We start from the raw sequence: 264,581 nt of genomic DNA on the forward strand, positions 1-264,581 counted from the left end.
TCCCATTTCAAAGGGGAGAAATAGGAATGAAGGAAGAGGTGATGGGTCTGAAGTAAGCCCAAAACTTAGTAAGGCAAATTCCATGAGATTTTTTTTTATTTTTTATTTATTTTTATTTATTTATTTTTGAGACGGAGTCTTGCTCTGTCGCCCAGGCTGGAGTGCCGTGGCCGGATCTCAGCTCACTGCAAGCTCTGCCTCCCAGGTTCACGCCATTCTCCGGCCTCAGCCTCCCGAGTAACTGGGACTACAGGCGCCCGCCACCTCGCCCGGCTAGTTTTTTGTATTTTTTAGTAGAGATGGGGTTTCACCATGTTAGCCAGGATGGTCTCGATCTCCTGACCTCGTGATCCACCCGTCTTGGCCTCCCAAAGTGCTGGGATTACAGGCTTGAGCCACTGCGCCCGGCCTTTTTTTTTTTTTTTTTTTTTGAGACAGAGTCTTGCTCTGTTTCCCAGGCTGGAGTATAGTGGTGCAAGTTCAGCTCACTGCAACCTCCAACTCCCGGGTTCAAGTGATTCTCCTGTCTCAGCCTCCTGAGTAACTGGGATTACAGGCACACAGCACCATGCCCAGCTAGTTTTTTTGTATTTGTAGTAGAGACAGGGTTTCACCACGTTGATCAGGCTGCTCTCAAACTCCTGACCTCAGGTGATCCACCCGCCTCAGCCTCCAAAGTGCTGGGATTACGGGCATGAGCTGCTGCGCCTGGCCTCCACAAGATCTTAAGGCTCAAGAATATCTCTCTGGCCCTATGGCTTCCTTCTAGACCAACTGGGGCAGCACTTCTGCCCATGAGGCTATGCCCACCCCCCCTTGGCTCTGCATGGCGGTCTCACCCCTAAATCTTCAGGCAGGGGCCATCCTGCCTGTTGGAATCAAGGCAATAGCCTCACTCTTTGAACTGAGGAGGCAGTCCTTATGATCTCTGAATTGTCTTTGGGGTAATGTTTCTCTATTCTTGAAGAATAATGCATATTCACAGTCAAATAGCTCTATGGTCTAAGAAGTCCAACAGCTACCTTCATTTCATCTCATTTTTTCTGTCCCCTTTAACCCTGGCTAGTAGTGTTTCTGCTGGTATAATCTCATCTCTATTCCTGGCTTCTGCTGATGTGGCTGAGTAAGGCCATGAGTGGCACCCATGATCTCTTTATCAAATGGTTGTTGAGCCACACCCTTGCTATCCATTCCCACAGATGTTGCCCACATGTCTGTCTGTATAAGTTGGAAAACTCAAGTAGTTCTTTCAGAGGGTAGCATGATCCTGCAGAGGGTAATGTGATTCTTCAATCACACTTTTTATCTTATCTTTAGGGGCTTGCTGGGACTCGAGTCTAGTTATAGGTCTAGAAGTAAAGAGAGGTAGTGGGGATGGGAGACTTAGGTATTGTTTTGCACAACTGCCTCAGGGGAGGCCACTGCAGTTTCCTTGGGCAATGCAGGGTTAATTCCCTATAATAGGGGTAGAGAGGCAGCTTCTACTGGGGAAGGAGAAGTCGCATCTATAACTGGGGATGAGGAGGTCTCCTCCAATGGCAAAGAAGACTCATCAGAATTTAGGGGTTTCATGACCCTTTCATTAGGGTCTTCCTGCATGTCCTTGTTCAACTTGCAGGATCCCATTCCTTCCCAATCACTGTCCTCACTTTAACAGTAGAAATGGGCTGGGCATGGTGGCTCACACCTGTAATCCCAGCACTTTGGGAGGTCAAGGCAGATAGATCACATGAGGTCAGGAGTTCGAGACCAGCCTGGCCAACGTGGCAAAACCCTGTCTCTACGAAAAATACAAAAATTAGCTGGGTGTGGTGGCACGCACCTGTAGTCCCAGCTACTCTGGAGGATGAGGCAGGAGAATCACTTGAACCCGGGAGGTGGAGGTTGCAGTGAGCTGAGATCACTCTATTGCACTCCAGCCTGGGTGGCAGAGCAAGACTCCGTCTCAAAAAACAAAACAACAACAAACAGTAGAAATGCTGCAGGGCTGGAAGTTCAACTCAGCCAGTATCAAGATGAAGTTCTTCATTAGATTTTAAGCACTCTTAGCCCTGGGTCATAGGAGATAAGTATCTTTTTCAGAACACACAAAGAAATTTTCAGGCCACTTATATGGTGCTTGAGCTGGGAATGTGAATCCCTGAACTTATTCTTTTTTTTTTTTTTTTTTTTTTTTTTTTTGAGATGGAGTCTCACGCTGTTGCCCAGGCTGGAGTGCAGTGGTGAGATCTCGGCTCACTGCAAGCTCCGCCTCCCAGGTTCCCGCCATTCTCCTGCCTCAGCCTCCTGAGTAGCTGGGACTACAGGCGCCCGCCACCGCGCCCGGCTAATTTTTTTTTGTATTTTTAGTAGAGACGGGGTTTCACTGTGGTCTCGATCTCCTGACCTTGTGATCCGCCCGCCTCGGCCTCCCAAAGTGCTGGGATTACAGGCTTGAGCCACCGCGCCCGGCCTGAACTTATTCTTTTATTTTCCTACTTTGTGTTTTTGTTTTTGTTTTTTTGAGATGGAGTTTCACTCTTGCTGCCTAGGCTGGAGTGCAATGGCGCAATCTTGGCTCACCACAACCTCTGCCTCCTGGGTTCAAGTGATTCTTCTGCCTCAGCCTCCTGAGTAGCTGGGATTACAGGCACTTGCCACCACGCCTGGCTAATTTTGTATTTTTAGTAGAGACAGGGTTTCTCCATATTGGTCAGGCTGGTCTCGAACTCTTGACCTCAGGTGATCCACCCGCCTCGGCCTCCCAAAGTTCTGGGATTACAGGCGTGAGCCTCCGCACCCGGCGAGGATATCTCTTTGCTCATTGCTGGACATTATGAGCTGTAAAGTGTGTTCCTTGGTCTAAGGAAATGACTCAATGGTCCAAATTGGCACACTATTCTGTTCTGATCCCTTCATAGTATTTTGGGGCTTTGCACCTATCACCAAGTATGCAAAACCTGGACCAGAGTGTCTGTCCCATCAGGATCCATACATAACCTGCAGGGAAAACTGGCATCTTCCCAACTTGCCAGCTATGTGCAATGCCTCTCCACTGGGGAATCTGCCCCCAGAGCAATCTGCAGGCTCTGCCTTTTGTTGGCATTTTGAACTTCAGAGGGTGAAAGAAAAATATTTCTAGATTCAGCCCATCTCTGCGTTGCTGCAGTACCCACATACCCACTCGTTTCATGGATCAAGGTGGGCATTTCAAGTGAACACACCAGGATATCCAATTGCCATCTCCGAGCAACTTCGAATTCTGAAAGTGGGTTCTTCTGATGGACATTGGCATATCCTACTTTAATGCACCCCTTCAATTTTTATAGTAACTTCCACAGGGCTGTGCCTGTATAGCATCTTTTTTTTTTTTTTTTTTTTTTGAGATGGAGTTTCACTCTTGTTGCCCAGGCTGGAGTGCAGAGTGGCACAATCTCGGCTCACCGCAGCTTCCACCTCCTGGGTTCAAGTGATTCTCCCGCCTCAGCCTCCCGAGTAGCTGGGATTACAGGCACCCGCCACCACGCCCCGCTAATTTTTTATTGTTAGTAGAGACGGTGTTTCTCCATGTTGGTCAGGCTGGTCTTGAACTTCTGACCTCAGGTGATCTGCCCGCCTCAGCCTCCCAAAGTGCTGGGATTACAGGCCTGAGCCACCGCGACCGGCCGAGCATCCCTTTAACACACCCGTTTTCCATTGCCTTCTTGAAGCAGGATCGTTATCCAGGGTAACTACCCGAGGGTCGTCATCTGGTGCCGAGAGGATTAACGACGAGGATACACACGCACTGGAGTGCGTTAAGGAGGGAAAAGCTTAATAGGCGGAAGAAAGGAGAGAGGAGAGCAGCTCTCTTGTGAGAGAGAGACGCCTAAAAACAGGGAAAGCAAGCCCCCCGCAGCTGATTTCCCAGGCAGGCTTGAGGAGGCAGTGCCTGATTTAGGTAGGGCTCACAGATTGGTTCGATCAGGTGTGACGTTTACATTTACTAGTGCCTGGGGAAGGCTGGTTGCCCCACACTGATCTTATTAAGCAACCATTTGCATAATAAGATTATGCACTTTCCACTTGGGCGGCGCCATCTTGGCTACTCCTTGCTGTACTGGCGGCTGCGAAGAGAAGACGGAGCCACCATTTTGATCATGCCTAGTCCCAGGTTAGCGATTTTTTCCTATGGGCGAAATTGCTGGCGTTCACCTGTGCAAGATTCTAGCTTGTTTGTTTTATGTCTGCAGCTCGATTTTACTGGCTGCTCTTTGTTAGAAAAGAAAATGATTTGGGGGCTGCTTTTCATAAAAGGAAAACCTTACCGAGGACTTCTGTACCCTCACTATCTGCCTAAGTAATTTCTTTTTAACTCCTATATCACTCTGACTGACCGTATGACCAGGGTATTGGCACCTCTCCTGAGTCAGGAAAACCCTGAACATGGGGCAGACAGCATACAATTCGGCCAACTGAGCTGAGTTCTTTCCACTTTTTTCGGCGTGGCAACCTTCCAAACAAGGATGCGGTCCATTTGCGTTAGAACTGCCATCCATACAAGAGCTACATCCAGATAGTTCTTTTTTGGTCAATCAACAGCTGTTATTAGGGTACCACCCAAGTGACAAGAGGACCTAAAGGGTCTTCAGGTGGTCTTAAGGTCAGCCCTAGGGAAAAAGAGGCTTCCTGCTTGTGAATACCTTTTTGCACATCCCTGGTAACAGGTTCCTGTAGAAACCATTTCCATTTTATTATGGCACACTTCTGGGCACCGTCTTCCCCATTAAAGCATTTTGCCAGTGTCACCCAATACATCATGGATATTTTAGGTTTCAGTACTGCTTGATGTCCTTCAGTCGGAGGAGTAGTCTGAAGTGGTAGTAGTCTGACTACTCCTGTGATGGAAGGACATAAAATATTAGGGCCCAATAACTAGCTAGTCTTTATGGAAATGTTTTTGTCCAAAACCCAGCAGTCATTACTGGCTGATGCTCATGGGCTTTTGCCGTAAACTTCGGTCTATATTCCACCCACGGCTGTTGTACAGATAATTTGTCCGTACCATCACGTCTGCTTCTACTCTATACTGCTTGAAAATAACAACATGTGTGGGCTCTGTGGGCTCATGCAATCTTATTGGTTCTCATTTGGATATCCAAGCAGTATGGGCACAGTGGTAGGTTTCCATGCCTTGTTTTACAATACTAGGTGGGGGAAGTGTTCTCCAGTCAGATATAATATCCATTCCCATTAAAAGTTCAGGTAAATGAGAGACAACTATTTCCCATAAAGCCAGTTCAAACACTACTTTTCATTCAGACTTTCATCTTGATCAACCCTATATTCCTACGTCCTCCCAATTTAACTCTAGCCCTGATTAGGACTTTACCAGTAGGTTTCAGAATCACAGTGCATGAGGGCTTACATGTCAAGGAGCCCCAGAAATGCCACCCCCTGACCATTTTACCCATCACGTGCATATGGCCTTGGGGCTGTAGCAGGGGTCAGGCCAAGGGACCCAGATACTTTCTGTTTTTGTTTTTGTTTTTTGTTTTTTGTTTTTTTTTTAGACGGAGCCTCGCTCTGTCGCCCAGGCTGGAATGTAATGGCACAATCTCAGCTCACTACAACCTCTGCCTCTGGGTTCAAGTGATTCTCCTGCCTCAGCCTCCCGAGTAGCTGGAACTACAGGTGCCTGCCACCATGCCCAACTAATTTTTTTTTTTTTTTTTTTTTTTTTTGAGATGGAGTTTTGCTTTTGTTGCCCAGGCTGGAGTGTAATGGCACAATCTTGGCTCACTGCAACCTCCACCTGCTGGGTTCAAGCAATTGTCCTGCCGCAGCCTCCCTGGGATTACAGCCGCATGTGCCACCACGCCCGGCTAATTTTGTATTTTTAGTAGAGACGGGATTTCTCCATGTTGGTCTGGATGGTCTCAAACTCCTGACTTCAGGTGATCTGCCCGCCTCGGACTCCCGAAGTGCTGGGATTACAGGCATGAGCCACCGTGCCCGGCCCTAATTTTTGTGTTTTTTTAGTAGAGATATTGTTTTACCATGTTGGCCAGACTGCTCTCGAACTCCTGACCTTAAGTGATCCACCTGCCTTGGCCTCCCAAAGTGCTGGGATTACGAGAGTGAGCCACCACGCCTGGCCATGGACCCATATACTTTTGTTAGTTCTTATCTTGGTTAGACCTGGGACCATCACTCCAGGTTATTAAAGTTCAGGTTTATAATTGTTATCTTTGCCTTGAGGCTTTCCAAATTCTTCCAGACTATGGTGGATAAAGCAGATTTGTTTTGGGCCCTTGTTGGGAGAACCAGTAGGGGTCCTAGCCATTCATCCAGCTTCTGAGAGTGCTGCATTAAGACCTGTTTTGTTTTGTTTTGTTTTTTTGAGACAGTTTTGCTGTGTTGCCCAGGCTGAAGTGCCATGGCTTGATCTCCGCTCACTGCAACCCCTGCCTCCCAGGTTCAAGCAAGTCTTCTGCCTCAGCCTCCCGAGTAGCTGGGATTAAAGGCACCTGCCACTATGCCTGGCTAATTTTGTATCTTTAGTAGAGATGGGGTTTCACTATGTTGGTCGGGCTGGTCTTGAACTCCTGACCTCAGGTGATCCACCCCCCCTTGGCCTCCCAAAGTGCTGGGATTACAGAAGTGAACCACTGCACCCAGCTTCCCTTATTTTATTTGAGCTATTATATGTAACTAGAAATTGTATATTTTGCTATGTGTTTCTTTGCATTTCCTTGTGTATTTAGTAAATTTGAGTCATCATTTCTAAATTCCATTGATAACTTTTACCTCTCTGTGCATGGCAGCACAGGCCTATAGTCCCAGTTACTTGGGAGGATGAGGTAAGAGGACTGCTTGAGCCTTGGAGTTCGAGACCAGCCTGGGCAACACAGTGAGAGCCCATCTCAAAAAAAAAAAAAAAAGATAAACAATTTTACCTCTAGTAACTGATTACAACAAAGCTGCCATTTCATGCTATGAGAGACTCCATGGTTATCCAGAATGAAAGCTCTTTTTTTTTTGAGATGGAGTCTTGCTCATCGCCCAGGCTGGAGTGCAGTGGCACAATCTCAGCTCACTGCAAGCTCTGCCTCCCGGGTTCACGCCATTCTCCTGCCTCAGCCTCCCAAGTAGCTGGGACTACAGGCGCCTGCCACCACGCCCGGCTAATTTTTTGTATTTTTAGCAGAGACGGGGTTTCACCGTGTTAGCCAGGATGGTCTCGATCTCCTGACCTCATGATCCGCCCGCCTCGGCCTCCCAAAGTGCTGGGATTACAGGCGTGAGCCACCGCACCCAGCCAAAGGTCTTTCATTCCCTGTCCTCTCATCCTTTCTCTTGCCAAGCCACATTTCGGGAGTCAGCATTGTTCTAATGGATGCCATTTGTCTTGACACTATCTGAAGTTAGCCAGACTTCAAGGTTTGAGAGCACAGTCTCCCAGTCTGCAAAGTTTGCCCAAGCCTCTGATACCACCTGCAAGGAGGTAGGGTCCCACAAGTATAGTGGGCATGGTTTTAGGACTTCCCTCACCTCTGACCCAAATGCAAGTTCAGGAAGTTTCCAAAACAACCTTCGGGTTCAAAAATTCACTAAAAAGAATCACAGAACTCTTTGAAAGGTGTTATACTCACAGTTACAGTTTATTTCAGGGAAAGCATAGAGATCAAAATTAGCCACAGAAAAAGATACACAGAGCAGAGTCTGAGAGGGTTCCAAATGTGAAGCCTCTGGGGTCCTCAGAATGCATTACCCTGCTGATTTGGATGTGTGAGACAACACATATAGAATACTGCCAATCAGGGACACTAACCTGAGCTTCAGCGTCCAGAGTTTTTATTGGGGCTTCATTACATAGGGTATGAATGATAGACTTATTGTCCATGTGGTTGAACTCAGTGTCCAGCCCCTACCCCACTCTCTGGAGGTCAGGCTGATATCACCTGGCCTAAGGGACCTACCATGAGTCACCCTATTAGCATAAACTATCAAATGGTTGTTCAGCCACATACTTAATATATTTATATATATCCAACAGAAAGCCATATATATGTCCCCCAAAAACCTGAACAAGAATGTTTATGGCAGCACTATAACATCTGAAAACTGAGAACTACCCAACTGCCCAGTCATAGTAAAATGAATAAACAAATTAACAAATTGTGTTACAGTCACACAATGAGCATTTAGAATAATAAACAGTATGGGTGGATCTCACAAAAATATTGAGCAAAGGGCCGGGCACGGTGGTTCACACCTGTAATTCCAGCACTTTGGGAGGCTGAGGTGGGCAGATCATGAGGTCAGGAGTTTGAGATCAGCCTGGCCAACATGGCGAAACCCTGTCTCTACTAAAAATACAAAAATCAGCCAGGCATGGTGGTGGGCCTCTACAATCCCAGCTACTCAGGAGGCTAAGGCAGGAGAATTGCTTGAACCTGGGAGGTGGAGGTTGCAGTGAGCCAAGATCGTGCCATTGCACTCCAGCCTGGGCAACAAGAACAAGACTCTGTCTAAAAAAAAAAAAAAAAAAAAAAATTAAAGGAAGCAGACACAAAGGATTCAATACTGTATGAATCCATGTATGTAAAGTTCAAAAACAAGCAAAATGAATCTATGCTGTCAAAATACAGAAGAGGGGTTATCACTGCAGAGAAAGTGACTAGAAAAGGGATGTGGGATCTTGGGGTGCTGTAATATCTGTCTTGACCTGTATACTAGATAAATAGATGAGTTCAATTTGTGAACAGTCACCAAGCTGTGGGCTGATGATTTGTGCACTTTTATGTATATAAAGCATCTTTAAAAATCATGTAGGGGCATCTGGGTTCTCCCCCTGAGGTGCCAGTGATGGGTCCAGTACCTGGAAGTCCCTATCCCATGCTGAAGGAGAGGTACACCAAGCACAGTGGATTATTCACTTCAAAAAGAGTAGAAAAGGTGCTTTCTCAACCATAGCTGCAAACTCTACATTGAAAGATACTGAGACTGACATAGCAGCTCATGGAAGAGGGGAATCTATGCAAATGAAACTGGGCAAAACTCTAAATGAAAAAAAGATGATGAGCCAGGTGCGGTGGCTCAAGCCTGTAATCCCAGCACTTTGGGAGGCCGAGGCAGGCGGATCATGAGGTCAGGAGATCGAGACCATCCTGGCTAACACGGTGAAACCCCATCTCTACTAAAAAATACAAAAAAAACTAGCCAGGCGAGGTGGCGGGCGCCTGTAGTCCCAGCTACTTGGGAGGCTGAGGCAGGAGAATGGCGTGAACCCGGGAGGCAGAGCTTGCAGTGAGCTGAGATCCGGTCACTGCACTCCAGCCTGGGTGACAGAGCAAGACTCCATCTCAAAAAAAAAAAAAGAAAAAAAGATGATGAAAGCTATCTTCCCCTCAGTGTCATAGATGGTAATAATGAACCTTATTGTGTCTTACACAACAGAACATACTTGTACACTATCATAATGCCAGCTAAGTTGTGGCATCATTTTGAGACCAATCACTTAAGAGTTTAAAGAAAAAATGAAATATTTTAAGTATAGATATTGTGGGCTCTTTAAAAGCCAAATATTTTTATAGCTTTTCTCGAACTCTCGACCTCAGGTGATCTGCCCACCTCGGCCTCCCAAAGTGCTGGAATTACAGGTGTGAGCCACCACACCTAGCCTGTTATCTTTTCAAACTAAAAAAGGCCATTGAAGCATCCTAGAGGTTTTAATTTCTAATAAGGTAAATATTGATAACTGTAACCCATATCAATAAAAAATCCTCTTTGTGGTCCTCAATATATTTTCTTTAAGAATAAAGAGTTCTTGAGACCAAAGCATGAGAAAGCCACATAGATTATCCTCAGCCTTGTTACTAGGCTTAGTTCTTCCTATGACCTCATAAGGAACCGCTGCTTTGGAATTCCAAGTACATATATAAGTCCCTGGCTTGGCTGAGGTTACTGGTTCTTCTTATTCTTTTTTCTTTTATTTTTCTAAATTTTTAAGTTCTTTTTTACTCAGCATTTCCTTTTCAGTTTGTTGCTTTTGCTTACTTTGATTTTTGTCCAGCGTTGTGCTTTAATTCCATTATAGAGCTCCGTTGTTCAGGTGAACTATGCATGTGATTTTCTTTTCAGGTGATTTGGACCAAGCTTCTCACCAGCTTTTCCCAAATTTAAGCCGACCTGGGACACCTTGACTCCAAGCCCACCAGTAAGTCCCACATGCCGCAGGGCCTCTCAGCCATCTCTGCTGAGAAGGGACCCTTACTGGCAGCTAGGATCCTTGAGACCATCGTCAAGGACAACCTGGCTAAGGTGGGGTTGGTCCAGGACATCCTGACTGGGAAAGCAGCAGCTGTGAAGTTCATTGATGAGACTCAGCAGATCTCCTCCAGCCTCTAGACACCATCCACAAAGTAGGAATCATTAAGGCTCGGATCACCCCAATATAGTGAAGGATTTGCTGTGATTGATAGTGAGGAATCTCTGTCTCATCACCAAGCATGCTAGCAAGAAGTTTGTGAATACCTACTCAGAGCAGGAAAGAGGCCTGAAGCAAATTCCACCAAAAGTGTCTGCTGTGCAAGCTGTCACCAGAAGTGTATTGTCCATGTTAACATGAACATCAGAGGTTGGGTTCAGGAATAAATTCACCTTTCACAGCAAGCTGGGTACCTTTTGTGGTAGTCCCCTTAGGCTGCCCTGGAATTCTTCTAGAGCCACAGATATGAGCTGGTGGATGCATGGAGTCTGGGAGTTATCCTGTATATACTGGGAAGCGGATCCTTATTTTTTGATGGACAGAACCTCAAGGAGCTATGAGAGCAGGTACTGAGCAGGATGTATTCCATTCCCTCCTCCATGTCCCTGGAGAGTGAAAACTTGCTGAGGAAATTTCTCATTGTCAATTGCAGCAAGAGAGGCCCTTCAGAGCACAGTGTGAGGGATCCATGGATGAATGTGGGTCATGAAGGTGAGGAACTTAAGCGCTGTATGCAGCCACTCTCCCACTGGGAGGACCCCCTGCAAACTAAGTTCATGGTATCCACGGGTTACAGACAGGAAGAGATCCAGGACTTGCTGAGGACTATGAGGACGCGTGGTCACCTGCCTGCTCCTGGGTTCTCTTTCATCCCAGGAGGTACAGCTCAGGGTCTCTGCCAGCCCAGAGCAGCGGTGGTTTCAGCAACCTGCCTTTCCCATCTTTCACGGCCTAAGAAGACTCAGAGGAGCCACCCAGAGCCTGAACAGGATCAGGAGACAGCGCGGAAGGGCAGCAACACAGAAACGGGCCAGCCAGCTCCCTACTAGCCTGGAGGGGACGAACCCCGCCCCTGCTGTGAACAGCGACCTCTCCACCAACACCAAAAAGAGCAGGAATTCCTCACTCGGGGCGAAAGCCAGTTTGGCCGGACCTCCACCCAGAACGACAACGGCAGCCCCACAGCGCTGGGGCCTGAGGCCTCCTGGGCTCTTGCTTCTCACCTCTACCTCGTCTCCCCGGCCACCAGCCCGGGAATCCCAGTTGGTCTCCTTGCAGCCCAACCAGGCTTCGGTGCTACACCCCATGGTGAGCAGCTGGGAGGTGCCTACCCGGCACAGCTCCCTCAGAGTGTCCCTGCGGCCTCCTTTCTACCCGCTTCATCAGCGGAGTGGGCAGAGCCCCGGGTGGGACCAGGTATGCGCGGCCGGGCAGCCCAACAGGTGCCGGCCCCAGAAATGGGGCCCAACAGGGTGACTCCAGCCTCTCCCTTTGGCAAAGGCGGCGGCCAGCAGGGGGCCGCCGGGAGCTTCTTCAGCAAGTTCAAGTTCACAGGCTGGACTCAGCTGCCGGTTTGCCCGAAGGAACCTGAAGGCAAAGACGGGGGAGGACACGATTCACAATGAGAAAGTAGTCACTTTTTGGTACAGAAAAAAGAAAAAAAAATTTTAAAAACCTAACCCCCAAAACAACAAAAATTACCCTGGCCCTCTCCCAAATATTAAATAGAGCTCAGTAGGTGCTCACAATAAGAACCCATCCTTCGCCTGCAGTATTTAAACGATTGTCGGTGGAAGTTCAGTCGTGCTCCTTTTTCGACAGCCGCTGGGTAACGGATCAAAACCCTTAACGTCCGCGGCTGGGGCGCGAGCTCGGGGCGCCGAGGGGCTCCGGGCCCGAGCGTCCACCGCTCATCTCCTGGGCTCCGGAGGTTTTCGCGGCGGGGGCTCAGCCCCAGATCCCGGGACTCAGGCGGAGCTGGGCCGAGCTGCGGGAGCCGTGGAAGCCCCAGGAGAGACTTTTGCACGACGAAAAAACCATATGCGAATTGCCCGGGAAGAGCTTAGACTCTGTGGCCAAACTGCAAGCGGCCGTTGCTAAAATGGGAAGCATTTGCAGGAAAAAGCAAACGGTTTCATCCAGGTGGATTCGACGACAAACTAAGGGAAGGCAAAAATGATCTCGGGAGTCGACATGGAGACAGATAAGGCCCAGAGCTCTGACCAGACACTTAGTACTTCATCACTAGTCCCTGGCTGCTGCTGTGTGGATAACAGCAGCTCATGTAAGCCAACCTCACAAAACCAGGGGCCGTCCACCTCCTTCATGCCGGCATGAGGAGGCTTCAGACGCCGAGTCCGAAGTGGCCAAGCGCAACTTCCAGGAGTAAGAGGGGCATTTCATAATGACTAGGGGTCAATTCTCCAGAAAGACATAGCAGTCTTTAACATGTGGGGACCTAGCAACAGAGCCTCAAAATATGGAATCCATCAAAGGAGAGAATTGCAAGAAAAAACAGATCCACTGTTATAGTTGGATACCTCAACACCTATCTAATAGTAATTGATGGACTCAGGACATAGCTGAGCTGAAGGGCATCATCAATCAGCTGAACCTGTTGACATGTATAGACTGCTTCATCCAACAAGTGCAAGTATACACTCTTCTCAAACTCAGATGAAATATTCTCCAAGACAGACTATGTTCTGGGGCATAAAACACACTTCTAACACATTTGAAAGAGTAAAAATCTTACAAAGTATATTCACATCACAATGGAATTAAACTAGAAATCAGTAACAGAAAGACAGCTGGAAAGCCACCAATTATTTGGTCATTAGACAACATACTCTGAAATAACACATGGGCCAAAGAAGTCTCAAGAGAAATGTTAAAAAAAATTTGAACTAAATGAAAATGAAAATATGACTCATCAAAATTTGTGGGTGGCAGCAAACCCACATTTGGTCATTAGACAACATACTTCCAAATAACACATGAGTCAAGTCTTAAGATAAATTTAAAAAAATTTTTTGAACTAAATGAAAATGAAAATGTGGCTTATCAAAATTTATGGGATGCAGCAAAAGCAGTGCTAGAGGAAAATTTATAGTACTGAATGAATATATTAGAAAAGAAGAAAGATGTAAAATAAAAAATCTAAGCTTACACCTTAGGAAACTAGAGAAAGAAGAATTACATAAACCTAAAACAAACAGAAGAAAAAAACAGATAAAAAATGGATGACATTAAAAAGAGGAAAATTATGGAGAAAATCAAAACATAAAAGCTGAAACCAAAAGCTAAATCTTTGAAGCAATAAATAAAATTGGTAAACTTCTGAACTGGCTAGCCAAGAAAAAGAGAAAACACAAATTACTAAGAAATAAAAAAGAGTTTATCTCTACTAACCCACAGACATTAAAAGTCTAATAAAGGTTCTATGATAGCCATGTAAGAAGAAAAAAGTCGGCCAGGCGTGGTGGCTCACGCCTGTAATCCCAGCACTTTGGGAGGCCAAGGTGGGCAGATCACCTGAGGTCAGGAGTTCAAGACCAGCCTGGCCAATATGGTGAAAGCCTGTCTCTACTAAAAATAAAAAATTAGCTGGGTGTGGTGACTGTTGCCTGTAATCTCAGCTACTGGGGAGGCTGAGGCACAAGAATGGCTTGAACCCAGGAGGCGGAGGTTACAGTGAGCCAAGATAGCGCCACTGCATGCCAGCCTGGGCAATAGAGCTAGACTCCATCTCAAAAAAAAAAAAAAAAAAAAAAGAGGCTGGGCGTGATGGCTCATGCCTGTAATCCCAGCACTTTGGGAGGCCAAGACGGGTGGATCACGAGGTCGGGAGATGGAGACCATCCTGACCAACATGGTGAAACTCCGTCTCTACTAAAAATACAAAAATCAGCTGGCCATGGTGGCATGCACCTGTAGTCCTAGCTACTCTGGAGGCTGAGGCAGGAGAATCGCTTGAACCTGGGAGGTGGAGGTTGCAGTGAGCCAAGATTGAGCCACTGCATTCCAGTCTGGTGACAGAGGGAGACTCCGTCTCAAAAAAAAAAAAAGATTTATGCCCACAAATTTGGTAACTTAGATGAAATGGACCAATTCCTTGAGAGAGATAATCTACCAAAACTCACCAATAGATAAAGGTAATTTTAATAGACCTATATCTACTTTTAAAATTGAATCAATAATCTTCCAAAAAAGAAAGCATCAAGCCCAAGTCTTTTCACTGGCGAATTCTAAGAACTAATACCACTTCTCTACAATCTCTTCCAGAAAATAGAAGCGGAGGGAATATTTCCTTATTTCTATGAAACCAGCATTATTCTAATACAGAAACAGAAGATATTACAGGAGGAGAAAACTACAGACCAATATATCTACCATGTACAAAATGTATCTTTTTTGTATCTTTTGTATTGGAGATACAAAAATTCTCGACAACATATTACCACATGAAATCTGCTATGGTTTGAATGTTACTGTCCAAAATTCATGTGGAAATGTCCAATGCAAGAGTATTAAGAGGTGGGGGTTTTGCAGCCTTCAGTGTTGTTCCGTTCTGCCCCTTTGGCCATGTAAGGACACCGTGTTCTTCCCCTCTGAAGGATGAGGAGATGCCATCCTAGAAGCTGAGAGTAGCGCTCACCAGAAAACTGAACCTACCAGTGCCTTAATCTTGTACTACCTAGCTCCAGAGCTGTGAACACATTTCTGTTCTTTTAAATTACCCAGTCTCAAGTATTTTGTTATAGCAGCACATATGAACTTAAACAGAATTCAACAATGTAAAAAAAGAATTACATGTTATGACCAAGTGAGATTTATCCCAGGTATGCAAGGCTGGTTTGACAGGAAAACCAGTCACTTTAATCCATTACATCAATAGACTAAAAAAGAAAAATCATATCAATGCAGAAAAAGCATTTCGCTCAATAGATGCAGGAAAAGTATTTCACAAAATCAATCATCCATTCACCATAAAAACTCGCAGCAAACTGATTAAGAGGGGAACATCCTCAACTTGATCAAGAATATTTGCAAAAAACCTACAACCAACATCATAATTAATGGTGAGAAACTATATGCTTTCTCCCTTGGATCAGGAACAAGAATGTTTCCTCTCACTACTCCTATTCAACATTGCACAGGAGGTTCTAGTTAATACAATATGATGAGAAAAGAAAAGGCATCCAGATTGGGAAGGAGGAAATAAAACTGTCTTTGTTCACAGATGACATAATTATTTATATAAAGAAATCCCAAAGAACCAACAAAAAGTGATTATAAGAAGGTTGCAGGTAGGTTAATATACAAAAGTCAATTGCTCTCCTATAAATTTGGAATAAATAATTGGAAGTTAAAAAAATTCTGGTGAGGTATACATAACATAAAATTTATAATTTTAATCATTTTTAAGTGTATTAATATAATTCAGTGGTATTTCATTAAGTACATTCACAATGTTTGGTAACTATCACCACTATTTCCAGAAATTCATCATTCCAGACAGAAACTCTGTACTTACTGAACACTAACTTCTCATTCTCCTTCCTCCAAGTCCCTGCTGACTTCTATTCTACTTTCTGTCTCCATGAATATGCCTATTCTAGGTATCTTATATGAGTGGAATCATATAGTATTTGTCCTTTTGTGTCTTATTTCATTTCGCACAATGTTTTCAGGATTCATCCATGTTTTGGCATGTATCAGAACTTCGTTTCTTTTTATAGCTGAATAATATTCCATTGTTTCCATTCTGGTTATTTCCACATTTTGTTGATTGGTTTATCCATTGAAGGTCATTTGGGTTGTATTCACCTCTTGGCCATTATCAATAATGCCACTATGAACATTGTCGTACAAGGATCTGTTTGAGTCCCTGCTTTCAGTTCTTTTAGGAATAGACCTAAGAGTGGATTGGCTGGATAATATGGTGATGCTATGTTTAATTTTATGAGAAATGGCCAAATTGTTTTCCAGAGTAGCTGCAACATTTTATATTCCCAATAACAATGCATAGGGTTCCAATTTTTCCACATTATAGTGAATATTTGTTATTTTTGTTTGTTTATTTTTGAGACAAGGTCTTTCTCTGTTGCCCAGGCTGGAGTGCAGTGGCACGATCTTGGCTCACCGCAACCTCCGCCTCCTGGGTTCAAGTGATTCTCCTGCCTCCGCCTCCTGAGTAGCTGGGATTACAGGCGCCCACCACCACACCCAGCTAATTTTTGTATTTTTAGTAGAGATGGGGTTTTGCCATGTTGGCCAGGCTGGTCTCGAACTCCTGATCTCAAGTGATCTACCCACCTCAGCCTCCCAAAGTGCTGGGATTACAGGTGTGAGCCACTGTGCCCGGCATGGTGTTCTTTATATATTCTGGATTTTAATCCTTTATCAGATATATGGCTTGCAAGTATTTTCTCCCATTCTGTGAGTTGTCTGTTCACTGTCTTGATAGTGTCCTATGATGAACTAAAGGTTTTTATTTATTTTTATTAATTTATTTTTTAGACAGAGTTTTCACTGTTATTGCCCAGGCTGGAGTGCAATGGCGTGATCTCAGCTCACTGCAACCTCTGTCTCCTGGGTTCAAGCGATTCTCCTGCGTCAGCCTCCCGAGGAGCTGGGATTACAGGCATGCACCCCCATGCCCAGCTAATTTTGTATGTTTAGTAGAGATGGTGTTTCTCCATGTTGGTCAGGCTGGTCTTGAACTCCCGACCTCAGGTGATCCACCCGCCTCAGCCTCCCAAAGTGTTGGGATTACAGGCCTGAGCCACCACGCCTGGCCTGGAATTAAAGGTTTTTATTTGAAGTCCAATTTATTTTTTCTTTTGTTGCCTGAACTCTTAATGTTATATCCAAGCTCTCATTGCCAAATTAATGTCATAAAGATTTTCCCTTTTGTTTTCTTTTAAGGGTTTTATACTTTTAGCTATTAAGTTTAGGTCTTTGGTCCATTCTGAGTTAATTTTTGTATATGGTATAAGGTAAAGGTCCAGCTTCGTTCTTGGTATTTGGATACCCATCAACATTTGTTGAAAAGATTGTATGTCCCAAACTGAATGGTCTTCGCACCCTTGTCAAAAAGTAATTGATCATATATAGAAAGGTTTCTTTCTGGGATCTCAATTCTGTTCCATTCTCCATTTATTTATATATCTGTCCTTATTTCCTTTGTGACTTCTTCTTTGACCTGTTGGTTGTTTCAGCGTGTGTTATTGTACATATTTGTTAGCTTTTCAGTTTTCCTTCTTTGATTTTTTTTTTGTTTTCGAGACGGAGTCTCGCTGTGTCGCCCAGGCTGGAGTGCAGTGGCATGATCTCAGCTCACTACAACCTCTGCCTCCTGGGTTCAAGTGATTCTCCTGCCTCAGCCTCCCAAATAGCTGGGATTATAGGCGCCCACCACCACGCCCAGCTAATTTTTGTATTTTTAGTAGAGATAGGGTTTCACCATGTTGGCCAGGCTGGTCTCGGACTCTTGACCTCAGGTGATCCATCCGCCTTGGCCTCCCAAAGTCCTGGGATTACAGGCGTGAACCAACGTGCCCGACCTCTTTCTGTTATTGATTTCTAGTTTCATTTCATTGTGATTGGAAAACATGATATGATATAATACAATATGATAAAATATTTTTATTTTATTTTATAAAAAGAAATGGGGTCTCATTATGTTGCCCTGGTTAGCCTCAAACTCCTGAGCTCAACCTCCCTTGGCCTCCCAAAGTGCTGGGATTACAGATGTGAGCCACCCCACCTGGCCCAATCTTTTAAAATTTATTAAAATTTGTTTTGTGGCCTAATATATGGTCTCTCTTGGAGAATGTCCATTTGCATTGAGAAGAGTGTGTATTCTGCTCTTGTTAAGTACATGTGCTGTATACATCTGTTGGGTCTCACTAGCATATAGGGTTTTTCAAGTCTTCTCTTTCCTAATTACTCTTCTGTCTGATTGTTCTATTCATTATTGAATGTGGGTTATTGAAGTCTCTAACCATTATTGTAGAACTCTCTTTATTGTATTGGAGAACTCCTTTTTTTTTTTTGGGATGGAGTCTTGCTCTGTTGCCCAGGCTGGAGTGCAGTGGCCGGATCTCAGCTCACTGCAAGCTCCACCTCCCGGGTTCACGCCATTCTCCTGCCTCAGCCTCCTGAGTAGCTGGGACTACAGGCGCCCGCCACCTCGCCTGGCTAGTTTTTTTGTATTTTTTTAGTAGAGACGGGGTTTCACCATGTTAGCCAGGATGGTCTCGATCTCCTGACCTCGTGATCCGCCCGTCTCGGCCTCCCAAAGTGCTGGGATTACAGGCTTGAGCCACTGCGCCCAGCCAGAGAAGTCCCTTTAATGTATTCCTCCAGGCCAGGCGTGGTGGCTCACGCCTGTAATCCCAGCACTTTGGGAGGCCGAGACGGGTGGATCGCCTGAGGTGGGGAGTTGCAGACCAGCCTGACCAACAGGGAGAAACCCCGTCTCTACTAAAAATACATAAGTAGCCAGGCGTGGTTGAGCATGCCTGTAATCCCAGCTATCGGGAGGCTGAGGCAGGAGAATCACTTGAACCCAGGAGGCAGAGGTTGCAGTGAGCTGAGATCACTCCATTGCACTCCAGCCTGGGCAACAAGAGAGAAACTCCATCTCAAAAAAAAAAAAATATATATATATATATATATATATATATATATATTTATATATATATATTTATATATATATATTCCTCCATTATTGTATTTCTGTCTTTGATTCTGTCAGCTTTTGCTTCATATATTTTGGAGTTATTAGATGTGTGTATGTTTACAATTGTCACATGTTCTTAAAAAATTAGTTTTATCAAAATGTAATATCCTTTGTTATCTCTCATAACCTTTTTTTGACTTATAATGTTTGTTTGTTTGTTTGTTTTAGAGACAGCATCTCACAGTGTTGCCCAGACTGGAGAGCAGTGCACTGCAACCTCGAACTCCTGGGCTTAAGTGATCTTCTGCCTCAGCCTCCGGCGTAGCTGGGACTACAGGTACGTGCCACCATGCTTGGCAATAATCTATTTTATCTGATAATAATATAGCCACCTCATCTCTATTTTGGTTACTATTTGCATGAAGTATCTTTTCCATTATTTTGCTCTCAACTTCCTTGTGTCTTTGTATCCAAAGTGAGTCTATTATAGACAACATATGGTTGGATTATACAGATTATACCAAATGTATAAAAGATACACATGAGGAAAGCTACAAAACTGTGATGACGAAGTCAAGAAGATCTAAATATTAATAAACGAAGAGATATTTCATATTGATGGACAGGATGACTCATACTGTTAAGATGTCATTTCTTCCCAACTTGATCTATAGGCTCAATGCAATCCCAATCAAAATCCAAACAAGTGAGCTCAGGAGTTCGAGACCAGCCTGGGCAACATGGTGGGACCCTGTCTTAAAAAAAAAAAATTGTTTTTTTTAATTAGCCAGGCTGGTGGTGCACACCTGTAGTCCCAGCTACTCAGGAGGCTGAGGTGGAAGGACGGCTTAAGCCCAGGAGTTTGATTGCACCACTGCACTCCAGCCTGGGCAACATAGTGAGATGCCATCTCTAAAACAAGCAGAAGAAAAAACATTACTGCAAAATTGGTGACATTGAAAAGAGGAAAATTAACCAGGTGTGGTGGTTCACGCCTGTAATCCCAGCACTTTGAGAGGCTGAGATGGGCAGGAGTTTGAGACCAGTCTGGCCAACATGGTGAACCCTCGTCTCTACTAAAAATACAAAAATTAGCTGGGCATGGTGGTGGGCACCTGTAATCCCAGCTACTTGCAAAGGTGAGGCAGGAGAATTGCTTGAACTCTGGAGGCAGAGGTTGCAGTGAGCCGAGATTGCGCCATTGCACTCCAGCCTGGATGACAAGAGTAAAACTCTGTCTCAAAAAAAAAAAAAAAGTAAAATTATAGAAAAAAAAAAAAAACGGCACAAAGAGTGAGCTGTAAAGTAAACTATGAAGTCTATTTAACAATAATATATCAATACTGATTTATCAATTGTAACAAATGTGCCACACTAATGCGAGATATTAATAATAGGGGATATTGCCAGGTGCCTCACGCCTGTAATCCCAGCACTTTGGGAGGCCGAGGCAGGCTGATCACTTGAGGGCAGGAGTTCGAGACCAGCCTGGCCAATACAGTGAAACCCCATCTCTACTAAAAATACAAAAATTAGCCAGGCATGGTGGCGGGCACCTGTAATCCTAGCACTTTGGGAGACTGAGACAGGAGAATCACTTGAACCTGGGAGGTGGAGGTCGCAGTGAGCCAAGATAGCTCCACTGCACTCCAGCCTGGCTCACCTGGCAAGACCCAGTCTCAAAAAAAAAAAAAAGCTGGGGGTGGGTATTCTGAAACTCTCTGTACACATTCTGTTCAATTTTTCTGTAAACCTAAAACTATACTCCTCCCCCATAAAATGTATTAATTTATTTAAAAGTGAGGTTGACTTTTTAACACAAAATGGGAAAGGCTTTAGGCAGGAAAGCCACATGGTCAGATATAGGTCTTGAATAAAGTTGTCTGGAGGCAGTATGAAAAGCCATGGTGGGGTGGTAGAGTGAAGCAGAAGGCGAAAGCGTACAAAGCCTGGCATCAAAAAGTAATGCATGGTCCAAGTAGAAGAGGGTGACAGTCTCAGCTAGAATAATGAAGAAGGGAAATAGGAAGTGGGCTTGAGAAATACTTAGGGGGTCAAATAGGCAAGATGAGGTGATTGGTTTTATGTGTACCGTAAGAGAGGGAAAGGAAAGAATGACATCCAGTTTTCTACCATAGGTGCTGAGGTGGGTAAAATTCTACTTAGTTAAATCTCAAGTTCCCCTTTTGCGCTCTCGGATGGCACTCACTTCCATTCCTTTATCATCATAGATGGAAATATGTAATTGTGGGTTTTTTTGTTCATTTGTTTTGAGACAGGGTGTTGCTCTGTCACCCAGGCTGGAGTGCAGTGGCACCTTCGCAGCTTACTGTAGCCTCAACTTCCTGGCTTCTAGCAATCCTCCCATGTCAGCCTCCCAAATAGCTGGGGCTACAGGCACGAGCACCACACCCAGGTAATTTTTTATTTTTTGTAGGAACAGGATCTCACTATGTCGCCCAGGCTGGTCTCAAACTCCCAGGCTCAAGCAATCCTCTCACCTTGGCCTCCCAAAGTGCAGGCCTGAACCACCATGCTGGGCCGGGCTTATTTGTTTGGTGGCAGTCTGCTTCTCTAGAGTGAAAAGGCAGTGGGGTGGAACCATGTGTGGTCTTGCTCATCCTTCTATCCCAGCCCTAGCACAGTGAGTGGCACAGAGTAGGCACTTGATAAATAGTTGTCAACAAATATAGACTGTGTCAATTATACCTCAATACATTGGGGAAAAAGAAATTAAAAATGGACTGAGAAAAGGAACATACAGAAAGAAAAGACACTTTAAGAAGTTCCTTTTTGGAGCCAGGCGCAGTGGCTCACGCCTGTAATCCCAGCACTTTGAGAGGCTGAGGCTGGCAGATCATGAGGTCAGGAGTTCAAGACCAGCCTGACTAACATGGTGAAACCCCGTCTCTACTAAAAATACAAAAATTAGCTGGGCATGGTGGCGTGCTCCTGTAATCCCAGCTACTCGGGAGGCTGAGGCATGAGAATCGCTTGAACCCAGGAGGCAGAGTTTGCAGTGAGCTGAGATTGAGCCACTGTACTCCAGCCTGGGTGACAGCGCGAAGACTCTGTCTCAGGAAAAAAAAAAAAAAGGAAGTTCCTATTTGGACATGGTGAGTTTGAAATGACTATGCAAAAGTCCAGGTGGAGATGGCCAGGAGGCAGCTGGAAATCAGTTTGAGATTCAGGGAGAGATTAGGTTTGGAGATAGAAAGTTGAGAGTTAAGGTCGGGCGCGGTGGCTCACGCCTGTAATTCCAGCACTTCAGGAGGCTGAGGTGGGTGATCACCTGAGGTCAGGAGTTTGAGACCAGGCTGACCAACATGGAGAAACCACATCTCTACTAAAAATACAAAATTAGCAGGCGTGGTGGTGCATGCCTATAATCCCACCTACTCGGGAGGCTGAGGCAGGAGAATAGCTTGAACCCTGGAGGCGGAGGTTGCGGGGTGAGCCAAGATTGTGTCATTGCACTCCAGCCTCGGCAACAAGAGCAAAACTCCATCTCAAAAAAAAAAAAAGAAAGTTGAGAGTTAACAGCATGTCATAAAATAAAAGCAGGAAAGAAGTGTGTAGGAGCAGACCCCAATGAAGTTCAACATTTAATGTCATTTACTTCCTCCCACTTCTTAGTCAATCACCTCTGCCTTATCCAAGTGCACTGTCACCTTCCCCTGCGCTGCTCACGGGGATGGCATATGACACAGCCCCAGGGGACACATTCCTATGTTGTGCTCCAGGGAGGGACTGCCTTTGCCTTCATGACCTTTTCCAAGGTGACATCATGTGCCTATAATATCTTTTCCCCATTTGCCAACTCAGTTTTCTCCAGTTCCTTAAACAGCCAGTGAATTCACGGAAATCCTCTTCCATTAAATCCTTTTGCAGCAGACCACAGAATAGCAACTATCCTGAATATTCTGACCTCTGAATAGCAAATTACCATTCTGCTGAATCAAAATGTGGAACTCTTACTCATTCCCAGTTCTTCTTCCAATTAGATGCCTTGTTGTTTACTCTTAAAATCAACTTAGGTCTCTTTCCTTTCTTTCCTATTTTTCCTTTCTTCCCACTTTTTCCTTTCTTCCTCCACTTCCCCTTCCCCTTCCCCTTCCCCCCCCCTTCCTTCCTTCCTTCCTTCCTTCCTTCCTTCCTTCCTCCCTCCCTCCCTCCCTCCCTCCCTCCCTCCCTTCCTTCCTTCCTTCCTTCCTTCCTTCCTTCCTTCCTTCCTTCCTTCCTTCCTTTTTTCTTTCCCTTCTCTTTTTCTTTCATCTTTCTTTCTCTTTTGAGATGAAGTTTCTCTCTGTCACCCAGGCTGGAGTGCAGTGGCACAATCTCAGCTCACTGCAACCTCCACCTCCCAGGTTCAAGCGATTCTCCTGCCTCAGCCTCCTGAGTAGCTGGGATTACAGACATGCACCACCACACCTGGCTAATTTTTGTATTTTTAGTAGAGATAGGGTTTTACCTTGTTGGCCAGGCTGGTCTGGAATGCCTGACCTCATAATCTGCCCTCCTCGGCCTCCCAAAGTGCTGGGATTATAGACGTGAGCCACCACGCCCGGCCCATTTATTTATTTTTGAAACCGGGTCTCACTCTGTCTCCCAGTGCTGTGGCAAGATCATGGCTCACTGCAGCCTTGACTTCCCAGACTCAGTCCTCCCATTTCAGCCTCTCAAGTAGCTGGGACAACAGACATGCACCACCATGCCTGGCTAATTTTTATATTTTTTGTACAGACAGGGCCTTGCTATGTTGCCCAGGCTGGTCTTGACCTTCTGGGCTCAAACCATCTGACTACCTCAGCCTTCCAAAGTGCTGGGATTACAGGTGTGAACCACCATGCCTTGCCCAAATTAGGCTTGTCTTGATGCGAACACCTTGTTGTCTGTTGCTATTTGGTTTATTGTTTCTGCGTCATTGTCTGTGTGTTCGGCCATAGCAGTGATCTACGTGTCCTGAGCTGGTGCTTACCCTGAAGAAATCATAGGCTGTGTCAGGCAAAGCCATGACGGTCTGGATTATCTAGCACAGTTCTGTTGAAAATATTCATTTGATATGTCAAGCTAGGCATTTTGTTTTCTTTTTCTTTGTTTTATATAGAGTCAGGGTCTCACTATGTTGCCCAGGCTGGTTTTGAACTCCTGGCTTCCCACCTTGGCCTCTCAAAGTGCTGGAATTATAAGTGTGAGCCACTGTGCCCAACCCAAACTGTGCATTTTGGCTCAGAAAATGTTGTTAGGGCAGGAACACTTGGCAGATTTCTTGGTATTTACAATTAGGCACTTAATACATGCTTTTCAGAAATAATAACAACAACAAAAAAGGAACTTGAGCTTCTCAAGTCTTAGCTTTGTCTAAAGCCCACAGGGTCTCTTTAGAAAGGATAATGTCTAAAATCAACATTATAAATATATTTATAGGAGACTAATTTGAGTATTAATAAAACTCCGATGTCCTGCAAAAATAAAAATAAATAAATATTTATGGTCTATATGTCAATATAGTAACTTCTCAGTGATGGTCAGTAAGGGATAAATTACTCCATTTATTAAGTGCCTAACTGTAAATACCAGGAAATCTGCCAAGTGTTCCTGCCCTAACAACATCGGAGAACAACAGGAAGCCTGATCAACAGTGGCTTTTCCCTTGATAGCAAGTGCAGGGATAGGCAGTCCCCTGTAGTCCCAGCTACTCGGGAGGCTCATCCGCATAGGAGCTGCCCATAGTCGCCGTCAAGGAGGGACCCGGGCTGCTCTCACCTGTCCATTCTGCCCTTGTTAGTTACACTGGCTTTTGTCCTCACACTTGTCATCTCATGGACAGTGGTGGCTGCTCCACTTCTAAGTTTCATGTCCCCAGGAAGATGGTAGTAAGAGGTCGGGGGTGGAGGGACAAGGGAAAAAGACATTTCTTGTACTGAGGTGTTGTCATTTTATTCAGGAAGGGAAACCCTCCTTAGTGATTCCACTTACATCTCATTGACCATCTCTCCCTACAAGGGAACAGAGAGATGGAGTTTGTAGCTTTTACAGCTTCTATGACAGAGCTAGACAAGTGAGATGGGAGAAATAATTGGGAGGTGCCAATCAAGTACTTCAGACTTAAGAAAAAAATCGAAACCACATTATTGCATCTGCATATTTCCTAAGATCCTGTGAGCAACACATCTTACACTAATTTACTTGTGCAGATGTTGATTTCTATCTACATAATTTACAGAATGATCTCATTTCAAAAATTTCCACTCCATAAAATATGAACAATATTACACTCCTTTCTCATTTTCAGTTTTGGTGTCAGTTTATATGGTCTATTTTATCAAAGTGAACTAGGAAAATGATTGAAAATATTTCTAGATGCTAATTCAGGTAACTGGGTGAATAAGAGATTTTTTTTTTTTTTTTTTTTTTTTTTGAGATGGAGTCTCGCTCGGTCACCCAGGCTGGAGTGTGGTGGCACAATCTTGGCTCACTGCAACCTCTGCCTCCCAGATTCAAGCGATTCTCCTGCCTCAGCCTCCTGAGTAGCTGGGATTACAGGCATGCACCACCACGCCTAGTTAATTTTTGTATTTTTAATAGAGACAGGGTTTCACAATGATGGCCAAGCTGGTTTCGAACTCCTGACCTCAAGTGATCTACCCACCTCGGCCTCCCAAAGTGCTAGGATTACAGGCGTGAGCCACCACGCCTGGCCAAATAAGAAATATTTTTAACCATGTGTCATTTTTTCTTTCTTTTTCTTTTTTTTTTTTTTTTAATGAGATGGGGTATTGCTCTGTTGTCCAGTCTGGAGTACAGAGGCACGATCATAGCTCACGGCAACCTCCAATTCCTGGGCTCAAGCAGTCTTCCTGCCTCAGCCTCTTGAGTTGCTGGTATTACAGGCATGAGCCACCACACCTAGCTGTCATTTTTATTTTACTTTATTATTTAATTTATTTAATTAATTAATTTATTTAGAAACAGGATCTCAGTCTGTCTGTTGCCCAGGCTGGAGTGCAGTGACATGATCATGGCTCACTTCAGGCTTCACCTCCTGGGCTCAAATGATCCTCCCACCTCAGCCTCCAGAGTAGCTGGGACTACAGGTAAGAGCCACTTTGCCTGGCTAATGTTTTTACTTTTACTTTTAGTAGAAATGAGGTCTGCCTATGTTGTCCAGGCTGGTCTTCAACTCCTGGGCTCAAGCGATCCTTCTGTTTCAGTCTCCCAAAGTGCTGGGATTTCAGGCATGAGCCACCATATCCATCCCTGGCTGTCATTTTTAAAGTTAGTTCCTGGTCTTTTCCTCTGTGGTGGCAAAAATTTCTTTGACTGGCAAGCAGCGGTACCAAAGGTAATGTTACCTACCTTCCCACGTTTGTCCCCACTTGGCACATTACATCAATTGGAGTCAGCCAGGTTCCATGGCTCATGCCTGTAATCCCAGCAATTTGGGAGGCCAGGATGGGAGGATGGCTTGAGGACAGGAGTTCAAAACCAGCCTGGGCAACATAGTGAGACCTTGCCTCTACAAAAAATAAAAAATTAGGCAAGGCGGTGAGTGCCTGTAGTCCCAGCTACTCGAGAAGCTGAGCCTGGAGGATCACTTGAGCCCAGGAGTTCCAGGCTGCAGTGAGCTATGATGGAACCACTGCACTCCATCCCGGGTGACAGAACAAGATCTTGTCTCTAAAAAAAAAAAATAATAATAAGGGCTGGGCACGGTGGCTCACGCCTGTAATCCCAGCACTTTGGGACACCGAGGCGGGTGGACTATGAGATCAGGAGTTCGAGACCAGCCTGGCCAACATAGTGAAAACCCATCTTTACTAAAAATACAAAAATTATCTGGGTGTGGTGGCACATCCCTGTAGTCCCAGCTCCTTGGGAGTCTGAGGCAGGAAAATTGCTTGAACCCGGGAGGAGGAGGTTGTAGTGAGCCGAGACCAAGCCATTGCACTCCAGCCTGGGTGACAGAATAAGACTCTGCCTCAAAAAAAAAAAAAAAAAAAAAAAAAAAAAATTTAAAAGAAGAAACCATAAATTGGAGTTGGTGTAGACATAAAGTCAGAGAATGGGTTTTGAGTGTGTGGAGCATTTTTCACTGAGAAGGGCTTTATCTCCATCTCGTGGACAACCTTATCTTTGCAATGTCAGCAGTGGTTCTCTGGCCTTAACCACATATGAGGATCACGAGGAGGACTTGCAAACAGTCCAATATCCAGTCCTCTCCACCCCACCCCCACCAACTCAGTTAGTATACATATATATAATCTGTAGCTGGGAGATAGGAGGCAGGAAAAAAAGATCTGTAGCCAACTTTCATATGCAATTAGGGCTAAAAACCAGTAAGTTAGAAGAAACTCTGAATCAGTTATGAATACTGGAACAATCATTCCTTCTATAAGACTGCCATAAAGTAAAAAGAGCAATATCTGTAGGTAAATTATATAATCTTCCCAAGGCCCTTTACAACTTGCAGAGAGGAAATCGAGGAGTTGCTAGCAATATGAGAAATCTAAATCCAAATCCAAATTGCTTCCTGTGCAACTCTCCCTATGATGAGGCAGAAATGTGCTGAGCAAAGAGACATGCAAATACACACACCATCAGACTTGTCCCTGGGCCAAACTGTCAAGTGGTTTCCTCCTGATTTTGGTATCGTATGTGTTTACTGGCTGCTTTCTTGCATATATCCTTGTTTAATTCTGGTTCTTCTCATGAATGCCAATAGTTGCCTGAGAGTACAGGGCCCTGGAGGGCCTCAGGTACCCACCCAGATCTTGCTTTTCCCTCTGTCTTTTCATTTATTAAAACTTACCTTGCCGGGATCTGATTCTTTCTCAGCTCATTATCTTTTTAAAAAGCTTCTCAAACTAATTCCTGCTGATGATGGGTGGGTCTTCATCATGATGCACGCATTACTGGAATACACTTTTTTGTTTTTAGGACGATGTCTCCCTCTGTCGCCCAGGCTGGAATGCAGTGGTGCAATCTCAGCTCACTGTAACCTTTTGCCTCCCGGTTCAAGTGATTCTCCTGCCTCAGCCTCCTGAGCAGCTGGGATCACAGGAGCTGGCCATCATGCCTGGCTAAATTTTTTTATTTTTAAAAGTAGAAATGGAGTTTCACCATGGTGGTCAGGCTGGTCTCGAACTCCTGACCTCAGGTGATCCGCTGCCTCGGCCTCCCAAAGTGCTGTGAGTACAGGCGTGAGCCACCAAGCCCGGCCTGGAGTAAAATTTAGTCATTAAAATAGGAGACCAAGTTCTGCTTTGGCAGTGGTTGACTGCATGGTGCCGAAACCACTCACTGAAAACAAACTAGAAAAGATGTACAATATATACCGCTAAGAGTGAAAAGACAAGCCAAAGAGTGATAATAATAAAAGTAACAGAAGAGCTCAGACCCAAAATATATAGGACTCCTACAAAAAGCACTAAGGATTGATGACACAATTAAAAAATGGCTGACAGGCCAGGCATGGTGCCTCACGCCTGTAATCCCAGTGTTTTGGGAGGCCAAGCAAGATCACTTGGGGCCAGGAGTTCAAAATTAGACTGGGCAACATAGCAAGAACCCTGTCTCTAAAAAAAATTTAAAAATCAGCTGGGCATGGTTGGATGCAGTGGCTCACGCCTGTAGTCCCAGTACTTTGGGGGGCTGAGGCAGGCGGATCATCTGAGGTCAGGAGTTCAAGGCCAGCCTGACCAACATGGTGAAATCCCATCTCTATTGAAAATACAAAAAGTTGACAAGGTGTTAACTTTTCTCATATTGCTAGCAACTCCTTGATTTCCTCTCTGCAAGTTGTAAAAGGGCCTTTGGAAGATTATATAATTTACCTACAGAGATTGCCTCAGGAGGCTGAGGCAGGAGAATGGCTTGAACCTGGGAGGCGGAGGTTGCAGTGAGCTGAGATTTTGCCACTGCACTCCAGCCTGCGCGGCAGAGCGAGACTTTGTCTCAAAGAAAAGAAAAGAGAACAGAAAAGAGGCCGGGCGCAGTGGCTTATGCCTGTGATCCCAGCACTTTGGGAGGCCAAGGTGAACGGATCACCTGAGGTCAGGAGTTCGAGACCAGCCTGACCAACATGGAGAAACCCCATCTCTACTAAAAATACAAAGCTCGCTGGGTGTGGTGGCACATGCCTGTAATCCCAGGTACTTGAGAGGCTGAGGCAGGAGAATCGCTTGAACCCGGGAGGCAGAGGTTGCAGTGAGCTGAGATCGCGCCATTGCACTCCAGCCTGGGCAATAAAAGCGAAACTCCATCTCAAAAAATAAAATAAAATAAAATCAGCTGGGCATGATGGCACACACCTGTCGTCCTAGCGACTTGGAAGGCTGAGGTGGGAGGATTGTTTTAGTCCAGGATTTTGAGGCTGCAGTAAGCTATGACTGCACCACTGCACTCTAGCCTGGGTGACAGAATGAGACCCTGTCTCAAAAAAAAAAAAAAAAAAAATAGGTGAAAGACTTTACAAAAGGCAACATTGAAAAGTCAATAAACATGAAAAGTTTCTTAAGCTCATTAGTATGCAAAGAAATGCTATTTAAGACCACAGTGTATATACCTACTACATCCATGAGAATGGCCAAAATTTAAAAGACTAACAGTTGGTCCAAGAGTTGTGGGTTGTTAAGCTGATTAATATTGTCTCCCTCTACAACCATGCTTGCCTCGAAAAAATAAAGAAAATAAAAAATAAAAATGCTGGCCGGGCGCGGTGGCTCATGCCTGTAATCCCAGCACTTTGGGAGGCCGAGATGGGTGGAACATGAGGTCAGGAGATCGAGACCATCCTGGCTAACACAGTGAAACCCCGTCTCTGCTGAAAATATAAAAAAGTAGCTGGGCGTGGTGGCGATTGCCTGTAGTCCCAGCTACTTGGGAGGCTGAGGCAGGAGAGTGGCGTGAACGCGGGAGGCGGAGCTTGCAGTAAGCTGAGATCGTGCCACTGCACTCCAGCCTGGGGGACAGAATGAGACTGTGTCTCAAAAAAAAAAATAAATAAATAAATAAATAACAATAAAAATACCAACAATACCAAACGATGGTAAACAGCTGAAACTCTCGTACCCTGCTGTGAGAGTGTAAATTGGCATAGTCACTTAGGAAAATTGTTTAGTGGTGTCTAATAAAGTTGAACATACACATATATCCTATGACCTTGCAATTTCACCTTTTGTTATGCCCATAGAAATAGATGCAGATGTGTACCAAAGACATGTTGTTGTCGTTGTTGTTGTTGTTGAGACAGAGTTTAGATTTCGTTGCCCAGTCTGGAGTGCAATGTTGTGATCTGGGCTCACCACAACCTCCGCTACCCGGGTTTAAGTGATTCTCCTGCCTCAGCATCCTGAGTAGCTGGGATTACAGGCATGTACCACCATGTCCGGCTAATTTTGCATTTTTAGTAGAGATGGGATTTCTCCATGTTGGTCAGGCTGGTTTCAAACTGCCGACCTCAGGTGATCTGCCGGCCTCAGCCTCCCAAAGTGCCTGGCATCAAAGACATGTTTTAAAATGTTTAAAAATAGGCCGGGCGCAGTGGCTCACACCTGTAATGCCAGCACTTTGGGAGGCTGAGGTGGCTGGATCACCTGAAGTTGGGAGTTCGAGACCAGCCTGGCAAACATGGTGAAACCCCCGTCTCTATTAAAAATACAAAAATTAGCTGGGCGTGGTGGCATGCACCAGTATTCCCTGCTACTCGGGAGGCTGAGGCAGGAGAATCATTTGAACCTCGGAGGCAGAGGTTGCAGTGAGCCGAGATGGCGCCACTGCACTCCAGCCTGGGTGACAAAGTGAGACTCCGTCTAAAATAAATAAATAAACATAAAATAAAATAAAATAAAATAAAATCCTTGAGATGTACCTGGAAGTGCTCCTCAAACTTTACTGTATGTATGACTCACCTGGAGATCTTGTTAAAAGGTAGATTTTATCCAGTAGTCTGGGGCAAGCTCCAGTTGATGCCCATACTGGTCCACCAAGCATGTTTTGACTATCAAGGGCCTACGGCACTTCCCAAACTATGTTCCACCAACAGTAATGTTTTGCAAATTGTTAACATTATTAAATTACTAAAATATAATAAAAATTTACTTTAAAAACATAATACTGGCTGGGCCCAGTGGCTCATGCCTATAATCCCCACACTTTGGGAGGTCGAGGCAGGAGGATCACTTGAACTCAGGAGTTTGAGACCAGCCTGGGCAACAAAGTGAGACCCCATCTCTACAAAAAATACAAAAATTAGCCGGATGTGGTGGTGCACGCCTGTAGTCCCAGCTACTGGAGAGACTGAGGTGGGAGGATGGCTTGAGCCTGGGAGGCAGAGATTGCAGGGGGCCAAGATCGCGTCACTGCACTCCAGCCTGGGCAACAGAGCCAGACTCTGTCTCAAACACACACACACACACACACACACACACACACACACACACACACACGCACACACACAAGATATATATATATAAAGTATTTTCAGGTTACTCTTATTTTGTAATAATTTGTTTTTAAAAGTCAGTGTGCCATATCTGACAATAATAACCTCGTAAACATAAAGCTCAGTAAACAGCTATGTGCCAGGTACTGTGACACTACCTAATTTAATCCCGAAGAATATGCCTGGAAGTGGCAGGAAAGGTCAGCCCATGATGAACATGAGCTGTCTGACGCTTCGCTGGAAAAGCAGCACTTAGCAATTGGCATCTCTGTGGTGGATTGTCTATTGATGGGGCCGGAAAACTTCTGTAAAACACTAGGTGGCAAATATTTAGGCTTTCTGGATGTCGAGACTCAGGAAATGCTACCCCAAAGCGAAAGCCTCAGAAGCAGCTCTCTCTGACCTCCTGCCCTTCTGTCTCTTCCCCGCTTTGTCCCCCAGAGCAACCCATAGAAACTAGAATCCTTCTTCTCCACGGTGGGTTATAAGGCCTAAAAATATTATTCTAACCTCTCCCCACCTTTCTGTCTAGAGATGGTCATAAAGAAATTCCCTGACCTATCTGGCTTGACTGTAGGTCATAAGACCCCCATTCCAGGATCCTGTTCTATACCTGAGAGGAAGAAATGCTACAACAGAGATGCCAAGAAGAACCTGAGCAAACGGGTCTTGCTCATCTTCCTCTTCTCGGTCTAGTGCATTAGATCACACCCTTTGCCACAGTTGTACATGACTGACCACTCTTCGTTGCATCTAAGCATAAAAATGGACAGTTTTTTCTATATCTCTGGGTCTTCATTTTGAAGGTTCCCATGTCATGTAAAACCATGATTAAATAAACTTGTTACACTTTTCTCTTGTTAACCTGTCTTTTGTTATAGAAGTGTCTGCCCTGACTCTTATGATGGGAACAAAAGGTATCACACCCTTTTCACCCCTACGCAAATCATAGTATCTGTATCATAACTACTCAGCTCTGCCATTATAGCATGAAAGCATACATATGTAAAAGAATGGGCATAACTGTGGTCCAAAAAACTTCATTGACAAAAAAGGTGGCAGGCCATAGTTTGACAAAAAAGGTGGCAGGCCAAAATAGCCTTTGGCCTATTGAATCTTTAGTCAGTGATATGTGTCTTGTTTTAAAATTTGCATGTATTTTAGCTGACAAAATGTTTTAAAATCTATAGTTTGATTTCCTTCCTTCCTTCCCTCCCTCTTTCCTTCCCTCCTTCCTTCCTTCCTTCCTTCCTTCCTTCCTTCCTTCCTTCCTTCCTTCCTTCCTTCCTTCCTTCCTTCCTTCCTTCCTTCCCTCCTTCCCTCCTTCCCTCCTTCCTTCCTTCCCTCTCTCTCTTTCTTTCTTTCTTTCTTTCTTTCGTCTCGCTCTGTTTGTTGCCCAGGCTGGAGTGCAGTGGTGTGATCTCGGCTCACTGTAGACTCCATCTCTGGGTTCAAGTGATTCTCCTCTCTCAGCCTCTGGAATAGCTGAGATTACAGGCATGTGCCACCATGCCTGGCTGATTTTTGTATTTTTAGTAGAGACAGGGTTTCACCATGTTGGCCAGGCTGGTCTCGAACTCCTGACCTCAGGTGATCTGCCCACTTCGGCCTCCCAAAGTGCTGGGATTACAGACATGAGCCACTGCACCCAGCCTATAGTTTGTTTTCTTTCTTTTTCTTTTTTTTTTTTTAAGATGAAGTCTTGCTGTGTCTCCCAGGCTGGAGTGCAGTGGCACAATCTCAACTCACTGCAACCTCCACCTCCTCAGTTCAAGCGATTCTCCCATCTCAGCCTCCCGAGTAGCTGGGATCACAGGCATTCGCCACCATGCCTGGCTAATTTTTTGTATTTTTAGTATTTTTAGTAGAGAAGAGGTTTCACTACGTTTGTCAGGCTGGTCTTGAACTCCCAACCTCAAGTGATCTGCCCACCTCAGCTTCCCAAAGTGCTGGGATTACAGGCGTGACCCACTGCGCCCGGCCTACAGCTTTCTATTAAAATTTCAAATATGAGTTCTAATTTTTTTAAAAATGAAGAATCCATTTACGTATTCTATCTCAAGAATGAATTTTTGTTGTTGTGAATGGTCATTCATGGTCATTTATGGTCACATAAGTTTAAAAATGGTCATCTAAGGACAAAGAGAGTCCCCACATTAAATGATATAGGCCAGGTGCAATGGCTCACACCTGTAATCTCAGCACTTTGGGAGGCTGAGGCAGAAGGATGGCTTGAGCCCAGAAGTTTGAGATCAGCCTGGGCAACATAGCGAGACCTTGCCTCTACCAAAAAAAAAAAAAAATAGAAAAAGAAAAAATTAGCCCGGTGTGGTGGTGTGAGCCTATAGTCCTTCCTACTTGGGAGGTTGAGGTGGTAGGATCACTTGAGCCTGGGAGGTCAATGCTACAGAAAGCCATGATCACATTCATTACCACTCCAGCCTAGGTGACAGAGTGAGACCCTGTCTTTACAAATTTTTTTTTTTAATTTACAAAATGATTTATGGAGTGACAATACAGAAGGGCTAAGTCTTAAGATAGAATTTGCATTCTTGAACCACATACTGCTAGGACACCAGGCAAACTGTACTACAGTTTCATAGAACTAGCAACCATCAATCATACTGCTAAGTTGGTGTACAGACTGCACAGAAATTAAGTATCTGAATTTAGATTCCATATAGAACCCATTCATACTGAGTCCATACTATGAGGCTATGAGAAAGCATTATTTCAACAAATTTAGTTTAAAGATCTAATTAGCTTTTGTTAGTGGCTCACGAATTGGGCAGCATCTCTTCTAAAGAACAGACGAAGTGCTCCAGTGGGTATGGTAGAGTAGTTGGTTTTCTAAAGTAGCTAAAGCAGGAGTAAGAAAACAGAATAACACAAAAAGATTGGTTAACATCAGGTTACTTATACGGGTTAAAGCAAAGGGGACTTCCTTAATGATACCTGTTCAGGTTGACTGGGTCTCTTTTTTTTTTTTTTCTTGAGATGGACTCTCGCTCTATTGCCCAGGCTGGAGTGCAATGATACGATCTTGGCTCATTGCACTGAATCTTCTGGGTTCAAGTGATTCTCCTGCCTCAGCCTCCTGAGTAGTTGGGATTACAGGCACCCACAACCATGCCCGGCTAACTTTTGTATTTTTAGTAGAGACAGCGTTTCACCATGTTGGTCAGGCTGGTCTCGAACTCCTGACCTCAAGTGATCTGCTCGCCTTGGCCTCCCAAAGCGTTGGGATTACAGGTGTGATCAACTGTGCCTGGCCTGACTGGGCTCCTTCTGATTGGTTGCTGCAATCACCTGTTTTTAGGAAAAATGGTCTACTTGGGGTTTTCCTGCTTCCTTAAAGTTTCAGTTGGACGCTGGGCGTGGTGGCTCACGCCTGTAATCCTAGCACTTTGAGAGGCTAAGGTGGGCAGATTGTCAGACCTCAGGAGTTCGTGACCAGCCTGGGCAACAAGGTAAAACTCCATCTCTACTAAAAATATGAAAAATTAGCCGGGTGTGGTGGTGCGCACCTGTAGTCCCAGCTACTCGGGAGGCTGAGGCAGGAGAATTGCTTGAATCCAGGAGACAGAGGCCGCAGTAAGTTGAGATTGTGCCACTGCACTCCAGCCAGGGTGACAGAGTGAGATTCTGTCGCAAAATAAAAAAAAATTTAGGCTGGGTGGAGTGGCTGACGCCTCTAATCCTAGCACTTTGGGAGGCCGAGGCGGGCGGATCACCTGAGGTTGGGAGTTTGAGACCAGCCTGGCTAACATGGAGAAACCCCATCTCTACTAAAAATACAAAATTGGCCAGGTGTGATGGTTTATGCCTGTAATCCCAGCTACTTGGGAGGCTGAGGCAGAATCACTTGAACCCGGGAGGCAGAGGTTGCCGTGAGCCAAGATTGCGGCATTGCACTCCAGCCTGGGCAACAAGAGCGAAACTCCGTCTCAAAAAAAAAAAAAAAAAGTTTCAGTTTGATTGTCTGGCACTTTAGCATCAGTGATTCCATTTTGGTTTGGTCTGTTGGGGCTTAGTGTAGGAGCTCAGTCCAAAATAATGGCCGCCTATAAATTTAATCCAGGCCGTCAAAGATAAACAAAGCTGGACTTTAATTGAAGTGGTGACAACTGATGTTATTCAGTAACTATTGACAGTAGTGGAAACAGCTGAACTTCATTCTAATTTACACAAGGTGCCTGTGTTTTAAAGGGAGCATGAGGGCGTAGGAAGGAGGAGCAATAGGGAACGCAAGTGAAACATTACAAAGGGTTGGTCGGTGTAAATGTGAATAGACTGTGTCTGCAAGCTGGGAATTACATTTTTTTTTTTGTTTGTTTTGAGACAGGGTGTCACTCTGTCACTCAGGCTGGAGTATAGTGACATGATCTCAGCTCACTGCAACCTAGGCTCAAGTGATCTTCCCACCTCAGCCTTTTGAGTAGCTGGAGGCTGAGGTGGGAGGATTATCTGGCTAATTTTGTGTATTTTTAGTAGAGACAGGGTCTTGCCATGTTGCCCAGGCTGGTCTTGAACTCCTGAGCTCAAGCAATCCCCCTACCTTAGCCTCCCAAAGTGCTGGGATTACAGGCGTGAGCCACCACGCCCGGCCATACTAAGCCGGCAATTATGGAAGTTAGGATTTTATCCTCCCACAGAGACTGGGGGACAGAAGCACTGTCCTCATAATCATATCTTAATTTATTTTTTCTTGAGACGGAGTCTCACTTTGTTGCTCAGGCTGGAGTGCAGTGGTGCAATCTTGGCTCACTGCAATAGCCGCCTCCCAGGTTCAAACAATTTTCCTGCCTCAGCCTCCCGAGTAGTTGGGACTACAGGCATGCACCACCATATCTGGCTAACTTGTATTTTTAGTAGAGACGGGGTTTTGCCATGTTGGCCAGGCTGGTCTCAAACTCCTGACCTCAGGTGATCTGCCTGCCTTGGCCTCCCAAAGTGCTAGAATTACAGGCGGGAGCCAATGCACCCAGCCTAATTTTATATTTCTAACTCACACTACCTTATAGTTGTGGAAAGATTCCTCTGAAATACTTCCGAAAATATGATCTTTTGCTACAATAAAGAACAAGTGTGACTGGGCACTGTGGCTCATGCATGTAATCCCAGCACTTTGGGAGGCCAGGGTGAGACGATCACTTGAGCCCAGGAGAGCTGGAGACCAGCCTGGGCAAAATGGCGAGATTCCTGTCTCTACAAAAAATTAACAAATTAGCCAGGTGTGGTGGCATGCACCTGTAGTCCCAGCTACTCGGGAGGCTGAGGCAGGAGGATTGCCTGAGCCTGGGAGTCCGAGGCTGCAATGAGCTATGATGGTGCTACCACTCTCCAGCCTGGGTGACAGAGTGAGACCCCAGTTCTAAAAAATACAAAAAAAAGAAAAGAAAGAAAAGGAAAAAGAACAAGTGTATCTACTCTATAGCAGAAACAGAAACTTTGAAAACTGTTTTTGTAAATATGTGCTAGAAGCTTTCACTTGGCATTATCAGTACATCTAATTTTAGCTATGCTAGTCTGCATGGAATGGTATCTTTTTTTTTTTTTTTTTTTTTTTTTTGAGACGGAGTTTCCCTCTTGTTGCCCAGGCTGGAGTGCAGTGGTGTGATCTCGGCTCACTGCAACCTGTGCCTCCCAGGTTCAAGTGATTCTCCTGCCTCAGCCTCCTGAGTAGCTGGGATTAGAGGCATGCGCCACAACGCCCAGCTAATTTTTTGTTATTTTTAGTAGAGATGGGGTTTCACCATGTTGGTCAGGCTGGTCTCGAACTCCTGACCTCAAGTGATCCGCCCGTCTCGGCCTCCCAAAGTGCTGGGATTACAGGCGTGAGCCACCACGCCCGGTCTCATTTTGTTTTTCTAAAAAATACTTTTTTCACCAGCAAAGGAGACAAAAAAAAATCATTTAAAAAACTCAACCCAAAAGAAAACATTTAAAAATAATAAAAACAGATTTTAAAAATAGAAAATAGCAAAATAATAGATTTATACCAAATAACTTTTCCCCCAGCTTTTTAGTTGCTAAAGAACATTTCCGTCTGGGCACTGTGGCTCATGCCTGTAATCCCAGCACTTTGGGAGGCCAAGGCGGGTGGATCACCTGAAGTCAGGAGTTCGAGACCAGTCTGACAAACATGGTGAAACCCCGTCTCTACTAAAAATACAAAATTAGCCGGGCGTGGTGGTGCATGCCTGTAATCCCAGCAACTCGGGAAGCTGAGGCAGGAGAATCACTTGAACCCGGGAGGCGGAGGTTGCGGTGAGCCGAGATCGCACCGTTGCACTCCAGCCTGGGCAACAAGAGTGAAACTCTGTCTCAAAAAGCAAAAAACAAAACAAGCAAACAAAAAACGAACATTTCCATTGTAAAGTTTCCTCAAGTCCTTTCACCCTATGTCCTAGTTCCAGATTCCAGGCAGTCACTGATCTCTCATTATAGTTTCGCCTTTCACTGTGGCTTTACTTTGCGTTTCCCTGATAGTCAATGACCTGGAGGATTTTTTCAAAGGTATATTGACGGCTGCCTGTATCTTTTTTAGTGAAGCATCTATTCTTTTACCAGATTTCTATTGGGTTGTCTTATAATCCAAGAGTTTCTCATATGTTCTTATATAAGTCCTTTGTTTGCTTTATGTATTGCAAAAACATCTTCCCAGTTAGCAGCCTGCCTTATTTTCTTAAATGGTATCTTCTGAAGAGAAGATATTTTTTTTTTTTTTTTTTTTTTTTGAGACGGAGTCTCGCTCTGTCGCCCAGGCTGGAGTGCAGTGGCGCGATCTCGGCTCACTGCAAGCTCCGCCTCCCGGGTTCACGCCATTCTCCTGCCTCAGCCTCCCGAGTAGCTGGGACTACAGGCGCCCACAACCGCGCCCGGCTAATTTTTTGTATTTTTAGTAGAGACGGGGTTTCACCGTGGTCTCGATCTCCTGACCTTGTGATCCGCCCGCCTCGGCCTTCCAAAGTGCTGGGATTACAGGCGTGAGCCACCGCGCCCGGCCAAGAGAAGATATTTTATCCAGGTGCAGTGGCTTACCCTGGTTGTCCCAGTTACTCTGAAGGCTCGGGTGGGAGGATCGCTTGAGGCCAGGAGTTTGAGACCAGCTTGGGCAACATAGTGAGACCCTGTATCTAATACACACACACACACACACACACACACACACACACACACACATATATATTTTTTGAGATGGAGTTTTGCTCTTGTTGTGCAATGGCGTGATCTCGGCTCACTGCAACTTCCAACTCCTGAGTTCAAGTGATTCTCCTGCCTCAGCCTCTCGAGTAGCTGGATTACAGGCGCCCGCCACCACGCCCAGCTAATTTTTGTTGTTTTTAGTAGAGACGGGGTTTCTCTGTGTTGGCCATGGTGGTCTCAATCGCCGTGTTGGCCAGGGTGGTCTCGAACTCCTGACCTCAGGTGATTTACCTGCCTCGGTCTCCCAAAGTGCTGGGATTACAGGCGTGAGCCACTGTTCCCGGCCTAAAAAATATATATTTTTAAAAATTAGCCAGCTATGGTGGTGTGCACCTGTAGTTCCAGCTACTCAGGGATGCTGAGCTGCGCCTAGCTCTTGAGTCTAGGAGTTTGAGGCTGCAGTGAGCTATGATTGCACCACTGCATTCCAGCCTGGGTGACAGAGCAAGACCGTTTCTATTTACAAAAAAAACAACAAAACAAAAAAACCAATCAAACAAAGAAAAAACATATAAAAGAGAGAAGACATTTTTGGCCTGGCACGGTGGTTCACGCCTGTAATCCCAGCACTTTGGGAGGCTGAGGCGGGCAGATCACGAGGTCAGGAGATCAAGACCATCTTGACTAACACGGTGAAACCCGGTTTCTACTAAAAATACAAAAAATTATCCAGGTATGGCGGCAGGCACCTGTAGTCCCAGCTACTCGGGAGGCTGAGGCAGGAGAATGGTGTGAATCCGGGAGGCAGAGCTTGCAGTGAGCCAAGATTGCGCCACTGCACTCCAGCCTGGGCCACAGAGTGAGACTCCATCTCAAAAAAAAAAAAAAAAAAAAAGACAATTTTAAAATTAAAAAAACTTCAATTTGTCAATTTTTTCCCAAAAAGATTTCCCATTTCCTTGTAGTTTTATAGTTTTAGTTTTTATTTAAATCTGTAGTAATATTTACTTATTTTTTGAGACGGTCTTGCTGTCACCCAGGCTGGAGTACAACCTGGGCTCAAGAGATCCACCTCAGCCTCTCCAGTAACTGGGACCTCAGACACGCGCCACCACACCTGGCTAATTTTTTATAGAGATGGGGTCACATTATGTTGCCCAGGCTGGCTCAAGCAATCCTCCCACCTCAGCCTCCCAAAGTACTGGGATTACAGGTGTGAGTCGCTGCGCCTGGCTGTAGTCCTTTTTGTGTTAATTTAATTTTTTTATTATTATTTATTTTCCAAATATTTTATTATTTTGGAGATGGAGTCTCACTCTGTTGCCCAGGCTGGAGTGCAATGGAGCGATCTTGGCTCACTGCAACCTCTGCCTCCTGGATTTAAGCAATTTTCCTGCCTCAGACTTCCCACATAACTGAGATTATAGGCGTGTGCCACTACGTGTGGCAAATTTTTTTTTTTTTTTCTTGAGACGGAGTCTCGCTCTGTTGCCCAGGCTGGAGTCAGTGGCACGATCTCGGCTCACTGCAACCTCCACCTCCCGGGTTCAAGTGATTCTCCTGCTTCAGCCTCCCGAGTAGCTGGGATTACAGGCACGTGCCAACACGCCCGGCTAATTTTTTTTTGTATTTTTAGTAGAGATGGGGTTTCACCATATTGGCCAGGCTGGTCTCAAACTCCTGACCTCATGATCCGCCCACCGTGGCCTCCCAAAGTGCTGGGATTACAGGCATGAGCCACTATGCCTGGCCCATGCCCAATTAATTTTTGTATTTTTAGTAGCGGCGAGGTTTCACCATGTTGGCCAGGCTGGTCTCAAACTCCTGACCTCAGGTGATTCACCTGCTTCAGCCTCCCAAAGTGCTGGGATTATAGGCGTGAGCCACTGAGCCTGACCCTTTTTGTGTTAATTTTATACACACTGTGAAGTAAGGGTTAAGGTTAAATTGTTTACCTAAAGGACATCCAGTTATTTATTTTTTGTGACAGAGTCTCACTCTATTGCCCAGGATGGAGTGCAGTCTCACAATCTCAGCTCACTGCAACCTCCACCTCCTTGGTTCAAGTGATTCTCCTGCCTCAGCCTCCCGAGTTGCTGGGATTACAGGTGCCCCCACCACACCTGGCTAATTTTTGTATTTTTTAGTAGAGGTGGGGTTTTGCCATGTTGGTCAAGCTGGTCTCAAACTCCTGACTTCAGGTGATGTGCCTGCATCGGCCTCCCAGTGCTGGGATTACAGGCGTGAGCCACTGTGCCCAGCCCATCTCGTTATTCTTGAATGATTTGTTGAAAGACCATTTTTCATTCATTGAATTACCATGACACTTTTGTCAAAAACAACTGAAATCGATGTGTGGACTCTCAATTCTATTTCCTTTATCTGTATGACTGTTTTTAGGCCAATACCACACTGTCTTGATTACTGCAGTTTTCTATAAGCTTTGCTATCATGATGGGTAACTTTGTTCTTTATTTTCAAAATTAACTTAGCTATTCAGGATGCTTTTCATGTCCACGTACATTTTACTTATTTTTGAGATAGGGTCTTGCTCTGTCACCCAGGCTGGAGTGCAGTGGTACAATCATGGCTCCCTGTAGCCTTGACCTTGTGGGCTCAAGCGATTCTCCCACCTCAGCCTCCCAAGTAGATGGGACTACAAGCACGCACGACCACACCCAACTAATTTTTGTATTTTTTGTAGACATGGGGTTTCACCATGTTGCCCAGGCTGGTCTCAAACTCCTGGACTCAAGCAGTTCAACCACCTTAGCCTCCCAGTGTTGAGATTACAGGCATGAGCCAACGTGCCCTGTTGATTTTATTTTTGAGACAGGGTCTTGCTCTGTCATCCAGGCTAGAGTGCAGTGGTGTGATCACAGCTCACTTTAACCTTGAATTCCTGGGTTCAAGGGATCCTCCTGCTTCAGCCTCCCAATTAGCTAGGACTACAGGTTTGCACCACCAGGCCTGGCTAAATTTTATTTTATTTTTTGTAGTGATGGGGTTGGGGGTCTTGCTATGTTGCCCAGGCCGGTCTCAAATTCTTGGCTTCAACTGATCCTCCCACCTCGGCCTCTCAAAGTGCTAGGATTAAAGGCATGAGCCCCGGTGCCTGGTATATCTTATTACAGTATCACAGGACCTCAGTTATGATCCCAAGACAAGTGAGAAATATTTTTCCTCCCGTCCATCACCTTCCAATCCGTAAATATGAGCAAACATCCTTTTGGATCTTTAAATTTTTCTCTTAGCAATGCTTTGAAGTTTTCAGTGTACAGGTTTTACACACTTGTAGAACTTTACCCCTAAATTCCTTATATTTTGATGTGATTGAAAATTCTATTTTAATTTTGTTCCTAGTGTATAGATAATTGACTTGTTAATGTTGAGTTGTATCCTGCAATCTTGTTATTAGTGGTAGCATTTTTAGTATTCTCTACGTATGTGATCATGTAGTCCGTGAACAGTTTTACTTCATCCTTTCCAATATTTATGCCTTACTGCACTGACTAGGACCTCAAATACAAGTTTGAAGGGAAGTGGTGTCTTGGTGCAGATCTAAGGGGGAAAGTGTTCAACATTTTATCATTAAATATTACCTGTAGGCCAGGCGTGGTGGCTCATGCCTGTAATCCCAGCACTTTGGGAGGCTGAGGCAGGTGAATCACCTGAGGTCAGGAGTTCGAGACCATCCTGGCCAACATGGTGAAACCCGTCTCTACTAAAAATACAGAAATTAGCCGGGCATGCTGACAGGCACCTATAATCCCAGAGACTTGGGAGGCTGAGGCAGGAGAATCGCTTGAACCTGGGAGGTGGAGGTTGCAGTGAGCCAAGATTGTACCAGTGCACTCCAGCCTGGGCGATGAGACTCTGTCTCAAAAAAAGGAAAGAAAAAGTTACCTGGAGATATTTTGTAAATTCCCTTTATTACATTGAGAAAGTTACCTTTTACTCTTTAAGCTTTTATCATGAACTTTGTAAAATGCTTATGGTATCTATTGAAATAGTCCATAATGTGTTTTCTTATTTCTGTTACCATGGTAAATAACACTAATTGACTTTTTCTTTTCTTTTCTTTTTTTCTGAGACTAAGTCTTGCTCTGTTGCCCAGGCTGGAGTGCGGTGGTGCGATCTCAGCTCACTGCAACCTCCACCTCCTGGGTTCAGGCGATTCTCCTGCCTCAGCCTCCCGAGTACCTGGGATTTCTGGTGTGTGCCACCGTGCCCAGCTAATTTTTGAATTTTTAGTATAGACAGGGTTTTACCACGTTGGCCAGGCTGGTCTCAAACTCCTGACCTCAGGTGATCCGCTGGCCTTGGCTTCCCAAAGTGCTGGACAGGTGTGAGCCATCAGACCCTGCCTGATTTTCTTTTTTTTTTCTTTTCTTTTTTTGAGATGGAGTCTTGCTCTGTCAGCCAGGCTGGAGTGCAGTGGCGCCATCTTGGCTCACTGCAACCTCCGCCTCCCAGGTTCAAGCAATTCTCCCGTCTCAGCCTCCCAACTAGCTGGGATTACAGGCACACAACACCATGCCCGGCTAATTTTTGTATTTTTTTAGTAGAGATGGGGTTTCACCATGTTGGCCAGGCTAGTCTTGAACTCCTGACCTTGTGATTCGCCCACCTTGGCCTCCCAAAGTGCTGAGATTACAGGCGTGAGCCACTGCACCCAACCCTAATTTTCTTTTTTTTTTTTTTCTCACGCTGTTGCCCAGGCTGGAGTGCAGTGGCGCGATCTCGGCTCACTGCAAGCTCCGCCTCCTGGGTTCACGCCATTCTCCTGCCTCAGCCTCCTGAGTAGCTGGGACTACAGGCGCCCGCCACCGCACCCGGCTAATTTTTTGTATTTTTAGTAGAGACGGGGTTTCACTGTGGTCTCGATCTCCTGACCTTGTGATCCGCCCGCCTCGGCCTCCCAAAGTGCTGGGATTACAGGCTTGAGCCACCGCGCCCGGCCTCCAACCCTAATTTTCAAATAATATATCAATCTTGAATTCCTGGGAAAATTCCACTTGGTCATCATGTAAGGTTGGTGTAATATTTGAAAATCAATTGTATAAAAAATTCATTTTTATATACTGCTGGATTCAAATTGCTAATATTTTGTTAAGGACTTTTGGGATTGTTTTTAAGGGCTTGGAGCTTTCTTTTCTTGAAATATCTTTGAGTTGGAATAGGGGTAATCTAGCCTTGTCAAGTGAGTTGGGAAGGCCTTCCCTGTTTTCTAAAATGTTATGTAAGATTGGTATAATTCCTTCCTTAAATGTTGAATAGAATTCATTAGTGAAGCCATGTGGGTCTGGAAGTTTCATTATGGGAAGGGTGTCAATTATGATTCAATTTCTTTAACAGGTAAGGGAATATTCAAATCACCTATTTCTTTTCATGTCTGTTTTGGCAATTTGTGTCTTTCAAGTAATGTGTCCATCTCATCTAAGTTGTCAGATTTACTGGTATATAGTTGTCTATAACAAAGAGAAAGAAGACAAAGGCCAGACTTCCCTCTGAGTGAGGGAAAATTCCTTATCACATACTGACCTTGTTATTAGAAGACACTTGATGCAGTATTTAGGGGTGAGGAGTCATAACATCTGCAACTTACTCTCAAATGATTTGGCAAAACACATACGCGCGCAAGCACACATACACACATAAGAGAGAGAACAGACAGGATATGAAACAAACAAAATTGGTCAATACAGGGTGAAGGGTATCTGGGAATTCACTGGACTATTTCAACAACTTTTCTGTAAACATTTTTCAATATATAAAGTTAAATAACATATTCACATTCCATAACCCGGCAATTTAAGGCAATAATCAGAAAACCACACACATACTCAGCACAAGAAAGTTTATCACAGATCAAAACTTGAAAACACCCTAAAACCCCCCCGGAAGACTCAATAAACAAACAATACAGTATGATACCAAAGAGCCACCACCAACAACATACAACATACAACAACAACAAGAAAAGACATACTTTTTTCAAGGGTATCATGTGGAAAATGCTCAGTACAAATAGGCTACTGAGGGGAAGAGTTCCAACACTGAGTATGTGACCCCTTCCTATATGCACAGGAAGAAGACTGCAGAGAAACACCATGCAAGCAGTGGCTGTCTCTGGTGGTGTCACAGGTGAACATGACTCTTCCTCATACTCCTCTTCCAAACTTTTTTTTTTTTTTTTTTTTTTTAGACAGAGTCTCACTCTGTCGCCCAGGCTGGAGTGCAGTGCCACGATCTCGGCTCACTGCAACCTCCACCTTCCAGATCCAAGCAATTCTCTTGCCGCAGCCTCCCGAGTAGCTGGGAGTATAGGCATGTGCCACCACGCCCGGCTAACTTTGTATTTTTAGCAGAGATGGGGTTTCACCATGTTGGCCAGGCTGGTCTTGAACTCCTGACCTCAAGTGATCCACCCTCCTCAGCCTCCCAAAGTGCTGGGATTACAAGTGTGAGCCACCACGCCTGGCCTCTTCCAAACTTCTTGAAAGATCCCAGAAACTCTCTATCACTCCAGGGCAATAGGAAAAAGAGCTTACACTGGTTTAAGGCCTGGATTACCCCCAAAAGGAAGGGAAGGAGATTCTGCAGGCAGGGGTGATAACTGGTTTCAAAGTAGCCTGGCACAGTGGACTGGGTATGACTGTGAGATCTGGTTTCATGCCCTCCAAAGTAGGCAAGGTTAAGAGATCAAGTAAGATGGTACATGGGAAAAAGGTCAAGTTATATACACATGTAAAAGCAACTGTCTTTCTGTTTCACAAGGACATTCATTGGCTTGGAAGCTATTATTACAGGAAATCCACATGGAATAATGAGATCTACACTCTAAAGAGCTGAGCGGAGGTTTGAATCTGCTTCCTGGATGATCCCGTGCAAACTATTCAGCCTTTCTCAGCCTATTTCCACCTCTGAAAATCTGGGATGATGAAAATTTTTATCACTAGCCTCCCCGTTGAAAGACTGTGGGCTGGGTACAGTGGCTCATGCCTGTAATCTCCGTTTTTTGGGAGGCTGAGGCAGGAGGATTGCTTGAGGCCAGGAGTGCAAGACCAGCCTGGCCAACAGAGAGAAACCCTGTCTCTACAAAAAAGAAAAGTAAAATAATGTTGGTGTGGGGGTGCACATCTGTAGTCCTAGCTACTTGGGAGGTTGCATGAGCTCAGGAGTTTGAGGCTGCAGTGAGCTATGATCACACCACTACACTTCAGCCTGGGTGACAGAGAGCCTGTCTTTAAAAAAGTGTCTGGGTGCATGCCTGTGGCTCATGCCTGTAATCCCAGCACTTTAGGAGGCCAAGGCAGGTGGATCATCTGAGGTCAGGAATTTGAGACCAGCCTGGCCAACATGGCAAACCCCATCTCTACTAAAAATACAAACAAGTAGCCGAGCAAAGCGGTGTGCACGGTAATCCTACCTACCGCAGAGGCTGAGGCAGGAGAATCACTGGGACCTGGGAGGCGGGGGTTGCAGTGAGCCGAGATCGCACCACTGCACTCTAGCCTGGCTGACAGAGCGAGACTCTGTCTCAAAAAAACAAAACGAAACAAAAAAACAAAAAAGCAACAGGGGAACCAGCTGAGTCCCCCGAGAATGAGAGCACAACTGTCCCAACTCATAAATCCTGGGGTTGCTCTTGACCTCTGTGTGGGGCTGCCGCATCATCCCTGAGCACAATGCTGACTGCACGGGCTGGACCACTGTCCTAGGCTGGAAAGTGAGGAACAAGCAGATTTCCTCTTGAAATGCCTGCCTGAGCCAGCTGGCCACTACATGAATAGAAAAATTATTTTTACAGGGATCAAGACGACAGAGATTGAACAAGATATCTGCCTCACCTGCAGCTGGAGATGTGGCAAGAAGATGTAAGGACTCATTGTAGAGGAGAGAAATCTTTTGTTTTTCTATCCGTTTTATTTTTGTCCCTGTAAGGGTAGGAACAAATCTTTCTGGGTTTGGAGTCAGTGACAACACTCACAGCAAGGAATCCAACATCAAATACTGAGATTCTTGTTTTACAAAAGTGATCTATTCTTAAGGTTGTGAAATTGAGTCTTCTATTTGACAAAAATCATTGTTACTCAGAAACACTTTAAAAATGTTAATATAATTCACTGCTTTCTGCATTATGAACAATGAAAGCAAGAAATCTGGTCAAACTGAGATGTTGAGAGGTAGGCTGAAAACTGGCCACTGTACTATTTCACTAAAACTGGAAAAATAATACAAATGCAGACTCCAGAGGTGAAATTCAGGCAATTTATTGTAAACAGGATAACCCTAGCACTCCACCATACTGGCTGTGTCACATGCTCCCTCTTTCACATCAACTGGTCAAAAAAGAAGACTTTCTTAAGAAGCCTCAGGTAACCAATAACTTAGTTCCACAAATCTCATTTACTAAGCACTGAGTAAACTGCAGTATATGGGGTAGTCTGTTATTGCTCATGGACTGCAGCTTGGACCCATCTAAATGAATCCATTAGTATGCCTGAGTGATCAACAGCAGCTCTAGATCCAACCTGGAAACTGGAAAATGCTGACGCGTACTAAACAACAATTGCAGGTTCATGGAAGACTACATGAGATTGCTCTCAGATCTCTTCATGTGTCATTCTCATAAAAAAAGACACTTAAATTTCACCCACTTTTTAAAAAGAGCTAAAAGTTACTCAATAGCACATAATTTTCCACATAAAAGGTAGGTGGATTTTTATTTACTAGTACAGTGGTGGATTGGAACACTCAGGCCTAATTTTAGATCTGTCTTGTATATACTTGCAGTTTAATGAAAAGCTGCATAGTCTACAAATTCATAAAACCAGAAGGAAGTGATTTCACACACCTTCTGATGGACAAAGACAGGCTTCATACAAGGAGATTCTTGGAAGTAGGGATAAAAACATGGTCACAGCACCACACTGATCTGACAGTAGAAATGGAGCCCCGCTTTTGAAAGCAGGCCCATAGTTGTGACTATGTCGTTCTTGCCCCAAATTGAGATTTGGAAAATGGCAAATGTAAAAACTTAAGATGTGAAAAGATACGACTCTACAGAAGAAAGTCCTAGCCAATCAAATCATATGGGGAGGTAAAATGTCCTTTGAAAATGCCATTCTTTACTGTGCCTGAGTTAGTGGATGACAGGGCCACTTACTGTTACTAGTGCTTGTATATGGAAATATATTCACAATTTCTCTTGAAGCAAGTTTTAATAACAGTAAATATTTCAAAACAGCTGTTAAATCTACAGTAACAATTTCACCTAAAATAGTATCTCATGAAAAAAATATTTTTTTAAAAGTCCACTCCAGTCATCATCTGTGTATGTGTTTATATTTATATATTCAAAAAAATAACATTTAAGGCAAGATTAGACTGGTAGCAACAAGGAATTTTAGAGTCTTATGAAGACCTGCTATATAAGAATGCAAGGCTTTATTTTTTATATTTCCAAAAAGGTGACTTTGTATTTGCTGCCTTTTAAATTCATAAAGGGGCAAGATATTTTGGTTCACATACTGACTGCAATTTCACTGTAATAAAAAGTTATACAGGTGGTTACAAAAAGCTGATGTTGGAAAAGCATGTCACACACTCAGTAGGATCTGAAATTGACCCTATTTGTATGTGTTAAATAAATATGTTGTGTTAAAGCAGTATGTTGATGAGGAAAAGTAAAACTCATGGAACACTGCAAACCAACTATGAAGAAGAAGGTCAATATAATTCAACCAGAATGAAAGAAACCACAGTAATCCTGAGAAATTCGGTTTAGGACAAAATTGATGTAAGGTAAGTCTGTATTTCTAGCATTGTAAATAAGTAGGGTTTTCTAGCATTTTACTAGTTGGAATAAAAAACATGTTCAAATTTTATAAAAAGATTAAAACCATGCCTTATATAACCAGCAATTTCACTAGTAAAAGAAGATTACATTGCTTTATCATCTGCCAAATGTAATGTTTTCCACTGATTTACATGAAACCATCAAGTAGAAAGCAAATTTGAGGATCAATTTTTAAAAAGGTATTACTTTCTAAATGTTGTGAAGCCTTCTATGTCAACCTAGGAGGCTTTTAGAAAAGAACTAACTTTTACTTTCTTCGGACAAGTGACTATTTTACAGAATAGGGAAGGAAGATTCTACAGGAATATCATTCATTTTAAGCATTGTTATATAGGGGAAATTTCTCTCAGTAATGAAAAGAAAAATTTTAAAATATTTAAGAGGCATGTATTTAAAAAATATTCTACATCTATAAGATTTTGTAATTTAATTACTTTGGATTTATAATATTTCTACATAATGACATTTGACAACTTTTCAGTTTGTTTCTCTAATAATGAATCAGAAACTATTAAAGTGGCCAAGATGATCTTCCTAGGCTCTGGAAGACTCAGGAATGCATCCACTTGCACTTTCCCACGCATGGGGAATCTTCAGAGTTTTGCAGCCATGAAGTTAATATGTGGTTTCACAAGGGGAAACAGTGGCAAACCACGCTTGAATTCGGTCATGTTCTGAATCACTTCAGGCTGCAAAGAAAAAAGTTTCCTTTTAGTGTATTTAACCTAAACATCAGAATAAGGACATCGACTTTTCTGGGGGACACTGGGAGCACACCTCAGTTCTAATAACTTAATAACCCATGTATCACGATCTGCTGACCTTTTCTTCTGGATCAGTAGGTCCGGAGGGTCATGAGTTGGTCTGTACAAACCTATGGTAAGTGTCCTTAGTCCTTTTGGTTTTCCTCTGGGCAAACAAGGGCTGGTTCACCAGGGACTTAGAGGCCTAGCATCAAGGCTTCAGCAGAGTAGCAGAGGCTGATGTGCCCACCCACAAAGAGCCTAGTTACACTGCCAGTTTCCTCCTCTTGCAAGTGAATGTCAATCTTTCTAGATGATTAACATATGCAGGTAACATGGGAGAGACTAAGAAGTCCTCTCCAATATTCAGTGCTGGGAACAGATGTAGCCAGAGATGATACATTGTAAAATAACACAACTGTTCCAACAGGAGGCAAAGGCAGACAAGGGTAGAGGCTGAGTGACTAGATGTTCAGGGAAGAACTAAAGTAGAAGCTCCAACACCTGGTGACCTGAAACTTTTAGTTCATCAGTGTCCCGATGAACAAGCCTCTTCCGGCCGGGCACGGTGTCTCGTGCCTGTAATCCCAGCACTCTGGGAGGCCGAGGCGGGTGGATCATCACTTGAGGTCAGCAGTGCAAGACCAGCCTGGCCAACATGGTGAAACCCCGCCTCTACTAAAAACACAAAAACTAGCTGGGCATGGTGGCACATGCCTGTAATCCCAGCTACTCAAGAGGCTGAGGCAGGAGAATCGCTTGAACCCGAGAGGTGGAGGTTGCAGTGAGCTGAGATCGCACCACTGCATTCCAGCCTGGGTGACTGAGTGAGACTTCATCTCAAAACAATAACAACAACAACAACAAAACAACAAGCTGTTTCTTTTAAATAGAAAGTCCTCTGTCAGTACAATCTAACATAACATTTATATTTCTTACTTGTGGCAAGGCTGGTGCTTGTGACAAATTTATATCATTTTGACATGGGAACTCTCCAACAACAGGACCTATAAGAAATAAAAGGTTTAATACTTTGTACTTACTGATACTATCACACAAGAACAACTAAAAAAATCTAAACCAGACTCAGTTAATTAAAAACACTGCACCAGGCCCCGTTCATGTGCTTCTCAGATCCTCTCAAGGTTGCCTGCTTAAGTACCTGTCCTGCCTTCTATCCAGAGCCACCCAATGATGGCTCATGATATTCCTGAGGTCATAAAACTTTGGCCACAGCAGTTTTAGTGCCCAGGTCTAATGTGACTTTCTGGCCACCCAGAAGGACCTAGTAAAACTGCCCAGAAAGCCAGGGGAGTTAATGGCCACAGGACAAACTTTGGCCAGTAAAAGCCAGGAGGCAAGAAGGACTGGGAAGTTAGCTTGCTTACCCATACTACCCACATGCAGTGGTTCATGCAGCCTCTTTGGAGACATCCCAACAGCAAGCCTCTGTGTTTTCCTGTGATACTGTGGCTAGCTCAGCATTCTGTCACCTGGTACTGGCTCTCTCCTTCACTGCCTCATTTCTCTTTTCCCCTTATTATCTGCAGGCATTATCTCCAGTTTCCGTTCTCTACCTCTTTTACTTTCTGGTGTTCTATAAGGCATGTAGCTATGACAAAGGCCAACCATCAGATGGCTCAACATGAGCCTAAAAAGGCAATATTTAATACTTACAAGAATCCATTTCCCTGGCAAGAACATGGACGGATACCTTATGTCTCCTTGGGGCATCTACTGCCAACATTTCCTAGGCAGAAAGAAGAGCAGGGTCACCCTTTTGCTCCACTAAAGAACTTACATTGAGGTGTTCTCTGATGACTATGAAGACTCAGCTATCACGCAGTCAAATATAGAAAAGATGCTTCCCTTCCTGGCCGGGTGCGGTGGCTCATGCCTGTAATCCCAGCACTTTGGGAGGCCGAGGCAGGTGGATCACTTGAGGTCAGGAGTTCGAGACCAGCTTGGCCAACATAGTGAAACCCTGTCTTTACCAAAAATACAACAATTAGCCAGATGTGGTGGTACATGCTTGTAATCCCAGATACTTGGGAGGCTGAGGTGGGAGGATTGCCTGACACCAGGAGGCAAAGTATGCCATGTGCGGTGAGCCAAGATCACGCCACTGCACTCTAGCCTGGGTGACAGAGCAAGACTCTGTCTCAAAAAAAAAAAAAAAAAAAGAAAAGAAAAGAAAAGAGAAAGAAAAGATACTTCCCTTTCTTTCTCCTCACTTATGTTATTTTATTTAAGCTCTACAAATACTTAGCAAGGCAGGCAAGAATTATTCTTTTTTTTTTCCCTTTCCTTTTCTTACTCTAAGGAAATAATTATTCTTAACCCAATTTTATAGATGAGAAAACTGAATCCAAGGAGATTAAAAAATTGCTCAAACTCCTACAGCTGATAAGTGCCTGAGCTAGGATTCACACCCTAGCTTAGTACTCACTGGGCTGGGCTGTGCAGGGCTGTACCTGGTGATCTTTAGTGTCTACAGAGACAATGGTCTGAGCTTAAGACAGGGACAAGCACAACGCCTGCTCCTCTAAGAACCTTCTCAGATTCTGCTTGTAAACTGTGGTTCATCTACCAAAAGAGAAAGGAAACTAACAATTACTGAGTCCTGCATTATATCAGGCACTCTCCTATGTCAGCTCACTTAATTCTCTGTGAACTAAGCATCATGATGATTCTTACTTTAGAGGCTCTAAGACACAGCACCTTACATGAATTACATGGGTCACACAGTTCATAGATGATGGTGTCAGAAGCTAGAGTCTGCTTGCTCTCTCCATTCCACCATGCTGCTTGGAGGGATTCCCCTTAGTTACTACCATGAACGCCAGCAGTGCTAGGTTGGCAGGTGGATCCTGTGGGGAAGTATGTCCCAACCTTTCCCTTAACAGCAGACTTTTACTGTCTTTTCTAATGGGGTACAAATTGTGACAAAGTTCCTCTGATGTCTTAGCCATAAGCAACGTTTCATATCCTTAGAGTGGAGAAATCATCAGCCAAACCAAATCCACTCAATACTTCCTAATAACTGTTATTAGTTATTAGTAACTGAGCAGTTGCTAATTTAGTTACTAGTAACTGAGCAGTTGCTAATCAGTTACTAGTAACTGAGCAGTTACTAGTAACTGAGCAGTTGCTAATCAGTTACTAGTAACTGAGCAGTTACTAATAAGCCTGGTCCTGTGTGCAAGGAAGCCCTGTTGATGTTGCACAGCAAACCTGCCCATGGCTCCCGGCTCTACTCCCCGCCAGCAGGCAAAACAGCCCAGATTCTCACAGGCCTGCTCTGACCTCTCCAGCCTCTTTTCCAGGAGCTCAGCCCAGGTCTGCCTCTATTAACATGTAGTACCTCATCTAAGAACTTCATCTTACTGGAGTAAAAAGTTTGCTTTCAAAGATCTCTCCTCCATCTCCTGTCACCCAAACCTTCATTACCCGCTTGTCTACCCACATCAGCAGACAGCAGAATACCCTCTCCAGTTTCAGATTGTTCCCAATTTTCTGACCAACTCTGGAAAATCCTCATTTTTCTAAAAACAAACAACTGCACCTTCTTGCAAACTATTAATATGTTCTAAGGAACGCTACAGTCCCAGGAGATATTTATAGGTGTTTTGTGTAAAAAAGGATGCATGGTGAAATCAGTTTAGAAAATGTTAGTCAAAATTAAATAAATGCAGGCTAAAGTCTTTACTGTGGGACTTCTTACAATTTCTACAATACCAACACACTCTGTGATTCTCTAAGAATGGGAATCGTCTTTCCCAAACTTGTATGATCATGAAATCCTTTTCCTAGGTACCCCTATTAATGTCTTGCATACCATGGAACACAGCTAGGGAAATGCTATCCTAAACTTAGCTGAAGCCTGGTTATAAATACTCTGTTTTTTGTTTGTTTGTTTGTTTTTGAGACGAAATCTCACTCTGTCGCCTAGGCTGGAGTGCAGTGGTGCAATCTTGGCTCACTGCAACCTCTGCCTTCTGGGTTCAAGCGATTCTCCTGCCTCAGGCTCCTGAGTAGCTGGGATTAAAGGCGTGCATCACCATGCCCGGCTAATTTTGTATTTTTAGTAGAGATGGGGTTTCACCATGTTGGTCAGGTTGGTCTTGAACTCCTGACCTCGTGATCCACCCACCTCCGCCTCCCAAAGTGCTGGGATTACAGGCATGAGCTACCGCACCCAGCCCTTCTCTCTTTTTTTTGAAGCAGGGTCTAGCTATGTTTCCAAGGTTGGTCTTGAACTCCTGGGCTCTAGTGATCTTTCTGTCTCAGCCTCCCCAGCAGCTGGGACTACAGGCTATTATCGCAGAATAACAAGAGTAATTTAGATGAGACTCTTCTCTTCCTCTATACAATGCAAAGGGAGCCATGACGTAAAGGAAATACCTTGTCTAGCCATTCATTTTCGTAGCCACAATGGGTGAAATCTCATTGCTGCAAAAGATGCATTCAAAATACCGGCTTTTGCTGCTCAATTCTGAAACTATAATCTCCTTTTCTTATTGTTAAAGTGATACCAGCTATGTTAATACTTGTTTGCAAACAGCCTAAATATTTTTGCAGAAGAGTTGCGGGGAGAGGTGTAACCAACTCATGGATGATACAAAATCACCATTTTCCTCAAAGAAACTAATCAGCACCTTTTGGTCAAAGATGGTTACTTTTTCCTTATCCTCTCACTCAGCACTAGGAGTGGTGAATTACATAAACATTAGAAACCCTAGTATAGGAAAAAATGTGATCAAGCCTCATTGTACCACTAACTTCACAAAGTCATTTTAATGAGAACTGTAAGCACTGACTCCTGTGCTGGTAGCTATAATACATCCCTAGAAAAAAATACCGTAAAGTAGAGTATCTCTCTAAAAGGATGTGGGCACAGGGCGGGACAAGTCCCTGACCAAACAACCTAATGACAAACCAGAAATGGCTAGAACATTAAGGGACAATTCTAAGGTACCATAGTAATCACAGAGTATAATTTTGCTCCTTATTGTGAAAAACAGGCATAACAGTATTTTATACAAACTAGAGGCCCCAATATATTACAAAAAATATATGTAACACTTTAGGTACAATTCCATTGCAGCATACATTTTGAATTTTTGCATTTAGCATACTTATTACACATTAATATACCTACTTAATGGAAATCTTGCTGTCCTTCTTAAGAATTTTTATAGAGGGGAAGATTTAGATGGTGTGAACCTCTTTGTTTTGTTTTTTTTTTGAGACAGAGTCTCGCACTGTCGCCCAGGCTGGTGTGCAGTGGTGCGATCTCAGCTCGCTGCAACCTCTGCCTGCCAGATTCAAGCAATTCTCCTGCCTCAGTCTCCTGAGTAGCTAGGATTACAGGCACCCACCACCACGCCCGGCTAATTTTTTATTTTTATTTTTAGTAGATACAGGGTTTCACTATGTTGGCCACACTGGTCTTGAACTCCTGACCTCATGATTCACCCAACTCAGCCTCCCAAAGTGCTGGGATTACAGGCCTGAGCCACCGCGCCCAGCCGGTGTGAATCTCTTAAAGCTTGCTGGAAAGACTTTAATGGTGGTGCCTCCCTTTCCTTTTGATAAACTTCCTCAGTGAGCACAAGCATGTAAAACTTATTATATCTCTGACCATGATTCAAAGGTGAGTAATCATTTATTTTAAAAAGCAGCCATAGTGGCACCTAAATGGGTGAAGACAATTTATAGTTGTCAGAGCTTGGAAAATAATCTGATTCTCAAGTTCTTTTGTTTTCTTTGTTCTTCCTTCCCACCAAACAAGCTCAGCAATATTCTTTGCAGAGTAGGGTGGAGAACAGAGAGAAGAAACTGAAAGTGTGCCTAAAAAGGTAGATTTGGAAGTCAGGAAGGGCTGTCACAGTCCTTGGTTTAGAGCATGGGTCAATCTTTTGACTTCCTTGGGCCACACTGGGAGAATTGTCATGGGCCACACGTAAAATACACTAACAATAGCTGATAAGCTAAAACAAAAAAAAAATTTTGCAAAACATCTCATAATGTGGGCTGCACGTGGCCCACAGGCTGCAGGTTCGGCAAACTTGGTTTAGAGGGAGAGGAAAACAGTACTTGGTTCAATAAAAACTGTCTTTATTCTAAAAGTCATTAAGTGTTTATGTCAAAAAACTTAAATCCACAAAAACACCTTCATAAATCGAGCCTGAATGGCTTCAAAGCAGCAACACACAATATAGCACATACAATAGGTGTTTTGGTTTTTTTGAGGCACAGTTTCGCTCTGTCACCCAGGCTGGAGTGCAGTAGAGCGATCTCCACTCACTGCAACCTCTGCCTCCCAGGTTCAAGCGATTCTCATGCTTCAGCCTCCTGAGTAGCTGGGATTACAGGCGTATGCCACCACGCCCAGCTAATTTTTGTATTTTTAGTATAAATGGGGTTTCACCATGTTGGCCAGGCTCGTCTTTAACTCCTGACCTTAAGTGATCCTTCCGCCTTGGCCTCCCAAAGTGCTGGGATTACAGGTGTAGGCCACCATACCCAGCCCTACAATACTTTCTTATGAGTCAAAATCTAAATATATGAATTTGACTTACCTTGTAGAATTTGATGATATCTTCCTTGGTAAGTGTCTTTAAATATGCAACTTCAGTGTTATCTGAAAAAGTAATCAAACAATATTTTACTAACATTTCCATATGAAGTAGCCCAGAACAGCACACTAAATGACAATATACTTCACTCCAAGACTCTTAAGTATCCATATATATTTTTTGAGATAGAGTTTCACTCTGTCGTCCACACTGGAGTGCAGTGGCTCGATCTCGGTTCACTGCAACCTCTGCCTCCTGGGTTCAAGTGATTCTCCTGCCTTAGCCTCCTGAGTAGCTGGGATTACAGGTACAAGCCAACACGCTGGGTAATTTTTGTATTTTTAGTAGAGACGGCGTTTTGCCATGTTGGCTAGGCTCGTCTTGAACTCCTGACCTCAAGTGATCTGTCCAACAGCCTCCCAAAGTGCTGGGATTACAGGCGTGAGCCATTGCATCTGGCCAAGTATCCACTTTTTTTTTTTTTGAGATAGAGTCTTGCTCCGTTGCCCAGGCTGTAGTACAGAGGTGCAATCTCGGCTCCCTATAAGCTCCACCTCCTGGGTTCATGCCATTCTCCTGCCTCAGCCTCCCAAGTAGCTGGGACTATAGGCGCCTGCCACCATGCCCAGCTATTTTTTTTTTTTATTTTTAGCAGAGATGGGGTTTCACCGTGTTAGCCAGGATGGTCTTGATCTCCTACCTCATGATCTGCTCACCTCAGCCTCCCAAAGTGTTGGGATTACAGGCGTGAGCTACCGTGCCCAGTCAAGCATCCACATTTTTAAGTGACCATTTGCTTTGATTTCAAATAAAAGTAAGTGGGTGCTGGCTGGGCACAGTGGCTCATGCCTGTAATCCCAGCACTTTGGGAGGCCAAGGTGGGTGGATCACTTGAGGCCAGAAGTTTGAGACCAGTCTGGCCAACACGGTGAAACCCCATCTCCATTAAAAATATAAAAATTAGCCAGGTGTAGTGGAGTGCACCTGTAGTCCTAGCTATTCGGGGGAGGCTGAGACATGAGAATCACCTGAACCCGGGAAGCAGAGGTTGCAGTGAGCCAAGATCACATCACTGTACTCCAGCCTGGGTGACAAAGCAAAATTGTCTCAAAAAAAAAAAAAAAAAAAAAAAGGGCCAGGTGCAGTGGCTCACACCTGTAATCCCAGCACTTTGGGAAGCCAAGGCGGGGGGGATCACCTAAGGTTGGGAGTTCGAGACCACCCTGACCAACATGGAGAAACCCCATCTCTACAAAAAAAACAAAGTGGTGGCACATGCCTGTAATCCCAGCTACTTGGGAGGCTGAGGCAGGAGAATTGCTTGAACCCGGGAGGCAGAGGTTGCGGTGAGCCGGAGATCGTGCCATTGCATTCCAGCCTGGGCAACAAGAGCGAAACTCCGTCTCAAAAAAAAAAAAAAAAAAAAGTAAGTGGATATAGTACAATGGGTAAGAGCCTTGGCTCAGGAGCCAGGCCAGCCTGGATTCACATCCTGGCTGTCTGGTTATGAGCTTTTGGATCCTGGCCAGTCATCTCAACTTTTCTGAGCCTCAGTTTCCTCATCTGGAAATGGGGGATAATTAATAGGGCTGCAGTGAGAATTAGGAAAAAAATATATGACAATAACACAATGCTAGTACATGGTAAATGCTCAATAAATGAGAGATACTATTATCATTAATAGTGAATCCAACTGCCAGATAAATTATAGGTAGGCTGGACATGGTGGCTCATGCCTGTAATCCCAGCACTTTGGGGGTCTGAGGCAGGAGAATTGCTTGAGCCTAGGAATTCAAGGCTACGGTGAGCTATGATGACACACTGCACTCAAGCCTGGCTGACAGAGTGAGATACTGTCTGAAAGAACAAAACAAAAATAAAAATTATGGGTAAGGAAACTGAGGTCCAAAAACGGTGTCTTGACCAAGAATTTTAGCTTGTTGGTGTCAGAGTAAGAACACAACCCACATCCCCTGACTTCTAGTACAGCTTAGCACAATCCATTGTTAATCTATGCTCTAGAAGCAAGGTGAAAGGAAGCTGATTCAAGACAGGAGACTTCAAGAATCACAGCTCTCCCAAATCTGAAAGGAGTGAAAAATCTTTGGAGATTCCTATAGGCAAATCTCCTATGGCTCAAGGGTAGCATTTGCCTCAAAGGGGTTCAATCTGGTATTATCTCATTTTTTTAGTATTATGGGAAATAGATACTTAGGTATCTGTGATCAGAATCTCAGGATACACTGATGAAACGAAAACATGAAATTGAATTATTATTAATACTTTATTGTGAGATATGGGTAGATCCACGTCTAGGTTTGGAGGAAAAAAAGAGATAAGGTTTCTAATAGAAAACTGGAGTTAAATTAAGTAACACTTCTTTAGAAGTGCCAGCCATCCCCCGACCCCAACTCCCCAAATAGGTAATGGAATATCACCTACAAAATGAATACCATTTTGTAGAATGGCCTTAATCAAATGTTACTTGAATGCCATAAATGTTGGGGCCCTAATTTTACCTTACCTCTGTCAAAATGATATTGCTGGGAGATGATTTCTCCCCAATATTTAGCACACTCTGCAGATAGCTTCTTTGGTTTGTCTAGTCGACGAATTGCTAATGCTTGAATGTGTTTTTGGAAGGCTTCTTCTGTCATGTCCTCTATGGACTTTTCCATGGTAATTAAGAAAGCTTCCACTCTGCTTTCTAGGTAGTGAGGTGGCTTTTCTGACTGGATGATGAATCGCAGGCCCTGTATGCCATTGGCTCGACGTGGCCCGCTGAAGACGATATAGCCTGAAACACAGACATCAGCCAGTCAGGACCTTGGCATTTGAGACCTGGGTCATTTTTAATCCTTTAAAAACTAACCTGTCTGAGCAAATAAAATCTAGTTTAAGGTTTTAGATTACTCACCTCTTAAAGAAATATGAGCACTTAAGATAGTTTAAGTTCCTAAGGACAGAGCAGAAGAGCTCTCTGAAGGATTACAAAGTTGGAGATGACTTTTTCTTCTTCTTAGGAAAAAAAATCCTATTCGTTATTCAAACTCCCATCTTGTCATTCCTCATTCTCTGCTAGCTAATCCTCTTCAATTTATGCTAAAGTTACTCCTAGACTATAAAATGCTGGACTCATTTTCATCCCTTAGTCACAGTCTTAGCTGTGTTTCCTTTAACATCCAAGTTCAGCATATGAACCTGGCTATCCTACTGTATTTCTTGTTAAGTAATCCATTCCTAAACCAATTCATTCAGAATGCAACTCTCTAGAGATCAAGCTAACTAAAAGTCATACTTCCATGTTATCTCATGAGGCCATGCACTACCTCCCTTCAACACCTTTTCAAAACCAAGCTCTTGGCTTATCTCCTTCAGCTGCCCTGCCCTGACCCGCCACCTCCAACAGCTGTGGTGCCTCTGGGTCTCACTTCTGAGGAAGTTTCTTTCTTCAACATAGCCATTCATAGTTTGATTTTTTTGAGGTGGAATCTCGCTCTGTCACCCAAGCTGGAGTGCAGTGGCACGATCTCCGCTCACTGCAAACCCTGCCTCCTGGGTTCAAGTGATTCTCTGCCTCAGCCTCCTGAGTAGTTGGGATTACAGGCATGCACCACCATGCCCAGTTAATTTTTGTATTTTTAGTAGAGATGGGGTCTCACCATGTTGGCCAGTCTGGTCTTGAACTCCTGACCTCAGGTGATCCACCTGCCTCAGCCTCCTAAAGTGCTGAGATTACAGGCGTGAGCCACTGTGCCCGGCCAATAGTTTGAGCTCCTATAATAATATTTACCATGCTGTACTAAAATTATTCCTTTACAGGCCTGCCATCCTGATTTGACTGTGAGCTCCTCGAAGGGAAGGACCATCCAGAGCATCCATTTTCCGTGTCCAGCACCTAGCACAATGGGTATTTAAACAATGACGGGTACTTGGAGAGACTCATCCTTTTTTCACTGGTTTCTTTCTGTCATTACTGGGGCTTCTTTGAACTTTTTTCCTCATTGATCAAATCTGCCAGGACCTCCAGACTTTTAACAATGTTTAAAACTGCAAACACTTGCTGAGTACCTTCTGTATGTTCCAGGCTTGGGATATAAAGATGAATGAGAGATAATACCTGCCCTCAAGGAACTCAAACTTTAGTGAATCTAAGCTCCTCTGGATGGCTTGTTTCTCATCTTGCTACCCATAAGCTTGTCCTTAGTATCCTTTCCCCCCACCTAAAATGCCTTTTATTGACATGTATGTAATATACAGTATCATCTCATAAAGAATTGCTTTACTGTCCATAAGATAGTGATTGCTTATCTTTTAGAAGTGGATTCTCTGTAACAAGGTTTTCTCAAGTCTCTCTAAGTAGAGCACGCCTGATACACTGTCAGGTGAAAATGTTTTACAGGGAAAATAATTCATCAAAGTCTACAGCACCCTGCTATTTCCCCACTTTCATCTCACCCAACTGCTCCTTGGTGCGCAGGGTGTTGAAACAAGGTTCCGAGATAATCTGACAGAAGAGCTCCAGAAACATATTCTCTGAGGTGCTTTGCATGTCTGTTTGGTAGTATATCTCGATGCCACAGTTATTGTGAACTTCATTTCTCTGCTGATAAACAAACCATCCTCCTAGGAAGTTTCAAAAAGACAGCAGCAAGTTCAAAAACTTATTTGGGGTTTAATAAAGTCAATGCTATGTCTGCCCACACTTACGGATGATAATTTAGACATTAATAGAAAAGGGAGGTAGAGAAGCCTGGAGTTATAGTTCACTGATTTCACTTTTCTGATCATGTCCAACTTTGACCAACAGTCAAACTTTCTGATTATAAATTGGCAGCACTAAGTTCCCTCTCATCAGAAGGAGGGGAGCCAGCGCCATGGCTCACATTTATAGTCCCAGCTACTTGGGAGGCTGAGGCGGGAGGATCACTTGACCCCAGGAGTTTGAGGCTGCAGTGAGCTGTGACTCTACCACTGCGCTCCAGTGGTACAGAGTGAGACCCTGTCTCAAAAAACAAAACAAAACAAAAAAAGCAGAGAGAAGGGAACGTGGCCTGTAAGCCTCTCTCCCTCACCCACCTCACATTCTTCTAGCTTTTTCATACCTTATTATTTTTTTTTTTTTGAGACAAAGTCTTGCTCTGTCACCCAGGCTGGAATGCAGTGGTGCCATCTCAGCTCACTGCAACCTCCGCCTACCGGGTTCAATCAATTCTCCTGCCTCAGCCTCCTGAGTAGCTGGGACTACAGGCATATGCCACCACACCTGGCTAATTTTTCTATTTTTGGTAGATACAAGGTTTTGCCATGTTGGCCAGGCTGGTCTTGAACTCCTGATCTCAGGTGATCCACCTGCCTTGGCCTCCCAAAAAGGTGGGTTTACAGACGTGGGCCACCACACCTGGCCCTTTTCTTTTTCTTTTTTTTTTTTTTGAGACGGAGTCTTGCTCTGTCGCCCAGGCTGGAGTGCAGTGGTGCAATCTCAGCTCACTGCAACCTCCATCTCCTAGGTTCAAGCAACTCTCCTACCTCAGCCTCCCGAGTAGCTGGGATTACAGGTGCCTGCCACTATGCCCAGCTAATTTTTGTATTTTTAGTAGAGACAGGGTTTTACCACGTTGGCCAGGATGGTCGCAAACTCCTGACCTCAGGTGATCTGCCCACCTCGGCCTCCCAAAGTGCTGGGATTACAGGTGTGAGCCACCACACCTGGTTGCCTGGCCTTTTTCATACATATTCTAAAACATCTCCTTGGTTGCAGTGAGCTGACATTGCGCCACTATACTCCGGCCTGGGTGACAGAGTAAGACTCCATCTCAAAAAATAATAATAAAAATAAAGATAAATAAAACATCCCCTTTATAATGCCTGAACATTTTCCTTTTCACTTGAGACAGTCTCTCACTCTGGCACCCAGATTGGAGTGCAGTGGCACAATCATGGCTCACTGCAGTCTCAACCTCCTGGGTTCAAGCGATCATCCCACCTCAGCCTCCTAAGTAGCTACAGGTGTGTGCCACTATGCCCAGCTAATTTTTTTTTATTTTAAATTTTTTGTAGAAACAAGTTCTCACTATGTTACCCAGCCTAGTCTCAAATTCCTGGCTTCAAGCAATCTTTTTACGCTGGCCTCCCAAAGTGCTGGGATTATAGGCATGAGCCACCACCCTGGCCTGAATATTTTATTTTTAAACAGTAAGAGCCTTTCCATGGAGAGTTAAGTGAAGAACTATTTAAAGCATTCACATCTGATCAGTTGGCTAATTCAGAATGATTTCCTACCACCTAGCATTTTGAGAATGAGCTGTGAACTGGGCTATTTTTGAACATGGAGAAATTTGGGAGGGTACTTAGGAGGCAAAAGAGATAAGATCCTAGGAAAGAGACAGAAAGAGGGAAGTGGAATCAAAAGAAGTAGGAAAGATGAATTTCACTTTGAAATATTGTTTCTAGACTGGCCTCACTTTGAAGTCAACTGCTATGGCTCTTGCACAGCATATCCTGAGTCTTTCTCTAATTGTAGTGGAATCAGCATATCCTGATTCTTGCCCTGGTTGTAGTGACTGAGGAATAAACTAGCAAAAGTTGGAAATAAACCACTACCAGATCTGTTATGACTGGTCATGCACAATAGAAGAGCTGGGCTCAACGTATCTCGAAGCGTTCAACAAAGGTATCCTGAAGTAATAATATGTTCCAGTTGCTTTAGAAGCTACTTAAATGAAACAGACACAGACTTTGGCTTTAAGGAATGTATAGTCTAATAAGAAGATGGAGATGCACTTCAATCCCAACACAAGAGAAGTGCTAAGTAGCTTGAACAGGGAGGTTCAGAAAAATTGTCCTGCAAGTCCAGAGGTAGATGTGATTATTTCTAGCTGGGAGTTTTAGAAAAAGTTTAGTGGAATAAGTAGCTTATAAAATAGGCCTGGAAGGAGAAGTAGGATGTAGGCACTAGCCCATGAGGAAGAAGGGGGAAAGGAGAACACCATTTTGGGAGGATAAAATAGCTGGGGAGAAAAGGCAGCACAGATGGTTAATGCATAGGGAACAGCCAAACAATCAAGCTTGGCCAAAAAAAAGCTTCTCTTCCTTCATTTAATATACCTTCTATTACACAGTTTTGAGCAATATCGACAATAATGCTTAAGGAGTTTTTATCAGAAGAAACCACTGTTAATGTAAAAGTAATCCAACATTGTAAACCGCAATATGTAAATTCAGTAAGTCTTTGTTAATCCCTTATAAAAGTATACTTGTAATGATTACATGTTATCTGCACCTGTGGGTTTCCTAAAACTATTTCTGCCAAAGAATCCTATGGGTTTCCAATTAAATATTATAATTCCAGTTTCCATTTTTATAAATGTATTTTATTTCATGACTTATAGTCAATAGCTCTGTGATACTTTTACTTCCTAATTCCCATTCATTCAAGTACCCATCAATTCCAGTATCATTTTCTTCAAAATTATTGCCTACCTCCAATTTTACTTATTTGGCCCTCCTACCAAAAATTTTTTTGGGTGAATTATCTATCTCTAATCATACTTCTATAAGTAGTAGAGGTTCCCAAGTAAATCTTTGGCATAAAACTATACCAAATTCAGCCCACCTGTAATCACCCACACTGTTATGTCAAAGTAGTCCATTCCCAAAGTTACAACATCTCTACTTACTGTCAGGGAGCTGAACTTCTCTATACCGAACCAGCTGACTTGGAAGGAGAGGTTTGGTATGAGCATGTTCAATAAGGGTGTCTTCGACCATCTGCATAATTCCTAATGCAGCCTGTGGAAAAAGATATGTCCCAGTATATTACAAAAACATAAACATATCTTGTTTGTGAAATAAACTAGCTTTGTTTATCATAAAAGTGGATTTTTAAATCTTAAATACATTTGATCCTATTCAAATGGATAAAAACTGAGTTTGTCAGTATGGTCATTTTACAATAGAGTCAATGTGGTAGTGGTGAAAGAAACAGACACCCAAACAATCATCAACACTGATGCTGATGCTGGAAAAAAGGCACTGCCAAAGACGGTCCCAAGTGAAATGATCCTGACTACAGACACCTGGGGTCACAGAAAAGCAAGGGAGGCAAACATAGGCTTTATTGTAGGTAAAATGACCTTGGTAAGAATCTTGCTTCTGCCACTTATTAGCATCTGACCTTGGGCATATTGCTCTGGAGCGGAGATAGAACCAAGGGATCTTTTTTTTTTTTTTTTGAGACAGGGTTTCGTTCTGTCACCCAGGCTGGAGTGCAGTGGCACAATCATGACTCACTGCAGTCTCAACCTCTAGGCTCAAGAGATCCTCCTGCCTCAGCCTCTTGAGTGGCTAGGACTACAGGCATGCGCTACCACACCTGGCTGGTTTTCAATTTTTTGTAGAGTTATGTTGCCCAGGCTGCTCTCGAACTCTTGGGTTCAAGCAATCCTCCTGCCTCAGCCTCCAAAGTACTGAGATGACAGGCGTGAGCCACTGCACCAGGCCGAGACTGAGGGATCTTGAGACAAGACTGCCATGAAAATTTTGTAGTGCTTTCCATGTGCTAAGTACTTATCATGTACTATTTAATCCTTACCACACATGATGTAGGTGCTTCTATAACTCTAATTTTACAGAGAAGAAAACAGATAAGCACAGAGTTAAGACATTTTCAAAAGATTACAGATCTGGTATATAGCAGAGCCAGGATTTGAATCCAGGCTGTCTGATTCTACAGCATGTGCTCTTATCTACTATACAATTATGCCACCCTATACAGAGTAGGGATAATTACTCCCATTTCCTCCTATGATTGCACAAGGTAGGAAACAGCAGAAGAGGCAGCCATGGAAGTAGGTCCTCAGTTAATCACCATCATTCTACTTTCCCTGTGCTCTCCACCTTCCTCCACAGAGCAAGAGGGTTGAGTAAACTCTAATGTGTTTCTTATCACACCATGCTGGTTAACAATCTTGAGAAAGACTAGAGGGAAAAAATATCTTGCAACGATCCACAAAAGACTGCTAAAACCTCAACCACCCACCTGCTTTGTTATGTTTCCATGGAGAAGGGCTTCAATGTGCAGCCGTGAGAGGAGCTGAGGTATGAAGGCCTTAAGGCGAGGAAGGGTTACATCTGCAAAGGTGTAAGAAGACATAGTGAGTGCTACCTATGAGGGTTTTTTTTTTTTTTTTAATTTGAGATAATTTGAGACTTACCAAAGATATGCAAAAATAGTACAGAGAGTTACTGTAAACACTTCACTTAGTTTTCCCTAATGTTAACATCTTTCAGAACCATCAAAACTAAGAAATTAACATTGGTATATACTATTAACTAAAGTACAGACTTCATTTAGATTTTTCCCATTTTTGTCTTTTTTTTTTTTATTCCAGGATTTGATCCACAACCCTCCGTTACATTTAGCTGTCATATGTCTTTAGTTCTCTCTAATCTCTGACAGTTTCTCAGTCTTTCCATATATTTCATGACCTTAAGACTTTTGAAGAGTACTGTTCAGTTATTTTATAGAAGTCCCTCATTTGGGTTTATCTAGTGTTTTCTTACGATTAGATTTCATGTCTGTATTACTATAAAGAATACCACAAAGGTAATGCACCTTTCTCACTGCATCCTATCAGAGGACTCATGAAGTTGATATGTTGTAGTACTTAGTGATGTTAACACTAATCACTTGGTTAAGGTGGTGTCTGCCACATGTCCTCACTATAAATGTATTATTTTATTCTTTTGTTTATAATTTAATAACTCATATATGCTCTATATGCAATTTGGAAAAGCCCACTTGCCCATCTACACCTATTTTTCCTATTGTAATTACTAAATATTTATTTTGGGAAAAATAAATGAGATTATACAAATATTTTTTCTTTAAACTTGACCCACTAATTTTAGCATCCATTAGTGGTTACTGCCTGTAACAATTATTACTATGGAGTTCTAATGGCAATTTTTCTACTTCCCTCATTCTTTTTATATATATTGATTTAATCCTTCTGTAAAGAAGAGCTGTCCCTTCTCCATTAGGACACCATAGTAATAATTGCTACATGCAAGATCTACCAATGGATGCTAAAATCAGTGACAGACATTTAAGGAGAAACACGGGAATGGAAATAACAAGTGCTTACCACAGATCAGGAATTTTACAGATGTTATCTTTCACACTATAAAGTAGGTACTATTATCCCCACTTTAAAGATAGGAAAATTAAGTTAAGAAAATTTAAGTTTGTTGTTCAAAGTCATTAAGTTAGCAAACTGCAGAGCTGGGATTTGATCCTTGGTCAGTTCCAAAGTGGATGTTCATTCTACTCCACTGTACTGCCTTAGAAGTCCTCTTCACTAGGCTCCCTCAGCACTCTGCAGCTTTCCATCACAATACTTAGCCCCTTGTCTCTCTCTATTAAAATGATCTACTCATATTTACGCTTCACCACCAGACTGGAGGTCCTTCATCAAAGAAACCCCATCTAATTGATCATTTAAAATTATTATTTATTTATTTTTGAGACAGAATCTTGCTCTGTCACCCAGGCTGAAGTGCAGTGGTGCAACCTCTGCCTCCTGGGTTCAAGTGATTATCCTGCCTTAGCCTCTTGAGTAGCTGGGACTACAGGCATGCACTACCATGCCTGGCTAATTTTTGTATTTTTTTGTAGAGATGGGGTTTTGCCATGTTTAATTGATTATTTGTTAATCTCAACACCTGGAGTCTTGGGCTGGGTACAGGGTAGGCAGTCAGTAAATGCTGCTGGACCACACTGAACCCCGAAGTTCTTGCTACCCTGGCACCTGGATAGCTGAATGATTTAGAGTCACTGGAGAGGCAGCCTCTCACACTGAGTTGTTTCCAAATTAGCCATTCTGCCATTTTGGATTATTGTAGGATTATATATATCAAAATGGAATAATTATTTACTTGAGCAGAAAAATTTAAACCAAAAAAGTACTTTATAAAATCTTCATAAAATCCATTTAGAAAGCCTTCATATCCCTCTGAGATACTATAGAGCTTATTCTGCTTAAAATTAACATGCCATCTGACCTAGATTCTAACGAAGGGTGAAAAAAACCCTCAAACCTTTGCTTTTTGATCATTATAAAAGTAGTCTTCGTTTTGGAAAACATTTAAAATTAATTGTGTGGTATTTTTTTAAAGGTATAATTCTTGCTATTAATTGCATATGACCATAATCATTTTGCAAAGAAAAGCATATTAATTGTCCCGATAAAAAATGCACCTGTTCTAGTTAATGATTTTCATAATCTAGCCTCCCATCCAATGCCTGAGGCAACCAACAAAATAATGACTTTCAGTACTTTGCTCGATTTATGTCACTGAAGACATCAAAAGCATAGTGTTACATAAGTATAAGAACTTGTCATAAAAGGTTATTAAAACATTCAACAGAATTCTTTTTTTTTTTTTTTGAGATGGAGTCTCTCTCTGTTGCCAGGCTAGAGTGCAGTGGATGATCTTGGCTCACTGCGACCTCTGCCTCCTGGGTTCAAGCAATTCTCCCATCTCAGCCTCCCAAGTAGCTGGGACTATAGGCGCGTGCCACCACACCCAGCTAATTTTTGTATTTTTAGTAGAGACAGGGTTTCACCATGTTGGCCAGAATGGTCTCGATCTCTTGACCTTGTGATCCACCCGCCTCGGCCTCCCAAAGCTGCTGAGATTAGAGGCATGAGCCACTACGCCCAGCCCAGAATTCTTTTTATTGTATTTTAACGCTTATGGCTGAGCACACAGGAAGAGAGATTAATTGGTGAGGTAATGTTGAGAAGTAAAAAATCTAAAACAATAATAAAGGGTGATACCAATCTACATTTTTTCCCAATAAAGAAATCCTGAAAGTAATTTCTTTGCATTCAATAGGCATTCATTAGATACACACTGAGGGCATAATATTATACTAGATACTAAGTGAAGGAGTATGGAAGGAAGGTATAATCACTGCTCTCAAGGAATTTCAGATTTTCAAGCCAAACTCCTGAAAATTAGACTTAAGATTCTAGAAAAAAAACAACAAAAGATGACTCTTTAGGCTTTATACATTTTCCAATTTTTAACTGAACTGATCTAAGGATGCTAAAGCAGGAAAAAAAAAAAGCCTGAACATTGTGTGTTAAGACTTTGAAGTTCAGCTTTTTCTTTTCTTAAAACTTCAATATTGGCCGGTTGCGGTGGCTCACGCCTCTAATCTCAGCACTTTGGGAGGCCAAGGTGAGTGGATCACCTGAGGTCAGGAGTTCAAGACCAGCCTGGCCAACATGGTGAAACCCTGTCCCTACTAAAAATACAAAAAATTTGCAGGGCATGGTGGTGTATGCCTATAATCCCAGCTACTTGGGAGGCTGAGGCAGGAGAATAGCTTGAACCCAGAAGGTGGAGGTTGTGATGAACTGAGATTGCACCACTGCACTCCAGCCTGGGCAACAGAGCAGACTCTGTCTTCAAAAAAAACCAACCAAACAAAAAACCTTCATTATTAACAAGGTTAGTACTTGGGTCAGAGCATTTACTCTGCAGAAAAAAAAAATTTTTTTTTTTTTGGAGGCAGAGACAGAGTCTTGCTCTGTCATCCAAGCTGGAGTGCAGTGGCATAATCATGGCTCACTGTAGTCTCAACTTCCCAGGCATAAGCAATCCTCTCGCCACAGCCTCTTGAGTAAGTGGGACCACAGGTGTATGCCACCACATCCAGCTAATATTTTTATTATTTTTTGTAGAGACAGAGTCTCACTATATTGCCCAAGCTGGTCTCAAACTCCACCTTCCAAAAGTACTAGTATTACAGGTATGTGCCACCATACCCAGCCTGTCTGCAGAAATCTAAAAATAGTCGTAATTAACTGGTATAGGTCCAGATTAAAAACAGTAAATGTGGCTAACCTGCCTGAATGCAAAAACCACTTCAAAGCCACCATTTTTTTTCTATTTTATTTTAAATTGAGAAATAATAACTGTAGATATTCATAGAGTATATAATAATGTTATTATATATACATATAACATATAGTGATCACATCAGGGTATTAAGCATATCCATCATCTCAAGTTTATTTATCATTTGTTTGGGTTGGGAATGTTCAATATCTTTCTTCTACCTATTTAAAAGTATATGTTACTGTTAATTATAGCCATCCTGCCCACCACTGTTTTTATAAAACATAGGCACAGCCAGTTTTAATAGAACTAGAAGTTATTTAAAAGTATAAACAGTCAATATCAGAATAAACCAAAATTTAGGAAAAAAATGAAGAAAGCATTAAGCTTTAAGTAGAAAGTCTCACCATCCAGAGCTTCTTTTAACTCATCTTTAGTCCAGGCCACTTCAGTCATCAGCAAGCGCAGGTAGTACATGGCATGCTGGTGAGGCTGTTCAGCCCGGAAATTGTTAAGAGATCGCATATACTAGTGAAGGAGACATGCTTTCATTAATTTTATAAATCTTTTAAAAATCTTTCCAAAAGTCCAGTTATAATCAAATTTCAATTCTCTATAAACTATGTGTTACTAGGATATTTTCTTCTTTCCCCTTTCTGAAGTTATACAATTAAGAATGGGGTTTATTCCTCTCCGATCCTTACATAAAAGTGCATGCTTTTTCATTTGTTCAGCATCTGACACGGACTATAAGTGCTTCACTATGGGATATCTTTCGTCCCTCAGAAAGTTATCCCTAGTTTTCAGGGATGTCTTTTGGAATCTTTAGGTTCTATGCTATAAAGCCATCCCCAAAGTCTCCATAAGCAAGCAACACAAATAAGTAGCCATATAAAATATGGGATCTTTATTTGAAAACTGATGGTAGTTTCTTCTGGTATACAAGAAAAGGTCACAGTTTAGCTTCAGAAGGAGCTGTTCATCCCGTACTTCCATTACTGGGCCAAATATGAATTGAATTGAAGTGGAAGATATGTCAAACCCAAATAGTGTGCTCTATTGTGACAAGTTCTTGTGGGAAAGCAGACCTCAGTCTGATGAATTGTGTGTTCTTCTGAACTGGAGGTTGGGATCCAACATTCAAGGAGGCCCTGACAGCCACTAAGTACTTCTCTTTGAAATTTTGAGCTGCGACTCTGAATTGCAGTGAGCTCTTGGCACCCACAGAGAAGAGGCCGGGTGTCCACAAGAGTCAACTAGGCTTTCTTTCTGGATGGAGTATCAGATTTTGCAAAGACAAGGTGAGATGACTGCAACAGGGTTATGAATGCTTCTTTTCCTCCTTGCTTCTTTTATAAAAACTATTATGAAAACTTTTTATAACATAGCAATATTATCTTATGAATAAAAAAACAGGGTTCAGAAAACTTACTGCTTCTTTGATAATTTCAAATCTTTTTTCATCAATCTCAAAGGTAGCCATTTTCTCAATAATCTTCTTTAGTAAAATTGGCTGCTTGTCATTGTAACCTTTCACGGAAAGCTACAGAAAGAATTCAGGGTATTAAAAGTCTAAAAATATCACAAAACAACTTCCAAATAAACAACTTGACTTGATTTTTAAACATGTAGAAAATTCAAAAACAGACATATAAAAAATGAAACATTCACTTTAATGTCTCATAAATATATAAATATAGTGTAACAGGAAGATAACATTAACCATCTTTTTTTTTTGAGATAGAGTTTCACTCTTGTTGCCCAGGCTGGAATGCAACGGCACGATTTCGGTTCACTGCAACCTCAGCCTCCCAGGTTCAAGCAATTCTCCTGTATCAGCCTCCAGAATAGCTGGGATTACAGATGTGCGCCACCAGGCCCGGCTAATATTTTGTATTTTTAGTAGAGATGGGGTTTCACCATGTTAGTCAGGCTGGTTTTGAACTCCTGACCTCAGGTGATCTACCCGCCTCGGCCTTCCAAAGTGCTGGGATTACAGGTGTGAGCCACCATGCCCAGGCTTAACCATCTTTTTAAAAAATTTTATTTATTTATTTATTCATTCATTCGAGACAGGGTCTTGCTAGGGTACCCAGGCTAGACTCAAATTCCTGAGCTCAAGTGATCCTCCTGCCTCAGTCTCCCAAGTAGCTGGAACTGTATGTGTGAGCCAAAGTACCTGGCCATTAGCAATCTCTATACCCAAAAGCATAATTTTACTTTTCTGAAACAAAATCAACAGTAAGTAAACTCACCTAACATCGAACTCTGGTGGCATATACTACATCATCAAAATTCAAGTTATCATTATAAAACTAATTGTAGAATGTGGCTTTTTCTTCAAAAAGAATATCTAACGAATGGCAGGCTTAAGGTTTTTACAGGTGAGGTAAGAAGATAAAAATCACAGGGCATAGTGGCATGTACATGTCGTCCCAGCTACTTGGAAAGCTGAGATGGAACGATTGCTTGAGCCCAAGAGTTTAAGACCAACCTGGGCAACAGAGTGAGACTCCTGACCTCAGGCGATCCACCTGCCTCAGCCTCCCAAAGTGCTAGGATTACAGGCACGAGCCACGGTGCCACGGAGGATCCACAATTCTAACCACTTGCTTATTTGATAAGTTCTGTTGCTGTTCCAAAAGCTAATGGCAAAACAAATGTGTAAGAAGGATACACTGTATGTATCATCAGGATCTTGGCTTAGCACATTTTTTGTTTTTTGAGACAGGGTCTGACTCTGCCACCCAGGCTGGAGTGCAGTGGTACAATCTCGGCTGACTGCAACTTCTGCTCCGTGGACTCAAGCGATCCTCCCACCTCAGCCTCCAGAGTAGCTGGACTACAGGCATGCACCACCACTTCTGGCTAATTTTTTTGTGTTTTTTGTAGAGACAGGGTCTTACCATGTTGCCTAGGAGGTTGGTCTTGAACTCCTAGCTCAAAGCAATCTGCCTGCCTTGGCCTCCCAAAGTGCTGGGATTATAGGTGTGAGCCACCGTGCCCAGCCAACTCAGCACAATTCACTTTGTCTCTAAATGCCTAACATTTTGAAAAGTGGGGAATGGAGAATTTCTATCATGATATTTTCACATGGTGGCACCCAAAGCAGTAGAGGATACACTGCAGCTAGAATATCATGAAAGTCTCCATGCTGTGCAGGATGATAGGCAAGAACCTCAGCAGGAGGGAAGGCCACTGGCCATGGCGAGCACATCATGTTTCCTACTGGAGGAACTAGACTGACAATTAGCAGAAAACCCATTTTGTCATAAATAAATATTATGTGTTTTGATGGTAACATGCTACTAAAAATCAACAGAAAAAAGAGAAAACAGTTGATTACTTTTCTATTTGGAGCTAATTTTGATCTCTGAGCTTCAAACTTCTGTGGACTCTGAGAATGGTTAGATTAATATACATTCTTATACATTAAACAAAAGTTACCAGAGAATTTATTTATGTGAAGAAAAAAAAGTCACTGGAAAATAAATAAAATTTAAAACTCCTAAAATCTTTTGTGTAAGAATTTAAATAAGGAGTACCCCAAAATGCTCTCGTTTTCATTTTTACTAAAATATGCAATACATTTTCAAGAAAAGTGAAGATGAATGTGTGCCATAAAAGGGATGTTAACTTGGAATTGAGATATAAGCAAGCTTGAAAACACATTCCAAAGAAAGGATCTAGTTACTTCTTAGATGGATTTAATAATGCTTATTTTAAAACACACATAAAGTAGGTAATGGTGCATGCTACAAAACAAATTAAAATGTCAGGTGTATCTGAACATAGAAACTTTATACTACTATCTGCAGAAATAAAGGGAGCCTATTTATAAGTAAAATTCAATCACCACAACAACTACTGATATCTTCTACTTACAGATGTTAATATACTCAATTATATGGAAAGAACAACATGCTTTCAGGATTAATATGTTAAACATCTCAGGCAGAAGAACATGCAAATAAATGTAGCACACATACATGTTCACAAGATGCACTAAACTTTATTAAATCATTCATTAGTGGAACTAACACTAATTTGAGTTCTTTGATCATCAAAAAGGTGCAAGGAAAAAAACCATCAACTTTCTTGTTTAAAAATGCAGAAGTTAATAGTTTTCCCAAGCTCAACATAATGCTTAAACGGGGTGGTGCCTTTTCTTTGGTTTTCATTTTACTTACAAGTATTGCATTCATTCCTGATGCAATGCCATAGCTCAAACCTGAGAGGCGTGCTGCATATGTATACTCTTTTAAATCATCCTTCAATAACCTGATAAACAGGTATGTCATGTTGCAATGAAGAGGATCAGCATAAATGTAGCGACTAACAAAAGAAAAACAAAAGAAATGCTTTGATACCTCAAGCAGTGGCATGGTAATGAAGAAACATGACCGAAGAGTATGGATATGCAGCCTCATGATCTGGATTTCTAGGGAAATAGTATATGACAACCTTAGGTTTTACAAAAGAAGGAAGATTTCATTTTCCTTTGCCAAAGACCAAGATTTCAAATACAGAATGGGTAAGATCTAAACCTAAATCAGGGTCCAATTTTGTTTGAGTAGAAAAATATGACATTCTGATGAAAGACGTTTAAAAAAAAAAGAAATCAAGGAAAATTTGCATAATATGAATGGTATGTAGTTGAACACTTAGAATAAGAGCTAACTTAAAAATTAAATGAGAAAATATGATTAGCCATAAAGATTAAAAAAAAGAAATTAAACTCATACCCTCAATCAAAAAATGCTTCCATCAAATCAATATAAAAAATGTTGATGAGTGGAAGGCTCTAAGGCGTGGGTACTTACATACATCCCATAGATGGTATTTTGGAGATCATAGCTCAAGCCTGCTAGCTCTGCTGCATATGCATACTCGTTGAGTGAATCTTTGAGGAGCTCAAGGTACAAATAGGCCATGTTACAGTGCAAGGGGTCCACATAAGCAAATGGGCTGGAAGAAAATGTTGACAGTAAAATAGCTGATTTTATTACTTCTCAATGTGATATGGCCTTTTGAGAAGGATCAAGATATTGAACACCGGTTAATATGATTTCCTGAGGATATGGTTGAATTCTTGAGGTTATTTCTTCTTATGAGGAAAAAAACAAGATGTCTGAAAAAGAAGCCTGAAATGTATGTGTATGTGTCTCTCTGTGTGTGTGTGTGTGTGTGTGTGTGTGTGTGTGTGTGTGTGCGTGCGCGCATGCGCACGCACTGCTGTTAGCAAAGGAGGAGAAGGAACTGCCTACTCCAGATGGTGTGGCAGAACTGACAAGTTAGAAATGCAGGGTATGTGAGGAGTGGGAACGGGCCAAAATGCATGGCTATGCTTAGGCTAACGGGAAGAGCACAGCCGACAGAACACATACAGTATTTGCATGTCTTCCTTCTCTCTCCAATCAAGTCACACCCTTGGTGGACAGGAGTAAAAGACTGGGAAATGTGTCTGTGGTAATTACATGAACTTAGAAAAACTGAGACCTGTGAAAATGTTAACTTATCCCTGAGTTTTCCCCAAAGCAGTAAAGCTAGAGAACTGTCAGTAAAATAATTGATAATTTCTATCATATAACAGCAGCCAAAACTAGGGAAAAAAACTAAAATAGAAAAATAGTTAAATGAGAAAGAACAAAGAAGAAACAATTATAGAGTACAAGAACTAAACAACCACAGTGATCAACTAAACTTCATTTCCCAGATAAGAAACATAATTTTCTTCAGGTCCCCTGAGTTCGTGTGGCAGCAGAGCTGGGATTCAAACGCAAGTTAAACGACCTGCTCCTCTGACTATACAACCTTGCTTACCTTTTATCAGAAGAAAGTGAAAGTTTCACTCATTCAACAAATATGTATTATATGCTTACTACAGTGCCAGGCTCTTTTCTAGGCACTGAAGATAAAGAGTGGACAAATCAGGCAAAGTCCCTGACCTCAGAATTGATAATCTAGCTAGAGGGGACAAATAATAATATATTTGAATTTGACATTTTAGTTGGTGACAGTGTTATGAGGTAAAATTAAGCAGGGTAAGGGGAATAAGGAATGATGGGGTGATGGCAGCAGGGAAGAAAGACTGCTGCTTTACATAAGAATAGCCAGTCAAGACCACTCTTATCATGTGACATCTGGACCCAGACCTGAAGGAGGCGAGTGAGCGAGCCCTGGGGATATCTAAGGGGTGGAGTGGAGAACTTCCCAGGCTGAAGAAATAGCTAGTGCTAAAGGCCTAAGGCAGGTGCCTGCTTGGTTTGTTTGGCAGCAAATTAAAAGTTTCACTCTATTTGTATCACAGTAAATATAACTAATGTACTGAAAACAAAGCCAACATTTTGTTTTTTAATGTTGAGTCAAGGTCTCACTGTGTTGTCCAGGCTGGTCTTGAACTCCTAGGTTCAAGTGATCTTCCTGCCTTGGCTTCCCAAAATGTTAGGATTACAGGTGTGAGCTATTGCACCCAGCCAAAAGCCAACAATTTTATCAAAGCTGATAAAAAAGCAAAAACAGGGATAAAATGTGTAGTCACTTAGAGAATTAAAATCAAAGACAAAGTTCTACAGCTATCCAAATATTCTCCAACTGGAAAATTTGAATAAATGATCTGCCATTAAATTTTTTAAAGTATGATACACAATGACAGATTTCCTTCTTTGGGCAAATCGCAGCTCAAAAACTTAAGGCACAATTCACAAAAACAAAATCATCAAAACAAAAGAGAGGCTATGACAGAGGTCGGCCCCACAGGTAACTATGCACCTTTCTCAGATGGAAGTGAAAAGCCAGAAAGTTTGGGGTTTCAAAGCACTATGGCTCAGGCTCAGAAAATAATTCCAAGGAGTGTCCTAAAATGATGTATCCAGCCTGGCGAGGTGGCATGTGCCTGTAGTCCCAGCTACTCAGGAGCCTGAGATGGGAGGATCACTTGAGCCCAAGAGTTTGAGGCTGCAGTAACTGCACTCCAGCCCTGGGTGACAGAGTAAGACTCTGTCTCCTTAAAAAAAAAGAACGAAAACAGCTGTATCCACAGCAGCTGTGCTGGTGAAGTGGAGAAGACACTAAACTAACTTTTAAAAGATAATAGGATTCAACTGGGATACCTAAATTCTGGTTCATGTGTTAATTTAAAAAATACATTATTTTGTAACCAGATACTATATGCTTAAATATGGATCATAGGGTTTTAAAAACCATAGCTAACTACACATAATATAATCTTATTTCTGAAAAGATGAAAAGGATATAGACACACACATGAAAATTTCAATTAAAATGTACAAGAAACAGAACAGTGGTTACCTCTAGGAAGACAGACCATAGGATGGGATTTGTGTGGGAGGCAGACATTTTCAATTGTAGGAAATGTGCTAGGCAGTTCAGAGAACACAAAAATGTAAAATGGTCTCTCAAAGGGTATTCTAAAGAAATTCATCATCACAGAGGCCAAATGGGAAAGTGGTGACAAGCTGCTTACAGTGTTAAAAATATCACTCTCAAATATCAAAAAATAAAAAGCAGCTTTGTAATGCCCTTTACCAATAATAAGCCACAACCTGACAGCCCATGTTTGGTGTAAACAATAAAAAAACTCTAAGCAGTTTCAGATAATCTGTAACTCTCATGCTATAAAACCATAATATTTATAATCACTATAATCTCAACATATTTGTTGATGGAAAATCAGATTCTTTTCCCTTTTTCCAAAGCATTTAAACCATATCTACCTTTAATTTCATGTCAAGCCAACTGAATAAAAATTAATGAAAAAGCTGATTATCATATTGAACATTACTGAACAAATAAACCATGATAGGCTTATCTTATAAACCACTGAATTTTAGAAATATGAAATTATAAAAAGTATAAACTCACAAAGTAAAATCTGAATCGGGTGATTAACACACAAATAAGTAAAGGAAGACAGAGATGAATTGAAAATGCACTGAGAAATTACTGCAATAGCATTATTCATAAATTTTACTAAACATCTTCTCCCTTTTTATTAGTAATTTTTAAGTAATCAAGCCAGAAATAGAGGGAGCTCCAGACAAAAGACGAAACAAGACTCAGGATAATTTAGTAACTAGTACCTCTTCTTCTAGACAAGTTCCAGGAATACAAAACCAAAGCAATAAAAACACCCCAAATTATTTATTCTTTCTTCAGTGAGTCTTCTGGGTAAATCTACGGCCTCCTCAGAATCCAAAACCCTGAAGGCTAAGAAGGTCGTCCTAACAATAGCTAACATAAATCATTTCAGCTAAAGGGTATACTCATTAATGGAAAAAAAAAAAAAAAAAAGAGTTAACAACGTTTTTTTAAAAAATACCTCTTAACAGCAACAGCCTCTCCTTTTTTTTTTTTTTTTTTTTTTTCCTGAGACACAGTCTTGCTCTGTCGCTCAGGCTGGAGTGCAGTGATGCGATCTCGGCTGACTGCAACCTCCACCTCCTGGGTTCACACCATTCTCCTGCCTCGGCCTCCCGAGTAGCTGGGACTACAGGCGCCCGCCACCATGCCTGGCTAATTTTTTGTATTTTTAGTAGAGACGGGGTTTCACCGTGTTAGCCAGGATGGTCTCGATCTCCTGACCTCATGATCCGCCTGCCTCGGCCTCCCAAAGTGCTGGGATTACAGGCGTGAGCCACTGTGCCTGGCCAGCCTCTCCTTTTCTTTATTTTTATTTATTTATTTATTTATTTATTTATTTATTTATTTATTTATTTATTTCAGCCTCTCCTTTTCTAGGTGAAATAACTCTAATTCCTTTTATTTCTAGACATGGATGTTTAAGAAAAATAGATAACTTTTGGAAATGTAATTGTTGATTTTTATAAGAAGCTTTATAAGCTAGACTCATCTTACATACCTGAAAAATTCAAAGTTGAGACAAGCCTTCGGCAAAAAAAACTTATCATCTTGTTTGAACCAGAGTTTGCTCATAGCTGTATCCTGTGATGGAGAAACAGTTTGGTTAGGGAAATAGAGGTGCATTCAGCAAAAATGTTCAATCAAATCACTCTTCAAGAGGAGGAGAACACAGGCAATAGTTAGAGTTTTGTTCTGGAGCTGCTGTCCCATGGCCCTGAAACATACTCAGAGTCACTAGGTAGAAAGCTGGAGACAAAGACTGCAGACTCCTGTAGCACAGTGAAATCTGCCTTCTATTTCCCCTGTATTAGGGAGATGGGGGTACAGTGAAGAAAAAGACAGATCAGAGAAGCCAATACCAACTGTCCTGTCTTCATCTTTCCGGACACTGGGAGGCAGGCAGAGGCAGAAGTCCCTTGCAAGCGAATGGCAGCCAGCTTCCAGGGTGGCCCACAACAATCCTTGCCTGCTGAGATTCACAGTCTTGGGTGGTCCCCTCCCACACTAGACCAGGGTTGGTCTGCCTTACTAACAAAATATGACAGAATTAATGGTATACCTCTGAGACTGCATTTATAAAAGACACCACGGCTTGCATCCTGATCACTCACTTTCCCTCTTGGATCATTCACTTTGGGGGAAGCCTGCTGCCATGTCAAGCAACTCTACAGAGAGGTCCATGTGGTGAAAAAGGCTGGCCAACAACCACATAACTGAACTTGGAAGAGAATCCTCCAGCCCTGGTTGAACCTTCAGATGACTGAAGCCTCAGCCAACAGCTTGACTATAACCACACAACGGGCCCTGAGCCAGAACTACCCAACTAAGTCACTGCTGGATTCCTGGCCCTCCTCAGAAACTGTATATGAGGGCTGGGCGTGGTGGCTTCACTCCTGTAATCCCAACACTTTGGGATGCCGAGGTGGGCAGATCATGAGGTCAGGAGTTCGAGACCATCCTGGCCAACATGGTGAAACCCCGTCTCTACTAATAACACACAAAAAAAGCAGGGTGTGGTGGCTCATGCCTGTAGTCTCAGCTATTTGGGAGGCTGAGGCAGGAGAATTGCTTGAACTGGAACTTGGGAGGCGGAGGTTGCAGTGAGCCGAGATGGTGCCACTGCACTCCAGCCTGGGTGATAGAGCGAGACTCCATCTCAAAAAACAAAACAAAACAAAACAAAACAAAAAAAAGAAACTGTGTGTGAGATAGGGTACGGCGGCTCACACCTGTAAGCCCAGCACTTTGGGAGGCCAAGGCAGGCAGATCACTTGAGGCCAGGAGTTTGAGACCAGCCTGGCCAACTAGCAAAACCCTGTCTCTATTAAACACACAAAAATTAGTTGGGCATGGTGGCACATGCCTATAATCCCAGTTACTTCGGAGGCTAAGGCATGAGAATTGCTTGAACCTGGGAAGCGGAGGTTGCAGTGAGCTGAGATTGTACCACTGCACTCAAGCCTGGGCAACGGAGAGAAACTCTGTCTCAAAACAAAAACAAAAATAAAAACAAAAACAAAAACTGTGTGAGAGACCAGGAATGATGGTTCATGCCTGTGATCCCAGAAATTTGGAAGGCTGAGGCAGGAGGATTGCTTGAGCCTAGGAGTTTGAGATCGGCCTGGGCAACATAGTGAGATCCCACCTCTACAGATATATTGAACAATTAATTAGCTGGGCATGGTGGTGTGTGCCTGTAGTCCTAGGTACACAAGAGGCTGAGGTTGGTGGATCACTTTAGCCCAGGAGGCTGAGGCTACAGTGAGCCATGACTGCACCACTTCACCACAGCCTGGGCAATGGAATGCGAGTCTTAAAAAAAAAAAGAAAAAAACTGTGTGAGATAATAAATGGCATGCGTGTTTTTTTTTTTTTTTGAGACGGAGTTTCGCTCTTACCCAGGTTAGAGTGCAATGGCGCAATCTCAGCTCACCATAATCTCTGCCTCCTGAGTTCAAGTGATTCTCCTGCCTCAGCCTCCTGAGTAGGTGGGATAACAGGCGTGCACCACCACACCCGGCTAATTTTTTTTTTAGTAGAGATGGGGTTTCACCATTTTGGTCAGGCTGGTCTTGAACTCCTGACCTCGTGATCCGCCTGCCTCGGCCTCCCAAAGTGCTGGGATTACAGGCACGAGCCACCGCACCTGGCCTAACTTAAATGATGTGGTTTTAAGCTGCTGAGTTTTGGAATAATTTAATATGCAACCATGGATAACCAACACGGCCAAGGATGAACAAATAAGCTACTTATCTTGCCTCTCCACTTCACTCATGCTATACTAAGAATGGCTTTAGTCACTTGAAACTACCTTGAAACTCTGGGAAGAGATATAAATGGTTTAATGTTCTTGTTAGTTTGCTCTGGGAAGGCCTATTTAAAACAAACAGTAAAAGTCAGATATGGTAGCTCACACCTATAATTCCAGCTACTTGAGAGGCTGAAGGAGGAGGATCACTTGAGGCCAGGAGTTCCAGACCAGCCCAGGCAACATAGCAAGATCTCATCTCTACAAAAAATTAAAAACAAATTAGCTGGGTGTGGTGTGCGTCTATAGTCCAGCTACTTAGGAGGCTGAGGCCAGAAGATGGTTTGAACCCAGGAGCTTGAGGCTGCAGTGAGCTATGATCCCACCACTGCACTCCAGCCTGGGCAACAGAGAGACCCTGCCTCCAAAAATAAATAAATAAATAAATAAATAAATAGACAAATAAATAAATAAAAACAATACGTAAAAAACAGGAGGGGTAAATGAACTTTCTCTTTGCATAAACTAATAGAAAACTCTTTAAAATGTCATTTTTAAAGAAAAATGGGCTAGGCGCGGTGGCTCATGCCTGTAATCCCAGTACTTTGGGAGGCCGAGGCAGGTGGATCACCTGAGGTCAGGAGTTCGAGGCCAGCCTGGCTAACATGGTGAAACCCTGTCTCTACTAAAAATACAAAAGCTTAGCTGGACGTGGTGGTGGGTGCCTGTAATCCCAGCTACTCGGGAGGCTGAGGCAGGAGAATCACTTGAACTTGGGAGGCGGAAGTTACAGAGAGCAAGATTATGCCATTATACTCCAGCCTGGGCAACAAGAACAAGACTCTGTCTCAAAAAAAAAAAGAAAAAACAAGAAAAGAAAAGAAAAAAAAAGAAAAAAGGTTGCCTCATTAATAATCTAGTTGCTTAAGACAAATTTTCATGTTCCTAAACACTGATTGTTATCTCACTGAGCTCATCTAAATTCTTCCAAATGTCAGGTCATTTGAAGAAGATAAAAAGAAAGATGCGTGTGTGTGCCTATAGTCATCAGTTTACAAACAGTTTAGAAGGGAGAATAAATATGTTTAGAAGGGAGAATGTACTGTAATAATTTGATACAATTTTTTACATACTTTACTCAAGTTCTGAAACAATGGCATGAAAAGGATAGTCTGAAAAAGAGGGGGAGGGAACCCTACTTCTCAACGGCACTTCGCACTAGTTTATTATTCCATTAATTTAATATAGTCACTATGTCATAATGAATGTTTTTAAGGGCAGGAAATCCAACAGCTCCCCCTGGACTTGCTCTCTTTCAGGCTGTAGAGATCCTTTCTTATCTTTAATGTCCACAATGCAGCACAAACCTACTTCCTTATTGGGTCTTCAGCAGACATGGAAAAGAGGCACAGACCTTTCCACAGACTTATAGTTACAGCTCAGACTTACTTTTTTCTCCTATAAAGAAAGCGATTTCCTAGATTCTGCATTGTTTAGTTTGCTTGCTTTAATATTTTCAACCTTCTAATATTTCTTGTAGTTATTCTTTCTGCAGCTTTTTTGTCATCTATCAGTATGTGAGCCCCCCCAAATCAACATAGTACCAAATGTAAGAAATCATTTCTCTAGTCCCCCATGTGTTAGGTCTGTCCCCCAATTTAAAATCACTGATTCAAACACATTACCTTAATAAGAGCAGGGTATGGTGTTGCCTCTTTTTCTAACGGTAAAATCTCAAAATTCGTAGGAATAAATTCATTCTTTGTAGGAAGTTTAAATTTCCCATTCAGGTCAGCATTTTGCCATTTCTGGATGAGTAATGAAACACACAAATGCAGTAAGAGCCTGATTTAAGAGTTTAAAATAGTATCTCTGCTCAATATATGGGCAAGTATTAAGTGCACAGATGTCACACAGCATTGTTTTCCATCATATATAAAGGAGGTACTACCAAATCCATTGATCGGTTTTCATGAAATTTGAGTCGGTCTTTCTAGTACTAGTAAAGATTTTGTGCTCATTTATCTATTCTTCCTCTCCACATCTCCAAAATGACCAGCTGAGGAACAATCTGAGACTATGGAACACAGAAAAGCTGACTGGTCCATATGCAGATCATGTTTATTCTAGCTCTTTAAATAATGGAGAATAATCTGCCCAGGAATATATTCCCACAACTGCTAGACAATAGGTCATTTATATAAGAGCCATACTTTCAGCTATACTATCCATGTATGGCCTGAAAGCCAGGCTAAAGGGGGTGTCCTTCACTTCAGTACTTCTCTCTTTTTTTTTCTTCCGGAGACAGAGTCTTGTTCTGTTGCCCAGGTTGGAGTGTAGTGGCATGATCTCAACTCACTGCAACCTCCGCCTCCTGTGTTCAAGCGATTCTCGTGCCTCAGCCTCCCAAGTAGCTGGGACTATAGGTGTGTGCCACCACACCCGATTAATTTTTGTATTTTTAGTAGAGATGGGGTTTCACCATGTTGGCCAGGCTGGTCTTGAACTCCTGGCCTCAACTGATCCACTCACTTCAGCCTCCCAAAGTGCTGGGATTACAGGTGTAAGCCACCATGCCCAGCCTCACTTCAGTACTTCTTTTTTTCTTTTACAGACAGAATCTCACTCTGTTGCCCAGGCTGGAATGCAGTGGCGTGATCTTCACTCACTGCATCCTCCAACTCCCTGGGATTACAGGTGTGCACCACCACACCCAGCTAATTTCTGTATTTTATTAGAGACAGGGTTTCACTGTATTGCCCAGGCTGGTCTCAAACTCCTCATCTCAATCTGCCCACCTCAGCCTCCTAAAGTGCTAGGATTACAGACATGAGCCACCGCACTCGGCCTTCAGCACTTCTTAAGAACTGGCCCATACCTCTCCCAGATGATCATGTGAACTTTGAAGTGAACCAGTAGTTCAAGCATAAGGTTAAGAACAAAGTTGAGGCCAGATGCAGTGGTTCACGCCTGTAATCCCAGCACTTGGGGAAGCCAAGATGTGTGGATCACAAAGTCAGGAGTTTGAGACCAGTCTGGCCAACATAGTGAAACCTCATCTCTATTAAAAATACAAAAAATCAGCCGAGTGTGGTGGTGTGCATCTGTAATCCCAGCTACTCAGGAGGCTGAGACAGGAGAATCACATGAACCTGGGAGGCAGAAGTTGCAGTGAGCCAAGATCGTGCCATTGCACTCCAGCCCGGGCAACAGTGCGAGACTCCGTCTAAAAAACAAAAAAAACACACACAGTTGACATTTAGGTTGGGATTCACACAACCTGTAGGCTGGATCTGTTCCCTGTCCTAGTTCTAAAACCTAAGTGGGAGAGATCACAGGCCACTGATGGTTGAACCTAATTTATAAGGCTTTTCATCATTAAAAAAAAAAAAAAAAGCAACTGGCCAGGAGAAAAAAGCAACCAGCCTGGACAACAGAGCAATGCCCTGTCTATTAAAAAACAACAACAACAACAACAACTGATTGTCAATAATTATGATTTCTGGATTCAGTAATTTGATCTCTAGCTGGTGTGGCACAGCCTTACAGATTTTACGGTTCTATCTTAGCTCCTGTGTTTGTGTCTTTCCGCACTGGGCAAGTTGGCCATATTTCCTAAGTGGTATCTTAGGTTTCCAGAACAGCTGAATAGTAGGGACTAGGAAACACTTAATAAGTAATTTCACTACTGAGTTCCCAGAGAGATGTGTTCTTAAAAAATTCCCAGCCAGCCATGGTGGCTCACGCCTGTAATCCCAGCACTTTGGGAGGCTGAGGTGGGAGGATCACAAGGTCAAGAGATTGAGACCATCCTAGCCAACACGGTAAAACCCTGTCTCTACTAAAAATACAAAAATTAGCTGGGCGTGGTGGCATGCGCCTATAGTCCCAGCTACTTGGGAGGCTGAGGTAGGAGAATCGCTTGAACCCGGGAGGCAGAGATTACAGTGAGCTGAGATTGTGCCACTGTACTTCAGCCTGGTGACAGAGCAAGACTCCATCTCAAAAAAAAAAAAAAAAAAAGCCCATTCAGGGCAGGTTTATTCTGGTCAGAATCTGGTGAACATGGGGATTCTTTCTTGTTTTAGGACTATTTCAGACCCAGCACTAATTCATGGAAGATCAGCTTTCCTCACAGTTTAGAGAGATGGACATTTTCACACACTGGGGGGCTTCAATGATCTCCTTCTGTATTATGAATATGTCAGAGAGCTGTGAAGTATCAGTGATGATTTTCTTTCTTAAACTAATTCCTTTTTTGTATGTCATTACACAGGTACATTTTTAAAATGTCCATTACTCGAGTTTAGCTAGAATCTAGTCAGTAAAGTTTTCTGGTCTTTTCCCAGGAATAATGGAGCCAATCTCAAAGGCACATAGCCAATGAGAATCAAAAGAGAAAGAAAGAAAAAGTACTAGATAAGTAGGTAACATTCACAAGCAAAATCCTGACTACTGATGAATGGGACAAAATATTGTCTTAACATACCTGTTCTGAAAATCATAATTCCCCTATGTTGACAAAAAGAACGGTGCTATAACATGAGGCATAAAACATAGCATCTCCTGAAGTGAACATGGTATGAATCCTAGAGCCTCCTTCTCAGCCTGTGTTCACAGCAAGACTGTGAGCTCCTTGGAGCCCTTGCATTGGTCTCTCATGCTTCCTACTTCCATCTCTTCTTGCCTTTCTGCTGCCTGTGCCTGTGTACCCTGCACTTCAGTTACCTTTTATGGCATGAGGCACAACCCTGGTGGTTTGATAGACACATGAGAAAGTGGCTAGGGTATCATGTCTTCATGAAAAGGCTAAACTCCAGCTCCTTATCTACTTATTGATTTCTCTTAGGATGGTACAGACAACACTAGGTCATCAGTCTTCCACACTCTGCGGTCTTAGTTGGTGGATCTAGGAAGCAATGTCCTTCTGATTCCTCACAGGCTTATTCACAGATGAGCTAACCCTACCTTGATGACTTCATCTGGTATAGCTTCTTGTTTGTACTGGGTTCCATACCACTCTTCTGTGCGATCAGTTTTTCCTTCAAAAGATTTAGAAACTATTGCAACCCTAGAGATAGAAAAAACAAACAAAAAAACCCTGTAAACTCACACTGTATATATAAATTTAAAGAACCTGATTAAGGACAATATAAATAATATCCAAGAACGTGCTGGGCCTCTTAAGACCCAGCAAATCCTGTAAGGCTTAGTCCAAACAAGCAATATAAGAATAGAGGTTTCTGATCATAGTCCCTGTTATCCTTTAGTTATAGTCCATTATTTTCAGTGTGAAAAACTGCTCACAGGAGAGATTCCTCTAGGTTGCTACTGACTAAAATTTAAAAAGAAGAGTAGCTGGGGGAAAAAATATAACAAGGTCAGTTAAAAAACAGTCCTTAAAAAAAGCAAAGAAATTGTGGATGTGGTGGCTCATACCTGATATCCCAGCACTTTAGGAGGTTGAGGCAGGAAGATCGCTTGAGCCCAGGAGTTCAAGAGCAACCTGGGCAAAATAGTGGGACCTGTCTCTACAAAACATTTTAATAATTAACCAGGTGGGGTGGCACGCACCTGTAGTCCCAACTTCTTGGGAATCTGAGGTGGGAGGATTGCTTGAGCCCAGGAGTTTGAGGCTGCAGTAGGCTAGAATCACACCACTGCACTCCTGCCTGGGTGACAAATCAAAACCTTTTCTCTTGGGGAAAAAAAAAAAAAGGCAAAAAAGTACTCCTTCCTAGGAATATCTCAGGTGCAGAATTAACAGGAATGATAACAGGAATGACTAACAAAACCTGTTGGCTCATCCAGATATTTTAAAAATGTGACACACATACCCAAGAAACTTTTATTATTGCTTGCTACATTTCTGCTCTATGTTTTTTTCCTGCCAGAGACTGGCATCAAATATATCTACTACAAATACACAGGCCTTCCTGCTACTAGGGGAGAAAGGGACAAGACCAAAAAATGTCTACTACGGTAACCTCTGCCTCCTGGGTTCAAGAATTCTCCTGTCTCAGCCTCCCAAGTAGCTGGGATTACAGGCGTCTGCCACCATGCCTGGTTAATTTTTTTTTTTTTTTTTTTGAGTCGGAGTTTTGCTCTTGCCACCCAGGCTGGAGTGCAATGGTGTGATCTTAGCTCACTGCAACCTCCGCCTCCCGGGTTCAAGCAATTTTCCGGCCTCAGCCTCCCAAGTAGCTGGGATTACAGGTGCCCGCCACCATGCCCAGCTAATTTTTGTATTGTTAGTAGAGATGGGGTTTCACCATATTGGCCAGGCTGGTCTTGAACTCCTGACCTCAGGTGATCTGCCTGCCTCAGCCTCCCAAAGTAATGGGATTACAGGTGTGAGCCAGCCTAAAAGCTTTTTTTGATGCGACAGTAGAAACAGCCCAGAAGAGAAGTCAGACGGAAAAAAGTGTTCAAGGACAGGCATGGTGGCTCACGCCTGTAATCCCAGCATTTTCAGAGGCCAAGGCAGGCGGATCACGAGGTCAGGAGATGAGACCATCCTGGCTAACATGGTGAAATCCCATCTCTGCTAAAAATACAAAAAATTAGCCAGGCACGGTGGTGGGCGCCTGTAGTCCCAGCTACTTGGGAGGCTGAGGCAGGAGAATGGCGGGAACCCGGGAGGCGGAGCTTGCAGTGAGCCGAGACTGCCCACTACACTCCAGCCTGGGCGACAGTGAGACTGTCTCAAGCAAAAAAAGAAAAGAAAAAAAAAAGTGTTCAAGGAGGGAAGGCAGAGATAAAATGATGTCAAAAGATAAGTGAACAAAAAATGACAAGACTAGAGGAGCAAAAGAAGTTCAGAACCAGTAGAACTCTAAGCCATCCCTGTAAAGCACTATCAGGGACACTCTGCCTCTACCGCCTTTTAATCATTGAAGTTGGAATCATTACACCCCCACCAGTGGACTCAACCACAGGCTGGGACCAGTCCTATTTTGAATCTTATGGGTCAAGGAATTCTAGCCAATTAGCTTGGGCAACTTGGTGTAAAGTCAGTCCTGCTATTGGTTCCACTTCTCCCTTAAGTCCCAATTCCCAATTCAAATAACTAGGTCCATATCTGTTCCTGCTTGTTCTCACCTATCCCCCTAGAGGTTTGATTCTAGCCTCTGAATGTTGGCCTCACAGCTGAAAGCCTAGTACTTGCAATCGAAACTCCCCTCTGATGATACTCATCCATTTTGAGAATCCCAGTCTCTGTTCCAAATACCTGCCCCTTGTAGAACCTCCCCAACTTCAACGCTAGTAGTGTGAACTACCATCTATTTTTTTTGTTTGTTTGTTTGAGACGGAGTCTCGCTCTGTCGCCCGGGCTGGAGTGCAGTGGCCGGATCTCAGCTCACTGCAAGCTCCACCTCCCAGGTTTACGCCATTCTCCTGCCTCAGCCTCCCGAGTAGCTGGGACTACAGGCACCTGCCACCTTGCCCGGCTAGTTTTTGTGTTTTTTTTTTTGTATTTTTTAGTAGAGACAGGGTTTCACCGTGTTAGCCAGGATGGTCTCGATCTCCTGACCTCGTGATCCGCCCGTCTCGGCCTCCCAAAGTGCTGGGATTACAGGTTTGAGCCACCGCGCCAGGCCCCATCTATTTTTTATACATTCTAGATAAAATACTCTACCTGGCTGACTGGACTTGGTCTTGTTATCTGCTTTTTGGTAGATATCCTAAAGCAAGCTGACTCACCTGTCAGTATGACTGACTAATCCTCCAGCTGTAGGTGTTTCTGATCTGGCCTATCTGCCACTAACCACTACCAGTTCTAGAAAACATGCTAAATAAGAAATATGTTCCACAGAAAGATACAGAGGAATCATACGGTTTGACAGATCAAAGAGTTCTATTATTGCATCCAGAAGGAAGTGATGCACGTTGGTAGTTCAAGAATCCCTTTTGAGTTGTATGTGTAGAGTTCACAGAAATCATATAGCTGTATGAAGAGTGTATGGTATCTCTTAAGGGCATTCAATACATGATAGAGCCTATGCAGACTCAGGCCTAGGAGCTCGGGCTTGTTGATTCTCAGAGAATGAATGGATTGATTCTCAAGGAGACTTTTAAAAAACACATTAAGTAGAAGAATCTGGTAGATGGTCTTCTCATCTACTCTTCCATGAAACACTTGATTTCTTTTTTTTTTAGAGACAGGGTCTCACTTTGACACCCAGGCTGGAGTGGACTTGCCCTCTGAAACAAGAAAACCTTAAACTCAGTTCTGAGAAAGTAAACAAGCTGCCAAGCCAGATGCTCTGGAGGATGACTATCTGACACAGAAAGCAGACACTGAAGGCTGTGCAGTAATGCTCAGGTTAAAAAAAGGAGGGGAAAAAGGCAGACCCATCAAGTACAGTCTTTAGGGATTTGGATAGCTATATACCAAAGTGAGGTGTACGGGTAACATGTGAAATGTTATTATAAGGAAATAGACAAGCACAGTTCCTCAGACTAGGCACAGATCAAATACCAGACTAACAAAAAGAGATACTTTCAGACCAACAGTTAGTATATCATTAAGGAATTCAAGATTGAAATATACAATGAAAGGGAATGTATGATGTAATAAATAGAGACAGGGAAGAAAATAATGGTAGAGACAGAGTATACACACATCAAACCCATATAGACACCTATGAACCAGAGTGTGAAAGTACAGGGAAGAGCACTTGAATTAGGAGAAAAACAATAATTGAAGTACAGATACCTATGGTATACACAACCGCAGACAGTTGAGAAAAACTAGTACAAATATTGGAGCACTTTAGACCATCTGCTGAAAATCTAATTATACGAAAAATAGGGTTTCTTTTGAGACGGGATCTCGTACAGTGGTGTGATCATACCTCACTGCAGCCTTGAACTCCTGGGCTCAGGTGATCCTCCTGCCTCAGTCTCTCAAGTAGCTGGGACTATAGGCATATACCACCATATCCAGCTAATTTTTTTTTTTTTTTTTTGGTAGAAATGAGGTCTCACCATGTTGCCCAGACTGGTCTCAAACTCCTGAGCTCAAACAATCCTCCCGCCTTGGCCTCCCAGAGTGCTAGGGTTACAGGTGTGAGCCACCATGCCCAGCCCAGTTTTTTTTTTAATGTGGCTAGAGTGTGGGGGAAGAAAAGGCTGCCAATATGGTAATGATGTGATCCTTAGAAATGAGAAAAAAGGCCAGGCATGGTGGCTCAAGTCTGTAATCCCAACACTTTGGGAGGCCAAGGCTGGTGGGTCACTTGAGCCCAGGAGTTCAAGGCAAGCCTGGGCAATACAGTGAGACTCTGTCTCTAATTAAAGAAAAAGAAAGAAATTTAAAAATGAAACATGAGAAAACACAACCTTTTCATACTAAAACTTACAACAGCAAGAAAAGGAAGCAGTGGGCTAGAATGAATGCTGTTGACTTCAAGTACATTTAAAAATGTTTGGAGGGAATGCAGCTGTCGAAGCTGGATGGAACTCACCTGGAAACAAAAGGTCTCCTGACTACAGACATTAAAAGGCAATATGGTTCCCAAATAATAAATTCTCTTGAGATTTTTACAAATGATCCCTGACAAAGAAAAGGGAAAAGATATCCAAAGAATGAGAAGAGGCTTCATAGGTAATTGTGATTAATTCAAACAGAATTAGTGGAAAGGGCACAGACCTGGCAATAAGAAACTGGGATTCTGGCAGATACTCTGAATCACTTTCTTTGAAATCTTGCCAAAATTACAGATCTAAGTTAGGCACAAGCCATTTAGCCTCTCTAAACCTCAGTATCATTAATTTTTAATATTTTTTTTTTTTGAGACGGAGTCTCATTCTGTTGCCCAGGCTGGAGTACAGTGGCGTGATCTTGGCTCACCACAACCTCCGCCTCCTGGGTTTGTCAAGCATTCTCCTGCTTCAGCCTCCTGAGTAGCTGAGACTACAGGCACATACCACCATGCCTGGCTAATTTTTGTATTTTTAGCAGAGACAGGGTTTCACTATGTTAGCCAGGCTAGTCTCAAACTCCTGACCTCATGATCTGCCCACCTCGGCCTCCCAAAGTGCTGGGATTAGAGGCATGAGCCACTGCGCCCGGCCTTTTGTATTTTTAATAGAGACGGGGTTTCGCCATGTTGGCCAGGCTGGTCTTGAACTGGTGATCCACCCACCTTGGCCTCCTAAAGTGCTGGGACTACAGGCGTGAGCCACCACACCCGGCCTCATTAATTTTTAAATAAGGATTCAAATTAGATGAACTCTCTCCTTCCACTAGTAAAATTCTATACTATCATGATATCAAATTAGATTTTTAAAGGATACACAGAGAAGACAGAAGGTTGGAAAAAAAATATCTATTGATGAGACTCAAAAATCATACTTAAATAGTGATGAGGCTCGTGAAAAATGCTAAAAACCATTTTTTTAAAAGTGTGTGTGTGTTGTTTTTTTTTTTTTGGGGAGAAAGAGTCTCGCTCTATCCCCCAGACTGGAGTGCAGTGGCATGATCTTGGCTCACTGCAACCTCCACCCCCTGGGTTCAAGCGATTTCCATGCCTCAGCCTTCTGAGTAGCTGGGATTACAGGTGCCTGCCACCATGCCCGACTAATTTTTGTATTTTTTTTTTTTCTTTTTTTTTTTGAGACGGAGTCTCGCTCTGTCGCCCAGGCTGGAGTGCAGTGGCCGGATCTCAGCTCACTGCAAGCTCCGCCTCCCGGGTCTACGCCATTCTCCTGCCTCAGCCTCCCCAGTAGCTGGGACTACAGGCGCCTGCCACCTCGCCCGGCTAGCTTTTTGTATTTTTTTAGTAGAGACGGGGTTTCACCGTGTTAGCCAGGCTAGTCTCGATCTCCTGACCTCGTGATCCGCCCGTCTCGGCCTCCCAAAGTGCTGGGATTACAGGCTTGAGCCACCGCGCCTGGCCTAATTTTTGTATTTTTAGTAGAGATGGGGTTTCACCATGTTGGTCAGGCTGGTCTCAAACACCCAAACTCAGGTAATCCACCTGCCTCAGCCTCCCAAAGTGCTGGGATTACAGGCGTGAGCCACCACGCCTGGACTAAAGTGTTTCTTAAAGTAAGAAAAAAGTCAAGAAAGATAAGGCTTAAAGTTGAGAAAATTCAGTCAACTTTTGAGTTCTTACCAGGTCAAATTCTGGGAAAGACAAAATACAGTTCCTATTTAGAAGAAACTCATAATTTAATAGGACACATGACCTATAGCAAAATGTAATCAGTTAATCTCATGTTAACAGATGGCAGGACTACTCCCCTCTCTTATTTACCTTGTCTTTGAAAGAAACATGGGTCTTTTAACTGTAAAGGTGGACCAAACACAGAAAAAAGGAGTTGAAGATAGGTGAATGAGCCAAGTATGAAATCACTTCTCTGGCCAGGTGTGGTGGCTCACGCCTGTAATCTCAACAATTTGGGAGGCCGAGGCCGGTGGATCACTTGAGTTCAGGAGTTCAAGACCAGTCTGGCCAATATGGTAAAACCCCATCTCCACTAAAAATACAAAAATTAGCTGGGTGTGGTAGTGGGTGCCTGTAATGCCAGCTACTCGGGAGGCTGAGGCAGGAGAATCCTTTGAACCCAGGAGGAAGAGGTTGCAGTGAGCCAAGATTGTGCCACTGCACTCCAGCCCGGGCAACACAGCAAGACTCTGTCTCAAAAAAAATGAAAATTAAAAAAGAGAAATCACATCTCCAAATACAGATGAGTCACAATTTCTAATGCTTATGCCACTACCAAATCCTAACAGAATCATTGTCCATCATCTTTTAGAAATGCTGGAGAACACGAGATGAGGCAGAAAACTAGAGATGGAGATGGGCAAATGCTGTAACTTTCAAAAAGAAAAAAGGAGTGAAGTCTGAACACCAGAAGCCAGTAAATTAGGCATTGATCCCTGACAATATTCTACAGGTAACTGTCAGACTGCCAAACATTTAGACAAGAAGTCCGTTGTTACCACTAGGACTTTCATGGATTAATCAAGAATAACTTCTCCCAAATAAATGGAATTATTTATGACTAAAGGAAGGCACATGACAAAGACTCTATAGCTGTTTTTGTAGATTTAATATGGAAAAACAGGCACCAAATGATAGGATCAGGGGAGCTGGGTGACAATGATCATAGAGTAATAATAGGTAAACACCTTTGAACAAGTCATCAAGTCTCAAAATTCAAAATAATTTTCTAACAATTAGGACTGGCAAAAATGAAACTGGCTACCTTAATATTATGAGTTTCCCATCCTTGGAAGAAGTTAAACTGAAGCTGGTAACTACTTAGCTGGGATACTACAGAACAGATACACAGTACCATACTGTACCATTTTACATAAGGGACTTGAGCACCTTGGATTTTGATATCCATGGGAGTCTTGGAACCAATCTCCTGCAGATATGGAGGGCCAAGTGTATACCTAACAGGAGTTGGATTAAATGGCCTCTAAGGTTCCTTTTATTCTTAAGAGTGTCCTGTTTATTTCCCTACCTGGTTGCAATGTTAAACTTGTCTCAGTGGGTATTAAAGAAGGTAATCTTACCCTTGAGCCACCCTAGTCTGGCCTGGCAGTTGGCAGTATTATCCCAGGTTGTTTTGCACCATGTATCACTGACCTACTGCAGTTACAATTGTAACAGTCACAGAGACCAATCCTGTAGAGGAAAAGTGCTTTCTCTTTAAATGTGAGAGTAAAAAGAGGTATTTAACTCTAATTGCATAAGGTATCACATTTAGAAATATGCAATTTCAAAAGTAAAACATATGCTCCAGCAAATGCACTCCTACAAAGTGTTGCTGGGTCAATTACTGGCTCTAGAGCAGCAAGGATTAGAATTTAAATCATGGTTTTTTCTTACCAAAAAAAAAAAAAAAGCACAACCTTATTATATGGTATACCTTTAATATAGCATTAGCTTGTGTTTGTACAACACTTTTTGACTTTGCTAAAACATTTTACATCATATAAAGCACTATCCCCATTTTGCAGATGAACAGGGTTCAAGGAAATTAAATGAGAGCCAGTATTCATGACATTATATAAAGTTAACTTTTCACAAGTCCCCCTTTCAGGACTGTCAACTCTGAGGTTTCACATAAGTGATTCAATAAACGTTGAAGGAAAAAAATTATGTATCCAAGATCTCATGACTAGTAGTAGGTGACAAAACCACACAAAACTAGTAACTGGAAGGAATCTTAAAGATTGTTTAGTGAGGCTGGGTATGGTGGCTCATGCCTATAATCCCAGCACTTTGGGAGGACGGGGCGGGTGGATCACTTGAGGTCAGGAGTTTGAGACCAGCCTGGCCAACGTGGTGAAATCTTGTCTCTACTAAAAAAAAAAAAAAAAAAAAAAAAAAAAAAAATACAGGTTGGGCATGGTGGCTCACACCTGCAATCCCAGCACTTTGGGAGGCTGAGGCAGGTGGATCGCCTGAGGTCAGGAGTTCAAGACCAGCCTGGCCAACACAGCAAAACCCCATCTCTGCTAAAAATACAAAAAGTTAGCTGGGCGTGGTGGCAGGAGCCTGTAATCCCAGCTACTTGGGAGGCTGAGGCAGGAGAATTGTCTGAACCCGGGAGGCGGAGGTGCAGTGAGCCGAGATCGCGCCATTGTACTCCAGCCTAGGCAACGAGAGCGAAACTCCATCTCAAAAAACAAAAAACAAAAATTAGTCAGGCATGGTGACGGGTGCGTGTTATCCTAGCTACTGGGAGGCTGAGGCAAGATAATTGCTTGAACCTGGAAAACAGATTGTCTAATAAGTTCTATTAGTAAATCTACAGCTCTTCCTCCTCATGTTGGTAAAAGGTTTTATTTGTAGAATTGGTTGTAAAATTCAACCAGATTTAGGTTGATTTTTTTCCCCCCGGAATATATAAGTACACTGAGGAAAATACAAATATTTAAACTGTTTTATTTGCCTAAATGAGGCAAGTAAATTAAAATTAGTGTGGCAAGTAAAGTAAAAATTAGTGTGTGTTCTGGGTATTTTTCTTCCATGTATTTCAATCATGTAAGTAAATGCATATATCACTTAATGAGCAGTTTTTAATATTGATGATGTCCATTTTATCAGTGTGTATGTGTTTTTTTTTTTGGAGATGGAGTTTCACTCTTTTGCCCAGGGTGGAGTAAAGTGGCGTGATCTTGGCTCACTGCAACCTCTGGCCCCCAGGTTCAAGTGATTCTCCTGCCTCAGCCTCCCAAGTAGCTGGGATTACGGTAGAGACGGGGTTTCGCCATGTTGGCCAGGCTGGTCTTGAACTCCTGACCTCAGGTGATCCACCCACTTCAGTCTCCCAAAGTGCTAGGATTACAGGCATGAGCCACCGCGCCCAGCCTTCTTTAAGGCAGGGTCTCACTCTGTTGCCCAGGCTGGAGTGCAGTGGCATGATCACGGCTCACTGCAACCTCCACCTCCTGGGCTCAAGCAATCCTCCCACCTCAGCCTCCTGAGTAGCTGGGACTACAGGCATGTACCACCACACCCTGCTAATTTGCATATTTTTTTTAGAGATGGGGTTTCATCATGTTGCCTAGGCTGGTCTCAAATTCCTGCGCTCAAGCAATCCTCCCTCTATGCTTGCAAAATGCTGGCATTACAGGCGTGAACCACTGTGCACGGCCAATGTGTTTTTGTCAGTGGTTACTGCTTTTCATGTTCTATCCAAGAAATCTTTGCCTATCTCAAGGTTTTGAAGATTTTTTCCTATTTTTTCTGGAAGTTTTATAGATTTAGTGCTGATATTTAGGTCTATGATCTATCTCAAATTTTATAAATAGTATGAGGTAAAGGTCAAGTTTCATCATTTTTCATATAGATATGCAGCTGGTAGAACAGCACCATTTGTTGAAAAGATTTTCCATTCTCAATTATGTTGATGCTCTTGTCAAAAATAAAATCAACTGACTAGCCAAGTACAGTGGCTCATGCCCTCATGCCTGTAATCCCAGCAGTTTGGGAGGCCGAGGTGGGCGGATCACCTGAGGTCATGAGTTTGAGACCAGCCTGACCAACATGGAGAAACCCCATTTCTACTGAAAATACAAAAATTAGCCGGGCGTGGTGGCATACACCTGTAATCTCAGCTACTCGGGAGGCTGAGGCAAGAGAATCGCTTGAACCTGGGAGGCAGAGGTTGCAGTGAGCTGAGATCGCACCACTGTACTCTAGCCTGGGCGAGAGTGAGACCCTATCTCAGAAAAAAATAAAAAAAATTAAAAAAATAAAAAAGGCCAGGTGCAGTGGCACATGCCTGTAATCCTAGCACTTTGGGAAGCTGAGGTGGGAGGATCATTTGAGCTCAGGAGTTCGAGACTAATCTGGGCAACATAGTGAGACTCTTGCTCTACAAAAAAATTTAAAAATTAGCTGGGCATTGGTGGCATATGCCTGTAATCCCAGCTACTTGGGAGGCTCAGGCATGAGAATTGCTTGAACCCAGGAGGAGGAGGTTGCAGTGAGCCAAGATCACGCCAGTGCACTCCAGCCTGGGCAACAGAGCAAGACTGTATTAAACAAACAAACAAAAAAGCCGGGTGTGTTGGCTCATGTCTATAATCCCAGCACTTTGGGAGGCCAAGGCAGGCAGATCACCAGGTCAAGAGATCAAGACCATCCTGGCCAACATGGTGAAACCCGTCTCTACTAAAAATACAAAAATTGGCTGGGCATGGTGGCACGCGCCTGTAGTTACAGCTACTAGGGAGTGCAGGAGAATCGCTTGATCCCAGGATGCAGAGGTTGCAGTGAGCCGAGACTGTGCCATTGCATTCCAGCCTGGCGACACAGCGAGACTCCGTCTAAAAAAAAAAAATAAAAAAGAAAAAAGGCCCGGAACGGTGGCTCATGCCTGTAATCCCAGCACTTTAGGAGGCTGAGGTGGGCGGATCACCTGAGGTCAGGAGTTCGAGACCAGCCTGGTCAATATGGTGAAATCCCGTCTCTACTAAAATAAATTAGCCAGGTGTGGTGGCGGGTGTCTGTAATCCCAGCTACTTAGGAGGTTGAGGCAGGAGAATTGCTTGAACCTGGGAGGCGGGGTTGCAGTAAGCCGAGATCGCACCATTGTACTCCAGCCTGGGTGATAAGAGTGAAACTCTATCTCAAAAAAAAAAAAAAAAAAAAATTAAACAGGTATAGTGGCTTGCACCCATAGTCCCAGCTACTCAGGAAGCTGATGCAGGAAGATCACTTAAGCCCAAGAGGTCAAGGCTGCAATGAGCTATGATCCCGCCACTAGAGTCCAGCCTTGGTGACAATGCAAGACCCTGTCTCTAAATAAATAAATCAAAAGAAGAAAAACAGCCTACCAGGATTTGGGTTATGATTACACTGAGTCTATGAATCAGATTGGAGAGAACTAACATATTAATAAGTCTCCTAATGTATGAATATAGTATGCTTCTTCATTTATTTAAGTCTTTTTTCATTTTTCTTGGCTACTGTTTGCTCTCTTCTACTGTTTTTAGTTTTTTATGTAGAAGTCTTGCTTATCTTTGGTTAAACTCATTCCTAGTAATATTATGCTTTTGTTGCTATTGTAAATAGTTCTTTTAATTTTCTATTTTTTTGTTGCTATATATAGATATGCAATTGATTTTTGTATATTGACCTTGCAACCTGTGACTGTGCTGAATTCACTTATTATTTCTAGATTTTTGCAGGCGAAAGTAGATTCCTTAGGATTTCCTACATACGCAACCCTGTGTATCAGTGTATATATCACTTTAAACCATTTAAATTATGTGAACTATATCTCGCCATCCCCCACTAGACTATGTCAGGCATGAATAACTTAACATATTAGCTTATACAAATATTTAATCTACAACTTTATCTGTTGTTCATTGAATGGAAAACGAAAGATTTCTTCATTTTTCAATTCCTCAGTAAATTATCTAGAGTTGAAAAAGAGCATTTGCTGTTAAAGGCAGAATGATCAACTAACCAATCTCTAGTGAATTCATAGCTGTCGGTAACTTCTTCTAGTTTTTTAGTATGATTTTCTGTATCATAATCAATTTTTGAGTAATTAATTTTGAGTAATGAATGGGAACTTAACATATTGGCAAGAAACTGCATAGGAAACATTGTAAGCTACTGGGTACCTCAAACCGGAAATTTAATTTCTAAATAATTTCACACTATTTTCATTGAAAAAGATTTCTAAATTTTGACACTTAATATATTTTTTAAACCTCAAAACCATGGTATCTTATTCCAATTTAAAAATTCTAGGCTCAGTAAGAAAAAGAAAAGAAAATTATAGGCTGCGCATGTGGCTCACGGCTGTAATCCCAGCACTTTGGGGGGCTAAACTGGATTGCTTGAGGCCAGGAGTTTGAGATCCACCTGGGCAATACAGTGAGACCCTATCTCTATAAAAAATTGTTCTTGAAGCTAATTATTTGTACTCACCCAAACACTGTATCATAATATAAAAAATCACTAAAACTTTTTAAAATAGAGATGGGGTCTTACTATGCTACTCAGGCTGGTCTTAAACTCCTAGGCTTAAGTGATCCTCCTGCCTTGGCTTCCCAAAAAAATAGAATATTTAGCTGAATCCTAGCATGAGGTCAGGTAAAATCTGGCTAATAGTATTTCCTAGAAGAAAATCACCCGACTCCACCAACCACCTAGGAGTCACAATAGATAGGCCAAGCCCACCTGAACATTAGAGGACATTAATTATTGTTCTCAACCTAAACAGTATGGTGCAAGTCATATATATACAATTATAGCTAATGAATCTTTGATAATATGTCTGGAAAAGTTAAAACAATGGTAACTAGGAAAAGACTCTGACAGTACAGTTCTGTCAAAAGGATTTTTTTTTTTTTTGAGATGGAGTTTCCCTCTTGTCTCCTAGGCTGGAGTGCAATGGCATGATATTGGCTCACAGCAACCTCCACTTCCCGGGTTCAAGCGGTTCTCCTGCCACAGCCTCCTGAGTAGCTGGGATTACAGACGCATGCCACCACACCTGGGGAATTTTGTATTTTTAGTAGAGACGGAATTTCTCCATGTTGGTCAGGCTGGTCTCGAACTCCCGACCTCAGGTGATCCGCCCACCCTGGCCACCCAAAGTGCTGGGATTACAGGTGGGAGCCACCATGCCAAGCCCCAAAAGATTTTTTCTTCAAAAAGTTCTATCACATTGTTGATCTTATTCATAAAACAACTGTTCCAAAAAACTTATTTACTTTTTTTTTTTTTTGGATACGGAGTCTCGCCCTGTCTCCCAGGCTGGAGTGAGTGGCGCGATCTCGGCTCACTGCGAGCTCCGCCTCCCGGGTTCCCGCCATTCTCCTGCCTCAGCCTCAGTAGCTGGGACCACAGGCGCCGCCACCACTCCTGGCTTATTTTGTTTTTGTGTTTTTAGTAGAGTCGGGGTTTCACCATGTCAGACAGGATGGTCTGGATCTCCTGACCTCGTGATCCGCCCGCCTCGGCCTCCCAAAGTGCTGGCGTGAGCCACCGCGCCCGGCCAAAACTTATTTACTTAATCACCAAATTGCCAGTAGAATTTCAAAAATACTTCTCTAACAGAGGAGAAAAATTAAAAATGTAAAACGTATCATTCAATTATATTCCATCATTTGACTTTAGAAAACATATATGAAATTCAGTTTTAAGGGAGGAATATCATGTGGTGGCTCACAGGCACTTTAGGGACTACTTTCCTCTAGCAAGAATATCTCTGCTGCTATAAGAGTTTGGACTTTTGATTTCGTGGTTAACCACTGGTCAATCAGGAGGATTCTGAGATTGTAATCTTTACTGTGCCTTAAGTAAAAGAGGGTGTCTTCACTTGCTTATATGAGCCAGATAGGTGGGCTGATACTTTGGCAGTTTGAGTTAGAATAAAGTCAGGTTAAGACAGGTTATTATTCTATTTTATTTATGATAATAAAATTATATTTGTTTTTTAAAATGTCCTCATCTTTTGGAAATATTGCCTCAAAATAATCTAGGGTGGAAGGAGGATGACTGAAGAGGGATGGATAAAAAAGACTGGCCATGTATCAGTGGTTGAAGCTTGGTGTTGCTTCATTATACTATTCTCTACTTTTTTTTTTTTTTTTTTTTTGAGATGGAGTCTTGCTCTGTCACCCAGGCTGGAGTGCAGTGGCCGGATCTCAGCTCACTGCAAGCTCCGCCTCCCGGGTTTACGCCGTTCTCCTGCCTCAGCCTCCCGAGTAGCTGGGACTACAGGCGACCGCCACCTCGCCCGGCTAGTTTTTTTGTATTTTTTAGTAGAGACGGGGTTTCACCGTGTTAGCCGGGATCGTCTCTCGATCTCCTGGCCTCGTGATCCGCCCGTCTCGGCCTCCCAAAGTGCTGGGATTACAGGCTTGAGCCACCGCGCCCGGCCTATTCTCTACTTTTATAATCATGCTTGATAAAATGTTTAAAAGCATTTTATTCAAAATTTCAAATTTTTTCAGATTCTAATCACTATTGAAACTTTAGTGTATAATAGTAAAATCTGTATGGTGACTCACCGGACATTTTCTGGTCTGAGTTTATCGAGAACCATCTCTATTAAGTCAGGTCTAAATTCTTCCAGTAAATATTCCGCTGTGAGTACTTCTTCTAGGGGATAATACTTTTAAAAAGGAAAATATAAATAAATACACATAGCTACTACATAGTTTATTAAAGCAGATATGTAACACATTAAATTCATTACTGTACACCCTTTCTCCCTTCAATTAAATTTTACTCCATTGGAAAAATTTTCTGTGGCCCTAAATCGTTTTCTCTTTCCTACCACATTGTTAAGCAGTTTCATATTGTTTGATGATTCTGCCAAATATACTGTTAATCTCCAAACATACTTCCATTATAGAGAGCAAAATCACATTTCTTTCACGGAAAACCATGAATATTTCTGGTCAAAAATTGAGTACTTGTTAATGAAGAAAATTCGGTAATAAAATGCTGACACCTACAGCATTTTTAAATATAAAGTACACACATTTTTATGAACAGAATTTCCTAAATTTCTATGAAACATACTAGACAAACATTTGGGAAACTGTTGTGGGAAAAAAATGGCTTATATTTTTGACCAGTGTAGAAAAACAATGCAGAAGATGCTTTTTGGTAAGAGCAACTTCCAATATTGGTAAGAGCAGCTTCCACACTGACTGATTCATTCATCCAATAAATATTTAATGAACATCTACTCTGTGCCAGGCACTGTTCCACACACTATGGATAAAACAGTAGGTAAGACACATGAAATCCTTTGTCCTCCAAGAAGTGCACAGACATTGTAATTGGGAGGGAGGCAGACAATAAACAAATATTGTAATTTTAGTGAGAGGTGCTATGAAAACAATACAAAAGGGGGAGGGGCATTATTTTAGATTGGGAAGTCAGAGAAGGTCTGAGGAGAAGAAATCTGAGGGGAGACTCAAATGATAAGAATCTAGCCAGGCAAAGATCAGATAGAAAAGTGTTTCATGTAGAGAAAATAGCAATGGGGGAGGAATAAACTTAATGTCTGAAAATTAGAGAGCCAGTACAGTTGGAGTGGAATGCAAATGGGAGAGATGGGCTGGACAGTGGTATAGAAGATGGCCAGATAGGCTGGGACCACATCACTTTGTAGGCCAAGGAAAATTTTGCATTTTATGCCAACTCTGTTGGGAAACCACTGAAGGAATTTAAACAGAGGAGTGAAACATTCAGATTTTAGTTTTCAAAAGATCACGAGGCTGGAAAAATAAACTACAATGGGGACCAAGAGGAAAATAGGGATCCCAGGTAAAAGACTATCATGGTAGCCCAAGCAAGAAATCATGATAGCTCAGACTAGGATGGTAGCAATGGAAATTAAAAAAAAGTAAACAATCAATAGCTTTCACATAAGTAGCACTTGACATGCTGCAGAACTGAAATATATTTAAAGTCAATAAGCAAAATGCGTATTTAACAAAAATATTACAGAAAATAAATTTCAGGATGAAAATTAAGATTTTAAACATATCCTGACATCAACATTTGCCCTGTTGCTACAAAGTTTAAAGTTTTATACCTCAGCTTCAATAATTCACTTATTACTGAAAATAATATATACAAGATTGCTGAAATACTCTACACAGCAATGTATACAGTAAAATAACAAACTTACATGCAATATTCCTGCAATCTTAGATGTATAGCCCCGTGGCCTCTCTTTGTCTTTAAACCTAAAAGCAACAGCATTCAAGTCCTAAAATAGAAAATTAATCCAATTAGATATGTCCACCCTTATTCAGAAACATTTTTTTTTTTAAGTGTTTGGCTTGCACTATAAGCTTGCTACTCCATAAATACTCCATAAATACTTTATCACACTTTCTGAAAAAATGGCTATGCTTGATTTAGAAATGTATAGGGTATTTAAAAAATTTCTTAATGTGTATAAAATTTAATCCATCAACCTAGGCTTAAAACCAAAAACAAAATAGGTAAACAATTTTCAATGAAAATAACAAATACAGGATATGGCTCTATAGCCCAAGTTGTTGAAACTAGTAGCCAAAGAATTTAGAAAAACTGTGTGAAAGAACCTTGTGAGATCCAACAATTCAACCATAGATGATTTTGGTGACTCATTCAGAGAACAGCACTCAGATTAGGAGTTATTGTCATAATTTTTGGAAGCAGAAATTATATCTTTAAACTTTTATCTAGTTAAAAAGGATGTTTCTCATATTAAAATACATTTGAGAATCTCGATAGGCTTTAAAGCACATATTTTTAAAAACCCATTTTAAAAAGGCTTTTAAAAATTTGAAAGACAAACACCATTTGTTTTATGCAAAAAAAAAAAAAAAAAAAAAAAAAAGCCGGGCTCTTCCCATACATACAATAATAAAATCACTTTTAATAACACAATCATACATAAACAATTCATTACTTCTTTGAGAGTTTGCTACAGATTTAAAGATCTGAAAATGACAGAGCTCATGCAGCTTTAGGCAGGGAGTAACATAATCCCTGACAGATTCTAGCTCAAGAAACTGCTGATTTTCTTCTGAGCGATGGAAAAGCATTTGATTTCTTCTCTTTTCCATCCTAAAAAGGGCTACATGATGCCTTTCCCCTTAGTTGTGCCCCAAGTAGCAAATCAGACTAGTACAACTAAGCCTTAACTAATACTATTATACATTGCAAAATTTTAGAGTTCAATTAGGAAAAAAACTTTAAAAGTTTAACTGGGCCTTAAATTTAAATTAATTCACATGTATTTGTTCTTGAAAAATAGATTCCTTAAGAAAAGTTTTGGTGAAACAAAAGTACCTTGCACTCTTGGAAAACCCATTCTTGAGGTCCTTCTGCACGTAACTTCTGAATGTATTGAAACATGTGCAAAATTATATCTTCAACATGTACTGGAAAAAAGGGGCACACTTAAAAACCATTCAGTCCTTGAATCCTTCAAAGCAGTGAGCTCAGTCCTAAGGTAAAGTCAGGTAAGTGGAAGATGGTCCCTCTTAGAAAATGCAGTCCTCACCTCCCTGAGACTGGTTTTAGGTGTCCCACACACATGGCCCTCTGGGCTCAGGGATATGTGACAGAAAGGGTGTTGGGGCAGTAAACGAGCAAATAAAAAGCCAAGTCCACATTTAACAAGTGCAACATAATGATCAGTTGTTAAGGGGGGAAGAATCATCCATGAAACAAAGGCCAAGTTACATATGAAAAATACAATGGATAAGTTGTATGAATTAAAGTGTTATAGCTTTCAACATAAAACAGATCCACAGCAAGAAGTTAAAAAACATCATAGAAAGTAAATTTTCATTCAAAAGTAAAAAGGTGAATCAATACTTACATAATCCTTCCTCGGTCAAGTCCACATTAATGATAAAAAACATAAAACCTCGGGCTCCTTCCTTCTGCCCACCAACAAGAGTATTAACCCAGCCTGCAACATTCAAAGGAAATCAACATGATTGATTGCATATGTGGCTTCTTTGAAGCTAAGAAAAATTTTTAAAATTCATATTGTATATTCCTAAGACATGAGAATGAACCTCTTGCAAAAAAGATGGAGGAAAAAAAATCAGTTCAGAAAAGCAGTTTCAGATGGTGCAGAAGTGGGGGCTTTCCTGAAGATTCCTCACATCAATTCCCAGTCAAGAGTAGACTACTGGCTGGGCGCGGTGGCTCATGTCTGTAATCCCAGCACTTTGGGAGGCCAAGCTTGAGACCAGGAGTTTGAGACTAGCCTGGGCAAAATGGTGAAACCCCATCTCTATCTAAAAAAGAAAAAAAAAAAAAAAAAAAAGACAACAGCATGCCAACAACCACCATCTCACTCACTAACCCAAAATGGTCACATCTAAGAATGTTCATTCACAGGACAATATTCAGGAGAAAATGAGAGCCAGAGTGAAAAGATGTGGTGGACACTCAGAAGCTGCTGCCCAGGAGACTTACCCTTTGATTTAAGTTCTGATAACAGACTTCCAGGACCTTCATGCCCAATGAGATGACCAAGATAATGACCAGGATTTGATTTGTAGTATTTCTGAAGGTCAGGTATGGGAAATGTCACATAGAGATTCCTAATATCTTTAATGGGAACTATTTTGTAAAGTTGCTGGAGAAAACAAATCACAGAGATTAGCTATATACAACTCCTACTGAAGAAAATATTTCTAAACTATGAAGAACGATTTTCATGGAAGAATACCAAATTTAAGAGCAAATCAATTGCCACAGAAAATGATACACTGACCACAAATAAATGACTCAGCACTCTCCTAGTGGAATTTCATTACAGTCGGTACATAGTCCATGTTTGACCCCCTGAACCATGCAGCTAAATATTAATGGTTTTGAATGCTTATCTTCAGGTACAGGGTAACAGCTTCAACAGTTATTAAGACTACAGCTACCAAAACTACTTTTAGCATGTAAAGACCAGAATATATTGATATGTTTTTGGTGATTCATGATCCTAATAAATGTGAGATTGATTTTATTATCCTGACAAATATTTAAAACCACATGGGGGCTGGGTGCGGTGGCTCACACCTATAATCCCTGCACTTTGGGAGGCCAAGGGAGACAGATCACCTGAGGTCAGGAGTTCGACCTCAGCCTGGCCAACATGGTGAAACCCCATCTCTATTAAAAATACAAAAATTAGCCGGGCACGGTGGCATGCACCTATAGTTTCAGCTACTCAGGGGGCTGAGGCAGAAGAATTGCTTGAACCTGGGAAGCAGAGGTTGCAGGGAGCCAAGATCGTACCGCTGCACTCCAGCCTGGGCAACAGAGCGTAACTCCTTGTCAAAAAAAACAAAAACAGAAACAAACAAACAAAAAAACTACATAGGGGCTGGGTGCAGTGGCTCATGCCTGTAATTCCAGCATTTTGGGAGGCTGAGACAGGTGGGTCACTTGAGATCAGGAGTTCAAGATCAGTCAAGGCAACACGGTGAAACCCTGTCTCCATTAAAAATACAAAAATTAGCCAGGTGTGGCAGTGTGTGCTTGTAGTCCCAACTACTCAGAAGGCTGAGGTGGGAGGATCAACTGAGCCAGGGAGGTTAAGGCTTCAGTGAGCCATGATCGCACCACTGCACTCCAGCCTGGGTGACAATGCAAAACTCTGTTTCAAAAAAAAAAAAAAACATAAATAATGAAATCTCCAAAAATTTTCACCTGGTCTACGGTAAACTAGGTATATATTATGTCCACAAATTAAGAACACAAAATACCAAAATTTATGCACTTACTTTAAGATGTTCTTCTTGGAAAGGGTGTTCAGGAAATTCTGGCAGTGGGACACTTTTGTTCTCTACTTCAGAAAATAACTTTACCACCAGATTAGTCAAGTCATCTAAAGATTCTACAAGAAAACAGACAAGGAAAACAGAACTTAAGTGAATCGTAACATACAACAGGGAGAGCTTAAAATCTTAGGATCTCCTGAAAAGTCTCAGTACCACTGAAAGGAAAATGTGAAAATGATTACACCTCACACCTATCTCCATTTTAAAAAATTATTCACATTTAAAATATTATCCACAATATTATTTCACAAGTATAATAAAATTAAAACAAATATTAGAAACAATAATTGCATTTGGAAAAATGACTATGATTATCAACAGGCATATATACTGAACTACTAGCAGAGTATAACATTCACCTTATACATAGATAGAGAATTGCCTTCTATGGTATAAAATTATCTTTTGTGCCTTTAAATGTGAGCATTTGCATATTATTTATAAAATACGCCTATTTTTACTTCAATTTTTTGACATGTATGAAGGACTCCAAAATGCACATGTTATATATGTGTGTGTATATATATGTGATATTAGCAAAATTCTACTTTTGGAAGTATAACAAGAAATAAGTTAGGTCTTTGAGAAGAGGGCACAGCAGTCATAGGATGGAATAAAGAACAGCTTGCTTTTTATTTTATACCTTTCTGTGTGGAATTAAATTTTTTCCATTTGTACAAATTACTATTATCCTAAAAAGAAAGGAGTATTTAAAAAACCTATCTTTTTTTTTTTTGAGGCAAGGTCTTGCTCTGTTGCACAGGCTGGAGTGCAGTGGCACGATGCCAGCTAACTGCAACCTCCGCCTCCCAGGTTCAAGTGATTCTCATGCCTCAGCCTCCCCAGTAGCTGGGATTACAGGTGTGCGCCACCATGCCCTGTTAGTTTTTTGTATTTTTAATAGAGACAGGGTTTCATCATGTTGCCCAGGCTGGTCTCAAACTCCTGAGCTCAAGTGATCTGGCAACCTCAGCCTCCTGAGGTGCTGGAATTACAGATGTGAGCCACCGTGTCCGGCCAAAACCTATCTTTTTATAAACAAGATAACCTCTCATCTTGATTATGTCTCCTCAAAAACAGGTTATTTATAAATGGTATAAACATTCATAACCTGTTACTATCAGTAAGCATTTGAATCAAATAAGAATCTTGCCTTGATATTCTATGACCCATTTGGAACTTTTCCATGAATTCTCGGGAGTACTAAATGACTATTTGAGAGCTGCCTTTATATGGTGTAAAATTCTCTATTGTGCCTTTAAGTGTAGGCATTTGCATTTGATTTATAAAATACACCTACTTTTGCCTCAATTTTTTGACATGTATGATGGACTCCAAAATGTCCAGAGCCAAATACAAGGCAGACCAGGGGCTGCTTGTCACATGACAAGTGAATTTAGGAATGCAGAGGGAACGCCGTAGCGAGAGATGTCAGAGACATCTTTTGGCAGATGGGACATATGACTTGAAACAAGGTGAGCAGTCAATAAAGGTTTGTGCGCCTGCAGTGCTGGTGACAGCAACATCCTGAGCAAGGTTCTACCAGGTGAATCTTTCTTCTTGCATATTTCTACCCTAAAAGCATAAATTCACAGTGTCACTTTTTAAAGGTAAGGGAGCTAAACACTACAGCACAGTCTATCTATCCCACTAAACTGTGGGCTCCATAGAGACCACTGACCTTCATATCATCAAGGTTTGGAAACCTCAGTGTCTGCACTTGATGATTACCTATGTGGCAAGTGTTCAGACAGTTAGTGCTGCCACAGCTAGAGAAACAGCTCCAGGCAAGAACAGAAAAACTTCTTTGTACCCTTGTGACAGAGATCCTTCCACATGGTTACTCCTCCTCTCTCCTCCAGCCAAAAGAAGGAGTGGATTATTTTTGAATCCTCTAAGAGATCCAGTTTCCTCCTCATACCTCTGTACTGTAAAGACCTCTCCCTCGGGTTCAGCACAGGAAGTCAGTCACAATGGGAGAGTGATGTGTATGGATCAGGGAACTGAGACACTTTATTTTTTAGATACTTATTCTGTCATTTCCACTAAACCAAGAACATTCTGAGGACAGGGCTCAGGTTTGATTCATCTATTGCCATTGTCACTTGCCCATTAAATGCTTACTAAAATCATGTGTTTAATCTCAAATACAACATATATTTAAACAAACAAACAAACAAGCAAAAAAAACAGTTTAGGCACCTACCTATTCCCAGGACTGGGTTGTAAACAGCAAGTGATATTTTAACATTCTAAACCCACCTACCTGAAGCAAGCACACAGCATTACAGAGTATGCTTTTTTTAATTGTCCTCTCTCCCTGAACCCATTTTACACCCTGGTTCTTGCTACCAACTTAAAAAAATAGTTTACTTTCTAACTATAAAAGTCACATTTGCCAACAGTAGAAAACTTGGAAACAAAAGCTAAATTATGGTAACAAAAGTTACCATAATTTCATGATTATAAAGATGCTACTAGAGTGGCTACTACCATTTATGAAGCATTTGCTATGTGCCATACACCATGCTAAACAGTTTTTATTATCTCATTTAAACCTCACAACAGGTACAAGGTACCACCCACCACTTCACAAATGTGAAAACTGAAGTTTGAAAAACTGAAGTAAGTTTGTTAGCTCACAGCCACACAGCTAAGCAAGCGGTATATTTGGAATGAAAAGCCAGGTTGTTGGACTGTGAAATGTGAGTTCTTAACTACTATACAACATTATCAAATTTCTAGTACATGCTTTTCCATTTTGTCTTTTACCTACACCATACATGGTATATTAGAGTTTTTAGTGTTTTGTTGTTGTTTGTTTTTTTGAGACAGAGTCTCACTCTGTTGCCCAAGCTGGAGTGCAGTGGCACAATCTTGGCTCACTGCAGCAGCCTCCACCTCCCAGGTTCAAGCGATTCTCCTGCTTTAGCCTCCCAAGTAACTGGGATTACGAGTGCCTGCCACCATGCCTGGTTAAGTTTTATATTTTTAGTAGAGATGGGGTTTCGCCATGTTGGCCAGACTGGTCTCAAACTCCTGACCACAAGTGATCCACCTGCCTCGGCCTTCCAAAGTGCTGGAAATACAGGTGTGGGCCACTGTGCCTGGCCCCTATTAGAGTTTTAAAAAATTTGGGGGGAGGGATATGTCTTAGAATTTTTAATAAATCCCCAAATGGGACCATATAGCACATGTTTTTGTAAACAGCTTTTGTTTTCTCTTTAATATATTAAGAACATTAAAAAATATACAATATATTCTTACATATAATATACATGTATTAATTAAAATGTTTTATATTTATATATGCATATATAAGAATATATATTCATATATATGAGAATATATTAAGAATATCTTCCCATGATATTAAAATGCTGTCATAAAACTGTTTATTCGTTCAATATACATTTACCTATGATGTGCCAAGCATGAAGCACAAGCCCAGGTACTAAGGATAAAGCAGTGAACAAAACAGTTTCTACTCTCAAGTAATTTACATTTTGGTAGGGTGGACAACAAAAACACACAAACATTTAATACCTGAAGTATTAATAAATACTATAAAGAAAAAGCAAGATGGAAAGCAGAATAAGAAATGCTATTTTTCTATAAGATATTCTATTTTACAATTATAAAATCAGTATTTAGCAAATTTCCTATTAACATTTAGATTGCTAAATTTTTACTAATATATACTATACTGACAGAAACATCTTTTTATATCTCCTATTTGAACTCTGATTATTTCCTGAGATTGCATTTTTAAAAGTAAAAATGCATATTTACTTTTAAGACTGATATTGTTAAACTGCCCTCCAGAAAGACTAAAGCAACTGATACCACCATTACCAATACAAAAAAGCAACACCATCTGCAGTGGGTATTACTTAAAAACAGCAGGAAACAATGTTAGTAGTTAATTTGCATTTTAAAAATCAAACCGTTGTTTACATTCCAAACAGTCTCCCAAGTTTACCATCATCTGTTTTTGTTTTTTTTTTCCCCAGTTTTCTGAATTGTTATAAGGTCAAATCTGCCAATCTTTGTCCTTTTTGTGTGTGTGAGTTTTTTTTTTAACATGGGATCTCTCTCTGCCACCCAGGCTGGAGTGCAGTGGTGTGGTGATCACAGCCCACTGCAGCCTTTAACTCCTGGGCTCAAGGGATCTTCCTCCTTCAGCCTCCCTAGCAGCTAGGACTATAGGTGCAGACTACCACATCCCGCTAATTTAGAAAAAATTTTTTTTGGTAGAGACAGGATCTTACTATGGTGCTCAGGCTGGGCTTGCCTTGCTTTTATATGCTTAGAGCACCTATTACTGTAGTAATTTGTATTTTTTTCAGATCTCCACTTAAACTTCTTTGGGGAACACAATGATTTAAACATAAAAATCCCCACCTACCTATTCTCTAACAAGTAGATCATTTTCAAAGGACTCTGAGCAAATAAGCACCTCTATCTTATATCCATCTTCTAATACTGTGAAAAAGCCAACATGAAAAACTTACATTATCCAACTCTATAAAAAATTGTAAGGGTTCTTACCTCGACCTAAAACACAAACAGCCATTAAGTTGGATGAATAGTAAGTAGAATGGAATTTCAGTAGCTCTTGTCTTACATCAATGCCTTCTTGGTTTGGTCTAGTCTCCAGAGTATATTTGTTACCTGGAAGGGAAGAACAAGGCATTTTTTAGAAAAAGCAAAATATATGGACTTTTAAAGTTTTGTAATTATCACTGCTATTCCTTAAGATGAACTTTAAAAATAGAGTTCTAATACACATAATAACTCAAATTTATTTGAATGTTATGTGAATAAACAGGTAACAGTACAAACCAGCAACGTTTTAAACTATAGTCTACGGAATTAAAAGTGTCTTTTTTTTTTGAGAGGAAGTCTTGCTTTGTGGCTCAGGCTGGAGTGCAGTGGCGCGATCTCGGCTCACTGCAAGCTCCGCCTCTTGGATTCTCGCCATTCTCCTGCCTCAGCCTCCTGAGTAGCTGGGACTACAGGCACCCGCCACCACGCCCGGCTAAAGCAGAGACAGGTTTCACTGTGTTAGCCAGGATGATCTCGATCTCCTGACCTCGTGATCCGCCCGTCTTGGCCTCCCAAAGTGTTGGGATTACAGTTGTGAGCCACTGTGCCCAGCCTTTTTTTTTTTGAGACAGAATTTCGCCTTTGTTGCCCAGGCTGGAGTGCAATGGCGCGATCTCGGCTCACCCCAACCTCCACCTCCCAGGTTCAAGTGATTCTCCTGCCTCAGCCTCTCTAGTAGCAAGGATTACAGGCATGGGCCACAACACCTGTCTAATTTTGTATTTTTAGTAGAGACGGGGTTTCTCCATGTTGGTCAGGCTGGTCTTGAACTCCCGACCTCAGGTGATCCGCCTGCCTCGGCCTCCCAAAGTGCTGAGATTGCAGGCCTGAGCCACCAAGCCCGGCCTAAAAGTGTCTTATAAAAATTATACTTTTGGCCAGACTTGGTGGCTCAAGCCTGTAATCCCAGCACTTTGGGAGGCCGAGATGGGTGGATCACGAGGTCAGGAGATCAAGACCATCCTGGCTAACACGGTGAAACCCCGTCTCTACTAAAAAATACAAAAAACTAGCCGGGCGAGGTGGCAGGTGCCAGTAGTCCCAGCGACTCGGGAGGCTGAGGCAGGAGAATGGCGTAAACCCGGGAGGCGGAGCTTGCAGTGAGCTGAGATTCGGCCACTGCACTCCAGCCTGGGCGACAGAGCCAGACTCCATCTCAAAAAAAAAAAAATTACACATTTGGCCAGGTGTGGTGGCTCATGCCTATAATCCAAGCACTTTGGGAGGCTGAGGCGGGTGGATCGCCTGAGGTCGGGAGTTCAAGACCAGCCTGACCAACATGGAGAAACCCCGTCTCTAATAAAAATACAAAATTAGCCAGGTGTAGTGGTGCATGCCTGTAATCCCAGCTACTTGGGAGGTTGAGGCGGGATAATCACTTGAACCCGGGAGGCAGAAGTTGCAGTGAGCTGAGATCGCACGGAGCTGGGATCGCACCATTGCACTCCAGCCTGGGCAACAAGAGGGAAACTCCGTCTCAAAAAAAAAAAAAAAAAATTATACTTCTTTGCTGGGCACAGTGGCTCACACCTGTAATCCCAGCACTTTGGGAGGCCAAGATGGGTGCATCACCTGAGGTCAGGAGTTCAAGACCAGCCTGGCCAACATGGTGAAACCCCCTATTAAAAATTAAAAAATCAGCCAGGCATGGTGGTGGGCACCTGTAGTCTCAGCTACTCGGGAGGCTGAGGGATGAGAATCACTTGAACCTGGGAGGCGGAGGTTGCAGTGAGCCAAGATCGCACCACTGCACTCCTGGGCAACAGAGTGAGACTGTCTCAATAAAATAGGTCTGTATCTGTATCTATATTTCCACTTCTTAAAATCCCTATGAGATAGCAGGTATTATGAGTGCTTAAAAGACAAAGTAAGATCCACATGGCCTCCATTCATGCTTATTTTAATTTTCAATTCTCTATGTACTCCATAATTAATTGAACAGAGTCACTAAGGGATTTTTTTGGAACTTGCCAAGTTACTTGTGGAAAGAAATTCACTATTTTGGGCCAAAGCATTAAATTTGTGATGTGAATTCTCATAGATGTGATCTAGACTGGTTAAAAAAAGGATACAATGCTATTTTTATAACTCTCCAGCGATGTATGTAGTGAACCACTAACAGCTCTCATGAAATCTTAATAACTAATTCAAGTAGGGTAAAATATGTAAGTCAAAAACAAATAGTCAAATTCTCTAAATAATACCTTGCAAATTAGGGACTGGAAGATGAAATTCCAATGATCAGTATCTCTCCAAAATGGCATCTTGACCGGAAATATCCTAAGATCCTGGCACAATAACTTTTATTATTGGTTCTACTTACACTAAGTGAGATCCTGTCTTTCTTCTGCAGAGATAAAACTATGGGAGAGTATGTTCTTGATGTGGTTTAATTTTTTTTTTCTTGTGTTGTTATAATATCTGATACAGGGGCACTGGGAAAGTCCCTTTCATGAAATTGGATGTCTACAGAAAGCCACCAGATGGCGCTCTCAAACTCAGTCTTCAGCTCAGTAGCGCTGCACAGCACTGAGTAAAGAAAGATTCATGTCCCAGAATGCTTAACAGATCCAGTGAAGAGAAAATGTGCAAGACACAGCCTAGCAAGTAACCTTAATCTTAACTCATTAACCTTTTCCTAGTCACAAAGTAATCACATACTTTCATACTCCCTAGACGTAGCTTATCACCCAAGTTTCCAGGTTGTTCTTGTTTTTAAGACAGCACTTTGGGAGGCCGAGACGGGCGGATCACGAGGTCAGGAGATCAAGACCATCCTGGCTAACACGGTGAAACCCCGTCTCTACTAAAAATACAAGAAAATTAGCCGGGCGAGGTGGCGGGCGCCTGTACTCCCAGCTACTCGGGAGGCTGAGGCAGGAGAATGGCGTGAACCCAGGGGGGCGGAGCTTGCAGTGAGCCGAGATCGCGCCACTGCACTCCAGCCTGGGGCACAGAGCAAGACTACGTCTCAAAAAAAAAAAAAAAAAAAAAAAAAAGATAGGGTCTTACTCTGTTGCCCAGGCTAGACTGCAGTGGTATAATCACAGCTCACTACAGCCTCGACCTCCTAGGCTCAAGATCCTTCTACCTCAGCCTCCAAAGTAGCTGGGACCACAAGCATGTGCCATCACGTCCAGTTTTTTTTTTTATTTTTTTTGGTAGAACCAGGGTCTATGTTGCCCAAGTTGGTTCCAGGTTCTTAATTAGTCCTCTCAATTTCTCACTGAAGACGAGCTGAAGCTGGGCACAATGAATCATGCCTGTAATCCTAGCGCTTTGGGAGGCCAAGGCAGGCCCATCACTTGAGGCCAGGAGTTCAAGACCAGCCTGGCAAATATGGTGGCATGCCTATCATCCCAGCTACTCAGGAGGCTGAGGCATGAGAATCACCTGAAACCAGGAGGCAGAGACTGCAGTGAGCCAAGATCGCACCACTGCACTCCAGCCTGGGTGACAGAGTCAGACTCCGTCTGATTGACTGATAGATAAATAATATAAATAAACAAACAAATAAATAAGACCTAGTTCTGCTTTACTGCCCAAAGAGGTCCTGAGACATTCTCTCACTCTACCTGAGGGGTCCAGATGCTCTTAGATGCATACCCATAGTCCTAACTCCTTAGGGAAAAAAAAAAAGGCCTTTCGCTGGAGAATGTTTGAAGTTCTCTCATATCAAGGTGAAATTTGAGTATTGATGATGCCTTTCTTTTCTACTAAATGAAGATTCTAAAAGCCACAGTTCCAGAGGGAGTTTTGCTTAAGCTCCTTAGTGCTTTACACTGCCATCTAGGCTCACTGCAACCTCCACCTCCAAGGTTCAATTGATTCTCCTGGGGCCAGATATCTTCTCACTGCATAGCCTTGAACAAGTTACTTTACTTCTCTGTGGCTCAATCTCCTAAACTGACATTAGTGGGCTTAAAGTACATAGTAAGAAAAATACATGTAAAAAAAGCGTAAGACTATTACTTAACAAAAATGTTAAAGTCTTATGACATCAACTGTTGTTTAGTATGCAGAGAATGAGAACTCAGACACTGCCTGAGGGAGTGCATCTTGGATCAACCGCTACAGGAAACATTCTAGTCAATTTGAAGATGTCCATATCCTACTACATAGTAATTCCACTCCTGGATATATGTATCCAGAGGAGTCTGTGTACAAGGAGACATGTACAAGAATTCCATAGTAACACTGTTTCATTAACAGGAAAATGGATAAATAGTGGTACATTCATTCAGTGAATTTTTCAAAGAGCAATAAAATACAAAAATTATCAGAGGAATACTCATCAATATGGACAACTCTTACAAAACAAAATGTTGAATAAAAAATACAAGCAGCAGAGATTACATACAATAAAGTACTATTTCTATGAAACATAAAAACATATAAAACTATAAATGCGGAAATGATAATCATTAAAGAATATAGTGGTTATCTCTCAGGAGCAGGGAGGAAAATGCAATTGACGTGTACACCGGATGCTCAAAGTGCATTTGTAACATTCTTTCTTTAAGCAGTGTGACAGGGAATGATTTGGCAAATGTCTGTGTACCTACCTCTTTGTATGACAACTACATCATACATCATACATCTGTAAAAATACTGAAGTATTTAACATAATACTTAATGAATAAACAACAGAAAATAAACAACAAACAGTAGCTACTGCTGTTACAATTTGAATTGTAGGAAGGACACTTGGCTTCTGAGTGGATCATTAAATAAAAAGATGTACTCACCAAGGAAAAAAATAGATTGTGGCTAGAAGCTGAGTAAATGGTCCAGATGACTGCCCCCCAACAACTAAGAATCCATGTATGGAGAACAACGTGAATAAGACTGGGATAATAAATACCAGTTTAGTCTCTAGACACATACTGTCCTAATTATGGAGGATCAGGGTTGCTCACCTACTGGGACCCTTCCACTCTAGGCCTGCTAGGAGAGAACACTGCCTTGGCATTTAGGAATTCAGGGATTCTTGTCCTGACTCCATCATGTGCTAATTAGAAACCCTGGAAAAGTCTCCAAATATCTCCAAGGGGTCATTTATTTCATCTGTAAAATAGGGATAATATGGATATTTGTCCAGTTGGCAAGAGCAAGGAAGGGCTCAATCCCTGACTCTCCTTCATTTCCTAGCTGTGAGACACAGGCAGGTTTCTTAACCTCTCTTACACCTCAGTTTTACTTATTCATAAATGGGAATAATAAGAGAACCAACCTCACAGGATTGCTGTGAGAATTAAAATATAAATAATCTGCCGGGCTCGGTGGCTGACGCCTGTAATCCCAACACTTCAGGAGGCTGAGGCAGGCGGATTATTGGAGGTCAGGAGTTTGAGACCATCTTGGCCAATATGGCGAAACCCCGTCTCTACTAAAAATACAAAACTTAGCCAGGCATGGTGGCAGTCACCTGTAGTCCCAGCTACTCGGGGAGGCCAAGTCAGGAGAATCGCTTCAACCTGAGAGGTGGAGGCTGCAGTGAGCCGAAATCAAGCCATTGCACTCCAGTCTGGGCAACAGAGCAAGACTTCATCTCATAAATAAATAAATAAATAATCCATGTTAAGGCTCAGCATAGCATCTATCAGACAATAATTACACAGTATTAACATGGGGTTTTGTGAAGCCTAAGAAATGTAATAATGGATGTGAAGAGGGGTTGGTAAATTGTAAAATCCAGTAAGTGCTACTTTATATTTTCATTTTAACAACTATTTAAAATTCTGTTTAGAATAAATAAAGCTTACAAACTCAGTACTAATGTATATGAATGCTGATTTTCGAGGGAATAAAATTTATTTTCCTGGAAAATTCTGAAGTCAGCAATATATTTCTTATTCTGAGAAGGAATGAGTTTTAAGTTTTAGAAATGTCTTGGAAACCAGAGGTTGCTCCAATAGTATGTTCTCAGGGAGAGGTCAACTTTATAGTTATAAGCCATTTTAATTGTATACATTCTCTGAAAACCCAAGATCCTGAAAGTTAGGCTAACATACGTATAGCTAGTTACTTGGAATTATTATAAACTTTTTTTAAAGTCCTTTCTTCTTGCTATAGCAGTCTTCTAAAAATCCTGGAAGTGAGAGACTAAAGCCTTTTAATATATGTGAATTTTCTCACAAAATTTAAAATGACAATTCCTCTGCAGCTAGGTATATGCAAGCACAAGATAAGAGTTATAAGAGGGGATTTTAAGCAAAAACCTCTTAAATGCCATCAGAAAACACTCCTACACTTGATTGGTCCAGGTCTTGTTTTCAGTAAATTTCTAGTTTTCTGTAGACACATATCCCAGTGAGGGTAAAAAAGATAGTAACAAAATCCATGGAAAAGCTTAGGGAACAATAAATGATTACATGGACTAAAATATATGAAGTGTTTTTATATCCATGAGTTTATGTGATACACTCAAAAAAACAAATTAGTCACCTTGAAGGATGCTGACGAACCAATTCATTATTTTGAAAACTGGTCAATAAACGGAATGGAATAAAAGCATTTATCCTGCCTTTCCTATAGTAACTGTACCACTGACTAGCCAAATAGTAGAAAAAGAGATTTTACAGTAGTACTCAAGTTAACCAAAACAGATGGAATAATAGAATTAGCATTAGAAAAACCAAAATTAGGGAGGTGATGCACTGAGAATCAATGTTTGCAACATCACAAATAAATGACCAGACATCGTATGCCCAATGGAAAAATACATCACCACCTATGAAGGTGCCTTGTCAAAAAGTCAAAGACAAATTTGATCAAGTCTCTATATCCAACTGCCAATTTGTAGAAATACAGAAGACAGAGGAACTTGTTAAACTACATTGTTAGGGGTGCAGTAAAAAAAAAAAAAATCTAGGCTATGAGAAGTTCGATAAAACAAACAATCTGATTATTCAATAAATAAATTCCAAGAGGGGAGTGAGGGGAAGGAGCAGAGGAAGAGATGAAGGATGAACTCATAAGCTAAAAAGAGACTTAAAAGACATATCAGACTGGTGTGGTGGCTCACTTTGGGTGGCTCACTTTGGGGTCCTAGCACTTTGGGTGGTCAAGGTGGGAGAATTGCTTGGAGCTAGGATTTCAAGACCAGTCTGGACAACATAGTGAGATCCTCTCTCTACAAAAATTAAAATAATAATAATAATAATAAAGGACATATCAAACAATCACTAATACTTGAGCCTTATTTGGACTCTGATTCAAATAAACTTTAAAAATTATGATTTTTATAAGAACACTAGAAATTTGAACACTAACTGGATATTTGATATTAATGGTAACAATAATGGTATTTTTATGTTTTTAAAAATGAACTGTTATGTCTTAGAATATATACTGAAATATTTATGAGCAAAATGATATCTAGTATCTCTTCAAAATAATACAAAAGGGTGAATGGAAATGTAATGCACACATAGGGCATTATAGTATTTTGTGTACTTTTGTGTATGTTTTAAATTCTTCATGAAAAAAATGGTGAAGGGAAAGAGGAAATAAGGGTGGGAGGGAAGAGAGAAAAAAGTAATTGAACTTGTATTAGAGTCTGATTTGGTGTGTTATTATCTTTACCACAGGATCAGGAGTCACTGAACTACTCTCTGGCTCATATTCCACAATTTTATTTGGTTCTATTTTTTTATTCTATTCCTTCCTATTTTTCTATGCAAAGGCATCCTTTGTTATACTCAAACTATCCTAACTCATGTTCTCCAAAAGAAACCAAGCTCACTCCTTGGTCTTTTCTTCATGTCATGGTTTTGGGGGTCAACCTAATTATTATCATGAAGAACACAGGCTTTGAGTTCAGACTGACTTAATATTTGAAATCCATAACCTATACAGAGAGTTTCACTACCGCCCTATCTCTCTCCTCTCTGTACTCCCTGCAAGACTAAAACATTAGCCAAATACAATAAATAATAATTCCTTTTCTTTTTCCCCTTGAATGGCTCTTCCTTCTGCTTAAGGAAATCTTTTTTTTTTTTTTTTTTTTTTTTGAGGCGGAGTCTTTACTTTGTCGCCCAGGCTGGAGTGCAGTGGCACCATCTCGGCTCACTGCAAGCTCCGCCTCCCGGGTTCGTGCCATTCTCCTGCCTCAGCCTCCCGAGTAGCTGGGACTACAGGCGCCCGCCACCGCGCCCGGCTAATTTTTTGTATTTTAGTAGAGACGGGGTTTCACCGTGTTAGCCAGGATGGTCTCGATCTGACCTCGTGATCCGCCCGCCTCAGCCTCCCAAAGTGCAGGGATTACAGGCGTGAGCCACCGCGCCCGGCCAGGAAATCTTACCTATACTTCAGCAGAAGTGAAACTGCATCTCCACTAAGATCCTGGAGAATTAAATTCTGGGCAACACTAAAACAGGCAAAATAGAATAGTGTTTAAAAGCTCCAAATCTGGACTCAGATCCTGACTCTAGCACTTAAAAGCTGAGGGACCCTAGGCAATTTAATTATCTTAAGTCTTAATCTACACGTATATAAGATGGAAATAAGAGCATCTACCTACTGGGGTTACTGTGAGAATTATTAGAAATTAAATAATCCATGTAAAGTACTTAGCACAGCACTCAATAAAAATTAGTAAGAAAAAGGAGGAAGAAAAAGGAGAGATGATGATCCTGGAAAATCAAAGCTAAAATTACACTCAATGAAATCCTGGGTTTGCCTTGCTTCCCCAACGAAACTTTCAGCACCTTGAGTGCAATGACACTGGTTACACTTCTTTGCATTTTCAAATGCACTTTACATGTAGGGGAACTAAAAAAATTACTTTTCAACTGAGACAGACAAAATTCGGGCTCATTTATACTTACAATCCTATGAACTTGCAATAAGCATACCAGAGTAAATAGCAGCGGAGTCAGAGATCACTTGAGCTCAGGAGTTTGAGACTAGCCTGGGCAACATGGTGAAACCCTGACTCTAATAAAAATACAAAAACTAGCCAGGTGTGACGGCACATGCCTGCAATCCCAGCTACTCCAGAGGCTGAGGCAGGAGAATCGTTTGAACGCAGGAAATGAAGGCTGCAGTGAGCCGAGATTATGCGACTGCACTCCAGCCTGAATGACAGAAGGAAACCCTGTCTGAAAGAAAGAAAAGAAAAGAAAAAAGAAAAGAAATTTTCTTTCTTTTCACTAGCTGGGCGCAGTGGTTCACACCATAATCCTAGCACTTTGGGAGCCCAACGTGGGCAGATCACCTGAGGTCAGGAGTTCGAGACCAGCCTGGCCAACATGGTGAAACCCCTGTCTCTACTTAAAAAAAAAAAAAAAATTAGCTGGGCATTGTGGTATGCGCCTATCATCCCAGCAACTTGGGTGGCTGAGATACGATAACCACTTAAACCTAGGAGGTGGAGGTTGCAGTGAGCCAAGATCATGCCATGTCACTCCAGTGTGGGCAACAAGAGTAAGACTCGGTCTCAAAAAAAAAAAAAAAAAAGTCACCCACACCTAAAACACAGCCCCACCCTCTGTATTCTTGTCTTTTACTTTGCCTTTCATTCTACCTATACATGAAGGAGTACCTGTTTCAATGCTCCCACCCACTCTTTGACCTCCTTCTTTTATTTCCCTCCCAGCTGACTAAACCCAGTTGCTCCCACAGTGTCGGCAGAGTTATGTTTGGAGAAACAGATCAGTAAGGCATAACCAGAACTAAGTTTTTCCTTTTCCTATTCTAAACCTACTTGTAAATATTCAACTGTTCCTACTTTAATTCCATGAAGAGGCAAACAAAAAAACAAAATAGGGCAGAAAAATGGCTTCCAATTTATCAGGAACTATGAAACTAAATGCATATTTGAATAATGAAGAGAAAAAGCCAAAGTGGACACTAACTGAATTCAATAACATAGTAAAAATATCATTCATAAATTAGCCAGGCATGGTGGCAGGCATGTAATCCTAGCTACTTGGCAGGCTGAGGCAGAACTGCTTGAACCTGGGAGGTGGAGGTTGCGGTAAGCCGAGATTGCGCCACTGCACTCCAGCCTGGGTGACAGAGCGAGACTCTACCTCAAAAAAAAAAAAAAAAAAAAAAGAAAAAGAAAAGAAAAATATAAATATATATATGTATCATTCAACATGATCAAGCAGGATTCATCTCAGGGATGCAAAGATGGTTCAACATATACAAATCAGGCTGGGCACAGTGGCTCATGTCTATAATCCCAGCACTTTGGGAGGCCAAGGCAGGTGGATCACCTAAGGTCGGAAGTTTGAGATCAGCCTGGCCAACATAGTAAAACCCTGTCTCTACTAAAAATACAAAAATTAACCAGACGTGGTGGTGGGTGCTGCAATCCCAGCTTCTTGAAAGGCTGAGGCAGCAGAATCGCTTGAACACAGAAGGTGGAGGTTTGCAGTGAGCCGAGATGGCACCACTGTACTCTAGCCTGGGCGAAAGAGTGAGACTCCATCTCAAACAAACAAACAAACAAACACAAAATATATACAAATATATACAAATCAATAAACATGATACATCACAGGGCCAGGTGTAATGGCTCATGCCTGTAATCCCAGCACTTTGGGAGGCCAAGGCGGGTGGATCACTTGAGATCAGGAGTTCCAGACCAGCCTGGCCAACATGGCAAAACTCAGTCTCTACTAAAAATACAAAAATTAGCCAGGCATGTGCCTGTAATCCCAGCTACTGGGGAGGCTGAAGCAAGAGAATCACTCGAACCCGGGAGGTAGAGGTTGCAGTAAGCCGAGATTGTACCACTGCCCTCCAGCCTGGGCAACAGAGTGAGACTGTATCAAAACAAAACAAAACAAAAACATGATACATCACAGTAACAAAATCAAGGACAAACACCATAAGCTGAAAAAGGCATTTGACAAAATTCAACATCCCTTCACGATAAACATTCTCAACACACTGGGTACAGAAGGAACATATGTCAAAACAATAAAGGCCATATATGACAAACTCAGAGCTAACATCATATGGAACAGCAAAAAATTGAAAGCCTTTGCTCTAAGATCTGAAGAAGACAAGCATCCCCACTTTTACCACTTTATACAGCATAGTACTGGAAGTCCTAGCCAGAGCCATTAGACAAGACATAAAGAGCATCCGAAATGTAAAGAAAGAAGTCAAACTGCCATTGTTTATAGACAACATAATCTTATATTTAGAAAAACCTAAAGACTCTACCAAAAACACCTGTTAGAACTGATAAATGAATTCAGTAAAGTTGCAGGATACAAAAGTTAGCATACCAAAATCAGTGGCATTTCTATATGCCAACAGTGAACAATCTGGAGAGAAAAAAAGAAAAATAACCCCACAAATCAAGAAAGCAATCCCATTTATAATAGCTACAAAAAACAAAAACAAAACACACACACACACAAAAACACAAAGCACACACACACACACACACACCCTCTAAGAACAAATTGAACCAAAAAAGTAAAAGATCTCAGCCTGGACGCAGAGGCTCACACCTGTAATCCCAGAACTTTGGGAGGCCAACTTGGGCGGATCACTTGAGCTCAGGAGTTTGAGACCAGCCTGGCCAACATGCGAAACCTCGTCTCTACTAAAAATACAAAAATCAGCTGGGCATGGTGGTGCAAGCCTATAATCCCAGTTACTTGGGAGGCTGAGGCAGAATTACTTGAACCCAGGAGGTGGAGGTTGCAGTGAGCTGAGATGGCGCCACTGCACTCCAGCCTGGGCAAAAGAGTGGGACTCCGTCTCAGAAAAACAAAAAAAAAAGTAAAAGATCTCTACAATGAAAACTATAAAATACTAATGAGAGAAATTAAAGAGGGCACACACAAAAAGGAAAGATATCCTGTATTCATGGGCTGGAAAAACTAATATTGTTAAAATTCCATACTATCCAAATATCTACAGATTCAATGCAACCCCCATCAAAATACCAATGACATTCTTCACAGAAATAGAAAAAAACAATCCTAAAATCTATATGGAATCAAGGCAAGGACCTTTTCAGAATCCTACTGTCCTTTCACAGCTACCAATCAGGTATTATACTATTAACATGATTTATTTAACATTATTATGGGCTTCACAAGCACAATCTCATTTAATATTGACATCAACCTGACATGGAAGGAAACTGGGTAGAGAAGTGAAGAGGATGGGCAAGATGGTTCATGCCTGTAATCCTAGCACTTTGGGAGGCTGAGGCAGGAGGATCACTTGAGCCTAGAAGTTTGAGATCAGCTTGGGCAACATAGGGAGACCCCATCTCTACAAAAGATTAAATACACGGTGGCTCAAGCCTGTAATCCCAGCACTTTGGGAGGCCAAGACGGGCGGATCACGAGGTCAGCAGATCGAGACCATCCTGGCTAACACGGTGAAACCCCGTCTCTACTAAAAAATACAAAAAACTAGCCGGGCGAGGTGGCGGGCGCCTGTAGTCCCGGCTACTGGGGAGGCTGAGGCAGGAGAATGGAGGGAACCTGGGAGGCGGAGCTTGCAGTGAGCTGAGATCCGGCCACAGCACTCCAGCCTGGGCGACAGAGCGAGACTCCGTCTCAAAAAAAAAAAAAAAAAAAAAAGATTAAATAATTAGCTTAGTGCTGTAGCGTGTGCGTGTAGTCTCAGCTACTTGTGAGGCTGGGATAGGAGGATCATTAGAACCCAGGAGGAGGAGGTTACAGAGTGCCAAGATTGCACCACTGCACTCCAGCCTGGGCAACAGGGTGAGGCTCTGTCTCAAAAAAAAAAGAAAAAAGACAGGGTCTATGTTGCCTAGACTGGTCTTGAACTCCTGGGTGCAAACCATCCTCCTGCCTCAGCTTGCTGAGAAGCTGGGATTACAGGTGCATACCACCACATCTAGCTTTTTGTGTCTCTTTTGAACAAGAATTTTAAATTTCAATGAGGTCAAGTTTATCTCTAAACCTATGGTTTATGTCTATCTTTATGGGGTTTTTTTTTGTGTGTTTAAGAATTTTTCTTCCACCTGAAGATCAAAAAAATTCTCATATATTTTCTTTTAAAAGTTGCAGCGAACCAGACTCAGTGGCACGTGCCTGTAGTCTATGGAAAGTCTACATAAAGTCCTAAGAAAGAACTATATTTTTTTCATTCATTTGTAATGTACCTCTTCCTTACATCAAGTTTCCATGTTTGTGGATATGTTTCCAGGGTCTATAATCTGTTCTACCGGTATCTTCATGCACCCCTGCATCAATTCTAATACTGTAACAACTAGAACTTTATAATAAGTCTTGGTACCTGGTAGAAGTAGTTTTCCTTGTTCTTCAAAATTATCTTAGCTATTCTTGGCCTTTTACTCTCCTATTAATTTTATAATGAGATTATAAAAACCCTCAAAAAAACTTACAGGACTTTCAACTGGCACTGCATTGAATTTAGAGAAATTTGGGGCATATTTCTGAGTATTTTATAGCTTTGTTAAATATTGAGAATGAAATAATTTTTACCCCAGCATTTTCCTGTAATTGACTATTGATACAAGAACATGAACGGGCACAGTGGCTCACGCCTGTAATCCCAACTACTTGGGAAGCTGAGACAGGAGAATCGTTTGAACCCGGGAGGCGGAGATGGCAGTGAGCCAAGGTCGCGCCACTGCACTCCAGCCTGGGTGACAGAGTGAGACTCCATCTCAAAACAAAAACAAAAACAAAACAAAACAAAAAAACCAACCGCAATTTTAGTGTGTTCCTCTTCTTTCTGGCAACCTTGCTTAATTATTTGTAATGACTGATCTGAAGATTTCCTTCAGTATTTTTATGGAGGCAATCCTATCATATAGAAATAAAGAAATAGGTTTTGTTTGTGGTGCTTCCTTTCCATCTTTTATAATCACATTTTCCCCTTGACTTACTGTAATGATTAATACTTGTAAGTATAGCCAAACAAAAAGTGATAGTGGGCATCCTTATTTTTTCAACAGAAATCTTCTGAAACCTCCATTAATCATGATGTTTTACAATAGTTTTTAATCAGCTTAAAAGTTTTTTATTGGCCAGGCGCGGTGGCTCAAGCCTGTAATCCCAGCACTTTGGGAGGCCGAGATGGGCGGATCACGAGGTCAGAAGATCGAGACCATCATGGCTAACACGGTGAAACCCTGTCTCTACTAAAAAATACAAAAAACTAGCCGGGCGAGGTGGCGGCACCTGTAGTCCCAGCTACTCAGGAGGCTGAGGCAGGAGAATGGTGTAAACCCGGGAGGCGGAGCTTCCAGTGAGCTGAGATCGCGCCACTGCACCCCAGCCTGGGCGACAGAGCGAGACTCCGTCTCAAAAAAAAAAAAAAAAAGTTTTTTATTGTTGTGGTTTATTTTTGTTCACGGATGAGTGCTGTATTTTATCCAATGCTCAGAGTTTATTGTCTATCACTTTGGACTACTAAAACTGTGGGTCAGGACCCATTATATTGTAATTAAATGCATTTAAAGTATTAGCAGACCAGAGTTTCTCTAGGAAAAAACAAAAAACAAAAAACAGAATATAACGGAAAGTGCCACACTGCATCCCATGATGTAAGATAGTGTTTGACAAAACTTTTGTTTCAGCTGCTCACACAAACACATATATGTGCTCTGAATTGCCAAATAAAATGCCCTTCTTACTATGAGTTGTATACAAAAAAGAGTTTGAAAGCCACTAATCTATACTATTTCTGAAGCATGAAAAATGCTAGGGACAAACATCTTACTGTAAAGTTTTCTTAAAACAGATAATACAATGTGTGGTTTTTAATCATTCAAAAATACATACCTTTTCCTAGTATTATTATTTTAAATCAAAATCCCTTGATGAGACCAGGCATGATGGCTTATGCCTGTAATCCCAGCACTTTGGGAGGCTGAGACGGGGGGATCACTTGAGGTCAGGAGTTTGAGATCAGCCTGGCTAACATGGTGAAATCCCATCTCTACTAAAAATACAAAATTAGCTGGGCAATGTAGTGGGTGCCTGTAATCCCAGTTACTCAGAAGGCTGAGGCAGGAGAATCACTTGAATCTGAGAGGCAGAGGTTGCAGTGAGCCAAGATCACCATACTGTACACCAGCCTGGGCAACAGAACAAGACTCTCTCAAAAACAAAAACAAAAACAAAAACAAATTCCAAGATGAACAAAGTGGCCCACATTCACAAAAACATCTGAGGCTAAAGCAATCTACATACATTAGCATGAATTTCTGACAAAGGATCCTACTTCAAGGATCACTTTTGCAAAGTTTTAAATATGCATAATATCTGAGATGAGGGCATAGAGCTTTCATCAAATTTTCAAATGTACCTGTGACCTTAAAAATACATAGAACTATGGCCAGGCGCGGTGGCTCACGCCTGTACTCCCAGCACTTTGGGAGGCTGAGGCGGGCGGATCACGAGGTCAGGAGATCGAGACTATCCTGGCTAACACGGTGAAACCCCGTCTCTACTAAAAAAAAAAAAAAAATACAAAAAATTAGCCGGGCGTGGTGGCGGGCGCCTGTAGTCCCAGCTACTTGGGAGGCTGAGACAGGAGAATGGCGAGAACCCGGGAGGCAGAGCTTGCAGTGAGCCGAGATTGCACCACTGCACTCCAGCCTGGGTGACAGAACAAGACTCTGTCTCAAAAAAAAAAAAAAAAATACATAGAACTTCTAAATTCAATGTAAGTTTATAATTCTAAAATCAGAAGGTAACTTGACATTTCTATTATATCACATTTTCTGTACTGTGTACTGAGTCTGGCTCACTTGTTTCTCAGCTGTTTATATTACCATGTACTTTACTAACTGCCTTGCTTTGTCAGGCTATAAAAAGAAATATGCCCTGAAACTTCACCCATATGGATATGCCATGCAATGTATCTCTTTGCCCATCATTCCTGAAACCCTTCTACAGAATATTTTAAGATTGTTCTTGTGGCCAGGCATGGTGACTCATGCCTATAATCTCAGCACTTTGGGAGGCTAAGGCAGGAAGAATACTTGAGGCCAGGAGTTCAAGACCAGCCTGGTCAACATAGTGAGATCCCATCTCTACAGGAAAAAAAAAATGTTCCTTGTTTGTGACCAGAAGTAACATTACTCACCTTATTCACTGGATTTATTTCTGGAAAATGTGTAACTGCTTTCTGATTATGCTGATTATAATTTGTCACCAGTGAGGTTATTTTACAAAAGGCAACTCCCAAAGAGGAGCTCCAACATATTCTGCACAATAGTAGCATTGTTTGTGTAAGTATCTAACATACCAGAGACTACTTTAAAAAACAAATAATCACTGGGCGCGGTGGATCATGCCTGTAATTCCAGCACTTTGAGAGGCTGAGGTGGGCGGATCACCTGAGGTCAGGATTTCAAGACCAGCCTGACCAACGTGGCGAAACCCCATCTCTACTAAAAGTACACAAATTAGCTGGGCGTGGTGGCGGGCGCCTGTAATCCCAGCTACTCAGAGGGCTGAGGCAGGAGAATTGCTGGAACTTGGGAGGCAGAGGTTGCAGTGAGCTGAGATCAGGCCACTGCACTCCAGCCTTGGTGACAAAAGCCAGACTCCATCTCAAATAAATAAATAATCATTTGAATGTAATGTTTTTGAAAAAACAAAAAAAAAGTTGTTTTTTTTGTTTGTTTGTTTTTGAGACAGGGTCTTACTATCACCCAGGCTGGAGTGCAGTGGCTCAATTGCGGCTCACTGTAGTTGACCTCACTGGCTCAAGCCATCCTCAGCCTCCCAGGTAGCAGGGACTACAGGCACATACCACCATGCCTGGCTAATTATTTTATTTTCTTGTAGAGACAGTGTCTCACTATGTTGCCCAGGCTGGTCTCAAACTCCTGAACTCAAGCAATCCTCCCACCTTGGTCTTCCAAAGTATTGCAGTTACAGGCATGAGCCACCATGCCTGACCTGATATTTGTTTTTTAAAACTCACATTCCCTTCTTTACATACCATGTATGCTGATGTTCTCCACAAAAATCACTTCTCAAAAAATTCAGCATTATGTAGACATTCTAAGAACCACACTATTCATCTTGGCAATTATGTTAATATTGAGTGCCGAGTACTACGGTTCTAAAGAATATAATATCATTGCTTCAAAGTGTAATTTTTTAAAACTCCTAAATCTGTAAAGCTATGCTAATTTCTCTGACTGCTGTTTGACATATTAGAATGATATCCAAACTTAAAGTTGTCTTTATGGTTTTAAAAAGTTCCCAAAACTAATTTATAAAATAAGCATGTTGTCAGAGAATTTTTAAGCATAAATTTCTAAGTACACTAAATAATATATTATCATTATTCTTATAAACTTTTATAATACCCAAAACAGTATTTTAACAGTAAAGCAATCTGTTAACAATGATTACCTCTGGTGAGTAGGACTGGCAGGAATAGATAAAGAATAGACAGACTTGGTGTTTCTGCTTTTATTTTTACTTTAAATGCTTTTCTACTGTTTAAATATTTAAACAAGTACTTTTTAATGAAAAATTGAAGAAAAAGGTACAATTATAAAGTCAAGAGTCTCCACATTTATCTTATTCTACTTCCTGTTATCCCCACTTCTTATCTCCCTCTAGGAGATTGTAGCACTTTCAGAGCAGGGATCTTCTGTGTCTTCTACAGTGTCCTGTCTCCCACAGAGTTAACCCCAGAGCAGATGCTATGCATCTGGATTAGCAGAAGTGGAGGAAATGAGGACAAGTGGATTCAACAATACTATAGTGAGCCTTTACAAAAAAAAGTACTTTGGAAGGTAGGCTTTGGAATAAAAGAATCTATTATCTTCTCCATATGGAATGCTGGTTAATACCTATTCACAACTCTAACTGCTCTGCTCCTTAAACATTTAGAACCCTATTTGAACAGGATATAAGTAGAAATGTGGAATTTTGAAATCTATCCTGAAATGTAAAATATGCCATGAACTGTATATGCCATGGGTTATATACATAAATATATTTTATATAAACATAAAATATAATACTATGCAGTGGCCTTGGGTTTAAATGAGGTCAAGGAAAGCAGCTGTTGACAAACCTGTCCCAAATTTACTAAAGGGGTGTTTAGGATTCCCTGTAGCTTTTTCCAACTGAAAGAGTCTCCAGGCATCGTTCATCACATTCTTCTCATGTTCTGAATCAACTGCATTCACCTCTCTGTCTTTGCAACTTTCATCGAACAAGGGGCACAGAAAGAACTGTGCAAACCTAAGGGTATGAAACATAATTAAAACTTGAAAGATGTCATTTTAAAAGAATGGTCTTTTAAAAAGATTTTTCAAACTTATTAGATATGAAATGCAAATTTTGCAGAATCAGAAACAAAACAACCATTGCTACTAAGAAAAAAGGAATACAAAATAAGTGCTATGGAACAGAAGAAAAATCTAATATTGAACAGAGGTAACTGCAGAGGAGTTGATCTACCCCAGAGATGATAAATAGTGAAAATTTAAAAAATTAACACCAAAAAAGGCAGATTATGGAGACAACAGCAGTCTATTTAAGATTTTTAATTTGGCATGTCTATAAAAACTGTTATATGTGGCTAATTCTCCAAAAAAAAAAGAGAAAGAAAGAAAAAGGCAGGTCATAGTTTTGAGGCCAATCTTAAATTTACAGTTTTAGGTGCAATGTCACTAAGACTCAGGCACCTTAGGACAAACAAGTGACCTACTTTTAACAGGCTCAATTTGAATATTTCTTTCTTCTTATGTAGAAAAACAAACTTGAATTAGTAGGAAAAAACATAACGCAGTGAAAAACCTGAGGTATGACATAATTTGCCTAAGACATGATTATGGGCTTTGATGAAATTATAAGAGAAATAGTCCATAAATTTTTAATAAGCAGTGATTCAGTAAATAACACAGTATGTAACTTTAACATAAGTAACCAATAGGCCTTTCTTGAGGCTATTCCTTAATAATAGTACCAAAGTTTAAGATACCTACAGCTAATAAATTAACTCTTCTATATCAGGTTAAATTTAACTCAGGATTCCTGTAGTAATTCTTAAGAAACTTTACATCCCATTTTATAGAATAAGACTTGATTTAGATGAAGTTAAGAGCAGAGGCTCTGAACAGGACTATTTTATTCAGTGGGTCTAAGGAACTCTTAGGTCTATAAACATCTCAGTTACCTCACAGTCCAGCTGTCACAGAAGCCATTATCATTACTTGCTATTCACTTTAAGTGCATAAGTAAATACGATACTGTGCTAAGTACTTTACATATACCACAAGGGGAAACTCTATCTATCTGGAGTCTATAATCAAAGATGTATGAAAACAGAGAATTTCTGGCCACATAACATCTTTTACCCACCTCAATACCTCGAGGCTGGGAAAAATGTCTAACAGCTACATACCAAAGCTGGATAGGCCCAGATAAAGGATCATGTTTGACACAGTATAATCAGGTTTTTAAAATGATCCTCTTATACAAGTGGATTTTTAGTTTGAGACAAGTAACAGACATCCTCCATCATACAGAGATCTACTATATGAACATCTGCTGCAGCATTTGTAAAGCAGGAAATGAAATTCAGTGTATGATCCCAGGGCACTCATTAATGGAAGTCCTCTGGGAATACATATCAGAGATGATTATACCTCAAAGCTGCTGCCTAAAGACTGAAACATAAAATATTAGAATAAGTAGGAAACAGACTACTCTGACCCAGTACATATCATAAACCCACGCCCTCGCTTTGATAATGTTTTTTCAAAAATATAACAATTATTATTAAAAGTAAGCAAATAAAGCTGACAGTGACTAAAAGTGTCAAATTTCATTATAGATCAAAAAAGTTGCTGAATTACACCTTGGCATCACAGAAAACTATAAATATTTACCAAGGATAAGTTACACTTCAAATAATGAATCAAATCGCTGATGTAACAAAAAAATTAGAAATTGTTAGCTGTATAAAAAATTGATCCAAAAAAAAAAAATATATTGACCAAGGCTGGGTGCAGTGGCTCACACCTGTAATCCCAGCATTCTGGGAGGGTGAGGTGGGCGGATCACCTGAGGTCAGGAGTTCGAGACCAGCCTGACAAACATGGGGAAAGCCCATCTCTACTAAAAATACCAAATTAGCCGGGCATGGTGGCACATGCCTGTAATCCCAATTACTCAGGAGGCTGAGGCAGAATTGCTTGAACCCGGGAAGCGAAGGTTGCAGTGAGCCAAGACTGCGCCATGGCATTCCAGCCTGGGCAACAAGAGCGAAACTCCATCTAAAGAAAAAATATATATATATTGACCAAGAAATTAAATTGGCCTAATGGAGTTTGCTCCAGAAAACACTTTCAAAATATCCCCATGGTTGAAATAGCAGATCAAAACGTTCTGTATCTACTAAGCATCCTTGAGAAGCAAGGAAATGAATGAGGAGCGAATATTTAAGGTTTAGCATTCTGGAACAGAAGTATGTCTGAAAAGAGATCAATGACACTATCAGGTTAGTCCTCATCACATGCTTTAGATGTAACACCAGTTAGAATGGAAAGGGCTGCTAAAAATTCTATACCTCAATAAAATACTTTGCAGGCCTGAAGACTCATTTAAAGTCATGCCATTATTATTCCTTTACCACTCAGTAAATATATGACATCATTCATTTTTTCTTTTTCAGAAAACACAGGGAAAAACACAGGTTAAAATACCTTTTGTTAAACTATGAAGCTATAAAGCCATCTCTGTAGAAATAATAATTGTTATTATTATTAATGTGACAAGTACACAAAGTTGGATAATTCATAGGGTATTCTGCATTACCTGTCTAGGGCACCTTCTAGGTGTTCATGAGAAACATCAAAATAGTAATTGGTATGTTCTCCACTAGTAAAGGCATTTGAACTTCCTGCATGCTCACTGAGAAACTGGCTGTATTCATTTTCTTTAGGGTATTTCTTTGTTCCCAAAAAAAGCATATGTTCACAAAAATGACTTAAGCCAGCAATATTTGGAGGATCCGACAATGAACCTGAAAGAGAAAACACGTATATAATAAATCATTGTCTTATGTTGAAAGCTAGTAAGTACAGATGACTTGTAGTTCTTGTTAGTATGACAACTCCAACCATATAATCAGAGAAAGTTAAGCACAAGTTACCTAAAATGCTATTATTTAGAAAGCAAATCAGTAGTCAGAAGACTGGTCTCTAGTGCCTGCTCTTGACACTAATTAGTTGGTAACTTTGGGCAGGTTACTTAGTGTCTCCGAACATTAGTTTTACCACATACTGGACAGGAAGAAAGAGCTGGACTCACAGTTTTAAGAGCTAGAATTTTCTTGTCATGATTTCATTGCAGGAGACTATATAGCACAGTGCTAACAGCATGCATTTGGGGGTTACCGGCTCTACTAGCTATTGTGAAATGGTAAGCACAATACCTATCTTGGCTCAATCGCTTCAATATATACCCAACTAAGAGGGCTGTGTGAGTACAAATTAGATGACATTTGCAAATCACTCTGGTAGTCCAAAGCATTACGGTAGGCAATAGTTATTTGTTCAATATTAGCTTATTTCCTCAGTTCTAAAATGGCACTGAGTTAAAAGGTTTTCAAAGAGGACAAAAAGAAACACTGTCCCACTAACTGTACACATACATAAAAAGCAACCTGCCAGGGCACAGTGGCCCACATCCCTAATCCCAGCACTTCGGGAGGACGAGGTGGGCAGATCACCTGAGGTCAGGAGTTTGAGATCAGCCTGGCCTACACAGCAAAACCTTGTCTCTAATAAAACTACAAAATTAGCTGGGCATGGTGGCGGGCACCTGTAATCCCAGCTACTAGGGAGGATGAGGTAGGTAAATTGCTTGAACCTGGAGGTGGGGGCTGCAGTGGGCGGAGATTGAGCCACTGCACTGCAGCCTGGGCAACAGAGTGATACTCTGTCTCAGAGAAAAAAGAAAGAAAAAAAAAAAGCAACCTGATTAAAGCAACATTAAATGTGTAAGAAATGTGCACATGGCAGGGCGTGGTGGCTCACACCTGTAATCCTAACACTTTTGGAGGCTGAGGTGGGTGGATCACCTGAGGTCAGGAGTTCGAGACCAGCCTGGCCAATGTGGTGAAACTCCATCTCTACTAAAAGTACACAAATTAGCTGGGTGTGGTGGCGGGCACCTGTATTCCCAGTTAGGAGGGTGAGGGAGGAGAATCGCTTGAACCTGGGAGGTGGAGGTTGCAGTCAGCTGAGATCACGCCATTGCACTCCAGCATGGGTGACAACAGCGAAACTCCACCTCAAAAAAAAAAAAAAAAAAAAAAGAAATGTGCACACGAGGCTGGGCACGGTGGCTCACACCTATAATCTCTGCACTTTGGGAGGCCAAGACGGGCAGATCATCTGAGGTCGGGAGTTCAAGACCCGCCTGACCAACATGGAGAAACCCTGTCTCTACTAAAAATACAAAATTAGGCAGGCGTGGTGGTGCATACCTGTAATCCCAGCTACTCGGGAAGCTGAGGTAGGAGAATTGCTTGAACTAGGGAGGTGGAGGTTGCGGTGAGCAGAGATCGCACTATTGCACTCCACCCTGGGCAACAAAAGCGAAACTTCTACTCAAAAAAAAAAAAAAAAAAAAAAGAAAAGAAAAGAAAAAAAAAGAAATGTGCACACAAGAACCTATGAAATATGACATTAGGTCAGGCACGGTGGCTCACGCCTGTAATCCCAGCACTTTGGGAGGCCGAGGCAGGCAGATCACAAGGTCAAGAGATCAAGACCATCCTGGCCAACATGGTGAAACCCCGTCACTAATAAAAATATAAAAATTAGCTGGGCATGGTGGCACGCGCCTGCAATCCCAGCTACTCAGGGGGCTGAGGCAGGAGAATTGCTTGAATCCAGGAGGCAGAGGTTGCAGTGAGCCGAGACTGTGCCACTGCACTCCAGCCTGGCGACAGAGTAAACTCTGCCTCAAAAAAACAAAAAAACCCCAAAAAAACACAAAAAAAAAACAGAAAAAGAAAAAGGAATATATTATTAAATGTACCAAGGTTTAAAAAAAAAAAATTATAACTCTTACTGTAAAGAATGGCAATGAATTTTTGCTGCTAGGTCACCTTAGGTGGGAACCTAACAAAACGTCCTTAGAAAATGTAAGATTATTTGACTGAGACAACTGCAGTTTACCAACAGCTTTACGAGGGTTCTGGTATAAAATAAGGTACACAGAACTGTAACTACTGAGTATTTAAACACGTATGGAAAGTTCTAATAAATGTCAACATTATGTCAATGAAACAAAATGAAGCTTAATTCACAATTTTCAATTGTACCTATATGCACATCAAGTGCTGCTGATGACTTATCCGTGGTGGGATCACTGATAAGAAGTACTTTGATGCCATTGGCCAGCTCTAGCCCTCGATATTCTCGCTTGTCTTCAGGAGACTTGGTAATGTGATTTCCTATTCTCTTGATGGCTGGATTATTCATTTTGCTATAAGTCTTTTTTTGGAAACTGAAAAGAAAGAGATTATTAATTGTTGATTTGTGACTTTATTTTTAAGGACAAACAATAATGTCAACTAAACCCATATAATACATCATCAGATTTTTTTAAATGCTGGAGGAAAACTTTTATAGCCACTCTACAGGGTGCAGTCATTCCTTTCCTCCCTCTTACCCCTCATTCTTTCAGAGAAATGCTAACAAAATTGTTTTCATGGAACCCTATTTGTATCTGAAACAGAACATGGATAGGGGTTTGAGACAGGGTGGCTTAGACCATGTGTTGGTCTGTATGCAGAACTAGAATAGAGTTTTTTGCTGTTTTTTTTTTTTTTTGAGACAGGGTCTCACTTTGTCACCCATGCTTGTATGCAGTAGCGTGATTTTGGCTCACTGCAGGCCTCAACCTCCTGGGCTCAAGCAGACCTCATTCTCCTGCCTCAGTTCCCCCAAGCAGCTGGGACTACAGGCGCTCACCACCACGCCCAGTTAATTTTTCGTATTTTTTGTAGAGATGCGGTTTCAACTTGTTACCCATGCTGGTCTTGAACTCCTGAGCTCAAGCCATCTGTCCACTTCAGCCTCCAAATATGCTAGGATTACAAGCGTGAGCCACTACGCCTGGCCTAGAATAGAGTTTTATTTCACACTATTTCAGAGGTATCTGCTGGAATAAGTGAGGTGAGATATTGTGTAAGAATTATTACTGGGTCAGTCCAAACACTGCTCAAACTGATGATATTGAAAGATAGGGTAGATCTGGAACTTGCAGGTCTGATATACACATGCTCAGAACATAGGGAACAACCCCCATAGGGAACAACCCCCAATGAGGAACAATCCTGCCAAGTTCTAATATAAAATAAGAGACCTGTGTTGTCCTATGACGGCAGCAATAACAAGGACATAAAACAAACAAACAAAAAGTTGGAAGGACCCCAAGTAATTTTTGTAATCTGCTGAAGAGCTGAATGCCAGAGCAGGAAAAGTCCGGCAATCTTAACAGAGATGTCAGAAAAATTCTCTTATAGGCCGGGCGCGGTGGCTCAAGCCTGTAATCCCAGCACTTTGGGAGGCCGAGACGGGCGGATCACGAGGTCGGAAGATCGAGACCATCCTGGCTAACACGGTGAAACCCCGTCTCTACTAAAAAAATACAAAAAACTAGCCGGGCGAGGTGGCGGGCGCCTGTAGTCCCAGCTACTGGGGAGGCTGAGGCAGGAGAATGGCGTGAACCCGGGAGGCGGAGCTTGCAGTGAGCTGAGATCCGGCCACTGCACTCCAGCCTGGGCGACAGAGCGAGACTCCGTCTCAAAAAAAAAAAAAAAATAATAATAATAATAAAAGAAAAAAATAAAAAATAATTATTTGCGCCGGGCGCGGTGGCTCAAGCCTGTAATCCCAGCACTTTGGGAGGCCGAGGCGGGTGGATCACGAGGTCAGGAGATCGAGACTATCCTGGCTAACATGGTGAAACCCTGTCTCTACTAAAAATACAAAAAACTAGCCGGGCGTGGTGGCGGGCGCCTGTAGTCTCAGCTACTTGGGAGGCTGAGGCGGGAGAATGGCGTGAACCCGGGAGGCGGAGCTTGCAGTGAGCCGAGATCACGCCACTGCACTCCAGCCTGGGAGACACAGCGAGACTCCGTCTCAAAAAAAAAAAAAAAAAAAAAAAAAAAAATTATTTGCTATCTCATTGGCCATAAACCACTTAAATTCAATGTCAAAGAACGATGAAAATATCTGAGTGCAAAGTCTAAAAAATGGTGTTTGCGGTAAAACAGTAATAATTCCCAGGGTGACAGGAAATGGTCTATTTCAGACTCCAAAGAGGGGTACAAGGAACCTCAGATAACAGTCCTGGGCCAGGCACAGTGACTCACACCTGTAATCCTAGCACTTTGGGAGGCCGAGGTGGGCAGATCACCTAAGGTCAGGAGTTCGAGACCAGCCTGGTCAATATGGTGAAACCCCGTCTTTACTAAAAATACAAGAAATTAGCTGGACATGGTGGCGGATGCCTGTAATCCCAGCTACTTGGGAGACTGAGGCAGGAGAATCGCTTGAACCCCAGAGGCAGAGGTTGCAGTAAGCCGAGATCATGCCACTGCATTCCAGCCTGGGTGCAACAGAGCGAGACTCCGTCTCAAAAAAAAAAAAAAAAAAAAAAAAAACAGTTCTGGTTAAGACATTTGGCAAAGGACAATCTGTTTAGACTGCAGCAAATGCCTTCAGTGTGTACGCAGTTTGTTTCAACAACACTGAGTTCAATATAAATTAAATGATTTTTAAAAATGAGCCCCAACTTAGCAGCAACATAACACTAAATAAGCCACAAGGCAGCCTCCATTAAGACCCCCAGCAAGAAGGGCAGTGTTAAAACGGCAGTGTTAATAAGAACCTCCGTGTGTACCAAAGAGAATGCCTGAACTTACCTCAGGCAAGAATCTACTCCAGGGAGAAAAGGGGTTGGTCTTCTAGTGATAGTTATACTCAATTTCCTCTGTGGTGCTTGACCCAGTGAGTTTGACTTAGGTAACCAAGAATTACAAATGATTAAAGTGTAATAATGATGATGATGGTCTAAAACTTCTGTCTAAACCACAACTGTGTAGAAGGGAGATGAAACATAGCTCACTTTGGAAGTATAAATTATCTTACTATGTGGGAGGTTAAAAACTCTATATAATAAAGATAACCACCTTAACTATAAGCTACACTCTGTACTTTTTTTCAGGGTTTCAATTTCCCTTATCTGGATTTTAATTTTTTCAGACAAAAAAATATTTAAATTGTAAAACACAGAGTAGGATGTAGGTAGACAAAACAGTTCCAGCCCAGTAAGAACTATTTACAAAATTATCAGAGTTCATCACAGGCATGGATATAACTTACTTGGATGCTTAAGTTGTGTTGGATTAATATTCCTGATATGGTTGAGAGTAAAGAGATGGATTTATTATTCTACAAGTCACACATAAAAATTAGTCCAACTACTTTTGTACAAAGGATCAAGAAAAGCTAAAAATTTCCAAGGTGGCAATACTCCCTAATCAAATATCATGACTTCTTGAGGAAGCAAAACCCAAAAGAAACAGTAGCAACATTTTCAAACAAAACCTATTTCTGGCAATCCTATTCAATACAAAGTCTGGGTTTACCTATAGCATATCTATCAACACTTCCTACAGCAATTTGATTCTCACCTTCTGGAGAAGTGAAGACAATGACTGGGAACTCTTCCTCCTCCGATGATGAATTCATCAACAGCTTGCCTGTCTCTATTTATACTCATAAGATCACCTGTCCATCTACCTCAGATCATTAGCATAAAGCCTTCAAGAGTAATTTTATTTACAGCAAATGTTCTCCAATAAGCAAGCATACTGGCAATTTAGATGACAAGCTAGTGTTAACCCAAATGCTTTCTCAGACAATTATATTTTTAACTTGTTAAAGTTAAAATTTTAAGAGCAATAAAATTACTTTCAATTCTAGGGATATTGTCATACACTGGAAACTTCATAAGGCACAGAATTGTCTTTTCAGCACTCTGATAAGCTGGAGAGATATTTAGTAATTACAACCCATATTTTGTCATTTTGTTCAGAATTTAAAACAATGACTATAATCACAGAAGATAAAAACTGGAAGAGCCACTAGATGTTATATAGTCCTTTGTAGTTCATGGACTGGCTACACTGGCTTCTCCTGGGAGTTTGTTAAAAATGCAAAATATCAGAACCCACCAGAGACCTACTGAGCCATAATCTGCATTTTAACAAGATCCCCAGGTGGGCTAGATCCCCTCATCTTACATACAAGGAAACTGAATCTCAAGGAGTTTAATAAATCAGTTGCCCAAGATCACACAACAAAAAGTTATAATCGAACTCAGTCTTAACTCCCAGTCCTGTATCCAGCCTCCCCTCCATATCCAAACAAACATTTAACAAAGTCTATTAAGGTCCAGGCATCACACTACGCAAATGGTTACAAAGATGAGTACACCAGAGCCCTTGTTTTGAAGGAACCGAGACTAGTGATGAAGTCAGATATAAAAACAGGTCATTATCTTTTTTTTCTATTTTTTTGAGACTGGGTTTCACTCTGTCATCCAGGCACAATCTCGGTTCACTATAGCCTCAACATTCCGGGCTCAGGTGATCCTACCACCTCAGCCTCCCCAGTAGCTGGGACTATAGGCACTCACCACCGTACCCAGCTAATTTTTTGTTTTGTTTTATAGACAGGGTTTCGCCATGTTCGCCAGACCGGTCTCGAACTCCTGACTTCAAGCAATCCAACCGCCTTGGCCTCCCAAAGTTCTGGGACTACAAGCATGAGTCACAGTGTCTGGCCTCTAGGTAATTTTTTTTTGTATAGATGAGGTTTTGCCATGTTGTCCGGGCTGGTCTTTCAAACCCCTGGGCTCAAGCGACTGCCGCCTTGGCTTCCCAAAGTGCTGGGATTGCAGGCATGTGCCACTACACCCAGCCCAGGTCATTATCTTTTAAGTGTGGTGACAAAATTGTCCCCAGAGCACTATGGGAGTAATAGAAGGGGTGCACCTAACCCTGTCTAGGAGGGGAGAGTAGAAGCACACCAAATAAAAGGCAAGGAGACAATCAATCAAGATAGAAGGGAAATATGTGAGCGGAGCCTGACAATGAGGAAAAAGCATGAGGAATATAGTGGAAAAACAAGAAGCATGGTGCTAATGAACTATAACAGGAACTCCAGGTCACAATCATGGACTAAGACATGTAAAGGCCTAAATTTCAGGTATGCAAAAACAAATCCCCAAATATAAGGTCATTTCCAAATTCCACACCAAGAGTAAATTTTACTATGCAAAGAATCTTTTATTCAATTGATCTTTCAGTCTTTCTCATCTCTCTTTCAAGTGTTTCACAATCAATATAGTAGCAGATTGGGAAATTTTACTTTGCTTTTTGCTTCCTACTCACCTCCACTGGTCTCTTACAAATTTAAAGTCAGACCTGATTTAGAAATAATGACCTATAAACCTGAACAGGTGAGTGATCACATTAATAGTGAATTACAAACCAAAACCTCCCTTCTGTGGAATCCATCCACCCCCTCCCAAAACCATAGGTGGAAGTCAAGGCCTATAGCACTCATGCATGTGGAGGAGGAACCCAGAGAGAAAAGGCCTGGAATCAAAACCACACTACATAACATTCCCACTTCCTTCCAGAAGGCAGAGGTAAATAAGCAGAGGGTGACAAGATAGTGGTGGTATGAGCCCTAGGATGCCTCAACATATTAATGCTTAAGATCATATATCCCAAGTACTATTAATATTACATGAACTAAAAAATAACAACATGTCTTAGGGAACCACCTACCCAAAGCTCTTCAGTTATAGGAACATGTATACCTCACTTCATACACCAGCTAGATCATAAAGTTGGGTACAAAATAAAATCCTGTCAGTTAAATCTTATTCACCCTTGATGTTTTGCCTTTGTGCCAGGCAGAATATCAGCTATTGTAACTCTATGTCCTGGTCCTCTGGAAAGGAGTTTATGACCAACAAATAAACCCTTAAATGAAGTAGGGTGGTTGCAATTTAAAGAAATTCTAAAGCAGTATCATTCTAGAGAGAAGTGCTTTTGCAAATGTTGTTTTAGTTTGATGCATGCCTATCAATGGTTGTTCATTCCAAAAGTGACAAGCTTAACACAGAACACTTTATAGAAACGTTATAAAGTTTAAGCAAATGAACAAAACCTCTGTTTTAGACCTTGCGCCAGAGAGGTAACTATAGAAAGTTTCTTGTAGTTTGGGTACCAAGAGTGTATCACAAGTATCCTTCTTCCACATGGAGTTTTCGGGGCTGTTAAGAAATGTAAGATATAAGCCAGGCGTGGTGGCTCACACCTGTAATCCCAACACTTTGGGATGCCGAGGTGGGAGGATCACCTGAGGTCAGGAGTTCGAGACCAGCCTGGCCAACATGGTGAAACCCCATCTCTAATGAAAATATAAAAATTAGCCAAGCATGATGGCGCATGCCTGTAATCCCAGCGACTCGGGAGGCTAAGGCAGGAGAATCGCTTGAACCCAGGAGGCGGAGGTTGCAGTGAGCTGAGATCGCGCCACTGCACTCCAGCTTGGGTGACAGAACGAGACTCCATCTCAAAAAAAAAAAAAAAAAAAAAAAAAGGATAGAATACTATTGCACAAATCTAATCATAACAATCACTCTCATTTTTTTAAAGTGTCATGTGCTTTATAAACTGTTCCTTTAATCTTTCCATTCTCCCTAAGTGATGGGTCACAACAGCTGTTCACAGTCATCCTCTTCAATTCCAAATGAGAAACAAAACCTCAGTCAGTGCTTGCATACCAAAGTATAATCAAAAAGAAAAAAAAAAAAAGGTAAGTGGTTAAGTGACTTGCCCAAAGGCAAGCTGATTTATGGTAAAGCTGGAACTACAGGGAAAGAGGAAGCGTGGGAAGGGGAGGAACAGAAGGTGGTGCTGAAGGAAATCATATACTGGTTTAATTCTCCAGCTCCTGTTTATCACCCTCACAGTCCTTCCCTGACCCCATTCTTCTTCCCTTACAATCCCAAATAACAAAAGCCAGGAAACAAAAAGTAGGTCAAAATAAATGCTCCAAGGAAAGTTTTCAGTTTTTTTACTCCTTCTTCTGCACATAAAACAGAGGTGTAGGGGGAGTCTGGAATGCTTCTAATCTACCAAAGGAGTCCCTTAGCTAAGAACCATAATACATGGCAGGATTAAATGTATAACAGGTTTAAAGTGAGAGAGTATATGTACAGAACTGCCTCATGCATGAGAGGAAACATAAAAATGAGTACTACAGTAGACATGAATGGGTTTAAGTATTTTTAATTTTTAAAAGTATACATTAAACCACAGGATCAGAAAAAAAGGGAAGAAAATCATAATCATCTTGATAGGTGCAAAAAAGTATTTAAATTCAACAACCATTCATGTATTTTTTTAAAGTCAGCAAACTGGAATTACATTTCTTCATTTTAAAAAGAATATCACAGAAATTACGGTAATTATCATACTCAATAGTTTACATGACAAATAATGTAAACAATCTCACGCCCTCCTCTACCAACACGATGCCACTAACATTTCTTCTATTTCAACACTTTATTGGTAGTTCTAACCAGTCCAAAAAAACCAAGAAAAAGAAACAAAACATGTAGAAATGGGAAAGGAAAGAGGAAAAAAATTAACATGATTCTCAAGCAATATGATTATGTATATAGAAAATCCCAAGAATCTACTGACGACTTCCATTTCTGGGTAGGATATAGTAGCTCATGGCAAACAAATTCAACTTCAACAACTGGAAAAGGCCATGATAAATCACAAAAGTCACGTTTGCAAAGATGTTGGAAAGCTGTGCAAGCAACAGGATTGGATAAACTAGTTCCAGAAAGGCAAGCAACCTCTGAGGTGCGCTGATAATCATCATTCACTTTCTTCTCTGAAAATATTTGGTAATTCTGAGTGCAGATTGAAGATCATGCTTGCCCTAAGCAAAGGGACTCTACTGGATGAAGAGATATCATTGAGGTTTCAGTGGTGGCATGAAGTTGGTGTGACAGGTTAAAGTCCCAAGAGGTCCCAAATTTGCAACTAACTTTCCCAACAGAAGATTTTCTGAGATACTACTACATATTTACCAGAATGGCCAAAAAGAAAAAGAGGGCAAATACCAAGTGTTAGAGAAGTTAACAAACTCTCACACACCGCTATAGAAATGCAATTTGGTATGGGCACAACCATTTTCAAAAGTTGGCACTATACACTAAAGCTCACACTATGACCTAACAACGCTAGTAACAGATAAATAACCCAAATAAATGCATTTATATGTTCATAGCAACACAATTCAAAATAGCCCAAACTAGAAATGATCAAATGACAATCAACAATGAAATTATAAATTGTACATTCACACAATGGAAAGTATACAGCAATAAAAAGGAATAATACAGAACAAAGCACAATACACATGAATCTCACTAATATAAGGTTGAGTGAAAGAGGCTAGACACAAAAGAGTAAATACTGTAACCTTCCATTTATACAAAGCAGAAGAGCAAGTAAAATCAAGCTATGCCTTCATTCCAGGATAGTCATTAACCCTTGGGAGTGGGAGTAGTGATTGGATTTGAAAAGGAGAATGAAGGGGCTTTGGGGTTCCAGGTCATGTGCTGGTTATACAGGTATGTTCAGTTTGTAAAAATGCATTAAGTTGAACACTGACATCTTTCAATACAAAGTTCTTAAAAATAGAGCTTTTCAAAATATCATAAAACACAGTAAAATAAAAGGAAGGGGGAGATATATGAATTACTGATATTACAAATATCAACCACCAAAAATCATCCTGGAAACAGTACCACTTGAATACTGGAAAGTAGCTACCCATACCAAAGAGGTGCTAAACTAAGCTCACTAAGGAACAGTAGTACAATTAACATAATTAAACCTTCTCAGGTGTATCTTGAGACAATTACTTCTGTTGATTGGCCACAAGAAATAGGAGGCCCATGTAAGTACAGTATCAGTCAACAAAGTTAACTCAGTATGCTAAATGTTTTAACTCAGGTCTTTACTCATTACGTATTATTTGAACTAGCTTTTAGTAATTACTTTAGACTTTAGTTAAGATTTAAAAATAAAACTTGACACTCCCAGTAACTAATAAAGAGCTAAGTATAACATAGATAAAAGCAAAATGATTAAACTTTGAATAAATTCTCCCCTCAACAACTTTCAATATTTATACCAAACAACTTCTAATTCAGGATTTGAATGAGACAAATTATTTTTAAAACAAAATTAAAAGAATACCATACAAAGTTAACATTTCTTCAAACTCAATTAATTTTACATGTGGGTAACCTCTCCTAGATGCTTCATGAACCCAGAAGAGCAAGGGCAGCTTAAAGACACCTGTCATGGTTTTCTTCTTCTTCTTTTTAAGATAGGGTCTCGCTCCCATCATCCAGGCTGGAGTGCAGTGCCACTATCACGGCTCATGACTTCCCCGGCTCAAGTGATCCTCCCACCTCACCCTCCTGTGTAGCTGGGACTACAGGCATGCGCCGCCATGCCCGGCTAATTTTTTGTATTTTTTGTTTTTGTTTTTGTTTTTTTTTTAGTAGAGACAGGTTTTGCCATGTTTCCCAGGACGACTTGAACTCCTGGGCTCAAGCAATCTTCCCACTTCGGCTTCCCAAGTGCTGGGATTATAAGCACAAGCCACCACGCCTGGCCTGGCTTCTAAAGATTAATTCAAATTAGTTATAGGTCAAAGAGTTATCGACCTATAACTAATTCTCTCAAGATAGCCCTCTAAAAAAAGCAAACCATAAATATTCCTTATCAAAAATAGTTGGGATCAGAAGTGTTTCAGATTTTCCTGGATTTTAAAATATTTGCATTACATTTACCAATAGAGCATCTGCTTTGAGCATCATGTTGGTGCTCAAAAAATTTAGAATTCTGGAGGATTTCCGATTTTGAATTTTTCAGATTTGGAATGCTCAACCTGTATTCTGTACAGAGGGTTCAGTTCCACCTATGTGTACATGCTGGTTCTGAAAGAAGATAATCTGCCCAACTCAGAGAATGCAGCCTCAGGAAACTTGACCTGTACTTTGCCTTAGTATGATTCTTCACTGTCTGCACTGATCTACTGACAACTTCCAGGCCGTGTTCGGTAATTACATACCTTCGTCTTTACCAAATGACCTCTCTGCTCCTGAGGTACTGGATACTACCGGACTATTCTGGTCAAACCAGATTTTCTGGCCTCATCTAGTGTGTTTTTGTTTTTAAAAACAGGTCTCCCTTTGTTGCGCAGGCTGAACTTGAACACCCAGGCTCAAGCGATCCTCCCATCTCAGCCTCCCAAGTAGGAGGGTGTGCCATCGTGCCCATTTTGGCCTCATCTAGTTTTGACAATCAAGAGTCACATGAGGCCGGGTTCAATGGCTCATGCCTGCAATCCCAGCACTTTGGGAGGTCGAGGCAGGTGGATCACCTGATGTCGGGAGTTCAAGACCAGCCTGACCAACGTAGAGAAGCCCATCTCTACTAAAAATACCAAAATTAGCCAGGCGTGGTAGCGGGCTCCTGTAATCCCAGCTACTCGGGAGGCTGAGGCAGGAGAATTGCTCGAACCCGGGAGGCAGAGGTTGCGGTGAACTGAGATCGCGCCACTGCACTCCAGCCTGGGCAACAAGAGCAAAACTCCATCTCAAAACAAACAAACAAACAAAGTCAGATGAAATGTATATATGGCCCATTAAATTGACAGAGGTACCTATAGTTGCATCATACTCAGGCAACCTTCACAGGGTTTCTACTGTAAAATATGTTTATATAAACTTCACTAAGGTATAGTTCCTGGTACACAGCAGTCATCCATGAATGGTAACTTGATTATTATAAAATCATCATCATTATTATGGTCGTAGTGGGTGAGGTGCAAACAGACCACCTCCATAACCACCATGTTATTACCAGCATTCTTAACACATAGTCATGTGAATTCCAGATGTTATTTGTCATTTCTGGTGGTCAAAAACATTCATTAGGCAGGCTGATAATAGGATTATACTTTATAAGACTATTAGGAAAACAGGTAAATAATTATCCCTTTACAATTGCAATAGATGAGCCAGTGTTTATAGTGAGTAGTTCTCAATGGGTGACTATTCCCACTCACCAACCCCCCACTGAGGACATCTGGCAATGACTAGAGGAATTTTTTATTGTCACAACTGAAGGTGCTAATGGCATATAGTGAGTAGAGGCCAGGGATGCCACTAAGCATCCTACACTGTACCGGATATCTCCCACAAGAATTATTTGGCCCACACCTGTAATCCCAGCACTTTGGGAGGCTGAGGCAGGCGGATCACCTGAGGCCAGGAGTTTGAAACCAGCCTAGCCAACAAGCTGAAATACTGTCTCTTCTAAAAATACAAAAATTAGCTGGGCATGGTGGCACAAACCTGTAATCCCAGCTACGCGGGAGGCTGAGGCACAAGAATCACTTGAATCTGGGAGGCAGATGTTGCAGTGAGCCAAGATTATGCCACTGCACTCTAGTCTGGGCAACAGAGTGAGACTGTATCTTTAAAAAAAGAAAAAGATGGCCGGGCGCGGTGGCTCAAGCCTGTAATCCCAGCACTTTGGGAGGCCGAGACAGGCGGATCACGAGGTCAGGAGATCGAGACCATCCTGGCTAACACGGTGAAACCCCGTCTCTACTAAAAAATACAAAAAACCAGCTGGGTGAGTTGGCGGGCGCCTGTAGTCCCAGCTACTCGGGAGGCTGAGGCAGGAGAATGGCGTAAACCCGGGAGGCGGAGCTTGCAGTGAGCTGAGATCCGGTCACTGCACTCCAGCCTGGGCGACAGAGCAAGACTCCGTCTCAAAAAAAAAAAAAAGAAAAAGATTTTGGTACAAAATATCAATAGTGCTAAGGATGAAAGACCCTAGTTTATAGTTCTGATTTTATTACCCCCAAAATAATGGATGAAAATCACTGCAACCAATTCTATCCACTTAAACCCAAGAGACAGCCTCATTAAAGTACAAAAAGCTTCTCTATAAACTCCCATCTATGTATCTATATATTTCTCAATCAATCAATCAATCGAAATCTAAGCCACAAAAGATTTAAATGAAGAGGGAAAAAACTGATAAAGAAAGAGAAAGAGAGAAGGAAACTTTACAGGAACCTTGTCCTAGAGTAAGGAATCTAGTGCACAAGTGAAGGGGTTAAGCTTAGAAAGAAGCAAAACCACTATGTCAGAACAGATGCTTACTGAATATTCAGTTAGTATCTTGCAGGACATATACTTGTTTAGGGAATAAATATATTATATAATATATTATCTATATACATAACATATTCAATGAACCCCTTATATAGATCCTATTATTCCCATTATTTACTGGATGGGGAAGTTAAAGCTCAGAAAAGTTATTTGGTTGGAACCACATAGGTATAAAATAGAAGAGCTAAGATTCAAACCCGTCTTTAGACACAAAACCACCATGCTGTTAAACACTTCACCAAGTTAAAAGTACAGCTCAACACTTTGGGAGGCTGAGGCCGGCAGATCACCTGAGGTCAGGAGTTCAAGACTAGCCTGACCAACATGGAGAAATCCCGTCTCTACTAAACATACCAAATTAGCCGGGCACGGTGACACATGCCTATAATCCCAGCTACTCGGGAGGCTGAGGCAGGAGAATTGCTTGAACCCAGGAGGTAGAGGCTGCAGTAAGCTGAGATTGCACCACTGCACTCCAGCCTGGGCAACAAGAGCGAAGCTGTGTCTCAAAAAAAAAAAAAAAAACCATGAAAAAAAAGGAATTAGTTTGTCAGCTCACAACTGGGGCAATTTCCAAAATGATTTTTTAAATGGTTTCTCAGGTGAAAAATTCAAGCAGACAATGGAACAGAACCCACAGCCTAATTCTAGCACTTACATCCTCACTCAACTGCTAATCTAATGTAGTTTGGCCCAATGTTGCTGTCAATTTTAGGTTCCACTTTGTTTCTTTGTACACATAGGATAATAACTGCTGGAAGTTTAGAAATTTAGTAGCCTTGATTCTGACTCTCTTACCACCAATGCTATTCTATTTCTATTTCTTCATTTAGATATAAACTTTGTATTTTATTTTTTCTTTTTGTGGATACATAGCACGTATATAGACATAGACTTTTTTTTTTTTTTTTTTTTTTTTGAGGCGGAGTCTCGCTCTGTCGCCCAGGCTGGAGTGCAGTGGCGCGATCTCGGCTCACTGCAAGCTCCGCCTCCCGGGTTCCTGCCATTCTCCTGCCTCAGCCTCCCGAGTAGCTGGGACTACAGGCGCCGCCACCACGCCCGGCTAATTTTTTTTTTGTATTTTTAGTGGAGACGGGGTTTCATTGTGTTAGCCAGGATGGTCTCGATCTCCTGACCTCGTGATCCTCCCGCCTCGGCCTCCCAAAGTGCTGGGACATAGACTTTATGAAAAGTCACCGGCCGGGCGCGGTGGCTCACGCCTGTAATACCAGCTCTTTGGGAGGCTGAGGACAGCGGATCACAAGGTCATGAGATCGAGACCATCCTGGCTAACATGGTGAAACTCCGTCTCTACTAAAAACACACACAAAAAAATTAGCCAGGCGTTTTGGCAGGCGCCCGCAGTCCCAGTTATTCGGGAGGCTGAGGCAGGAGAATGGAGAGAACCCAGGAGGCGGAGGTTGCAGTGAGTTGAGATTGCACCACTGCACTCAAGCCTGGGTGACAGAGCAAGACTCCATCTCAAAAAAAAAAAAAAAAAAAAAAAAAAGTCACCTCTGGCCGGGCACAATGGCTCACGCCTGTAATCCCAGCACTTTGGGAGGCCGAGGTGGGCCGATCACGAAGTCAGGAGATTGAGACCATCCTGGCTACCAAGGTGAAACCCCGTCTCTACTAAAAAAAAATACAAAAATTAGCAGGTGGTGGGCGCCTGTAGTCCCAGCTACTCGGGTGGCTGAGGCAGGAGAATGGCGTGAACCCGGGAGGCGGAGCTTGCAGTGAGCCGAGATTGTGCCACTGCACTCCAGCCTGGGCAACAGAGCGAGACTCCATCTCAAAAAAAAAAAGGATGATCACCTATATTCTCTTCAATACCATTAAAATGGACTCATCCATAAAACTGTAACCAATCGATAAAGGCAATCCACAAGCATTCAAGACTATTAGGTAAAAAAGTGAACTCACTTTTTCTTGCCACAGTAGGCAAAACTAAGTTCAATGTTGGTAGATACAAGGAGAGCAACTGATGCTTATGTAGACAATCTAACCTAGTCTTCACGGACTAGGCTGTGTCAGCAGTACCACAGCACCAAGCATTCAAGTAGAGGCTACTTTATGATACAAGTTTCAAACTATTTTTTAAAAAAGAAATATGCTTTCTTCCACTGAAATCTTATGGAAATCTAATTCATAACATGAAATGACTAGTTCAAGAAGGGAAGAGGAAGTCATTCACACCCTCCCCCTATCCAAATGAACAAAACAAAACAAAAATTCCAGGTTCCATCAGTGTTGGTGATACTGACAAGGATTCCCAAAGCTCTGACAAGTATAGTTTAAAAATTAATGCAGAACGCCAATAAAAATACCAAAAAGCTACTTTATGGAGACATATTGATGTTAAAGTTTATATGGAAAAACAAACACACAAGAATAAATAGCAAGGAAAGGCCAGGCACGGTGGCTCACACCTGTAATACCAGCACTTTGGGAGACTGAGACAGGTGAATCACCTGAGGTCTGGAGTTCGAGACCAGCCTGGCCAACATGGTGAAACTTTGCCTCTACTAAAAATATAAAAATTAGCTGGGCGCAGTGGTGGGCGCCTATAGTCCCAGCTACTTGGGAGGCTGAGGCAGAAAAATCACTTGAACCCTGGAGGCAGAGGTTGCCACAGCACTCCAGCCTGGGTGACAGAGCAAGACTCTGGCTCGGAAAACAAAAAAGAACAATGGAAAAGACTAGAAAGTAGAGAATTAGACTGAAATACATATGGAAACTTAGCATTTAACAGAAGTGGCATTCAGTGTAAGAGATGGACTTTTAGGCCAGGCGCGGTGGCTCAAGCCTGTAATTCCAGCACTTTGGGAGGCCGAGACGGGCGGATCACAAGGTCAGGAGATCGAGATCATCCTGGCTAAAACGGTGAAGCCCCATCTCTACTAAAAAAATACAAAAAACTAGCCGGGCGAGGTGGTGGGCACCTGTAGTCCCAGCTACTCGGGAGGCTGAGGCAGGAGAATGGCGTAAACCCAGGAGGCGGAGTTTGCAGTGAGCTGAGATCCGGCCACTGCACTCCAGCCTGGGCGACAGAGCGAGACTCTGTCTCAAAAAAAAAAAAAAAAAAAAAGAGATGGACTTTTAATAGTGTCTGGACAATTGAGTTGCCATCAGGAAAAAGACAAAATCAGATCCACATCTAACATCATTCACAAATATAAACTCCCAATAAACAAGAAAACAAAATGTAAACAATGAAACTATGTAAGTGATATGGTTTGAATCTGTGTCCCCACCAAATCTCAAGCTGAACTGTAAACCCCAGTGTTGGAGGTGGGGCCTGATGGGAGGTGACTGGATCATGGGGCAGAGTTCTCATGAATGGGTTAGCAGCATCCTCTTGGTGGTGTTCTTGTGATAGTGAGTGAGATCTGGTTGTTTAAAAGTGTGTAGCACCTCCCTCCTCCTTGGTCCTGCTCCTGCCATGTAAGCAGTGCTTTCTTCCCCTTCGCCTTCCACTATGACTGAAAGTTTCCTGAGGCCTCCCCAGAAACCGAGCAGATGCCAGCATGATGCTTCCAGTATGCCTGCAGAACTGTGGGCCAATTAAACTCTTTTCTTTATAAATTATCCAGTCTCAGGTATTTCTTTATAGCAATGCGAGAACTGACCAATACAGTAAGTACTAGAAAAAAGATAGTTGAATTCTTCTTATTCTTCTTTAACTTTGGTGTACAAAAAAAATCCAGGGGCATGGATAAAAAACTAAATATAAGAGCTAAAATCATAAAACTCTTAGAAGAAAACATAGGCCAAAAGCTTCATGACATTGGATTGGGCAATGATTTCCTGGATACGACACCAAAAACACAGGCAATAAAAGAAAAAAATAAACTGAATTGGCCAGGCATGGTGGCTCACGCCTGTAATCCCAGCACTTTGGGAGGCCAAGGTGGGCAGATCACCTGAGGTTGGGAGTTCAAGACCAGCCTGACCAACATGGAGAAACCATGTCTCTACTAAAAATAAAAAATTAGCCGGGCATGGTGGCACATGCCTGTAATCCCAGCTACTCGGGAGGCTGAAGCAGGAGAATCTCTTGAACCCAGGAAGTGGAGGTTGCGGTGAGCCGAGATCGCATTACTGCACTCCAGCCTGGGCAACAAGAGCAAAGCTCCATCTCAAAAACTAAATAAATAAGTAAATAAATAAATAAACTGACCTATATTAAAATAAAAAATTTCTGTGCAAAGGATACAGTGAAAAGGCAACCTGTGGAGTGGGAAAAAATATTTGATAAGGGGTTAATATTCAGAATATATCAAAACCTTCAATAAAACAACAAAAAAATTCTAAAAGGGCAAAGGTCTTGAAAAGACACTTCTCCAAAGAAGATATACAAACGGCCAATAAGTACATAAAAAGATGCTCAACATCACTAATCATTAGAAAAGTACAAATCAAAACTAAAATGAAATGCCACTTCATACCGATTAGGATAATTATTTTAAAAACACCGTGAATACAAAAAATTAGCCAGGTGTGGTAGCGCACACGCCTGTAGTCCCAGTCAATCAGGAGGCTGAGGCAGGAGAATGGTGTGAACCCGGGAGGTGGAGCTTGCAGTTAGCAGAGATGGTGCCACTGCACTCCAGTCTGGGTGACGGAGGGAGACTCCGTCTCACAACAAACAAACAAAAAAACACATCCTGGCCAACATAGTGAAACCCCGTCTCTACTAAAAATACATAAATTAGCCAGGTGTGGTGGCGTGCGCCTGTAGTTCCAGCTACTCAGGAGGCTGAGGCAGAAGAATCCCTTGAATTTCGGAGGCAGAGGTTGCAGTGAGCCAAGATCGTGCCATTGCACTCCAGCTTGGAGACAGAGCAAGACTCGATCTCTAAAAATAATAATAATAAATAAAATAAGTTCAGGTGAGGATGTGGAAAAACTAGCCTGTGCACACTGCTAGTGGGAATACAAAATGGTACAGCAGTATGGAAAACAGTATGGCAGTTCCTCAGAAAATTAGAAATAGAATTACCATGTGATCCAACAATTCCACTTCTGGATACATATATAAAAGAAATGAAAGCAAAGACTCGAACAGATATTTGTACAGCTATGTTCATAGCAGCAGTACTGGCAACAGCCAAAAGGTGGAAGTCACCCAAGTGTCCACTGATGGATGAATCAATAAACAAAATGTAGTTTATACAATAAAATTTATTCAGCCTTAAAAAGGAAAAAATTCTGACACATGCTACCATATGAACCTAGAAGACATACTAAATGAAATAAGCTGGCTGGGCGCGGTGGCTCACACCTGTAATCCCAGCACTTTGGGAGGCCGAGGCAGGCAGATCATGACGTCAAGAGATTGAGACCATCCTGGTCAACATGGTGAAACCCCGTCTCTACTGAAAATACAAAAAATAGCTGGGAGTGGTGGTGTGCACATGTAGTCCCAGCTACTCAGGAGGCTGAGGCAGGAGAATTGCTTGAACCCAGGAGGCAGAGGTTGCAGTGAGCCAAGACCACACCACTGCACACCAGCCTGGCAACAGAGCAAGACTCTGTCTCAAAAAAAAAAGAAAAAAGAAATCAGCTAATCACAAAAGGACAAATACTACACAACTTCACTTACATCAGGTAACTAGAGTAGTCAAATTCACAGACAGAAAACAGACTGGTGGTTGACAGGGTCTGAAGGGAGGGGAAATGGTGACTTATTATTTGATGGGCATAGAGTTTCAGTTTGGTGATATGAAAAAAGTTCTAGAGCTGGATGACGGTGATGGTTACACAACAACGTGGATGTATTTACCACGACTGAACAATGCACATAAAAATGCTCAAAATGGGCCAGGTGTGGTGGCTCATGCTTGTAATCCCAGTACTTTGGAAAGCCAAGGTGGGAAGACCACCTGAGGCCAGGAGTTTGAGACCAGTCTGGGCAACATAGTCAGACCCCATCTATACACACACACAAAAAGGTCAAAATAATAAATTTTATATTATATATTTGTTATCACAATAATAAAACCAACCATGATGGGGGGTGGCGTGGGAAACAGAATCAAAATTCTAACAAACTGGCCGGGCGCAGTGGCTCACGCCTGTAATCCCAGCACTCTGGGAGGCCCAGGCAGGTGGATCACAAGGTCAGGAGATCGAGACCATCCTGGCTAACACAGTGAAATCCTGTCTCTACTAAAAAATACAAAAAATTAGCCGGGCATAGTGGCAGGCGCCTGTAATCCCACCTACTTGGGAGGCTGAGGCAGGAGAATGACGTCAACCCTGGAGGCGGAGTTTGCAGTGAGCCTAGATCGAGCCACTGCACTCCAGCCTGGGCGACAGAGCGAGATTCCATCTCAAAAAGAAAAAGAAAAATTCTAACAAACTAACCTAACAACTATAAATGAGTAACATAATCACATTGAAGGAGTGTAAAAGAAAAGAATTTAACTATGGAAAGCTGGATTTTGACTGGATACAATAAAGCTTAAGAGAAAAAGAACTATATGTAAATATTATGACCTATTTTAAAAGTGTTTCTCACAGGTGAGCTAGCAATTATGAAACTTTGTGTACACTAGAATTGAGGAAATAAGAAAGTAAATTGTAGAAAATGAAATCCAGTGTTCTCATTGTTGGAAAAAGAAGTTATAAATAAGAAATTGGAAAAGGCTAAAATTGTGGTACTAAGTTGGAATCAAAGGTATCAATGTAAACTTATATTTTTAATAGATACAGAAAGACACAGAAATATAAATATGTGTATATGTGGCTGTCCACTAGAAGCATTAGACTGTCCACTAGAAGCAATGGCACCTCAGCAGCAATGAGCACATCTAGTGCCCAGACCTTGGTCTCTAAAGATTATTTTCCGGCTGGGCGAGGTGGCTCACGCTTGTAATCCCAGCACTTTGGGAAGCTGAGGTCAGCAGATCACCTCAGGTCAGGAGTTTGAGACCAGCCTGGCCAACATGATGAAACCCCATCTCTACTAAAAATACAAAAATTAGCCAGGCATGGTGGTACATGCCTGTAATTCCAGCTGCCTGGGAGGCTGAGGCAGGAGAATTGCTTGAACCTGGGAGGCAGAGATTGCAATGAGCCGAGATCACGCCATTGTACTCCAGCCTGGGCGACAGAATAAGACTCTGTCTCAAAATAAAAAAAAATTATTTTCCAATAAAAGGAACTAAGTGATTGATTCAAGGGCTAGGGCAAGAAAAATATAAGATGAGTCTGGAACACAAGTAAAACAATACTCTAAAAAAAATGGGGTTTATTCAAAATACACAGGCGCCAAAACAAAGAAACTCCTAAGGGTCAAAGCCATCATAATTTGAGCAACAAAACAAAGAACGATAGTACTGAATTTTCAGCCATAAGTTAACATAAATGTATGTTCATAGCAATATAAATAAATAACAAAAAGAAAAAGCAGGCTGGGCATGGTGGCTCACGCCTGTAATCCCAGCACTTTGGGAGGCTGAGAAAGGCGGATCACCTGAAGTCAGGAGTTCGAGACCAGTTTGGCCAACATGGTGAAATCCTGTCTCTACTAAAAATACAAAAATTAGCCAGGTATGGTGGCACATGCCTGTAGTTCCCGGTACTCAGGAGGCTGAGGCAGGAGAATTGCTTGAACCTGGGAGGCAGAGGTTGCAGTGAGCCAAGACTGTGCCACTGTGCTCCAGCCTGGGCAAAAGAGTGAGACTCCATCTCAAAAAAAAAAAAAAAAAAAAAAAAAAGAATACCAATCTTTCTCAAATTCTTCCAAAAAAGAAGAGAGAATACCTCCAAACTCATTTTAGGAAATCAGTATTACCCTGATACTAAAGCCAGACAAGGACACTATAAGAAAAGAAAATTGGCCGGGTGCGGTGGCTCAAGCCTGTAATCCCAGCACTTTGGGAGGCCGAGACGGGCGGATCACGAGGTCAGGAGATCGAGACCATCCTGGCTAACACGGTGAAACCCCGTCTCTACTAAAAAATACAAAAAACTAGCCGGGCGAGGTGGTGGGAGCCTGTAGTCCCAGCTACTCAGGAGGCTGAGACAGGAGAATGGCCCGAACCCGGGAGGCGGAGCTTGCAGTGAGCTGAGATCCGGCCACTGCACTCCAGCCTGGGCGACAGAGCGAGACTCCGTCTCAAAAAAAAAAAAAAAAAAAAAAAAAAAAGAAAAGAAAATTACAGGCCAATAACCTTGATGAATACAGACAAACATTTAGCCAGACTAAGAAAAAAAGACAGAAGACACAAATAAAAACAGAGATGAAAAAGGAGACATTAGGCCAGGTGCGATGGCTCACGCCTATAATCCAGTACTTTGGGAGGCCGAGGTAGGCGGATCACCTAAGGTCAGGAGTTTGAGACCAGCCTGGCCAACATGGTGAAACCCCGTCTCTACTAAAAATACAAAAATTAGCCAGGCGTTGTGGCAGGCGCCTGTAATCCCAGCTACTCGGGAGGTTTGAGGCAGGAGAAACACTTGAACCCGCGAGGCGGAGGTTGCAGTGAGCCGAGATCACACCACTGTACTCCAGCCTGGGGGACAAGAGCGAGACTTCGTCTCAAAAGAGAAAAAAAGAGAAAGAAAAAGAAAAAGGAGACATTACAATTGGTACTGCAAAAATTCAAAAGATCATTAGTGGCTACTATGAGCAACTATATGCCAATAAATTGAAAAATCTAGAAGAAATGGGTAAATTCCTAGACACACACAACCTACCAAGATTGAACCATGAAGAAATCCAAAACCTAAACACACCAACAAGTAACAAGATTGAAGCCGTAATAAAGTCTGCCAGCAAAGAAAAGCCCAGGACCCATGGCTTTCCTGCTGAATTATACTAAATATTTAAATAACTAATACCAATTCTGCTCAAATTATTCCAAAAAATAGAGGAGGAAAGAATAACTCCAGACTCATTCTATGAGGCCAGTATTACCCTGATACCAAAACCATACAAAGACACATAAAAAAATGAAAACTACAAGCCAATATCACTGATGAATATTGGTGCAAATACCCTCAACAAAATACTTGCAAACCAAATTCAACAGCATGTTAAAAGGATCATTCACCGTGATCAAGTGAGATATATCCCTGCAATGCAAGGATGGTTCAACATCAACACACTTATTGCAAACAATAAATGTGATACACCACATTAACAGAATGAAGGGGGAACAACCCCACACGAATCTCAACAGATGTAGAAAACAGGCTAAGTATAGTGGCTCATGCCTATCATCCCAACATTTTGGGAGGCTGGGATGAAAGGATGGCTTGAGTTCAAGAGCTCAAGACCAGCCTGGGCAACATAGCAAGACACCACCTCTACAAAAACAGCTGGACATGATGGCACACGCCTATATTCCCAAGTACTCAGGGATGCTAAGGTAGAAAGATCCCTTGAGCTCAAGAATTTAGGTCTGGAGTGAGCCATGATTGCACCACTGCACTCCAGTCAGGCTGACAAGAGTGCAATAGTGTCTCAAAAACAAAAACAAAAACAAAAAAAGATGGCCAGGTGCAATGGCTCATACCTGTAATCCCAGCACTTTGGGAGGCCAAGGCAGGTGGATCACCTGAGGTCAGGAATTCAAGACCCGTCTGACCAACATGGAAAAACCCCGTCTCTACTAAAAATACAAAATTAGCCGAGTGTGGTGGCACATGACTGTAATCCCAGCTACTTGGGAGGCTGAGGCAGGAGAATCGCTTGAACCCAGGAGGCAGAGGTTGCAGTGAGCCAAGATCTTGCCATTGCACTCCAGCCTGGGCAACAAGAGCAAAACTCCATCTCAAAAACAAAAACAAAAAAAAAATCCCTCTTCACGGACAGCTTTCAGATGCCACATGCAGGATCTGTGAAAAAAGGGGAAAAAATAGATGCAGAAAAATAATTTGACAATATTCAACAGCCTTTCATGGTAAAAACTCTCAACAAATTAGGTATACAAGGAATACCTCCATTGTGTACTTCAGTACAATAAGGGCCATGGAAGACAAGCAAACAATGAACATATTCAGCAGTGAAAAGTTGAAAGCCTTTCCTCTATAATCAGGAACAAGCATGATGAGGATGCCCACTCTCACTTCTATTCATCAGTGATAATTTTCTGATTTTGATGGTATTGTGATTATATAGAGAATCACACTAAAAAGGCCAGGCACAGTGGCTCCCGCCTGTAATCCCAACACTTTGGGAGGCCGAGGTGGGGGGATCACCTGAGGTCAGGAGTTCAAGACCAGCCTGACCAACATGGAGAAACCTCGTTTCTACTAAAAATACAAAAATTAGCCGAGCGTGGTGGCACATGCCTGTAATCCCAGCTACTTGGGAGGCTGAAGCAGGGGAATGGCTTGAACCCGGGAGGTGGGGGTTGCAGTGAGCCAAGATCTCGCCATTGCACTCTACCAGGCCAATAGAGTGAGACTCTGCCTCAAAAACAAACAAACAAAAACAAAAACAACAACAACAACAAAAACTTAGGAATAAATTTAACAAAAGAAATGTAAAACTTAAACTCTAAATGGAAAGACTCCCATGTTCATGGATGAGAGGACAGTATTTTTAAGATAACAGTAATCCCCAAATAGATTAAAATCCCACCTAAGACTTCTTTTTTGCAGAAATTGACAAATTGATCCTAAGACTTGTTTGGAAATGCAGAGGACCCAGAATGGTCAAAAAAGTCTTGAGAAAGAAAAACAAAGCTGGAAGACTCAAACTGCCTGACTTCAAAACAACTGTAAACAAAATAGTGTGGTACTGGCATCAGGATAAACATACAGATTAATGGAACAAAACAGAAAGCTCAGAGATAAACTCTCACTTTTTGATCAATTTATTTTCGAAAAGGATGATGGCTGGGCATGTTGTAATCTCAGCACTTTGGGAGGCCGAGGTGGGCAGATCACTTGATGCCAGGAGTTCAAGACTAGCCTGGCCAAGATGGTGAAACCCCATCTCTACTAAAAATACAAAAATTATCTGGGCACAGTGGTGGACGCCTGTAGTCCCAGCTACTCAGGAGGCTGAGGCATGAGAATTGTTTAAACATGGGAGGCGGAGGTTGCAGTGAGCAGAGATCATGCCACTGCACTCCAACCTGGGCAACAGACCAAGACTCCATCTCAAAAAAAAAAAAAAAAAAAAAAAACCCCAAAAAGGATGCCAAAACAATTCAATGAGGAAAGACTAGTCTTTTCAACAAACAGTACTGGATATCCACATGTAAAAAGGTGAAGTTGGACTCTTACCTCACACCATATATATAAACTAACTCAAAATAGATCAAAGACTTCCATGTAACAGCTAAATAATTAAATAATACAACTCTTTTTTTTTTTTTTTTTTTTTTTTTTTTTTTTGAGACAGTTTTGCTCTTGTTGCCCAGGCTAGAGTGCAAAGGGGTGATCTCAGCTCACTGCAACGTCCACCTTCCAGGTTCAAGTGATTCTCCTGTCTCAGCCTCCTGAGTAGCTGGGATTACAGACGCCTGTCACTACGCCTGGCTAATTTTGGGTATTTTTAGTAGAGATGGGGTTTCACCATGTTGGCCAGGCTGGTCTCGAACTCCTGACCTCAGGTGATCTGCCCACCTCGGCCTCCCAAAGTGCTAGGATTACAGGTGTGAGCCACCACGCCTAGCCAATAATACAAATATTAAAAGAAAATTTAAGAGTAAATCTTTGTGCCAGCTACTTGGGTGCCTGAGACAGGAGAATCACTTCAAGCCGTGAGGCGGAGGCTACAGTGAGCTGAGATCAGGCCACTACACTCCAGCCTGGCAACAGAGCGAGACTCCATCTCAAAAAAAAAAACCCCAAAACTTAAAGTCTCAGATTCATGAAGCTAGGAAGTTTAAAGATGATCTGGTCCCCTCTCACCCACCTCTGCCAAAAAAACACATGAGCCTAGGTGTGGTGGCTCACGCCTGTAATCCCAACACTTTGAGGGGCCAAGGTGGGCGGATCACCTGAGGTCAGGAGTTTGAGACCAGCCTGGCCAACATGGTGAAACCCCATCTCTACTAAAAATACAAAATTAGCTGGGCATGGTGGCACATGCCTGTAGTCTCAGCTACTTGGGATACTGAGGGAGAGAACTGCTTGAACCTGGGAGGCGGAGGTTGCAGTGGGTCAAGATCGCGCCACTGCACTCCAGCCTGGGTGACAGAGAGAGACTCCGTCTCAAAAAAAAAAAAAAAAAAGAAAGAAAAATTAGCTGGGGCATGGTGGCGGGCGCCTATAATCGCAGCAACTCGGGAGGCTGAGGAATGAGAATTGCTTGAACTCAGGAGGCAGAGGTCGCAGTGAGCGCCACTGCACTCCAGCCTAGGCAACAGAGCGACACTCTGTCTCAAAAAAAAAAAAAAAAAAAGAAAAGAAAGAAATGGTATTTGTTATTTTCTCAAGACTCCATCCTCCCCAAAATCTCTTTGGCTAGAAGTTCGGACTATTTCACTTCTGATGTCATCTTCCACCTCTCTAACACCCAACCTCTCCAACTATGTTTCCTTCTTATCCCTAAATGTAAGCATTGTCAAGGCTGGCCCCTTCCCCACCACATCTGAACATAGATTATTTTTCCTATATCCATCCATGTCTGTGTCTTCAACTCTATGCTCAGATTTAAGAAATCAGCTCAGGCCTTCTTACCAAGTTCCAGTCATTTCTTTTTTTTTTTTGAGACGGAGTCTCGCTCTGTCGCCCAGGCTGGAGTGCAGTGGCACGATGTCGGCTCACTGCAAGCTCCGCCTCCCGGGTTCACGCCATTCTCCTGCCTCAGCCTCCCGAGTAGCTGGGACTACAGGCGCCCACAACCGCGCCCGGCTAATTTTTTGTATTTTTAGTAGAGACGGGGTTTCACCGTGGTCTCGATCTCCTGACCTTGTGATCCGCCCGCCTCGGCCTCCCAAAGTGCTGGGATTACAGGCGTGAGCCACCGCGCCCGGCCATTCCAGTCATTTCAAATGCTTCCTGCAGATCTCCCCTTGGCTATCCAGTAATCACCTCAGACTCAACATCAGCAACTACCATGTATATTATTCCTAAAAATATCTCCCTGTTTTAATATCCCCATCTCTACTAAAGATGCCGTGCTACCTCTAGGAAGAAGATAATATAATGGTCACCCCTGAGGTTCTTGAGTGAGCCCAGCTGAATTCATATCTCACTAAGCCACTTATTAGCTGTGTGTCCTTGAGCAAGTTAACCTCTTTGAGCTTCAATATCCTTATCTGAAAGAAAAAAAAAAAAAACCACCACCACCACCACTCTCCCACAGAATTCCTGTGGCCATTAAAGACAACGACATATGCAGCCAGGTGCAGTGGCTCACGGCTGTAATCCCAGTACTTTGGGAGGCCAACGTAAGTGGACTGCTTGAACCGAGGAGTTTGAGACCAGTCTGGGCAACATGACGAAACCCTGTCTCTACAAAAAAAAAAAAAAAAAAAAAAAAATCCCCCCAAAATTAGCCAGGTATGGTGGTATGTGCCGAGTTCCAGCTACTAGTCCCAGCTACTTGGGGAACATGGGAGTACTGAGGTGGCAGGAGAATCACCTGAGCCGGGAGAGGTCGAGGCTGCAGTGAGGCCTGATCACACCACTGCACTCCACCTAGGGGCGACAGAGTGACAGTGACTGTTTCTCACACATACACATACACGCACGCACGCACGCACGACATATGCAAAGCTCCTAATAAAATGCATAAACTGGGGTTATTATAAGTGAAATAAGCCAGGCACAGAAAGACAGACATCACATGTTCTTACTTATTTGTGGGATCTAAAAATCAAAACAACTGAACTCATGGAGATAGAGTAGCGATGGTTACCAGAGGCTGGGAAGGGTAGTGGATGGTTGAGGGCAGGTGGGGATGGTTAATGGGTACCAAAGGAAAAAAAAAAAGACCTAGTATTTGATACCACAATAGGGTGACTATAATCAACAATAATTTAATTGCACATTTCAAAATAATTAAGCAAGTTTAATTGGATTGTTTGTAACAAAGAATAACTGCTTGAGGGGATGACTACCTCCCACCCAAAGAAGCATTAACATATAATAGGCATTCAATAAATATTAGCTACTAAATCTTTTAAAATAAAACATTATCAGCGGCAGCAACAGCATTACAGCTGAATCCACTTAGACCCCAGCACAGGTCAGACTTGTTCTACGCTCCCTATGGGAGCTGAGGGTAATAGCCAGCCCAAAAGTGCCTACAAGACTGTGCCCCACTGCTGTACCCAATCAACCTGTTCTCTTGGTATGCCTTTGGAAAACCTGCCACCTGCCAGGCAGGACAAACATCTCACATAGCTGAACTTCCCAGAGCTGGGTCTCCCCCACGAGAGTTTTCCCTACCCTGGTGGCCCTTCCTAGACTCAAAGTCACTCCGGCTCAAGATCTCAGGCTTCTCTGACTCCCCCATCATCCCTATACCCAATCAATAGCTAAACCCTGCTGAATCCTTCTTGCACATGTCTTCTGCAGACACTCTTATTTCCCTGTCATTTGTACTACCTTCTTCATCCCTCAGTCTCCGCCTGCATTTCAAACTGTGCTTACAAAAAACAGCCAGATTAATTATCCTAAAACATAGCTTTCATATGTCACTCTATTGCTCAAAAAGTATCTGAGGTTCTCTATATCCAATAGGACAAAATTTCACTTTCCTTTGCTGATATTGTGAATTTCCCTACTTCTGCACCTTTGCTAATACCATTCCTTCTATCTAAAACATTTTCTCTTCTGGTTGTGGTGGCTTATGCCTGTAATCACAGCACTTTGGGAGGCAGAGGCAGGAGGATTGCTCGAAGCCAGGAGTTAGAGACCAGTATGGACAACATAGCAATATCCTGCCTCTACAGAAATTTAAAAAATTAGCCAGGCGGCTGGGCGCGGTGGCTCAAGCCTGTAATACCAGCACTTTGGGAGGCCGAGACGGGCGGATCACGAGGTCAGGAGATCGAGACCATCCTGGCTAACATGGTGAAACCCCGTCTCTACTAAAAATACAAAAAAAAAAACTAGCCGGGCGAGGTGGCGGGCGCCTGTAGTCCCAGCTGCTCAGGAGGCTGAGGCAGGAGAATGGCGTGAACCCGGGAGGTGGAGCTTGCAGTGAGCTGAGATCCGGCCACTGCACTCCAGCCTGGGTGACACAGCGACACTCCGTCTCAAAAAAAAAAAAAAAAAAAATTAGCCAGGCATGGTGGCACAAGTCTGTAGTCCTAGCTACTCAGGAGGCTGAGGTGAGAGGATCACTTGACCTCAGGAGTTCAAGGCTGCAGTGAGCTTTGATCGTGCCACCACATTCCAGCCTGGGTGACAGAGTGAGATCCTGTCTCCAAAAAACAAAATGTTTTCTCAACTCTCCTTCTTTGTTCATCCAAATTCAATATTTCCTTCAAAGACTCTTGCTCAAACCCTGCGTTCTCTGCCAAGCTCTCCCCAATCTTACTAGTAGCAGAGTGTTCTCAGCAGAGGGAAAACAGTGCAAATGATCTGAGGTAAGAGCAAGTCAAGCAAGGAGACCAGTGTGACTCATACTGTTGAGTAGGAAGTTTATTACTTAAACCTAAAATTTGAGGGAGAGGTTCTGGCTAGACAAATACATTTGGAAGTTGTCAGAATATAGATTAGGCCTATCTTACAGAATGTTTGCGATGATCGATATGATACCGGGGCATATTTGCATGACTGCCATTCAGCAATGAACTCATACATCTTTATGAATGATGTTAAATGAATGTTAAATGAAAAAAAGTAACTCAGAGAAGAAAAGTTTGTACTGAAGGTCAAAAGCAATAAAACTAAACAATATGCTACCTAAGAAGTATTAAATGTGATAAAGCTATAAAGAAAACTAAGGAAATTGTTATCCAAATATAGAACAGTACAGCCAGGTGCAGTGGCCCACGCCTGTAATCCCAGCACTTTGGGAGGCTGAGGTGGGTGGATTACCTGAGGTCAGGGGTTTAAGACCAGCCTGGGCAACGTGGTGAAACCCCATCTCTACTAAAAATACAAAAATTAGCCATGCATGGTGGTGCACGCCTATAGTCTCAGCTACTTGGGAGGCTGAGGCAGGAGAATCGTTTGAAGCCGGGAGGCAGAGGTTGCAGTGAGCGGAGATCGCGCCACTATACTCCAGCCTGGGCAACAAGGCCAGACTCTTTCTCAAAATAATAATAACAATACCTCTACAGGGGAGGAATAGAGTTACAACTGGGCAGGTGAGCACAGACAGGTTCAAAGTTGCTGGAAATGTTCTATTTCCTAAAGTAGATGGTACACAGGTGTTTGTTTTGTTTTTCTTCTTTGTCCTATATACTCGGGCTTGTACAATATTAAATAAGAGAGTACAAAAACAAGAAGCAATATATAAACCTCAAACAGATGTTTCACAATGTTTTTAATAATTATTAAATTGAGAAAAAGGAAGAGTAATTTTGTGACCTGTATAACAAGGCCTAAAAATAAGAAAGGATTTAGTCATATAAAGAAAAGAGAGAAAGGGCATCTCGGAATTGGGAATGAATAGGTCATGTAAAAGGAGACAGCAAATTGGTAAGTCTGACTGGAGAAGAGTTAGGCTAAAAAGCTGGGCTAAGGCCAGCCAACAGAATGCTTACATGCTGGGTCAAGAAGTTTGAACTTGATCTTGAAATAGTGCAGAACCACTGGTGATCTTTAGGCAAGACAACAGCTTGGGAAAAGTGATTTATTAATCTGACAGTGATGATAAGAATCAACTAGTAGGGAGACAGAAGGCTGGAAAAGTCAGTTCTAAAACCTGTTCAGGTGAGATAATCTCACTGATGTAAGATGTTACTGAAGATGATCACGTTCTGAACTAGGATGGTGATGAGGGTCAAGATCACTCCAAGAAACTTTAGGAGTCTTTAAGATGAAAGACTCAGGAGGATTGGGTCTTGGGAATAGGCAATGAGGGAAAAAGATTCAAAGATTTTCAAACTAAACTGAAAAAAATGATAATACCAACATCACAAAACTAAGGACTCTGCAGAGAAAAATCGTTCTGAAAAAAGACCATTAATCAATTAAGTTATGCAATAAATATGTACTGAGTACCTACTATGTGTCAGGCAGAGTGTGATGCCTTCCCTTCAGAAAGCAGCTTGTGAGTCCTACTTTAAAAAGTTACGTTGCCGGGCGCGGTGGCTCATGCCCGTAATCCCAGCACTTTGGGAGGCCGAGGCAGGTGGATCACGAGGTCAGGAGATAGAAACCATCCTGGCTAACACCGTGAAACCCCGTTTCTACTAAAAACACACAAAAAAAATTAGCTGGGTGTGGTGGCGGGCACCTGTAGTCCCAGCTACTCAGGAGGCTGAGGCAGGAGAATGGCGTGAACCTGGGAGGTGGAGCTTGCAGTGAGCCGAGATCGTGCCACTGCACTCCAGCCTGGGCAACAGAGCGGAGACTCTGTCTCAAAAAATAAAATAAAATAAAATAAAACAATAAAAATAAAAAATAAAAAAAAAGTTATGCCGAGCACAGTGGCTCATGCCTGTAATCCCAGCACTTTGGAAGGCCAAGGCGGGTGGATCACCTGAGGTCAGGAGTTCGAGACCAGCCTGGCCATCATGATGAAATCCCGTCTCTACTAGAAATACAAAAATTAGTTGTGTGTGGTGGCGCCCACCTGTAATCTCAGCTACTCTGGAGGCTGAGGCAGGAGAATCACTTGAACCTGGGAGGTGGAAGTTGCAGTGAGCCAAGATCCTGTCACTCTCCAGCCTGAGCGACAGAACGAGACTCAGTCTCAAAAAAAAAAAAAAAAAAAAAAAAAGTTATACCTTTAATAGGCAAAAAGAAACAAAACAGTTCTTTAAGAAGAATAAAATAATTTTGTGAGTCCCACTTTTTAAAAAAGTAATCTGTATTGTGATTAAAAAAAATACTAAGTTGTTTTTCAAAATTAATTGAAAGAAACAAAACATAAGAGTGGAGGTGTCAGCCAGGCGCCGTGGCTCAAGCCTGTAATCCCAGCACTTTGGGAGGCCGAGACGGGTGGATCACGAGGTCAGGAGATTGAGACCATCCTGGCTAACACAGTGAAACCCCGTCTCTACTAAAAAAATACAAAAAACTAGCCGGGCGAGATGGCGGGCACCTGTAGTCCCAGCTACTGGGGAGGCTGAGGCAGGAGAATGGCGTAAACCCGGGAGGCGGAGCTTGCAGTGAGCTGAGATCCGGCCACTGCACTCCAGCCCGGGCCACAGAGCGAGACTCCGTCTCAAAAAAAAAAAAAAAAAAAAAAAAAAAAAGAGTGGAGGTGTCTAGTAAAGGGTCAGAGGTAAAGGAGTTTACTGTTTATTACTGAAAGCTCCTTGAGGACAAGATTTATGGCTATCTTTGCATTTACATAGTACTGGACACAGTGTGTGATCACTACAGAGTAGATATTCAAATAATGTCTAAACTAACAGAACAATGAGGACAGACTGAAGACCAGCCAACTGAGAACTCTCCAAAACCTAACATATCTATAGAGGATCTACCCCTGTGGAAGGAAAGTGCTCTAGCCTTGTCATCCTGGCTAAAAGGTAGCCTGATCCTCTGGGTACATGTTTAGGAGATATAAAATACCAACAGAAAAACAGAAAGGCAACCAATGTTTATGATACATATACTGGGCCTGGCACAGTGGCTTATGCCTGTAACCCCAGCACTTTGGGAGGCGGGGGGATTGCTTCAGCCCAGGAGTTTGAGACCACCCTGGGCAACACCACAAAACCCCAACTCTACCAAAAATACAAAAATTAGTTGTGGGATGGGGACGTGAGCCTGCAGTCCCAGCTACTCAGGAGGCTGAGGTGGGAGGATCGCTTGAGCCCAAGAGGTAAAGATTGCAGTGAGCTGAGATCACACCACTGCACTCCAGCCTGAGCAACAGAGTGAAACCCTGTATCGAACTTAAAAGAAAACATACTGAACTTTTCCTCCCCTATCCTGGGAAGACTGTCCTCAATCTAATTTTTTTTTTTTTTTTTAAGACACAGTCTCGCTCAGTCACCCAGGCTGGAGTGCAGTGACACGATCTCAGCTCACTGCAACCTCCGCCTCCTGGGTTCAAGTGATTCTCCTGCCTCAGCCTCCCGGGTTCAAGCAGTTCTCCTGCCCTAGCCTCACGAGTAGCTGGGATTACAAGCGCCCACCACCACGCCCAGCTAATTTTTTTGTATTTTTAGTAGAGATGGGGTTTCACGATGTTGCCCAGGCTGGTCTTGAACTCCTGACCTCAAGTGATCCACCCACCTCGGCCTCCCAAAGTTCTGGGATTACAGGCATGAGCCACTCCACCTGGCCTCAACCCTAACTTTCAAGACAGGCAGGATGTGTGGATTAGGTTAATTAAAGAAACTCAGCGATACCCTGTCCTTTTACACTACTAAAAGGCATTTTTCTGATTAAAAGTAGTTTAAAAGCTTGAATGTTGATAGTCCCAACTGACATACCACTGTTTCCTAAGCCTACAGAACAGGGAAATTCAAAGTAGGGCTGCCTGCAAAGTGAGATGACTGATGCCCAGGTGGCTCAAGTTGTTGCCAGGGAAATGGGCTATTATCTCCAGGTGCCCCGACAGTTCAGATAATTCCACACAGTCCCAAGTTATAAAATATGGCTGAACACAGAACAAGGAGGTTACTTTGTAAATGGATTGATTTTAAATAAATGCTTTAAGACCATCTCTGTCTCAAGAGGTTAGACCAGAAAATGAATGCCCAAATACCAGCAGAGGCAGTACTTGTGTTTGCAAGTACCTAACAGTTAAGAGCTCAGGCTCCAACGCCAGATAGACATGGGTTTTTAAATCCCTGCTCTTCCAGCAAATAGCTGTGTGGCTATCTCGGTTAAGACATTCTTCCTGGGCCGGGCGCGGTGGCTCAAGCCTGTAATCCCAGCACTTTGGGAGGCCGAGACGGGCGGATCACGAGGTCGGAAGATCGAGACCATCCTGGCTAACACGGTGAAACCCCGTCTCTATTAAGAAATACAAAAAACTAGCCGGGCGAGGCGGCGGGCGCCTGTAGTCCCAGCTACTCGGGAGGCTGACGCTGGAGAATGGCGTGAATCCGGGAGGCGGAGCTTGCAGTGAGCTGAGATCCGGCCACTGCACTCCAGCCTGGGCAACAGAGCGAGACTCCGTCTCAAAAAAAAAAAAAAAAAAAAAAAAAGACATTCTTCCTACGATGTACAGTAGGGCTGACTGCATTCTTCAAGGTGTGAATATGTGGTAGCTTCAGATGTTAGGGCTTTCCTTCCTAAAACTATGCCCCAATCCCTTTGGTTGGACCTGTATTTTCCTTAAAAGCCTCACTCACTCATTTTAGGCTAGAGCTTTCCAGCTGGCTCATCTCATTCATTATGCTTTGAATCTCCCAAATTTCCATCTTCGAGAAAAACATATCTTGAAACTCTGGATGGTCGACTGGACTTAATAACTACAGAGAAAATGTAATTTTCACTAGAACATACAAACCACTTAGTTATATAAAACTTAAAATTGGTGCTTTCTTTAAAAATCACAAATGCTATATGCTGGAGACAGTATGAAGCTAAGCCTAGCCTATCAGTAATGAATTTAGAACAAAAGCGGACTGATCCAAAAGAGGACAAAAGGAGGCATCCTGCTTGTGCTTACCACCTGATTCTCTAAGCTCAGGGGTCTTTTGCACATTATAGGAGATTTTGTGATGTAATAGAAAACAGAGGAGAACAAGTTCCATACAGTATTCATTTGTATTAGCTTTTCTTAGTGCCCCACTGCTACCGTCCTAACACAGGCAGTAAAGACTAAGTCCCAACAGGTTTCTCTGCCTCAGGACTCTCTCCACTCCCTGACATCCTGCACACAGCCACCAAACTACTTTTCTAAACTCCCAGTTCCATCAATAACTTCCCAGCTTAAAAACTTAAGGGCTCCCTACCTACTACGCACTGGGAAAATCTCAACTAGAATTCAAGACCCAGGCCAGCATTACCCTACCGTTATAATACAGGACTTGTGTCCTCCTAATTCCCCCAGGGAAATCCTCTAAAGCTTCAACCAGACTAATCGGCTCACCGTTCCAACACAAACTGCCCGCATATCTAGGCTGGATTACGCCCACGGCAGCCCTCACTCCAATCTTTCCGCCATTTCTTGCAAAGCCAGCCTACCCCCCACTTTTCTATCTCTACCTCCACACATTACCCATACTACTCATCTTCTGACCCTCATCAACACACCCTTTTAGCTATCTCAATTCCCGTGGCATCCCAATCCGCTCCAATCAAATCAAAGTTCCTTGGAAGGCACACACATACTTTACATAGAGGGTCCATCACAGTGCCCTGCACTTAGTAGGTGCTGGCTATTTCCGATTAAAACCAGGAGGGGTTCAAATAATGTTTCTAGGGAGGGCAAGATAATACTGCCTATCCTCTTCCATTCGTAGTAAACAATATTCAACGTTCACTACAAGCCTGAAAAAGCCTAGCGTACGCAGATCAACGGTGAAGTGGAGAGCACGCCACTGGATGGCAAAAAACCTGTGTCCTAATCCTGATTTTGCCACAATCTCGGCAATTGTCGGGAAATCAAGCCATCTCTCGGAGCCCCGGTTGTCTCCGAGCAAAACAAGGGAGCTGCTGTAGAGGATCCCGAGGTATCTTTCGGCTCCTAAATGTCCCCTGATAGGAAACCCCACACTCTTCTTCTCACTAAGGCGGGAGGCTGACAAACTTTTTTTTCCCAGCGCGGGCATTCCACACGGTCCTGGAAACTCAGTTGCCCGGAGGAAAGGGCAGGGCTGAGGGCAAGGTAAGAAGCGGTCCCCCAAAAGTCGCCGGATTCCTTTACCCCACGGCTCGAGTCCGCCTCAGGTTCCCGGCCCCCTCACAGGCGGACTCCGGCAGAGTGACGCGGCGCGGCTCCCGGGTGCAGGCCGGGTGACTCTGTCCGCCCCCGCGCCCCCACACTATTGGCACACGCCCCGTGGCCCCGGGTAACGGCCCCGGTCCCTCACCAGCCCGAGGGACGTCCCCGACTCTGGACCAGGCCTCTGGCTCCCGCCTGGCCAGCCGCTCTTCCGGGCCCCGGGGCGGCCTCAGCGTGGCAGTCCCGGCCCCAGGCCGGCGGGACGGGCGGCGTGAGGGGCAGCGGCGGCGGCTTTAAGTGCTGAATCACCACTTTGCAACCCGAGCGCCAAACCACCGTGACCCACGGGGCCCGAGGGCCCGGGCGCTCCATTCCACTTACCCACACAGGCGCTCCGGGGGCGGCAGGCGGGCGCCGAAGACTGAGCGGAAGGTGGTGGGCAGCGCGGGGTGCCGAAGCCACGCTAGCCGGTACCGCATTAGCCAGCGCAGTCGCCGGGATCACCGCGAACGCTTCCTGCTTGCGCTTCGAGCCGGCCCTGCGCACTGCGCATGCTCTAGCCGCCGCGCCGCGCGGTCTCCCGGGAGCTGCAGGGAGGCAGCCGCTCCGGGTTTTGCCTGGAGCCGGACGGGGCGAAGACGCTAGCGAGGACGTTGGGGACGGCGGCCTGCCGAGGCCTGAGCTGGCAGGCTGGTGGGACGGGCGTCTGGCCGGGGCGCTTTAGGAGCCAGCACCCAGACTTTCCCAGGCGGGGAGGGTCCCAGCTAGGTCCCACCGGCCGCACTTGTGAGGGTGGCGAGGTGTCTGGCTGTGAGGGAGCAAGGGGCCGTTCATGAAAACAGTGAGGGCACACGGGGCCATGTTTTCTGAGGCACCCCCACTGACTAGCGTGCCGGACCCTGCAGGTGTCGGAACTAGGTTCCTGGTCTCGGCGGCTTCACAGAAAAATGAATCCGCGGCGGGCGCGCGGCTCGCGGGCTCCCTCTAGAGCGCGGTGGGGACGTGGACCGCGAAGGCACACATGCGCTGGAGACCAGGCTGGAGTGCGACGTGGGGGAAATTCAGGCGCAGGGTTCCGCGGTAGAGAGGTCAGGACCCAGGGGGACGTTTCCATCCTTGGGGAAGCTAGCAGGTCTCTTAAGAAGAAGGTGCGGATGGGACGGGCGCCACAGCAAAACAAGGCTTCAGATCCAGAGTAGAAACTACTACTCTTATTAGTACTCCGTACTAGGAATACTACTAGTGTCAGTCGGCTTCAGTCGTTCCTTTTTAAACAAAGAATTTTCTCCCCAGTGGGAAAGAATGCTTTGCACCCACGAACAGCCTAATAGTTGTTATGGATCTAACTTTCCATAATACCTTATGGGAGTCTTTAAGGAAGAATGCGATTATGGATGGTAACTTCCCAGCTTAAGTACTTTTAGGTTTCTGATTGGTAGACCAAAGACTGCAACCAAAAACAGTGTCCTTAGTCCAAGTATTGCTTTAAATGGGAATTCAGTAGGAGGATTCCTTAATCAAGTTGATGCTTTATCGAAGGCGTACCCACGGTCTTTTTAACAATGCAGTTTCACCTAAAGGCAAACCTTTGGATGAAAACAGGTAAAAAATTATGGCAAGCCTCCTAGTGGGGTTTGCAAGTGCGTGGTTTTAAGAATCTTTAAATTACCAGTCCCAATGCAGAGTAGCCAATCGCCTTGAAGCAGCTCCTCTGAGAGTGTAAATGCAGACTTTCTGAATACATCTATGCTCCATTAATGGAATCTATAAATGAACTGGGTAAAGGGTAGATTCAGACTTGGAGGGCTTGAAACATATACAATTTGGGGGACCTCTTTGAGACATAAAATACAAATTATAAATACAGAATTAGCAGTCAAAAGATTACTATAGAGAGAAAATACATCACAACAAATATTGGAGACTTGGAGGTTAGTACCTTTTTTTTCCCTGAGATCTCTTTAGGCTATTTATTAGAAATGTTTACATAAAAATGCTTCCAGATGGCCAGGCGTGGTGGCTCATGCCTGTAATCCCAGCACTTTGGGAAGCCAAACTGGGCGGATCACGAGGTCAGGAGTTCGAGACCAGCCTGACCAACATGGTGAAACCCCGTCTCTACTAAAAATACAAAAATCAGCTGGGCGTGGTGGTACGCACCTGTAATCCCAGCTACTCAGGAGGCTGAGGCAGGAGAATCACTTGAACCTGGGAGGCGGAGGTTGCAGTGAGCTGAAATCACATCACTGCACTCCAGCCTGGGCAACAAAATGAGAGCTTCTAGACAACTGGCTTTCCCTCTACAAATCCCAGTTTGGAGCCTGTGCAAGTGAGCAGCCCTGAAGTTTAAACTTCATTGGCTTCATGATAAATTTCCCTCTGGTTGAAGTGGATGTCCTGGATAAGAAAGAGTAATATTAATATAGTCTCATAACTATCATCTCAATAAAAAGGAGGTGGATGGAAAGAAAAGTAACAATTTTGAGGGTCTACTCTATGTCTGACATTGTACATTGATCCTTCATTAGTCATCATGACCACCCTCTGTAATGGATATTTCCCCACCTACCAGAGATGAGGAAGCTGTGGCAGAGAGAGGTTAAGTAACTTGCCAACAATTGGACAGAAAGAGTGGAGTTGTAATTTGAACTCGGGACTGTCTGATTCCAAAAGCTGTGATTCGCTCATCTCATTTATGACTTGACAAATGTTTGTTGAATTCCTTACAGATACCAGGTACTATAAAGGTGCTGGGGATACAGCAGTGGACAAAAAAGACAAAAGTTTCTGTCTTGATGGAGCTTACCTTCTAGCTGTGTGGGAAAAACAGATAATAATCAAGTAAGTGAGTAAGTGATATGAAGGAACGGGTGGTCAGGAAAGGCCCCTCTGAGGAAGTGACATTCAAGCAGACCCCAGAATGATGAGAAAAAGTAGGAAATGTGAAGATCTGGGGTATAATCTTTCCCACTCTCACTCAAACAAGTATAAGGTGTAAATCACCTAGACAACTTTTTTTTCTTTTCTTTTTTTTAGACGGAGTCTCGCTCTGTTGCCAGGCTGGAGTGCAGTGGTGCGATCTCGGCTCACTGCAACTTCCACCTCCCGGATTCAAGCGATTCTCCTGCCTCAGCCTAGAGAGTAGCTGGGACTACTGGCGCGTGCCACCATGCCCAGGTAATTTTTGTATTTTTAGTAGAGACGGGGTTTCATCATGCAGGCCAGGATGGTCTCGATCTCTTGACTTCATGATCCCCCTGCCTCGACTTCCCAAAGTGCTGGGATTATAGGTGTGAGCCACCATTCCCGGCCTACAACTTTTTTAGAGGCATAAAAAGTAATGTGCTGAAGTCATTCTTTGCCTTAGGAAAACTAGACACATATTCAAATATAAGTACTCTGATATACTAGAAGCCAAATATTAGTGTTATTAGTGTTCATCTGTGCTGTAGGTTCCTTCCATTAGTTCAGATAGAATAGAGTTCACCATAGAGCTGAGTCAGGAGTTCCTAATGAATTGAAAGAAAAAAAAACTTAAAAAGGAAGCCCAGTGGTGACAGATTGACATTTATTTCCTAATTGGTAATGTTCAGAAAAATAATATTTTTTGTCCCCCTGGATGTTTTAGCAGAGGAAAGAAAAAGAATTTTTTTTTTTTTTTTTGAGACGAAATTTCTCTCTTTTCACCCAGGCTGGAGTGCAATGGCATGATCTTGGCTCACCGCAACCTCTGCCTCCCGAGTTCAAGCGATTCTCCTGCCTCAGCCTCCCAGGTAGCTGGGATTACAGGCATGCACCACCATGCCCAGCTAATTTTTATATGCTTAGTAGAGACGGGGTTTCTCCATGTTGGTCAGGCTGGTCTCCAACTCCTGACCTCAGGTGATTTGCCTGTCTCGGCCTTGCAATGTGCTGGGATTACAGGCGTGAGCCACCACGCCCGGCCAATAATTTTTTTTTTTTTTTTTTAATAGGCCGGGTACAGTGGCTCACACCTGTAATCCCAGCTCTTTGGGAGGCTGAGGCAGGTGAATCACTTGAGGTCAGGAGTTGGAGACCAGCCTAGCCAACATGGTGAACCCTGTCTCTACAAAAAAATTTAAAAATTAGCTGGGCATGACAGTGTGCACCTGTAGTCCCAGTTACTCAGGAGGCTGAGGCACAAGAATCGCTTGAACCTGGGAGGCAGAGGTTTCAGTGAGCTGAGATCGTGCTGCTGCACTCCAGCCTAGGTAACAGAGTGAGACCCTGTCTCAAAAATAAAACTTAAAAATGTCTTTTGAGGCTGGGCATGGTGGCTCATGCCTGTAATCCCAGCACTTTGGGAGGCCAAGGCAGGCAGATCACCTGAGGTTGGGAGTTCGAGACCAGCCTGACCAACATAGAGAAAACCCATCTCTACTAAAAATACAAAATTAACTGGGCACGGTGGCGCATGCCTGTAATCCCAGCTATTCGCAAGGCTGAGGTGGGAGAATTGTTTGAACCCAGGAGGCAGAGGTTGCAGTGAGCCGAGAACAAGCCGTTGCACTCTAGCCTGGGTGACAAAAGTGAAACTCCATCTCAAAAAAAAAAATGTTTTTTGAACTAATCTAGCCTATTGTTATATATTCAAAATCAAAATCTGAATTCTGAATCCACCAACTCAAAATTTTGTATAAATAGCTAAAGAGAAAACATACCTAGGTAGTTAATAACAAAGGAAAATTTAAAGTTAGGGCCAACGCGGTGGCTAATGCCTGTAATCCCAACAATTTGGGAAGCAGAGGTGAGAGGATGCTTGAACCCAGGAGTTAAAGACCAGCTTTGGCAACATAGTCAGGCCTTGTCTATATAAAAAAATAAAAATAAAAAAAATTAGGCAGCAGGTGCAGTAGCTCATGCCTGTAATACTAGCACTTTGGGAGGCCAAAACAGGAGGATCACTTGAGCTTAGGAGTTCAAGACCAGCCTGGGCAACACAGGCCTCATCTCTATTTAAAGATAAAATCAAAACAGAATAAAAAATTAGCTGGGCATGGTGGTACATGCCTGTGGTCCCAACTACTCTGGATGTTGAGGTGGGAGGATGGCTTGAGCCCGGGAGGTGGAGGTTGCAGTGAGCCAAAATCATGCCACTGTATTCCAGCCTGGGCAAGACAGCCAGACCTTGTGTCAAACAATAATTCTTACAAGACCTTAAACATTTTTCATAAACATCATTTTTATTTGTATTATTTTTTTAAGGCTCTTGAGCAACACCAATTCTTTAATGAACAGCTGAGGAACATTGATTTTAGCCATCTATTTTTCTCAAAAGAAAAATGTCTCAAGAGACTTTTTTTTTTTTTTTTTTAATTGAGACAGAGTCTGACTGTCACCCAGGCTGGAGTGCAATGGCGTGGTCTTGGCTCACTGCAACCTTTACCTCCTGGGTTCAAGCAATTCTCCTACCTCAGCCTCCTGAGTAGCTAGGATTATAGGCACCCGCCACAACGCTCAGCTAATTTTTGTAGTTTTAGTAGGGACGGGGTTTCACCATGTTGGCCAGGCTGGTCTCAAACTCCTAACTTCAGGTGATCCAGCCTCCCAAAGTGCTGGGATTACAGGTGTGAGCCACTGCACCCAGCCTTTTTTATCTTTTTAAGACAGGGTCTCCCTCTGTTGCCCAGGCTGGAGTGCAGTGGAGTGATCTTGGCTCACTGCAACCTCCACCTCCTGGGTTCAAGCGATTCTCCTGCCTCAGCCTCCCAGGTAGCTGGGACTACAGGCATAAGCCACCATGCCCTGCTGGGTTTTTTGTATTTTTAGTTGAGACGGGGATTTCACCATGTTGGCCAAGCTGGTCTCGAACCCCTGACCTCAAGTGATCTGCCCACCTTGGCCTCCCAAAGTGCTGGGATTACAGGCATGAACCACCGCACCTGGCCTTACTTTACGTGTCTTAATTTACTCATTTATCTCCCTCACTAACATGTAAATACCACAAGCATAGAAACCTGGTTGCTTATTTCTCTGGTGTATCCTCAACATTGAAAGCAAGCCCTGGGCCCATAAATATTTGTTGAATGGATAAATCGAGAGTTGTCTTCACTGTGTGTAGAAAATATGAATTATAGATACTGCTCATAAAGTAACTCAAATTTACCTTTAAGGGCTAGCAAAGATGAGTCATTTAGGAAAACTTTTAACAAACAAATTTATAATTAATCACTTATCTATAAAACATTTTAAAAAATTCATGTTGCTTTTAGGTATTTTATTACCATAGTATCATACTTAAAACTAATATAGATTTTAAAACTTTTTATTGGGAGGGGCACGGTAGCTCACGCCTGTAATCCCAGCACTTGGGGAGGCTGAGGCGGGTGGCTCATCTAAGGTCAGGAGTTCGAGACCAGCCTGGCCAATGTGATGAAACCCTGACTCTACTAAAAATACAAAAAATTAGCCGGGTACAGTGGCAGGCGTCGGTAGTCCCAGCTACCCGGAAGGCTGAGGCAAGAGAATTGCTTGAACCCGGGAGGCAGAGGTTGCAGTGAGCCAAGATCACGCCATTGTACTCCGGCCTGGGCAACAAGAGCAAAACTCCGTCTCATTTAAAAAAAAAAAAAGAAAGCTGGGCACAATGGCTCACGCCTGTAATCCCAACACTTTGGGAGGCCGAGGTAGGTGGATCACCTGAAGTCGAGAGTTGGAGACCAGCCTGACCAACATGGAGAAACCCCGTCTCTACTAATACAAAATTAGCCACGCGTGGTGGTGCATGCCTGTAATCCCAGCTACTCAGGAGGCTGAGGCAGGAGAATTGCTTAAACCTGGGAAGTGCAGATTGCAGTGAGCTGAGATAGTGCCATTGCACTCCAGCCTGGGCAACAAGAGCAAAACTGTGTCTCAAAAAGAAAGAAAAAAGAGAAAACTTTGTATTATGGAACAAGTAATCAAACATATACAAAAGAAAAGAAAATCATATTACTATTCCAGGCAAAATATGATTTTAGAATTCTATAGCCCAACAATGTCAACATAGATTCTGTCATTTAGGATAAAAACATTTTGAAAAATACAGTTTTAGAATTCCACAGCCAACAATGTCAATAATAAATACCCTAGGCATCCATTCATTATTCAGCTTCCATAATTACCAGTTTATGGCCAATATTGTTCTATCTTTTCCTCCAACTCCTTCAACCTCCACTAAATTGTTCTGAACCAAATACCGGGCATTATATTATTAATATTTCATCTCAGTATTTCAGTATATGTCTCAAAGGACTTAAAAAAATCCACAGGCACGAACATACCTAAAACATTAACATAATTATTTAATATCATCAAATATCTAGTCAGTGTTCCTACTTTCCTGAGTGTTCCCACTTTCCTGATTGCCTCAAATGTTTCTTTTTCACAATGGGTTTGTTCAAATCAGGATCCAAATAAGAACAAAACACTTCATTTGATTAACATGTTTCTTTTTTGTTTTGTTTTGTATCTTTTGAAGATTATCTTTTTCTGAAGAGTTTATTGAAGTATTGCAAACAGAAAAGTAAACAAGTGACAAGTGTACAGCTCAGTGAATTTTCAGAAACTGAACACATCCCTGTAAACACACCCAGAAGCTCTGCCTTATTCTCCCTTTCAGTCACTGTCACCCCAAGGGTAACCACTAACCTGATTTCTAACACAATAAATTAGTTTTGCCTGGTTTACAGTTTAATGTAAATGCACTCATACAGTATATACTCTTTTGGGTCTGGCTTTCTTTCACTATCTGGTGAGATTTAGCCACATTTTTTAGAATAATTTTTGTTTGTTCACTTTCTTTTCTTTTTCTTTCTTTCTTTTTTTTTTTTTTTTTTTTTTTTTTTGAGACAGAGTCTTGTTCTGTTGCCCAGGCTGGAGTGCAGCATCATGATCTCAGCTCACTGCAACCTCTGCCTTTCAGGTTCAAGTGATTCTCCTGCCTCAGCCCAAGTAGCTGGGATTACAGGGGCCCACCACCACGCCCTGCTAATTTTTTTTTTTTTTTTTTTTAGTAGAAACTGGGTTTCACAATGTTGGTCAGGCTGGTCTTGGATTCCTGACCTCAGATGATCCTCTCGCCTCGGCCTCCCAAAGTGCTGGGATTACAGACATGAGCCACCATGCCGGCCTGTTTGATCTTTTTTTTTTTTTTTTTTTTTTTGAGATGAAGTCTCACTCTGTCACCAGGCTGGAGTGCAGTGGTATAATCTTGGCTCACCGCACCCTCCAATTCCCTGGTTCAAGCAATTCTCCTGTCTCAGCCTCCTGAGTAACTGGGATTACAGGCACGCGCCACCATGCCCAGCTAATTTTTTGTGTTTTTAGTAGAGACAGGGTTTTCACTGTGTTAGCCAGGATGGTCTTGATCTCCTGACCTCAGGTGATCCACCTGCGTTGGCTTCCCAAAGTGCTGGGATTATAGGCATAAGCCATCGCGCCCGGCCCATAGCTTGTCAATTCTAAATCTTTTTTAATCCACAGGTTTATACCTCTTATTTTTTATTTATTTATTTATTTATTTTTGTTTGTTTTTTTGAGATGGAGTCCTGCTCTATCACCCAGGCTAGATAGAGTGCAGCAGCAGGATGTCAGCTCACTGCAACCTTTGCCTCCCAGGTTCAAGAGATTCTCCTGCCTCAGCCTCCTGAGTAACTGGGATTGCAGGTGCGTACCACCATGCCTGGCTAATTTTTGTATTTTTAGTAGAGATGGGGTTTCACCATATTGGTCAGGCTGGTCTCGATCTCCTGACCTCAAGTGATCCACCTGCCTCAGCCTCCCAAAGTACTGGGCTTATAGGCGTGAGCCACCGCGCCTAGCCAATTTTTGTATTTTTTTAGTAGAGATGGGGTTTCACCATATTGGTCAAGCTGGTCTTAAACTCCTGACAGGTGATCCACCCACCTTGGCCTTCCAAAGTGCTAGAATTACAGGCGTGAGCCACTGTGCCTGGCCTCCTCTCCCTCCTCTTTTTTATTTTGCAATTTATTTCTCAAAGGAGTTGAGTCATTTATCCTGTAGTGTTCCCAATGTTCTAAATTTTGCTGACTGTATTATTTTTCTTTTTATTTTTTTGAGACGGAGTTTCACTCTTGTTGCCCAGGCTGGAGTGCAATGGAGTGACCTCGGCTCACTATAACCTCCGCCTACTGGGTTCAAGCGATTCTCCTGCCTCAGTCTCCTGAGTAGATGGGATTACAGGCGTGCACCACCACGCTTGGCTAATTTTTTTGTATTTTTTAGTAGAGATGGGGTTTCACCACGTTGCCCAGGCTGGTCTCAAACTCCTGACCTCAAGTGATCCACCCACCTCAGCCTCCCAAAGTGCTGGGATTCCAGGCATGAGCCAGCGCGCCTGGCCTGCTGACTGTATTCTTACAATGTGACTTAACATGTTTATTTCCTATATTTCCTATAAATGGTAGTTACATTCACAAGATTTGATCAGATTCAGCAAATATGCATTTGACAAGCGTTTACTAAGCACTGTATTTGCTACTAGGTGGGATACAAAAATGACTAAGACATCACTCCTAATCTATTGTTTATTATGAATATGAAAGGTTAAGCCTGGGCGTGGTGGCTCACGCCTATAATCCCAGCACTTTGGGAGGCTAAGGCAGGCGGATCACTTGAGGTCAGGAGTTGCAGACCAGACTGGCCAAAGTGGAGAAACCCCATCTCTACTAAAAATACAAAATTAGCCGGGTGTGGTGGTGCATGCCTGTAATCCCAGCTACTTGGAAGGCTGAGGCAGGAGAATAGCTTGAACCTGGGACGTGGAGGTTGCGGTGAGCTGAGATTGCACCATTGCACTCCAGCCTGGGCAACAAAAGCAAAACTCTGTCTCAAGAAAAAAAAAAAACAACTAAAAATACAAAAAGTAGCCGAGTTTCGTGGTGCGCACCTGTAGTCCTAACTACTTGGGACACTGAGGCAGGAGACTCCTTTGAATCTGGGAGGCAAAGGTTGCAGTGAGCTGAGATGGTGCCCCTGAACCCCAGCCTGGTGACACAGTGAGAACCTGTCTGCCTGTTTTGTTTTGTTTTTGTTTTTTGTCTTCTGAGATGGAGTTTTGCTCGTGTTGCCCAGGCTGGAGTGCAATGCCATGATCTTGGCTCACCACAACTTCCGCCTCCCGGGTTCAAGCCGCTCTCCTGCCTCAGCCTTCCAAGTAACTGGGATTACAGGCATGTGACACCATGCCCAGTTAAATTTGTATTTTTAGTAGAGACAGGGTTTCTCCATGTTGGTCAGGCTGGTCTTGAACTCCCAACCTCAGGTGATCTGCCCACCTCAGCCTCACAAAGTGCTGGGATTACAGGTGTGAGCCACCGTGCCTGGCAGGGCAGGACTTTTTAAATTCATTTTTGTGACTATCACAGAATATGCACCTAAGCTCAGTAAACATTTGTTGAGTAATTAAAACTAACTAAAGGTGTGTTTTTTTGTTTTTTTGAGACGGAGTCTCGCTCTTTCCCCCAGGCTGGAGTGCAGTGGCACAATCTCAGCTCACTGCAAGCCCCGCCTCCCGGGTTCATGCCATTCTTCTGCCTCAGCCTCCCGAGTAGCTGGGACTACAGGCACCCGCCACCACACTAATTTTTTTTGTACTTTTAGGAGAGACAGGGTTTCACCGTGTTAGCCAGGATGGTCTCGATCTCCTGACCTCATGATCCACCTGCCTTGGCCTCCCAAAGTGCTGTGATTACAGGCATGAGCCACTGTGCCTGGCCCTTTTTTTTTTTTTTAAGAAGATCTTGCTCTGTCACCCAGGCTGGAGTGCACCGGTATGATCAACCTCACCTCCCAGGCTCAAGTGATCCTCCCAGCTCAGCCTCCCAAGTAGCTGGGACCACAGGTGAGTGCCACTATGGCTGAAACTATTTTCATTTATTGTAGAGATGAGGTCTGGACGGTCTTGGAAGAATTCTTATGTTAAATAGAAATTCAGGATGCAAAATTCTATATTCAGGCTGAGCATAGTGGCTTACCCCTGTAATCCCAGCACTTAGGGAGGTAGAGGCAGAATGATTGCTTGAGTCCAGGAGTTCAAGACCTGCCTGGGCAACATAGTGAGACCCTGTTCTCCACAAAAAGGGGGGAAAAAGACAAAAAAAAAACCCTATATATTCAATTATGATCTCAATTATTGAAAATACATGAATAGACAACTGGAAAGAAATACATCAAAATATTAATGGTAGTAATTGCTGGGTGGTAGAAATCTACTATATATAGGAGTTCCAGAGAGAAAGAACAGACATGACAAATGAAATATTCAATGAATAATTCAAAAACATTTCCCAGACTGAAGATAACAACTTGCCAGACTGAAAAGCTCAGCCCAATTAATGAAAGTAGATGCAGACATTGGCTGGGTGCGGTGGCTCACGCCTGTAATCCCAGCACTTTGGGAGGCTGAGGTGGGCGGATCATGAGGTCAGGAGATCGAGACCATCCTGGTTAACACGGTGAAACCCTGTCTCTACTAAAAATACAAAAAATTAGCCGGGCGTGGTGGCAGGCGCCTGTAGTCCCAGCTACTTGGGAGGCTAAGGCAGGAGAATAGGGTGAACCCAGGAGGCGGAGCTTGCAGTGAGCTGAGATTGCGCCACTGCACTCCAGCCTGGGTGACAGTGCGAGACTCCATGTCAAAAAAAAAAAAAGAAAGTAGATGCACACTAAGGCACATCATTGCAATATTTCTTTTCTTTTCTTTTCTTTTGGTGGAGTCTTGCTCTGTCGCCCAGGCTGGAGTGCAATGGTGTAATCTTGGCTCACTGTAACCTCCACCTCCTAGGTTCAAGCGATTGTCATGCCTCAGCCTCCCAAGTAGCTGGGATTACAGACATGTGTCACCATGCCCGGCTAATTTTTATATTTTTAGTAGAGATGGGGTTTCACCATGTTGACCAGGCTGGTCTCAAACTCCCAACTTCAGGCGATCTGCCTGCCTCGGGCTCCCAAAGTGCTGGGATTACAGGCATGAGCCACTGCGCCTGGCCTCATTGCAAAATTTCTAGTCACTAGAATGAAATTCTCAGCTATGAACAGACATAATAACCTGAATATAGATTATTGATTTAACCAGAAATTGTAATATTGGGTATATAGAGAAGGAAATGCAGAGAGAATGGTAGAGTTTGAGAACTAAACCTCACCTACCATAAGATGTCAATAAATAATGTCTAAAATTGATTAATCAAAAGATAACGGTATAGGTCTGGCACAGGGGTGGCTCATGCCCATAATCCTAGCACTTTGGAAGGCTGAGGCGGAGGACTGCTTGAGTCCAGCAGCTGGAGACCAGCCTGGGAAACAAAGCAATACCCTATGTCTATGAAAAAATTTAAAAATTAGTGGGTGTGGTGGTGTGCGCCTGTAGTCCCAGCTACTAATGAGGCTGAGGCGGTAAGATCACTTCAACTGATGCAGTTGAGGCTATTCAGGAGGTGGAAGTGGATTGCTGGAACCCAGGAGGTCAAGGGCCAGGCGTGGTGGCTCATGCCTGTAATTCCAGCACTTTGGGAGGCCGAGGTGGGGGAATCACTTGAGCCCAGGAGTTCAAGACCAACCTGCACAACAAAGTGAGACCCTGTCTCTACAAAAAATAGAAAAAAATTGGCTGGGTGTAGTGGCATGTGCCTGTGGTCCTAGCTACTCAGGAGGCTGAGGCAATAGGATTGCTTCAACTGGAGCGGTTGAGGCTGCAGTGATACCTGATAGAGCCACTGCACTCTAGTCTGGGCAACAGAGTGAGACCCTGTCTCAAAAATAAATAAATAAATAAATAAATACAAATAACAGTATATACAAATTCCTTATGAAAATAGAAATATGTAAATGCCTGCACAAACAGCTAAAGTGGTTGGTTTTTTCTGGGGTAAAGGTCTAGAGGCATTGGGGTGGGATAAGGCAGATAAAATACCTTTTTTTTTTGTTACAAGCCTTTTAGAACTATTTAACTTTATAAAACATTTCCACGTTTTTCTTTTCTTTTCTTTCTTTCTTTTTCTTTCTTTTTTTTTTTTTTTGAGACAAAGTCATACTCTGTCACTCAGGCTGGAGTGCAGCGGCATGCTCTCGACTCACTGCAACCTCTGCCTCCCAGGTTCAGGCAATTCTCCTGCCTAGTATTACAGGTATGAGCTGCCATGCCCAACCTCCGTGTTTTTCTTTAGGAAAAATAAAAATCAATTTAAAATAATTTATTCGAGAAGTACATATACTCTTGAAAGAGAAGTGCCGGAGCAAACACATGGGCAACGATGTTGCATTGTTAGAATTCAGTTTAACTAGACTTAAATTATTATTATTACTGTTATTGAGATGGAGTCTTACTCTGTCGCCAGGCTGATGTGTAGTGGCATGATCTCGGCTCACTGCAACCTCTGCTTCCCAAGTTCAAGTGATTCTCCTGCCTCAGTCTCCCTTGTAGCTGAGACCACTGGCACATGCCATCACGCTAATTTTTTTTTTTTTTTTTTGTATCATTAGTAGAGATAGGGTTTTGCCACGTTGGCCAGGATGGTCTCTAACTCCTGACCTGGTGATCTGCCCGAATCGGCCTCCCAAAGTGCTGGAATTACAGATGTGAGCCACCACGCCTGGCCCCAACTAATTTGTTTGTTTTGAGATGGAGCCTCGCTCTGTTGCCCAGGTGGGAGTGCAATGGCGCGATCTCGGCTCACTGCAACCTCCACCCCCAGGGTTCAAGTGATTCTCCTATCTCAGCCTCTCAAGTAGCTGGGATTACAGGCATGTGCCACCACACCTGACTAATTTTTGTATTTTTAGTAGAGATGGGGTTTTGCCATGTTGACCAGGCTGGTCTCGAACCCCTGACCGCAGGTGATCTACCTGCCTTGGCCGCCAAAAGTGCTGGGATTACAGGTGTGAGCCACCATGCCCAGCCAAGAAATGTTGATTATTAGCCTGAGTAGTTTGAACTCAATAAAGGCAATGTAAAATGGCATTTCAGGGACTGCTTAGTGCAACAAAACACTTACACGTGGCCATTAGACCCTGGCTATCTCTATTTGACCTAGCCCTGAGGGCAAGTACAATAATTCACCCTGTATATTCATTGCCAGGCCCACAGTAAGCACTTCAAAAACAGTATGATAAAAGTGGATACAGGCAGGCATGGTGGCTCACGCCTGTAACCTCGGGAGGCCGAGGCAGGTGGATCATGAGGTCAGGAGTTCAAGTCCATCCTGGTCAACATGGCAAAACCTCGTCTCTACTAAAACTACAAAAATTAGCTGGGTGTGGTGGCATGCGCCTGTAATCCCAGCTACTCGGAGGCTGACGCATGAGAATCGCTTGAACCCGGGAGGCAGAGGGTGCAGTGAGCCGAGATTGCGCCACTGCACTCCAGCCTGGCGACAGAGTGGGACTCTGTCTCAAAAAAAAAAAAAAAGAATACATGCACACTTAGCAAATGAAAAAAATTCAGGGGGAAAGACAGTAGTTAAGAGCCTGGGAGTTGGAATGGGAAAGAATTCTAAGTTCCTTCCCCAATAGTTAACCTTATACTATGATTAAAGTGTAAGTATAGTCATATGCTGTATGACTACAGACAAACTTATTTGGCTAGTTTACTGATAAAACAGTGGAAAGTAATAGTTCCTACTTCAGAAAGTTGTTCTGAAGATTAAATGAGATGATGCACACAAAGCATTTGGCATGGAATCTGACTCACAGTAAACCGTAGATAAACGGTAGCTGTATCTATTATCAAGTGGAGACTCTTGAATTTCTTGCGTCAACCCATGTGACTATTAATGTATATATTGTTTGAATATTTACTAAAGAGAAAGGAAAGACGGCCCAGCAGGGTAGCTCGTGCCTATAATCCCAGCACTTTGGGAGGCTGAGGTGGGAGGATTACTTGAGACCAGGAGTTCAAGACCAGCCTGGGCAACATAGGGAAACCCCCATATCTATCAAAGGAAAAAAAAATTAGCCAAATCTGGTGGCTTGTGCCTATAGTCCCAGCTACTCAGGTGGCTGAGATAGGAGAATCCCTTGAGCCCAGGAGGTCCAGGCTTCAGTGAGCCGTGATGGTGTATTGTACTTCAGCCCTGGTGATAGAGCAAGATCCTGACTCAGAAAAACCAAAACAAAATGAAAGAAAAGGGGATATTTTTTTTTTTTTTTTTTGAGACAGACTCTAGCTCTGTCACCCAGGCTGGAGTTCAGTGGTGCCATCTCGGCTCACTGCAACCTCTGCCTCCTGGGTTGAAGCGATTCTTCTGCCTCAGCCTCCCGAGGAGCTGGGACTACAGGTGCCCACCATCACGCCCGGCTAATTTTTTTTGTATTTTTAGTGGAGACAGGGTTTTACCATATTTATTGGCCAAGCTGGTCTTGAATTCCTGACCTCGTGATCTGCCCACCTCGGCCTCCCAGAGTGCTGGGATTAAAGGCATGAGCCACCATGCCCAGCCAAAAGGGAGAAATTAAGATTTTTTTTCCCTATTATATCCCCGGCACTTTGCATATGTTATTTTCATCCTCACAATAATAGTAATTATTATTATCTCCATTTTACAGATGAGGAAACCAAGGCTGATAGACGTTAAGTAATTTCCTTCAGGTGCTCAATATATATTTATTGAGTAAAGCCTTACTTTGGTGTAAGGCTTTGTTCAAGACACTGGGAAAAGAATACTGAACCAAAAGACAGGGTCCCTAATGAAACTTACATTCTATCCAGGGAGACACACAATATATTGACAATGTAATATACTGTCAATACACACAATATATTGACTGTAGTGTTATGAAGAAAATAGGCAGGGTTCTGGGATAGAAAATTATAAGAGGAAGGCCAGGTGCAGTGGCTCACATCTGTAATCCCAGCACTTTGGGAGGCCAAGGAGGGCAGATTACTTGAGGTCAGGAGTTCGAGACTAGCCTGGCCAACATGGTGAAACCCAGTCTCTATTAAAAATATAAAAAAAAATTAGCCAGGCATGGTGGGGCGCCTGTAATCCCACCTGTTCAGGAGGCTGAGGCTCAAGAATTGTTTGAATCCAGGAGGCGGAGGTTGCAGTGAGCCAAGATCATGCCACTGCACTTCAGCATGAGGGACAGAGTGAGACTCCATCTCAAAAATAAAAAAAAAGAGAAAATTATGAACAATGTGCTTTAGATAGGGTGGTCAGGATAGGTGTTTTTAAAAGAGAAAGTTCAACTGAGAGCTGAAGAATGAGAATGGGTAAGCCATGCAAAGAGCCAAACACAGTTTAGGGCAGAGGGTATGTCAGGTACAAGGACCTGGCCACAGGAAAAAGCTAGGAGCTCTGAAGCATGGTAATGAGATTTTTGGAAAGTGCCTTTAGTTGATTGTATGGACAAGGGCCAGATCATGAGGACCCTACAGGGCATGGTAATGAGTTTGGATTTCATTCCAAATACAAATGAGAAGATAGTGTAAGATTAAAAAGCAGATGAAGAGCATGGTCTTATTTTCTTATTTCTTAAAAGACACTTCCCTTGCTGAGTAAACGTAATGGAGGGTTCGAGGGGAGGAGAAAAGGGCAGAAGAGAATCTTGTTAAGGAGGTAGATGACAGTTGTTCAGGGAAAAGATAAGAGCCTTGGACTATGGTGATCCATCGCAGGGGAGACAAAATCAACAGGACTCCACTACACATGGAGGAATAAAAGGTTCTGGTTAGCTCCAGCATCCAGATGAGAAAGATTAAGGTGGAGATAAGATAGAGTTCCGTTTGGCATAGGTCCCATTTTGAAATGCCAGCGAGCCACCTAAGAGGAGATATCAACAGACAGCTGGCTACTCAAAATAGAGATGACCAGCAGAAGGAGCTATAGATGCAGATATTTCCTTGGGGCGGGGGGCCGGAGGGGTGGGATGCATGTAGGGGATTAGCAAGTGGAGGAACATAAAAAGGACATCAGAGCTTTCCACTACACCGGGGTGTTACTTAATAGACTAACACGACATTTAGGTTCTCATGGGTTGTGTGGGCCAGAAGCACAGTTCCAGGAACCGACTACAACATAGTGTGAGATATGATGTTTCTCTTCAAATAACCCGATCAGTCTTTTCTTCTTTAATTCATAGTACCCTCCCCTTTTTCCCTTTTTCTCCTTTTTTTTCTTTTTGCCTTTGTTAAATGCCGAGGCACGCCACAATACCAGACGTTATCAATACCAGCTCACATTCCTTTCCTCATTTGAAAAGAGGACTAACTTTCTAGCTCATTACAGACATCCCTTCCCCTTTCCTCTCCGCCTTCTGTTACGTGCCCACCTTATCTAAAAAAAATCAAATGTTTAGCCAAACGGGATTAGTTTAGATTATACGACCCGACCCCAGCCAATGGGAAAAAATATACAGGGGCAGGACTTGGGTCAAAAATAAAGACTCTCCTGCCCCTTTGTTCAGGTGTGCTCTCGTGGCGACTGGCCAAAAAGGCACCCCTCTGCGCAAAAATAAAATTGCTTTGCTAAAAATCCTTTGTTCAAGTATTCAATTTCCTTAAGATTTTAAACGTTATTCATAACAATAGGCTCCTGTTACAGTATTTCCTGATGCGGCATCCCACACCTACAGCGGTCAAGTCACGCCAGGCACTGCCAAGACGCCGAAAATTTCGCCTGCAGCAGACCAGAGGTGACTGAGGGCGCGCAGGCCCCAGCGAGCGCTGCATGCTGGGATTCGTAGGCCGGGGCGGCGGACGTTTGCGCAGCTTCCTTGCGATGCGACCGCCCGCTGCGCCGCGCGGAAACCCGGAGCGCAGCGCGCCCGCGGCCTGCGTCAGTCGGTCAGTGCAGTCGTTCTACAATCAAGGCGGACCCTGCTTTTTTGCCTGGAGTCGCTTAGAGATGATGACCGAAGGATAAATTCAGAGTCCTCCAAATGGCATCCAGTGTCCATTTCATCACGATTTGGAACCTGTAGTAGCCTATCTCTTAACACTTCCTTATTATTATTATTATTATTTTTTGAAAAAGGGCATTGCTCTGTCGCCTAGGCTGTAGTAATCCAGCGGCATAATCCCGGCTCACTGCAGCCTCGATCTCCCCTGTTCAGCGATCCTTCTGCCTCAGCCTCCTGAGTAGCTGGGACCAACAGGCACGCACCACCACACCAGGCTATTTTTTCCTCCTGTTTATTGTTGAGACGCATCGGGGAGCGGGGGGCGAAGGGGGGTCTCCCTATGTCGCCCAGGCTGGTCTCAAACTCCTGGCCTCAAGCTATCCTCCTACCTCGGCCCGTTAAAGTGTTGGGATTACAGGCGTGAGCCACCGGGCCCCGACATTAATTATTCTTCAAGACTATTCTGGGCCGGGCGCGGTAGCTCACACCTGTAATCCTAGCACTTTGGGAGGCCAAGGCGGGCGGATCATCTGAGGTCCGGAGTTCGAGACCAGCCTAGCTAATATGGTGAAACCACATCTCTACTGAAAATACAAATATTAGCCGGGCGTGGTGGAACATACCTGTAATCCCAGCAACTCGGGGGCTGAAGCAGGAGAATCGCTCGAACCGGGAGGCGCAGTGAGCCGAGATCCAGCCCGGGTGACAAGAGCGAGACCCCGTCTCAAAAAAAAAAAAAAAAAAAAAAAAGACTATCCTGGTCTCTGCCTCCGGGATGGCGGCTCGCTTTGGACCTCTCTTCTGTGCTTCTATTGCCCTCTCTTACAATTCTCTAATAATTATAATCATGGCGAGTGCTTACCATATATTCCGATCTATTTCCACGAGCTCATTAATTCTCATCCTAACCCTCTGAGATGGTTACTATTATTTCCTCTCTGCAGATGAGGGAATTTTGGGCTAGGGACGTTATGTAAGTTGAGCCACGCTACGCTAAAAGTTCCACGCTTAGTTCCAAAGTCTCAGCTCTGGACTACAAAATTCCGGAGCAGGCGGACAGCCCAACTCTTTAAGTTCCCGCAGGCCACGCTCCGAGGGCGGGGCTCCGGTGAGGACACTGCATCCCATGGTGCCTTGCGCGCCAGCGCAATCATTGGTCCGGCTACTCGGTCCCTTTTTCAAATTGAGGCGCCGAGTCGTTGCTTGGTTTCTGGGGCTTGGGGTGGAGACGAGATTGGTGATTTGGCGGCTCCGGCTGGCGCGGGATAAACGCCACGGCCAGAGTACCGGGTAGAGAGCGGGGACGCCGAGCTGCGTGCGTCGGTCCTCCAGGCCACGCCAGCGCCCGGGAGGGACCAGGGAGACTCCGGCCCCCGTCGGCCGCCAAGCCCCTCCGCGCCTCACAGCGCCCAAGTCCGCGGCCAGGCCTTGATTTTTTGGCGGGGACAGTCATGGCGTCGCAGCCAAATTCGTCTGCGAAGAAGAAAGAAGAGAAGGGGAAGAACATCCAGGTGGTGGTGAGATGCAGGTAGGGAGAGGGCTGACAGGATTCCGAGCGCCGGGGCTTCGCTGCTGGGCCCCCTAGTGCGCGGTCCAGGGAGAGGGATTTTATTTGCATTTCCTGAGGGTCCCAGTTTCTTGGTTCTCCTCTTTCTGTTCAATAAAAATGACACCCGGTTGCTTTGTGTGTCTGATTTTTAGCAGAAAATAGTATGTTTGGTTTGATCACTGTTCCATACTGAAAAGTGCGTTATTTTTAAACTATAGTCAATAAAGACTTAGGTGTCACTTATATATGCTACTTCATGTAGTTTGTCCGTTTGGAAGTAAGACTGAATACCTGTTTTGCAGATGGTTTAGCACTTACGTTGGTATTATCGCCTCTAAAAAGCAATCAACCACTCTTCTCTTTATTCTAGATGCAGTATTTTCTGCATCCCTACTAAACAAGTAAACATCTGTCTTTAAACATTAAAAATTAAGTTATAAAGTGAGTTTATGTTTTTTAAAAGATCAAGACAAGCTAAGCTAGTGTAAATTTCTGATTGTGCTAGTTTTCCCTTTTATCTGCCTGTTTGTTCATAGACCAAATTAAATGGATATTTCGAGATAAGATGTGGAGGGGTGTTCGGCCCTCCCCTGACTCGTTTCCAAATAACTTCCCAATTTTAAAATGAGCTAGAAACTGCTGTTTAGTTAGAATTGATGTATTCAACTTTTTAGAGGCTCTCCACAGTTTACTGAGTTTGTGTTTTGTGTGTCTGTTTTTGTGGCTGTTAACAGTTGCTGTTGCAACTTTTCTGTAAACCCCAAAGTAGTCTAAAATTAAAAGGCTATTTTTTTGGAAAAACCTGTTTCAACAAACTTTCTTAGGCTATTGTTTACTCAGCCCTGGTAACTTCAATTGTAGATATCAAAGGTGATGACTAGGTTTCTAAGCGAGGTGCCAGAGAGGAAATTTGGTGGCAATCTTAAATCTAGCCAGTGACACTTACCAGTTGTTGTACTCTGGGGCTTCTGTTAGTAGTTGTTCTGAAAATTTTTATTTAAAAATGCTGTGCATATAACAAGTGCAAATTTTAAACTTATTTTGGTTGTTTAATAAAACCAGGCAATATTACCTTTTCCGTATGCCTTTATTTGATTTCTTTTTTTAACATTAGTTACAAAATACTTCAGACTTACAAAAGTTATTAAGAACAATGTAATAAACATTTGTATATTCATCACCCAGATTAAGAAACAAAACAATCATTGCTCGATCCCCCCCTTTCCCCTCTCTATCCCTTTTCCTCCAGCCACAGTTAACCATTATCTTGAACTTGATGTTTATGATCCGCATACATTTCAAACCTTGCCTTACAGGAGATTTACTTTATCACCAATGAATATAATAGTTATTTGCTTGTGTCTAATATTTACAATAATTTTTGTGTAAAGAGATTTTTTTTTCCACATTAGCCTTTTTCTTTCAAATAGCCTTCCTGGTGCAAGTCTGTTATTAAGCTTTCGTAAATAGGAAACTTATGAGTTGCAAGGCCCTCAGGGGTTGGTAAGCCTTTTCTGAAAAGGGCCCAGAGAAATAAATATTTATTTTATTTAAATACTTTAGACTTTGCAGGTCACATGTGGTTTTTTTTTTTTTTTTTTTTTTTGAGACAAGGCCTTGCTGTCTCGCTCAGGCCCTAGTGCAGTAGCGCAATCTCTGCTCACTGCAACCTCCGCCTCCTAGATTCAAGCGGTTTTCCCACTTCAGCCTCTCAGGTAGCTGGGATTACAGGTGCACACCGCCATGCCTTGCTAATTTTTGTATTTTTAGTAGAGATGGGGTTTCACCATGTTGGCCAGGCTGGTCTCAAACTCCTGACCTCAGGGAATCCACCCGCCTCAGCCTCCCAAAGTGCTGGGATTATAGGCGTGAGCTACTGCACCCCTCCACATGTGGTTTCTGTCACATTATTTTCTGATCTTTTTTTTTTTTTTTTTAAAGAACACTTTAAAACTGTAAAAATCATTCTTAAATCTGGCAGGGCAAGGGCCAGGTTTGACTCACAGGTTAAAGTTTACAGATCCCTACATAATGCGCTACTGGCTATCTTTCTTATGCCCCTGCTATTCTGTCCCCTATTTTTTTCCCAATTTAAAAAGTCACTTTCGAATACACATAATATAAAATTTAACATCTTAACCACTTTTAAGTGTACAGTTCGGTGATATTAAATACATAATATTCTGCAACCATTACTACCATCCATCTCCATAACTCTTTTCATCATGAACAACTGAAACTCTATACACATTAAACAATAACTCCCCATTTCCCTCTCCCATCAACCCCTGACACCTACCATTCTACTGTCTATGATTTTGACTACTCTAAATACTTCATAAAATAGAGTCATAATACAGTATTTATCCTTTTGTGACTTGCTTATTCCACTTAGCATAATGTCCTCCAGGTTGGACCATGTTGTAGCAAACGTCTTCTTTTTTAAGGCTGAGTAGTATTATATGTATGTATCACATTTTGCTTGTCCCTTCATATGTCAGTGAACACTTGAGTTACTTCTTAATTTTGGCTATTATGAATAAAGTTGCTATGAATATGGGTTTTCAATTCTTTTGGGTATTTACCCAGAATTATAATTGCTGGATCATATGATAATTCTATTTTAAATTTTTTGAGGAACCAACAAACTATTTTCCACAGTGGCTGGACCATTTACATTCCCACCAACAGTGCATAAGGGTTCCCATTTATCCACATCCTCACCAACATTTATTTTCTGTTTCTTTTTTTTTCGAGTAGCCATCCCATTAGGTGTGAGGTGGCATCTCATTGTAGTTTTGATTTGTGATGATTTTGAGCATCTTTTCGTGTGTTTACTGGCCATTTTGTATATCTTTGGAGAAATGTCTAAGTCCTTTGCCCATTTTTATATTGGTTTGCTTTTTTGTTGTTGAGTTTTAGGAGTTTTCTATGTATTTTGGGTATTTTCAGATATATGATCTGCAAAAAATTTTTCCCCATTACTGTGGGTTGCCTTTTTACTCATTGATACTATGGTCTTTTCCTTTCTTTTTCTTTTTGGAACCAGCGCATGGCCTCTTTGCTGATTCTGTTTGGCCCCAGTGCAGACTGTTCTGTGCTATGTGTCTGCAGTGCTGAAACCAGGCCTACCCTGCACCATGTAGAAGTCCAGGCTGTGGATACCAATGCATGGGTCACATTTGATACCCAAATCTATGTGTTCCTGCATCTCCAAACCAGTTTCCGTATCCGAAAAGTTGCTCTTTCTTGATTCACACTCCTGCATCTTTAGGCCTTTCTCCAGGGTTTCTTCTGCTTTGGCCCTTTGTGCAGTAGGTGGCAATCTTTTCATTTCTCCTGATGCCAAAGGATCTGACAATGTATTTGGCTGTGTAATACGGATTACATTGAATCTGTAGAGCACTTTGGGTAGTATTGGCATCTTAACAATATTAAGTCTTCAGTTCATGAACAAGGGATGTGTTTCCATTTATTTATGCCCTTTAATTTCTGTCAGCAGTTTTTTTTTTTTTTTTTTTTTTTTTTTTGAGACGGAGTTTCGCTCTTGTTGCCCAGGCTGGAGTGCAGTGGTGCAATCTCGGCTCATTGCAACCCCCACCTTCCTAGTTCAAGTGATTCTCCTGCCTCAGCCTCCTCAGTAGCTGGGATTACAGGTATGCGCCACCACGCCCAGCTAATTTTTGTATTTTTACTAGAGACAAGGTTTCACCATGTTGGTCAGGCTGGTCACGAACTCTTGACCTCAGGTGAACCACCTGCCTTGGCCTCCCAAAGTGCTGGGGTTGTGAGCCACTGCGCCTGGCTGGTCTCAGCAGTGTTTTATAGTTTTCATTTTATAAGTCTTCCACCTGTGTGGTTAAATTAATTATTAATATTTTATTCTTTTTGATGCTATTTTAAATTGACCTGTTTTTGTAATTTCCTTTTTAGATTGTTCATTCTTAGTGTATAAAAATGTAACTGGAGGCAAGGTGTGGTGGCTCTCACCTGTAATCCCAGCACTTTGGGAGGCCAAGGTGGGCGGATCATGAGATCAGGAGTTGAAGACCAGCCTGGCCAACATAGTGAAACCCTTTCTCTACTAAAAATGTAAAAATTAGCCAGGCATGGTGGCGCACGCCTGTAGTCCCAGCTACTTGGGAGGCTGAGGCAAGAGAATCGCTTGAACCTGGAAGGTGGAGGTTGTGGTGAGCCAAGATCCTGCCACTGTACTCCAGTCTGGGAAACAGAGTGAGGCTCTGTCTCAAAAAAAAAAAAAAAAAAAAAGAAAGAAAGAAATGTTGCTGGATCTTGCATGTTGACTTTGTATCCAGCTACTTTGCTGAATTCACTTATTAGTTCTAACAGTTTTTGTGTGTGTGTGTGTAATTTTAGGGTTTTCTTTTTTCTTTTCTTTCTTTTTTTTTTGTGCAGGATGTGCAGATTTGTTACACAGGTAAACCTGTGCCATGGTAGTTTGCTGCACAGATCAACCCATCACCTAGCTATTAATTAAGCCCAGCATCCACTAGCTATTCTTCTTGATGCTCTAGCTCCTTGTGCCCCGCTGAATTTTTGGGTTTTCTTTCTTTACTTTTTTTTTTCTTTCGAGATGGAGTCTTGCTCTGCTGCCCAGGCTGGAGTGCAGTGGCACGGTCTTGGCTCATTGCAACCTCCGCCTCCTGGGTTCAAGCGATTCTCCTGCCTCAGCCTCCCAAGTAGTTGGGACTGCAGGCATGCACCCATGTCTAGCTAAGTTTTTGTAGTTTTTGTAGAGACGGGGTTTCACCATGTTGGCAAGGCTGGTCTCAAACTCCTGACCTCAAGTCCCCTTGGGTTCCCGAAGTACTGGGATTATAGGCCTGAGCCACCACACCCGGCCAGGTTTCTATATAAAAGATCATATAGTCTGCAGACAGATAATTTTACTTTTTGCTTTTCTTTTCTTTTTTTTTTTTTTTTTGAGATGGAGTCTTGTTCTGTCGCCCAGGCTGGAGTGCAGTGGTGCCATCCCGGCTCCCTGCAACCTCTGCCTACTGGGTTCAAGCAGTTCTTTGCCTCAGCCTCCCGAGTAGCTGGGATTACATGCACATGCCACCACGCCCAGCTAATTTTTGTATTTTTAGTAGAGATGGGGAGTTCATCTTCTTGGCCAGGCTGGTTTTGAACTCCTGACCTCGTGATCCATCCGCCTTGGCCTCCCAAAGTTTTGGGATTACAGGTGTGCTCTCGGCTGTCAACCTTTTCCTTTTCAATTTGGAGATGCCTTTTCTTTTTCTTTTTTCTTTTTTTTTTGAGATGGAGTCAAACTCTTGTCCACGCTGGAGTGCAGTGGCGCGATCTCTGCTCACTGCAGCCTCTGCCTCCTGGGTTCAAGCGATTCTCCTGCCTCAGCCTCCCGAGTAGCTGGTGATACAGGCATGTGCCACCACACCCAGCTAATTATTTTTTTGTATTTTTAGTAGAGACGAGGTTTCTCAGTTTAGCCAGGCTGGTCTCGATCTCCTGACCTCGTGATCCGCCTGCCTCAGCCTCCCAAAATGCTGGGATTACAGGCATAAGCCACCATGCCTGGCCCTTATTTTTCTTTCTTGCCTGATTGCTCTAGCTAGAACTTCCAGTATTATGTCGAATGGAAGTGGTGAAAATGGGCATTGGGCATCCTTGTCTTGCTCCTGTTCTTTTATTAGTTTGTTTGAGATCCTCCTGCCTCAATTTCCTGAGTAGCTGGGACTGTGGACACACTACTACACCCAGCTAATTTTAAAAAAGAATTTTTTTTTTTTTAGAGATGTGGTCTCGCTATGTTTCCCATGCTGATCTTGAACTCCTGACTTCAAGTGATCTTCTCAGCTTCCCACAGTGCTGTGATTACAGGTGTGAGCCACTGTGCTGGCCTTGTTCTTGTTTTTAGAGGAACATTCTTCAGTCTTTGACCATCAATTATGTTTGCTGTGGGTTTTTCATACGTTGCTTTTATTTTGTTGAGGTAGTTTCACTCTATTCCTAGTTTGTTGAATGTTTTTATGACTAATGGGTTTTGAATTTTGTCTAATGTTTTTCCTGCATCGATTGCCATGATCCTGTGGTTTCCTTCATTCTATTAATGTGGTATATTACATTGATCAATTTTTACATGTTGAACCATCCCTGTATTCCAGGAATAAATCCCACATGGTCATGGTGTATAATCCTTGTGCTGCTCAGTTCAATGTGTTGGTATTTTGTTGAGGATTTTTTAATCAGTGTTCATAAGGGATAGTGATCTGTAGTTTTCTTATAGTTGCCTTTGTCTGACTTTGGTATCAGAATAATGCTGGCCTCACAAAATGAGTTGGGAAGTGTTTTCTCCTTTACCAGATTTTTTCTAGGAAAAGATTGAGAAGAACTGGTATTAGATCTTGAAATGTTTTGTAGAATTCACCTATGAAACCGAGATCTAGGGCTTTTCTTTGTCAGGAGGTTTTTGGTGAGTGAGTCTATCTGTTTACCGGTTATAGCTCCATGTGTCTTCTCTCTTATTTTCTTAGTCCATTTAGCTAAAAGCTTGTCAATTTTATCCTCTTGAAGAACCAACTTTTGATTTCATTGGTTTTTCTCTTCTCTTTTTTATCTCTGCTCTAATCTTTATTATTTCTTTCCTTCTGCTGCCTTTGTATTTAGTTAGTTCTTCTGTTTCCAGTTCCTTAAGTTGTAAAGTTAGGGTGTTGATGTGAGATCTTTCTTGCTTTTTTTTTTTTTTTTTTTTTTTTTTTTGAGACGGAGTCTCGCTTTGCCACCCAGGCTGGAGTGCAGTGGCCGGATCTCAGCTCACTGCAAGCTCCGCCTCCCGGGTTTACGCCATTCTCCTGCCTCAGCCTCCCGAGTAGCTGGGACTACAGGCGCCCGCCACCTCGCCCAGCTAAGTTTTTTGTATTTTTTAGTAGAGACGGGGTTTCACTGTGTTAGCCAGGATGGTCTCCATCTCCTGACCTCGTGATCCGCCCGTCTCGGCCTCCCAAAGTGCTGGGATTACAGGCTTGAGCCACCGCGCCCGGCCTCTTGCTTTTTAATGTAAGCATTCATAGCTATAAATTTTCCCCTTAGCACTGCTTTTGTTGTGTCCCATAAGTTTTGTTTGGTATGTTGTGTTTTCATTTTCATTAATCTCTAAGTATTTTCTAATTTTCCTTGTGATATCTTCTTTGAACCCTGGTTACTTAAACACACACATTTGTGTGTGTATATGTGTGTGTGTGGTTTTTTGTTTGTTTGTTTTGAGACGGAGTTTCACTCTTGTTGCCCATGCTGGAGTGCAATGGCGCGATCTTGGCTCACTGCAACCTCTACCTCCTGGTTCAAGCGATTCTCCTGTCTCAGCCTCCCAAGTAGCTGGGATTACAGGCGCATGCCACCACGCCTGGCTAATTTCACACACACATTTAAAAAATACATCTACCTGCTTTTACTTCAGAATTTTTGCAATTTCTGTTCTCTCTGCCTGAAAAACTTTTCCACCAAAATACCTACAGGGCCTGGCTCCCTTGCTTTTTAGGTTGTGCTTAAATGTCATCTTCTGTATAGAAGCATTCCCTAGCTACCCTAGAATAGCAACCAACTATCTTCCCCCCTCAACACTTCCTATCCCCCTTAAACTGCTTTCTTTTCTTTTCCTTTCCTTTCCTTTCCTTTCCCTTCCCTTCCCTTCCCTTTCCTTTTTCCTTTTTCCTTTTTCCTTTTTCCTTTCCTTTTTCCTTTCCTTTTTCCTTTCCTTTTTCCTTTCCTTTCCTTTCTTTCCTTTCCTTTCCTTTCTTTTCCGACAGAGTCTTGCTCTGTTGTCCAGGCCTGGAGTGCAGTGGTGCATTCTTGGCTCACTGCAGCCTCTGCTTCAGCTTCCCAAGTAGCTGGGACAGTAGGCGGCAGCCACCATGCCTGGCTAATTTTTTTTTTTTTTTTTGAGATGGAGTCTCACTCTGTCGCCTAGGCTGGAGTGTAGTGCACAGTCTCGGTTCACTGCAACCTCCATCTCCCAGGTTCAAGTGATTTCTGGCTAATTTTTGTATTTTTAGTAGATATGAGGTTTCACCGTATTGGCCAGGCTGGTTTCGAGCTTCTGACCTCAAGTGATCTGCCCACCTTGGCCTCCCAAAGTGCTAGGATTACAGGTGTGAGCCACTGTGCCCAGCCTAATTTTTGTATTTTTAATAGAGATGGGTTTTCACCATGTTGGCCAGGCTGGTCTCAAACTCCTGACCTCAAGTGATTCGCCCACCTCAGCCTCCCAAAGTCCTGAGATTACAGTCATGAGCCACTGTACCTGGCCTGCTTTATTTTCATTTCTAATTTATCAGCATCTAATATATTTATTTATTTGATAATTATCTCTTCCTTCAACTAAGTTAAAAGCTCCCTGAGCACAGGATTTTGGTGTTTTTTTCTTTCCTTTAACTTTGTATTGTTCATTGTTATATCTCCAGTGTCTAGAAAATTACCTATCACATAGTAAGTACTTGATGAATATTTGTGGAATGAGTTAATTTAGCACTTCTCCACAGGATAGGACTTAGGTTTTTTTAATCCTCCATCTCCATTCCCTCACCATTTTGATTGTTTGAATTTTTATCTAACTATAGTGAAACCAGCAAATTGATGGATTTGTTAGTGTGATCGGCAGAAACTTTGCAATTTCTAATAAGTTAGAGAAGTCTGGGTAGGAAAGTAATGGCTTGGCATTACTCTTTCTTAGAGTACAGATGGTCCCTAAAGCTTCTCTAAGAATTTTGATAACTTTTAGGAATGTGTGATCTGTATGAATTTCCTATTACTCAGTCCTGACAATGTGAATGGTATTCATTTGGTAGCTTAATTTTATACATCCAGGCAAGATACTAGTTTAGGGGATGCCAAAAATAATAGACTAATTGGAAAAGCTTTAGTCACGTGAGAGCAAATCACTCCACTTGATGCTCTTGGCCTACCTCAGTATAAGTTGGTTCTGCCTTAGTTTTGTTGAAGTTTTAATAATACTGTACATTCATGTAGGTTATATGCATTGTGTAGGTTTTAGTATAGTTGGCAAATGAAAGCATTACCAAATATTACCTGGGAGTTAAGTTTCCTAGGATCACAAATTTGGTCTTCTGATCACTCGGAAGTAGAGTGGGCTGTGCCAGGGGAAGTTAAGGTATCCTTAAATAAATAGCAACTTGGTTTATTTAGTGATAAGGGGAAAATAATTTCCTGTTTGGCACTTTCTCCAAAATACATGATACTCAATGGGAAAAATGAACTCAGGTCAAGATTATGTCTCTCCCTTTGGCCCAGACATGTGTTAAGTATATAATTATCTTATTAATGCTACTCTGTGGACTGTGATTATTTTTAGTTTTCCCATAATTCCTCTTAGGATGACATTTATTAGGTAATGTGGTTTAACAAATATTTGAGAACCTACTGTGTGCTAAGCATGGTAGTTGTTGCTGGGGAAACAGTAAACTAGACAGGATTTCTTTCCGTAGTGATCTGAGGTCTAGTGGGTAACACATTAAAAAAAAGATAAGAGAGGTGATGTTTAGAAAGGGTGTATAAAGGGTGCTGTAGGAATATATAGCAAACATTTAATGTGGTCTTGGTTGGAGCAGGTAGGGGAGGCACGTAGGATGGAAAGGACTTCCTGAGGAAATAACCATTTCAACTAAATACCTACTCAGGCATTTCCGTAGAATGAGGACTCTTGATCCAGTCGGCTTGGGCAGTGTAGACCTTCTGTGTCTATTCACTCATTTGAAAAATGGGACTAATAATATTGCCAACCTCACAGTGTTGTGTGGACATACTGAGTGAGCACATGTAAAGCACTTGAAACAATAAGTACCTGGCACATAGTAAGCACTCAGCTTATTAGTCATTATTTTTATGTACTTTTTATTTTGTGCCAGGTATCCACTGGCAGATGAGTATTTTGAACACAAACTTGACATGTTTTTTCTGCTACATCATAACCCAACTTGATCAGATTTTTTTTTTTTTTTTTTTTGAGACAGAGTCTTGCTCTGTTGCCCAGCCTGGAGTGCAGTGGCCGGATCTCAGCTCACTGCAAGCTCCGCCTCCGGAGTTTACGCCATTCTCCTGCCTCAGCCTTCCGAGTAGCTGGGACTACAGGTGCCCACCACCTCGCCCGGCTAGTTTTTTGTATTTTTTAGTAGAGACGGGGTTTCACCGTGTTAGCCAGGATGGTCTCGATCTCCTGACCTCGTGATCCGCCCGTCTCGGCCTCCCAAAGTGCTGGGATTACAGGCGTGAGCCACCACGCCCGGCCAATCGGATTTTAAGAATAGGAGAAATGGAATTCTGAAAAATAAGTTTGGCATTTTTACAAGTTAAAACCAGTTAGTGGCTTGGCACAGTGTCTCACATCTGTAATACTAGCACCTTGGGAAGCTGAGGTGGGATGATCACTTGAGCCCAGAAGTTTGAGACCAGCCTGTGCAACACAGTGAGACCCCAATCTCTACTGTCAAAACAAAACAATTCTGTTAGTATCTACTCGTAAGAAGCTGCCAGAGTTGTAATGTCTTACATATCTTTGAACATTTAAAAAATTATATTTGTGAAACTTGAGACACTTATAATTTTACTGTCTGCTTTAGCAGTATCATTTAGTCCTGATTTAATCCCCATCACCAACAATGTGGTCAGAACTTCGCGTTTTTCTTGACAAATGTAGTTAGGGAAAATGTCGTTGATAACCTGAGAACTAAGAGCTCTTGAATGACTTTGTGTATTTCTTTTATAGACCATTTAATTTGGCAGAGCGGAAAGCTAGCGCCCATTCAATAGTAGAATGTGATCCTATACGAAAAGAAGTTAGTGTACGAACTGGAGGATTGGCTGACAAGAGCTCAAGGAAGACATATACTTTTGACATGGTAACATATGGTGCAATTTATTGATTATCCACTAATGTAAAATAATTTTAATATACATATTTTACCTGGAAAAGGGTGTATACTTAGGAATTTCGGTTGTCTCTTTGAATTGTCAGATGGCTTCTAGTGGGCTGAATTATGAATTAATTAACATACGAAAAACAAAATTATTAAAATGAGTAATTTTGAGTTTTATTTTTTTAATTCTTTTTTTTGATAGGTGTTTGGAGCATCTACTAAACAGATTGATGTTTACCGAAGTGTTGTTTGTCCAATTCTGGATGAAGTTATTATGGGCTATAATTGCACTATCTTTGCGTAAGTAAAACAGTGTTTTTTCAGATTTATGAAAAAGCTTAAATGCGTGTGTTTTGTTTGTTTGTTGTTTGCTTTTTGAGACGGAGTTTCACTCTTGTTGCCCTGGCTGGAGTGCAATGGCGCCATCTTGGCTCACTGCAACCTCCGCCTCCTGGGTTCAAGCAGTTCTCCTGTCTCAGCCTCCCAAGTAGCTGGGATTACAGGCGCCTGCCACCACGCCTGGCTAATTTTTGTATTTTTAGTAGAGACGTGGTTTCACCTTGCTGGCCAGGCTGATCTCGAACTCCTGACCTCAGGTGATCTGCCTACCTCAGCCTCCCAAAGTGTTGGGATTATAGGCGTGAGCCACTGCGCCTGGCCTGTTTTTTGTTTTTTAGTCTATCACTAAGAGTCATATGGGTGTGTTTCCTTTTGATTTAACACTTGTTAATCTTTACAGGTATGGCCAAACTGGCACTGGAAAAACTTTTACAATGGAAGGTGAAAGGTCACCTAATGAAGAGTATACCTGGGAAGAGGTATTTATTGTTTATAATATACTTTTATCTCTAATGTGGCTGAAATTTAACTGTATAAAACTTGTTTGAGGGTCTCTGTCTTGAAATAGAGAAGATCAAAATACCTATGTCAAAATGAACTTAGGATAAACCACTACTACAGTAAAATTAAAGTGCATGGTATGACTCCTGTTTAAGAAACAGCCTCAATGGAAGAGGAAGGACCAATATGTATGGCACAGTTATGTCATAAAAGAGGGGTCTATTTACGACAGAATGGTTGGAGCAGAATATTGTAGAAAAGTTGGAATATGAGTGAGGCTCGAAAGCAGGCAGGGCTTTGTACTGTAGGAATGGGTCTCAAAGTTAGCACGGCCAGGGGAAGTATAGTATTTTATTCATGATGATCTTAAGTGTTCAATAAATTAAGATGAATGTATTGTTTAATATTGCGGAAAGCATATACTACATTTTACAAAGATTTCCATGAATTTAAGTGAGTTTAATAACTATGGGAGAGAACCAATACTGGAAGAAAGTTGAAAGAAGAACAAGACAAGTTGAACTAGAGCTGAAGTGTTACAACTTTTTATAAAAAGTTTAGTTTTAAATTTAGTAATGTGTTTAAATTTAAATGAGTTTAATAACTAGTTAATTGGCCGGGTGTGGTGGCTCATGCCTGTAATCCAAACACTTTGGGAGGCCAAGGCGGGTGGATCACCTGAGGTCAGCAGTTTGAGACCAGCCTGGCCAACATGGTGAAACCTCGTCTCTACTAAAAATACAAAAACTAACTGTGTGTGGTGGTGCATGCTTGTAATCCCAGCTACCCGAGGGGCTAAGGCGGGAGATTCACTGGAACCCAGGAGGTAGACGCTGCAGTGAGCTGAGGTGGCACCACTGCACTCCAGCCTGGGCAACAGAATGAAGCTCTGTCTCAAAAAACAACCAAAAAGCTAGTTAATTTTCCAAAAAAAAAAAAAAAAAAATTATCTTATTTTATTTTTTTAAATTTTAAATTGATGGGGTCCCACTGTGTTCCCCAGGCCAGTCTTGAACTCTTGGGCTTCAGGAGTCCTCCCAACTCAGCCTCCTGAGTAGCTGGAATTAGAGGCACATACTACCTTGCCCAGCCAATTTTCCAAATTATTGAAAGTTGGGTAGAACCTTTTTTCTAGTGGTTACATAATTGAGTCATTAACTTACTTTACATATATGGATAATAAAGTTATGAATTGTAACCATAGGGGATATGGAATAGGCTTAAAGCATAGTTTCATTGGGCAGAATTATTGAACTTGGCTTTTTTTTTTTTTTTGAGATGGAGTCTCGCTCTGTTGGTCAGGCTGGAGTACAGTGACTCAATCTCAGCTCACTGCAACCTCCACCTCCCGGGTTCAAGTGATTCTCCTGCCTCAGCCTCCTGAGTAGCTGGGACTACAGGTGCACGCCACCAAGCCCGGCAAATTTTTGTATTTTTATTACAGATGGGGTTTCACCATATTGGCCAGAATGGTCTTGATCTCCTGACCTCGTGATCCACCTGCCTTGGCCTCCCAAAGTGCTGGGATTACAGGCGTGAGCCATCACGCCTGGCTGAACTTGGCTTTTTTTTTTTTTTTTTTTTTTGAGACGGAGTCTCGCTGTGTCGCCCAGGCTGGAGTGCAGTGGCCGGATCTCCGCTCACTGCAAGCTCCGCCTCCCGGATTCCCGCCATTCTCCTGCCTCAGCCTCCAGAGTAGCTGGGACTACAGGCGCCCGCCACCTCGCCTGGCTAGTTTTTTGTATTTTTTTTTTTTAGTAGAGACGGGGTTTCACTGTGTTAGCCAGGATGGTCTCGATCTCCTGACCTCGTGATCCGCCCGTCTTGGCCTCCCAAAGTGCTGGGATTACAGGCTTGAGCCACCACGCCCGGCCTGAACTTGGCTTTTTAAGTAGATAGGTTCCATTGGTTTCTATGTAATGCTCAGGCATGAAGATGGCTAAGAAGTGTGACAGGTTTATGGAGGGTGTGAAGACTACTATTGAACAGATTGTTGTAAATGGCTTCTCTAACATTAACTTAGTTGTTTCTTTTTTTTTATTTTAACTTGCTTTGCCATACTTATGTTTAAATATATTATAAAGGAGGCCCATGTATTTTAACTGCCACAGTAAATGGCATTCTTCCTTTATATTAGTCCTTATTATAATTTCAGGATCCCTTGGCTGGTATAATTCCACGTACCCTTCATCAAATTTTTGAGAAACTTACTGATAATGGTACTGAATTTTCAGTCAAAGTGTCTCTGTTGGAGATCTATAATGAAGAGCTTTTTGATCTTCTTAATCCATCATCTGATGTTTCTGAGAGACTACAGATGTTTGATGATCCCCGTAACAAGGTAATTCAGTCTTTGAGAATGAAATGTCTCTGAATTTTAACGTGTGAGGCTTTGAGAAGTCAGAGAGAGAGAGAGAGAATGTGTGTGTGTGTGTTTTTTAACCAATCTAATGGATGTTCTTTTGGTATTTTGGTCAGAGAGGAGTGATAATTAAAGGTTTGGAAGAAATTACAGTACACAACAAGGATGAAGTCTATCAAATTTTAGAAAAGGGGGCAGCAAAAAGGACAACTGCAGCTACTCTGATGAATGCATACTCTAGGTAAGAAAGCCATAGTCTCTTTCCTAGCCCCATTTTCTTTTAAGAAGAATTAGGACTTGGAGAAAATCAAATTGGTGTGGGTCAGGGTATGAGTCACGTACCTAGAGTTTGTGTTATAAGGAGGGGTCGTTGGTGATTGGCTTGAGATTTATAGGGAAGGAACCAATATTGAAAGAATGTTGAAAGGAGAACAAAGATAAGTTGAACCATAGCTGAAGTATTAAACTTTTTTTTTTTCTTTTTTGAGACCAAGTTTCGCTCTTGTTACCCAGGCTGGAGTGCAGTGGCACGATCTCGGCTCACTGCAACCTCTGCCCACCAGGTTCAAGCAATTCTCCTGCCTCAGCCTCCTGAGTAGCTGGGATTATAGGTGCCCGCCACTAGCCTAGCTAATTTTTGTATTTTTGGTAGAGATGTGGTTTCACCATGTTGGCCAGGCTGGTCTCAAACTCCTGACCTTAGGTGAACCACCTGCCTTGGCCTCCCAAAGTGCTGAGATTACAGGTGTGAGCCACCGCACCCAGCCTAAACTTTTTTGAAGTAGAAGAATCCTTTTATTCTAGTGACATCATATATGGAAGCCCAGGATAAAATGTGGCTGCTATAGTTGATTTTAGAATGGGACGCTCTGAGGCTTACCTCCTTAAGCCTTATGAAGGGGTCCCTGAGGCACTTTTGTGGAGCCCCCTACTGATATTAGAATATAGTTTGAAAACCCTTGCATTTAATAAGGATTAGAAGAAGTCAGGTCTTTTAAAATGGCTTCATTTTAATGTGGGAGACAGATGGTCACTAACACTGGCTTTCATGGATTGAAAGGGATGATTTTTTCTCTCTAAGTATCTTTTACTGAAATATAAAAATTCCATTTTAAAAATTGTTTATTTTCCTCTCTTACCACTCTATTCATTGAAATATAAAGTGCCTGTCATAAATTTACATAAGTTAGGAACTCCTTTTTTCTTGTAAAGACCCCTACAGGACAAATTCCAAATTCTACAAATATAGTTTACTAAAACAAGTGTTTGTGTGTGTGTGTGTGTGTGTGTGTGTGTTTGTGGTCTTTGAAGGAAACATCAAAATGTGATAGAAAAAGCAATAGATTGGGAATTAGATATTTGTGTGTAGTCTCAGTTTCACAGTTAATTCAGTATGTGACTTCGGGTGAATAAGTGAATTTATCTGCATATCAGTTTCTCTGAGCTACAAAATTATTATTAGGATTGGAAGTCTTATTTCTTTGCTGGCTTGTAGTTGAAAATTTCTATAAAATGCCATAGCAATTATAGTTACAACTCTAAAAAAAGTTTGCATTTAAAGAAAGAAGAAAAATATAACATAAAAGTGATTAAGGGCCGGGCACGGTGGCTCAAGCCTGTAATCCCAGCACTTTGGGAGGCCGAGACGGGCGAATCACGAGGTCAGGAGATCGAGACCATCCTGGTTAATACGGTGAAACCCCGTCTCTACTGAAAAGTACAAAAAACTAGCCGGGCGAGGTGGCGGGCGCCTGTAGTCCCAGCTACTTGGGAGGCTGAGGCAGGAGAATGGCGTGAACCCGGGAGGCGGAGCTTGCAGTGAGCTGAGATCTGGCCACTGCACTCCGGCCTGGGCGACAGAGGGAGACTCCGTCTCAAAAAAAAAAAAAAAAAAGTGATTAAGATCATGGAATTTTGGATGATTTCAAAATTTTAATTAAATTTTCACTTAATGGCTTTCCAATAAAATGGAAATTTTATTCTGTGGTTGATTTATGACTTAATTTCATGTAGAATTTTGAGAACTGAACTGAAGACTAGTTAAAATTTCTTTTTTTTTTTTTTTTTGAGACGGAGTCTCACGCTGTTGCCCAGGCTGGAGTGCAGTGGCGCGATCTCGGCTCACTGCAAGCTCCGCCTCCCGGGTTCCCGCCATTCTCCTGCCTCAGCCTCCTGAGTAGCTGGGACTACAGGCGCCCGCCACCGCGCCCGGCTAATTTTTTGTATTTTTAGTAGAGACGGGGTTTCACCGTGGTCTCGATCTCCTGACCTTGTGATCCGCCCGCCTCGGCCTCCCAAAGTGCTGGGATTACAGGCTTGAGCCACCGCGCCCGGCCGTTAAAATTTCTTTAGGTACATTTCACTAAAGTATAAAATTTCTATTTTTCCTTTTTTCTTATATGTAGACTTGTATAAAGGTCACTTTTTATGAATGTATGTGACAAAGAGGAGAAGCTAATTCAGTTTTCCCAAATTAGAGCTAACTCCAATGCTTATTTGTATTAATTGCCTAATCTGGATTAGGAATGGGTAGATAATGGTCGAAAAATATGAGATGAATATTATTATTATTATTATTATTTGAGACGGAGTCTTGCTCTCAGCTCACTGCAAGCTCCGCCTCCCCGGTTTACGCCATTCTCCTGCCTCAGCCTCCCGAGTAGCTGGGACTACAGGCGCCTGCCACCTCGCCCGGTTAGTTTTTTTTGTATTTTTTAGTAGAGATAGAGACGGGGTTTCACCGTGTTAGCCAGGATGGTCTCGATCTCCTGACCTCATGATCCGCCCACCTCGGCCTCCCAAAGTGCTGGGATTACAGGCTTGAGCCACCGCGCCCGACCTATTATTATTATTATTATTATTATTATGTTTTTTTTTTTTTTTTTGAGACAAAGTCTCTCTCTGTCCCCCAGGCTGGAGTGAAGTGACGCGATCTCGGCTCACTGCAAGCTCCGCCTCCCGGGTTCATGCTATTCTCCTGCCTCAGCCTCCCGAGTAGCTGGGACAACAGGCGCCCACCACTACGCCCAGCTAATTTTTTGTATTTTTTAGTAGAGACGGGGTTTGACTGTGTTAGTCAGGATGGTCTTGATCTCCTGACCTCGTGATCTGCCCGCCTCGGCCTCCCAAAATGATTACAGGCTTGAGGCACCAAGCCTGGTGGAGATGAATATTATAATTCAGATCTATAGTTTGCATTTATGCTTTTCCTTGGATCTTCCTCCTTTTCTGTAATTTTAAATAATTTAAATAATTTTTATAAAAATGCTACTTGGCTGGGCGCTATGGCTCACGCCTGTAATCCCAGCACTTTGGGAGGCCAAGGCGGGAGGATCACTTGAGGTCCGGAGTTCGAGACCAGCCTGGCCAATGTGGTGAAACCCCGTCTCTACTAAAATTACAAAAACTAGCTGGGCGTGGTGGCGTGTGCCTGTAATCCCAGATACTTGGTAGGCTGAGTCAGGAGAACTGCTTGAACCCAGGAGGCAGAAGTTGCAGTGAGCTGAGATCGAGCCATTGCAATAAGTCTAGCCTGGGCAATAAGTTTCAAAAAAAAAAAAAAAGATACTTAATTTTTTGTTTAAGTAACATGAAAGTACAAAGAAGAAAATTGAAACTTACCAGATTCTCTGTCAACTGTCAATGATATTAACAAACATGATAATGTTCACCAACTGCCATTGGATACAAAAAGAATGTCTTTGGTCATCTGTATAATTTTTTTTCCCCTAAGATAAAAGCAGAGTATTTGGTTTTTTTTGTTTGTTTTTTTGCTTGTTGTTTTTTTTCCCAAGACAACATCTTACTTTGTCACCCAGGCTAGAGTGCAGTGACTCAGTCATGACTTACTGCAGCCTTGACCTCCTGGGCTAAAGTGATCCTCCCACCCGAGCCTCTAGGGTAGCTGTAACTGTAGGAGCATACCACTATGCCCAGCTAATTTTGAAATTTTTTTGTAGAGATGGCAGTCCCACTATGTTGCCCAGGCTGGTTTCGAACTCCTGGGTTGAAGTGACCCTCCTACCTTGGCCTCCCAAAGTGTTGGGATTACAGGCATGAGCTACCACCCCTGGCCTGAATATCAGTATTTAGCATAAGGTAGACTTTTGAACATTTTATAATCTAGCAGTGATTATCTTGTAGTGTTTTAGTAATCATGCTGTTTACTATTTCTGCTGTTAGGGGATAGGAGTCACCTATTTCTGATGACAGTCTCAAAGCAGAGAAGTGTACTTGTGCATGTACACAACAGCTGACATGGATGGGGAGGTGGAAGAGTAAACTAATGCCTTGCCTGGTACCATTTGAATTTATGGTAATGACATACTTCAAATGGTTCTTATGAATAGCAGATTGATTGCAAGCCATCTCTTCTTGACATACCAGGCAAATGTTTCGACCCCATCCACATCCAGCTTTCAGAGGTGCCTCAGGATTCTAAGTCTTTTGGAGTTTTTTTTCAGATAGCTTCTTATTGATGCCGCTTTTGCAGGCAGTAGGTAGGAGAAAACAAAATCCTAATCACTGTTCTATCCATCTCCTATCTTCCAGAATATTCTTGATATCTCCTGTCTGATGTTATCTTTCTCTACCCATGTGGATTTAGATCTTCCTTTCCTGTTTTCAGTATTTCAGAAGCAGGAAATGCTGTTTTACATTATAATGACTGGGCAACTTGATATTGTTTTCTAGTCGTTCCCACTCAGTTTTCTCTGTTACAATACATATGAAAGAAACTACGATTGATGGAGAAGAGCTTGTTAAAATTGGAAAGTTGAACTTGGTAAGCATCCACCTTAATACTACTGTTTCACTCTTAAACACCTTATAGAGCAGCTTGAAATTTTGCCCTTGAGACAGTTTTTGTGGTCACTGGGTGATTAGCTTTGTAGTGGGAGAACAAATTTATTAATTACAGAAAAATTATTTTGCTGGCTATTTAATACATTATGTATACTATAAGAATGAAAGTCTTTGAATCCAAATCCAATAGACTCACTTTTTATTTTTATTTTTGAAATTAAAGGTTGATCTTGCAGGAAGTGAAAACATCGGCCGTTCTGGAGCTGTTGATAAGAGAGCTCGGGAAGCTGGAAATATAAATCAATCCCTGTTGACTTTGGGAAGGGTTATTACCGCCCTTGTAGAAAGAACACCTCATGTTCCTTATCGAGAATCTAAACTAACTAGAATCCTCCAGGATTCTCTTGGAGGGCGTACAAGAACATCTATAATTGCAACAATTTCTCCTGCATCTCTCAATCTTGAGGTAAGCCCTTTGAAAGCAAGCTGCGAGTGTAGTAGCTGTAATTCTTATTTAGCTATTATATATTTTAAAAGTTTATTTACTAGGCTGGACATAGTGACTCATACCTGTAAACCCAGCACTTTGGAAGTCCGAGGTGGGTGGATCACTTGAGCTTAGGAGTTCGAGACCAGCCTGGGCAACCTGCCGAAACCCTGTCTCTACCAAAAATACAAAAAATTAGGTGGGTTTGGTGGTGCACACCTGTGGTCCCACCTACTTATGGGGCTGAGGTGGGAGAATCACTTAAGCCTGGGAGGCGGAAGTTGCACTGAACTGAGATCATGCCACTACACTCCAGCCTGGGTGGCAGAGGGAGACCCCATCTCAAAAAAATATATATATATATATATATAAAATATATATATATATGGTGGAATAAAAAAAGTTCATTTAGTAGCTTCATTCTTTTTTTTTTTTTGAGATGAATCCCGCTCTTATCCCCCAGGCTGGAGTGCGATGACGAGATCTCAGCTCACTGCAACCTCCACCTCCTGGGTTCAAACGATTTTCCTGCCTCAGCCTCCCAAGTAGCTGGGATTACAGGCGCCTGCCACCACACCCAGCTAATTTTTGTATTTTTAGTAGAGATGTGGTTTCACCTTGTTGACCAGGCTGGTCTCAAACTCCTGACCTCAGGTGAACCGCCCGCCTTTGTCTCCCAAAGTTCTGCGATTACAGGCGTATGCCACCGCGCCCGGCCTACCTTGCTTCATTCTATGCTATAATGTAAAACAATCTGGACATTGCATATGAACATATACAGGAGGACACTCCTGAAGAAGTTATCTTTTTCCTTCCTGGCAGAGTTTTTAACCTTAAAAAGCCAGTTTCTCAATGGCTTTTCCACACAGTCTTCAAAGAAAATTGCTGTGGTCATTAGCAGTGGGTGGTATATGGAGATTTAATTGAGGACTTAGGAGCAGGTAAAGTGAATGCTCGCTAGTGTGGTAAGGCTGCTTAGAGAACACTGAAGATGGCGTTGGATGTGTGAGAACAGAGAGAAAAACCAAGAGAAATAACAAAGATGGTAAAATGTAGTCTTATTTTATTGCTATCATCTGCCTTAAGTGGAAATTTTATTTGTTTATTTATTTATTTATTTTTAGAAGTAGAGTCTCATGCTGTTGCCAAGGTTGCAGTACAGTAGCATGATCATGGCTCACTGCAACTTAAATTCCTGGACTCAAGTGATTCCCCCAACCACAGCCTCCTGAGTAGCTAGTACTACAAGTGTGAGCCACCAGGCCTGGCTAAGTTTTGTTTTGTTTTGTTTTGTTTTAAATAGAGACGGAGGTCTCACTATGTTTCCTAGGCTGATCTTGAACTCCTGGGCTCAAGGGATCCTCCTACCTCAGCCTCCTGAAGTGCTGCGATTTAGGCATGGGCCACCTCGCTTGACCTAAATGGATTTTAAAAAGCTTTTTTAGGCCGGGCACGGTGGCTTACACCTGTAATCCCAGCACTTTGGGAGGCTGAGGTGAGTGGATCATCTTAGCTCAGGAGTTCAAGACCAGCCTGAGCAACATGGTGAAACCCCGTCTCTACTAAAAAACACAAAAAAAATTAGCTGGGCGTGGTGGTGCACGCCTGTAATCCCAACTACTCAGGAGGCTGAGGCAGGAGAGTTGCTTGAACCCAGGAAGTAGGGGTTGCAGTGAGCTGAGATTGAGCCACTGCACTCAAGCCTGGGTGACAGAGCGAGACTTTGTCTCAAAAAAACAAAAAACCTTCTTTAAGGTCTCCAACTTCCCCTTCATTAAAAAAGAACTTTATTGAGATTTAATTCACATATCATAAAATTCACCGATTTAAAGTATATTAATTTAATAATTTTAGTATATTAACAGAGCTGTCCAACCGTCACCGAAATCTAAGTTTTGAACATTTTCGTAACCCCAGAAAGAAGGCCTGTACCCATTGAAATTACTTTTCCATTTGCCCCACTCCCAGCTCTAGGACACTACTGCTTTTTGCATCTATGGATTTGCCTGTTCTGGATATTTCATATAAATGGAATTATGTAATATGTGGTTTTTTTGTGACTGGCTTCTTTCACTTAGCATAATGTTTTCAAGGTTCATCTGTATTGTAGCAGCAATACTTTATTCCTTTTAATGGGTGAATAATATTCTATAGTATGGAGTGCAATGGTATGGTCTTGGCTCACTGCAACCTTTGCCTCCCGGGTTCAAGTGATTCTCCTGCCTCACCCTCCCGAGTAGCTGGGATTACAGGCGCCTGCCACCACGCCTAGCTAATTTTTGTATTTTTAGCAGAGACAGGGTTTCACCATGTTGGCCAGGCTGGTCTCGAACTCTTGACCTCATGATCCACCTGCCTTGGCCTTCCAAAGTGCTGGGATTACAGACGTGAGCCACTGTGCCCGGCTGATATGGGACATTTTGTTTATTCATCAGTTGGTAGATTCATTGAGCTTTGTGGTTTTTTGTTTTTGTTTTTTTGTTTGTTTGAGACAAACAAACCTGTTGCCTAGGCTGGAGTGCAATGGCACAGTCACTGCAATCTCAACCTCCTGGGCTTAAGTGATCCTCCCACCTCAGACTCCCAAGTAGGTGGGACTATAGGCACATGCTACCATGCCCAACTAATATTTATCTATTTATTGTAGAAACAGGGTCTCCCTATGTTGCCAAGGCTTGTCTCGAACTCCTGGACTCAAGTGACCCTCATGCCTTGGCCTCCAAAGTGCTGGGATTACAAATGTGAGCCATCATTGAGTTTAAGAATAGTCTAAAGGAAATTATCCTAAGGGTCAAGACTATGAAAATTGAAGAGAAGGGAAAAAAGGATTGAACAGCTTCCTTTTTAAAGGTTGGGCATAGTGGTCTTAATGACTAGATTTTAAAATTAGATACAACTATGAAATATTACTTTAAGTTATTATATAACATATTTTAGATAACAGAACTACATTATTCTCACAATATCTTCACTAATTGATCTTTCCTTTCTATGACAGGAAACGCTGAGTACATTGGAATATGCTCATAGAGCAAAGAACATATTGAATAAGCCTGAAGTGAATCAGAAACTCACCAAAAAAGCTCTTATTAAGGTAACTGTGAATTTTGGAGCATAATGTAATCTTGCTTGACAAATGTGAAAATAAGAAACTTAAGTGGGAGATAATTGTTAAACAACATTTGTAAATTGCCCATGGAAGGCTTTTTATATAGTGATTTAAACTAAATATCTTACGTGTTAACATATTTTTTTCTAATGCTAATATGTTGACTTTACCAACTTTATCAACTGAGTTGGTACTCTTAACAAAATTTTCATTTATTTACATTTACAAAATTTATTTATTTGCATTTTTGAGGTATAATTTACATGCCATAACACCCACCCCCTAATGTAAGCATACAATTCAATGATTTATAGTGCATTTACAGAGTTGTGGAATATAACCACGATCTAGTTTTAGAAAATTTGTATCACTATCCAATTTCCCTTTGCTCCTTTACAATCATGTGGCCACTGAACTGCTTTCTGTCTATAGATTTGCCTTTTCTGGAAATTTCCTATAAATGGAATCATGTAGTATTTGGTCTTTTGCATCAAGTTTCTTTTGCCTAGCATAACATTTGGGATTCCATTTATAACATGTATCAGTAGTTTATTTCTTTTTATTGCTGAATAGTATTCAATTATATGCTGATAATATGACATTTGGATCATTTCCAATAATGCCATTGTGAACATTTCTCTACATGTCTTTTGTGTTGATGTGTTTTCTTTTCTCTTGGGTAGATATCTAGGGATTTAATTTCTGGGTTGTATAGTAAGTTTATGCTTAAGAAACTTTTCCAAGTAGCTCTACCACTTTGTATTTCCTACAGCAGTTTATGAGGTCTGCAATTTCTCCACCTCCTTTTCAACACTTGTTTTGTTTTTGTTTTCTTTTTTTTTTTTTTTTGAGATGAAGTCTCGCTCTTTCACCCAGGCTGGAGTGCAGTGGAACGATCTTGACTCACTGCAACCTCTGCCTCCCAGATTCAAGCGATTCTTCGACCTCAGTCTTCCGAGTAGCTGGGACTACCGGTGTGCACCACCGCGCCCAGCTCATTTTTGTACTTTTAGTAGAGATGGGGTTTCAACATGTTGGCCAGGCTGGTCTTGAACTCCTGACCTTGTGATCCGCCTGCCTCAGCCTCCCAAAGTGCTGGGATCACAGGCGTGAGCCAATACACCTGGCTCCAGTATGGTTTTAATTAGCATTTCCCTAATGACGTTGAACGTCTTTTCTTGTGCTTATTATCTATTTGTTTATCTTTTTTGGTGAAATGTCTATTCAAATGCTTTCCCCAATTTTAATTGGTTTGTCTTCTTATTAAGTTGTAAGAAGTTCATGTAGTCTAGATGCAGGCCCTTAATGAGATATGATTTGCAAATATTTCCTCCCAGTCTGGCTTTACTTTTTCCTTTCCTTGGTTTTTTTTTTAAATAAAGTTTTTATTATTGAGATAATTATAGATTCACATGCAGTTATAAGAAATAATACAGAGAAAACAGGCCAGGCACAATGGCTCATGCCTGTAATCCCAGCACTTTGGGAGACCGAGGTAGGCGGATTGCTTTAGATCAGGAGTTTGGGACTAGCCTGGCCAACATAGTGAAACCCTTATCTCTACTAAAAATACAAAAATTAGCTGGGCGTAGCGGCGCCTGCCTGTAATCCCAGTTACTCAGGAGGCTGAGACAGGAGATTTACTTGAACCCAGGAGACAGAGGTTGCAGTGAGCTGAGATCGCGCCACTGCACTCCAGCATGGGAGACAGAGTGAGGCTCTGTCTCAAAAAAAAAAAAAAAAGTAATAATACAGAGAAATCCTTTGTACATTTTCTTGAACTATAGAATATTACCACAGGGATATTGATATTAATAACAATCCACGGATCTTTCCCAATTTTCCTTACGTGTGTGTGTATGTGTATTTAAGTCTAGACAGTATTGTCACATGTATAGGTTCGTGTATTCACTACCACAATCAAGATACTGAACAGTTCCATCACCACAAGGACCCCTCATATTGCCCTTTTGTTACCACTTTTCTTCCCACCATCTCCCTCCTTTCCTGGTACCCAATAATCTGTCCTCTATAATTTCAAGACTGTTATTGATTGGAATCATACATTATGTAAAGGTCTGAGATTGCCCTATTTATTTATTTATTTATTTATTTTGAGATGGAGTCTTACTCTGTTGCCCAGGCTGGAGTGCACCCAATAATCTGTCCTCTATCATTTCAAGACTGTTATTGATTAGAATCATATATTATGTAAAGGTCTGAGATTGCCTTATTTATTTATTTATTTATTTATTTATTTATTTATTTATTTATTTTGAGACGGAGTCTCACTCTGTTGCCCCGGCTGGAGTGCAGTGGTGCGACCTCAGCTCACTGCAACCTCTGCCTCCCAGGTTCAAGCGATTCTCCTGCCTCACTCTCCCAAGTAGCTGGGATTACAGGTGTTTGCCACCATGTCCAGATAATTTTCTGCATTTTTAGTAGAGACAGGGTTTCACCATGTTCGCCAGGCTGGTCTCAAACTGTTGACCTTGTGATCCACCTACCTTGGCCTCCCAAAGTGCTGGGGTTATAGGCATGAGCCACTGCACCCAGCAGATCTTTTTTTTTAGTAATAAGTAGTAGTCCATGGTGAGTGTGTACCATACAGTTTTTGTAACTATTCACTTATTGAATGACATATGAGCTGATTGCAGTTTTTTTGCTATTACAAACAAAACTGCTATTGACATTCATTTATAGGTATTTATGTAAACATACATTTTTATTTCTCTTGGATAATTGCCCAAGAGTGCAATTGCTGGGTTGTATAATAATTGAATGTTTACTATTTTAGGGAACTGCCTGTTTTTCAAATTGGCTATATCATTTTATAATGTATGAGTGATCTAGTTTCTTCATATCCTCACCAGCATTTAGTGTTGTAACTTTTTTATTTTAGTCATTCTGATAGGTGTGGTAGGTAATAGATATCTCATTGTGGTTTTTAACTTGAATTTTTCTAAAGGCTAATGATGTTGAGCATCTTTTTAACATGCTTATTTGATGTTTATATATTTATGTATATATAGCATATACATATATTGCATATTGATATGTATATAACATACACATGTATAGGTAACATATATATGTATATATATATATATTTATTTCCTCTTATAATTTATTTGTGGAAATATCTGTATGTTTGTCCTGTAGAGTTTTACCGTAGTATCTTTTGACGTGTTCCTCTGTTCTTTGTATTTTCTGTAAATTGGAAGCTGAATCTTGAGGCTTAATTAAATTCAAGTTTTGTCTTATTTATTTTTGGCAAAACTAATTCATAAGCAGTAGTGTCTTCTTCCATTTAGAAGTATATAATCTCTGGTTCTCTTTTTTTTTTTTTTGAGACGGAGTCTCGCTCTGTTGCCCAGGCTGGAGTGCAGTGGCACCATCTCGGCTCACTGCAAGCTCTGCCTCCCAGGTTCACGCCATTCTCCTGCCTCAGCCTCCCCAGTAGCTGGGACTACAGGCACCCGCCACCATGCCCGGCTAAATTTTTGTATTTTAGTAGAGATGGGGTTTCACCGTGTTAGCCAGGATGGTCTTGATCTCCTGACCTTGTGATCCGCCCGCCTCGGCCTCCCAAAGTGTTGGGATTACAGGTGTGAGCCACCGCGCCCGGCCGGTTCTTTGTCTTTTTTATGGGCAATGACAATATTCAGGGACTTGGTCAATAGTTTTCTAAGGTTGCAATATGGTAATATTTGAATTCAATTATTCTTTCTTAATTGATTGCTGAACCTCAGGTTGAATATCCCTTATCTGAAATGCATGGGACCAGAAGTGTTTTGGATTTCAGATATTTTGGATTTTGGAATATTTGCGTATACATAATAAGGTATATTGGGGATGGGACCCAAGTCTAAATATGAAATTCATTTTTGTTTCATAGAACCATATATACGTAGCCTGCAAGTAATTTTATGCAATATTTTGAATAATTTTGTGTATGAGACAGTGTTTTAACTGTGACCTGTCACATCAGATCAGGTGCAAAATTTTCAATTTCTGGTGTCATGTCGGTGCTCAAAAAGTTTGGGTCTTTTGGACCCAAACTTTTGGGTTTCAGGTTTTCAGATTAGGGATGTTCAACCTGTGCTTCTATTAAGAGGTTATTTCTCTCATCTACTTAGAGGTATAGTTCTTATAGGAAAGGCAGGACACATGCTTGATAATTTCCTTTATTTGCCAATTTTGAGAATAATGAGTTGGTTTCCTAGGTTTCTTAGTGTCATTATAATCTCATATATTTAAATTGTTTGTGTTAACTGACTGTAGTTTTTCTCCTCACTGATGCTCAGATTGACTCATCTTTGGCCAGGGGTATGTTAGTCTGTTTTCATGCTGCTGAAGACATACCCAAGATTGGGCAATTTACAAAAGAAAGAGGTTTATTGGACTTATAGTTCCACATGGCCGGGGAGCCCTCATAATCATAGTGGAAGGCAAGGAGGAGCAAGTCACATCTTACGTGGGTGGCAGCAGGCAAAGAGAGAGCGCTTGTGTGGAGAAACTCCCATTTTTAAAACCATCAGGGCCGGGTGCAGTGGCTCAAGCCTGTAATCCCAGCACTTTGGGAGGCCAAGACGGGCGGATCACAAGGTCAGGAGTTCGAGACCAGCCTGGCCAATATGGTCAAACCCCGTCTCTACTAAAAATACAAAAATTAGCCGGGAGTGGTGGTGGACGCCTGTAGTCCCAGCTACTTGGGAGGCTGAGCAGGAGAATCGCTTGAACCCAGGAGGCGGAGGTTGTAGTGAGCCGAGATCGGGCCACTGCACTCCAGCCTGGGAGACAGAGCGAGACTCTGTCTCAAAAAAATAAATAAATAAATAAATAAATAAAACCATCAGATCTTGTGAGACCTATTCACTGTCATGAGAACGGCATGGGAAAGATCTGCCCCTACAATTCAATCATCTCCCACCGGGTCCCTCCCACAACAAGTGGGAATTATGGGAGCTACAAGATGAAATTTGGGTGGGGAGACAGAGCCAATCTATATTAAGGGGTTATCTCTTCAGGTGGTTTCTTGAGTCCTTTTGATTAGCCTAGTAGTCTTTGTTTAGCTTCTTTCCTTGCCTTATTTGACAAGATGTTCTGTGTTCATCTTGAGTATTTCCTACCTCAGTCCTGGAATCAGATGCTTTTCTAAGGAATCCTGGTTCATTTTAGTTTGAAATACTGCTACCAACCTGGGTACTGGAGGTTGTGGTTTTTCTTGGGAAGTCCATATTTTTAGAATGAGTGCATTTAAAAAGGAGCTTTGAAAGACTTTATTTCTATACAAATTAATATTGATTAACAAGTATGGTTATAACTTTTTATCATGCTTCTTTATGTTTTAAAAGACATAAAAAGGCTAACTTTACTTTTTATTTGATGCATATCCTTCCCAAACTGAATGAAAAAAGTACTAAACTGACACCTTCAACATTCCTCTTGTGTAGGAGTATACGGAGGAGATAGAGCGTTTAAAACGAGATCTTGCTGCAGCTCGTGAGAAAAATGGAGTGTACATTTCTGAAGAAAATTTTAGGTAAGCCCTTGGCTATGGAGTTAATTTCCAAGAATAAGCATTTCTGATAACAGGCTATTTGAAGTAAAACTTACGTAGCAGTAAATAAAATCTTTATATCAAGTGCCGATAAATACTTCATTTTGTGTGTGTGTGTGTGTGTTTTTTTTTGAGACAGGGTGAGTGTGCACTCTCACCCAGACTGGAGTGCAGTGGCACAATCTTGGCTTGCTATATCCTCAATCTCCTGGGCTCAAGTGATCCCCCTGCCTCAGCCTCCCAAGTAGCTGGGGTTACAGGCATGAGCCACCACACTCAGTTAATTTTTGCAATTTTTTGTAGAGACAAGGTGTCGCCATGCTGCCTAGGCTTCTATTTTGTTTTGACATTAACAAGTAGCTATCAAACACTTTATAAAATCTTTACTTTTAGTTTTTAAATCATTAATTCATATGAAGTTTCAAGAAGAGTACAAGAGAAGTTTCATGTATTCTTCACCCAGTCTTCCTCAGTGGTTATCTCTTATATAATTATAGTACAAGGCTGGGTGTGGTGGCTCATGCCTGTGAATTCTAGCACTTTGGGAGGCCAAGGCAGGCGGATCACCTGAGGTTGGGAGTTTGAGATCAGTCTGACCAACATGGAGAAACCCAATCTCTACTAAAAACATAAAATTAGCCGGGTGTGGTGGTACATGCCTGTAATCACAGCTGCTCCAGAGGCTGAGGCAGGAGAATTGCTTGAACCTGGGAGGCAGAGGTTGTGGTGAGCCGAGATAGCGCCATTGCACTCCAGCCTGGGCAATGAGAGCAAAATTCTGTCTCAAAAAAAAAAAAGATAAATAAAAAATAGACTGGGCGCCATAGCTCATGCCTGTAATCCCAGCACTTTGGGAGGCTGAGGCGGGTGGATCACCTGAGGTCAGGAGTTCGAGACCAGCCTGGCCAACATGGTGAAACCCTGTCTCCACTAAAAATACAAAAGTTAGCCGGGCGTGGTGGCAGGCCTGTAATCCCAGCTACTTGGGAGGCTGAGGCAGGAGAATCGCTTGAACCTGGGAGGCAGAGGTTGCAGTGAGCTGAGATAGCACCATTGCACTCCAGCCTGGGGAAGAAGAGTGAGACTTCATCTCAAAAAAAAAAAAAAAAAAAAAAGAAAACAATAAAATAAATAACAATTATAGTACAATACCAAAGCTGGGAAATTGACCTTGATACAATATGTATATTAGTTTGTTCTTATACTACTATAAAGAACCACGGAGACTGGGTAATTTGTAAAGAAAAGAGGTTTAATTGGCTCACAGTTGAACAGACTCTACAGGAGGCATGGCTGGGGAGGCCTCAGGAAACTGACAATCCTGGTAGAAGGGCTAAGGGGAAGCAAGCACATCTTCACATGGCGGCAGGAGAGAGAAAGTGAAGAGGAGAGCGCTGCACACTTCTGAACAACCAGATCTTGTGAGAACTCATTCGCTATCATGAGAATAGCAAGGGGGAAGTCCATCTTTATCATTCAGTTATCTCCCACCAGGCCTCTCCTCCAACATGGGATTATAATTCAACATGAGATTTTGGTGGGGACAGAGAGCCAGACCATATCAACATGTGTATATACTTCTGTGCCATTTTGTCACTTGTATAGATTTGTGTAACCACCACTGCAATCAAGATACAGGCTATCCTATCATCACAAGGAACTCTCTTGCTAATTCACTATAGTCGCACTCAGTCCATCTTTTTCATGATTCCTAACCCCTGGCAACCACTAATCTGTTCACTTTTTAAAGCCCTGGAGTAGTTGTTCAAAGGAAAGCTTTTATTGAGGCCCATTATATAAAACAACAATAATAACAGAGAAAACAAGGGGAAGAAGGCAAGAGGGATGCTAAGGACTATAACTTGAAAATTCTTGATTGTGTTTATCCTTGAAGATAGTAGGAAGCAAGACTTTCACAGAGCATTTTTTAAAAGTTAATAGTGATAAAAGATATTAGACCTAATTAATAATAACCAGAAGCATTTTAGTATAATCTTTTACTGAACTTTTTAATAGATGTTAACGCGCTAATAGTATATAAATCATTTAATAAACTTACTTTTTTCTGTGTTGTTTCCAGCTGTCATAATGTACTCCATGAATGTGGAGTAAGATGCCCTAGAATCAGAACAATGTAAGATTGTGGGTTAGATAACAGTTTACCACCACTAAAGGAGGTGTTCTTTTTTTGATGCTTTAGAAGTAAAAAGTAATTGGTGAGGCACTCAGTCCTGGCCTGTAATCTTTAGAAATGATATCGATTACTGGCTTTCATCTTTCTGATTTTATTTTTGAACTTAAGAAGTAACTTTAGTTTTCGTTTGTTTAATCCCATGATTTAAAATATGGTGTTTTTTAACTTTTATTTTAGTTTCATGGGTACATGTGCAGGTTTGTTCTATAGATAGATTGCATGTAACAGGAGTTGGTGTATATATTATTTTGTCACCCAGATAATAATCATAGAACCTGATGGATAGGTTTTCAATCCTTACTTTCCTCTTACCCTCCACCCTCAAAGAGGCCTAGGAGACTATTGTTCCCTTCTTCGTGTCCATGTGTACTCAGGGTTTAGCTCCTACTTATAAGTGAAAACATTCAGTGTTTGGTTTTCTGTTCCTGTGTCAGTTTGTTTAGGACAATGGCATCCAGCATCCAGCTCCATCCATGTTGCTGCAAAGGACATGATCTCGTTCTTTTTTTCTTTTGAGACAGTCTTGCTCTGTCACCCAGGCTGGAGTGCAGTGGTGTGATCTTGGCTCACTGCAACCTTTGCCTCCTAGGTTCAAGTGATTCTCCTACCCCAGCCACCTGAGTTGCTGGGATTACAGGCGCCTGCCACCATGCCCAGCGAATTTTTTTTTTTTTTTTTTAAGTAGAGACGGGGTTTCACCATGCACAATGTTGGCCAGGCTGGTTTTGAATTCCTGGCCTCAAGTGATCAACTCACCTCAGTCTCCTGAAGTGCTGGGATTATAGGCATGAGCCACTGCACCTGGCCGTCTTGTCTTTTTTATGCCTGTGTAGTATTCCATGGTGTATATGTACCACATTTTCTTTATCCAGTCTACTGTGGATGGATAACTAGGTTGATTCCACGTCTTTGCTGTTATGAATAGTGCTATGATGAACATATGTGTGCATGTGTCTTTATGGTAGAACAATTTATATTCCTTTGGATATATACCTAGTAATGGGATTGCTGGCTCGAATAGTATTTCTTTGTGTGTGTGTTTTATTTATTTATTTTTTTTGAGATGGAGTCTTGCTCTTTTGCCCAGAGTGGCACAATCTTGGCTCACTGCAAACTCTGCCCCCCAGGTTCAAGCAATTCTCCTGCCTCAGCCTCCTAAGTAGCTGGGATTACAGGTGCCTGCCATCATGCCCGGCTAATTTTTGTATTTTTAGTAGAGATGTGGTTTCACCATGTTGGCCAGGCTGGTCTCAAACTCCTGACTTCAGGTGATCCACCCACCTCAGCCTTCTAAAGTGCTGGGATTACAGGCCACCATGCCCTGTGATAGTTTCTTTTGTTATGCAGAAGCTCTTTAGTTTAATTACCTCCCATTTGTTAATTTCTGGTTTGTTGCAATTGCTGTTAGCATCTTCATCATGAAATCTTTGTCAGGGCCTATACCACCGTTTTTTTTTGAGATGAAGTCTTGCTCTCTTGCCCAGGCTGGAGTGCAGTGGCATGATCTTGGCTCACTGCATCCTCTGCCTCCCACATTCAAGCAATTCTCCTGCCTCAGCCTCCTAAGTAGCTGGGATTACAGGCGCCTGCCACTACGCGTGGCTAATTTTTGTATTTTTAGTAGAGATGGGGTTTCACCATGTCGGCCAGGCTGGTCTTGAACTCCTGATCTCAAGTGATCTGCCCACCTCCGCTTCCCAAACTGCTGGGATTACAGGTGTTAGCCACCGTGCCCAGCCGGGCCTATATGATTTTATACCTAGAAAAACCCCATAGTCTCTGTCCATAAGCTCCTAGATCTGATAAACAATTTAAGCAGAGTTTCTGGATACACAATTGTTGTACAAAAATCAGTAGCATTCCTATATACTAATAATGTCCAAGCTGAGTGCCAAACAGGAACGCAATCCCATTCACAATAGCCACAAAAACAGTAAAATACCTAGGAATACAACTAACCAGAGAGGTGAAAGATCTCTACGGTAAGAATTGTAAAACACTGCTGAAAGAAATCAGAGTTGACACAAACAAATGGAAAAACATTCCATGCTCATGGATAAGAAGAATCAATATTGTTAAAATGGCCATACCACCAAAAGCAATTTACAGACTGAATGCTGTTCCTCTCAAACTACCAATGACATTCTTCACAGAATTGGAAGAAACTATTATAAAATTCACATGGAAGTGTAAAAGAGCCCAAATAGCCAAAACAATCCTAGGCAAAAAGAACAAAGCTGGAGGCATCGCATTACCTGACTACTACAGTGCTACAGTAACCACAACATCATGGTACTGGTACAAAAACAGACACATAGACCAGTGAAACCGAATAGAGAGCCCAGAAATAAAGGTACACACCTACAGCCATCTGATCTTCGACAGAACATGCAATGGAGATAAAACTGCCTGTTCAATAAATGGTGCTGGGATAACTGGCTAGCCATATGCAGAAGACTGAAACTGAACCCCTTCCTTAATGCCCGTATACAGAAATCAACTCAAGATGGATTAAAAACTTAAATGTAAAACCTAAAACTAAAAACCCTTGTGAAAATCCTAAGTGTTTGTTCTCTAACAGACATGAGCATAATCTGAGATAGTTTTGTCTGAAAAAACTTTTGGAATTAGTACAGTGTCAGTCAGAGAAGAATCACAAAAACTACAGCCAACATTTAAAACAGGATAATGCTTTATTTAAGCCAAGCTTAATAGACATTTTAAAACCATATCAAAATCATGTCATCCATACAATAACAATATTGTCTTACCCTTTGGCATTCACTATAAGAAAAGCATTTCAAATAATCCCATTTTGCATAAAAGATCCATTTCTATTTTATTTTATTTTTTATTTTTGAGACGGAGTCTCGCTCTGTCACCCAGGCTGGAGTGCAGTGGCGCGATCTTGGCTCACTGCAAGCTCCGCCTCCCGGGTTCATGCCATTCTCTCGCCTCAGCCTCCTGAGTAGCTGGGACTACAGGCGCCTGCCACCATGCCCTGCTAATTTTGTTTTTGTATTTTTAGTAGAGATGGGGTTTCACCGTGTTAGCCAGGATGGTCTTGATTTGCTGACCTCATGATCCTCCCGCCTCGGCCTCCCAAAGTGCTGGGATTACAGGTGTGAGCCACCGCGCCCGGCCGTAGAAGGTCCATTTCTAATAAAAAGCTATTATATTTAATTAAAAGACTATTAGAATTAACTCTTCTCTTACAGCTCTTTTCTAGCTTTTCCTTTAGTCAACAATATCTTTAGCTAATATGTTAAGGGAATTTGTATTCACGGAAGAATCTTTGTCATTTAAGCATAATGTGAAATATAAAATTGTTGGTTGTTATCAAAGAATTAGATGAGCAAATACAGGCATTCACTTCTGAAACTTACTAATACTCAAGAAATCAGAGACCCATTAAAGTGGGTTTGGAAGACCTGTGAGCTTTGTGCTTGAGAAAAGCATTGTTCTATTTTACTTTTTATGACTTCTTTTGACTTTGACTTCATCTTCTAATATTTTTGTTGAATTTCATTTTTGCTGTCAAATTTTTAGTTTCTAAAAACTCTTTTCTGCCATCTTTGTCCCTCCTTTTGAAAACTATAACATCTTCTTATTTTACAGATCTGTTCCTTATCTCAGGAACATTATTAATGTTATTAATGTTTTCTTTTCTGTTTTTCTTTCCTTTGGGATTTTTTTTTTCCCTGTTGTGATATCTGTCATTTGTATTTATTTTCTTCAAATGTCTAATGACTTGGCTGGCAATTAAGATGGATTAGAAGCTTTGTACATGGGTGAGGATTATGGATCTGTGAGTTCACTGCAGATGAAAAAGTGGTGATCTCAGTCTTAAGTCTGGGCTTCCATCAGATATCATTCTTTGTTGGATTTTTTTTCTTTTGGACAAGGCCTCAGTCTTTCCTGAGAAGACTTACCCAGTTTGCTTGGAGATTTTTCTAGCTGCTGACATTTTTTGATTAGAATGGGTATAGGAGGCTGAGGATCCCATCATTTTAGTATGCAGATTTACACCTAAATGCTCATTTCTAGTCCCTAAACCTTCTGCAATCCATGGTGTCTAGTGAAAGTGAACCTGGAAATTCTGCTGCAATTCCTGAGGACTAGTGGCTCTCAGCGGAAGTGGTGTTTGGGGAGTGGTGGTGGTGGGTGATTTTGTCCCCCAGAGGACATTTGGCAGGGTCCAGAGACATTTTTTATTGTCATGACTTGGATGGTACTGAACATCCTAAAATGTACAGGACATCCCCACAATGAAGAATTATTTGATCCACTAGTGCTGAGGCTGAGAAACTCTGCTCTAGAGAGTAATCCTTTGTTCTCATGAGGGTTATGTGGTGGTGTGAGGGTGGTGTTTGTGCTGGTGTGTGTGCATGTTGCTGCAGCAGGGGGTATGATTGCTCTGTATACATACTTTAAGTCTCAGTTTTTAACCCCTAATCTTACCCCTTCCTTCTGAGATACCTGATGCCTTCAAGTCCCACATTTTTCGTTTTCTTTTCTTACTTTTTTTTTTTTTTTTTTGAGACGGAGTCTCACTGTTGCCCAGGCTGGAGTACAGTGGCACGATCTCGGCTCACTGTAAGCTCCGCCTCCTGGGTTCACGCCATTCTCCTGCCTCAGCCTTCCTAGTAGCTTGGACTACAGCGCCCACCACCACGCCTGGCTAATTTTTTGTATTTTTAGTAGTGACGGGGTTTCACCGTGTTAGCCAGGATGGTCTTGATCTCCTGACCTCGTGATCCGCCCACCTTGGCCATCCAAAGTGCTGGGATTATAGGCGTGAGCCACTGTGCCCGGCCTAGTCCCACATTTTTCCAACATTCTGTGGGGCATATTTATATTCTGTATCCCTGATTATAGACACTTAGGTTGTATTCCCTTTTCTCTCTACTTTGAGTTACAGTCAGTCCTCTGTTAGCTTTCTAGCTTCTCAAATTGGGTACACACATACTTTTCCCCTCATAGGTAGGGATTCTTAGTTTCAGAATTTAGGGCAAGGGAAAAATATTTCATTTATAAAACAAAGACAAGGAATATAATTTGTTCTTTGTAATTTGTATTTATTGCTTATTGACACTTAGGTATTAAGTGACACTTGGGTATCAGGTGACACTTGGGTATCAAGTCATGGTGATAAATGTTGGAAATGAGTTTGTGTAGCTGTCACAATTGTGTTGGAATACATTTTGTAGGAGTTAGAAAAAATATTAACTGTTAAACTCATATTAAACTTTATTTTAGAGTCATGAGTGGAAAATTAACTGTTCAAGAAGAGCAGATTGTAGAATTGATTGAAAAAATTGGTGCTGTTGAGGAGGAGCTGAATAGGGTAAGCATTTAAAATGATATTTACTGTTATGTGAAAAGCAAATATTGAAAGAAAATTTTAGAAGGTGAAAGACCTAATATTTTTTCCTTCAATATATGTATATATATATTTTTTAGATGGAGTCTCGCTCTGTCACCCAGGCTGGAGTGCAGTGGTGTGATCTCAGCTCACTGTAACCTCTGCTGCCTGGGGTCAAGCGATTCTCCTGCCTCAGCCTCCCAAGTAGCTGAGATTACAGGCGTGTGCCACCATGCCCGGCTAATTTTTTTGTATTTTTAGTAGAGACAGGGTTTCACCATGCTGGCCAGGCTGGTCTTGAACTCCTGACCTCATGATCCACCCATCTCGGCCTCCCAAAATGCTCGGATTACAGGCATGAGCTACCGCACCCAGCTCCTTCTTTAAGATTTTATTTAAAAAAAAAAAAAAAAAAAGATTTTATTTTGCTGACCCTTATACTGAAAGTAAGTTATATCATGATTTTTTACTATCATCAATCACATAAAAAAAGCTGACAGCTTATATTAATGAAACATTACAAAAAATTAACTGAATTGTTTGATTTTGTTATTAAAACTACAAAATAGTGAATGCTGAAGCATTTTTGTTAACATGTTTATCAGATGAAGGAACACAGATATTGGGAGAGACTGGATATTAAAGAAAAGTAATATAACTAGGGTAGGCAAGAGGCCTGACCTTTCAGGCCACTCTCATATTAATACCTTTATTTATTAATAATAATAATTATTATTATTTTTGAGACAGAGTCTCACTGTGTCACCCAGGCTGGAGTGTGGCGTGATCTTGGCTCACTGCAAGCTCCGCCTCCCGGGTTCACGCCATTCTCCTGCCACAGCCTCCCGACTAGCTGGGACTACAGGCACCCGCCACCGCGCCCGGCTAATTTTTTGTATTTTTAGTAGAGACAGGGTTTCACCGTGTTAGCCAGGATGGTCTCTATCTCCTGACCTCGTGATCCACCCGCCTCGGCCTTCCAAAGTGCTGGGATTACAGGCATGAGCCACCATGCCTGGCCATTTTAAATTATTTTTTAGAGACAGGGTCTTGCTCTGATGCCCAGGCTACAGTGCAGTGGCGTAATCATATCTTACTGCAGCCTCAAACTTCTGGTCTCAAGCAACTCTCCTGCCTCAGCCTCCTGAGTAGCTGGACTTCAGGCATGCACCACCATACCTGGCTAATTATTTTATTTTTTTGTAGAGATGGAGTCTTGCTATGTTGCCTAGGCTGGTCTCAAACTCTGGGGCTCAAGTGATCCTCCTGCCTTGGCCTCCCAAAGTGCTGGAATTACAGGCGTGAATCACCTTGCCGGGCCACATTAACACTGTTTTATTCAAATTCAATGGCAATGTTGAAGGAACCTGAAGAATTAATAGTACTACCCCAAACCTATTATTTAATCTCAAAGAGTTGAGTAAGATTGCAGAAAGAAACCGGATGACATGTTTGTGTTAATCTACTGGGTAACTTGTTACAGCTTTTGCATGGAAATAATTTGTTTCATTTTTCTAATCTTATGAACTAGCCAGATATCCTACCAACCAGATCAGCATTTTTTAATTTCTACATTATATTTAGGTTACAGAGTTGTTTATGGATAATAAAAATGAACTTGACCAGTGTAAATCTGACCTGCAAAATAAAACACAAGAACTTGAAACCACTCAGAAACATTTGCAAGAAACTAAATTACAACTTGTTAAAGAAGAATATATCACATCAGCTTTGGAAAGTACTGAGGAGAAACTTCATGATGCTGCCAGCAAGGTTTGTCCCTTGTATTGATTTATACTCATATTAAATAGAGAATGGGTAGAAATAATGTCTGTGCTTAAGCATTAATTATGATATTCTGTTTATTCACCCAAAATGGTATTTCTGTCCATTTAAAAAACATTATTTTACTATTTCATCCATATCTTTCTTAGTGGAGATGTTGACTTATGAAAAAACTACTCCTGCTCCTGGAGTTTGGAAAATAGAACATAACTTAGCCAGGCGTGGTGGCTTACGCCTGTAATCCCAGGACTTTGGGAGGCCGAGGCGGGCGGATGACCTGAGGTCAGGTGTTCGAGACCAGCCTGACCAACATGGAGAAACCCGTCTCTACTAAAAATACAAAATTAGCTGGGCGTGATCGCGCCATTGCACTCCAGCCTGGGCAACAAGAACAAAACTCTGTCTCAAAAAAAAAAAAAAAAAAGAAAATAGAACATAACTTTATAATATGTTTTGTAGACATTTAGAATGTGATGTTGTGATGCTTTTTCTTTGTGGGGATGATTGAACCTAATTAGTCATTAAGAATTGAGTATGTTCTGGCCGGGCACAATATCTCACGCCTATAATCCCAGCACTTTGGGAGGCTGAGGTGGGTGGATTGCTTGAGGTTAGGAGTTCGAGACCAGCCTGACCAACATGGTAAAACCCCATCTCTACTAAAAAAAATACAAAAATTAGCCAGGCATGGTGGCACATGCCTATAATCCCATCTACTCAGGAGGCTGAGGCAAGAGAATTGCTTGAACCCAGGAGGCAGAGGTTGCAATGAGCCGAGATCATGCCACTGCACTCCAGCCTGGGTAACAGAGCAAGACTCTGTCTCAAAAAGAAAAAAAAAAGAATTTAGTATGTTCTAATGATGAAAGATGTTGAAGGTATTTAATTTTTTATTAGTTGTACTTTTTTTTTGAGACAGACTCTTGCTTTGTCGCCTAGGCTGGAGTGCAGTGACATCATCTCAGCTCACTGTAACCTTTGCCTCCCGGGTTCAAGCGATTCTCCTGCCTCAGCCTCCCAAGTAGCTGGGATTACAAGTGCCTGCCACCACACCCAGCTAATTTTGAATTTTATTAGAGACGGGGTTTCACCATGTTGGCCAGGTTGGTCTCAAACTCCTGACCTCAGGTGATCTGCCTGCCTAGGCCTCCCAAAATGTTGGGATTACAGGTGTGAGCCACCACCCCCGGCCATTAGGTGTACTTTTGAGGAAATAGTAGAACATAGAAGGGAAAAAATTTCTGAGGAGGCATGATTATTGCAATAACTGACAAAATCAGTTTTCCTTGCTTGCGTAGATGGCTACAGGAAGGGAAATAAAAATTACTGGGCATCTGGATAAATTAGCATAAGTTAAAGCATTTCTTCTGATACAATGTCTAAAATTTACTAGTTTTTTTTTTTTTTTTGAGACAGAGTCTCTCTGTCTGTCGCCCGGCCTGGAGTGACAGTGGCACAATCTTGGCTCACTGCAACCTCCACCTCTCAGGTTCAAGCAATTCTTCTGCCTCAGCCTCCTGAGTAGCTGGAACTGCAAGTGTGTACCACCACGCCTGGCTAATTTTTGTATTTTTAGTAGAGACGAGATTTCACCATGTTGGTCAGGCTGGAAAATTTACTAGTTCTTATCAAGATAAATCCTTATGTAGATACTTTCATTAGATTCCTTTCGTCATATCCATTTTGTCTAACACTTATTTTTTAAAATACAGCTGCTTAACACAGTTGAAGAAACTACAAAAGATGTATCTGATCTCCATTCCAAACTGGATCGTAAGAAGGCAGTTGACCAACACAATGCAGAAGCTCAGGATATTTTTGGCAAAAACCTGAATAGTCTATTTAATAATATGGAGGAATTAATTAAGGATGGCAGCTCAAAACAAAAGGCCATGCTAGAAGTACATAAGACCTTATTTGGTAAGTTCAGGCTGTTCTGTTCTAGTCTTGATGTGTTAAGTGTGATGTTGATTTCAAAACTGATAATTTAATTTTGTGAAACATAGATGACAGTGTCACCAATACTCTCTACAATGCACAAACTATTTGTTCAGGCTGCTGATTAATGCTTTACTGTCTCTGAATTAAAACAAATCTTTTTCCCTCCCCACCCTCCCTTCTGTTTTCTATAAATTGTTACATTTATTAAGTAACTAAGTATATAAACGTTAGAAGTCCTCTTTTTCCCTGACTCTGGCTCCTGTCCCTGGGTCATTCACCATAGGTGTTATTGTTAAATTTCTTGGGCCTTTTTCTAGAAATTTTCTGTGCATAAACATTCTGCAACTTTTTATTGGGGGGGGCATGTATATCTTGATGATTTGCTATATTGTCAGAATATGTTTGTGTCTCATTGTTTTTAACTATTCTATTATCTCCCTTTAGAAAAAAGTATGTTTATTTAGTGTGAAATACTATCTTCATTATGGAAAATTTGGACATCTAGAAATATAAAAATTTAAAAAATCATCTAGACTCTAGTCTCATTAAGCCAAGCACAATCAATACATTTTGGTATTGATTTCCAGTTTTTCTTTTCTTCTGTAAACTTACCATAATTCTGTATATTATTTTTAGTTAGAGATTAATTATAGAATATTCTAATTCTTTGTGCACTATGAATTATGGGTCTGATACACTTACAAATATGTTAAGGGCTTACAGAGCACTATAGAAAATATGTAATGTATATTTAAATATTTCCTTGCTTATGTAGTGAGCCAGTTCTTTTAAGCTCATTATTACAAATTCTACAAGGGTATACTTTTGCCAACTTCTCTGAAATGGTTTGAACTGTATTTAATATATATATATGTGTATATCAAATATATTTATGTCAAAGTTTACATCTTTCTGTTTTTTTCTGTTTGTTCTAGGTAATCTGCTGTCTTCCAGTGTCTCTGCGTTAGATACCATTACTACAGTAGCACTTGGATCTCTCACATCTATTCCAGAAAATGTGTCTACTCGTGTTTCTCAGATTTTTAATATGATACTAAAAGAACAATCATTAGCAGCAGAAAGTAAAACTGTACTACAGGAACGGATTGTTAGTATATCTTTTAAAATATTTTTGAAGGATTACATTTGATAAGTATTTGATAAAATATTTTGAAGGGTTACATTTGATAAATCTTAATAAACAATGTTAACTGCTATTCTTTCATCTTAAGCTTTGCTAGACACAGTCATAGACACGTCACTGTGAGAGTACATATATATATATTTTTTTTTCTTTCTTTTTTTTTTTTTTGAGACGGAGTCTTGCTCTGTCGCCCAGGAGTGCAGTGGCACCATCTCGGCTCACTGCAAGCTCCGCCTCCCAGGTTCATGCCATTCTCCTGCCTCAGCCTCCCGAGTAGCTGGGACTACAGGTGCCCGCCACCACGCCTGGCTAATTTTTTGTATTTTTAGTAGAGACGGGGTTTCACTGTGTTAGCCAGGATGATCTCGATCGCCTGACCTCGTGATCCGCCCACCTTAGCCTCCCAAAGTGCTGGGATTATAGGCGTGAGCCACCGTGCCCAGCCAGCGTCTCATTTTCTTTATTTTTATGTATTTTTTTTTTTTAGCCTCTCCTTTTCTCAGTTCACTGCAACCTCTGCCTCCTGGGTTCAAGTGATTCTCTTGCCTCAGCCTCCTGAGTAGATGGGATTATAGGCATGTGCCAACATGCCTGGCTAATTTTTGTTTTTGTTTTTTTTTTAGTAGAGATGGGGTTTTACCATGTTGGTCCGGCTGGTCTCGAACTCCTAACCTCAAGCAATCCACCCACCTCAGCCTCCCAAAGTGCTGGGATTATAGGCGTGAGTCACCGTGCCCGGCCGAGAGTACGTCTATATTTTAAAAGACAGATCTCTCCACTGTTTATTCTCTCCCAGAAAGATTATTTTCAAATGTATGGAACTAACTTTTGAAACTTTTTTCACTCATGTCTTGTAACATTAGGAATAGGAGTTATTAGTGAGGCTTTTAATGACTAAAGGGCAAGTTTAGCACCACATGATAGCAAGGGATTTGTTAGTTGGCCCAGAAATTGGTAAGTCCCTCTTTCCTCAGGGGTCCTGGACCCAACCAGAAGGGGATATTGGGTAGTTAATTTTAAAACTACAGTAATATATGATAGTAATAGTGCAAGAAAAGTATGTTTAAGAATTCTGGGAACACATAACAATTCTTAGGGTTAGATCTGTGTGGCTGTGCCCTTCTGGGCCATAACTGTAAATCTTTTCTCCACAGTTCTATGGAAGTCACTTATCTAATTGCACTTCATATTACCTCCTTCATACTTGATTTATATAGTCTTTATTTTAAAATTGTATGGTTGGTCTAGGAAGTTCTTAGCCATATAATTTGTTTTCTGTGTGCAGGGTCTTTGCCTCCCTTTTTCAGTTTAACAATATTTATTAAACATTTCCAAGTAAATACTACAAATGTTAGCTGACCCTCTGCCTCAATTCATTGCTTAGATGACATTATTTGATAGGTTTTCTCAATCACCCAAATTTGACAGTGTTAAAAGATACCCTGTCAGTACTAACTTTTCAAATATTGATTCATTCATTAAATGGTCTCTATATATACAAGCATACTTCAAAGATGTTGCAGGTTTGCTTCCAGACTACTGCAATAAAGTGAATATTACAATAAAGCAAGTCATGAATTTTTTGGTTTCCCAGTGCATATAAAGGTTATGTTGACCAGGCGCAGTGGCTCACGCCTGTAATTCCAGCAGCAGCCTGGTGGGACAATCAGAACACAAACAACGTTTATCAATTACGTTTGCTGTCTTACAGGGGTACAGTTTACGGTACCCCAAGACAATTATAATAGTAACATCAAAGATCATTGATCACAGTGTGTAATGAAAAAGTTTGAAATACTGCAGTAGTTACCAAAATGTGATGCAGAGACAGAAAGTGAGCACATGATATTTGAAAAAAGTCACTGATAGACTTGCTCAAGGTAGGGTTGCCACAAACCTTCAATTTGTAAAAATTTGGTATCTGTGATGCATAGTAAGGTGAAGCACAATAAAATAAGCTATGCCTGAATTGATATATTTCTACTTACCAAGTTACGATTTTTGCTTGACTTAAAAGAAAAGAGGAATGTTGCTGTCATAAAATTAGTTGAAATTGATATGCTAGCTCTTCTTTCCAAAAGAATGCCAGTAGGCCTATAAGTATTTACTAATGTATTTCTGTTATACTTCCTCAGCCCTATCCTACCAAAAGAGCTTAGATCAGGACTTTTTTTCTTTTTATAAATATTTCCAATCTATACTACATTCTTAATTTTTCCCATTTCTTGACAAGAACAACATCTTTCACAAGTTCTTCTGATACAATAGGATATAAGTCATCTCAGATCTTCAAAGTTAAATACTTCTAGCCCAAGGGCTAATCTTGATGACTACTTGGTCTCAGCCTTTTTGACTGGTAACCTAAACTTGTTTGAAATTTATTTTCTTAAAGTATACTTACAGGTTTTTTAAAATTTATTTTCTTTGGAGTGCTGAAATCTTAATTGATTGTCATTTTCCTCTCTTTCGAATTCTTCTGACTTCTATTTCATTAAACTATTAAGAAATTGTTCTGGCTCGTGCGGCAGCTCATCGCAGCACTTTGGGAGGCCGAGGTGGGTGGATCGCCTGAGGTCAGGAGTTCGAGATCAGCCTGGCCAACATGGTGAAACCCTGTCTTTACAGAAATACAAAAATTAGCTAGGCATGGTAGCAGGTGCCTGTAATCCCAGCTACTTGGGAGGCTGAGGCAGGATAATTGCTTGAACCCAGGAGGCAGAAGTTGCAGTGAGCCGAGATCACGCCATTGCACTCCAGCCTGGGCCACAAGAGTGAAACTCTATCTCAGAAAAAGAAAAAAAAAAATTCTATGTTTTCACTGGGCTTGAAAAAAGAGAAATTATTATATTTATTGTAATATAATAAATTATAATAAATTATTATATTATTATATTGATTTATCTATGTAGACTATAAAGAACGGAGAATGGGGCCGGGCGCGGTGGCTCATGCCTGTAATCTCAGCACTTTGGGAGGCCTAGACGGGCAGATCATCTGAGGTCAGGAGTTTGAGACCAGCCTGGCCAACATGGCGAAACCCCATCTCTACTAAAAATACAAAAATTGCCAGGGTATGGTGGCTCACACCTGTAATCCCAGCTACTCGGGAGGCTGAGGCAGGAGAATCACTTGAACCCATGAGGCAGAGGTTGCAGTGAGCCAAGATCTTGCCATGGTACTCCAACCTGGGCAACAGAATGAGACTCTGTCTCAAAAAAAAAAAAAAAATGGAGAATGGAAATTTAGAATTTTAATGTGAATATTTAGCTACCAAAGTATTTAAGATATCATTTAGAAAGGTTTATGGAAGTGGAAATATTCTTTTTAAAGACCTATTTGTTTATTTTTAAAACCAGAATGTACTCAAGACTGATCTTCTAACTTCACTGGAAACGATTTTATCCCCAACTGTGGTGTCTATACTGAAAATCAATAGTCAACTGAAGCATATTTTCAAGACTTCATTGACAGTGGCCGATAAGGTAACAAATGCTATGTTCTTAATATCTCAAAATTGATGTGTTGTTTAAGAAGGAAACTCATTTTTGTTTCTTCAAAGATAGAAGATCAAAAAAAGGAACTAGATGGCTTTCTCAGTATACTGCGTAACAATCTACACGAACTACAAGAAAATACCATTTCTTCCTTGGTTGAGTCACAAAAGCAATGTGGAAACCTAACTGAAGACCTGAAGACAATAAAGCAGACCCATTCCCAGGTATGTTGTTTAGCTGACTTGGGGAGTACAGAAAGAGAGTTTTAGGATGATTTGATATAACTTGATAATTAATCTATGTTATACAATCTGAATACTGTAAAACCTGAAACCTGAAAATACCATAGCCACTGTTGCTTATAACAGTCATTATTGTAAAGCAATCGAGAATACTTCTCTTAATATTTGAAGTTTTGCTACATCTAGAACCCCATGCAGAACCACAATATGACAAAACAGTCCTTTTCTCACATCAAGATGAAAGAGGAATCTGGAGAAACATACCTTTAGAGAAGAATGGTTATAACATTTAAAGTGAACATGTATCTACATTAAAACCTGCTAAGTTGCTTCTTTCTAGGATGGCATGGATAGTTGTCTTTCATAAACCAAGTCCTACTTTTCTCTTATTTCTGTCTCATTGATAGACATTTAAAACATAGTAAATTGATACAATTTACAATTCTTATTGATTATAAATGTAATTCATGATTTATCTTGCCTGTAAACTGTTCCTCATTATATGAGGCTTTAAACCAAAACCAAGCCTTCAAACCATAATCTATAAATATCAGATATATGAAAAACAGCTTCTGGTATTCTTAAGACTTTAATAATGACTGTCTAAAATTTTATTAAATAAGCTTATTATGATATGACTGAACTCTTGTAATAGTTAACATTTATTGAGCAATTAACTGTGTGTTTATTCCTCCCATCAATATAGATATAAATTCTATTACTAGTCAGATTTAATGAGGAAACTGAGACCTTGTGAGCATCTAATAGTATGTAGATCATCTTACAGAAGGTGGGAGTGATTGTATTACCTGAAAAGCATCCATGTTTGAGTGTCTCTTCTATGTGTTTCTTGGCAACTTAAAATTGCAGTATTTTCTCATACATCTGCGTAGGTTATTTCCCCTTAAGCCTGTTGAGAACTTTTTAGGTGTATATTCTAAGGCTGATCTAAGGCTTTTTATAAATTTACTGTTTTGAAATGCTTAAAATTGTTAGGCAGTTGTTTAAAAAAACAAAACCAAAAAGTCTGATCTGAAAAGTATCTTAGCATGAATAATTTGGCTTCCCTGGCTTTAAGGAAGCAAGTTCAGTTTGTGAGCTATTTCTTAGGTTTTCCAGAACTTGAAATGAGCACTATTAAAATAATTGTGTAAAACTTTGAACACATTTACATATGGATAAATATGATAATACCTGCATTAGCATTCAAATTATTAATCTGATAATACCTTTGAGACTAGTAAAAATACTGACAGACTTTATTCATAATCAGAATGTTAGATATGTATTGTCAACTGATGTGTTATTCAGAGATACTGGCCAACCAGCAGACTGAACAGTGAATAAGAATGTTAGATGTATTTTCAGCTCTTCCTTGGTCATTAGGATGGCTTCTTCATTTTGCAATGTAGCATGTTATATGCCTGCAAGAGCTTGTTTTCAAAAATGTAAAATATGAGCAAAGATAAGACTATTTACATTTTGTTAATATGATCCAACTAGGTTCTGTAAAATTTTTTAGCTCCAGTAATTGATAATATTTTTGGATTGCTTGACCCGTTAGTATAACACATTAATTTTCCCTTCTAGTAGTGTTATCAGTTAAAAAGCTACTACATATATCTGTCAAAGTTGGTCTTAAACTTAATGTGATATATGGGGTTGTTTGAGTAGTTTTGAGGTACACTGAAAGTAATTTGTTACTTACAGCTAAAATAGTAAAGTTTGCTAATTATTTACTTTTTAAAAAATCCTGGCTGGATGTGATGGCTCACATCTGTAATCTCCGCACTTTGAGAGGCTGAGGCAGGGTGATACCTGAGGCTAGGAGTTTGAGACCAGTCTGGTCAACATAGTGAGACCACGTCTCTACAAAAAAAAAAAATTGTTTAAATTAGCCAGGCATCGGCCGGGCGCGGTGGCTCACGCCTGTAATCCCAGCACTTTGGGAGGCCGAGGCGGGTGGATCACAAGGTCAGGAGATCGAGACCACGGTGAAACCCCGTCTCTACTAAAAATACAAAAAATTAGCCGGGTGCGGTTGTGGGCGCCTGTAGTCCCAGCTACTCGGGAGGCTGAGGCAGGAGAATGGCGTGAACCCGGGAGGCGGAGCTTGCAGTGAGCCGAGATCGCGCCACTGCACTCCAGCCTGGGCAACAGAGCGAGACTCCGTCTCAAATAAATAAATAAATAAATAAATAAATAAATTAGCCAGGCATGGTGGCTCATGCCTGTAGCCCCAACTACTTGGGGACTGAGGAAAGAGGATCCCTTGAGCCCAGGAGGTTGAAGCTGCAGTGAGCCTTGATTGTGCCACTGCACTACAGCTTGGACAACAGAGTGAGACCCTGTCTCTAAAAAAAAAATCCTACATTTTAATATCACTTCCACCGCTTTCCTCTGTGGAAGAAAGGTAGAGTTAAAGCTCTCTTGTCAAGAATTTATATAATTAACACCTATGGACAATACTTCTTGTTTTGTTACCAGTCATAAAAAATGTTCAAGTGTCATAATTTTAAGTCTCCTCACTTCCCACACTTTTCTTACAGGAACTTTGCCAGTTAATCAATCTTTGGACAGAGAGATTCTGTGCTTTGGAGGAAAAGTGTGAAAATATACAGAAACCACTTAGTAGTGTCCAGGAAGATATACAGCAGTAAGCTATTTTAAAATTCTCTTAAACTTTTCTGTAAGTCTGAAATTATTTCAGAAGAAAAAGCTTTAAATAGTACAAATAATTCCTCTGTGTACTTTCAAATTTTGTTGATATTTTATTATGTATGTGTATATATACATGCATATAAATGTCTTTTCATTGCATATTTGTGCTCTCTTTTAAGACAGTGAAAAACCTGGCTGTTATCCACAATATATTTTCGAATTTCCTCAATCTTAGAAAACACACTAAGTAATTTCACAATTTCTAACCTATATTACTGATGAAAAATTTACTAACTAGAGCAGGGTTTGGCAAACTATGGCTAGCAGGCTGGATGCCTATTATTGCAAATAATTTCATTGGACACTGTCATATCCATCTGTTTACATGTTGTCTTTGGCTGCCTTTGCACTGCAGTGGCAAAGTTGAGTCATTGCATCCAAGTCATTGAACAATAGCCTAAAATATTTGCTATCTGGCTTTTCAAGAAAAAGTTTGCTGATTCCTGTATTAGAGTTTTGTTTTGTTTTTTCATTTTTGTTTTTGTTTTTGAGATGGAGTCTTGCTCTGTCACCCAGGCTGGAGTGCAGTGGTGCGATCTCGGCTCACTGCAAGCTCCGCCTCCCGGGCTCACGCCATTCTCCTGCCTCAGCCTCCCAACTAGCTGGGACTACAGGTGCCCGTCACCACGCCTGGCTAATTTTTTGTATTTTTAGTAGAGATGGGGTTTCACCATGTTAGCCAGGATGGTCTCTATCTCCTGACCTCGTGATCTGCCTGCCTCGACCTCCCAAAGTGCTGCGATTACAGGCGTGAGCCACCGCACCCGGCCCTATTTTGTTTTTTGAGACAAAAACAAACAACCTGCTCTGTAGCCCAGGCTGGAGTACAGTGGCCCGAGTGCAGTGGCGTGATCTCGGCTCATTGCAACCTCCGCCTCCCAAGTTCAGGCGATTCTCCTGCTTCAGCCTCCCGAGTAGCTGGGATTATAGGCACATACCACCATGCCTGGCTAATTTTTTGTATTTTTAGTAGAGATGGGGCTTCGCCATTTTGGCCAGGCTGGTCTTGAACTCCTGGTCTCAACTGATCTCCCACCTCGACCTCCCAAAGTACTGGGATTGCAGGTGTGAATCACTGCCCCCCGCCTATATTAGAGTTTAATGTTGCTTTGTAGCCTCATTGCTTGCCAGTTCTGGCCTGTATTAGAGTTTAAGGTTGCTTTGTAGCCTCATTGCTTGCCAATTGCTTGCCGCATACTTACCATACACTACAGTCAGACCTATGTTTTCTTTTTTAGGAATTTTATAACTTTATGGTTTAACATTTATATTCATAATCCATTTAAAAATTTTTATATAACATAGGAGATTTGCCAGGTTTCAGTTTTTTTGCCTATATTCTATTCTCATGAGGAGAAAGATACTATATTTACCCTATTTTTCCCCATTTAATTCCTAAATTAAACTTCCTAAAGTTTCAAGCTTTCTTTGGTGTGAAGAACTTCTTGTAGTCTTTAAGGGTGGGTCTGCTGGACACAAATTCTGTTTTCCTTTGTCCAAGAATGTCTTGATTTCCCCTGCATTCCTGAAAGGTATTTTCGCTGGCTATGGAATTCAGGGTTGACAATTATTTTTTTCCAGCATTTGAAATATGCTATTCATTTTCTTCTTCTGGCCACTATGAAATGAGAAATCCACTGCCATTCAAGTAATTGTTCCCTTATAGGCAATCTCAGTACAGCTGCTTTCAAAACTTTTTTGTCTTTAGAAACTTGATTATATTTTGTCTACTCATATTTCTTTGAGTTTATTCTATTTGGGTTTTGTTTAGCTGCTTCAATCTGTAGGCTTATGCCTTTCACCAAAACTTGGGAATTTTTCATCTATTAATTCTTTGAATAGTTTTCAGCCCTATACTCTTTTTCTCTGCCCCAATGACTTTGATGACACAAATGCTAAATCTTTTATTTTGGTCCCTCAGGAGATACGTATATTTCTTATAGATATATATATATTCTCTTTGTTGTTCACATTGGGGAAATTCTATTGATCTGTCTTCATATTCACTGAGTCTCCTTCTGTCATCTCTAACCTACTGTTAAACCCATTCAGTGAGGTGTTTTATTTCAGTTATTGCTTTTTTATTTTTAGTTTTATAATTTTCATTTGCATTTTTTATACCTTGTTTCTTAGCTAGGAATTTGTTTTTCCCCAGGAGTATTTTAATTTCTTTTTAGAGCATTTTTATGATGGCTGCTTTAAAATCCTTTCCAGACAATTCCAGCATCTGAGTTTTCTTGTTGTTGGCGTCTATTGATTGTCTTTTCTCATTCAACTTGTGATTTTGTGATTCTTGATAAGTGATTCCATATTGTACCTTGAAGATTTTGGGTATTATGTTAGGAGATTCAGGATCTTATTTAAGTATTTTTTAGCTGGCATTTACCCTGTTTAGGCTTAGCATACAGATCCAGGCTCACTTTTATGGGCTGTGGTTCCACTGACAATTTAGTTTTTAGAGCCCTTGCAGTGTTACTCTGATAATGCTTTGTTTGTGTGCTACCTACATGAGAAAAATCTGTATTCTGCTTTTGTTGGATGAAGTGTTCTGTATGTGTCACTTTGATCAAGTTGATTGATAGTGCTATTCAGGTCGTCCACTGCCTTACTGAGTTTCTGCCTATTTGTTCTCTCAATGACTAAGAGGGGAGTATTGAAATCTCTAATTGTAGATTTATCTGTTTTTTTTAATTAGTTCTATCAGTTTTTGCCTCGTGTATCTGAAACTCTGTTGTTGGGTGCATATACATTTAGGATTATTATACGTCCTTGGAGAATTGACCTCTTTATCATTATGTAATATCCACTTTTATTTCTGATAATCTGTCTTGTTCTGAAGTCTGTTTTGTCTGAAATGAATACAGATTCTCCAGCTTTCCTTTGATTGCTATTTGTATGATGTATCCTTCTCCATCTCTTTACTTTTGGTCTAAGTCTTTCTTTTTTTTTTTTTTAGACAGAGTCTCGCTCTGTCGCCCAGGCTGGAGTGCAGTGGCGCTGTCTCCCTCACTGCAAGGTCCGCCTTCTGGGTTCACGCCATTCTCCTGCCTCAGCCTCCCGAGTAGTTGGGACTACAGGCACCTGCCACCACGCCCAGCTAATTTTTTTGTATTTTTAGTAGAGACGGGATTTCACCGTGGTAGCCAGGATGGTCTTGATCTCCTGACCTCGTGATCTGCCCGCCTCGGCCTCGCAAAGTGCTGGGATTACAGGCATGAGCCACCGTGCCCGGCCCTTTTGGTCTAAGTCTTTATGTTTAAAGTGGGTTTCTTATAGACAGCATATAGTTGGGTCTTGCTTTTTCATCAAATTTATAATCTATGATGATTTATTTATTTATTTGAGACAGAGTCTTTTGCTGTGTGGCCCAGGCTGGAGTACAGTGGTGCAATCTTGGCTCACTGCAGCCTCTGCCTCCTGGGTTCAAGCGATTCTCCTGCCTCAGCCTCCTGAGTAGCTGGGGCTATAGGCACACACCACCATGCCCAGCTAATTTTTGTATTTTTACTAGAGATGGGGTTTCACCGTGTTGGCCAGGCTGGTTTCGAACTCCTGACCTCAAGTGATTTACCTGCCCTGGCCTCCCAAAGTGCTGGGATTATAGGTGTGAGCCACTGCACCCAGCTGCCTTTCCTCATTTAAATTGAGCAATTTTTATGTTTTTATTTTATCTCTTCCATTGACTTATTTATACTTTTAAAATTTTCCCTTTTTAGTAGTATTTCTAGGATTTAAAGTATAGATTTTTTTTTTTTTTTTTTTTTTTGAGATAGAGTCTCACTCTGTCGCCCAGGGTGGAGTGCAGTGGTGCGATCTCCACTCACTGCAAGCTCCGCCTCCCAGGTTCACGCCATTCTCCTGCCTCAGCCTCCCGTGTAGCTGGGACTACAGGCGCCTGCCACTGCGCCCGGCTAATTTTTGTATTTTTAGTAGAGACGGGGTTTCACCGTGTTAGCCAGGATGGTCTCAATCTCCTGACCTCGTGATCCACCTGTCTTGGCCTCCCAAAGTGCTGGGATTACAGGTGTGAGCCACCGCGCCTGGCTAAAGTATACATTTTAAGATAATTTGAATCCATTATCAAATAATTTGCCATTTCACGTGTAGTGAAAGGACATTATAATAGTATATTCCTGTTTCCTCTTTCCCATTTGTCATTATTTTCATATATTTTACTTAGGTGTTTATATATGCAATAAACACCCAATAGATTACTTGGTTTGCTTTATCTTCATTTTTAATGTATCTATTAAGATTTTTTTTTTGTTTTGAGAGGGAGTCTTTGGTATTTGTCATTATTTTCATATATTTTACTTAGGTGTTTGTATATGCAGTAAACACCTAATACATTGTTACTTGGATTGCTTTATCTATTTTCTTTTTTAATGTATCTACTAGATTTTTTTTTTTTTGAGAGGGAATCTTTGGTCTGTCGCCCAGGCTGGAGTGCAGTGGCGCAATCTTGGCTCACTGCAACCTCTGTCTCCCAGGTTCAAGCAATTCTCCTGCCTCAGCCTTCCAAGTAGCTGGGATTACAGGCACTCATCACCACGCCAGGCTAATTTTTGTATTTTTAGTAGAGATGGGGTTTCACCATGTTGGCCAGGCTGGTCTCAAACTCTGGACCTTGTGATTGCCCGCCTCGGCCTCCCAAAGTGCTGGGATTACAGGTGTGAGCCACTGCGCCTGGCCGAAAATTTTTAATTGCATATGTGGCTCCTATTATACTTCTTTTGAGCAGTGCTGTTCTAGAACTGTAGCTATCATTTATATATCCCTACCTAACTTCTATCATTTGTTTTTCAACCCTGTTTTTGATCCTGTTAAGTATAGCGTGTTCCATTGTGAGCTCTTCCTATATGCTGAAGCAAAAAAGTATTTCCTACTTTTTATTCCTGGTATCTAGACTGATGGATTTCTATGCCATTCCATGGCTTTGGAGGAAATACTAGAGTGGGGTTGAAGTAGGAAGAGAAGTGTGATATAGTTTCTTAAGGCCCATGTAAATCATTTTTCCTGCTTTCCTGACATTTATTGTCTACACCAGTGTTTCCCAGTATGGTCTAGGGACTTTGTATTCATCACTCAGGAATCTAGGTGATGTTTTATATACACACTGAACATAACTGCACTTGGCATTTATTGTCATGGCTTGTAATATTTTTAACTCAATCTCATCTTCCCATTAAGTTGTGAGGTTTTGTTTTGTTTTGTTTTGTTTTTTGTTTTGTTTTGAGACAGAGTCTCACTCTGTTGCCCAGGCTGAAGTACAATGACACAATCTCGGCTCACTGCAACCTCTGCCTCCCAGGGTCAAGCAATTCTCCTGCCTCACTCTCTCCCAAGTAGCTGAGATTACAGGCACCCACCATCACACCTGGCTAATTTATTGTATTTTTAATAGAGACAGGGCTTCACCATATTGGCCAGACTGGTCTCTAACTCCTGACCTCAGGTGATCCGCCTGCCTCGGCCTCCCAAAGTGCTGGGATTACAGGTGTGAGCCACTGTGCCCTTTTTTCAATCATTATGACTTTCATTTGTAGGTTTGGTTTTCAACATCTTGGCTGACTCACTTGGTTTACCCACGTGGTGTACCATCTAGTGGTAATAAAGAGTCACTTCATTCCACAAGGTTTAAATCTTGTCCTGTAAGATAACTTGGAATGCTATTATAGGGAAACTTACAAAGAGGGAAATTATCAGTGAATTTTAAATGTATGTCTAACCAACATTAATTTTATATCAAGTTTATGTTATATTGTTCTATATGTATAATTTGTCACACCCCAATATAATTTTCTTTTAATTATTAGAAAGCTTTATAGCTAATTTAAACATAACGTTTGTAATGTTCGTGATTTGTTTTATATACTAGGCAAAGGAAACTGCTTAATAACAGAATAAATGACTGATTGTCCAATTTAGAGACTAGACAAGAGGCTGTAGTAGATGCCTTGAAGTAACATTGCTTAGTAAGAGGAATAAAACAAGCAGACAGATTTTGAAAGCATCGTAACTGAAGGAGGGCTGTGAAAGGTTTCATGAGCAAAGATGATCCTTTCAAAGGTCATTTAATGGCAATGCTGTGAAAAGACAGTGGCCAAGGCATCCATTCTCAATGTCAATTTATTAAGATCACGGGCCCTGGAGCCAGACTGCCCACGTTCAGATCTGCCACTTAAGAGATGAGTGATCTTGGGAAGTTATATATCCTTTGAGTCTTAATTCCCCATTTCAACAGTGTCATTCTCTTTTCCTATAGGAAATCTAAGGATATAGTCAACAAAATGACTTTTCACAGTCAAAAATTTTGTGCTGATTCTGATGGCTTGTCACAGGAACTCAGAAATTTTAACCAAGAAGGTACAAAATTGGTTGAAGAGTCTGTAAAACACTCTGATAAACTCAATGGCAACCTGGAAAAAATATCTCAGGAGATTGAACAGCGATGTGAGTCTCTGAACACAAGAACAGTTTATTTTTCTGAACACTGGGTATCTTCCTTAAATGAAAGGGAACAGGAACTTCAGAACTTATTGGAGGTAATAACTTTATAACTAGAACTTACTTTGGGGAGAATAATAATCAGAAAATTAAATATTCTTGGCTGAGAATAGATTTCAAAACAAATGATATTTTAAGCTATAATCACTTAAACTTTTAAGTATAATATTTGGTATGCTTACACATGATCTTGTTTTGTGCTTTGGTATATGTCTTCTCAATCTTGGAATTAATTTAACATTTGTACAGTTTCTTTCCTGTATTTATCCTTGGTTTCTGACTTAGTAGTTTCTTCAAAGAAGGGCAGCCTGTCTTTGATATGTAATACCCTCCACTTATATATGCTTTTTTTTTTTTTTTTTTTAATTGAGACGGAGTCTCGCTTCGTTGCCCAGGCTGGTGTGCAATGGCACGATCTCAGCTCACTGCAACATCCGCCTCCCAGGTTCAAGCAATTCTCCTGCCTCAGCCTCCCGAGTAGTTGGGATTGCAGGCACCCGCCACCACACCCAGCTACTTTTTTTGTATTTTTAGTAGAGACGGGGTTTCACTATGTTGGCCAAGCTGGTCTCGAACTCCTGACCTCTTGATCTACCCACCTTGGCCTCCCAAAGTGCTGGAATTACAGGCATGAGCCACTGCGCCCGGCCTATCTATGCTTTTTACTTTTCTCCAAGTACATTCAAACCTATTATTGTTTTAAGTATTTAGGTTATTGTTCTGGTAACCAAAGGATACTTGATAGGTTTATGGATTCGCTTAAACTTAATACTTGCACAAGCCCTTTGTAACTTGGTTTTTTCTTTCTTTGCATTAGAAGGATTTTACTAACATTCTCAGGAAGTAGGTTACAAAGAATTAAAAATTTTAATCTATATAAGCTGTTTTCACTAAAAGGAACTAGAGTTTGTATACAAATAACTAATTTCAGATTTGCGATAGGAAATGTACAATATATGACCCTAGAGATCTTGTCATACCAGAAAGTAAGAAAGCTGTTAAAGATTTCTGAGGGGCTGGGCGCAGTGGCTCAAGTCTGTAATCCCAGCACTTTGGGAGGCCGAGACGGGCGGATCACGAGGTCAGGAGATCGAGACCATCCTGGCTAACCCGGTGAAACCCCGTCTCTACTAAAAAATACAAAAAACTAGCCGGGCAAGGTGGCGGCTCCTGTAGTCCCAGCTACATGGGAGGCTGAGGCAGGAGAATGGTGTAAACCCAGGAGGCGGAGCTTGCAGTGAGCTGAGATCGCGCCACTGCACTCCAGCCTGGGCGACAGAGCGAGACTCCATCTCAAGGTTGTCAAAAGGTCTTAGTAGCCAACCTCCCCATGTTCAAAGGTGGTATAATTTGAGCATCAAAAAGAATAATGGCCATAAAGGATTAAAACACATGAAATATATTAAAACTTAGGAACTCATAAAAATTTCATAGGTCTTCTTTGGATCATGCCAGGGAAGCAAAACATTGTCCTGAAAATGGGTAAAGAAGAAGAAACAATATAGCATCCTAAAAAACAATATAGCATCCATCTGTCTTTCCATATCTTGGTTTAGCAGGGTAATGAAGAAAAGTTTTCATTAGACTCTAAGCTAATAAAATGGAGAAGAAATGATAGAATATATCACCAGTATGCAACTCTTAATAAAATAACCCCTGTGGATATTAATGATGGCTTAAACCATTTGATCAAAAGCTGATGGGGAACTTTATAATTAATAGGCTAACCATACCTGAACTCACTGATAAATCTTAACATGAGAGACCCAGCAAAGTATTTTGTGTTTGCTGTACTACCTATGAAATATTCTTGCTAAAAAATTAAACCTGAATTAAATCAAGCCTTTAGGTCTAGCCAGTTTGTAGAAAATAAAGCATAGAAATGCAGTTGACCAAATCCAGAATTTGAGGTGTTCAATAGGGTAAAGACCTCATGTCTTCAGCAACAAGTTTTTTTCCAAGGGAAAAAAATAGGAGAAAAGATAACCTGTAGACCAAAAGAGACTTAAGACTAGAGGTCCTTAAGTCTTAGTTTGCCTGAGGCAGTCCTTGTTGAAGTTGTATTCGAATGATTATTATGAATGGGCCCTTTCACTCTAAAAGGTTTCCAATTTGGATGATAAATTATATAGTGACCGACTTAAGACCTATAAACCAAATCTAGTGGTGAATTCTGGTTCAAACAAAGCAATTGTAACACACATTTGAGACAACTGGTGAAGTCTGAACATGGACTAGACATTTGATAGGAAGGAATCAGTGTTAACATTTTCAGATGTGATAGTGGTCTTAAAGTGCTCTTACCTCTTAGAGATACATGCTGAAGTAAATGGATGAAATGATACAGGATTTGTTTCAAAATAATCCTGGGTTTGTGAAGGAGTTAAGTGGCCAGTCCTGTTGGTAAATGTTTGTACTCTACTTGTTGGTAAATGTTGAAGCTGGGTAATGAATACAAGGAGATTAATTATACTGTTCTCTCTACTTTTGTATATGTTTTAAAATCTTTTATTACTGAAGGCCAGGCGTGGTGGCTCATGCCTATAATCTTTGGAGGCCAAGGTGGGCAGATTGCTTGACCCCAGGAGTTTGAGACCAGCTTGGGCAACATGGTGAAACCCCATCTCTTCAAAAAATACATAAATTAGCCAGGCATGCCTATAGTCCCAGCTACCTGGGAGGCTACCTGGCTTGAGCCTGGGAGGTCAAGGCTATAGTGAGCCCTAGTCATGCCACTGCACTCCAGCCTGGGCAACAGAGTGAGACTTGTCTCAAAAAAAAAAAAAAATTTATGGAAAAGGTAAGGGGAAATATGATATTGAATAAAACACTGGCAACTTTAATTTTAGTAATAAACACTTGTTTGCATCATTTACAGGTTGTAAACCAATGTTGTGAGGCTTCAAGTTCAGACATCACTGAGAAATCAAATGGACATAAGGCAGCTCATGAGAGGCAGCATAACATTTTTCTTGGTCAGATGACTATTGATGAAGAAAAATTGATAGCACAAAATCTAGAACTTAACGAAACCATAAAAATTGGTTTGACTAAGCTTAATTGCTTTCTGGAACAGGATCTGAAACTGGATATCCCAACAGGTACTTTAAAAGAGAAATAGAATTGTTAAATTTTTTGAAGTCGAATTCAACTCTATGTAGTGTCAGATGTTCAGAAAAATTAGGTCCTGCCGTTGCCTGACAGGAATTTACCATCTCACTGTAATCAACTCAAAATGGGAAAACTGGAACCTTAAAATAGTTTTAATCAAGTGTCATGATATAGGTGGTATCACAATTCAGTAAAATTTCACATACATTCAGGGAATTGACTTTGTTAATAGGGGATATTTTTAAAACAAATACAAACCTAGCACTGTTTGTAAAAGGACATTTTAATACCACAAATATTGGAGAGATGTAACTAACTAAATCGAGTTTAATGCAAAGTTTACCACATTGTGCATTTTGTTCTGTGTTCCTCTCATTTTGTCATAGACTATTGCCATTTAGGAATCCCTGTTTTAAGAGATGAGGGATCACCGTGGACCACTGGCATTTAGGAATCAACATTTTGAGAGATCAGATAAGTCAAAGATCATTGTAGGCTGTAATGATTCAGGGAGGTCTTCATAGAAGAGATGTAACAAGCTGTTTTTTTTTTTTTTTTTTTTTTTTAGCAGAAAAACATTTAAATTTTATTGACAACAGAAATAATTTATAGCCCAACCCAGTACACAAAAATGGTGGCTATGTCCCAGTGAGTTGATTTCATGACTCACTAATGAACTGTGACCCACAGATGGACAAATACATTGCAGGGTATTAAATGGCCTGGAGAATCACCAGAAAAGAACAGTCTTGCCTGTGCTTCCACAAACTGGGTGGCCAAGTAAACTGATAGTTCCAGAAGCACTCCATGTATATAACCCACATCCTCAAAACAATGCCTGGTGTCTCATAGAATCTGATGGACAAAACCTAAGTAACACCAAAAACCCTGACACAAAGGAATTTGAGAAACATAGTAAAGAAAGGAAAGCACACTAGCAGAAACTTCCAAAAGATGTTAATCAAGCTAAGCCACAGAATCAGTCCCGTATCTGCAATGAAGTGCTGCTTATGTGTGAGAGACAGAAAAAGCTGGTGGCCGAAGTATATATTATTTCATTTATCTTATTATTTAATTTATATGCCTATAAATGGCATATTTTCTCGATTACAGCCTATTGCTACTTCACTTAGGGAAACTCATAGCTACAACTAGTACAATTTGCCTGATGAGATGAAATTCAGGGGGAACAAACCAAAGGTAACAAATCCCCAAGTTACATGTCTTTCACAAACATACCTCTATCCAGTCAATAGAGGATTTATAAAAAGAAAGATTAATAGTGGAAAAATAAACTGAGGATTCTTTTCTCATCCTCATCACAAAGAATCTTAAGATTAAAAAGTTTTTAAACTAGTGAAGAGAAAGAAGAACAAGGAATACCTTTAATCTCTCCTTTTCATTTTCATTTCTTTTAGCTCAGCTTATGCAAGATTTTGTACCTTGTGAAAGAATATAAGTTTACTGAATACAAAATATTGCTTAAGATTTAAAACAAAGCAAAATAAGTTGCTGAAGGGGGATCATTTGAGTTAAATACAGGGTTTTTTTTTTAAATCTGTAATTGATGTACATTTGATTGTAAGAAGACACTTTACATCAGGTCACCACAAAGCAGATTTACATACAACCATCAATTGCAGAAAAACAAAGTTTCTTTTTGATCCAAACACAAAGAAAAACTTTGTGTTTTATTTTTTTATGATCTTTTCCTTGACCATAAAAAAAAAAGTAAAAAATTCAGTACTTTTCAAAGGTGAAGCTAGTAAGTTTATAGAAGTGCAAAACACTTTAAGCAAAAACTTTTTTTTTTTTTTTTTTAAGAAAAAGGCATGACTTCTCGTTTTCTGTTCTTGGCATAAATTTTAATCCTTTCCAGTGGAACCAAAACCTCCTGAACCCCTTTCGGTGTCATCCAAAGCTTGAACTTCTTCTATTTCTGGATAAAAAATCCGTTCGCAAATGAGCTGTGCAATTCGATCACACTTTTTGACTTCAAACTTTTCTTTGCCAAAGTTAAACGGTACACCACCAACATTTCCTCTATAATCTTCATCTATGACACCAGCTCCTACATCAATAAAGTGTTTTGCAAGCCAAGCCTGACTGTGGAGCTACTCTTCCATAACACCCAGAAGGGAGCGCTATCTGAATGTCCGTTTTCACAAGAGCTTTCTCCCCGGGTGGTATTGTGTAATCATAGGCACTGTACAGGTCCCGTAGCCCGCGGCCCGTGCGGAGCCCCGGGTGGGGGCCGTGGCGTGCTCGGAGAGCCGGGCAAAGCGGAGCTGCAGCCGCTCCCCTCTGCAGGCCGGGGCCGCTTACTGGGTGAAATGGCGGGTGTCTCTCCAGAGCAGGGCGTGGCAAAGCCAGAAGGCGAGCGAGGAGAGCCACAAGCTGTTTTACACAGCACAAATAATTGGGTTCTTCATTGGATTGTGGTGATGGTTGCATACCCTGTAAACTCACTAAAATCCACTAAATTGTACACATAAAATGAGTGTTTTATGGTATGTCAGTTATATCACAAAACTCTCTTTTTTTAAAATTTAAAAACCAATTGTTAAAAGGGGATGGTGCTACATAGAATGTTGGTTTATTTTTTCCCCAAGAGACCTGTAAGATTTACTGTCTACTTTTCAATGAAGTTAGGAATGTAAATGTTGAGTGGAAAGGCAAGTACTTTTGTGAATTACGAAAGCATGAGCTCATTACAGATAAATATAACTGGGGGCCTGATGTGGTGGCTCACGCCTATAATCCCAGCACTTTGGGAGGCCAAGGCAGGAGCATCGTTTGAACTCACGAGTTCAAGACCAGCCTGGGCAACATAGTATATATATATAACTGGTTAATATTTAACCACCACTCCACATTTATAGTGAAATGATTACTCCTATCAAAGTAATCATGTTGGGAAATCTCGTTCCAATAATGCTGCCATTTTTTTTAGAACACTACAACTCCTTTTAGAGCTTATAACACATCTTTTATATATCCTCAGAGATGGTAAACTTCATGTTTTAGAGAGTAGGATGAATCTTGAAAATAGTAAAGTCTGTTGTCAAATTAGAAAATATTGTTAGTTGCAAACAATGTCTGCCTTACAGGTAGCAAGACTGATCCTCAAATATGGCAATTATACTTTTATATTTTATATTTTTAGAAGATAAGATTGATTAGGAAGTTTTAGTACTTTTTAAAAATATTTACATCTCATACTTTAATTGTTACCTCTTATCTAATGTCCATTAAAGGTACAACACCACAGAGGAAAAATTATTTATACCCATCAACACTGGTAAGAACCGAACCACGTGAACATCTCCTTGATCAGTTGAAAAGGAAACAGCCTGAGCTGTTAATGATGCTAAACTCTTCGGAAAACAACAAAGAAGAGACAATTCCGGTAAATTTAAAGGATCATAATTTTATAATAGAACTCTCTTATGAACTCTTGATGTGGTTGACTTCATGTGAAGAATTTTACTTTTCACTCCTCAGTCTTACCCTGCCTCTCATTAATGATAGGCCTAGCCCTTAGGCTTCTTTTAATCTTACTAGTTTTTAAATTATGCTAGTAGATAATAATTGCCAATATTTAATATTGTACTTAGTAACATTGTTATATAGGAACCTCTACTCTCTATAAAAATATATTAGGAATTATTTTCATTAATTTGTAGACTTTCTAATAATTTTGTTGAGGTTTAACTTTCATATTATACCATGGGCATTGTGTTATATTCAAAGAAGAAAACTACCGTTACTCTTGCGATGACTTTTAAGCCCTTGGACTTAGTCACTCATCCAGTTTCTTCTTTTAGGATGTGGATGTAGAAAAGGCAGTTCTAGGGCAGTGTACTGAAGAACCTCTAAGTCAAGAGCCATCTGTAGATGCTGGTGTGGATTGTTCATCAATTGGCGGGGTTCCATTTTTCCAGGTATATCATATCAGATAACCCTTCCATATCTGATGTAAGTCATTCATTTACTATTCAGTATAAAGGCATTATTTGTGGTGAGTAGAACAACAAAAGCCTTTCAATTATTCCTTAGGATGGCTTGTTAAGGCTTATGATTTGAATTATTTACAAAAATCTGATATTGATAAGGGGTTTTCTGTAGAATAAATGAAGGCAGAATTTGACTTAATCTACATCCTTAGCTGATAGTGTTTAGCTATTGTATTTATTCCTTTTCTGCTTCCTATGTACTCAGACACTGAGAGCAGTCATTCCTCTTCCTTCTACCTTTGACATGTAAGTCTTGGAACCTATCTCTGCCCATAATCAGACTTCGAAGGCAAAGTGACTGAAAAGATTGAGAGACTGGAGACTGCTTAGGTTATATTAGTGATTTCCCCTCCCTGAGGCTCTTCTCTTGTAAACTGTTGCCCCATGTTTCCTGAGCACCTTGCCTGCTCTAATCCAATGTAATTAAATCCTGTGACCTCTCCTACCCACTTTTGGTTTTTTTTTTTGAGACTGAGTCACTCAGGCTGAAGTGGAGTGGCACAATCTCGGCTCACTCAACCTCCACCTCCCGAGTTCAAGTGATTCTCCTGACTCAGCCTCCCAGGTAGCTAGGATTACAGGCGTACACCACCACACCTGGCTAATTTTTTTGTATTTTTAGTAGAGATAGGGTTTCACTATGTGGGCCAGGCTGGTCTCAAACTCCTGGCCTCAAGTGATCCACCGTCCTCGGCCTCCCATAGTGCTGGGATTACAGGCGTGAGCCACTGTGCCCAGCCCTCTACCCACTTTTTTCCTTTTCTTTTTTTTTTTGAGATGGAGTTTCACTCTTGTTGCCCAGGCTGGAGTGCAATAGCGCAATCTTGGCTCACCACAACCTCTGCCTCCTGGGTTCAAGCGATTCTCCTGCCTCAGCCTCCCAAGTAGCTGGGATTACAGGCATGCACCACCACACCTGGCTAATTTTGTATTTTTAGTAGAGAAGGGGTTTCTCCATGTTGGTCAGGCTAGTCTCAAACTCCCGACCTCAGGTGAACCGCCCGCCTCGGCCTCCCAAGGTGCTGGGATTACAAGCGTGAGCCACTGTGCTTGGCCTGTAACTGTTTTTAGTTGATCTACAGGTCCTTCCCTTAAGGTCTAAAGATTCTCCATCACTGCTTTCAACTGTTAACAAAGTTCTAATTCAGGTTCTCATAAATTCCTCCCTGTTTTCCTCTGGGCAATTTTATCCCCAAATTCTTGCCACCTTTTGCTTTATTCTTTACTATTAGAGAACTATATATATGTTTCTTTCAGTTTTTATCCTTTTCTTCTATCTTATAAAGTTAGGAAAGGGGGAAGGATAAGAGAACCTGGTGACTACTTAATCCCTGGTCAGGAGTTCTTTTATTATTATTACCTGTGGCATTTTGAATTAGGCTTAGTGATTCAGCTATGGCAAGGAAGTCCCTACAATACCAGAGAGGGTTTGGGATGGAGTTTTAGACCTTCAGCTGAAGTCCAGAAATCTTTTCCCTAGTAACAGTGTGATGTGGGGATTTTCTCTGGGTTTAAAGCTTTAATAGTTGGTTTATAATTTGTCTCAGCATTGATGACTGAGTGTACAATGAATGTCACCAGTCCATTAATGTTCTGTATGGGTAAGTAGGATTCCAATGAAATAGAACTTCCAAATGAGGAATATGAAATAGGTTTTACAAATAAAATAAAATACAATTTTTAAGAACTAAGCAAAACTGTTTTTAAGGTGTCCCATATACCAGTTTCTCTGCTTAAAACAGAATTGGCTTTTCTGCATGACAGCAAATCTTTGTTTCCTTAGAGCAGGGTTTCTTTTTTTTTTTTTTTTTTTTTTTTTTTTTGAGACGGAGTCTTGCTCTGTAGCCCAGGCTGGAGTGCAGTGGCCGGATCTCAGCTCACTGCAAGCTCCGCCTCCCGGGTTTACGCCATTCTCCTGCCTCAGCCTCCGGAGTAGCTGGGACTACAGGTGCCCGCCACCTCGCCTGGCTAGTTTTTTTTTTTGTATTTTTAGTAGAGACGGGGTTTCACGGTGTTAGCCAGGATGGTCTCGATCTCCTGACCTCGTGATCCGCCCGTCTCGGCCTCCCAAAGTGCTGGGATTACAGGCTTGAGCCACCGCGCCCGGCCAGAGCAGGGTTTCTTGACAGCAGTGCTATTGGCATTTTAAACTGGGTAATTCTTTGTTGTAATGGTCTTTCCTGTGGACTGTACTATGTCGGTACACAAGAAAAACAGTGAACTATGTGAATACTCACTCAAAGCCAGTAGCACTCCCTGGTTGTAACACCAAAAAAGTCTCTAAACATTGCCAAACGTCCCCTGTGGCAGCAAAATCGCTCCCTGATGAGAACCACTACCCTGGAGTAAAATCTGCAACTATGTCTTAGAAAATAACACAGAAAATTAATACTTCTTTCACTCTACTCCTTCCAGTAGTGATCAAATAAAGAAGGCATTTGGTTCTACTTGCCAAATTGTTGGCTCAAACTTGTGCTAAACCTTTTCTGGTTTTCTACACTTAAGTTTTCTTGCTTATAGCCCAGAGAACTTTGAAAATAGAGTGTAGTTAATGTGTATCAAATGTTACTTTATATTGACTTAATTTTTCCCCCTTAAATCCACAGCATAAAAAATCACATGGAAAAGACAAAGAAAACAGAGGCATTAACACACTGGAGAGGTCTAAAGTGGAAGAAACTACAGAGCACTTGGTGACAAAGAGCAGATTACCTCTGCGAGCCCAGATCAACCTTTAATTCACTTGGGGGTTAGCAATTTTATTTTTAAAGAAAACTTAAAAATAAAACCTGAAACCCCAGAACTTGAGCCTTGTGTATAGATTTTAAAAGAATATATATATCAGCCGGGTGCAGTGGCTCATGCCTGTAATCCCAGCACTTTGGGAGGCTGAGGCGGGTGGATTGCTTGAGCCCAGGAGTTTGAGACCAGCCTGGCCAACATGGCAAAACCTCGTCTCTATTAAAAATTAGCCGGGTGTGGTGGCACACTCCTGTAATCCCAGCTACTGGGGAGGCTGAGGCACGAGAATCACTTGAACCCAGGAAGCAGGGGTTGCGTTGAGCCGAGATCACACCACTACACTCCAGCCTCGGCAACAGAGCAAGACTCGGTCTCAAAAACAAAATTTAAAAAAGATATAAGGCAGTACTGTAAATTTAGTTGAATTTTGATATCTACCCATTTTTCTGTCATCCCTATAGTTCACTTTGTATTAAATTGGGTTTCATCTGGGATTTGCAATGTAAATACATATTTTTAGTTTTCATATAAAGTAGTTCTTTCATAACAAATGAAAAGTATTTTTTCTTGTATAGCATTAGGTAGTGAATATATAAGAACTGTACTCTTCTAGGCTTGAGCTTACATAGGTAAATATCACCAACACCTGGCCTTAGAAAGGACCATCTCATGTTTTTTTCTTGCTATGACTTGTGTATTTTCTTGCCTCCTCCCTAGACTTCCCTATTTCGCTTTCTCCTCGGCTCACTTTTTCCTTTTTTATTTTTCACCAAACCATTTGTAGAGCCACAAAAGGTATCCTTTCTTATTTTTGGTAGCCAGAATTTTATCTAGAAATCTTTTAACATGTTTTCAGTGATTTATTTCTAAAATCACTGTCAACAATAAATCTAATCCTAGTTGTATCCCTTCTTTCAATATTTTTCACTTGTTGCCCCAAATGTGAAAGCATTTCATTCCTTTAAGAGGCCTAACTCATTCACCCTGACAGAGTTCACAAAAAGCCCACTTCTCTAGAATATAAATTGCTATTATGGGAGACCACCCAGACGTCTGACTGATGGCTCTGTGCCCACACTCCAAGACCTGTGTCTTTTGGAGAAGATCACAATGATTTAAGGACTTTTTGAAACTTCTAATTATGTCTATAATTTATATTCTTTTGTTTACATGATGAAACTTTTTGTTGTTCCTTGTTTGTATATAATAAAATATGTATATGTATCTTTTTCTTGATTCAAATCTTAACCCTTAGAAGGACTCTGGTATTTTTGATCTGGCAACCATATTTCTGGAAGTTGAGATGTTTCAGCTTGAAGAACCAAAGCACTTAGAAGGAATATGTACAAAGAATAAATTTTGTGCCCACAATGAGTTTAGTGTGTAAAGTTTAGAGACATTTGACTTTGATAGCTAAATTAAACCAAACCCTATTGAAGAATTAGAATATATGCTCCTTCAAGAAACTATATTGATCTTGTAGAATTATCTTAATAAAATAATGGCTATAATTTCTCTGCAAAATCAGATGTCAGCATAAGCTGTGGATAATATCTAATAAAACTGCCCTCAGTGAATCCATGGTTAATAAATGTGGTTTCTACATTAACCTGCTTGCTCCATTATTTCTTCTCTGGCAATGGGTATGTTTAGAGAGTTAGGCAAGCTGCATTCACATTCCCAAAATAAACTATGCAGGTACCACCAAAGAAGAAGGAGCCTAGTAAACATGCAGGGTTTTAGTTGCACTCCAAGGGACTATCCTACGTGCAAGGTTAGTGAGAAATAGGCCCTCACACAGCCTGAAGTCCAGTTTTAAGTCATCTCATTCCATGACTGTTTAAAAGTTATCTGAGAATGCTGATGCAACTAATTTCACTGCCTCACAGAAGCAAAAATAAATCTCCAGAGAATTTTAACATGCAGAGCCATAAATTAGCTCTACCAATTTTCATACACAATGTCAGGCCCTCAGAATGTAACCAAGAGTAGCATCAGCAAAAATGGCCAAGTAGGTAGCTTCAAGGACCTTTTCCTCCACAGAAACATTGAAAAATCAAGCAAAAACATTCAGAAACAACTTTGTCAGAACCCAGGAAAATAGTTTACAGCACTAAGCATTTGCTGAATCAAGAAAAAGGCAACCTAAAAAGAGAAGGAAAGCTTGGCAGTGTTACTTGCCCTTTCCCCATTCTCAGCTCTGCAACAGTCTTGAAGACACACAGACCACATTCTCAGCGTGGGGTCCTGGTCCTGGTTTCTAGGGAGAAGAGAGGTTTTTTTTTTTTTTTTTTTTTTTTGAGACAGAGTCTCACTCTCAACAAGGCCAGAGTGCAAATTGGCATGATCTTGGCTCACTGCAACCTCCCAGGTTCAAGCAATTCGTGCCTCAGCCTCCCAAGTAGCTGGGACCACAGGCACACACCACGACACCCAGCTAATTTTTGTACTTTTAGTAGAGACGGAGTTTCACCATGTTGACCAGGCTGGTCTCACACTCCTGACCTCAGGTGATCCACCCTTTTCCGCCTCCCAAAGTGCTTGGATTATAGGTGTGAGACACTGCACCCAGCCCCAGAGATCTTATTCTTGAAAGATTATGCTTGTTCTGGCCAGTCTGGCAGCTTCAAGGACTGACACAAGGCATCTGCATTTGTTTCATCTAACTCAGAACTCAATCAGGGTTGGAAAGAAAGTGGCAGGTTTGTCTCTAAATATTGTAAGACAAATGAACAACCTGCTGCCACCTGAGGCAAAAAATTACAGTTTAGGTAAACAAAGGAGTGCCTAAAGCCTGAGAGGAAAGCAGCAGAGAGAATTTCTTAGAGAAATTAGGTTATTCAAAAGCACCCATGTATATTGGGGGATTTAGAAAGCCATGCACATTCCCAGTTCAGTCTGCACATTCAAACCTGAGAAGACCCCAAGATTTCATGTCTGGCTGATGTGTAGGCTCAGTGCAAGCAGGAAGTAAAGGCTAAGGCCAAATTAAAATGGCCCAGATAGACACTGAAGGTGTGTCCCAACACAGCCAATCAGCAAAAACAGGGTTTTTTTCTTCCTTTGTTAATTTTTGGGGCAACCAGTTTTCAAAGAAATCTCAACACACTGGCTGAACACAAGCAAAAGGAAGACACCTTACAGACCATGTAAGTCAAAGAACAGAAACTTTACAAAAACAGGTCAGAAAAGTCACTAGGACTGAGTGCTGTGGCTCACGCCTGTAATCTCAGTACTTTGGGAGGCCAAGGTGGGAGGATCACTTGAGTCCAGGAGTTCGAGACCTGCCTGGGCAACATAGTGAGAGCTCGTCTCTATAAAGCAAATTTCTCTTTTTAATTAGTTGGGCATGGTGGCATATGCCTATAGTCCCAACCACTTGGGAGGCTGAGGTGGAAGGATCAGTCGAGCCCAGGGATTTGAGGCTGCAGTGAGCTCTGATTGTGCCACTGCATTCCAGCCTCGGGAACAGAGCTAGACCTTGTCTCTAAATATATATAAGTCCCTAAACAAACCACTACAACCCACAGCAAGTAACAAAAACCCTGAGGAGTGAAGAATCTGGTTTCCAGAGTTACCACATGATAGTAAAGTAATATTCAGCTTCTAACAAAAAACTGAAGCATGCAAAGAAATTATAGCCCACTTACAGCAAAAATTAAACTATCTGAGGAAGGAAGCATAGACATTGGACTTGAAGACAACATTTGTAAATCAACTGTCTCAAAAGTGCTCAAAGAGCTAAGGGAATACAGGGAAACAATGTCCCATAGAGATTATCAAAGGAATTATAAAAAGGAACCATAAAAATTAGCTGAAAGGTACAATAAAAAAGGGGGGATAATCACTGAATGGTTCTAATAGCAGATATGGCCAGACAGTAGAAAGAATCAGTGAAGCTGAAGGTAGATCAGTTGAAATTACCCATCTGAGGAGCAGAAGAACAAAGGAAAGAAGCAATTTAAGAGGCCTGTGGATTACCACCAAGCATACCAACCTTTGCAAAATAGGAGTTTGAGAAGGAGAGAAGAGAGAAAGGGGCAGAAAGAATATTTGAAGAAATAACGGCCCCAAACACCTCACATTTGTGAAAACACTTGAATGTACCCATCCAAGAAGTTTGCAGAACTCCAAATAGGATAAGTCAGGAGAGATCCATGTCGAGACATACATAAACTGTCCAAAACTGAAGAGAGGATCTTGGAAGCAGTAAGACAGTGGCCATCAGAGAAAAGCAAATCCAAATCACAGTGAGATACCACTTCACATCCAGAAGGATGGCTATAACAAAAAATACAGAAAAAACAAAGTGTTGTTGGGGATGCTGGAAAATGGGAACCTTTTTGTTTTCTGAGATGGAGTTCATTCTGTCGGCCAGGCTGGAGTGCAGTGGCTCTGTCTCAGCTCACTGCCACCCCTGCCCTCTGGGTTCCAGTGATTCTCCTGCCTCAGCTTCTGGAGTAGCTGGGATTACAGGTGCCCACCATCACACCCAGCTAATTTTTTTTCTGGCTAATTTTTATATTTTTAGTAGAGATGGGGTTTCACCATGTTGCCCGGGTTAGTCTTGAACTCCTGGTCTCAAGTGATCCACCTGTCTTGGCCTCCCAAAGTACTAAGATTTCAGGCATGAGCCACCCCGCCCAGCCTGAAAATGGGAACCTTGTACATTGTTCATGGGAATGTAAAATGGTTCAGTCACTGTAAACAAAGAGTTTGGTGGTTCCTGAAAAAGATAAACAGAATTATCATATAGCCCAGCAATTCCATTCCTAGCTGTCTGCCCAAGAGAAAACATGCATCCACAAAAATGTATACACAGATGCTGTAGTAGCACTACTCACAGTGACCCAGTGGTGTAAACAACCCATCAATATATGAATGAACAAAATGTATTATATACATATGATAGATTACTCAGCCATAAAAATGAAGTACAGATACATGCTACCATATGGATAAACACCGAAAACATTATGCTAAGTGAAAGAAGTAAGACACAAAAGTTCACATATTCTATGATTCTAGTTTTATGAAATATCCAGAATAGGTAAATTCATAGAATCACCAGACTGGTGGTGGTTAAATCTGGTGTGAGGAGGGGAATGAAGAGTGACTGCTTAATGGGTATGGGATGTTGGAAATATGTTGGAACTAGCCTGTAATCCCAGCACTTTGGGAGGCCAAGGAGGGTGCAATACCTGAGGTCAACAGTTCGAGACCAGCCTGAGCAACATTGTGAAACCCCGTCTCTACTAAAAATACAAAAAATAGCCAGGTGTGGTGGCAGACGCCTGTAATCCCAGCTACTCGAGAGGCTGAGGCAGGAGAATCGCTTGAACCTGGGAGGCGGAGGTCGCAGTGAGCCGAGATTGCACCACTGCACTCCAGCCTGAGTGACAGACTGTTTTGTTTGTTTTTGAGACAGAGTTTTATTCTTGCTGCCCAGGTTGGAGTGCAATGGCACAATCTCGGCTCACTGCAACCTCCGCCTCCCAGGTTCAAGTGATTCTCCTGCCTCAGCCTCCCAAGTAGCTGGGACTACAGGTGCCCACCACCACACCCAGCTAATTTTTTGTAGTTTTTAGTAGAGATGGGGTTTCATCGTGTTAGCTAGGATGGTCTCGATCTCCTGGCCTTGTGATCCACCCGCCTCGGCCTCCCAAAGTGCTGGGATTACAGGCGTGAGCCACCACGCCCGGCCTGATTTTTGTATTTTTAGTAGAGACAGGGTTTCTCCATGTTGGTCAGGCTGGTTTCAAACCCCCGACCTCAGATGATTCACCCACCTCGGCCTCCCAAAGTGCTGGGATCATAGGCAGGAGTCACCGCGCCTGGCCAGGGTTCTTAAACTATATATGAATCAGTATAATAATTTTTGAAAGTACACCATGATTAATTCGTGATGTATCTTGTAAGCCTTTGGGCAATAACTAGGCAACATTTTTAATGGATATAAAACAGATTCATAAAAGTACTCAGTTAATTTTAGAATTACAGAAAATGAGGGAAAGGGGACAAAGAACAAAGAAAACAAACAGAAAAGAAGTAGCAAATGGATATATTTAAGCCTAATAACCACATTAAATGAAGTGGTTTAAATAAACGAATTAAAAGATCATCATATTGGATAAAAAGTAATTATAATCTATCTACAAGAAGTCCACTTCAGATAGAAAAGCTATATACAGATTAACAAGAAAAGGATGGGAAAAGATATACAAACCCTCATCCAAAGAAAGCTGGAGTGTCTAGATTACTACCAAAGTTGACTTTAGAATAAGGAATGTCACCAAGGATAATTAGGAACATTACATAATGATATTTTAATAAACATCTTAAATAACACAACTAGAGAGAAAATCAAAATGATATTGAAAACCTGACAACTCTGTCAACCAACTTGACCTAATGAATATTTATAGAACAATACACCCAACAATAGGAGAATATATTATTTGTGAAGTGCTTGAAACATTCAAACAATATGAACTATATTCTGAGTCATTAAAAAACAACTCCACAAGTTTTAAAGAATTGAAATCATACAAGTATGAAGTCAATACATACAACTTGAAGTCAATAATACATACAACTTGAAGTCAATCCAAGTCATACAACTTGAAGTCAATAATACATAGTTGGAAAATCCCCAACTATGTATTATTGACTTCAAGTTTAACTCAATTTTAAGTCAAGTTTAATTCCCCAAATATTTCCAAATATTTGGAAATTAAACAACACAATTCTAAACCCACTGATCAAAGAGGAAGTCACATGTAAAATTAGAAAATGTTAAATGGTGGCTTGTGCCTGTAATACCAGCTACTCTGGAGGCTGAGGCAGGAGGATCTCTTCAGGTCAGGAGTGTGAGAGCAGCCTGGGCAACATAGCAAGACCCTATCTCTACAAAATAAACAAAAAATTTGGCCAGGTGCAGTGGCTCATGCCTTTCATCCAACATTTTGGGAGTCAAATGCAGGCAGATCACTTGAGCTCAGGAGTTCAAAACCAGCCTAAGCAACCTGGTGGGGCCCCCATCTCTACTAAAAATAGAAAAAATTAGCTGGGTGTGGTGGAGCATGCCTTTATTTCCAGTTACTTGGGGAGGCTGAAGTGGGAGGATGGCTTGAGCCCAGGAGGCAGAGGTGGCAGTGAGCCGAGACTGGCATTCTGGCCTGAGTGATGGAGTGAGATCCCATCTCAAAAAAAAAAAAAAAAATTAGTTGAGTGTGGTGACACACACCTGTAGTTCCAGCTGAGGCTAAGACAGGAGGATCACTTGAGCTCAGAGTTTGAAGCTGTGGTGAGCTATGCTTGTGTCACTGGACTCCAGCCTGGGAGACAGAGCAGGACTCTAGGAAAAAAGAAAAAAATATATAAAATATACGTATATTATACAATATATAATGTGTGTGTTATATATATGTATGTACATACATGCATGTTTGCATATGTACATATATGTATACATAATCTATACATACATATACATACATATATGTATGTAGGTATAATTATATAATATATGTAGGTATATACAACTATAAATTTCTTTCTAGGCACTGCTTTAGTTACATCCCATAAATTTTAATATGTTGTATATTTGTTTCTTTCCTCTCATAGTATTATGTAATATCCCTTGTGACTTTTTCTTTAACCAACAGGTTATTTAGGAGTGTGTTGTCTAATTTCCTCATATGTGTGAACTTCTCAAATGTCCTTCTGTTATTTCTAATTTTGTTCTATTATAGTTGGAGAAAAATACTTTGTATTACTGCAATCAATTTAAATGTATTGAGATTTGTTTTATGGCCTAACATATGGTCTATCTTGGAAATGTTCCATCCCCACTTGAGAAAAATGTATCTTACACTGTTGTTCGGTGGAATGTTCTACAAAAATCTGTTAGGTCTAATTGGATTATAGTATTGTTCAAGTCTTTTATTACCCTCTTGATCTTCTGCCTATTTGTTTTATTAGTAAAAGTGGCATATTTGGCCGGGCGCAGTGGCTCACACCTGTAATCCCAGCACTTTGTGAAGCCGAGGTGGGTGAATCAAGAAGTCAGGCGATCCAGACCATCCTGGCTAATACGGTGAAACCCTGTCTCTACTAAAAATATAAAAAAATTAGCCAAGCTTGGTGGCGGGCGCCTGTAGTCCCAGCTACTCAGGAGGCTGAGGCAGGAGAATGGCGTGAACCTGGGAGGCAGAGCTTGCAGTGAGCCGAGATGGCACCACTGCACTCCAGCCTGGGGGACACAGTGAGACTCTGTCTCAAAAAAAAAAAAAAGTGGCATATTTAAGTCCCCAACTGTTATTTTTTAATTGTCTCTTTCTCTCTTCAATTCTGTTATTTTTTGTTTCATGTATTTTGGGGTTCTGTTGTTAATTACATATGTTTGTAGTTAAGCCTTGCTAATAAACTGATACTTTTATCATTAAAATATGTCCCTTTTTATAATTGGTAACACTTTTTGCCTTAAAATCTATTTTGTGGGATATTAGAATAGCCACCTCAGGTCTCTTTGAGTTACTGTATGCATAGTGTAGCTTTTGCCGTCTTTTTTTTTTTTTTTCTTGAGACGGAGTCTCACTTGTCATCCAGGCTGGAGTGCAATGTCATGGTCTCTGCTCACTGCAACCTCCAGCTCTCGGGTTCAAGCAATTCTCCTGCCTCATCCACCTGAGTAGCTGCGACTACAGGCTCAGGCCACCACACCTGGCTAATTTTTGTATTTTTAGTAGAGATGGGGTTTCACTATGTTGGCCAGGCTGGTCTCAAACTCCTGACCTTGTGATCTGCCTGCCTTGGCCTCTCAAAGTGCTGAGATTACAGGCATGAGCCACTGCACCCAGCCGCCAACCTTTTACTTTCAACATACTCACGTCTTTGAATCTAGTGTGTTACTTGTAAGACAATATACAGTTGAATCATTTTTTAAATCCATTTGCCATTCTCTTACTTTTGACTGGAGTGTTTAATCAATTTCACGTCATTACTATTAAGGAAGGAATTACATCTGCCATTTTGCTATATTCTCTATATGTCTTATGTCATTTTTCCTTTCTATTTTCCATTATTCTCCTCATTTGTATTAAATAGATATTTTCTAATATACTATTTTAATTCTTTTGTCATTTCATTTTTTTTACCGTGTATATTTTTGAGTCATTTCCTTTGTTGTTTTGAAGATTACAATTAACAACTTAATTTAACGATCTAGTTTACGTTACTACCAATTTAATATCAATAGTATAAAAAATCTAGCTCCTACGTAGCTCTGTTCCCTTTCCCATTCTTTGCAATGTTGTCATAATTACATGTTCATACATTGTGTGCCCATCAGCACAGGTTTATAAGTATAACTTTATGCAGTAGTCTTTAAAATCATTTAAAATAAAAAAAGAATTATAAGCAAAAATATATTAATATGGTCTTTTATATTTATTTAGTTTCCTTTACCAGTGCTCTTTATTTCTTCATGTGGTCTCAAATTACTGTCTAGTGTTCCTTCATTTCAACTTGATGGACCCCCTTCAGTATTTCTTGTGTGACAGGTTTGCTAATGACAAATTGTCTCAGTTTTGTTTATCTGGGAATGACTTAAATTTTGCTTCATCTTTGAAGGTTGGTTTTGCTGGATATAAAATTCTTGGTTGACAGTCTTTTTCAGCACTTTGAATGTCATCCCATGGCTTTCTGGCCTCCATGGTTACTGATAAGAAGTCAGCTGTTAATCATGTGAAGGAGCTCTTCTAAATGATTAATTGTATTTCTCTTTCTTCAAGACTCTTCTTTGGATTTTGACAGTTTGATTATGATGATGTGTATAAGTGTGGATCTTTTTAAGTTTGTCTTAGTTGGAGTTCACTGAGCTTCTTGGATATGGAGATAAATGTTTTTCAACAAATTTATTTTGTTTTTCAGCAAAAAATACTTTTTGGCAAATTGTTTCTTCAAATATTATTTCTGTCCTTTTCTACTCTCTTCTACTAGGATTCTCATTATGTGTATGGTGGTAGACTTGATAATGTCCCGCAGGTCTCTGATGTTGTATTCATTTTTATTTATCCTTCTTCCTGTCTGTTCCTCAGACTAGACAATCACAATTGACTTTTCTTCAGTTTTTCTTCAACTGACTTTTTTAAGAACTTCAGGATGTCTCTTGCATGAACTTGTAGGTTTTGTTTGTGAGTTATCGTTGATTCTAAAGGAACACCTCGTTGCAGAAACAGGAACCAGGTCTAGGAGTTTTACTGTCAAGCCATAGAAATAGGCCTGACAGTAGGCCTCGAGCCACTTAATATATTCTTCACTGACAATTCTGGTGTTTCCTAGAGATCCAATGGATCCAAAAGGACTTTTGCCGAGTCTTGGTTTTTGCTTAATCACATTTGCTTGTGAGTCCCTCTAGTGAATTTTTAATTTCAGTTATTGCATTTTTTAACTTTTTTTTTTTGAGATGGAGTCTCGCTCTGTCACCCAGGCTGAAGTGCAGTGACAACATCTCAGCTCACTGCAAGCTCCACCTTCCAGGTTCACGCCATTCTCCTCCCTCAGCCTCCTGAGTAGCTGGGACTACAGGCACCTGCCACCAAGCCCGGCTAATTTTTTGTATTTATTTATTTATTTTTTTTAGTAGAGGCGGGGTTTCACCATTGTTAGCCAGAATTGTCTCCATCTCCTGACCTCGTGAAGCCTGCCTCAGCCTCCCAAAGTGCTGGGATTACAGGCATGAGCCACCGCGCCTGGCCACTTTTTAACATTTTTAAAAACATGATTTCCTTTAATGCTTTGAATACATTTAAAATATCCTCAAGGATAGTTTCTATAGATTGCTATTTTCCTGTGTAAGAACAATACTTTATTTCTTTGCTTGTCTCATAATTTTATACAGAAAGCTGACATTTCTTTGTTGTTGTTGTTGTTGTTGCTTGAGACAGAGTCTCACTATTGCCTGTTGCGATCTCAGCTCACTGCAACCTCTGCCTCCCAGACTTAAGTAGTTCTCATGCCTCAGTTTCCCAACTAGCTGGTACTAAAGGCATGTGCCACCACGCCTGGCTAATTTTTGTATTTTTAGTAGAGATGAGGTTTCACCATGTTGGCCAGGCTGGTCTCAATCTCCTGACCTCTAATGACCCACTTGCCTCGGCCTCTCAAAGTGCTGGGATTACAGGTGTGAACTACCATGCTGGGCCAAAAACTGACATTTCTAATAATACAATGTGACTACTCTGGAAATCAAACTATTTCCCCTTCTAACGACTTGTTGATGTTGGGGGTTTTTTAGTGGCTTTTCCAAATCAATCTGTGAAGTATGTCTTCTTTCTCACTGAATTCTCTGCTCACTTAGCTTAGTCGTCAGCTAGTGACTAGATAGTTACTTAAGGGCCGGGCGCGGTGGCTCAAGCCTGTAATCCCAGCACTTTGGGAGGCCGAGACGGGCGGATCACGAGGTCAGGAGATCGAGACCATCCTGGCTAACACGGTGAAACCCTGTCTCTACTAAAAAATACAAAAAACTAGCCGGGCGAGGTGGCGGGCGCCTGTAGTCCCAGCTACTCGGGAGGCTGAGGCAGGAGAATGGTGGGAACCCAGGAGGCGGAGCTTGCAGTGAGCTGAGATCCGGCCATAGCACTCCAGCCTGGGTGACAGAGCAAGACTCCGTCTCAAAAAAAAAAAAAAAAAAAAAGATAGTTACTTAAATGACTGAATCTGTTTACTGTCCCAGCCATTTCCAAGAGGCTCTGTGTATGTTTGTGTTGGGGCACCCTTCACACTCAGGCAGGCATTTAAAAATGCTGACAGCTTTTGCCATTTTTTTTTTTTTTTTTTTTTTTTTTGCAGTGCTTCAAGGTCAGCCAGATGTTGTGTTAGAACTTCGGACCTTCTTAGGTCTTTCCTCGGCATGTGGACAGATTTGAGCATGCACATAGCCCATGCATGTGCGTGGCCTTCTAGAGTCCCATGAATATGTCAGCAGTTTTTTTTTGTTTTTTTTTTTGAGATGGAGCTTAGCTCTTGTTGCCCAGTCTGGAGTGCAATGGCGCAATCTCGGCTCACTGCAACCTCTGTCTCCTGGGTTCGAGCGATTCTTCTGCCTTAGCCTCCCGAGTAGCTGGGATTACAGGCGCCCGCTACCATGCCTGGCTAATTTTTGTATTTTTAGTAGAGATAGGGTTTCACCATGTAGGTCAGGCTAGTCTCCAACTCCTGACCTCAGGTGATCTGCCTGCTCCGGCCTCCCAAAGTGCTGGATTACAGGCATGAGCCACTGCGCCCAGCCCCTAATTTTTCTATTTTTATTAGAGACGGGGTTTCAACATGTCGGCCAGGCTGGTTTCAAACTCCTTACCTCAGGTGATCTGCCTGTCTCAGCCTCCGAAAGTGCTGGGATTACAGTTGTGCAGTATGTCAGCAGTTTTGAAAGCCCCTTATGGACACCTCATTCCTCAGCTCTTCTTTTGATTTTTTTTTTGGCTGAGGGGGGCAGCTTGTTTGCCTCAACTGTTATCACTACCTCAGTTAGCTGCATGTTAGCCATGCTACTAATTATTTTCAACAAATGTCCCAGGTGAAAAGCTATTTTCACTGAGCATGGTCTGAGTTGGGTCAAATAAAGGCAAACATTTGTTTTTTAATTTTATTTATTTTTTTAATTATACTTTAAGTTCTAGGGTACATGTGCACAACGTGCAGGTTTGTTACATATGTACACATGTGCCATGTTGGTGTGCTGCACCCATTAACTAGTCATTTACATTTATTTTATTTTCTTTAGAGACAGGGTCTTGCTCTATCACCCAGGTTGGAGTGCAGTGGTGTGACCATAGCTCACTGAAGCCTCGAACTCCTGGGCTCAAGCAATTCCCCTGCTTCAGCCTCCCAAGTCGCTGAGACCATAGGTGTGTGCCACATGCCTAATTTTTTTTTGTTGTTGTAGGGGCAGTGTCTCACTCTGTTGCCCAGGCTGGTCTTGAACGCCTAGCCTCACACAATCCTTCCACCTCAGCCTCCCAAAGTAATGGGATTATAGGCATGAGCCACTGTGGCTGGCCAAGGCAAGTCTTGTGAATGAGGATTTCCAGGGAATTGTCAGACAGGCCAAATAAGGACAGGTCTCAAATAATGCTATTTTGGGGATCTCCAAACCCATTTTGTCCTAACAAGTGGCTGCTAGGCTACTGGTCTTCACTACGATTGTAGAACTGTTGGTTTTGAAGACTAATGAGGAGTTGAAGAGAGTGTTGAGAATAAGGCAAGTTAAAACACCACAAAGCTCACCATTCTTACTGAGATACAGCCTTTAAAAAAAAGAAAAAAGTTCTTTGGGTTATTGCAAAGCTTTCGTTAATTTCAGAATTCTGAAAATTTTTATTTTACAAGTTATCTCAATATTCTCACTGCTTTTATGGAGGAATAGGTTTTTAGAGGCCCTTACTCCACCATTCCTACTGACCTCACCTCATTCAGTAATTTGAAGGCATCATGCCATTGTCTGCTTCATTTTTTCTGTTGCAAAATCAGTCAGTTTAATTATTGTTCCTATGAAAATAATCTTTTTCTCCTTGGTTACTTTTTTTTTCTTTGAGACAGGGTCTGGCTCTGTCACTCAAGCTGGAATGCAATGGCACGATTTCAGCTCACTCCAACCTCCATCTCCCGGGCTCAAGCCATCCTCCCACCTCAGCCTCCTGAGTAGCTAAGAATATAGTCATGCATGACCATGCTCAGTTAGTTTTTATATTTTTAGTAGAGACAGGGTTTTGCCATGTTGCCTAGGCTGATCTTGATCTCCTGAGTTCAAAGCAATCCCCCTGCCTCTGCTCTTTGGTTACTTTTAAGATATTTCTTTATCTTTGGTTTTTAGCAGTTTTGCTATGATATACCTCAGTGTGACTTTGTATGTATCCCGTTTAGGGTTTATACAGTGCTATAGACCTAATTGTGTCTCCCCATGCCCCAGTCCACATATTGAAGCCCTAACTCTCAATGTGAATGTATTTGGAAATAGGGCCTATAAGGAATGAATTAAGGTTTAATGCGGTCTTGAGGGTGGGGTTCTGGTACTACAGAATACATCCTTGTAGAGAAATACCAGAGAGGGCCCTTTCCCCCTGCATCCCACTCTGCCACATGAGAACACAGCGAAAAAGCACCATCTGCAACCTAGGAAGCGAGCTCTCACCAGAACCCAACTGTGCTGGCACCCTGATCCGAGACTTTCAGCCTCCACAATTTGAAAACATTTCTGTTCAAGCCACCCATTCTGGCTAGGTGTGGTGGCTCACACCTGTAATCCCAGAACTTTGGGAGGCCAAGCCAGGAGGATCACCTGAGGTCCGGACTTCGAGACCAGTCTGGCTAATGTGGTGAAACTACGTCTCTACTAAAAATACAAAAATTAGCGAGGCGTGATAGCACACACCTGTAGTCTCAGCTACTTGGGAGGCTGAGGCATGAGAATGGCTTGAACCTGGGAGGTGGAGGTTGCAGTGAGCTGAGATTGCGCCACTGCGCTCCAGACTGAGCAAAACTCCATCTAAAAAAGAAAAAAAAAAGCCACCCATTCTATGGTATTTTATGGCAGCATTAGCTGACTAATACATAGCGCTTCAGTCCCATTCTTTTTTTCCGAGACGCCACTTACATGTATGTTAGACTTCTTTACCATAACCTCTTTATGTTTCTCATCCTTTTGCCTACCCATGCCTTAGTAACAGATGGCCCTTAAATAATGCAGGGGTTAGGGGTGCTGTCCCACCCCATGCAGTTGAAAATTTGTGTATAACTTTTTTTTTTTTTTTAAGACAGAGTCTTGGTTTGTCGCCAGGCTGGAGCGCAGTGGGATGATCTCAGCTCACTGCAACCTCTGCCTCCTGGGTTCAGGGTTCAAGTGATTCTCCTGCCTCAGCCTCCCGAGTAGCTGGGATTACAGGCGTGAGCTACCGCACCGGCCTTGTATAACTTTTCACCTCCCCCCCCCAGAACTCAGCTATGAATAGCTTACTGTTGACTGGAAGCCTTACTGATAACATAAACAGTCCATTAACACATATTTTGTATATGTATTATATACTGTACTCTTACAATAAGTAAGTTAGAGGGAATAAAATGTTATTTTAAAAGGCATGAGGAAAATATATTTACTATTAAGTGGAAGTGGATCATCATAAAGGTATTTGTCTTTATTGTCTTCATGCTGAGGAGGAGGAAAAGGATGAAGAGGAAGAAGAGGAGGGGAAGGAGGAGGAGGAAGGGTTGGTCTTGCTGTCTCAGGAGCAGCAGAAGTGGAAGAAAATCTATGTATAAGTGGATCCACACGGTTCAAGCCCATGTTGTTCAAGGGTCAACTGTAACTATTTTCTTACAACTATCACCCAGTCTTTTTCTCTTTTCAGTACTAGTCAGTAAGTAAACCCATCCCCT

The 264,581-nt window shown here is 41.8% G+C and overlaps 2 protein-coding genes, 1 long non-coding RNA gene and 1 pseudogene across 8 annotated transcripts; 2 read left to right on the plus strand and 2 right to left on the minus strand.

Annotated features, from left to right (window-relative positions):
- The first annotated feature begins 4,072 nt into the window (after positions 1-4,072).
- Positions 4,073-32,028, plus strand: LOC107130865 (uncharacterized). Of its 3 annotated transcripts, XR_010578035.2 has the most exons (4): positions 4,073-4,132; positions 10,105-10,180; positions 19,149-19,257; positions 31,898-32,028. It is a non-coding gene; the product is annotated as an uncharacterized lncRNA (long non-coding RNA). The 3 variants fall into 3 exon arrangements; XR_010578037.2 differs by lacking the exons at positions 4,073-4,132; positions 10,105-10,180 and adding an exon at positions 15,402-15,540; XR_010578036.2 differs by lacking the exons at positions 4,073-4,132; positions 10,105-10,180 and adding an exon at positions 15,792-15,852.
- A 14,746-nt stretch (positions 32,029-46,774) lies between these two features.
- IDE (insulin degrading enzyme) lies at positions 46,775-166,955 on the minus strand. 4 transcript variants are annotated; one of them, XM_005565951.4, is made up of 25 exons: positions 166,784-166,955; positions 132,458-132,642; positions 129,940-130,147; positions 127,190-127,359; positions 109,106-109,228; positions 104,498-104,610; positions 103,191-103,353; positions 102,583-102,675; positions 102,048-102,139; positions 100,894-100,974; positions 99,257-99,360; positions 84,715-84,817; positions 81,432-81,554; positions 77,497-77,579; positions 72,806-72,950; positions 70,048-70,158; positions 69,023-69,143; positions 64,744-64,835; positions 63,383-63,494; positions 60,162-60,329; positions 58,228-58,500; positions 55,707-55,768; positions 50,800-50,872; positions 50,062-50,129; positions 46,775-49,068 (listed from the first exon to the last, which is right to left on the minus strand). In XM_005565951.4, exons 1-25 carry the CDS (start codon positions 166,879-166,881, stop codon positions 48,973-48,975), a joined length of 3,060 nt encoding a protein of 1,019 aa, XP_005566008.3. In that variant the 5' UTR covers positions 166,882-166,955; the 3' UTR covers positions 46,775-48,972. The 4 variants fall into 4 exon arrangements, with proteins under 4 accessions (XP_005566008.3, XP_005566007.3, XP_073858311.1 ...); XM_005565950.4 differs by lacking the exon at positions 72,806-72,950 and adding an exon at positions 73,439-73,583; XM_074002210.1 differs by lacking the exon at positions 166,784-166,955 and adding an exon at positions 166,551-166,670.
- Positions 166,956-185,466: 18,511 nt separating this feature from the next.
- Positions 185,467-250,752, plus strand: KIF11 (kinesin family member 11). Its single transcript, XM_005565954.5, has 22 exons — positions 185,467-185,789; positions 196,567-196,699; positions 196,920-197,017; positions 197,457-197,535; positions 199,713-199,898; positions 200,036-200,160; positions 204,612-204,702; positions 204,946-205,188; positions 208,208-208,303; positions 213,775-213,863; positions 221,335-221,422; positions 223,025-223,213; positions 224,938-225,145; positions 226,102-226,274; positions 229,667-229,792; positions 229,870-230,028; positions 232,596-232,702; positions 239,033-239,312; positions 242,153-242,375; positions 245,643-245,794; positions 246,213-246,329; positions 249,008-250,752. The coding sequence occupies exons 1-22, from the start codon at positions 185,713-185,715 to the stop codon at positions 249,137-249,139; spliced, it is 3,171 nt and encodes a 1,056-aa protein (XP_005566011.2). The 5' UTR covers positions 185,467-185,712; the 3' UTR covers positions 249,140-250,752.
- On the minus strand, positions 244,130-245,089 carry LOC102141660 (deoxyuridine 5'-triphosphate nucleotidohydrolase pseudogene; annotated as a pseudogene).
- Positions 250,753-264,581: the final 13,829 nt, after the last annotated feature.

The sequence above is a fragment of the Macaca fascicularis genome, chromosome 9, assembly GCF_037993035.2.
Source record: "Macaca fascicularis isolate 582-1 chromosome 9, T2T-MFA8v1.1".
Lineage (NCBI taxonomy): Eukaryota > Metazoa > Chordata > Mammalia > Primates > Cercopithecidae > Macaca > Macaca fascicularis.

Bases quoted from the DNA above. Each gene is read 5' to 3' on its own strand.
- IDE (XM_005565951.4), bottom strand. From the start codon at position 166,881: ATGCGGTACCGGCTAGCGTGGCTTCGGCACCCCGCGCTGCCCACCACC. The intron at 102,676-103,190 runs GTAAGTCTCCTG...TGAATGTTGCAG, and splicing joins ATCAGAACTTAAATCAAAGG to GCTGGGTTAATACTCTTGTT. The intron at 102,140-102,582 runs GTAAGTATTGAT...CCTTTTTTCCAG, and splicing joins CTTGACCGAGGAAGGATTAT to TACATGTTGAAGATATAATT.
- KIF11 (XM_005565954.5), top strand. From the start codon at position 185,713: ATGGCGTCGCAGCCAAATTCGTCTGCGAAGAAGAAAGAAGAGAAGGGG. The intron at 229,793-229,869 runs GTAACAAATGCT...GTTTCTTCAAAG, and splicing joins CATTGACAGTGGCCGATAAG to ATAGAAGATCAAAAAAAGGA. The intron at 242,376-245,642 runs GTACTTTAAAAG...TGTCCATTAAAG, and splicing joins GAAACTGGATATCCCAACAG to GTACAACACCACAGAGGAAA.